Source organism: Trachemys scripta, chromosome 6, assembly GCF_013100865.1.
Source record: "Trachemys scripta elegans isolate TJP31775 chromosome 6, CAS_Tse_1.0, whole genome shotgun sequence".
Taxonomy (NCBI): Eukaryota; Metazoa; Chordata; order Testudines; family Emydidae; genus Trachemys; species Trachemys scripta.
In genome coordinates, this window is record NC_048303.1 from 128,415,543 (window position 1) to 128,624,736 (window position 209,194).

At 48.3% G+C, this 209,194-nt stretch overlaps 4 protein-coding genes across 15 annotated transcripts in view; 1 reads left to right on the plus strand and 3 right to left on the minus strand.

Annotated features, from left to right (window-relative positions):
* Positions 1–11,678: 11,678 nt before the first annotated feature.
* TBC1D2 (TBC1 domain family member 2) lies at positions 11,679–54,417 on the minus strand. 4 transcript variants are annotated; one of them, XM_034774388.1, is made up of 15 exons: positions 54,278–54,417; positions 40,069–40,504; positions 38,879–39,023; positions 37,090–37,231; positions 31,902–32,038; positions 30,272–30,459; positions 28,565–28,951; positions 28,050–28,085; positions 27,665–27,775; positions 25,499–25,686; positions 23,553–24,029; positions 19,813–19,933; positions 15,484–15,669; positions 13,760–13,881; positions 11,679–12,901 (listed from the first exon to the last, which is right to left on the minus strand). In XM_034774388.1, exons 2-15 carry the CDS (start codon positions 40,477–40,479, stop codon positions 12,700–12,702), a joined length of 2,853 nt encoding a protein of 950 aa, XP_034630279.1. In that variant the 5' UTR covers positions 40,480–40,504; positions 54,278–54,417; the 3' UTR covers positions 11,679–12,699. The 4 variants fall into 4 exon arrangements, with proteins under 4 accessions (XP_034630279.1, XP_034630280.1, XP_034630281.1 ...); XM_034774389.1 differs by lacking the exon at positions 54,278–54,417 and adding an exon at positions 43,753–43,770; XM_034774390.1 differs by lacking the exon at positions 28,050–28,085.
* A 718-nt stretch (positions 54,418–55,135) lies between these two features.
* On the plus strand, positions 55,136–168,771 carry ELP1 (elongator complex protein 1). Of its 4 annotated transcripts, XM_034774386.1 has the most exons (39): positions 55,864–55,951; positions 56,120–56,140; positions 56,272–56,440; positions 68,157–68,309; positions 73,691–73,772; positions 76,942–77,022; positions 77,414–77,499; positions 81,103–81,202; positions 82,591–82,681; positions 83,220–83,343; positions 83,625–83,718; positions 84,499–84,729; positions 85,103–85,273; positions 90,451–90,541; positions 99,621–99,794; positions 102,555–102,661; positions 105,169–105,272; positions 115,027–115,080; positions 115,186–115,291; positions 116,404–116,516; positions 126,411–126,484; positions 130,697–130,775; positions 132,812–132,891; positions 137,052–137,189; positions 138,253–138,338; positions 139,144–139,292; positions 140,656–140,779; positions 143,370–143,467; positions 144,207–144,408; positions 146,807–146,868; positions 147,587–147,649; positions 147,744–147,804; positions 149,190–149,303; positions 158,295–158,406; positions 159,020–159,147; positions 159,620–159,774; positions 161,671–161,749; positions 164,969–165,080; positions 168,538–168,771. In XM_034774386.1, exons 3-38 carry the CDS (start codon positions 56,291–56,293, stop codon positions 165,034–165,036), a joined length of 3,984 nt encoding a protein of 1,327 aa, XP_034630277.1. In that variant the 5' UTR covers positions 55,864–55,951; positions 56,120–56,140; positions 56,272–56,290; the 3' UTR covers positions 165,037–165,080; positions 168,538–168,771. The 4 variants fall into 4 exon arrangements, with proteins under 4 accessions (XP_034630276.1, XP_034630277.1, XP_034630278.1 ...); XM_034774387.1 differs by lacking the exon at positions 168,538–168,771 and having other exon boundaries at positions 56,246–56,440; positions 164,969–165,712; XM_034774384.1 differs by lacking the exon at positions 168,538–168,771 and having other exon boundaries at positions 164,969–165,712.
* On the minus strand, positions 166,595–168,544 carry ACTL7A (actin like 7A). Its single transcript, XM_034774392.1, has one exon. The coding sequence runs from the start codon at positions 168,514–168,516 to the stop codon at positions 167,266–167,268; it is 1,251 nt and encodes a 416-aa protein (XP_034630283.1). The 5' UTR covers positions 168,517–168,544; the 3' UTR covers positions 166,595–167,265.
* A 7,273-nt stretch (positions 168,772–176,044) lies between the features above and the next one.
* APTX (aprataxin) overlaps positions 176,045–209,194 on the minus strand; it is a 39,044-nt gene continuing 5,894 nt past the window's right edge. For 4 of the 6 annotated variants that reach the window (XM_034773072.1, XM_034773073.1, XM_034773076.1 and 1 more), the window contains 8 exons: positions 203,423–203,559; positions 201,133–201,213; positions 200,795–200,841; positions 196,944–197,279; positions 193,368–193,427; positions 182,824–183,050; positions 176,757–176,860; positions 176,045–176,397 (listed from right to left, as the gene is read on the minus strand). In XM_034773072.1, the coding sequence (XP_034628963.1) occupies positions 176,243–176,397; positions 176,757–176,860; positions 182,824–183,050; positions 193,368–193,427; positions 196,944–197,279; positions 200,795–200,841; positions 201,133–201,213; positions 203,423–203,559 (1,147 nt within the window). In that variant the 3' untranslated portion in view covers positions 176,045–176,242. The remainder of the gene's footprint in view (positions 176,398–176,756; positions 176,861–182,823; positions 183,051–193,367; positions 193,428–196,943; positions 197,280–200,794; positions 200,842–201,132; positions 201,214–203,422; positions 203,560–209,194) is intronic. The other 2 variants (XM_034773075.1, XM_034773074.1) reach the window with 2 other exon arrangements.

Sequence of the window (209,194 nt, forward strand, 5' to 3'; positions counted from 1 at the left end):
CTGACTATTCCACACTGATGCATGCAAGTTTATTTCCCAGGCAGTACAAATTAGATTTGTATAGACAAGGAACCATTAAAGAGAATACAAAATGTTTGAGGTTCTGAGTGGGGAGTTCCCTGCATCCCTACATTACACTGTATTGGGACGTTTAACTTGGGTTTGTAGAGCATTCAAAGATCCTTAGGTGAACGGTGCTATCAAAATGCACAATGGCACGTCTTCATTCTCCCAGGAATGTCTGGAGAAAGAACAGAGCTGCTAAGCAGGCACACAAATGAAAGTTGCACAGCTATGCACATTCTGGCCTGGTTACTTTAGTGGATTGAAACCCACAACTAGCAGAAATTCTAGGCCAGATCCTCAGTTGGTGTAGATCAACATAGCTCCATTGAAGTCAACTGAGTGATGCTGATATACCCTAGCCTAGAATTCTTATACCTGAATACAAAACAGCTGCCATACCTCTAACCATTCCTGCTATGATGCCTGCCAGGTTCTGGAGTAAAAGAAGGACATCTAGTACAGGCCTCAGAGCCCTGGGGCCAAACTGAGCCATGGGGCTAAGTTTTGAGGCCATTTCAGCTCTCATGGAGGTCAGGGCTTTGGGATGCAGAGACATTCTTGGTGCTCAGATACCATGGGGGGTGAGCATGCCAGACAAAGCCAGAGAACAGACTGATGGACAGATAGAAAACCTTCAAGATGTGTGGGGAAGGATTTTGCAAGTCAAACATAAGGCATCACTCTAATTTTAGTATAAAAACAGCAGGTAGAATTTCTCAGGAGCCAGATTTAGGGATGATAACCTCACAGAGAGACCATTTCAAAATGAGAACCAGCATGCAATTCATGGCACATGATAAGATTGCATCAAGGCCAGGTGCTCCTTCTAATAAGCCTAGATTAGTAGCTGGCAGCTTCCAAACGATAAACATGCCAACATCAAAATGAAATTTCTTCCCTTTCAATGGAAGCGGCCCTCTCATCAAAAGCCCTGTGCTGTGGGTTCATAAGCAATACTGACATGATCCATCATGCAAAATGAATTGTTTGCATTTCTCTGGATCACCTGGGAGTTTGAAGCTGAAGATCTATGTTTAAACATGCTACCCTCAGCGAGGGTCTCCTGCCTTATTTGGGGACACTCACACTGGGTTCATAACAAGTGTCAGGAGCTGGACAGACACTGGGCTGGCCTGCCAGGGTTGAACCCCAATGGTGTGCATGGGTGCTGCCTCCTGGAGTTTCATGCAGAGTGTGAGGGCACTTTGCCATCCCTTGAGTGCTGGGATCCCACCACTGTGCCCAGGGCCGGCTCCAAGGTTTTGGCCGCCCCAAGCAGCCAAAAAAAAAAAAAAAAAAAGCCGCGATCGCGATATGCGGTGGCAATTCGGCTGGAGGTCCTTCGCTCCGAGCGGGAGTGAGGGACCGTCTGCCAAATTGCCGCCGAATAGCTGGAAGTGCCGCCCCACTCTGTAGTGGCTGCCCCAAGCACCTGCTTGACAAGCTGGTGCCTGGAGCCGGCCCTGACTGTGCCTCTCTGCTCACACAGCAACAGTGTGCATTTGCCATGGGGACAGTCATGTGTAACGCACTCCCCTGAACATCAGCCTCAGTCCAGAGGTCCCCATTTGGAATGAGCACCTAGAAATGTTTGCTTTTCCCAGGCGATTGTTAGAATGGCAGTGCTTGCTCCCTGGATTGCCCGGGAAGGCTTCCCTACACCAAGCTTCTGGCCTGAGGGACTGATTTAGTGCAGGGGTTCTCAAACTTAACTGCACTGTGACCCCTTTCTGACAACAAAAATTACTTCATGACCCCAGGAGGGGAGACCAAAGCCTGAGCCTGCCCGAGTCCCACTACCCTGGGTGGGGGAGCCAAAGCCCGAGCCTCTCGCTATGGGCAGGGGGGGCAAAGCTGAAGCTAAGGGCTTCAGCCCCAGGCAGGGGGCCTGCAACCTGTGCCTTGTGGCCTAGGGCTGAAGCCCTTGGGCTTTAGCTTCGGCCCTGGGCAGCGGTCCTCAGGCTAGAGCCCTGAGCCCCAGCAAATGTAAGCCAGCCCTGGCAACCCATTCAAAGGGAGTCGAGATCCACTTCAGGGTCCCAACCCAGTTTGAGAACCACTGATTTAGTGATATAAATGTGAGACGGCCATGTTATGGAGGGTGGGGCAATGTAGTCATTTTGGGGGGTTAGTTAGCAGGAACGTAACTCAGTTTATTTAGTGCAGTTAGGGTGACCAGATGTCCCGATTTTATAGGGACAGTCCTGATTTTTGCGTCTTTTTCTTATATAGGCTCCAATTATCCCCCACCCCATGTCCCGATTTTTCACATTTGCTATCTGGTCACCCTAAGTGCAGTCTGTAAATCATTGCAGAGAATTCACGGATATGCTAATGGCATCCATCTAAGAAGCATGACAAAGAGCTGAAGGATGCCTGCAAGGCCCAAACTATCTGCTGCCAAACTTCAAGTATTCCGAGAAACACAACATCTGCCAGCAATGCCTTGTTCCAAGGATAATTGGTCGTGCATATTTATAGGTCAGGGCAGATGGACAGCTTTCCAAATAGCCCCGTTATCATCGCCCTTTGAAAAATGCACAGGTCTGGATCCCCTCATTGACATGTCTGAGTCTATACTCATTAGCCAAAGTGCCTTTCCTGGCACTTTTTAAAAATGATGTCTGCAGTGTTCTTCTGTGTCTCCAGTGGCCATCGACAGCACAGGACATTCAACACAAAGCATGTGCCCCAGTTGGGGGGCACCATTTAACTAGGCCCCCAAGAACTAGCAGAGATTACTGTTCTGATTTAATCCCTGACCCTGCGATTGCATCCACTACCACAGCCCCCTGCAGCCGTGTGGAGCCCATTAACGTCAATAGGGTTCAGCACAGGCTTACTGGTCTGTGCTTGATATTCCCACTGCAAGATCAAGGCCCTTAGAATCTTTATTGAAAAATACAAAACAAAACTCTCTCTTCACAGTTGTATGAATACCTTACAAAGGGCTAGATCACAGCTCCCGACCATACTGCCCAACAAGGGGTAGCACATTGCAGCTCCACACTGGAAAGGAAACAGCTCAAAGAGCCACAACCCACTCTCTGCTCCCTATTTGTTGCAGACAGAGCAGAGGTGAAAGTAAGCCGGTGCGTTGTACCGGGGCGGCCCGGTTTCCCCAGGCAGCAATTAAAGGGCCTGGGGCTCCCAGCAGCGTCTGGAGCCCCAGGTCCTTTCAACTGCTGCCAGAGCCCTACTACTGGCGCCCTGGGGTAGCAGCAGCAAGGCTCTGGGGGTTATTTAAAGGGCCAGGGCTCCCGCTGCCTCTACTGCCTTGGGCCCTTTAAATAGTCGCCGGAGCCCCACCGCCGCTACCCCAGGGCTCCGGGGGTTATTTAAAGGGCCTGGGCGGTAGAGGCAGGGGAGCCCCAGGCCTTTAAATAGCCCCCGGAGCCCCGCTGCCTGAGCCCTGGGGTAGCAGTGGCAGCTGGGGGCTTCAACAGTGGTTTAAAGGGCCCGGGGCAGTAGCAACGGCCGAGCCCTGGGCCCTTTAAACTGCTGCCGGTGCCCCCGGCTGCCGCTGCTACCCCAGCAGGGGAGGGGAAGGCACTTACCAGTACAGGGCAAGCCGGGGCTGGCTCTGAGCCCCCCCATACCTGCCCCTTCCGCCTGAGGCCCTGCCCCTTCTGGGGGCCAGAGCCGGCCCCAACCCAGCCCTGTACTGGTAAGTCCCTATTTCTACTTTCACCCCGAGGCAGAGTGTCATTTTCTGCTGAGGTAAGTACTTCCCTGTGGTGCAAATAGGAGCTATCAGGGAATTGTGACTCCCTGAGATGCAGCTGGGACAGTGCAGCTCTGTACCTCTTAGGACGGCTGCGTCCTTGGGACACAATCTGGCCCTAAATGCATACAGCAGCAGAGACTGTAGTGAGGACAGGCAGATTGTCTTTTTCTGAGTTCTCATCTTTTGTATTTCTTTGTTCTGTTCCCTCCTCTCAATAAGGCAGCAAGCAGCAGAGGATCGGTATGTACCATCCATGTCCATGCAGCCACCTTTAGATACACACACAAGCATTCCCTGCCCCAAACCTCCAGCTGATTCCAAACAAAACCTTCCTCTGAGCCCTGCCTGGGCAGGGTGTGTTTCAGCAGGCTGAGTGAGCTATAATTAATTAATAATTACTAATATATGTGCAGCATTTAACTCCCTCATGTGCACCCTCGGAAAAGAGCGGCTGTTTAGCAGACAGTGAGTGAGGGGAATGGCCTGCCTTCCTGAGCTCATGTCGTTAGTTAGGTTTCAGAGTAGCAGCCGTGTTAGTCTGTATCCGCAAAAAGAACAGGAGTACTTGTGGCACCTTAGAGACTAACAAAATCTCTCAGTGCAGGAACCGGCTAGATCCCACTCCCTGCACACACCCGCTCCACCGTACCAAAGTACATTCTCCAACCCTGTGGCTGACAGGACAAATAGCAACGCTCAGTGAGCCATGGCAAGTGGAGAGAAGCATCTTATTAGCCACACCCAGGGTCTCATTTAATAAAGCCCCTCCCACTGGCTCTTGGTTGTTTTGGCACCATTTGCAAGTAGCAAAGTCCATATGGAGAAGTGAATGATTAATGCCTGGTAGCAGGACTGGTGTGCTCCTTGTTAAGGAACGATCAGCTTCATAGCCTTGGGTCCAGGCGTGTCTGGGTGTGATCCTCCTCTCACCCCAGGCAGGTCAGGAGAAAGGCCACACAAGTCCCTGAAGTGACTCTGATGTAAAGCTGATGAAAGGGGGAGGAGAAGCAGGGCCTTTGTGCAGGGTTACAAATCAAGTAAAAATATGCTTTCTAATGGCAAGGACTGAGTAACAAGCTACAATCCTTGTTCAAGGTAATTTCCTCCCCCATCTTCCTTTTCTAGCAGTGGCTGACTAGCTCTTAGTCAGGATCCCCACAGAGTCCAAGGTGTGATGTTGCACTCTATATGATTTTATAAAAATATGCAAATGTGTGTGAATATAATGTAACTGGAATAGGCTTCATGCAAAAGGTCTCTTGTAAGGTATCATTACAAAGCTTATTATCTATTGAGTGTGGTCATCCTATTTGTATAAATGTATCACTCTTGTATCTGAAACTAGAAATATGAAATATAACTCTGAGGGCCTATTGTAACTATGCACAGTGTGGGCCATTAATGGTGGTTTGGAATCTTGATGACTCCCATTAACCAGGACAATTGTCTGCAGATGGCTGTGTTTTACCTGTAAATCTTCCTGTATACATGTGTTCTGGCAAGTGGGTAATGAAGTCTTGTAGTGACATGTGGTCATGTCACCTGAACTGGAATCCATCTTTAACCTGGTGTCTTTCCATTGAGAAGGAGGGGGTGGGAACCCAGAGAGGGATAAAGGATTCCCACCTTATGCAAAAGATATAGATATAAAGGGGTGGAAGAGAACAAAAGAGAGAGAGGAGCCATCATGAAGAACCCCTAGCTACCACCTGAGCTGGAACAAGAGCTGTACCAGGGGAAAGAATTGTGCCCAGGCCTGGAAGGTGTCCAGTCTGAGGAAAAAACTTACTGAAGCATCTCTGACGGTGAGATTATCTGTATTCAATTTGATTAGGCATAGATTTGCGCATTTTATTTTATTTTGCTTGGTGACTTACTTTGTTCTGTCTGTTACTACTTGGAACCACTTAAATCCTACTGTCTGTATTTAATAAAATCACTTTTTATTTATTAATTGACCCAGAGTTTGTATTAATACCTGGGGGAGCAAACAGCTGTGCATCTCTCTCTATCAGTGTTATAGAGGGTGAACAATTTATGAGTTTGCTCTGCATAAGCTTTATGCGGGGTAAAACTGATTTATTTGGGTTTAGACCCCATTGGGAGTTGGGCATCTGAGTGCTAAAGACAAGCACACTTCTGTGAGCTGCTTTCAGGTAAACATGCAGCTTTGGGGCAAGTAATTCAGCCCCTGGGTCTTTGTTGGAGCAGACGGGAGGGACTGGCTCAGCAAGACAGGGTGCTGGGATCCTGAGCTGGCAGGGAAGGCAGGGGTAGAAGTAGTTTTGGCACATCAGGTGGTAGCTCCCAAGGGGGTTTCTGTGATTCAACCTGTCACATGGGGACCAAAGAGACAAAGGATTCCCACCTTATGCCAAAGCTATGTAAGGGGGTGGAACAGAACAAAGGGGGCTGCAATCATGAGAAATCCCCTAGCTACCACCTGAGCTGGAACAAGGGCAGTACCAGGGGAAAGGATTGTGCCCAGACTAGGAAGGTGTCCAGTCTGTGATAGAAGCTTATTGAAACATCTGAGGGTGAGATTTCATCTGTAATCACTTTCTTACTGTATTAGGTTTAGACTTGTGTGTTTTATTTTATTTTGCTTGGTAATTCACTTTGTTCTGTCTGTTATTACTTGGAACCACTTAAATCCTACTTTTTTATTTAATAAAATCACTTTTTACTTATTAATTAACCCAGAGTATATATTAATACCTGGAGCAAACAGCTGTGCATCTCTATCAGTGTCATAGAGGGCGAACAATTTATGAGTTTATCCTGTATAAGTTTTATACAGGGTAAAACAGATTTATTTGGGGTTTGGACCCCATTGGGAACTGGTATCTGAGTGTTGGGGACAGGAACACTTCTTAAGCTGTTTTCAGTTAAGCCTGCAGCGTTTAGGGGACGTAACTCAGACCTGGGTCTGGGTTTGTAGCAGGAAAGCATGTCTGGCTCAAACAAGGCAGGGTTCTGGAGTCCCAAGCTGGCAGGGAAAACAGGCTCAGAGGTAGTCTCAGCACATCAGTTGGCAGTCCCAAGGGGGTTTCTGTAATCCAACCCATCACACAGGGCACTGGTTTTCCTCTTCCCTCAGGGGAAGGGTAATTTAGGGGGTGTGATGAAGTGGAGATTTTCCCTTGTTATGTTGTGTGTGAGTCTTACTGTAGAGCCTAGGTGAGTTTTACTGGTTTGCAAGAATACGGTGTGTGCCTCCGTTTCCCTGCCTGCTGTACCAGTGCCTAGGTTGCGGGAATAAGGGTATGTGACTTTGACTGAGACCCTCGAGCGGGTGAGGGTGCTCTATCTGCCTCACGTATGCTATGGCCAGTGCCTTTCGTAACCTGAGACCCAGGAGGGGGATGCAACCAGGTGACACTTTGCCTGGGAAGCGAGACAAAGACCAGGAGGAGGAGCATTGGGTGTGTTGGAGGTCGGGTCGCTGGAAGCTGAGCAATCTGTGGTAGGGGACTGGAAGAGGGGGAGTCCAGGGTGTCTGGCCTGGGGTTCCCCCAGATGGACTTGGCTGAAAGTCACTGATTTCTGTGCTAACATGTTCTGTTCTATGCTGTGTTCCGGTCAACTAATAAACCTTCCGTTTTATGCTCGCTGAGAGTCACGTCTGACTGCAGAGTTGGGGTGCAGGGCCCTCTGGCTTCCCCAGGAGCCCCGCACGGGTGGATTCGCTGTGGGAAGCACACTGTGTGGAAGGGGATGCTGAATGCGCCGAGGTCAGACCCAGGAAGGTCAAAGCTGTGTGAGCTTCTTGCCCGGGTGACAGTGTGCTCAGAGAGAGGAGGCTCCCCAGAGTCCTGCCTGGCCTCAATGGAGTAGTTCCAGAGCATCGCCCTGGTGACTCCATGACAGGGGGTCGCTGCGCCTCTCTTGATAGTCCAGGAAAACGTTGAAAAGCATTTCTCTCACAGTTATTTGACCCTGCTTCGCAAGGCAGGAAGACTTCCTGGGGGTGCTGGCTCCATCCCCTGTTGAGAATATTAAGTGATCACTTTTCCCCACTTGCTCTTCTGATGGCTTGGTTTGCCTGGCATGCAAATATGCTTTTCATGGTTTTGGTAACAACTTGTTCCATTTACTTGGGAGACACATTCAAGCAAGTAGAACCTCATTCCTTTGTCTGGAAAAATCCTATTGATCAATTCCCCCAATATGCCTGGTTTAAAGACATTTTAGTCATAATTCCAGCACAATAGTATAATCCTTTGTGGGTTGACCATACAAACACAGGCGCTGACTTTCTAATGTGCCGAGGGGTGCTTGACCCCTGCCCTGCCCCCACTCCACCCTTTCCCCTCAAGGCCCCACCTTGCCTTGCCCCCACCCCACCTCTTCTTGATCCATTCCTCTCCCTCCCCCAGCGTGCTCTGCCCTCGCTCCTCCTCCTTTCCCCCAGAGCTTCCTGCATGCTGCTGAACAGCTGCTCACTGGTGTGGAGGAGGTGCTGAGGGGAGGGGGAGGTGCTGACCGACGGGGCCGCTGGTGGACAGGAGCCGCTGGTGGGAGAAGGAGGAGCTGATCCGGGTGAGGGAGGAGCTGCCAGTGGGTGAGCACCTACCATATTTTTTCCGTGTGTGCTCCACCCCTGGAGCACCCACAGAGTCTGCGCCAATGCATACAAACATCATGCCAGAATATCAATGATCAGTTTTTGGTTTTCCAATGGCATATGACACAACACCTTTGAGATACAGATTATATCTGTGGTGAGTTGGGGTACATGGAGCAGTCAGACCAGGTAGGTACCAGGAACCCACTTGTGTTCTGGCACAGGGATGCTCTTAGGGCCACAATTGCCAACTCCAGAAGTTCAAAATTCAAGATTTTGATCCCCCCCCAAATCTTGAGATTGAATCAAATTTTTGTTTTGATTCAACTGCTGAAAACTGAAACATTTTCAAGATTTCAAAATTTGGGGGATTGGCTTTTTCCTATTTCTCCCAATTTTTCCTTTTTTACCTGAGTGCAATAGATGAACATCTACATTTATTCTGTCACCTTTTCCTCTCTCCTTTTTTGACTAACTTTTCAGAATTTCTCCATAATTTCTCCCACTCTGGCGGATGCCTTAGCTCAGGCTGGGCAGATGCTGGGTTGGAGGGTTTCGCTGTTATCCAACATCAGATTCACCCCTTTGGAGCAGGGCTTTTGCCAAACCCTGGGAGAAATGGCTTTATTGAAAAGCTGTGCTGGCCCCTAACCTGGGCAAGCCCCTCTCTAGGCTGGGCTAACTCAGCCCTAGATAAGGGCCAGTGTGGAGCCCCACAGCCAGGGGGGATCTTGGGAGGGACTGTGCTGTGGGGACAGTGCAGTCTGCTTCCCCTTATGGGCTGGGGCGGAGGGAGCAGCACCATACTCCAGCCACTCCCCCACCCCCTTTGGGTATGTGTGTGCCCCAGGGAGGCTTGGAAATGGTAGACATTACATCCCCCCTTCTCCTCAGCCAGTGTCTGCCCCTTGGCTCACTGCACCTTCCCTGCCCTGCTAGGTGCCATCAGCTCTCTGGGTATACAGCAACAGGAATCAGATATAGAGGAGGGAGAGGGAGAGAAAGGTCTGAGCTATTTAAGGACTTGATGCAGTCCTTACTCCCATGCAAAATGATGGGGTCTAAATTAGCTGTTACCACTCAAGAAAGAGATCTTGGAGTCATTGTGGATAGTTCTCTGAAAACATCCACTCAATGTGCAGCGGCAGTCAAAAAAGCTAACAATGTTAGGAACCACGAGGAAAGGGATAGATAATAAGACAGAAAATAATCATAATGCCACCCTATAAATCCAGGGTATGGCTACATCTTGAAGAGTGCCTGCAGTTCTGGTCATCCCATCTCAAAAAAGATCCATTAGATTGGAAAAGGTACAGAGAAGGGCAACAAAAATGATTAAGAGTATGAAACAGCTTCCGTATTAGGAGAGATTAAAAAGACTGGGACTTTTCAGCTTGGAAGAGAGACGACTAAGCAGAGATATGATAGACGTCTATAAAATTATGACTGGTGTGGAGAAAGTGAATAAGGAAACGTTATTTAATCCTTCACATAACACAAGAACTATGGGGGACAGGGGGGAAGTCACTCAATGACTGCCAGAAGCTGGGACTGGACCGCAGGGGATGGATCACTTGATAACTGCCCTGTTTTGTTCATTCCCACTGACACACCTGGCATTGACCACGGTCAGAAGACAGGATACTGGGCTAGATGGACCATTGGTCTAACCCAGTGTGGCCGTTCTTAGGTTCTTGTTCAAGCAGGCCTGATTCCTGCAGGTAGTGTCACTGGAGTCAGCTGCTGAGCCCAGCGCTGGAGGCATCATGCAGGTGATAGGCCCATTGGTTTAGATACCGTCCAGCACTGTCGCTGTCCCCATACTGCTCTGCATTCCATCCTTTGCACTTGTTGATGCTGCTTGAGGGTGGATGGCCATGGCACTGGCCAGAAGGGGCACCCCGCTGTCCAATCAACACCCAGCTCCTTTTCCCAGCAGTTAGATTTTACTAAGAAGCCAGCAGCATGCACAAGTGGTTCTAACTATTCCTTTCTCATTGCAACACCTTTCATTTGTCTGGGCTGTCATGTTGTGCACTGCCCCAGCTTGGTTAAGTACAGTACAGTCTTCTCTGGTCTTGCCTCACCTCTGCCCTTTTGTGCCAACTGTACATTTTACCACCTCCTGCTCATTAAGAGATGTATTCAATACCAGTCCCAGTACAGACCCTACTCATAACCATCTGCTGTTGTTATCATATCAGCTCTATTATTATCTACAGCAGAATGTGAACTCACTAAGCAGAGGGTAACAATCTGTTTGCAAGGAAGTGCCCACTGACCATCTCAATAAGGAGGAGGTCAGCTATGGCCTCAGGGGTATCAGTGCACTGCCCCAGGGAACATAGTTTAATTGGGTTAATCCCGAGCGTGATTGAACATCAAACATTTGACCTCCTGGCAAACTACTGTAACTCCTCGCTTAACCATGTAGTTATGTTCCTGAAAAATGCAACTTTATGCGAAACGATGTTAAGCAAATCCAATTTCCCCATAAGAATTAATGTAAATAGGGGGGTTAGGTTCCAAGGAAATTTTTTTCACCAGACAAAAGACTGTGTGTGTGTGTGTGTGTGTGTTTGTGTGTATATATATATATACACACACATACACTCCCTCTCTCTCACTCACACACAGAGTATAAGTTTTAAACAAACAATTTAATACTGTACACAGCAATGATGATTGGGAAGTTTGGTTGAGGTGGTGAAGTCAGAGGGTGGGATATTTCCCAGGGAATGCCTTACTGCTAAATGATTAACTAGAACAGCTGAGCCCTCACGGGTAAACACGTTGTTAATGTAGCCTCACGCTCTACAAGGCAGCACAAATGGAGGGAGGGGAGACAGCATGGGAGACAGAGACACACACCCTATGTGTGTGTGAGAGAGAGAGAGATGCGCATTGCCCCTTTAAGTACGCTGACTCCACTCTAAGTACGCTGCCTTTTTAAGTAGATCAGCAAGTTGAGACAGCCCCTGCTACCAGCAATCTCCCTCCGTCCGGAGCCTTGTCATGTCCCCGTTCCCCCCCATTCTATGGAAACTGGGTAAGTGAGGGGCAGGAGCAGGGGGACACCCTGACATTAGCCCCCTCCTCGCACAGCAAGCAGGAGGCTCCCAGGCAGAGGGCAGGAGCAGCACATGACAGTGGGGGGAGGGACAGCTGAACTGCCGGAAACTGAAAACCTGCTGGGCAGCTGCTGCACAAGGAACTCAGGGGAGCGGGGAGCTGATAGGGGGGCTGCCGGTCCACCCAGGTTCCAAGCCCCCACCAGCTAGCTCCAACGGGCTGCTCTTCCTGCAGGCAGTGGACAAAGCAGGCGGCTGCCAAACAACGTTATAAGGGAACATTGTGCAACTTTAAACGAGCGTGTTTCCTAACTGATCAGCAACATAACAATGTTAACCGGGACGACGTTAAGTGAGGAGTTACTGTAGCTGCAGAAAGAGGCCATGGTAGCTTCAAGAGTTCCATCAGGTCTCTCTCCTTCACTATTCAGGGGCTTCAGACACTAACTCTCAAGCGAGTGCTTTTGTCTTAATACTTGCTATGATTATACACACACCCCATTGACATTGCCAGCAGAGCACACGCAAAGACATCGGAAGGCTTTCTGGATCACATGTGCCTCATCAGCCTCCAATATGGTGCACACAATTAAAGTCACCCGTGATCAAACAAGCAGCATCCTGTGACACTCTGTTTCCCAACCTTAGTACACAGGAGGGCCACATGAACCTAAGCACAACCTGGAGTGGGCCAAACAGATTGTTTCGTAGGTGTTTAGATAGACAATACTGTACATACCAACCTATTTAAAAACAAATAGAGAAATCAGTGCATAAAACATGTATCAGAATTATAGAAAACAAAAAAACCCCCATACAGAACTCATAACTAAACTAAAATGATATAACCATGACGACAAAACGCTAATGAATTGGCTGTTAGTATACTGTGTTGAAGCAGGCTGTAGGCCTTACGAAATGCTCTGGTGGGCAGAGTACAGCCTGCGGGCCATAGGTTGGGCACCCCATCTAGTGCAGCTGCAGCAAGATGGTGGGGAGGAATGGACAGGATGGTTCAGAGAGACAGACAGGACCTTTCCAAGACAGAACCTGTGTTGGCTCTGAGCCCGCAGCTGTGTGCTGGGTGGACAGTGAGCCAGGAGGTCTGGGCAGGACACCGTCCTCCCAGCTGAGCTCCTCAGAAACACTGTGCCTATCCTCTGCGTTGGCCCTGCTCGCCTCAGGACTTTCCATCTCTCTTAGAAAGGAGCGTGATGCTGTTGCAGAGCTCCAGGGATGCAGGTGCAGGACAGCAGCCACTTCTCTGGCTACATCTCCTCCTCCTCTTCGCTAACGGCTCCGTCCAGGTGCCAGGCCACCTGCTCTGCTTGCTCTTTCACGTACTGCGCTTTGATCCGCTCCAGCTCGCTCAGCTCCGCCTCCAGCTCCTCCCGGTGAGTTGCTCGCCGGTTCCGCAGCACTTTCATTGGGAAGGGATTCATGTCATTGAAGGCGATGCTCATCAGCTTCCTACCGGGAGAAGACAGGGTGCACGGGTGAGCTAATCAGCTGACCACCTGATCCTAGTGTGAGAGTGCTGTTCCCTCCTGCTGGGCAGCACTGCCCTTGCATTGTAACCAAGTGACCAACTTGTAGCCAGGGCTGGACTACAGCTGGCACCCACAGGCTCTGAGGCTCCCACCCAAGGACTAATCAGCTGATAGTGTCAGTCCCCCCTTACCCCAGTGTAAAGTGTTTCAACTTCAGCAGCCAACCTTCCTCTGCCCCAGCCCAGAAAAGAAGCCTCTGAGCTTGGCAGGGCATGAACACCCAGGGGGACCTTTCTCCAGGCAGACATATGCTCCTCCCCTATTGCTAGGATGGATCCTGCTCCTGTGAGAGGCTGGGTCCTTGTCCCCTTAGCAGGCTCAGTGGTATGTCCCAGGACTCCCTCGCGGTGGGATTAGTCTGAAGGGCTGTTTGCCAGGGAAGAGATTCACTGGCCAAATCCTGTCTCTCATCCCATGCTCATGGTGCACACTCGACTTTGAGAAGAGCAGGATCCTTCTTCTCCAGCAGAACAAAAGCAAACCCCAGCCCCAGCCCCGTTGTCTGGTCAATGGCCTTCGTGGCTGTGAATCCTGGATGTGTCAACCTAACTGCTCTTTCTGTTTTGGGCACAAACTCAATTGTACAGGCACCAATTTCTAGGCTGAACTAGAGATCAGTGAACATCACTGAACAAAGGCACATGGCCAACTCTTGTTCCTTCCCCAACCTGCAAGCACAAGGGCGACAGTCCTAGGCCTTGTCATTATTTCATCAAGTTTACAGGTCTGCGCACAAGTGACTGGCCAAAGAGGAAGCTGAGAGCAGCTCTTCTCTCACCTGCCATCTCCAATCATGTGGGTGAAAAAGCGAAGGTACTGGTAAACCTCCAGGCTGTCATGGATCTGCAGAATCTCCTCTTCGTTATACTTAAAGATGGCAAGAGCATAGCGGAAAATCACCTAGGACAAGTTAAAATGTGTTTTAGTGGGCACAGGGCCCCCAGCATCTACCCATGGAGGGACTGAAAGCTCAGGGTGTGGCGCACTCTGGCACTGGTGCACTATGGGATGAGGTGGGACAGCAGGTGTCTGTGCTGCACACCAGAGGAGGGGGCCTCCAGAAGCCAACGCACGTCTCCTCTCACTCTTTGTCAATTTGCACTGTTCATTCTCTGTGCTCCCCTTGGAGAGTGAATGCGCTACAAGAGCAGAGGCTAAACTGGGAGTTAAATGCACAGGAGGCTCTCCTTCTCTGAGGTGGTGGGGAACAGAGAACAGAATTCAGGACTGGCCCACTCCCCAAGCAGTGGTACCTGGCACCAAGGGAACAGGCACTGCTGGCTGCCCGCATCCTCATGCCCTCTCCTGGCCACTTCATGGTCCAGCAGCAGTTGCACTGGCATCCATTGCGTTTGCCCAGCTCCAACTTCTCTGAGATCACCCTACTGAGGGCCGAGACTGTACCCTCCTCAACTCTGGCTGGCTGAAGCCAGGGCCAGAACATGCCTGGTCTGCTGCCCTCCAGGCTCTCCAGGCCGAGGAAGGAGAAGAGAAGATCCCCTCCCAGCTCCTTTCCCCAACCCGAGAAGGTCCCAAGACCCCTGCAGCTCTAGCGCCCCCTCTAGAAACAGGAGAGGAGATGGAGCAGGTCCCCAGGCCCTCCTCAGGGCAATGATGTAGGACTGTAGTGGGAGAAGCTGGGAAGGCCAGGAGAGGGCGTGAGGCCCAGCTGGCGGAGGTCTGGGCCCAGCTGCCCCAGCACCAACAAGGTGATGCCAGGGTAATAGAACGAGAGGCAGGGGAGTGACCTGATGAGCTGGGGTATGTGTCCCCAAGCCAGGGAGGTTGGGGTGAGAAATGGCTGTGTGGTGTGTGTGTGTGCCTGGTAATGGGGCGAATGCTGCCCTGTCTATGCATGTGGGGGCTGTTTGTGTGAGAGAAACAGGATGGGGGTGTCTGTCTGTCAGGTCGAGGTGTGTATGTGGGCATGCGTGTGCCGAGGGGTGGGTGGTTGTGCTAAGGGTGGATCAGTAGATTTTGATGGGGCTTGTCTGTTTTCTAACTGTTTTTGTGGAGCACAGTGAGGGAGGGGGAGCCAACAGCGCTGCTCCTCAGGGCATAGCTGGGGTGGGATTCCCAGCTCAGAGAGGCGTTTGCAGGAGTGCTCACTGAGCTAGCATGCTAGGAATAGGACATAGCTGTGGCAACGTGAACAGCGGGAGAACTAGCCGCCGCAAGCGTTTGCCCGTTCGAGAGCCTAGATACGTGCTTGTGTGGCTAGCCCCGCGCCCGCTCTGGGTAGCACGCTTGCTCCGTGAGAGTTAGTGTGGGTTTGTCTCCCTGGGCTGGGCTCAATCCTTCCATTCCAGCCACAGGCCCACTATCGTTGCCAGAGACACGCAGAGAGGCTGGGCAGCTCATCCAGGGAGTTGTGGGACCAAAATGATTATGACACCGGTCTGCTGCCCAGCTCAAGGTGGGGTGTGTCCCACTTGGGTCCGAGCGTCCAAGAACGGCAGCTCTGAGAGCCCGGCATAGCTAGGGCTAGGGATGGGTCCCTACCTTTGTTCCTTCGTACAGGAAGGCATCCCAGACCCGGAGGAGGATGTCGCTGACCAGGCTGTCTACAAAGGCCACCAGGAACCAGTTGAAGGTGATCAGTGAAACGTCAATCCTGTGCTGCTCAAAGTGAGCTGTAAGCCTGGGGAGCTTTTCTGACAAGAAGTCTTTAAAGACTCTTTGATCCACCTGTGTTTGACAAAGCGGGAATCCATGAGACACAGAGGCAGGTGCACATGAAATGATGGGATCTAAATTAGCTGTTACCACCCAAGAAAGAGATCTTGGAGTCATTGTGGATACTTCTCTGAAAACATCCACTCAATGTGCAGCGGCAGTCAAAAAAGCGAACAGAATGTTGGGAATCATTAAGAAAGGGATAGATGAGAAGACAGAAAATATCATATTGCCTCTATATAAATCCATGGTACGCCCACATCTTCAATACTGTGTGCAGATGTGGTTGCCCCATCTCAAAAAATATATATTGGAATTGGAAAAGGTTCAGAAAAGGGCAACAAAAATTATTAGGGATATGGAAAGGTTCCGTATGATGACACTGGGACTTTTCAGCTTGGAAAAGAGACAACTAAGGGGGGATATGATCGAGGTCTATAAAATCATGACTGGTGTGGAGAAAGTAAATAAGGAAGTGTTATTTACTCTTTCTCATAACACAAGAACTAGGGGTCACCAAATGAAATTAATAGGCAGCAGGTTTAAAACAAACAAAACACAACACAGAGTCTACCTGTGGAACTCTTTGCCAGAGGATGTTGTGAAGGCCAAGACTATAACAGGGTTCAAAAAAAGAACTAGATGGATTCATGGAGGACAGGTCCATCAATGGTTATTAGCCAGCATGGGCAGGGATGGTGTCCCTAGCCCCTGCTTGCCAGAAGCTGGCAATGGGCAACAGGGGACGGATCACTTGATGATTCCCTGTTCTGTTCATTCCCTCTGGGGCACCTGGCATTGGCCACTGTCAGAAGACAGGATACTGGGCTAGATGGACCTTTGGTCTGACCCAGTGTGGCCCTTTTTATGTTCTCCTTAATTAACTGGAAGAAGAGTGCTGCAGTACGAAGACTGGTTCTGCAGCAGCATGTGCCTGGAAAGTCAGTGCTGTGTTAGAGGTGGGGCGGGGGTGGGGCCTGGGACAGAGCTGGGGGGTTGAGCCCCCTCCAGCAGATTAGAAAGTCGGTGCCACTAGGCCAAGAGAGCACATTCTGTAACATATACCCCTGCCCTGACTGTGACACACACAACAGCTCTTCCTCCTCCTGCTGGCTGACCACCAAAACAAATGCAATGGAATGGCACCAGCAGCTGCGACTGCCGTGACTTCTGCTGCAAGCACGCTGAAGGATCAGAAAATCTGGCAGACCTGCCCTAGATTCTGATGCACCAGACGGACAGAGGAACTCTGTGTCCATGAGGGAGATTTTAAGAGTCTACACACTCTTACTGAGTTGCAACTGGGCTCCAACTCAGAGGAGTCTTGGTGGTCTCTCTTTGTGGAGCAGGGGAGACATGTATGATGGGCCTAACTCTCCCAAACCTACCAGTGTCACAGCAAGGTCAGGCCCTTCATGTGTGATTTGAGCGTTTCAGGCTTGGCTGTGCCACTGAGGCCCAGTCCTGGGCAAGGTGCTCTGTGGGGCTGCCCCACCCTAGCAGAAGCATTGAACGATGGTGATTTCTGTGAAGTTACTCCAGCTTACACTGTGTAACCGAGGCCCCATGATGGTCTGTTTGCAGGACATCTGGGTGTAGGCAAAACATGTGACAGGCTGAAGCAAAATTTCTACTGGCCTTATCTTTTTGAAACAGTGAGAGATTATTCCAGGCGCTGTGATTTGTGCCAGAAATGCAAAGCGTTAAAGGGACCTAGTGAGGCACCTCTCCAGTATTTAACTCATTATTGGGAAGGCATTTGCCAGAATCTCTGTGGATATTGTAGGACCACTCCCTAAACCTTCCAGGAATGGGAAGAAGTATATTTTTGTGTTGGTAGATTTTGCTACCAGGTACCCCGAGGCTGCAGAATTGTCTAATATTGAGGCAGAGATAGTGGCAACAGGTCATTTGCTATTTTTAGCAGAGTGGGTTTCCCCAGAGCAATATTGTCAGACCATGATCTGGTGGAAAGGTTCAATGGGACCTTGAAATCTATGATGAAAATGTATATGGACAGGTGACAGAACAATGGGGATGTTCGGCTGCCATATCTGTTGGATCTGTACAGGAGTGTACCCCAAGAATCTACTAGGTTTGCTCCCTTTGAACTGCTCTATGGAAGGCAGGTTAATGGACCCCTAGATCTGATTCATGGTTCTTGGGAAGGTAATGTTGAGGAAACAGCGTAGCCAGTGATGGACTATGTGTCTCATTTTAACGAAAAATTGCAAGGTATGATGGAGTTGTTTCAGCACAATCTAAAGGAAAGCAAGGGAGTTTGAAAAGCCTGGCATGATAGACATGCCGAGGAAAGAGCATTTGAAATAGGAGATATGGTGCCTGTGCTGGATCCTGTGAGAAAGAATAAAATGCAAGACGTTTAGAATGGACACTTCGAAGTAGTGGAAAGAGTTAATGAGATTACCTCTGATGTGAGAAAACCCTATGGCTTCAGACAATGCTGAGTGCTTGTGCACAGGGCCAGCTCTAGGTTTTTTGCTGCCCCCCCACCCCAGCCCTGGGCTCTCCCCCTCCCAACTGCACCTTCCTGCTGCCCCAGCCCTGGGTCACTGGTAACTCACTCCCAGGGCGGGTCATTCAGCAGGTATTTTGGATGTGCACAGAACACAGACAGGATTGGTTCCCATATGGTTACAGAACTGCAGTAAAGTGGAACAATTTTCAGCTTGTGTGACTGGAGGATATCTGGATGCACATTATAAGACAGTCCTACATAAATGAGGAAAAGTTGAGGTGCCTTTATTATTCTTTTGTTCCATTCTTTGTTCCAGGGGGAATGCACTATCACGGTCTTTCTTTTAAACAAATAAAACTAAAACTTTAAAAAAAAAAAAAAAAAAAGCAATGGCTGTTGAAAAAAGCAATGGCTGTTGAAAATAGCAATTCCAGTCCTAATAACCACTGGGAAGCATTTCTTGCTCAATTTATTCTACTTTTTCTACAGCAAGTTACAGTGGATCAATATATTTGATTTGGGAGAAATGAAGTAACAGCTGCCCAAACTGAGCTTGAGCATTCCTGAATTTTGAGAGTGTTCAAATCTGGAAGGCAGGTGCTGGATTCCCTTTCTGAATATTAGCTATATCTGGAGAGGAAAAGTCAATTTCTGCTTCCATGGCTCAGAAGTGGAAATCCTCCTAAGTGCCTGGTACTGTATCTAAAGCTGCCCAGGTCCAGAGCCTCCCCTCCCTTACTTTTAATTTTAAATTCTAGTGGGATCCACGTACCTCCCTTGCTAGGCTTCAGATAGAGAGGTGCACCGTCCATTTAGTCCCCCCAATTCCTTCTTTGGGGGAGAGCCCAGGGCTGGGGCGGTAGGAGGTGCGAGTGGCGGGGGAAGAGCCCAGGCTGGGGCGGCAGGGGGTGCGGGTGGGGGCCAGAGCTGGGGTGGCAGGGAGTGCGGGGTGGGGAGGAGGGAAGAGCCCAGGACTGGGGCAGCAGGGGAGTGCAGGTGGGTGCCAGAGCTGGGGCTGCAGGGGGTGTGGGCAGGGGAGAGCCCAGGGCTGGGGTGGCAGGAAGTGTGGATGGGGGCCAGAGTGGGTCAGCAGGGGGGGCAGGGGGGGGGGGGGGGGGCCAGGGCTGGGGCAGCGGGGGTGTGGGCGGGGCGGCAAAAAACCTAGAGCTGGCTCTGTTCCTACCATTCACAGCAAGGTGCAGATTTCAGTTCCATACGCCTTTCCCACGCCCCTTCCTGTTGCTAGTGGCCAAGGGAATGCTGGGAAATGTAGTTCTTTCCCTGCTCCAGGGCTGGCTCTATAGGCAGGGAGCTAACCAAGGAACTACAGCTCCCAGAGGCCCCTGTTGGTTCTTAGCTCCCATGCTGGATTCCTGCGCCTCTGCAAATCTGCCGCCCCAAGCAACTGCTTGCTTTGCTGGTGTCTAGAACCTGCCCTGCTTGTGCTTTTAATAAAAGTGTCTCCTCTCCAACCTGCCAGACTTCCAAGGACTTGCTGGACAGCATGGGCCTGATTCTCATGGGCCCTGCAAAGTAATCCTAAAATTGGCTTATGCAGGAGGGCTGCACAGAGTCCAGGGGCTGGGCTGCAGGAGTCGACCATGTCCCTTTAACATCTCTGTGCAAGTACCCTGCTGTCTTTCACCACTGTGACGTAGCCGGATTCTCATGCTCACCTGTGATGCTATTAATGTGTTGCTATAGTAATCCGCCGGCATCAGATTTTCCACAATGTGAACCAGGCACCAGAATGCGCTTTCCTCCTCTTCTAGGACCAGGAGGGCAATGGCTGCCAACCTGCAATGGACAGGACACCGTGAAACAAAGCAGACACTCTCTATTACCTACTGAGCAGACACTGACCTCCAATAGCCCTGGTGGGGAATCAGAGATTCTGGTTGGCATTGGTCTTCTAGCTTCAGGTTTGACATGAAATCTTTGTGTGGCGCTGGTGCAGGGAGCACAGGCTGCTGAGCAGTGACAGGCCAGCCAGCGAGTGTGCTTTTCCAGGGCCTCAAAGATCTCCCTGTATCTCCTGGAGTAACAAGGCTGGCTGGAGCTCATTGCCACGTCCGGCAGCACTGCCAGAGCACTAGAGATTAGGCAGATTAGGCTAAGCAATGAAGCTAGACTCCTGGGGCCAGCGCCCCAGTTTGGGTACTTGGGGGGGTGGGGGGCTCTATTGAAGCCAGTGGAGGTGTGCTGATTTACACCACCTGGGAGCCAGCCTTCTGGCACTCTGAGATGGGAGGGGCTCTACCCTGATAGATCCATGTGACACAGATTCCTTCCCTCCCCCCCCCTCGCCGGTCATCCATTCATCGACATAGCCTGAGCCCCCTCGACTGCGATCAGCCTCAGAGGAGCAGCGGGTGCCTTGTGCTGGACAGGATGAGCTCTCCGGGGCAGGGAACTTGCCTTCCCGAGGTAGTCTGCAGAGCCCCATGCATGTCCTAGGTGCCAGATAATACATACAACATCCCAGCCTGCTCCCGGAGCCGGATGGGAGGGAGGGTCCTAGGTAGCCTTTGGGCAACCTCACACAAACAGCTGGGGAGAAAGAGGGCCCACGTGGCAGCCAGGTGACTCCGCACAGAGCAGAAGGCACTGGGGGGTAGGGGGCCCATGTGGCTGCCAGGCAATGCCCTGCAGAGAGCTGGGCAGGGAGAGGGGACCACATAGCTGCTGGGTGACACCGTGCAGAGAGCAGGCTCTGAAGAATAAAGAAGGCTTCCCAATATCTATGTCAAGTCTTCTCCACTAAGAGGAGTGTCACCAGGACAGCTGTGTGCCATGCGTGCCAAACCTCAATTATTACACACCAATTCAGACCTTGCCTTTTCCTACTGCTTAGGAAGCAGAGGCTGACAGCAGCAGCCCGCTTCACATCGTACTGCTTGGGCAGCTCCCGGAAAAGCTAAGTGCTTGTTACTGCCAGCAAGCCAATTCCAGAGGCTGCTGCACTCACACGCCCAAGTGCTTCTGCAGTGACTGCGGGTGCTGAGCAGCTCCCAGGATTTGGCCAACGTGATACAAATGACTGATGTACATTTCATGTCATTGTTAATATACATCACAGCAATGCTCCAGGCGTCCTAAATCGCCGCATGAGGGCTAAGAATACTGAGTGAGACTACAAGAAGTCTTTTGAAAAAGTCACTTTATTCTGCCTCTCTTCTATTCCCTGAATCTGATCCCATTGTTCTTTAGATGCTCAACAGTCACTGATGAGCTCAGAGGAAAGTACCTGTTCGGGAGATGGCTGTGTACCTTTCCTTCAAAGGAGGAGTGACAGCATTTCTGTTGTCACGGGATTGATCACCTGGCTTTGGAAGTTTGTTCCTGGCTGGAGGTTAGTAGGTGTGGGTTTGCAGCCCATGAACAAAGGGCATGATGAATGCTGAGCACAGGAACTGGTCTGCCTCTCTTAGCTCTAAACAGGGGACAGGGAAAGTATGGGGCTGATGGAGGAAGAGGTGTCAAACTCACAAAACACAAGCCTTCATTTTTAAGCAGGACATTGATCGCCAGTGTATGCGGGCCACAGGGCATTTGCCTCCTTGCCAACTCTGCTACGAGCAGTGTTGTGACAAATGGGCCTACAAATCCACCCAACTTGGGAGCGCAGCTGTAAAAAGCATGTAAAAGTTACAAGTTGTTCCAGTAACCTATAACAACAAACGTTGATGGGAACAGGCACGGAAGGGAGACAACTGAAGGGAGAATAACTGAATTACTCTGAGAAAAAAAGGCCAAGTCGCTATGACTCAAGGACTGCGATGAAATTACGCTCGTTAAAAAGAGATGTGGAGCTGGAAGTTCATGAGCCAAAACTGGTATGTTGGATATTAGGCCTTTTTGGTGGACATAATAATGAGGGGATGGGCTATTCCACCCACCACTCCCTCTTGGGGCCCTTAAAGAGAGATTCTGTGGGGAAAGAACGAAAGAACAAACAAAAAGAACAGATGGATAGAACAGGCAGAGGCTACTGGAGCGAGCTTCACCATCATGGCTGCCAATCCCACCATTTCCTGGCACCTCTGGCCTTCATCACCCTGATCCTGAGAGGTGTTGTGTGACCAGAACGGGCCAGAGAGGGACCCAGATGACATCGCCACCCCTGCTGGCTCCAACTGAATGTCAACCCCCACCTGGGACGACAGTTACCACCACCTTTGGTACCATCTAAGGCGGGATGGGCAAACTACAGCTCAGAGGCCGCATCCGGCCCTTCAGACATTTTAATCCAGCCCTTGAGCTCCCGCCGGGGAGCAGGGTCCGTGGGCTTACCCTGCTCGGTGCGTACCGTGGCTCCTGGAAGCAGCGGCATGTCCCCCCTCTAGCTCCTACGTGTAGGGACAGCCAAGGGGCTCCACACGCTGCCCCCACCCCACACGCTGCCCCCACAGCTCCCATTGGCCGAGAACCATGGCCAACGGGAGCTGCAGGGGTGGTGCCTGCAGACGGGGCAGCGTGCAGAGCTGCCTGGCTGTGCCTCTGCGTAGGAGCCGGAGGGGGGACATGCCGCTGCTTCTGGAGCTGCTTGAGGTAAGCGCCGCCTGGAGCCTGCACCCCTCCCACACCCCAACCCCCTGCCCGAGCCTTGATCCCCCTCCTGCCCTCTGATCCCCTTGGTCCCAGCCCAGAGCACCCTCCTCCACCCCAAACCCTCACCCCAGCCCCATCCCAGAGCCTGCACCCCCAGCCAGAGCCCTCACCTCCCCCACACCCCAACTCCCAATTTCATGAGCATGCATGGCCTGCCATACAGTTTCCATACCCAGATGTGGCCCTCGGGCCAGAAAGTTTGCCCACCCCGATCTAAGGCCTCTCAAACAAGGGAGATTTTCCTTCTAAAACGCTCTCCAGCTAACGGCAAGGGGAAGAAGGGATGTTGTACAAATGGAAGCCTTAGTTAATACTTTACATTTCAAAGGCTTTAGCTGTTTTTCCTTCTTTTCTGTATCTCCAGTAAAAGGTTAAAAGGCTCTTTAATGGTGTGTTTGCCATGGCACTGATGCAAGCCGAGGTCTCTGTATGCCAAGCCCTGGGCCTTGTTTAACACTGTTTAATGTTGGAAAGTGACTGGGTGATGTGAACACCTTTAACCCACACGTTCCATCTAAATTAATACAAAAGCAGCCATCCCAGCTCCCCCAGACGGGGGAATCCCTGAAGAACCAACACCATCACTCTAACTGGAAATGTCCACCTGCTTCCCTTCCCTGCAGGTTCCTCTCCTTGCAGTACTCCTCTGGCCCCCTCGCTGGGGTATCTGAGCACCCTATTCTGCAACGGACTGATCCTCCAGGAGCTCCCAGGACTTGGGGCGGCTCTTATCCCCTTGTACAGAGACAGCCCAGCAGTGAGCAGCCTTCCCTGCTGCTCCGGCAGTGGCACCTCAGCGTCTCACCTGTTTAGCCCCTGGCAGTAGCCAATGGCGGGATTCTGCCAGGAGAAGGCCAGCAGCACCCTTCGGAGCTTGGGGATGAGCTGGGAGGTGGGAGATGTGAAATGCCTGTTGTTGGTCAGGGTGCGGGGCAGGTCCAGCTCGATCTGCCGGGAGGCAGGGTGCTCCGTGCGCTCACACTGCCGCAGCAGGCTCTCGTAGTGGTTGGCGGCGTGGTGATGGGACAGGTGCTGGGTCACTATCCATTTCCAGACCCTTTGGCGGTGCTCCACGGGGATGCCGCAGCGGATCAAGCCTTTCAGCTCTGCAGAGGGGCTCAACTCAGCCATGCCGGCCCATCTCTCACCAAGAGGCTTCTCTACCGCCGTGTGGCTCAGCAGGTTGTTGGATTTGATCTCTAGGGCTTGGATTTTAGCCAGAAGCTTCCAGTCCTCAGCCTCGTTTTTGGGAATGGTCATAAACCCGTAGTCGTCATACTCTCTGGAGAGGGCAGAGCAGAGCAGGGGCTGAAACCCACGTGCTAGATGCTGGACAGTTTGCCCAGTGGGGTACTGGTACGCAGGGCAAACTGAGTCAGAGGCAGCTACGGTGCCCAGTCCCCACTCCTGCTGCCCTAGGCACAGTGGCTGTCTCCCTGGGCAGCGCCTGTGCGAGAGCCAGCTTTGGCCCCTCCTCCTGGAACCCCAGCTGCTAGAGATGGAAGGAGCCACCACACTGCTGGGCCTCCTATCCCCTGAGCACCAACACTTCCACGTGTCCTTCCAGTGCCCCCTTTGTAACTGTGTTCAAACCTTAGCCAGCCTGGTCCCGTGGCACCTCAGCCAGGAGTGGGGCCCTGCTGGGTCCTAACCCAGCCGCTGACAAGCTGAACAACCAGACAGACATTTGCCAGAGGTATGGTACAGATTTCCCCATCACATAACAACCCCTCTCCTGACTCCAGGGTTTGTCTTCACTGCAGTTTCCCACCCACCCACCGCAGGTGTTGCCCTAACCCCTCCCATCCACACCCATAACCCTCACCCCGCTGCGGTGGTGCTTGACACCCGGGTTAGCTGGCCCAGCAGAGCGCAGGAGTCGCTTTCACTCAGGCTGGTAACCTGCCCACTTTGCAGGGAGGTTGCAGACTAACCCATTCAAGTGCTGATGGCTTTCCAATGCCTTCCCACAATTCCCCCACGTTCTCAGGACAGACAAATTCTGCCACAGTTCACTGAAAGACTCTCAGAGCCGCTCGGCTCATTGCAGCACCAAGACCCAGAAGTCCAGTGAGGTCCCAGTAACTCGAGTGTGGGTTTGCAGTGCAGCTGCTCACACCCTGGTGACCCTGCAGAGAAGAAGACCAGCCTCACACTTCCTCCTGGCCTCTGCTCATCCCCAGTATCCACTTATGGGAGATGTGTGCACAGAAACCCCAAACTGCCTGCATGTGACAGCTGCTCAGTCACCTCCCCTCCACAGCGGCGATGAGTCCTGTGCTCACCCCAGGCTAATTGCACTGCCTGGCTAAGCAGAGCGCCCCAGCTCAGGGAGGGGAAGGAATAGCAAACTCAGCAGTGAGGTGTGTGCTGAAAACGTTATTGCTGATGGCACCTCATCTGGCTAAATGCACAGAACAGGGGCCTGGGAGTGCTTTGTTTTAGGGATGCATCTTCCTATTCCAGAATCTGTATCCCACGGGTGACTGTCAGCAGCCTTGACCTGGGCTGTGGGAGACATGCAGATCCATCCAGCCAGTTGCTGCCAGAGATCCTGGAGTTGAGCTATGCACACTGTGCAGGACAGCAAGCCTGTCCGCCTCAGCAGGGGACAGCCGGGAACCTGGCAGAAGGCGCCGCCCCAGGACTGTTCTGAACCGAGGGCCCATCCCGTGACAGAGAGTCCTTCTGCACTTGCTGCATCCCTGCCACAAAGCAGTGATGTGCCCTTCTCGCCCACGTGCCCCTTACCTGACAGGGTTCAGCTGAAGAGCCTCCGCTGCTTCCTCCTTCGCATCCCACTGTAGCGCCTCCTGGATCAGGCTCTTCACCAGCTCAGCCTCACCTCTGGCCAGGTCAGGGGAGGCCTCCTGCAGCCTCCGCAGCATCATCAGGTATTTGCTCTCCACCTGGCAGCTGCGGGCTTGCAGGCGGGCACACTGGAAGAGAGCGTTGGGGGTGCCATCAGAGTGGCTTGCTGCAGATGCACGAGACTGACGGCCCCTGACATGTGTGTCAGCCATGAGCATGGCTGGGGAGCAAAGCCCACATCGCCTGCCCTTGCCCCTGGAAACCCCCCACCCAAAGGCACCCAGTGCCAGGGGTCTGCCCCAGCAGCTGCCTGCATCTCCCGTGTTCATGGGCAAGCAGTTACGGAGTCAACCACATGCCACGGAGCGCAGTGGAGGGTGGAAGGAAGGCCACTGCAGCAGGGAAGGCCACAGCAAGGCCGCTGCAGCAGGGAAGGCCACAGCAAGGCCGCTGCAGCAGGGAAGAGCCAGAGCCCCGCAGGAGCAAGGAGAGGTGCCTGGGTGCCGGCAGTAGGTCACTGCTGTGCAGCAAGGGCAAGCGGGGGCTGGTGAGCTGGGGGGTGTTAGAGGGTAAAGCGGGAGTCCACAGGAGTGTGTGTGCATGTGGAGGAAACTGCATAGGGAATTTTATTAGGGGGGTGTCAGAATTGCCCAGAGTGAAATTTGGCCAGGACACCTGGGTTCATACCTTGACCATTTTGAAGAGGCATCTAAAGCCTTACCCCTGTCTCATCTATTCCAACTGCTCCTCTGCAGCTTCCCAGCCAGGCCGTGCTACTCCTCTACTGGCAGGGACAGCGCTAGTGACTAGCAGAAGGCTCAGCTGAGTTTGAGACTCCGGTGTGCTGGCCACTGCCCAGACAAGTAATGAGAGACAGGCCTGCCCCAGAGAGCTCAGAGCCAGGCCAGAGAAGGGGTGGGAGAAAGGAAGCGTCGTTCTCCTGGATATACAGGTGAGAGGCTGAGGGACTCACCCAAGGGCATGCCACGCTAGGAGCTCACTGAAGACATCTGCGCATCGGCTGCAGCAGTTAGGAAAGCAAACAAGGTGTTAGGGTGCATAGGGATGGGATGGAGAACAACATGGAACTAATACAGTGCCATTATTCACAGCACTGCCTCGCCGCTGTCTGATTCGTGTGAGCAGGACTGCACCCCACTTTGACAGTCACTGCAGAACTAGAGGGGACCATAGCGGGGGAGGAGGAGAACTAAGGGCTCTGAAGATAGATTAACTGGGACTGTTTTCTGTAGAGAGGAGATGAATAGGAAGGAGCATGACAAGAGTACAATCATGAATGGAACAGCAAAGATAGGATCAAGGGCAGTGCCCATGCCATCACACAATACAATAACATGGAGAAACTTGGTGAAATCAAATGGTGCCAAATTCTGACAAAATTCTGAAACACTTTTTCATACAGCACACCATTAACCTGCGGAACTCACTGCCACATGAGGTGTTGAGACCAAGAGCTGAGCAGGATTCAAAAAAGGACTGAATGTTTCTGTGGCTGAGTATCCAGAGTTATGATAGCAGAGATTAAAACGCAAACAAGTGCTTCAGAAGGGACAAACTCCAAGCGCTGAGTGTCAGCCGACCTCTAACTCCTGGGGGCTGAAGGGAACTTTCCTTGTGGGCATCTTAGCTTCAGCGCTGCATCCTGCTGGCACTGGCCCTTGTCGGCGACAGGTTACTGAACTGGATGGCGCCTGGGGTGAGCCTGTTCCTATGTAAACCCCAGAGCCTCACGTGACTCTAAAGTTTGTGTCTGGCCTGGAGTTGAAATTTGTAGAGAAGCAGAAATTTGATTTTGCAAGACCCCAACTCTACTAATGCTTCATCGTCCCTTGAGACCCAAACAAAAATTAGGGTTTGCCTGTATGTTATTTGGGAAACTCTTGAGGGAAGATGATCAGAGATCCCATGTCGGGGCCACCAAAATGCAGAGTGAAGGAGTGGATGGGAGTCTACTGGGAACAAGACCCTTGTTGGCTTACTGTGCATCTGGGACTGGGGCTGGGTAGGAAGGGAAACTCCTGCATTGGTGCTCACTTCACAATAACTAAATGAACAGCTGCCACCTCTCTCCGCAGCTCATCTCACCTTCATCAGCAGGACTTTCTCCTTCTCGGCAACACTTCTCCAGAGCTTCGTGACCTGGTGGATCTCTGAGTTGAGGAACTGGTTCTGAGTTCTGTAGGCATCTAGGTCATCCTGCCAGAAAGCAGAGCAGGTGCTCACACCAGGCTGGCAGCTTGCAGACAGCAGGCAAGCTTTTGCTATTCTCCTCTCTGTTTTAAATCCCCACAGAAAAACTAAAGAATGAGAGGATGGCTCCATAATTTAAGGTAAAATACATTACAGGGAGGGCATAATTCTCCCAAATAACATCAGAGACCCAGGAAATTTAGACGTAAGGCTAAACTTAAAAGAAATTCAGACACGTTCAGGTCTGGAATGTACAGGTAGGGCACCCAAACCATCTTACCTCTGCCCTGTAATAGTGCGTAATGCTTGGGAGATGCTGCAAGGAGACAGGCAGAGAGATCTGGGTTTGGTTCATTTTTAAAGGCATTCCAGGCACCAACAAACCTCACCTCACTGCAGACAAAACCCCACTGTTGGCCGCAGTGCTTCTCTGTTGAGAGACACAAGCGTCCATTATAACTGCACAGAGGAGGCTGGGAGCTGCACGGTGGGCCAGGCTGTCTGAGGGGAAATGTTGTTTACACAGAGGACACATCTGGACAGACTGAGTGAAAGCAGCAACAGAGGAGGAGCTAAGGGTTGAATGGAGGATGACTCGGCGGAGTCAGGCTACCACTTCCCCATCTCTTGATCCAGACAAACCCTTCAAAGCCCAGGACTGATATCAGCCCAGCACTTGCAAACTGCCTGCAGTTTGGACAGCAAAGGAGCGGCACAAACCAGTCCCAGGCGCCTGCTGTACCATATACTACAGAGCCCCCCAGCTGCTGATTTGGCTGTGCCTGCCTCACAGACCTTCAAATGCTCAATCTCCTCCTGCTGCTTGTACAAGGTATCCGCGGCAACAGCATCAGCCTCTTGCACCGGCTCAGAGAGATCCTGGGCAATCTGCTCCGTGAGCTTCAGGATGACTTGCTGCTTGGCCTGGTTCTTGTCCATCAGGAGTTGCACGTGCTCCTGCAGCTCCTCCACACGCCTGTCCCTCAGAGCCACGCTCTGCTCCAGCTCCTGCTTGTCGGTCTCCAGGGCTTCCACCCGACTGCTGAGCTCCACAATTTGCCTCACTTTGTGCCGCACCAGCTCCAGCCGGTCTCTGTCTTCTGCAGCAGTCAGGTACATGCTGGATGCTCTCTTCTCCTGCTGCGCAGCCTCCAGAGCCTTGTGGAGAAGCTTAACCAGCTCCTGCGGGGACATGGAGCGATCGTCACAGCACACGACCACAGGCAATACAGCACCGGCTCTGAATGAGGTCGCAGCAGGCCTGGGGTTCTGGTTAAGGGACGGGGACACTATCTAAGGGAGAGACGTCCCTTGGGCAGGACACCCCATAGCTGCCTTTTGCTGAGATGTGGGCACTAGCCAGTGTCGGAGAACGATTTGCAATTCCTATGTGTCTATAACAGCGGAGCTGTGCTGCCAGCCTGCCCTGGGAGCACCCAGCATGGACGGGTCTCCATGCTCCAGGGCCTGTACCACTCTAGAGGTGCTGTGCTGTTTGCAAGGGGATGCTGTGCATCCCACCTGGCCCCGGGCTCTCCACAGGCAGATTCCTGAGGGCTGACTGGATGCAGAGCCCCGGGCAGGGGCGGCGCGTGCTGGCTCCGGGGCTGCCAGAAATCCCCTTGTCCTGGTAACACTTTCACCGTCACCTCCCCTCCCCGGAGCAGGCTCTGACTCATGGCACATGGCCACAGAGGAAGCTTGCACGGTCTGGGAGAAGGCCATCGCCTCCAGGAAGTAAACGAAGGACGGAGCCAACCCCCCCCCGCCCTGAGTCACACCAGTGTGAGCCCACTGACCGCCCCCTGCCCCGCCCCTGCCCCAAGTCACACCAGTGTGAGTCCACTGATCGCCCCGCCCCGAGTCACACTGGTGTGAGCCCACTGACTGCCCTGCCCCCGCCCCAAGTCACACCGGTGTGAGCCCATTGACCCCCCCTGTCCCCGCCCCGAGTCACACCGGGGTGAGCCCACTGACCCCCCTGCCCCTGCCCCGAGTCACACCGGGGTGAGCCCAATGACCCCGCTGCCCCCGCCCCGAGTCACACCGGGGTGAGCCCACTGACCCCCACCCCGAGTGACACCGGGGTGAGCCCACTGACCCGCCCGTCCCCACCCTGAGTCACACCGGTGTGAGTCCAATGACCCCCCCCCCTCCCCGAGTCACATCGGGGTGAGCCCACTGACCGCCTGCCCTCGCCCCAAGTCACACCGGGGTGAGCCCACTGACCCCCCCTGCCCCGAGTCACACCAGTGTGAGCCCACTGCCCCCCCCGCCCCGAGTCACACCGGTGTGAGCCCAGAGTGACCCCTCCCCTGCCCCAACTGAGAACAGCTCCAAAGGAACATCACTGGAGAACCAAGCATAACATGCTAGCAAATGGCACCCCAAGAAGTGCTCATGCTAGCACCTAGGGGCTTGATCCAAAGCTCCTTGGGGTCTATAGAGCCATCCCAATGGCTTTGCTGGGCTCTGGAGCAACGGTTCCCAGACCAGCCTTACCTTCTGAGACTTGATTTCCTCTGTCAGCGTCAGGACCTGCTGCTGCAGAACAGCCACCTTGTCAGGGGAGCTTCTCTCACGTGCCAACCCTTCAGGGAAGGCAGGGAAACCGCTGGTCAGCCACTTCGCTTTCCTAGGCCAGTGTAACCTGGGCCCAGCCCGTGTGTCCTCTCGGGCCTGCTCCCTGACTGAGGGAGACAAGTGAGAGGAGGGGAGTCACTTCTCTTGTGGGAAACCAGCATCAAACTGAATGACCAGCTGAAGAAAGATGGACACACAGGGCCAGCTGAAGTGCTGTATCTAACGTAGATACACAGGGCTCCAGCCTCAGCCGAGCTCGATTGGACGTAGCTCCGCTGGAGTCAATGGGGCTGATCCCAGCCGGTGTCAATGGGCGCGGCTCCACTGGAGTCAATAGGGTTCTGCTGATTTACACCAGTAATGGCCATTTGGAGGGAAAACCGGCTGCCAAGCGAAGCCTGACCGCTCTGATGGGAGGATTTGCTGCTCAGAACAGAGAGCAGAGGCAGGAGTGGCTGCTCTAAACTGCAGCCATTGGGAAAGTGCTGGCAAAGCCCATGCCCACTGCCAAGGTACCCCACTGCTGCAGGCATCAAAAAGAAAACAGGGCCAGGTCCCCAGCTCCTGCAAAGTGGTTTCAAGGGAGCTATGCCAGTCAGTGCCAGCTGGGGACGCAGCCCTGCGATGTTCCATAGCAATGAGCGGGAGCTGCTCTGGAGCCCTGGAGAGCAGAGCACTACGGTTCGATGTCCCCAGAGGACATCGCGACGCTCCCTGAGGCCTTGGCTACACTTGCGAGTTACAGCGCAATAAAGCAGCTCCGGGCACACTAGCTCACTCCCCGTCCACACTGGCAAGGCACGCAGAGCGCTCTGACTCTGCGGCTACAGCACTGCTGGTACTCCACCTCGGCGAGAGGAATAACATTTGCTGCGCGCCCGCTGGAGCGCCGTAGCGCCAGTGTGAACGAGGTGTTGCATTACTGCGCTCTGATCAGCCTCCGGAAACGTCCCATAATCCCCTTAAGGCAAGTGGCCACTCTGGTCATTGTTGTGAAATCGGCTGCAGGAATGTGGAAATGCCCTTTCAAAGCTCCGTTTCGGAGAAGCCAGCTGCTTATCAGCTCCAAGAAAAAGCAAACATTTACTGTTTGCTTTGAGTGAGTGAGAGAGAGGTGTGGGGGGGGTGTCTGAACTTACAAGACAGCATGCTGACACTCTCAGCACTCCAAAAACCCACTCTCTCTCCCCCCACATACACACAACACACTCCCTGTCACACTCCACCTCACACCCCCCCCCATTTGAAAAGCACATTGCAGTCACTTGCATGCTGGGATAGCTGCCCATAATGCACCGCTCCCAATTGCCGCTGCAAGTGCTGCAAATGTGGCCAGGCCAGTGCGCTGGCAGTTGTCAGTGTGGACAGACTTCAGCGCTTCCTCTACTGCACTCTCTGAAGGCGAGTTTAACTCACAGCGCTCTACATCTGCAAGTGTAGCCATGCCCAGAGAAACCCGTCTCCTTCAACAGCTGGCAGGGCTGCTGCACAATGATTTCACGATGCCAGGCTGGGATACAGGCCACAAAGGGTAGTGAGGAAAAAGTACCTGGACATTCTGCCTCCCCTTCCACCTCTTGTTCTTCCACCGGAGTCCCAGGGTGCGCCGGGAATCCCTCAACACCGGAGATGCTCCTGCCATTGCCCGGGTGCTGCCTGGTGCCACAGATATTGTAGATTGTATTTCTGAAAAGACAAAGAAACCCAAGGAGCCCGAGGGCCAGGAGAGCCGTGGTCACTGAGGCCAGCCTGATCACTGGCTCCCCTGGATTGCCACGCCCCTGGATGCTGCTCCTCACTTTGTTATGCAGGAAGGAAAAAGTAAGGCAGAGGGGAGGAGTTGGGAGAGGGGTCATTGGGAGGTACCATCACTTGGAATAAGAAAATCCAGACAAACATCCATCATAAGAACAACCATACTGGGTCAGACCAAAGGTCCATCTAGCTCAGTATCCTGTCTTCCGACTGTGGCCAATGCCAGGTGCTTCAGAGGGAATAAACAGAACAGGTAATCATTGAGTGATCCATCCCCTGTCAGTGATCATTGGTCCTTTTGGTCAATTTCATGGTCACAGGATTTTAAAAATCATAAGTTTCATGATTAAATGTGAAATTTCACAGTGTTGCAATTGTAGGGTCCTGACCCAAAAAGGAGTTGTGGGGGGTTGCAAGGTTATTGTAGGGAGGGTTGTGGGACTGCTACCCTTACTTCTGAGGAGCTGGAGAGCAGTGGCTGGTGGCCAGGAGCCCAGCTCTGAAGGCAGAGTCGCTGCCAGCTGCAGGCAGAAGGAAGGATGGCCTGGTATGGTATTGCCACCCTTACTTCTGCGCTGCTACCTTCAGAGCTGGGCGCCTGGCCAACAGCTGCCACCCTCCGGACACCCAGCTCTGAAGGCAGCGCAGAAGTAAGGGTGGCAATACCATGACCATCCTAAAATAACGTTGTGATGACCCCCCCTGCAACTCCCTTTTCGGTCAGGACCCCAATTTTAGAAACGCTGGTCTCCCCCGTGAAATCTGTACAGTATAGGGTAAAAGCGCACACAAGACAGATTTCATGGTGGGAGATCAGACTTCACGGTCTGTGATGCATTCTTCATGGCCCTGAATTTGGTATGGCCCTAGTCATCAGTGATCATTAAAAAATAGATAAAAAACAGGCCAGATCCCAGCTGGTGTCAATCGGCCGTAGCTCCACTGGCGTCAGTGGGGCCAGATCCCAGCTGGTGGAAGAGGTGGATGAGGCTTTTTTTAAACAACTAACAAAATCATTGAAAGCCCAAGATCTGGTGGTGATGGGGGACTTCAACTATCCAGATATATTTTGGGAAAATAACACAGTGGGGCACAGACTATCCAATAAGTTCTTGGACTGCATTGCAGACAACTTTTTATTTCAGAAGGTTGAAAAAGCTACTAGGGGGGATCTGTTCTAGATTTGATTTTAACAAATAGGGAGGAACTCGTTGAGAATTTGAAAGTGGAAGGTAGCTTGGGTGAAAGTGATCATGAAATCATGGAGTTCACAATTCTAAGGAAGGGTAGAAGGGAGAACAGCAAAATAGAGACAATGGATTTCAGGAAGGCGGATTTTGGTAAGCTCAGAGAGCTGATAGGTAAGGTCCCATGGGAATCAAGACTGAGGGGGAAAACAACTGAGGAGAGTTGGCAGTTTTTCAAAGGGACACTATTAAGGGCCCAAAAGCAAGCTATTCCGCTGGTTAGGAAAGATAGAAAATGTGGCAAAAGACCACCTTGGCTTAACCACGAGATCTTGCATGATCTAAAAAATAAAAAGGAGTCATATAAAAAATGGAAACTAGGACAGATTACAAAGGATGAATATAGGCAAACAACACAGGAATGCAGGGGCAAGATTAGAAAGGCAAAGGCACAAAATGAGCTCAAACTAGCTACGGGAATAAAGGGAAACAAGAAGACTTTTTATCAATACATTAGAAGCAAGAGGAAGACCAAAGACAGGGTAGGCCCACTGCTTAGTGAAGAGGGAGAAACAGTAACAGGAAACTTGGAAATGGCGGAGATGCTTAATGACTTCTTTGTTTCGGTCTTCACCGAGAAGTCTGAAGGAATGCCTAACATAGTGAATGCTAATGGGAAGGGGGTAGGTTTAGCAGATAAAATAAAAAAAGAACAAGTTAAAAATCACTTAGAAAAGTTAGATGCCTGCAAGTCACCAGGGCCTGATGAAATGCATCCTAGAATACTCAAGGAGCTAATAGAGGAGGTATCTGAGCCTCTAGCTATTATCTTTGGAAAATCATGGGAGACGGGAGAGATTCCAGAAGACTGGAAAAGGGCAAATATAGTGCCCATCTATAAAAAGGGAAATAAAAACAACCCAGGAAACTACAGACCAGTGAGTTTAACTTCTGTGCCAGGGAAGATAATGGAGCAAGTAATTAAGGAAATCATCTGCAAACACTTGGAAGGTGGTAAGGTGATAGGGAATAGCCAGCATGGATTTGTAAAGAACAAATCATGTCAAACCAATCTGATAGCTTTCTTTGATAGGATAACGAGTCTTGTGGATAAGGGAGAAGCGGTGGATGTGGTATACCTAGACTTTAGTAAGGCATTTGATACGGTCTCGCATGATATTCTTATCGATAAACTAGGCAAATACAACTTAGGGCTACTATAAGGTGGATGCATAACTGGCTGGATAACCGTACTCAGAGAGTAGTTATTAATGGTTCCCAATCCTGCTGGAAAGGTATAATTAATGGTGTTCCGCAGGGGTCTGTTTTGGGACCGGCTCTGTTCAATATCTTCATCAACGACTTAGATATTGGCATAGAAAGTACGCTTATTAAGTTTGCAGATGATACCAAACTGGGAGGGATTGCAACTGCTTTGGAGGATAGGGTCAAAATTCAAAATGATCTGGACAAACTGGAGAAATGGTCTGAGGTAAACAGGATGAAGTTTAATAAAGACAAATGCAAAGTGCTCCACTTAGGAAGGAACATCAGTTTCACACATACAGAATGGGAAGAGACTGTCTAGGAAGGAGTACAGCAGAAAGGGATCTAGGGGTTATAGTGGACCACAAGCTAAATAGGAGTCAACAGTGTGATGCTGTTGCAAAAAAAGCAAACGTGATTCTGGGATGCATTAATAGGTGTGTTGTGAGCAAGACATGAGAAATCATTCTTCCGCTCTACTCTGCGCTGGTTAGGCCTCAGCTGGAGTATTGTGTCCAGTTCCGGGCACCGCATTTCAATTTCTCAACATCTTTCTTGGAGAGGGTCCAGAGAAGAGCAACAAGAATAATTAAAGGTCTTGAGAACATGACCTATGAAGGAAGGCTGAAAGAATTGGTTTTGTTTAGTTTGGAAAAGAGAAGACTGAGAGGGGACATGATAGCAGTTTTCAGGTATCTAAAAGGGTGTCATAAGGAGGTGGGAGAAAACTTGTTCATCTTAGCCTCTAAGGATAGAACAAGAAGCAATGGGCTTAAACTGCAGCAAGGGAGGTTTAGGTTGGACATTAGGAAAAAGTTCCTAACTGTCAGGGTGGTTAAATATTGGAATAAACTGCCTAGGGAGGTTGTGGAATCTCCATCTCTGGAGCTATTTAAGAGTAGGTTAGTTAAATTTTTATCAGGGATGGTCTATATAGTATTTGGTCCTGCCATGAGGGCAGGGGACTGGACTTGATGACCTCACGAGGTTCCTTCCAGTCCTAGAGTCTATGAATCTATGAATTAAGCAGAGCGCCCCATAAGCTCTGACAATTCACCGCAGCTGAGGATCTGGCCCCAAGTCTTTCCTGTAAGTGAATGTTGTGCTATTGACGGAGGCAGAAAAGACTGGTACAGTATAGATAGTAGGCAAAGCCTGCTCTTTCTTTCTTTGTCTCTCTTGCATCACACCGTTCCCTTATTTGTGTCAATTTGTTTTGGTTACAGTAAGTACAATATATGGGGTCCGCTGGATATAGCCAAACTAGACTCCTAACAAAACTGGTACCTGGCTATGACAGCAACAGGTGCTTTGGAAATACTGAGGGAGAGAAACAAACCGTGCAGCAGAGGCTGGATTTGAAGATAGGGGATGCAAGGACACACTTATATCCTCAGGCTCCTAACAGAGTGTCTGTTTCTGCTGCCCACTTGACCCACAGATAAGAGCCCTAGCTAAACTACCATGCTGTGGGAAACAAATCAGACTGTCCTACCCCACCCGGGATGTTCTCCAGTCCCCACGGAGCCTGAATTTGTGGCATTCTCCTCCTAGGATAACACAGCGTGTGGTCCCAATGGGCTGGCTAGCAATGTTAGCCACCAGGACTGTCAACGGTGTTAGCTGTCAACATTAGTATCTTTTTCCCTGACTAGCATTAGAGGCTAGAAGCTCTAGCCTCCATGATCTGGTGCTTGTGACAACCAGTGCCAACGATGAATGCTAGGGCTCCAATCCCCAAAGCACTTACATACAGCCATGCACAGGCTTATGCACTCTGCTGGATCAGAACTCGGAAGGTCAGGGCCTGATCCAGTTCCCACCTTAGTCAGTGAGAACCTTTCCCTTGACGTTGATGGGAGCTGCATCAGGCCCTTGGAGAGGCTGGAAGTCCATGTGCATTTGGGGCTTGATCCTGCAATGGGCTGAGCACTCTGGCCCTGATCCACTGATGCACTTCAGCATGAGCTTAACTTTAAGCCCTGAGCAGTGCCACTGACAGCAATGGAACTGCTCACCCGCTGGGAGTTAAGCACTTGCTGAATCGGTTCTAGAGCGCTCAGCGCCTTGCAAAGTCAGCAGCTTTGGGCCAACACTACATGACTACTTCTGCGCATGCCCAATGCACCTGATCCAACGCCCACTGGAATCAGCAGCAAGAGTCCCATTGACTTCAGTGGGCTGTGGATTAAGCTCTACTGCGTGCACTCAGACACGACTGTGAGCGAACTTATTAGATTGTGCACATCAACGTAAGTGCTCGTGCAAAAGGTGTATGGACACTGGCATTTAAAAAAATCCAGGCTGTAGACCTGCTGCTGAGATTTACTGGTCAGAAAGCGACAAGGAAACACTGCAGAGAGCTTGCATTTCCTCCTGGGCGGTATTCACTCCACTGCGTTTGAGTTCCCACATGCTGCATGAAGGCATTACCCACATGACACATTTCTTGTCTTGTGCTATAGTAATGCTCAAGAGCACCACAAGACAGGAGCCCAATACACCAGCCACACCTCCATCGCCACTTACTGTATTTCAGTCCAAGGGTGTTTGAGGGAGATGTTCTGGAGGGCATCAGACAGCTGGGGAGCGGGCAGAAAGGCTGCCTTTAAACCTACCACATCTGTAGGGGTTTTCACAGGGGGCAAGAACCCCTCGCCTTCAGTGTGAACTAGAAAACCAGGAGAGAAATTAGATGAGCTCCTAAACCTTTGATCAAACTCTGCCTCTTTACATTAGGCATTAAGCCTTGTCATATCCTTTCAGCTCAGTCTGTATATCTGTTCAAGACAGATCAGAGGAAGCCATCCAACCTTCCATGTAGTTTTCTAGAGAGACAAGGTAGGTGAGGTAATATCTTTTATTGCTGAGAGAGACCAGCTTTTGAGCTACACAGAGCTCTTCTTCAGGTCTGGGCAAGGTACTACCAGCGTCACAGCTAAATATGAGATTGAACAGATAGTTTAGCACAGAGGTGGATTAGGGGTTTGTGGGGCCCTGGCCAGAGCAAGTAGGGGCCCTTTCCCACCCCTTCTGCCTGCAGTCCCCCCTGCATGAGGCCACCGTGCCCTGACCCTGCTCCCCGGCAGGAGCACTGGGTGGGCGGAAGGAGTTGTCATGGTATGGGGATGCCCATTTTTCCTGGGAGCCCCCAATTGGCTGGGGCCCCTGGGCAGAGGCCCCATTGGCCTAGTGGCTAATCCACCACTGGTTTAGCATAAGTAAGTAGCACATAATCTATCTGTTTGATCTCATATTTAGCTGTGACACTCGTAGTACCTTTCCCAGACCTGAAGAGCAATTCTGTGTGGCTCGAAAGCTTGTCTCTCTCACCAACAGAAGTTGGCCTAGTAAAAGATATTGCCTCACCCACCTTGTCTCTCTAATATCCTGGGCTACAACACTGCATACAACAATTGTAGTTTGCTACACAGATAAGAGCCCAGAGGCCCGCAGATGCAAACATCTTTCTATTCATCCACTGCCAAGGTAACCTAAGTTGACTTTAACTGTTTACATTTTAAAGTGTACAATGCAGTAACCCTGAGTAATGTCCACACAGAAGCCAAACAAGGAAAAAACAAAACTGTGCTGGCATCATTTCCCCCCGCAGACGGTATCATTTGTATGTATTTATACTCATAATAAAACTGATGCCACAGAGCCTGGATTACTGGAAAAGACAGTGATAGCTGCCAAGTAAAAGAGAGACCAACACACATCTATGCCTCTTAAACAGAGGTACAGCATTTGCTGGCAAATTTTTTTTTTTTTTTAAAGCAGGAAAGTGTGCACCTGGTGACAGCTAAGCAACAGACTAGCCCCCAGGGGCACCCTGCACCAGTCACAGGGGCGTAACTGTGTGATCATGTCCTGACACAGATTGCAAATGGAACAAAAGGTAGGCCCTTCGCTGCAGGCCCTGTAGCCCCTTCAGGAGTTCCTAAGAACCGTACAGGGTTCACTCCAGGGAAAAAACAAGAGCAACTGTAGACATACATCTGAATGCCTTTGACCCCACCAACCCTGCTGCCCCTCAGACAGCCCCAGCTAGACAATCAGAGCCCTGGCTGTGTATGAAAGTCAGTCCCTTTATTTCAGAAGATGAGCTCTCCAATGAGAGCTAGCTTTGCTCTCATTACAAAGGCCAAACGTTTCAAGCTTGGGGCCCTCCATGTTGGCACTTCAGTACCACCTTGAAGTCAGTGGGAGCTTCAGGAGCTCAGCACCTCTGAGACCTGGAACTTGTTTAGGTGCCTTGTTTGAAAATGCTGGCCCAAAATCTCTGTACACTGATCAGATTGGGGGAAATACCTACTGGTTTCATTGAGCAGAGATTCATTCGCAGGCAGGGCTGCCGCAGTGACGCTGTCCACAGGAAGCCCAGTCTGGGTATTGCAAAACGCCCAACGCTTCATCTGCAGCTGCTGCAGCCAGTACATCATGGCCTGTCGGCTGAATGCCTAACATTACATAAAACAGGTTGGAAGTGGCTCTCTGAAGTGCCAGTTGCAGCCTGCTGTGAGGTCCCTGAAGAGCTGATCACCACCTCCCTGCTCTAGTCCAGCTGCTGTTGGCCAGGCAGGAGACACCTGCTCCCTGAGCACCAGGCCCCCAGTTGTAACCCTGATTCAAGAGGCATGGGGTAAATCCTGAACCCTGGTCTCCCAGGCATACCGCTGACTGTCTACTACATTAGATGGCTGGTCTCTTTGTTTTAAAGGAAAAGCCTGTCACAGCTGGAGATTTCTGGCCCTGCTGCGTTGGGCAGAGAGTGATATAGAGGGAGTTGAAAGCTGTAGGAGTTAGTTTGCAAAGGCTCCATCCTCAGTCAGCTCTCGTTGCTACTGATCCATTGCTCTTTGCCAGAGGAGTCCCACCAAGATTGGGATTTGACCATGGGGCTCTGCAGGTGAGTCAGGTCAGGCCTGGTGTCCTCAAGTCCCATCCTTTACTAAATCTAGGTGGGGAAAGACAGGCTTGTGACCCCTGCATCTGACTGTAACTAGAGGTAAATGTATATGTTTTACAGGGGAAGTTCTAGGCACTTGGGCAAAATTCAGGCAGACATAGACCCCAGCCAGTGCTACTGACTTTAACGAGACTGAATAAGCGTTTAATTAGTAACCACATGCCTCTCTCCCACCCAAATCGTCACAGTGAGCTTCCAAGTTGACCCAGCACCCGTCCCCAGGCCAGGATAGCTCAGTGTTGTATTAGAAAGGTTACATCCTGGAGTTCAATTGCTCCTGACTTAACTTTCCTTTTGAACTCCCTGTCTGATTCTGCTCCCATTGAAGCCAGTGGAGTTTTACAACAGAATCAGTGAGAGAATCAGGCCCAAAAGCTAAAGGCCCGCATGTTCTCATGGTAGTGCTTAAACCTTGCTATTGAACTTTTACCTGGACCATTTTAATGCTGGTCCATTCATACTAACAAGCTGCAATACTAGCTCCTACATTTCACAATAGCCAGCAGCAGTAGTTGCCTAGAAAACATTGTGCTCACCTTAAGGATAAACACTCTGCTTGGAGTTCTGATTTCAAAAACCCCTTCATCTGCGTCCACCTTGCAATCAAAACCAGCGCTGGAGAGATCAATGCTCCCCAAAGGGTTAACATCTTGAGCTGTCCTGCAGTACAGTAAGTGACATTTATTTTCATCATAAAAGAACCAACGAGACTTCCAGGCCTTGATTGGCCCCTTGACCCCAAGTTTATTTAAATAGCCACAGAGTTTTTTTCTGGGTCCTTCTCTGCTAGGATTGAGCTGTGTGTTTCCCAAGTCCCTCTGAGGCGACGATACAGCTCTCTCTTTCGCTGAGCCTGCATTACCGCTGTTATCATCGGAATCTGACTCAACTGGCTTGCCTGGAATTCCAGCCAGGAGACACTCTCCACTTTCAGGTCTCCTTTCCATCTCTTCCAGGAAAGATCTCCTAAACCTGGAATTAGAATTGCAACAGGAAACTTACTAGGTAAAGTATAACGGCAACTCACAAATACTGTTGAGAATTGATTTGTAATGGTCCAATATTTTCAAAACGAAGTATTAAAGTTTGGCTCCTACGTCCATACGCCTAAAGTAGCATAAGAATGGGCATACTGGGTCATACTCAAGAACCATCTAGCCCAGTATCCTGTCTTCTGACAGTGGCCAATGCCAGGTGCTTCAGAGGGAATGAACAGAACAGATAATCATCAAATGATCCATTCCCTGTTGCCCATTCCCAGCTTCTGGCAAAACTAAGGATAGGGACACCATCCCTGTCCATCCTGGCTAACAGCCAATGATGGACCTATCCTCCATGAATTAATCTAGTTATTTTTTTAACCTTGTTATAGTCTTGGCCTTCACAACGTCATCTGGCAAAGGGTTCCACAGGTTGACTGTGTTGTGTGAAGAAATACTTCCTTTTGTTTGTTTTAAACCTGCTGCCGATTAACTTCATTGGGTGACCCCAGTTCTTGTGTTAGGAGAAGGAGTAAATAACACTTCCGTATTTGCTTTCTTCACACCAGTCGTGATTTTATAGACCTCAATCAGATCCCCCCTTAGTCATCTCTTTCCCAAGCTAAAAAGTCCCCATCTTATTAATCTCTCCTCACATGGAAACTGTTCCATACTCCTAATCATTTGTTTGTCTGACTTCCAAAGGTGCTGACTTTAACCTTTGACTTCCCTGACATAGCTCTCACCTTCCCCATCGCCTTTCCTCTAGCATCCATTCATCTTGCCATTCCCTTTTCCACTCTGAAGTCAGAGTGGGCTGACAGGAGAGAAGTGACATCACGACACCGTGAGCTTTAGAAGCGAACATACTAGACATAGTATCTTGGCAAGTCGAAGCAGAAATGTGGCAGATGTGGCAATTTCCTGTCATATCCTTGACAAACCTTACTGAGTTCAGTTTAAGAATCTCTGACAGTGTGAATTGCCTAAAGGCCAACAACAGGGTCCACTGCTGTAAAACAGCAACTCCTAACGGGCCTGACAAACCCACTACATCTAGCACACCACTTTTGTGGTATTTATCCATAAATGATGTCACATAGAAGTCTCTAATAAAAGCTTATATCATACTGATCCTCAAATCATTGCAAGATGCATATACGAATTACATTTAAGGCCTTTGTATATATACTGAAAATATGTTTTATAATCTGTCTCCAACCAAAGAGAAAAACTGGTTTCTTCCAGACCGGAGGTAAGATATGTATCTCTCCAAATGTAAACTAAGCATTGTAAGCCAACCCAATGGAAGCCTGATTTACACACTGAGTCACCAGGAAAAAAGCATAACAGAGAATTAGCTATAGGGGTAGCTTGGGTACAAGCGATCATGACTTGATTACATTTATAATGTGCAAGCAGAATAAAATCCAGACCACTAATATATATACTTGGTGCTTTAATAGGACCTACTTCACAAAGCTAAAAACAATTATGAACCAAATCAGCTGGGAGGAAGAATTTAAACAGAAAAATGTGAATGACAATTGGTAATCATTTAAGAATACCTTCCTAGATGCCCAAAAAGCCAAAATTGAGGGAAGAGACCATAAAACCAACCTGCTTTAAAGGGGAAGTTAATAGATTCATAGATTCATAGATTCTAGGACTGGAAGGGACCTCGAGAGGTCATCGAGTCCAGTCCCCTGCCCTCATGGCAGGACCAAATACTGTCTAGACCATCCCTGATAGACATTTATCTAACCTACTCTTAAATATCTCAAGAGATGGAGATTCCACAACCTCCCTAGGCAATTTATTCCGGTGTTTAACCACCCTGACAGTTAGGAACTTTTTCCTAATGTCCAACCTAGACCTCCCTTGCTGCAGTTTAAACCCATTGCTTCTGGTTCTATCCTTAGAGGCTAAGGTGAACAAGTTTTCTCCCTCCTCCTTATGACACCCTTTTAAGGCACAAGGCAACTATATATATGATAGGAACTGTAGAAAATTCATAAAAGAAGCAAAGGGACACAAGGAGAAATCTATGGCCAGCAAAGTTAATGGCAATAAGGAATTTTTTAAAATATATTAGGAACAGAAAGAATTCTGACAATGGTATTGGTCCATTAGTATATGGAAATGGCAGAATTAACAATAATCATGCTGAAAACGCAGAAGCATTTAATAAATATTTCTGTTCTGTATTTGGGGAAAAGCAGATGATACAGTCTCATCAAATGGTGATAACGCTCTTTCCATTCCACCAGTATCGTGGGAGGATGTTAAACAGAAGCCATTAAAGTTAGGCATTTTTAAATTAGAACTTTTTTAAAAGTTGGCTGACAAGCTTGCTGGACCATTAATGTTAATTTTCAATGAGTCTTGGAGCATTGGGGAAGTTCCAGAAGACCGGAAGCTAATGTTGTGTCAAATTTTTAAAAAGGGTAAATGTGATGACCTGGATAATTAGAGGCCTGTCAGCCTGACATTGATCCTGGGCAAGATAACGGAGTGGCTGATATGGAACTTCATTAATAAAGAATTAAAGAAGGGTAATTTAGTTAATGGAAATCAACATGGATTTATGGAAAATAGATTGTGCCAACCTAACTTGATAGCTTATTTTTATGAAATTACAAGTTGCGTTGATAAAGGTAATAGTGTTGAAGTAATATACTTAGACTTCTATATGATTAAAAACTAGAATATAAAATTAACACGCCACACATTAAATGGATTAAAAATTTATTAATAGATAGATCTCAAAATGTAACTGTAAATGGGGAGTGTAGGTGTGTTTCAAATGGGGACCTGCAGGGATTGGTTGTTGGCCCTACATAGTTTTACATTTTTTATCAATGACCTTGATGGAAGAAAGCATATATACAATCATCACTGATAAAGTTAGCAGATGTCACAAAAATTGGGGGAGTGTTAAATAACGAGGAAGACAGGTTACTGTTTCACAGTGATCTAGATTTCTTGGTAAACTGGGTGCAGGCAAACAATATGCATTTTAACATGGCTAAATGTCAATGTATGTGTATACATCTAGGAACAAAGAATGCAGGCCATACTTACAGGATGGGGGACTCTATCCTGGGAAGCAGTGACTCTGAAAAAGATTTGGGGGTCATGGTGGATAATCAGCTAAACATGAGTTGCTAGTGGGACCTTGGCCAAAAGGGATAATGTGATCCTGGGATGCATAAACAGGGGAATCTCAGGTTATTTTACCTCTGTATTTGGCACTAGTTCAACCACTGCTCCAATAGTGTGTCCAGTTCTGGTGCTCACAATTCAAGAAGGATGTTGATAAATTGGAGAGGTTCAGAGAAGAGCCATGAGAATGATTAAAGGATTAGAAGACATGCCATCTAGTGAGAGACACAAAGAGCTCCATCTATTTAGCCTAACAAAGAGAAGGTTAAGAGTGACTTGATTACAGCCCATAAGCATCTACATGGGAAACAAATATTTAATAAGGGGCTCTTCAATCTAGCAGAGAAAGGTGTATGATGACAATAGATTGAACCTGAAGCTAGATAAATTCAGAGAGAAATAAGGGCGTACATTTTTAATGGTGAGGGGGATCCACCTGTGACAGATGGCAATATTCTGGGCATATTTTAGGAGAGCCCATTGTATTAAAAATGCAAGTGCCTATGTAATATTGTAGGATTTTTCTGGAACTTCTCTAGCGGGAAGACAGGATTAAGGCAATACTGGGGAAAAAGGCATTGCAAATGCCCACCTAAGGACTCAGCTTTTCAAGGTTTGCCATGTGGGAGGGGGATCTTTTGTATGCTGATCACTTGTTACCTGAGGACAGCTCAGAGTGGATTCTCCAGGGACAAACAGACAGAGCAAGGACTTGTGAATAAATAACCCAAGTTTAAGCTGACTCAGGGCCTTCTGTCTGATCCAGCAAACAGACTGGCCCTCTGGTTCTTATAACTGGGCAGTGACACTGTGATCAGTCTCTGAAGAGAAAGCAAGCAGGCCTGCTTAGGCAAGCTGTCATTTGCTGGCAATGACAAAGTGTCGGCAAGGAACTGTGCAGCCTGGAAATATCCTGGTCAGGAGGGAGAGAGACAGGTGTCTCTCCACCTAAGAGAGACTGGCTGGGGAGCCAGAAGCCTGGGAGTGGATGCCCTTGCTGGACCACTGAGGGGAAAACCCAGGTGTAGTTGCCATGAACTGGGATACAACCTACTGCTGAATATTCCATTTGCTGACATGAACATGCATATTTCACAAAGGCATGGTGCCATATGGAATTTCACACCATCAGTAAACTTTAGTTCCTCAACTACCTTTTCCTGTGTAGCAAAGTCACACAGGCAGGTCTAGCACATTCTAGTGAGTGGGGAGCCACACTCAAATCCCCTGACCCCAAATGGCACCGCATTCCACAAGTGGTGACTTTGATAGAATTGCTTGTGGAGCAAGGTGCTATTCAATATGAGCAAGTGGATTGGAATCTGCTCTCACAATGTTATAGGCAATTTTCTCTCTTTGCCCAGTGTCCATGGAGCTTCAAGTCTATTGGCTCCATCAGCAGGCTCCATTCATTCAATTCTCACCTTTATGCTTTCACTCCATTTCCCACACTGAATGAGGGAGGCAACCTAGTGACAGAGGATGTGGAAAAAGCTAATGTACTCAATGCTTTTGTTGCCTCTGTCTTCACGAACAAGGTCAGCTCCCAGACTGCTGCACTGGGCAGCACAATATGGGGAGAAGGTGACCAGCCCTCTGTGGAGAAAGAAGTGGTTCGGGACTATTTAGAAAAACTGGACGTGTACAAGCCCATGGGGCCGGATGCGCTGCATCCGAGGGTGCTAAAGGAGTTGGCGGATGAGATTGCAGAGCCATTAGCCATTATTTTTTAAAACTCATGGAGATCGGGGGAGGTCCCAGATGACTGGAAAAAGACTAATGTAGTGCCCATCTTTAAAAAAGGGAAGAAGGAGGATCCGGGGAACTACAGGCCAGTCAGCCTCACCTCAGTCCCTGGAAAAATCATGGAGCAGGTCCTCAAGGAATCAATTATGAAACACTTAGAAGAGAGGAAAGTGATCAGGAACAGTCAGCATGGATTCACCAAGGGGAAGTCGTGCCTGACTAACCTAATTGCCTTCTATGATGAGATAACGGCTCTGTGGATGAGGGGAAAGCAGTGGATGCTTTCCTTGACTTTAGCAAAGCTTTTGATATGGTCTCCCACAGTATTCTTGCCGCCAAGTTAAAGAAGTATGGGCTGGATGAATGGACTGTAAGGTAGATAGAAAGCTGGCTAGATCGTCGGGCTCAACGGGTAGTGATCAATGGCTCCATGTCTAGTTGGCAGCCGGTTTCAAGCGGAGTGCCCCAAGGGTCGGTCCTGGGGCCAGTTTTGTTTAATATCTTTATTAATGATCTGGAGGATGGTGTGGACTGCACTCTCAGCAAGTTTGCAGATGACACTAAACTAGGAGGAGTGGTAGATACAATAGAGGGTAGGGATCGGATACAGAGGGACCTAGACAAATTAGAGGATTGGGCCAAAAAAACCTGATGAGGTTCAACAAGGACAAGTGCAGAGTCCTGCACTTAGGACGGAAGCATCCCATGCACTGCTACAGACTAGGGACCGAATGGCTAGGTAGCAGTTCTGCAGAAAAGGACCTAAGGGTCACAGTGGACGAGAAGCTAGATATGAGTCAACAGTGTGCTCTTGTTGTCAAGAAGGCTAACGGCATTTTGGGCTGTATAAGGAGGGGCATAGCCAGCAGATCGAGGAACATGATCGTTCCCCTTTATTCAACATTGGTGATGCCTCATCTGGAATACTGTGTCCAGTTTTGGGCCCCACACTACAAGAAGGATGTGGAAAAATTGGAAAGAGTCCAGCGGAAGGCAACAAAAATGATTAGGGGTCTGGAGCACATGACTTATGAGGAGAAGCTGAGGGAACTGGGATTGTTTAGTCTGCAGAAGAGAAGAATGAGGGGGGATTTGATAGCAGCCTTCAACTACCTGAAGGGGGGTTCCAAAGAGGATGGAGCTCGGCTGTTCTCAGTGGTGGCAGATGACAGAACAAGGAGCAATGGTCTCAAGTTGCAGTGGGGGAGGTCCAGGTTGGATATTAGGAAACACTATTTCACTAGGAGGGTGGTGAAGCACTGGATACCTAGGGAGGTGGTGGAGTCTCCTTCTGTCATAACTGTAAAGGGAAGGGTAACAGCTGACCTGTGTACAGTACTATAAAATCCCTCCTGGCCAGAGACTCCAAAATCCTTTTCCCTGTAAAGGGTTAAGAAGCTCAGGTAACCTGGCTGGCATCTGACCTAAAGGACCAATAAGGGGACAAGATACTTTCAAATCTTGGTGGGGGAAGGTTTTTGTTTGTGTTCTTTGTTTGGGAGTGTGTTCGTTCTCGGGACTGAGAGGGACCAGACATCAATCCAGGGTCTCCACATCTTTCTAAACAAGTCTCTCCTATTTCAAACTTGTAAGTAAATAGCCAGGCAAGGCGTCTTAGTTTTCCTTTGTTTTCTCAACTTGTAAATGTACCTTTTACTAGAGTGTTTATCTTTGTTTGCTGTACTTTGAACCTAAGACTAGAGGGGAGTCCTCTAAGCTCTTTAAGTTTGATTACCCTGTAAGGTTAATTTCCATACTGATTTTACAGAGATGATTTTTACCTTTTTCTTTAATTAAAAGCCTTCTTTTTAAGAACCTGATTGATTTTTCCTTGTTTTTAGATCCAAGGGGGTTGGATCTGTATTCACCAGGAGTTGGTGAAAGGAAGGAGGGGGAAGGGTTAATTTCTCCTTGTTTTAGATCCAAGGGGATTGGATCTGTGTTCACCAGGAGTTGGTGAAGGGAAGGAGGGGGAAAGGTTAATTTCTCCTTGTTTTAGATCCAAGGGGATTGGATCTGTGTTCACCAGGAGTTGGTGGGAGGAAGGAGGGGGGATGGTTAATTTCTCCTTGTTTTAAGATCCAAGGGGTTTGGATCTGTATTCACCAGGGAATTGGTGAAAGGTTTTCTCAGGGCTTCCCAGGGTGGGAATCTAGAATTGGGAAATGGTGGCAGCGGAACCAGAGCTAAGCTGGTAGTTAAGCTTAGAAGTTTTCATGCAGGCCCCTACATTTGTACCCTAAAGTTCAAAGTGGGGATCCAGCCTTGACACCTTCCTTGGAGGTTTTTAAGGCCCGGCTTGACAAAGCCCTGTCTGGGATGATTTAGTTGGGAATTGGTCCTGCTTTGAGCAGGAGGTTGCACTAGATGACCTCTTGAGGTCCCTTCCAACCCTGATATTCTATGATTCTATGATTAGGGGTGTGTCACTGGTAGGCCAGATGGCAGCTGCCGCCCAGGCTGCAGGCATTAGCTAAGGCAGTAACACACTTATAGCTGGAAACCCCAGATCAGTTCATCAGAATGTTAGTTTTGCTCAGAAAAGGTATTAGTCTCATAAGAATGCAATTAGCGCTTAGACTCTATGAAATGCTTGTAAATTGTTGCATGCATTAATCTCATTTACAATGTCTGTATTCCATGCTATAAGGAAATATGTAAGTTTTACTTTATAACTTTGAAAATGTTTGCTCTGAATTTGTAAGCTCAGGCATGGAAACCATCTCCCTGCCCATCCAGAAGGATTATCAAAATCAGATGTGCCATCAAGGAGCATCACAATGCAAAGGATTGGTTACGGGTCCTATCCCATCTGGACAATGCTACATGCAAGGAAGCTCATCCTGTGTGCTTGGAGGCTGAATGAAGGAAATAAAACAAAGCTACAGGACAGTGTGACACTGCACCCCATATTCTTCAGTGATATTATTATTATATGGTTAAGATCTAATCATAATGTATTTTATGCAAGATAAGTCATGTGAGGTGTCATTGGAAAGGTTATGATTTACTGAATATGATTATCCTATTTGTATGCATGTATCATTTTTGTATCTGGAGTTAGGAAGATTGACTATATATCTGTATTACAAATGTGTTTACACCTGGGGAATGCCCACTAGGCAAAGGGCACTCAGTCTAAGTGGCTGGCTGGGAAGGGCCCATTCAGGTTGAAGAGCCATTGGGGAAAACAATAGGCCTTAGAAGAAGCTTATTTCCCACCTTGGGGCCTTCCTGAGGACGCTGCAGACAGCCTCTGATTTATGGCTGCTGTGACACTTCAGGGACATGTGACTAGGTCATCTGGTGCTGGACTCCATCTTGGGATACCAGTGTTTTTCCACTGACCGGGTGGGAACCGAGCTTTGAAACAAAGGGTTCCAGCCATATGCAAAAGCTATTTAAGGTAGGGGAGTGACATCATCGTGGTTCTTCTCTCACTCCTCGCCCAAAGAGACTCCTGAAAACACCTGAGGAACAAAGATCGAACTGGAGGAAGTGCTGGACCCATGCTAGAGGGATTTTTAGCCTGTGAATAGAACACCTAGGGATTCCAAGCTGTAAGCTAGTGCAGCTTGTCCCTTAAGAATCTGCAGCCTGCTTGCATCATCATTTAGGGTGAGAATGCTATTCAGACCTGATCTATGTAGTATATTAAGCTTAGTTGGCGGTTTTGTTTATTTGCTAGGTAATCTGCTTTGATCTGTTTGCTATCCCTTATCATCACTTAAAATCTATCTTTTGTAGTTAATAAACTTGTTTTTGCTTTGTCTAAAACCAGTGTGTGGGAGTTTTAACTCGGGGCAGAAAGCCATTGTATATTCCTCTCCACACTGAGGGGATGAATTTCATGAGCTTACGCTGTACCGTTCCCTGTGCAGCGCAAAATGGTATAATGTTGGGTTTACACTCCAGAGGGGGGAGTGTGCCTGAGTAGCTGGGAAGTTCCTCAGCTGGAGCCTTCCCATGCAGAGCCGATTACAGTGTCTGCATGTAACTGCAGCTGGGTGTGTCCCTACCTGTGTGTGTGCTGGTGAAAGTGCAGGCTGGAGGCAGCAGGTCAGTGTAAAGGGAGCCCAGGCTGGTGGGTCAGGGAGGCTCAGTGGTACCCCAGTTCCAGGTGGCACCCTGGGGGGGGGAACCCATCAGAGACAGTTTTCCATCATTTTGACTGTTTGAACTCTGAAGTGCCAGAGACTCTAAACTGAAGCCAGAGATCCCCAGGGACTGCGGTGGGTCTGCCTGCACAGAGTTTGAATTGACAGATCACCACAACTCGATCACTCTTAGGATTTAGATGGTAACTTGTTTGTGTGTATGTGTTTGTTTGCTTTAACCTGTAAACAGCTCATTTCTTTTTTCTAGTTAATAAACCTTTAGATAGTTTATTACACGATTGGCTACCAGGGTTGTCTTTGTTGTCAGATCTAGGCTACCACTTGATCTGGGGTAAGTGACTACTGGTCTCTTGGGACTGGAAGCAACCTGAATGTGGAGTGATTTTTGGTGTAAGTGACCATTTATCACTAAGTCCAGTTTGTCTAAGCCAGATAGACTAAGGGGAATGTCTTTGATTCCACAGTAAGACTGTTATAGTGATCCGGGAGTTCACATTTGTTATTGGCTTGGAGAAATCTAATGATAAAACACATCACCAGTTTGGGCTGTCTGCACGGTTTCTGACAGTCTGCCCTCAGGCAGGCACTCACAGTTGTGAGCCACTCCAGACACCGTGACAATGGCGTAGTCTTGGCAGGATTCACATGCTACAGGTCAATTGGGTTTATAGATCATAACACCAGTGCTGTTAAAAGTTTAATGTAATACTGAGAGTTTTTACGGATTAAAGATTAGTCACGAGTGACTCACAGTCATAGGAAGGGCTTCACAAAAAGACCTTGAAAAATTACATAGAAATATGGGAATAGCTCATAAAAAGAGAGCCTCAGATCAGGAACTGAGAGCTTTGCTCATAGACTTTGACCAAGGAGCAGGGCTTGAGCATTCCCTTACACGCCAAATGCCAGAGAGACCGCTGCAGCAGAACTGTTCGGCTGAAGCTCCTGGAAGCCCAGAAAGAACATGAACACCAGATGGTGGAACTCCGAGTCAGGGAGAAGAAAGAAACTAAGGAGGCTGAGGAGAGAGCCTACTAAAGATGCAAAGCCCCGCACTGAAATCAAGGAGGAAGATCATCAAAGACACCGAGAACAACCAGAAGATGAGGAAAGAGCATATCAAAAACAGATGGAAGCTCACACACTGCATCTCAAAGTCCTGCAGCAACAAAAGCAGTAGGCTCAATCTCTGAGTACATCCCCTCTCAACAACAGGGAGTGGGAGAAAGCCTGCCCAATTTACTCAGAGACTGACTGCATTGAGGAGATCCTGTCGACCTTTTAGAGACTGTGTGGGATACATAAGAATTCAGAGACTAAATGGAAGCCTATCCTCTTAACCAGATTAACTGGGAAAGCAAGACAAGTTTTTAATTAAATGAAGGAGGGTGATGCTATGGTGTACAAAAGATTTAAAGAAAATGTATTGAAAGAGTTTAAGATCACTCCTCAGTCCAATCGATTGAAGTAAAGAAATCTTAAAATGTTTGACAATATCATCCACGTGGAATAGGTGCGTAAGATGTGTAATTATATGAAAAAATGGGTAGTAGAGGCAGGGGCTGAAGGTAGCTACGACAAATGGTTTAATTTGATGGCACAAGAGCAATCATTTTGTGGACAGTCACTGATGAGGTACAAGCAGCCATCTCTGACAAAAAACCTTCCACAGTTTGGAGGCAGCAGAAATTGCTGATGAATATATTGAGCCAAGTGCTCATGGGGGGTGCAAACCCCAAAGAAAGGGAAATCCTTTTGTTCCCCAGGTTAAAAGAGGGGAGGGGTCTAGGAATAAACCTAACCCAAACTTGGTTAAAAAGCCTCAAGGGAGCCCAGAGTTTAAAACCTCTTACCCTAAGGGAAAGCAGACAATCTGTCATCACTGTGGGGCTCCTGGCCATATAAAATGAAATTGTCCAAAACGTAAGGTCATGCCACAATTGGCACCCACCACCCTAACCGTGAGTGCCAATACGACCAACTTGATCCCAGAAAAAGTTGCAAAAGAGGAGAATGGCCTCAAACTATATTAGGACTGAGTCTTGGAAAGGTAGTAAAGAATTTATTAATATTTTAGCATTGGCTGAATTTTCTGCGACTGTGCCCCTGGCTAAGTTCACTCGGAGTGGAAGGATTCAAGGGTGATAGTGTAGGCATCAGAAATTTACTGCCCGCAGATATTTTAATAAGTAATAACATTTTAGCCATGTCTAATCTTATACCCCAGTCTCAAAGAAAGTATGGATCTGATTCACCTGCTTTGTCTGTGGTCAGCAGGGAAGGCTGTGAAGGGAAGGGAAATGCCCTCTGTTGCCTTCTCAAGAGGATTTGAAAATGTTTCTGTTGTGCCAGAGTTTGCTCTGGGCTTAAGTGAAACTGAAAAGGAGTTTATGACTTCCCAGCAAGCAGACCCATCTCTGAACAAGAGAGGGTTACAGCTCAGAATGATGCCTCGGTTGGAGAAGGAAAAGGTGGGCACTCGCAGTTGTGAGCCACTCTAGACAGCATGACAAGGGGCTGTTACTCGTTTGTATTGTTTTATTTACTCTATTTATATTATATTCTTAAATTATGCAATAGTTAACTGCAGAAAGGTTTTATTGCCCAAGGACCTGGACCAGGCCTGTTCCTGCCCCCACTGAAGTCAGTTTCTGTTCTGCAAATTTATAAATTTGATGTCAAGGAGAGGAGAACCAGCCCCACAGTGACAAGACAATTGGAAACAAATCCTCAGAGACAGAGAAGAAACTGCTTTGGGACAACTTGTTGAATGGCTGCTAGCCATGGGGCTTCTCTAGCTGTGAGCAATCAAGAGCACACTGCTCAAAGACAATAGTTTTGCCATGGATCTTTAACCTGGGAGTTGCTAATATAAGTTTTAAGTCTGATTCAGAAAGAAAAACTGAAGGAAGGCCAGGAAGACACACACCTCACCCTGATTGTTTGGGCAGGGCAGACACACACCTCGCCCCAACTGTATTTTATACCAAACTCATACCAAACAGGAGGAAATTCCTGTTACACTGACACCAGATAACCCTCACATTGGAAGTTACCTCAGAAGCTGCAGGAGAGCCAAGGGACTTAGAGCCTAATTATATTTCTATGTAAAATGCAGGAAAAGTTAGATTAGGGCAGGGACCAATGCGGCTGTACCCACTACCTTAACCTTGCCTGTCTCAGAGAAGGAACTCCTCCTGCCTTGGCCAAACACCCAACATACACAGGTATTTAACATGTGGACTTGGAACACTGACAACACACTGCAAGGCCTGCTGAATAGTGACCGAAAAAATCAAACCCAGCCTGCAATCATCAGGGGGCACCATTCAGCCCATCCATTGCCAGGGATAAACAACTGGAGGCTGAGAAAACTAGAAATCCTCCTGGCTGCAGGAGACAAGTCTGCCTCTCACTGAGGGGCTGGAGGGAATTTACCTCCCCTTGGACTGGCTATTCCACAACTGTCCACTATGGGGTCTCTGGCATCTTCCTTGAAGCAGAAGGCGCTGGCCACTGCCAGGCTATATCTACACTACACACCACATTCAGCAGCATGTTACGTACGTGTAGCGATACGTTGCAGTGAAAAGCGGGCTGCGTCCACACTACAGAGCCTAGCTTCACATGTCAGTGCAAGGCTCTGGTGGGGGAGAGAGAATGGGGAAAAACTTCAGCAGCTCCCCACTGTCGGAGCCTTTTCCCACGGTCTCCCCGCTGCCAGAGCCTCTCCCTGTGGCAGGGTAGGGCTCCCCATGGCCAGAGCCCTTTCCAGCTGCAGGAAAGGCATGGGCAGTAGGACACTGCACTGCTAGAAATAGCAGTGTAGCTAGGGAGGCATGGCTTGGGCGAGTAGAGATCGTGCAGGGTATGTACTTGGGGACATACCCACATCCTTCTGGCATCTTTGCTTGCCTAAGCCATGCCTCACCAGCTACACTGCTACTTATACCTGTGCTCTGGGGTATGTGTGTATGTATGTGACAAGCCACCAAAGCAGCGGGTACTGTCAACATAGCTCCAGAGGCAGGGATCTGGGCTGAGTAGACCTGAGCTGACCTGGGGCAGTTCCAGGGTCCTGTGAGTGACAGATGAGAAGCTACATTGACAGTGGGGAAGGGGTCACACCCAGTGGGGAACAGAGCATGCAGGGGTCAGCAGCAGCTCCTGGATGGCATCAAGCTGACTCAGGACAAGTGCCGGGCAAGGCTGTACCCCGCCTCGGCTCGAGGACCCACAGTGGTAGCTGGGAAAGCCTCCATGGAGTTGTGCCAGTTGCAGAGATCAACTCTGGCTGTGGGGCACATCGTCCAGAGGAGGTCCAGGCCTGCTGCCGCCTGTGCCCCCCGGGGCGGTGTGTGTGTGTGGGGTAGTAACCCCAGGACACTCGCTGCCCCATGTGCCGCAGACACTGTCCGCACTGCCGGGGTGGGGTAACCCCAGAACACCGCTGCTGTCCCCTGTGCCCCGTGTGCCGGAGGCACCGCACTGCCGGGGTGGGGGTAACCCCAGGACACCGCTGCTGTCCCCTGTGCCCCGTAGGCACCGCACTGCCGGGGTGGGGGTAACCCCAGGACACCGCTGCCGCCCCCACGACGAGCCTCCTGCCAGGTTCGCTGCGCGGCCCCGCAGGGTTGCCGGGAGCCAAGGGCGGGGCCGAGCCGCTCCCGCCGGGGTCCGCACGCTCTGGGTGGGGCCCTGCTCCCCCTGTCCGCCCGGGCCCGCGCTGCCCTTACCCGGCTCGCAGCGCCCGGGCGGTCCGCTCGCCCGGTGCCCCCGCCGCTTCCTGCGCACGGGCGGTGCCAGGCGCGTCCCTCCGCTCGGGGAGTGGCGGGCGCGGCGGGGCTGACGGCACCGGGCGCTGGGCGGGGAGAGGCGGGGCGCGCAGTGCCAGGGCCCGGGAGTCCGCAGCGCCCCCGCCTGCCCCGCGGCAGGAGCCGGCCCCAGAGGCGGGGTGAGCGCCACGGTCTGCGGCGAGTGTCCGGTGTGTCTGGGCAGCCAAAGCCCACCTCGCGCCCACGCAGCCCCCGCTCGGCTCTGCCTCGTCAGCGCTTCCCCCGCGGCGCCGGGCTCCTGCGTGAGAGGCCAAAGCTCCCGCGGGGAGCCCAGTCCCGCCCGCCCGGGCACGCAGGGGACAGGACCCCCCGGCGGCGGGAGCTGCGGTGGTGAAAGACCATCACGCGTCCCGCCGGGGCTCCGGGCCCGCGGCTTGGCCGGCCGGGGGGGGCTCTGGTCAATGCTTTCAAACCCGCCGGGCTAAAGCCGCGAGCCCCGGCGAGCCCCGCGAGGCCGGAGGTCCGAGCCCCCGCTGCCCGCTGGCTGAGCTCGGGGCCCAGGACGGCTCTGCGGGCACAACTCCGCGTCCAGCGGGACGTTCGCCGGCCTCGCTACGGCGGAGAAACGCGCCACGGCGCTGCTGGCTACGGCCCGGGCTCGGGCCCGGCTACACGCAGTATCCGGGGCCTGGGTTAAACCGCGAGCCGCCGCCGCTGCGGGGGCCGCGCTGAGAGCCCGGCCCCGGCTGCTGTAGCCCCGGGACTACCACGTGACAGTGGAACTGAGCCGATGCACCGACTCCGCGGGCTGGGGCCGCTCGACCCCTAGACCGGGAAAAGCGAAACGCGCCTGAGCATGCGCCCTGCCGCTGCCCTGCTTGGGCGTCAGGTCTCTACTGCGCATGCTCCTCCCGGGACTGCTGGTCGCGCGCTGCTAGCGGTTTCAATATGGCAGCGCCCGTCACCTGAGTCGTGGGGCACGCGCGCGGTGAGGAGCGACCCGGGTGCGGAGGGGGGGCGCGCGCGTCCCCGTGGCCTGTCTTCGCGCTGCTGCGGCAGCTCCTGGCCCTGCTCGGGGGTGCGGGCCGCTGGCCGGGGGTCTCTCGCCTGGTCTGGGCGGGACGTGCAGCCTGCGCCGCTGCGGGGCCCCGGCCTCGCGCCGCTTGTTTCCAGGCAGAGTTTTAACCCTCCGCGGCGCCTGCAAACCTGGGGGGGGGGCTGATAACACCTCCCCGGAGAGCCCCAGCTGCGCTGCCCCCCTCCCCGCCCGCAGGCCTGGCCTGACAGGCGGGGGCCGCTCCAGTGACCACACCGCCCCCAGCGGCGCTGTCTCGCCCGCACGCTCCAGCAAACCAGCCGCTCCGGCGGGCGAGCGGAGCATCGTAATCCCGGGCGCGCTCGCGCCTCACGGAGACTCCTGCTGCCCTGCTTGGGTCGGCCGGGCCCGGCGCTATCGTCGTGACCACGAGTTACCCGCTGGAGACAAAGAGAGAATAAGTAAAACTCCTGCTCTTGGTTGTAATCTTCCCTTTTCCGCTCCCCGGTGTGCCCTGCTCTTGTGAGAGAGTGAGTAGCAGTGGCTGCCTTGTCTTCTTTAGCCCATTGATTATCGTGTGTGCTGTCATCAGTTGCTGTTTCCTAGAGCTGGACGGGACCTTGAAAGGTCATCGAGTCCAGCCCCCTGCCTTCACTAGCAGGACCAAGTACTGATTTTGCCCCCGATCCCTGAGTGGCCCCCTCAAGGATTGAACTCACAACCCCGCGTTTAGCAGGCCCATGCTCAAACCACTGAGCTATCCCTCCCCTGCTCACCTTCTCTCTAAAGTAAGTAGTCGCCATCCTGCCTCGGACTCTTTTTCCTCTGAAGGCAATCACATAAATCCTTTCTCAGGCTCAGTTTACAGCTCTCTCTATGCATTTGTTTAACAGCTCTTTGGGGGATTGTATTTCTCCAGTTCCTGTGTTGCTGATACAATGAGAAATTTGAAGTTACTGCACACTCGAGAGCATGGGCCTGTCCAGGTTTTGGGGAGTCCTCAGTGTTTCTGCCTCCGTGCAGACCAAGGGACACTGCTCATTGGCTCAGAATATGGGATCCTGGAGCTCGACCCAGCCATTCGAGGGGTGAGTTACTGGTGGAAGTTCCAAAGCTTTGTTTAGGGCTGTTTTCCTGATGCTAATTGTGGGTTCATACTTGCAGGATGGTAAATGTTTTCATGCCCATTGACTTTACTGGTTATTCAGAGCACTCTGAGTGTTACTGGATTGGACCTGGTGACAATACTTTGTGATCAGACACATGCACACACACGCGCAGTAGGTTGGCTATGCATAGTTGGAAATGCGTTCTGCTGCCAATAGTCTTGTTGTGTTGCAGCTGCAGTGTCTCATGTTCCATCCACCTATAAAGATCAAATCGTCTCTTTGGATTGTAAATTCCTTAGTTTCAGTCCTTGTCCCCACCGGGTTCTATACAGCAGTGAGCACACTAGGCCTTCACATGGACTTCGTTTAGTGCCGACATTATGTCTGCAGCACGGTAGGGTACACCTGCAAAAGTCTCTGCTCTGAAGAAAGTTTGCAGTCTAGAAGGCAGACAAATCTGCACTTTCATTATTATGCATATGTCCTGGTAAAGTGACATAGCCTGTCCAATTCAGTTCTTTGTGCCACTGCATTCTGAAGGTGCTAAAACAGGAAAGTCGAACTCTCACTGAATTCATAAAAGAGGCCTTTAGATTGGTGCCTGGTGAAGTTCCCTTCTTCTGTACAGGAATGATAGGAGTCAACCGAGCTGAATAGACACCAATACAAAGAATGTTATGAGCCATTATTTTTGACTGTTTAGTTGAGGTTCATAAGCAAAGAACTGTCATAGACATGAGCTTATCCATGAGTGATCTCTGTAGGCCTGTTCCTGCAGTGTGCGGGAGCTCCTCAAAAGCTCCACTCTAAGCCTGCACAGCTTAGTTGCTCTTCAGAAGGCTGGATCTTCATTAAAAAGGGGCTATACTAAGAGTCTGTAAACAGAGGCCCAGAGAGACCAAGTACCTTGCCCACAGACACAGTGAGTTGGTGCAAGAGCCGAGGTCAGACCCAGAACTCTGACTGTAACCATTAGACACATTGTCTTGTAACCAGTGCATCAAGTTCTCTTGGCTTTTAAAGCACTTTGATGCCTAGAGGGTAAAGCATCTGAGGTGTGTTATCAGGTTCGGTCAGGCTTTGTTTGGATGCTGCTTCGTTCTTGTTGTCACGGAGTGTGGGGGAACTCAGGGCCCCGCACCCCCGGCTTTCTGCGATTCACCATGACTCTCAGCCAGCCAGTAAAGCAGAAGGTTTATTTGGATGACAGGAATACAGTCCAAGACAGGTCTTGCAGGCACAGACAACAGGACCCCCCTCAGTTAGGTCCATCTTGGGGTCCCAGGGCATCCCAGACCCCCTTGGGAGGTCAGAGCCATCTCTGCCCCCCAGCCATCTCACCAGCCAGCTTCCAACCCTCTGCCTTCAGCGACCCCTCCCACAGCCTTTGTTCAGTTTCCCGGGCCAAGGTGTCACTTGGCCTCCAACCCCTTCCTGGGTTCTCATGTTACACGCTCAGGTATTCTCCTTCAGGCAGTCTCCCATCCCCTAATGCAGACTATCCTAGCCACACTCCCCTGTCAGCATTCACAGACCACAGTAAGAACAGTCCCAGTTCGTCACATCTCTCCCCCTTTCGAGACCGAACTGAGCAGGGTCACTTTAGCCAGTGACCCGGGGAAGTTCGAACCTACCCCCGTTCCCATGGATGCCCCCGCATCCCTCCCATTCCTTGGTGAGAATTACACCAGGCCCCTCCAGTTTCACGCCCCCCGCTTAGGTCGGGGGTGCTTGATGGCACTCGCAGTTCGCATGTGGGAAGGTTTATGCGGCCTGTGCCCTTTTCCCACCCCAATACCCCTGGGGTTCCAACTGGGCTGTGGTCTTCTCCCAGCGCTCCAGTCTGGAGGTCTGTGCTTTGGGCTCTCTTGGTTCAGAGCCGCCCTTTTAACCTTGGCCACCCTCCGGAAAGGATCCTCCATGCTGGGCAAGGGTCCTAAAGCTGTTTTCCCCTTGTCCCGGGCCTTCCTCCCCCTCTGACAGGGGTCACAGGATCCGCAGTACTGTCGGACAGTAACAAAGACCCCAGGCCAGTAAAAGCTCCGTAGCAGCTTCTGCTGGGTACGCCAGGTTCCCTGGTACCCTGAGAGGGGAATGTCATGTGCCCGGCACAGCAGCTGGCGGCGATACTTCTGGGGTACCACCAGCTGCCTCCTGATCCCCCCTGACTCCATTTTCCCTGGGGGAGCCCATTCTCGGTACAGGAACCCCTTCTCCCACAGGAACCTTTTCCGGCCACCTCGTCCCACGGTCTGTACCGCATTGAGGTCGGCCAGGTCCCTTATCTTCCGCAAGGAGGGATCTCTCTGTAACTCGGCCTGGAACTCAGCAGCTGGGACAGGGATGGCCACCTGCTCTTTCTCGCCGGCTGGGTCTGAAGCTGCAGCCTCCCTGAGCCGTGTCCCTGGGCGTTCCCTCCCCACCAGGTTAGGGTTCTGCGCCTCAGGCAAGGCACCCTCCCCAAGGCCAGGGCGCAGTGCCCCTCGCCGGCTCTGACTGCGGGTCACAACCAGTGCCCTTTGGGGGTTGCTTGGCCAGTCCTCCAGGTCCCCCCCCATCAACACCTCAGTGGGCAAATACGGGTGTACCCCCACATCCTTGGGGCCCTCCTTGGCCCCCCACTTCAGGTGTACCCTTGCCACGGGCACTTTGACTGGTGTCCCGCCCACCCCCGTCAGGGTCAGGTAGGTGTTGGGCACCACCTGATCTGGGGCCACCACCTCGGGCCGGGCCAGCGTCACCTCTGCGCCCGTATCCCAGTATCCATTGACCTTCCTCCCATCCACCTCCAGGGGAACAAGGTACTCTCTCCAGAGGGACAGCCCCGCGCCCACCGTATAAACCAAAAACCCTGAGTCTGGAGCATCCAGCCCCCCAGAGGAGCTGGCCTGGAGCTCTCCTCCCTCCTTAGCAGGTGGTACTCTGCCAGCCCCCCTTCCTTGGGAATGCTGCCTCTCGCCTGGCTGGGTCTCTACCCAGTCAACCCTCTGTGGGTTCGGTCTGCTCAGTCTGTCCCTGAGCCTGGGGCACTGGGCCCGTATGTGGCCTTTCTGGCCACAGTGGTAGCAGCCCATGTCCCATGGGTCCCCTTGAGTGGGTCGGATGGTCCTGACGCCGGATGTTCCCCTTTGATGGGATTTTTCTGTATTTTCCCACGGGGAGGTCCTATGGTGACTCTCTCTGCGTTGTGGTGGGACTGTTCCTTTGGGACTCCTCCCTGTTATCCCCTGACTGGCTCTTTACAAACTCATCGGCCAGCCGGCCTGCATGTCGCGGGTTCTCTGGCTTTCTGTCCACCAACCACAGCCTCAGGTCGGATGGGCACCGCTCATACAGTTGCTCCAGTACCAGCAGTTTAACCAGGTCCTCCTTCGTCTGGGCCCCATCAGCCCACTTGCTGGCGTATCCTTCCATGCGGACGGCTAGTTGCAGATATGAGATCTCAGGGGTTTTATCCTGACTCCGGAACCTTTCCCGGTACATCTCAGGAGTCAGCCCAAACTCACGTAGCAGGGCCTTTTTGAATAGTTCGTAGTCCCCTTTCTCTGCCTCTTCCAGTTGGCGGTACAATGCCACGGCTTTGGGGTCCAGTAAGGGGGTAAGGACCCGGAGTCTGTCCGCAGGATCAACCCGGTGCAGCTCGCAGGCCGTCTCAAAGGCCTCCAGGAAGTCATCCATGTCCTCCCCCTCCTTGCGTGGGGCCAGGATGCACTTATCAAAGCTCCGTGCAGTCCTGGGTCTCCCCTCACTCACCGCAGCCGGGGGTTCGCTGCCCCTCAGTCTCGCCAGTTCCAGTTCATGCTGTCTCTGTCTCTCTTCATGCTGTCTCTGTTTCTCTTTCTCCTCCCATTCATGCTGATGCTGTCTTTCTTCATGCTGTCTCTGTTGTTCACGATCCTCCAGCTCTCTCAGTTTTAGCTCTTTCTCCCATTCCAGCCAATTCCGCTCCACGGATGCCGAACGTCGCCGGGAGGATCCCCTGCTGGCCGGCGAGCTTCGCCGGGAGGATCCCCTGCTGGCCGGCGAGCTTCGCCGGGAGGATCCCCTGCTGGCCGGGGGGGGTCACGGCGCCCTCGGTATTTGCTAGGCTCTTCCCCACCCTTCCCCTAAGCATAGGAAGGAGGGGTCTCGGGAAGCCCTCAGCAGCCGGCTGACCACTCCCAGCTGGGACAGACACTGGTGCCTGCGCTGCATTTGCCAGGCTGCTTCCCTGAGACACGGGGATCAGTTCATTCGCGCGATCTCCAGCTGGGCAATGAGCTGTTCTTTGGTGAGCAGCCCCCTCTGCTTGCACAGCTCCACCAGGTCGCTCTTAAGCCGCTTGGCATACATCTTCCTGCTGGCCACTCACCGGCCTGTGTGCTCACAGCTCCCCACAGTTCCCAGGGAGACCCTTAGTGTGCCAGCCCTTCTCGAGGTCACCAACTCTCTGCCAGGGTCGAGCTGCAGACTCCTCCTCCCCTGGGACCACTCGCTGCGATCCCCCCGGGGGACCCTGTTACTGCAAAAGTCCTTCTCGCTGGTCACACACTCCCAGGGGTAATAACCGTCTCTCTCACTCTTCAGCACGCCTGGTCCCCGTCAATCCCCCTTCGTTTTACTGCTCCCCAGTCACTTACTGCAGGAAGCGCCGTCCACAGGGTGCAGTAGATCCCGCCGCTGCCACCAGTTGTCACCTTTGGGCAGTCTCCCATCCCCCAATGCAGACTATCCTAGCCACACTCCCCTGTCAGCATTCACAGACCACAGTAAGAACAGTCCCAGTTCGTCACAGATGCCTAGAGGGTAAAGCATCTGAGGTGTGTTATCAGGTTCGGTCAGGCTTTGTTTGGATGCTGCTTCGTTCTCGACCCCTGTTTCCGACACTTCTGCTCAGCTTCTTGGCTCTGTCACAGGCAGATATGCCTTCCCTGTCCCATTTTTTCATAGTTCTCAAGGACAGGAGGAGCCTTAATTATATAGACAAATTAGAGGATTGGGCCAAAAGAAACCTGAGGAGGTTCAACAGGGACAAGTGCAGAGTCCTGCACTTAGGACGGACGAATCCCATTCACTTTTACAGACTAGGGACCAAATGGCTAGGTAGCAGTTCTGCAGAAAAGGACCTAGGGGTTACAGTGGACGAGAAGCTGGATATGAATCGACAGTGTTCCCGTGTTACCAAGAAGGCTAACGGCATTTTGGGCTGTATAAGTAGGGGCATTGCCAGCAGATCGAGGGACACGATCATTCCCCTCTATTTGACATTGGTGAGGCCTCATCTGGAATACTGTGTCCAGTTTTGGGCCCCACCCTACAAGAAGGATGTGGAAAAATTGGAAAAAGTCCAGCGGAGGGCAACAAAAATTATTAGGGGTCTGGAGCACATGACTTATGAGGAGAAGCTGAGGGAACTGGGATTGTTTAGTCTGCAGAATAGAAGAATGAGGGGGGATTTAATAGCAGCCTTCAGCTACCTGAAAGGGGGTTCCAAAGAGGATGGATCTACACTGTTTTCAGGGGTACCAGATGACAAAACAAGGAGTAATGCTCTCAAGTTGCAGTGGGGGATGTTTAGGTTGGATATTAGGAAAAACTTTTTCAGTAGGCGGGTGGTGAAGCACTGGAATGGGTTACCTAGGGAAGTGGTGGAATCTCCTTCCTTAGAGGTTTTTAAGGTCAGGCTTGACAAAGCACTGGCTGGGATGATTTAGTTGGGGATTGGTTCTGCTTTGAGCAGGGGGTTGGACTAGATGACCTCCTGAGGTCCCTTCCAACCCTGATATTCTATGATAAAGGGACATAGCTGAGTACTTAAATTCTGACATTGAATCTAGTTTGGAGCCATTTCATTATGGACGTGTGATGGAGTGAACTTGCCCTGCACTGGACAAGGAGGTGTTAATCGTGACTCTGGGCAGAGGAAGCCACGCCCCCTTCACCCCTGCTGTGCATTCTCCAACTGGAGCATCAATATAAAAAGGAGCAGCCTGTGACGGGTTGGATCACAGAAACCCCCTTGGGAGCTGCCACCAGATGTGCAAAGACTACCCCTGCTTCTGTTTTCCCTGCCAGCTCAGGACTCCAGCACCCTGTCTTGATGAGCCAGACACTCCCGTCTGGCTCCACCACAGATCCAGGGTCTGAATCACTTGTCCCAAAGCTGCAAGTTTCCTGAAAACAGCTTACAGAATTGCGCTTGTCTTTAGCACTCAGATGCTCAACTCCCAATGGGGTCTAAACCCAAATAAATCCGTTTTACCCTGCATAAAGCTCATGCAGGGCAAACTCATAAATTGTTCACCCTCTATAACACTGATAGAGAGAGATGCACAGTTGTTTGCTCCCCCAGGTATTAATACATACTCTGAGTGAATTACTAAATAGAAAGTGATTTTATTAAATACAGACAGTAGGATTTAAGTGGTTCAAAGTAGTAACAGACAGAACAAAGTAAGTCACCAAGCAAAATAAAATAAAATGCTCAAATCTATGTCTAATCAAACTGAATACAGATAATCTCACCCTCTGAGATGCTTCAGTAAGTTTTTTCTCAGACTGGACACCTTCCAGGCCTGGGCACAATTCTTTCCCCTGGTACAGCTCTTGTTCCAGCTCAGGTGGTAGCTAGGGGATTCTTCATGATGGCTCCTCTCTCTCTCTCTGTTCTCTTCCCCCCTTTATATATCTTTTGCATAAGGCGGGAACTCTTTGTCCCTCTGGGTTTCCACCCCCCGTCACTGGAAAAGCACCAGGTTAAAGATGGATTCCAGTTCAGGTGACATGATCACATGTCACACTGCAAGACTTCATTACTCACTTGCCAGCACACACATATACAGGAAGACTCACAGGTAAATACAGCCATCTGCAGACAATGGGAATCATCAAGATTCCAAACCATCATTAATGGTTCACACTTTACACAATTACAATAGGCCCTCAGAGTTACATTTTATATTTCTAGTTTTAGATACAAGAGTGGTACATTTATACAAATCAGATGATCATACTCAGTAGATTATAAGCTTTGTAATGATACCTTACAAGAGACCTTTTGCATGAAGCATATCCCAGTTACGTTACATTCACTTATTACCGTATTTTCTCTAAAACTATCTCAGTTACATTATATTGACTTATTATCAAGTATTTATAAAACCATATAGACTGCACAACGTCACACAGCCCTGCTCAGTCAGGGTGGACCACAGAGGAGAGAGGATGCACGTTGCAGGCTCCTGCCCGGGAGCCCCAGATTGTGGAAGACACAATCATGCCGAGACACGGGCAGATACTTGGCTACCTGCAGACGCCTGAGAGATGTTGGACCCGTTGGGAGCTTCACGGGCCAAAGACCCCAGACACCCATGGACCAAGTCACTGGAAGACTGAGTCAGAAGCAGCCCGGAGAGATTAGCTGTTGATCCGGTTGTAGAACTAAGCAATAAGTCAGTGTGTTTCGGTCGGATCCCCGCTGACCCAGTGACGAATACCCTTGCAGCTGACAAGGCCCTGAGCTGGGACCTGGTGGACTAGGGAGGGCCTGGGTCCCCCTACCATCAGCCACCATCTCCAGCCATCAGGCCACACTACCTGGCTAACGAGGACAGCCATATTACCGCTGGCCACTAGGCCACAGAGCCTGGCTAAGGAGGACAGCCATATTGACTCTAGTCTCTGGCCCATGCAGCCCTGGGAGGAAGGGCAGTTATATTGACTCTGGCCACTAGGCCACACAGTCTTCGAGGGAGGGCCACCATATTGATTCTGGTCACTAGGCTAAGGGTGGGCAGGTGGGGCCCAACTGTGAACTCATGGGGCTATAACGCCCGTTTCCCTGCCTCAAAGGAGAACAGGGTGTGCTTGCCCCGCAACGGGGGCAGATGATCTCAGGTATTTAATGTTGTCATTTCAACCCTCAAACTTCCTTTTAAGCATGGTGGATTTGATTTAAATCACTAGTCAGGAAGACTCAATTTAATCATGGATTTCTACATAAAAGTACATTCTTGTTGGTTGTTATAAACTTAATACATATTCTTTGCAACTCAGATGTAGGTTTCATTTTTAGAAGGTACACACTATACATTTTTAAACAGTGATTTATTTTTAAAACTTTTCAATTAGTTTTACAGCTATATCAGAAAATGAATGATTGTTTGGTTATTTTATTTACCAAAGGTAATTGAAGCAGATAGTTCACCTCCCAATGACTTCATAAATATCTCCAATTCAGCAGGTTAATCATTAATATTTAGAGGGTTTTCTTGTCATGCCGTATTAGGAGGAGAACATCACCAGACAGACATTAAAAAAAATTTATTTAACTAAAACAACAACTTTACATATTCTGGATTTTTTTTCTTTAACAGCAAACATAATATTTTAACAAAACAAGCATATGAATTTTTGAATTCAGGTTTGTTTTTGTTTAAAAAAAATGTGATCAATTACCTCTTTTTGTAATCAGCTTTTGTCACAAATTTATCTATGGTTGTTTCTGGATGATGGAGATTTTTTTTTTCTTGTTGCTATACTGTGGCTATGTGACATACGTGATGTGACTGAAACACTATCATTGGCAGATAACTCTGAAACTCTAGAAAATGATGGTGACCTTGAAGGTGGATAGTCTTCAGAATCCTGTATGTTGAGGATGGATTCTCCTAAACAAAATAAGTCAATGCAGTTATTTAATTATTACCACAATACTGCTCATTTAGTATTGCTCATTGCATTCACTGACACTCAGCACTACTTTAAAGATGAAATTGTAAAAAGAAGATCTGCCTATTTCAGCTACTTATTTTTTATCACAACTGCATCTGAAATGATAGAACCATAGTGTTAGGTAAAAAGCAAGTCCTCACTCACCTCTCCAGCACCCGAGTTCGTGCGGAGTTGGTATGGGGCTCACAATCTGTCAGAGACCAGACACCAATTCGTTGATCAACGGGCTCACACTATCCTTAGCTTAAAAAGCTTCAGAGTAAGTGTGGCAAGTTTATTAGGGGTGAGCATTAATATTTATACACAGAAGTAAACAAAGTAATTAACAGATCATAATGGTCATGTATAATCAATCAAGATTCTACAGGATAAAACAGGTTAAAATGTAAATTCAGAAAGAAAAAAGGGAAGATGACTACTTAAGGGGAGGGGGTGTCATAAGTAGTTCGCAGGTCAGAGCTTTGATTAAAAGTTCAGACAGAGACATCAAGTCTGGGTTAAGTTTAAGCTCATCAAAAGTTCAGACTCAACAATAGAGTAACAACTATATTTTTTGCTCAAACATGAGAATTCAAGAATAGTCCAGAAGGAAGACAGGCAGTCGTTAAGAAAGAAGCGTGGAATAAAAAAGTTTACCAGCCTCAAGACCCTGCATATTCAGACATGTTCCTTTCATCATCTTCAACGCAGCTTCCTCCTGAGAAGGAACACTTCTCACGATGTTGTTTCATTCGGGAAACCAGGCCTTGCATTTCTTTGTTGCAGTGTTTGCATTTTACACACATGCCGGTCTTACCCACAGGTAGAGGAACTTCATTAAAATATTCCCACACTGGGTCTCTTTTACGGCCTGCTGCCATTATAGGTTTTCCCTTCTAGTGAGAGAATGGTATGGTAGATCTCAAATCAATGAAGGCTACACTCAAAACGATCTCAAGACTTCTGGAATATGCTGCTCAAACAGTTTTACTTTTGTTTCTACTGCCTGTCCCTCGCTTCTCACAGACTTCTTCTCCTTATCCAGATCTATTCCGCCCCAACAATCTTTTATTCATTGAACTTTTTGAAACTTTGCACTTTTAGAGAGAGGTAAGGGATTGACTCTGTGTACACAAATTTGCAGAGGGACAGTAGGGTTGAGGTCTGTTATATCTCACCTCTATATATTATTTATTTAAAAGCATTTTTGTCGTTAACAAGCATGTTATCTCGGAGACCCAAATCCACAGTTTGAGAACTGCAAAACTAAGCATCTCTGATGGTATATTCTAGACTGAGCACTGAGTCCCATTGGGTAGATAGAAAGATTAACCTAAATAATCTAAGCCCCTGGAACCCCATAAGATTGGGTCCCTAATCCATGAACGATTGGAACTTATTTACAAAACTTTTCTTAAACATTACATGAATATATTGTCTTATACTATAGAATTTATAATCCCCATTCCATGATGAGTTATAATATATCTTTAGATAGATTTTTTTTCCTCCAAAAGCATTTTATCAAAAAAATCTGATTTAAAAAAAAACAATTATTTTTATCCACCCTGCTTTTAAGATCAGGGTTACAATTTCTTTCCTGCTGTAACTGCATTGTCGTGGGTGGTTTTACCCAGGGATGTATTTGGCCAGTGTTTTGCAAAACTTGTACAAGCAGTGTTGAGTGCTCTTCCTTCTAGCTACAGCAGCTGTGAACTCATAGGTAGGGTTTGAAAAGGTACAGAAGTTGCCTTGCAGATGAAGATGTAACCTGAATATGGTGTAAATTTCAGTTCCACTCAGAACACAAGGGAAGAGAAGTTTCCCTGTTTTCCTTACCAGCCCTCGCTTGGTGGCGGTGCTTCCTCTGGGTGGGTCTGGGCCCAGTTGTCTCTGGAATCTGTTAGTACTGCACAGATTTCGCTGAGAGACGTGCTGCAGAGCAGCGTGAGGCATTTCTCTCCCTTGCTGAGTGCGCTCTGTCTGCAGCACTCCCAGGCTGCAGCTTTTCAACAGGTGATAAATTACTCTGACAGCTCGATCCCTCCCATTTTGCGTAAGAGTATGCTGTGCTACTGCCCTGCAGCTGGCTTGCTCCCCTGTACTCTATTCTGTAACTGTGTGGATGGAAGAGTTCTCTTAGTTTCCTGGTGTCACGTGATGAGGAAAGACACTTCTATAGAATCTCCATACTGATTCTAGTGACACTGTCAACTTGAAATCTAGTGAATTACAAAAATTGAGTTAAGTCATTAAATATGCTCATCCTGCTCCCGACGTGCCCACACATCCCACTAGCCAGTATGTATGGATTTACAATCACAGCTTTGGGTTTTATAATTGCTTTTCTCTCCTCAGTTGCTGTGTGAATGGCCCACACAGGTGGGGTGAAACTGATGTATTTGTAGAATCAAACTGGCTCTAAAAAATGTGCTCTCCGGTGTACCTAGTAAAGAAGCTAAAGGAGAGGAGAGACCAATTTCCTCTAATCTTCTAGCTGTAGTATTCTGATGTGTAGTTTGTAAAACCAGCATGTGAAAACATTTCAGTCATGTGTATTTAAGGTGATGCTATCCCTCTACTGTCTATATGATCCTTCAGAAATATTGGAGCAAATTCAGCAAGTACTTGCACCTTCTTATAGTCCCTTTGAGGTGGGGGGCATAGGGGTCATAAAATGATACTTAATGGGACACATTCTGTGCAGGAGCATTGCCATTTGTTGATTGATCTTTCACTTAAATAATCAGTTTGAAAAGCAATGAACTATTCCCATGTAGCTGAGAATAAAGCCAGGTATTTCCCTGTCTGATGTCTGAGTTGCCTGGCTCAGTGGTGGTGAGTTCCGTTAAATCTTACTGCTCCATGTGAGGTAATATTTGTGCTGTATTTCTTGGAGGTGTTGGGTGCCTAGAGTGTATAGATAGTTGCCCCCTCTGGATTCGTATAAATCTAAACAGAGCAATATGTAGTCATTTTCTGATTGTCTGTTCTCTCTGTCTAGGTGACGAATGACATTTCCTTGACTGTGGGTGGTTTTCTGCCAGAAGATGGAAGTGGCCACATTGTGGGCATTGAAGATCTGCCAGATCAGGAGTGTGTGTGTGTTGCTACGGCAGCTGGAGATGTTCTACTGTGCAACCTCAGCGCAAAGCAGGTAAGCTGGAAGATAAAAGGAGAAGTCATAGCCTGCCTCCATTCTTACCCATGCAGCCTTACTGACTTCTCTGGGGTTTCTTGGGAGTAACTGAGGGCAGAATGTATATAACTTAGAAGTGTTGGTCATCTGCTTAATTGCTTGACAATGAAAAGTAATGAAGCATTGGGAACTATGCCCCCCACCAACCCACCCCAGTGCCTGCACCGGGAGTCCTACTGAAATCAGTTAATTTGTTAACCTCAGAGCAGAATATTATTTAAAAACAAAGCTGAATTATAAACCTAACATACCTATCAGATAGTGCAGAACATCTTCAGAGAAAACTATTGTATATTAGAATCATGTTTCTGATGTATTGATCTCATTTAAAGAGGCTTTACGTTCCATGATGAAAGGTCATGAAGCATAACTGCCAGGCAACATTTCTGAGAAACCAGAACCGTTTAGCCCAGGGAATAGCGCAGGGGACTGGGACTTGAGACTTGGTTTGGGGTGGGGTAAGAGTCCATGCTCTGCTATGGATTTGTGTGCGATCTTGGGCAAGTTGCTTAAATTCACTAGGGTCCTATCTATAATGACGCTTCCTGAAGATCTGCTATTGTACTCCAACTGGTGCAGCTGCAAAGGAAGTAGTAGCGAAGGGGAGTTCCAGAGTAGGCAGGGCATGATCCTGGCAGCCAGTCTGTGCTGACACTTGAGGTATGTCTACACTACGAAATTAGGTCGATTTTATAGAAGTCGTTCTTTAGAAATAGATTTTATACAGTCGATTGTGTCGACTTAAGTGCATTAAGTCGGCAGAGTGCGTCCTCAGTACCATGGCTAGCATCGACTCACAGAGCGGTGCACTGTGGGCAGCTATCCCACAGTTCCTGCAGTCTCTGCTGCCTATTGGAATTCTGGGCTAAGTTCCTAATGCCTGATGGGGCAAAAACATTGTCGTGGATGGTTTTGGGTACATGTCATCAGTCTCCCCTCCCTCCCTCCTTCTGTGAAAGCAACTGCCGACAATCATTTCGTGCCTTTTTTCCTGAGTTACCCGGGCAGACGCCATAGCACGGCAAGCATGGAGCCCGCTCAGCTCACCGCTGCTGTTTTGAGCATTGTAAACACCTCGCGCATTATACTGCAGTATGTGCAGAACCTGGCTAAGAGACGGCAGCATGAGGACGATTGTGAGGAGGACATGGACACAGACGTTCCTGAAAGCATGGGTTGTGGCAATTGGGACATCATGGCGGCAGTGAGACAGGTTGATACAGTGGAATGCCGATTCTGGGCCCGGCAAACAAGCACAGACTGGTGGGACTGCATAGTGTTGCAGGTCTGTGAAACTTTCGCATGCGTAAGGGCCCATTCCTGGAACTCTGCGAGTTGCTCTCCCCCACCCTGAAGCGCAGGAATACCAAGATGAGACTGCCCCAACAGTTGAGAAGCGAGTGGCAATAGCCCTGTGGAAGCTTGCAACGCCTGACTGCTACTGGTCAGTCGGGAATCAATTTGGAGTGAGCAAATCTACTGTGGGGACTGCTGTGATTCAAGTAGCCAATGCAATGACTGACGTTCTGCTATCAAGGGTAGCGACTCTGGTAAATGTGCAGGTCATAGTGGATGGCTTTGCTGCAATGGAATTTCCTAACTGTGGTGGGGCGATAGACGGAACCCATATCCCTATCTTGGCACTGGACCACCTTGCCAACCAGTACATAAACCGCAAGGGGTACTTCTCAATGGTGCTGCAAGCACTGATGGATCACAAGGGACATTTCACCGACATCAACGTGGGATGGCTGGGAAAGGTTCATGACGCTCGCATCTTAGGAACTCCGGGCTGTTTGAACAGCTGCAAGAAGGGACTTACTTCCCAGACCAGAAAATTACCGTTGGGGATGTTGAAATGCCAATAGTTATCCTTGGAGACCCAGCCTACCCCTTGCTCCCATGGCTCGTGAAGCAGCCTGGACAGTAGTAAGGAGCAGTTCAACTATAGGCTGAGCAAGTGCAGAATGGTGGTAGAATGTGCATTTGGATGTTTAAAACCTCGCTGGCGCTGTTTGCTGACTAGGTTAGATCTCAGCCAAACCAATATTCCCATTGTTATTGCTGTGTGCTCCATAATATCTGTGAGAGTAAGGGGGAGACATTTATGGCGGGGTGGGAGGTTGAGGCAAATCGCCCAGCGGCCGATTTTGAGCAGCCAGACACCAGGGCGATTAGAAGAGCACAGCTATGCACGCTGCACATCAGAGAGGCTTTGAAAACCAGTTTGATGACTGATCAGGCTACCGTGTGACAGTTGTGTATGTTTCTCCTTGGTGCAAACCCGCCCTCTTTGTTCATTTTAATTCCCTGTAAGCCAACCACCTTCCCCCCTTCAATCACAGCTGGCAAAGGAAATAATGTCACTATTGTTTTGAAACCATGCATTCTTTATTAATTTAAAAAAAAAAAAGTGAGATTACTGACAAGGTAGCCTGGGTAGGGTGGGGGAGGAGGGAAGGACAAGGCCACATTGCTCATTGTTGCCACACTACATATCAAAACTGTTTGAATAACAACCTTCTTTTGCTTGGGCCATCCTCTGGAGTGGAGTGGCTAGGTGCCCGGAGCCTCCCCCCCCCCGCGTTCTTGGGCATCTGGGTGAGGAGGTTATGGAACTTGGGGAGGAGGGCAGGCAGTTATACAGTGGATGCAGTGGCGGTCTGTGCTCTTGTTGGCTTTCCTGCAGCTCCACCAGACGCCTGAGCATGTCCGTTTGCGCCCCCATTAGCCTCAGCATCGCATCCTGCCTCTTCTCATTGCAGTCACTTAATGCTTTCCTGGACTCTGCCACTGAATGCCTCCATGCATTCAGCTGTGCCCTATCAGTGCGGAAGGACTGCATGAGCTCGGAAACGTGTCATCGCCAGTGCGTCTTTTTCACCTTCTAATCTGCGATAACCTCAGGGATGGAGATGGTAGGGGGAGCACAGAAACATTTGCACCTGCGGGGGGGGATAAAAAGGGAGAGTAAAATTTAAAATGATACTTTTCTGAGAACAAAAGGGAGAGACTTTCACAATGAATCAAGCAATTCACAGCAAACAGCACATGTGCTTTAGGTACAAGGTCACATTTTGCCTTTTATATTGAGCGCCTGCTGGTATGGTGACACATCACACACGGCTGGGCAACAGTATTTGGTTTCCAGGAAGCCATGGTAAGCCAAGTGGTACGCGGGGTTGGCTTCTTCCGCCTTCATAACATGTGGGAATGTTTTCAAACTGCAGCACCCTCCTTTCCCATAGCAAGCAATGCCTATTGGGTTTCACGTTTAAAAGGAGGGACAGCGGTTTTCTGGTGGATGTGTAGCACGCACCTCTCCCCACCCCACCGCATGGCTATTCTCTGGGATGATCCCTTCACCCCTTCCTCCACCGCATGGCTGTTCTCAGGGATGAGCCCTTTTAGCCAAGTGCAAACAGCCCAGCATGAATGGGGTCCTTTTACTGTTCCCTTACAAAAATTCCCCTATTTCAACCAGGTGACCATGAATGATATCACTCTCCTGAGGCTAACACAGAACGATATAGACCGACTGTTGCTTGAATGCGACCAAAACCCAGGACCATTCGCTGCCATGCTTTGTGCTGCAAAGATTCCAGACTACTGGCTTGGCGTGGTAAAGTGTCCTACCGTTGAGAGATGAAATAAGGCAGCCCTCCCCAGAAACCTTCTGCACAGGCTTTCAGAGTACCTCCAGGAGAGCTTCATGGAAATGTCCCTGGAGGATTCCCGCTCCATCCCCAGACACGTTAACAGACTTTTCAATTAGCTGTACTGGCCATGAATGCATCCCAAGTCTTCAGGGCAAATCAAACATTAAACACTATTGCTTTTAAACCCTGTACTGTAGTTACAAATGTGCACTCACCAGAGGTGCCTTCTCCGCCTTCAGGGATCCCGCCTTGGGAGGGTATTGGCTCCAGGGTGATGAAAAGGTCCTGCGTGCCGGGGAGAACGGATTCACTGCTTGCCTGCTGCGCATTCTTCTCCTCCTCCTCTTCCTCATCTGCAAAATCCTCCTCCCTGTTACGTGAGACTCCCCCCTTGCAGGTTTCCACGGACAGTGGTGGGGTAGTGGTAGGTATTCCCCCTAGAATGCCATGCAGCTGATCATAGAAGCGGCATGTATGGGGCTGTGACCTGGAGCGACCGTTTGCCTCCTTTGTCTTTTGGTAGGCTTGCCTGAGCTCCTTAACTTTCACGCGGCACTGCTGTGTGTCCCTGTTGTAGCCTCTGTCCATCATGCCCTGTGTGATTTTGGCATATATATTAGCATTTCTTCTTTTTGATTGGAGTTCTGCCTGCACAGATTCTTCTCCCCATACAGCAATCCGATCCAGTGTCTCCCATTCGGTCCATACTGGAGCTCGTTTGCAATTCTGGGGGGACTGCATGGTCACCTGTGTTGCTGAGCTCACCACGCTGACCAAACAGGAAATGAAATTCAAAATTTCCCGGGGCTTTTCCTGTGTACCTGGCTAGTGCATCGGAGTTGAAAGTGCTGTCCAGAGCGGTCACATTGGAGCACTCTGGGATAGCTCCTGAAGGCCAATACCATCCAATTGCGCCTGCACTACCCCAAATTCGACACAGCAAGGTCGATTTTAGCGCTACTCCCCTCGCAGGGGAGGAGTACAGAAGTCGATTTTAAGAGCCCTTTAGGTCGACGGAACTGGGTTGGTTGTGTAGATGCATTCATTATAAACTCGACCTAACCCCGTAGTGTAGACCAGGGCTTGGATAGCTGCTATTGCCATCTCAGCCAGCACTGTTCACATGTTGCATATTTTGCAAATGTCACTCAGACTAAAAAAAATCAAGCTTAGTCTGAAGACTGCGTAAAGTATTGTCATTTAGTGTATGAAAGATCATGTCCTATAGTATGTATTAACAACTTGTCTAATGAGTCAGAGATGACACTTTCTGGCATGAACACTAGGGTCAGAGTTAAGGTTTAGCTTCTAATCTTAGATGTCTTGGCTTTACAAATTGATTTCTCAGGTTTAATGTTGTTTTAATGCTTACTGTTTTTGCTTGGAATATATTTTGGTGTCCTGCAATTCACTGTGTGTGTACTGAGACTCCTTGTGTATAAGACTGAGTCATTTTGCAGGTACTGGAGTTTCCCTTCTCTTCACCAAAAGGGATTGTGGCCTGTTACCAGAGCACAGCTCTAGCAATCGTGAGCAGCCACAGCTGGTGCAATTGTCATCTCCCCCAGCTCCTCATAAATCAGAACTATACATTGGAGAGACACTCAGCCTTTCTTGCTGTTGTATATGTAGCACCTGTACATACCCAAATACCTCACGCTGCTCATTGCTTTCTTACAGCTCGAATGTGTTGGGAGTGTGGACAGTGGTCTGACCACCATGAGCTGGAGTCCTGACCAGGAACTTGTCCTGCTGGTTACAGGTACAGATTATAGTCTGTCTGTAAACTCTGTTGAGCAAATACAAGATAGTTTAGTACAGCCTTGCATCAGTTTTCATAGGGCCAAATTCTGCCCCCTTTGTTCCCCCTGAACTATGCTTACGTAATCAGTTTCCTGGCCCTGAACAATTATGACACACACATGTTCTGGTTCAGCAGCTTTACAGATCTCTCTCAAGGAAATAAAATCTGGTGCTGCATTCAAAAAAGCTGGGATGGTTGTGTTAAATTCCTTGTGACATTCTTCATAGCAGAAATTACGTCTAATCCTTTGTATTAGAAGCAACAGCAAAGGATAGTCATAAAGCTGAAGGCCAGAAGGGATCACCAGATCTAGTTTGTCCTCCTATGTAGCACAGGCCATTAACATCATCCAGCACCCACACACAAAAATCTGACAACTGAAATTAGTCTCCTGAGGGCTGTAATACATTGGTCTAAACTAGGGCTCTCAAGCAATTAAAAAAATGAATTGTGATTAATTACGCGATTAAAAAAAATTAATCGCGATAAATTGCACTGTTAAATAATAATAGAATACCATTTACTTAAATATTTGTGCATGTTTTCTACATTTTCAAATACATTGATTTCAATTAACACAGAATACAAAGTGCACAGTGCTCACTTTATATTTATTTTTATTACAAGTATTTGTACTGTAAAAAAACCAAAAGAAATAGTATTTTTCAATGCACTACAGTACTTAGGTGAAATCTCTTTATCATGATAGTTGAACTTACAAATGTAGAATTATGTACAACCTCCCCTCCCCCGCATTCAAAAATAAAACAATGTAAAATTGTAGAGCCTGCAAGTCCACTCAATCTTACTTCAGCCAAACAAGTTTGTTTACATTTGCAGGAGATAATGCTGCCCGCTTTTTATTTACAATGTCACCTGAAAATGAGAACAGGCGTTGAAGCTGGCGTCGCAAGATATTTACGTGCCAGATGTGCTAAAGATTCATATGTCCCTTCATGCTTCAACCGCCATTGCAGGGGACATGCGTCCATGCTGATGACTGGTTCTGCTCAATAACAATCCAAAGCAGTATGGACCGCCACATGTTCATTGTCATTATCTGAGTCTGATGCCACCAGCAGAAGGTTAATTTTCTTTTTTGGTGGTTCGGGTTGTGTAGTTACCACATCGGAGTGTTGCTCTTTTAAGACTTCTGAAAGCATGCTCCACACTTCATCCCTCTCAGATTTTGGAAGGCACTTCAGATTCTTAAACCTTGGGTCGAGTGCTGTAGTTATCTTTAGAAATCTCACACTGGTATCTTCTTTGCGTTTTGTGAAATCTGCAGTGAAAGTGTTCTTAAATGAACATGTGCTGGGTCATGCTATAACATGAAATATATGGCAGAATGTGGGTAAAATAGCTGGGGACATACAATTCTTCCCCAAGGAGTTCAGTCACAAATTTAATTAACATATTATTTTTTTAACGAGCGTTGTCAGCATGGAAGCTTGTCCTCTGGAATGGTAACCAAAGCATTAAGAGTCATACGAATGTTTAGCATATCTTGTAGGTAAATACCTTGCAATGCTAGCTACAAAAGTGCTATGCAAATCATAGACTATCAAGGTTGGAAGGGACCTCAGGAGGTCATCTAGTCCAATCCCCTGCTCAAAGCAGGACCAATCCCCAGATAGATTTTTGCCCCAGATCCCTAAATGGCCCCCTCAAGGATTGAACTCACAACCCTGGGTTTAGCAGGCCAATGCTCAAACCACTGAGCTATCCCTCCTCCTGTTCTCACTTTCTGGTGACATTGTAAATAAGAAGAGGGCAGCAGTATCTCCTGCAAATGTAAACAAACTTGTTTGTCTTAGCATTTGGCTGAACAAGAAGTAAGACTGAGTGGACTTGTAGGCTCTGAAGTTTTACATTGTTTTGGTTTTGAGTACAGTTATGTAACAAAAAAAATTCTAAATGTGTAAGTTCCACCTTGCGGTGAATTGAAAAATACTATTTCCTTATCATTTTTACAGTACAAATATTTGTAATAAAAATATGCACTTTGATTTCAATTACAATACAGAATATAATATACATGAAAATGTAGAAAAACATCCAAAATATTTAATACATTTCAATTGGTATTCTATTGTTTAAGAGTGCGATTAAAACTGCGATTAATTTTTTTGAGTTAATTGCTTGAGTTAACTGCCATTAATCAACAGCCCTAGTCTAAACTATTGTGTTCCACAGACAGAACAGGAGGGCCTGAGGTGCCCCGGTGCCCAAGGTCCCTGGAATGGCAGGGAATTGATTAATGACATACACCAAGATAACCCTGGCAAGTGACCCCCGTTATTGTGCAGCGTGCTTACTGGCCTTGATCCCAGAAGTGGCTGCATTGCAGTGGTGCTGTACATATGAAGACCCAATCCTACAAGGTGCTAAACATTACCTGTAAAGCACTAAATGTCCTCAACTCCAACTAGTTTGAGTAGTAGCATTGTGTTCTTTGTAAAATACTTATAGCACCTGTTCTCCCATAGGAAGTTATCGTGACTGTATTTACCGTTATTAACTTTGATTGCTTTGGCATCAAGTGCTGTATACAAAATGCTACACATGTCTGCAGGACAGACATGCAATGCAGTGCAACTTAATTTCTGTGTTGTCTTTGGTACAAATTACATTCAGAATACTTACAGCACTAAACTAAAGCAGCTACAGAGTTAACATTCCATATGCTGCTTGCTTTTCTTGGTAATGGATAGGACTCATTAAAAAGATAACCATGACTTCATGCGGAGGTGAAATAACACTGAGATTTTACAATTGTAATTGTAGAGGTAAGAAATGTTGTGTTTTTCACTAGATTTTTGGATGTTACTGCATTGAATTTGTGGTTTTGCTTTAAGACCTTCTCTACTTATAGGAACTAGTGTCAACTTAAAATCTAGTCAGTTTCAAAGTTGAATTCAAAGTAGTGTTCAAGAACTGCTTGCCTCTGAGTCTCCCTGCCAATTTTTATGGCTTTACAATCATATTTTCTTGTTGTTGGGAGTGAATTTTTTCCCCTCTGCTTTTGCTATGTGACAAACAGGGAAGCTGAATTCAACCTTCTCTCTGGCACTGGAGAATACCACACATGTAATTTTTAATCCTGGCTCGTATGTTTACCATGCAGGTCAGCAAACTCTTATAATGATGACAAAGGACTTTGAACCAATTACTGAAAGGGAGATCCATCAGGATGACTTTGGGGAAGGTGAGTTGTTACAGTGACACAGACACTCAAAAGTATTTAATTGTTATCTCATAAAAATGAAAGAAATGAACAAACAAACCTGCGTGAACTCTGCCCAGGAGGCAGCAGGATACTACTGTCAGGTTAGTAAATTGCAGCTGAGTGAAATATTTTCTTGGCAGCAGAGGCTCTAAATGTGTCAAACCTGCTGCAAAGTTACCCAGCTGCTGCAGTGCTGTTAGCCACATGTATCACTAGGAAATGCATCCCGCAGAATAGCTCTAAGAGCTTGTCCTGTAAAAGCCTGCACAATAGGCTAGGAAGGCAATGCTGCCTTGGGGTTCTATTTGTCTGTCAAACTGCATGGTGTCATTTTGTAAGTTTTCAGATATTGTAATTGTCTCTCCTGTAGGAAAGTTCATCACTGTTGGTTGGGGTAAAAAGGAGACACAGTTCCATGGATCAGAGGGCAAACAGGCAGCTCATCGCAAGCAAATGGTACTGCACTGACATATGAGATCTCCATGTTGCCCAGATGGGACAGCTATACGGAGAGAGCTATTGTCTTTCCCTCCATGCTATGCAGAGAGATGACGCTCACACGCTTCTGCTTCTTCCCTGGCATTCTGTCCCTATTTCTATCCATTTCTTTTTTATCACCTAATTTGTTCACTGTTCACTTGATTTAAGTCAAATACTTTCCCCCTCTCTCTACTTCAGTAATGCAGTGTTGAATGCCTGTAATGCTCACTTATCACCTGACAGGTTAGGACTGGTTTTCAAACACAATAGGCAGCACAGATAGTGCTGCCCAGAGTTCAGCTTGCCCAATGCTTCTCGTTATAAGACCCTGTTTTCAGTTGCTTCTATCTTTGCCAGACTTTAACTGTTTGCATTGAAACTTCCATGCCAGGTGTGTGCCACAGGATTTTTTTTTAAAGTTTCACCTAAAAAGGTTCAATTGTTTTTCTGAGAGCGAGATTGGGGAAGAGTATTTTGTTTTACCCAAGTTTTTAAAAAGTACTTACTGCTGTTTCATTGACAAACTATAGCACCCCCAAACTTTGGGGCACAGACTTGAAATTTGGCAAGTCATTTGTGTCAGGGATGTGCCTTTTGCTGTTTCCATGAAAATTCACCAACATTGGTCAAGTTACAAGCCCTCAGAAAGTCTTATTTCACACTTGTTAAAATGCAATAGCTAAATTCTCTGAAGATCCTGTTTGCTTTGAGCATCCTTTATCCCCTCATAGCTCCTGCATGGCAGCTGGACTGCACATACACCATCCCAGGCTGCAGGGGCTGAGCAGGACTTTCCCTACAGTTGCTGTCCCTGGCTGAATGGGGTTGCTGTGGCACCAGAGCTGAGAGCAGGGATATTGTGTCCTATGCGCTCAGTGACCCTTTGCTGGGGCCTAGGGAGTGTGGAGGAGGAAGCAACCTGACTTGAGCGCAGAGGGACAAGAGCTGGGTGGGGAGGGGGTAGATTGGGACAAGAAGACAATGCGAGGATGGGGAGGTGGGGGAGACTGACATAGGACAAGGAGTTGGGAGTGTCTTAAGCTGGCTGGGCAAGGAGACTGAGACAAGGTGCCTGGGAGAATAGACAGGAGCTAGCGTGAGGGGAGGTCTGCGACTGGTTTGAGGTGCCCCCACGGAGAGGTGAGGGCTGGCTGGGCAAGGAGACTGGGCCTGGAATGTGGACCGGGGTGGAAGCTGGACCATCAACCTCAGCCTGGACCAATCTACACGGGAGGTCTACTTCCTAGACACCACCGTACAAATAAGCGATGGCCACATTAACACCACCCTATACTGAAAACCCACCGACCGCTACGCCTACCTTCATGCCTCCAGCTTCCACCCCGGTCACACCACACGATCCATCGTCTACAACCAAGCACTGAGGTACAATCGCATCTACTCCAACCCCTCAGACAGAGACCAACACCTACAAGATCTTCACCAAGCATTCTCAAAACTAAGATACCCACACAAGGAAATAAAGAAACAAATCAACAGAGCCAGACGTGTACCCAGAAGCCTCCTACTACAAGACAGGCCCAGAAGAGAAACGAACAGAACTCCACTGGCCATCACCTACAGTCCTCAGCTTAAACCTCTCCAACGCATCATCAGTGATCTACAACCCATCCTGGACAATGATCCCTCACTTTCACAGACTTTGGGAGGCAGGCCAGTCCTCGCCCACAGACAACCTGCCAACCTTAAGCATATTCTCACCAGCAACCACGCACCGCACCATAACAACTCTAACTCAGGAACCAACCCATGCAACAAACCTTGATGCCAACTCTGCCCGCATATCTACACCAGCAACACCATCACAGGACCTAACCAGATCAGCTACAACATCACCGGCTCATTCACCTGCACGTCCACCAATGTTATATATGCCATCATATGCCAGCAATGCCCCTCTGCTATGTACATTGGCCAAACTGGACAGTCACTACGCAAGAGGATAAATGGACACAAGTCAGTATCAGGAATGGCAATATACAAAAACCTGTAGGAGAACACTTCAACCTCCCTGGCCACACAATAACAGATGTAAAGGTAGCCATCTTACAGCAAAAAAATTTCAGGACCAGACTCCAAAGAGAAACTGCTGAGCTCCAGTTCATTTGCAAATTTGACACCATCAGATCAGGATTAAACAAAGACTGTGAATGGCTAGCCAACTACAGAAGCAGTTTCTCCTCCCTTAGTGTTCACACCTCAACTGCTAGCAGAGCACCTCACCCTCCCTGATTGAACTAACCTCGTTATCTCCATACTGATTTATACCTGCCTCTGGAGATTTCCATTACTTGCATCTGAAGAAGTGAGGTTCTTACCCACGAAAGCTTATGCTCCCAATACTTCTGTTAGTCTCAAAGGTGCCACAGGACCCTCTGTTGCTTTTTACAGATTCAGACTAACACGGCTACCCCTCTGATCCATTATGATACTGTCTTTAATTACATGATCACATACAGGTTTTTTCCACAGGACCCCTGCCTTGTTCAGCGTACAGGATGGACAGTGGTAACTTAATGAGAGCTAGTCAATATTTTATTTTAGCCACATAATTCAATGTGTGTCCCAGGCCTTTTGAACTCTGCTATGAAGATAGAATTCTGAATTTCCTCCTGGGCTCTTCTTTGGCACTTCATCACCAAAGGGAGTGCTTCCCAAACATTAACAAATGTCTCTTCACAGCACCCCTGTGAGATGTGCAGTGTTATTGGCAATTGAGGCGCAGATTAAAGACAAAAGATTCAAAAGATTCCACTAATTTTGGATGCCCAGCTGTGAGTGCTCAACACTTCTGCAGATCAGACCCCAGGGTCTCAAGTTCAGGGTCCCAGAAAATGAGGAGCACACAGTTAGTGACTGATCACTTCTTAATGTTTTGGTGTCAGTGCCTTGCCCGGCATCGCACAAGAACCCTGTGGCAGAGGGAGGGATAGAATCCTTCTCCAGAGTGGCATTCAACTGTTCTAACCAGAAGACCAGCCCTTCTCTTTCTGCAGTTCCCTGCACACCTTCAAACTTCTGCAGCCCATCAGACAGGGTCCCACAGACAACAGCCCCCTTCACTAGACAGCCCTGGTTCATCCCTAGAGCACAGTCTGTCCTGTGCACTGAAAAAGTGAGGAGAGCTGGGGCTAAAATGGATGTGATTGTCATTAAAGGCTGTATCATAATGCAGGTGCACAAGGGGGGCAAATTAAGGTTGCATGGACAGTCTTCAGATGCATCTGAAGAAGTGGGTTTTTTACCCACGAAAGCTTATGCCCAAATAAATCTTAGTCTTTAAGGTGCCACCAGACTCCTTGTTGTTGTTTTTGTGGATACAGACTAACACGGTTACCCCCTGAGTCTTATTACTGGCATTTCCTAACTGTTGAGTGCTTAACTTTGCCACCTTAACATTCTTTTAACACCTGTTTTTGTTGTTGTGGATGTAATAAACTACATAATGGACTTGCAAAGGGCAGGGGCAGCCAATAGCTTTCTGTAGCCAAAGGCCATTCCAGCAGCAACCATTTCAGACTTGTACCTGATCCTTTGGTTTTTCTTGTATAACTTTAGGAAGTGCCACCTGCTTCATCCTCTGATGATGGCCGACCCCGAGTCACCTGGAGAGGAGATGGGCAGTTTGTAGCAGTGAGCGCTATTTGTCCACAGACAGGTATGGGATTAACTGATCTAGAAAACCTGCCCAGCCCCAAATTGACATATTTACCTATGCTGGTGTGGGAGGCTGCTATCAGTTTATCAAGATGGCAAAGCCGCCTTACTTTGTCATATTTAGTAACTGTCAATTAAAGAAAAAGGCTGAAGGTTTTTCCTTCTATTTTGCGCCTGGTTTTCAGTATAGATGGGTCTGAGTCAAACTCTGGACCGAAAACGTCCCCCGTGCAGGGAAACAGGCCCAGATTCTGACTTCACAGCTCTGCTCTTTCTCACTTTCCATTGACCTAATTGTCTGTCTCAGGCGCGTATTCAGAGATTAGCCAAGGTCAGAAATGGTGTGATGGCTATTCCACAAGGGGGGGGGGGGGGGGGGGTTTCTGCTGCATCCTGGAAAGCAAAGCAGTGGCTAGAATTGCTGGTGTGTTTTATTTCTCCCTCTCACTCCTCCCCGTCACAGGCTAGGAGCAAACTTTTGAAACCAGGCTCTTCTGAAAGCAAACCTTCCCAAACTGCTCCTCTTGCCCATCAGAAACACCCAGGTTATGTGGCTTTTGACTTGGTTTGCAAACATATTGGGGAGTATCACTACTGGCTATCACTAACTGATACTTCACTTGTTTGGATCAAAACCTCGGGTGCTGGGTTCTGGCTGATAACCCTGAGTTACAGCTATGTCCCTACACTGTGGCAGTGCCAACAGAACGTCATAGCTTATACAACCAAAGTATGCAAGTTAGGCTGCCCTCTGCAGGGCCAGACCCCAGCCTCCCCCGTTTGTTATCTGGGGCAGGGTTGTGCATTCTGTCAGAACATGGAACTGCTACCAGAGAAGTTGGTCTTCCAAACAGTTTGGATTTTGACCGTCATTTATTTCAAAAGTCAGCTGGTCCCTGTTCTCATTCAGGACCTCGCACACAAGGAGTTAATGTCGCACATCAAGCTGTCTTTTAATTGTGACTGGACCAAAACTGTTCAGTGCATCTCAGAATGCAAAAGAAGTCAGTTTTGGAATCGGAACTCTCAGAAATGCAAGGAAATGTGAAACTCAGAGTTATTTGGGAAGTTTGAGTATAGAATACACATGAGAAACTCCAAGCAGAAAAGAGTTATTTTCTGACGCTTTAAGCAGGAGAATGGTCACAATCAGATTGTGCAACCTTGTGCATAGTCACTCACAGCTGTGTCATAATTGTGAGCTGCACAACAATTCCAGTGACCCTGTCTGCAGCTGCCATTATCTACGAGGGATACCCATACTTCACATTTGTGCTCTGGGTCTTCATGAGGAAGTTGTCCCTTTCCACCCCCACCTCACCCCACCAAAAGCAAAGGACGCTTCTCCTGAGTTTCCTGTTTTCCCCCCCTTACCCTTGTCTCATGTAGGGGCCCGGAAGGTCAGAGTATGGAGCAGAGAGCTGGTCTTACAGTCGACAAGTGAGCCTATCCCAGGACTAGAACAAGCACTGGCCTGGAAGTGAGTAATGAGCAGCCTGCGTTCCTGGTGGATGGGGTTGGGTTTTGTTCACTGGCTGTGGGGTTTCCTCAGCGTCTGTCAGAGCCTGAAGGATCCTTTCCCTCCTTTGTTTTCCTGCTTTGAGCTGCCCTCCTTCTGGTCAAACATGTAAGGAGGAAGAGCCGTTTAGAGGCAGTCATTCCTGTTTCCCAGGACCGCTCCCCCTTCTGCTCAGGAGGTGAGACCAGAGCTGGCAGGAGAGGTTAGGCCCTATGTATGGTCTTATAGCAACACCATACCAGGCTGGCTCAGGTTTGGGAGGGACAGCAGCACTTATCCTCTCCTGTACTAATATTATTTCTGCGGTGGTGTTGTGAACCCTGAGTAAGGTCTGCGTGGCGGTGCAAGGGCCTTGGCTGGAGGCCTGATAAGAGCACATGCTCTGCTGCTCCTTTGGTTTGTGTACTACTGGGCAAGGGCAAGCAGCTAGATGTGTTCCTTGCCTTAAATTTGCAATCAGTTGTGGTCACTCATGCATTACCCTTACATTTGTTTTAAGGCCCTCTGGAAGCTTGATAGCCTCCACACAGGAGAAGCCCAACAAACATGATGTTGTCTTCTTTGAGAAAAATGGTCTCCTTCATGGGGAATTCACCCTCCCGTTTCAGAAAGGCCAAGCCAAGGTAGGTGAGGGGTCCAGGCTGTTGCCCTCTGTATATGCAGTGCTTGCTGCTACTTGGTGTGGAGACCTGTCTGCCGTCTTAAATTCATGCCTGGGGGATTTCCTGGCATAAGTTTTGTAATATGTTACTGCTTTCTATTCCCTGCGATGGCGTGCTCACTTGTATGCTGTCTGGGCAAGGAGGGAGCCAACCAACATTTTAAAGCTTGAGTAAATGATTCTGACATGGTGGTCTGCCTCGTATATGGACAGAAACACCAATGAGAGACTTTGTCCCATCAGGTTAACGAGCTGCTTTGGAACTTAGACTCTACGATCCTGGCAGTTTGGTTGGAAGATCTTAAGAAAGAAAAGAACTCCGAGACAAACACCTATGGTAAGAATACTTGCAGTGTCCTGGCTGCCCCCAAGTGCACGTTAATTAGGAGGTGTGGAGAGGCAATATACCAGAAATGGAGAGATTCTGCTCAGTGTTCTGAGTTGCCTGTGCAAGGTCAGAAGAAACTGCACTAGTTCACTAGATTTTGCTCAGGCATTGTCCAGGCCAGCTGCTGTGGAAGCAATACCAAAGCTCACTGCCCATCAGTGGGCTTCTGAAACAGCTACACCAGTGACTGAAGATCCCAGCCCTTAATGCTAATGTCCCCTTGGGGAAAGGTCTTTTGTGGGGAAGAGGAGGGGCACAGAAGTGTTAGGTTGTTTTTGGCCAATTTTGAGGTCAGGGTTGCTTTGTGCTGGGTGCTGCACAGACACAGAAAGAGACAGCTCCTGCCCCAAGGAGCTCACCATTTTAATAGGCAAGCTAGAGGTTGGGAGACAGGAAGGGTGGTTATCCCCCCTGTACAGATAGCAAAGTGACTGGGCCCTAGTCACGTAGGGAGTCTGGTGGGGCATGGATTGAACCTGGATCTCTTGTCTCCAGTGAAGTGTGTTAACCCCAAAGCTAGTCTTCCTCCCTGGAGCAGAGGGTGGCTGAAGGGCTGCTGAAATAATCTTTGGTGGCGGCCATGACGGAGATAGGGTCTGAGCCACAACAGTCAGCTAAAACTGCTGGATCCCCGCAAGCTGTGAGTGGGGAGGGTGCGGCTGGGTGCTAGCTGTGACCTTACTGCCCCAGCCCCCATGCAGTGTGTAATGACTACATTTCTCTGTGTAGTTCAGCTCTGGACAGTAGGGAACTATCACTGGTATCTGAAGCAGAGCCTGCATTTTGGCAGCGCTGAGAAAAGCCGGCTTGTGTCACTGCTATGGGACCCTGAGATCCCATATCGACTGCACGCTCTCTGCAGAGGATGGCACGCCCTCTGCTATGACTGGCACTGGAGCACCGACTGCAGCACTGGGGACGAGAGCCACCTTGTGGCCAACGTGGCCGTTATCGATGGAGGTGATGGTTGGAGGCCAAGGTTGGAGTGGGAATGTGTTAAACGTTTGTGTGTCTGGTGTTTAGCAGGTGTCTGTCTGGGGCATTGCAATGCTTGAGTGCTACTTCTCTCACTTAGGGACATGATAAAAGACACCAGTGTGTGGGAGAGCTCCCTCCTTCAGGGCTAAATCCAAAGCCCCTCAGAGTCCACAGGAGTTGAATTAATGGGCTTTCAATAAGGGCCTCAGTGGACAGAGCAGCCCTTCATTGTACCCCTCCCCACCCTCCAAGCCCCCTCTTCCTCTGGCAGTGTTGCTGTGTCTGTTACAGTCTGAGTCAGAGCTGGAGTTGCAGTTGGGGGATGGTGCACAGCCTGATTTTTCTGTTTCCTCAGATAAGGTGCTGGTAACGGCCTTCCAGCATTCTGTGGTGCCTCCGCCCATGTGTACCTTCCAGCTCCAGCTCCAGCAGGCGGTGAACCAGGTCGCATTCCACACAGACCCCACAAAGAGTGCAGACCTTGCTGTCCTCGATGCCAGCAACAGGATCTCCGTTTACAGAGTTGGTGTGTGTTTTCTCTTTCTCTCAGTTCCTGGGTTTGCTGGATCTCTGTTCCCTCTGTGGTCTTCTCAAGGGTGCCCTTTCAGGGCTCAGACCTCCAAGTGACATGTCTGTATGAGCAGGGACCCATGTTCCTCTCCCTCCAGATAAGGGATCTAGGCTTGCTGTCCCCTCCAGTTCACTCTTACTATCCCAGCAAGTCTGACATGAGTGCAGCACCTGTGGTTCACTCTCTCTCGGCACAGTGAGCAGCCAGCTTTCACAGAGCATTTATTGTATTTAGAACAGAAGAATTACAGGGAAAACAATACTAAATCAACCATCAGTCTACTCGCATGCTGGGCCTACCAGGTGTCCCCTATCTTCCCCTTCTTTCTCCCCGTGGAGACCTTGACAGGTTCCAGGGCTTCACGCCCTTCCAGCAGGGTTTGCCCTCTTGGTTACAGTCTCAGGTCAGCTCAAGCATTAAATGAGGGACACTCAGTTACTTCAGGCTGACCTTTTACAGCACAAGCTCTTTCTTTGTCATCTGGGCTTCTTGATCCTGGTCTGATCCAGCCTATGCAGCCCCTCCCAGGGGATGGTACTTCTCTGGAGTTGTTTGCTTGTCCCAGGATTTTAGTCTGGGAATATAGTGTAGCAAAATCTCATGCCGTGGGTGAGTCAGTAACAGAAGGGTCAGGGAGGTGTCATTTGATTTGTAAAAACCTACAGAATCATCATTTCAGTGGTGTCTACCTCTGTGGTGTGGCAGAGGGGACTCACTGACATCCCACCCACCCCCACTCCCAGCTTCATGTCTTTCAGTTGGAAATTTTGATAATAGTGTCTTTGGATATGGGTCAAGTTGGGTATCTTTCGAAAGCTTTCTCCCACCATGCAATGGTACCAAGCATGACAAACCTAGAACAATCATGTAGATACATATTTCAGAAAATGTTTACAAATAAACTTATTTTAATTCTACATTAACACAAGGATCCATTGCTTATGTTTAAAAAAAAAAAAAAGCAATCCTTAGTAATTCTAGGGAAGTTAACCTTTATTCATCAGTCTTCATCCATGTTGTCTCCTCTAGGGCACCACTGCTAGACACATTGTGACATTGATCCTCATCTGCGCTGCGCTTGCACGTGTCTGTGTAAAGTGGGTTGCTCTCCAAACATTTGCAGGGTGGTGAGCATCTGGTCTTTGCACACATTTGATTAGCTGAAGGATTGATGTAGGAGTGTGTGCTATTTCACACACAACTGGTGTAATGAGTCCATCCTCAAAGATCCATCCAGGCCTGATCGGGGAGGGTAGTTCTGGATTTGCTCAGTCATCCTGGAGTTTGCTCTCTTGATAGCAGGTATAAATGCACCCCCTTGTCTGGGGCAATTTTTCTCTGTCTGTCTGTTTCTTGGAAAACATCTACCAGTGTAGCTCTGCAAGTGTTGTAATGTTGATCCTCAAATGGTAAACTCAGCATATGAACTTCTCCAGTGCATTTATGACTTCATCAGCGACTATCTTAACTGTACCAAGCACCTTCAAAGTGAGGAAAGAGTCTTCAGATACTGAATCAAATGGCTTCCAGTAAGATAATTTGGTCTTTCCAGCCAATCTTCCAGTAGTGTCACTAGAAAACTTGTGGCCCCTTAGAGACTAACATGCATATGCATCTGAAGAAGTGGGCTGTAGCCCACGAAAGCTTATGCTCTAATAAATGTGTTAGTCTCTAAGGGGCCACAAGTACTCCTGTTCTTTTTGCGGATACAGACTAACACGGCTGCTACTCTGAAACTAGAAATCTTGGCATAGAAACCTTGCAGTGCAGCAGGGTTTAACGGTCCGAGTGATAGGAACATGTCTCTGATGGATATACAGCGATTCTGTTCCCCAGCAGCAGGCACAAAACCAGAATCTTGTGGAAGTTTTGAGTAGCGTCTCAGAGGGAGTACCAGAGCATCTGTGTCTTATGCAAAAATATGGAGTTTGGTGGCACTGATGGCATGCAAGAAACTTTGTGTCAGCCTCCTCATGGGAACCATGAAGAAACTCCACTGAACAGTGTGAGGCGAGGCAGCAGCTTCGTTATGCCACGCAACAACAAAATTCTTGGAGCAATTCTTCACATGCTGAAGCATTTTTCATGCAAGGTATGCTGTTAACTCCTCCTTCTTGTGAGTATGAGATGGTACATTGTGACATTGGAGATGTTCTTGGAGTCAGTGATTTTTGCATTGAACAGGTGCAATGCCACGGAGTCTTCTTTCTGGTGATATTTGTAATTAATTCCTTTGCATACTCATCAAATGGGAGATGGACTTCATTATAGGTCCAGTATTTTCCCTGTAGTCTCATAATGAAGTGCTCAGCCAAATCTTGGCAGGTGTTACATTTCTAGTTTGCGAGTTTTTACCTCAGCCACACCATCTATGTTTGCTATGTTGTAAAGTCTCTATTGGCGTAAGGTTCCGTTCCCTTTGTTAGTAGGTGCTGGATTAGGAAGACCATGCAAAATGACCATGAGTTTGCTTTTTGCCTGGCACGTATGCATTGTTCCGTCGCATTCGAACATCGATAGTGCTACCATGAAGAAGTCAGACTTTCCCAAAGTCTCACATAGATCAACATCATACTGAGATCTGGACACAACCTGGAGACGAACAAACCATGATCTGTCTGAGATTACCTCTGTACTGATCCCTGCCACCTTCACTCTGACTTTTTTCTTTGCATTTGAGCACAGGTTTCATCTGTTCTTCTTGTTTGGAATCCATAGATTGATGGAGCCTGGGATAATTCTTTTGGTTTTGAAGGCTTCATACAAGTCATGGCTAAGGCTAAGATTTTGTCACGGATGTTTTTCGTAAAAGTCATGGACGAGTCACGGACAATAAACAAAAATTCACGAAAGCCCATGACCTGTGTCTGACTTTCACTAAACATAGCCCAGACAAAATGGGGAGGTGAGTTCAGCTCAGCACCCACTGTTGCTGGGGCTCTGGTGTCTCCCGCCGCTTGATGAGTGGGAGCTCCAGGGTCTCGTCCCCTCCACTCCCCACGCGTCAGCTGAGCAGCTCTGGGGGTTCCCTCCCACCTGCAGCACTTGGGAGCTCTGTGGTCCCCCACCTCCTATGGAAGCTGGGCTACTGCAGGGTCCCCTCACCCCCCCCACGGCATCAGGGAGCTCTGGGGGTCCCCCAGCTGTGGCTGGGCAGCTGTGGGGTCCCCCCACTAGGGTGGAGGTGGAGGGCTGGCTTGGAGCTCCAGTTCTGGGGCAGAAAATGTCACTGAGGTCAATGGATGTCATGGATTCTGTGACTTGCGTGACCTCCGTGACATAATCGTTGTCTTAGTCATGTCCCAAAGTATCCATTCAGCTGACATCTTTAACAACCTCATCCCTAAGGACTGTTTTTGGTATGATATTAATGAGTTCCTGTAGGTCATCCATTGTGTATCCATGAAACTCCCGTGTACTGCAGGACAAAATGCTTTTCTGTAAAAATTTAGCAGTTGCAAACAGTCTTCATATTACTGTTGACATCAGCCTTTTTTCTTTGGATAGCACCACAACTTTTGCAGCTTTTAAGGATGTGCGCTGTGATTCACCTCTATGTGTAGGATTACTACCAACCATGTCCATATCCCACAGTTCATCTTCAATAAGTGCTTCCAGAGCCTTTTGGCTAAGTGTTTGTTACTCTTCAGTCCCATTCAGAGCAATTGTTTCTCTGTACTTAGCCTCTAGATTGGCCATCGCCACTATTTTCCTACCCATTACAGCGTCTGCAAGGCAATTAATGAACAATTTGAACTGCACAGTTTGCAAGAGTAAAATCATATTTGTTTCGGTTGCTATTACCTTTAGATGCAGCACATTACATATATTCTTGGTGCATCACTCTATGTGATATGCAGTGTCGTGTGTGGGTGTCTTTTGGGTCATTGCACTCATTTAACTTTACTTTCCGTGGGACTTTCTGGCTGACTGCTTCATGCGGTTTCTCACCTGTCTCACATATTGTAACTGTGCTTAATGGATGCTTTCAGGCTTATGGCAGAAGCAGCAAGTGTGAAATTTCCACCAATCCAAGGACCTGGAGCTGGGAGCCAGGCGGCACCAAGTCTCTGGTGCCATACTGCGGAGAACGACACCATTGGAATTATGATTCTGTAGATTGTTACGAATCAAATGACACCTCTCTTATCTTTCTATCGCTAACTCACTCACGGAATTTCACATGCTCCCAATAATTACTCTCCACTGATTTTTAGCACCTGGAGGAAGCTTGGCAATGCTGCCTCGTGTAGCTAGAATACAATCCCCAGCTCACAAGAATACAGGTCACGTTTCTAGATACATAAGTTAATGAATATCTCCTATGCCCACAGCATCCGGCACATCTCACAATAATTGTCTTTTGAAGTTTCCATACATCCAGGGTCTCATATCTGCCACCTTCTGCATATTGTACTCCACGCCTGCCCCAGGCATGCTCCTCCCTCTGTGTGAGCTGTGTGGAGTGATGCTGGTGCTTGCAGATCAGCCTGGCGCACAGAACTTTCACTCTCAAATGCCCAGGTCTCAGACGCGGCCCAGCCTTGTACCTATGGCCTCGTAGTTGATGGGAGGCTTGCATGACAAGCAAACCCTGTGTTTAACACCATTCTAGCTGGATGCCATCTCTGGTGACTCCTTGCTGAAGCAATAGCATCTGCACGTGAGTTTGTTGTGTGGCCTGTTCCCCCTTTTCTTGCCAAATGCTGTGAGGCAGCATGCATGGCTGCCAGGATTGGTTTGGCATCCTTGTCCTGAGGATGGCTGGGATCCCAGAGTGTAGAGATGGCAAAGGCCCCTCAGCCCTAGTTCAATGTCGGATTGGTCCCTCATGGGCAGCCCACTGAACAACACAGCTGTCAGTCTGCTGAGCGATAGGAGGGCTCCCCCCACTCCTCCAGGAAGGCTGTCACCTGTTTTCGGTTTCATGCTGCACACTTACGAGTATGACTCTTGCTGTGCACAAGTGAGAGTCACAGAGGCAGTTGACGTAGAAGAGAAAGCATCATGAAAAGGCCACTGCACATTGAATTGCCCTCAGTAATGATTAGATTGGGAGCAATGTATTTTGCAAGTCTTTCGTGGTTGTGCTTGAAGGGTGCTCTAACATGCCTGTGTGCTCCATTTGCCAGGTGGCGGCACAGTGAAAGACCCCACTGTTACATTGGGAGGAAGTGGATTTAAAGCTTCTGTGGAAACACCTCATCTGGAAAAAACCTACAGGTACTGCAGGCCTATTGTGAGTTCTGGGAGACAGGGCTCGGGGCTGTATATAGGCAGGGGCTGACTGCTGGGTGAGCGGTGCCTCCTGCTTAGCTTAAGGGCACTTGTTCGTGCTATACAGGGACTCTGGCCTCAACTGACACTAAGGAAGCACAAATGAAGCCCTGGCCGGGCAGCGTGGCACCCTCTCTCCCAGGGTGACTGGTTTGGGATGGAGCTCTGCTGACTAGCAGGGGCTGTGACCATCTCCAGGGTCTTAGCTTTTAGCACGGGAAGAAACACCACGTTCTGGCACCCCTAGCAACAGACTTTGTCATGCCACAGGCCGTGCTTGCCACCCCAGGGATCCGGGCAGTGGAGGAATGAGGTGCACTAGTGAAAGGCTGCTTGTGGTGGAAGGGCCAGCCCTCCCCCCCCATGCTCTCACACACCAAGCCCAGCCGACCGGGCGGGTGAGTCCCACTTTGAGGAGGCAGATGGCTCCCTAGGCACATGGCATGGATGCCAGATGCACCACCTTGGGTTAAAAGTGTGTGTTACAGATCAGCCTGGAGTATGACTATATCCTTTACTCTGATAGCCCACATGTGCCGTTCTTTGAGTGACTGCGTGTGTCCATTCCGCTTCTGGTGTGTGTGCACTCAGGACACCAGTGTCAGAGATTTGTCCTTTAGCAGTACCCATTGAGGTGATGCATGTGCCCTCTGCTGCCTCGTGCTGCTGTGCAGTCATATAAAAGGTGGACCTGATTCCCCTCAGTTCCTTCTTACTGTCCATGGTTGGTTGTCTGCGCATGTTAGCTTCTTCTTCGAGGGCTTGTTCATGTCCATTCCAACCAGCTGTGTGCGCGCGCATGAGCAGGGTAGCAGGATTGTTTTCCCATAGCAGGCTCCATCGGGTCGGCCTGGGCGCCCCCTGGAGTCTTGCCCTCATGGCGCCCACTGTAGAGCGCTGCCAACCTGCCACCCCCTCAGTTGCTTCTTACCGCCAGTGACAGTACGCTGGAACTGTGACTTTGCACTCCATACACGGAGTTTATGTAAATATGTTTATAAGTGTGAATACGATGGAACTGGAATATGCTTTATGCAAAAGATTTCTTGTAAGGTATAATTGCAAAGCTTAGGATCTACCCATTTGTGTGTTCATCCCATTTGTTTGCATGTATTATTTCTATGTCTGGAGTTAGAAGAATAAGATATATACACTTGTATTACTGAGGTAAACATGTTAAGTGGAAGCCATTAAGGGTGCTTCAAAATCAATCACCTGTAAATGGCTCTGTTTACTTGCAAATCTTCTGGGGTAGTTGCTGACCAGCCCTGGAAGAATGGAGACTAGAGGGTCTCACAGGACATGTGACCATGTCACATGATACTGGAATCCATTTTAAAACTGGTGCTTTTCCATTTAGGAGGGGTGGGGACCTCTGGAGACAAAGGATTCCTGCCTTGGGCCAAAGCTATAAAAGGGGATGGAACAGAACAAAGGGGGATGCGGTCATGAGAAAACCCCTAGTTACCACCTGAGCTGGAACTAACAAGAACTGTACCAAGGGAATGGATTGGGCCCAGATTAAGGAGGAGTCTTGTAGGCGGCTCTCGTGGAGGATTTCCTACCTTGCCAAGTGGAAGAGATTTTCAATCTGGTCGGTGCAGCACTGTTCATCCCTGACGCTCGCCTCTGTGCCATTTATTAGACCATCTTCTCCATCTCAAGCATCAGGGGCTGTCCATGTAATCAATAAGGGTTCACTTGGCCACCATCTCGGCCTTCCACCCAGGTGCAGAGGGCCGCTCGGTCTTTACTAACCCTATGATCAGCCGCTTCCTTAAAGGTCTCGACAGCCTATGCTGGCTTGGGACCGCAATCTGGTCCTTTCCAGACTTATGGGACCCCCCTTTGAACCTTTGGTGACATGCTCCCTGCTCTCTCTCTCATGCAAGGTAGTGTTTCTGGTGGCGATAACCTCAGCCAGGAGGGTGTCTGAGCTCAAGGCACTGACATCAGAGCCCCCTTACATGGTGCTCTATAAGGACAAGGTTCAGCTCAGGCCTCACCTAGCCTTCCTCCCAGAGTTGTCTCCCAGTTTCACATCAACCAGGACATCTTCCTCCCAGTGTTCTATCCTAAGCCACACTCAAGCGGCAGAGAGCAGAGGCTTCACTCGTTGATTGTCCGCAGGGCGCTAGCCTTCTACATCCAGAGAATGAAACGGTTCTGAAAGTCTGTCCAGTTATTCGTGGCAGTGGCGGACAGAATGAAAGGTCTTCCTCTCTCCTCTTAACATATCTCGTCATGGATCACGCTCTGCATCCATGAGTGCTACAACCTGACGAAGGTGCCTGCTCCTCTGATCACTGCGCACCAGGGCCCAAGCCTCTTCAACAGCGTTCCTGGCGCAGGTTCCCACCCAGGAAATCTGCAGAGCAGTGACATGGTCCTCCATACACACTTTCACTATGCACTATGCGATCACCCAAAAGGTCAGAGAAGATGCGGCCTTTGGAAGGGCAGTGCTCAAATCAGTGGATGACTCCAACCCCACCTCCTGAACTTGGGCTTGTGAGTCACCTGTTTGGAATGGACACGAACAAGCACTCAAAGAAGAAAAAATGGTTACAGTTACGAAAAGGTGATAACCATTTTTTTTCAATGAGAATTTTTCCCTTTCATGGAGTTACTATATGGAGATACACCTATCTTGTAGAACTGGAAGGGACCCTGAAAGGTCCTCAAGTCCAGCCCCCTGTCTTCACTAGCAGGACCAAGTACTGATTTTGCCCCAGATCCCTAAATGGCCCCTTCAAGGATTTAACTCTCAACCCTGGGTTTAGCAGGCCAATGCTCAAACCACTGAGCTATCCCTCCCCCCACCCCCATATACAAGTTGTCTCTCTTGCATATAGTTGGTACTCGTTTTTGTAAATTTATAGTTGATTTAGTTAGGTTTCATTTTCTTAATTGCTTTGTAGTCTACTAGAATGTTCAGTCCTCACTTGTGGGTGCTGACGCCCAGTACCAGGGAGTGCCTCATTCTTGGGGCTTTAGTCCTTGCATTGTTGGCAGGAAATCCAGGCCAGTGAGTGACCCTCATTCTCAGTGTTTAAAATGCCTTGGCGAGGGTCATGTCTGTAACAGGTGCCCCAAACTAGAAAGGATAGGGATTGGTCACCTCTTTGTGGAGGCAGCCCTGCGTCAGTGTTTGGAGCCTGCTCGCTCAGGGCAGGCACTGAGTCTACTTCTGTTAGGAGCGGTCCTCCAGACATTGTAGGGTCTTGATACTACTCTCCCAGTACCGAGTCAAAAAACACTGGCATGGTGCTTCGAAGTACTCATCTTGCAAGAGATTGAGGTTCCCAGCTCCTTCGACCAGGATACAAGGGAGGGTGTCCTCGGAGAGGAAGTACTTGTTCGTGCCAATTGCACCTCAAGCGGGGTTGTCAACTCCAGCACCAAGCCCTGTGCCTCTGAAACTAACCACTGCTGGAGTACCATCCCACTCTGCGGCACTGAACCCTTAGACACAAGGACAGAAGCATCGGGGAATCTCTCTGTGCTGATAATGGACAGTCTTCCACCTCCTTATCTGGTGCCATCAAGAGCCAAGCCTAAGATGCTTTCTTCGGTATTATCATCTCCTGAGTCTTGATGGCGGTCCTTGGCACCGAGAAGTACTGTGTCCTCCTGGTCAGGTGACTTGGGCTCATTTTCAGAATCAGAGAATGGCTCATATGTGTCTCGATCTAGAGAGAGGTGACGTCACTCTCCATCTAGGCGTTTTCGCCCTTGGTATACAGCAGAGATTCCACATTGGTTGAGGGACGTGGATCCTTGGTCTGGAAGAGGTTGGGGTCTAATGCCCTACCAGTGGCCATACTGGAGCCTCTGAGGGTTTCCTCCCACCACTGGCTCCTCCCTCCAGGTCCCCAAGTAGACACCAGGATAGTCTGTGAGATGGCATGTGAGGCCACCCTCGGTATGGGGTTGGGTGCCCCAGCAGGATGGGTGCCCCAGCAGGATCTCTATCAGAGAAGTTAAGGAAGGTACCATCTCAACTTGCTCTGTGTTCCTCTTCCTCCTCCCTGGTGGTGTCCAGTGTGTCCTCACCTCTTCAGGATGATTACAGGGCATATCAGGACCTGTTGCAGAAGGTGGCTTCCTCTCTGGACATACAAGTGGAGGTAGTTTAGGAGAGCTCACATTGATTGGTGGATATTTTGGGTTCAATAGAGCCCTCTTGATGAGCCCTCCTCGTTAATGAGGCCATTCTGGAGTCCACAGAGGTTTTGTGGCAAACACCGCCTTCTCTACCACCGATGGCCCAAAGGACTGAGGAGGAGGTCTCATGTCCCCTCATGGGAAATTGAGTGTTTGTACAACTCCAATGCCCCCTTAGGGTTTTTGTGGTCTCAGCTGTGATCAAGAGCGCATCGGGCAACCTGTTTCTATCCCAAAGTCGAGAGAGGCAAAGAAACTCTCTCTTCACTAGAAAAATTTATTCTGTTGCTAGGCTGCAGTTTTGTATTTCAAACCAGCAAGCCTTGCTGGGGAGATGAGAACATTGCCCCAGTGGAAGAAATCTTAAGTTTGTAGACAAGTTATTTGAGATGCCAGACAAGAGTTTCTGGCAGTAGTGGACGAGGGAAAACTGTTTGCTTGGACCTTTCTCCAGGCTGCTTTGCATGGGACAGACTGCGGCCAGGGCCATGGGCCTCTGCTGTCACAATGTGTACGTGTTCATGGCTTCAGTCATCAGGTCTTCCTCTGGAGGTCCAGCAGACTATTGGGTATCTCTCCATTGAGGGACTGACCCTATTTTCCCAGCAGACTGATAAGCATCACAGTTGCAAGGACTCCAAGGCTATGCTGAAGTTTGTGGGGTTTATACTCCACTCTCTAAAAAGCAATTCTGCCATCAGTCATTCCACTGTTACCAGCCTTTTACGTCGTAGCAACCTGTCCAGACTAGGAGGAGGCCACCACATCCTCACTTCTCATCTGCTTGTCCAGACAGCCTGGAAATGCAAAGCAGTCTGATTCTTTTGTTGAAGACAGCTTACCAGTTTGCCTTGCAGCAGCTTCTCCTGTTCCTGTTTTTTCCAATTGGTTATTTGAGAGGCCACTCTCACAGGAGGTCCTCCTTTGGGAAGTCCAGTCTTTCCTGCTATTGAGAACCATAGAGAAGATCCCTTATCTCCACAGAGGGAAAGGATTTTATTCATGCTGCTTCCTAATTCCAAAGGCTCAAACCCACTCTAGCATCCATTATTTCCTCCTTGAATCCCAGTGACTAGTATGCTGCCCTTGACTTGAGGGATTCGTATTTCCATGTGTCAATCCATCAAAGCCACAGGAAATTCCTCAGATTTATGGTCAGTTTACATTCCTGACTGTTGGTCTGTCCGCGGCCCTGTGAGTGTTCACAAAATGCATGGTGGTCTGTGTTCCTAAGGAAAACAGGAGTTCTGCTGTTTTCCATACCTGGACCACTGGTTGGTGAGAGGTCAGTCCAAGAGCCAGGTAGAATTCACTGTGGTCAAGTTTGTATTCAGAGTGCTGGGACCATTGATCAATGAGGAAAAGTCAGTCTTCTCCTTGCTCAAAGAATAGAGTTTATAGGTGTGGTCCTGTATCCTATTGTAGCCGGGGCTTTCTTCTTGTAAACCAGAGTCCAGACTGTCAGCCACCTCATTAGACGTAAAGACCCATCCAACCATGGCTGTAAAGAGCTGCCTCAGACTTCTGTATGTGGCCTCGTGTAGGTATGTGGTTCAGCATGCCAGTCTTTATCTAAGGAAGTTGCAGGGCTGACTGAGCTCAGTGTACTCCCCGATATGTGACTGGACATGTTGGTCCGAGTGCCCACGGCAGTCTTAGCCTCTTTGGACTCATGGATGGAGCTAACATATGTGTGGGAATTCACCTTCATTCTCCCACAACCCATACTGACTCTGGTTACAGACACTTCTGTCCTAGATTGGGGAGCCCACCTGGGGAATCTACAGACTAACAGTCCCTGGTATGGCCAAGATTTAGCTCTCTACATAAACATGAGGGAGTTGAGAGCCATTCATCTAGCTCAGGGGTGAGCAAACTTTGTGGCCCGAGGGCCACATCTGGATATGGAAATTGTATTGTGGGCTATGAATGCTCACGAAATTGCGGATTGGGGTGCGGGAGGGGGTGAGGGCTCTGGCTGGGGGTGTGGGCTCTGGGGTGGGACTGGGCATGAGTGTTTGGGGATGCAGGAAGATGCTCTGGTCTGGGACCGAGAGGTTCAGAGGGCAGGAGGCGAATCAGGGCTGGAGCAGGGGTTGAGGCAAGGAGGGGTGAGGGGTGCAGGCTCTGGGCGGTGCTTACCTCAAGCAGCTCCCGGAAGCAGCAGCATGTCCCCCCTCCAGCTCCTACACGGAAGGATGGCAGTTCTGCACGCTGCCCCATCTGCAGGTGCCGCCCTTAGAGCTGTGGTTCTTGGCCAATGGGAGCTGCAGGGGTGGTGCTTGGGGCAGGGGCAGCGTGCGGAGCCCCCTGGCTGCCCCTACACGTAGGAGCTGGGGGGGCGGGGGACATACTGCTGCTTGCAGGAGCCACGCAGAGTCGGAAAAGCCCTTGATACTGCTTCCCGGCTGGAGCGCCGGAGTGGGGCAAGCCCTGGACCCCGCTCCCCAACAGGAGCTCGAGGGCCAGATTAAAATGTCTGGAGGGCCAGATGCGGCCCCTGGGCCATAGTTTGCCCACCTCTGATCTAGCTTGTCACACTTTCCTGCTCCACATCAAGGGAAGGAATTTTCTGTGTTGTCTGTAAGAACTAGTAGAGATGTTCTACATGAACAGACAGGGAGGGGCCGTATCGTGTCTTTTATGCCAAGAGGAGATACACCTTTGGGCATTTGGAACACAGAGATTCACCTCAAAGTCTCCTGCCATCCGGTTGTCCGGAACATTCCAGCAGACCACTTGAGCACATCTTTGTTAGTTAGTCATCACAAGTGTTCTCTCCAGCCTGATATAGTCCTATTTTAAGCCTGGGGTTTCCCCACATAGACCTCTTTGTAACTCAACTCATAAAGCGTCAGCAGTTTTGTTCAAGAGTAGGTCACAGTCCAGTGTCTCTGACGGACACTTTCCTGTTGCCTTGGAAAGACAAAATTAATCTATGGTTCCCCTCTGGTTCCACTCCTCCCCAGGGTGTTAAAAGTCAAGCAGCATTATACTCGCATGATCCTCCTAGCACTGGCGTGGCCTTGCCAGCATTGGTTTTCTGCTCTGCTGAGTCTCTCAATCAGTCTGAGACTCCATTTACATTGCCTCCAGAAGCAGAGCTGTTTCACAGGACCATGGTCACCACCTTCATCCCGTGCCAGTTGCTCTTCATCGTAACCATGGAGCGTGCAGGCTGTAACACCCCAGGAGGAAGTCTCTTCAAGAGGTTGTTTTGCACATCCCTTGAATAGCCGAAAATGATCTTCTTGGTATATTTACCTGTTAAAGTTGAAATGATTCTCCCTGTGGTCTCAACAAAGGGGGTTTCTCCAGGCCGGGTTCCTATACAGCATATTCTGGACTATTTCTTCTACCTGAAACAACAAAGTCTTTCTGTTAGTTCCCTCAGGCTCACTGTCTCTGCTTTCTATCCTCCAATTGCTAGTTACTCCGTTTTTTCTAGTCTGATGTCACTCAAATTCTTGAAGAGTCTGGCCTGGTTATCATTCCCAAGTAGAGGATTCTTTAGAGGTTTTTAAGGTCAGGCTTGACAAAGCCCTGGCTGGGATGATTTAGTTGGGAATTGGTCCTGCTTTGAGCAAGGGGTTGGACTAGATGACCTCCTCATGTCCCTTCCAACCCTGATATTCTATAATCTATGATTCTATTCTATGATTCTCTGATTGTATCGCTCCTTTAGATTTAAATCAGATGTTAACAAGGCTGATGGGTCTGCCCTTTGAACCACTGGCTACCTGTTTGTTGCTTCATCTTTCAATTAAAGTAGCCTTTTTTGGTGGCAATTACCTCTGCAAGGTGAGTAGGAAAATTACAAGCCCTGGTATCTGACCCACCGTATACATTTTTTAAAAGGACGCTTTTAAAAGTATACTTATGCCCGTATCTTAAGTTTCTGACCAAAGTGACAGCAAGTGAGAAACTAATCAGGCAATATACTTACCAGCCTTCTTTCCTAAGCCTTGTGCCCATATATTGGATATCAGGAGAGCATTAGCTTTTCACTTGGACAGAACTAGATCATTCTCATAGCTGTTTATGGCAGTCATGGACAGGATGACGGGTACTCCAGTCTCGACTCAGAGAATCTTGTCATGGATTTCCTGTTTGTGCTATCACATTGCCAATGTGACTCTGCCAAATAGCATGGTAGCACACTTGATGAGATGGCGCACAGCTTCTGAAACTTATCTAACTCAGGTGCCTCTACAGGACATTTGTAGAGCTGCAACTTGGTCATCAGTACATATATTTGCATCTCATTATGCCATATCTCAACATTCTAGAGACAATGCCAGGTTTGGACATGTAGTTGTACAATCACTGTTCAGATAGACTCCAATCCCACCTCTGAATTCACCACTTGAATTCACCAAGTGTGCATCACTTGAAGTGGAGTGGTTATGCACAATCACTGGGAGAAGAAAAATGGTTAATAACCTGTTCTGTAATTCTTGTTTGAGATGTGTTGCACATGTCCATTCCATGTCCCATCCCCCCACCCCCTATAGCACTGTCTGTCAACTAAGAAGGCGCTATGGGGAGTCGGGGGTGACTCTGCCCTTTATACCATCGCTCAGCAGCACAAGGGACAGAGGATACATGCATTGTTCCAACAGGTACTGCTAAGGGAAAAATCTCCAGTGCTGCACGCTGGCCACACCAAAGTCTGAAGCAGAATGAATATGTGCAACATGTCTCGAAAAATAACAGTTACAGGGATAGTAAAGTTAGTAACCTTTTCTATCCCCTTGCTGACTGGAGTGCCAGGGATGGCCCTCTTCTCCAGGTAGTGATGGTGGGTGTGACTGGCACATTGACACTGACTCTCAATCTCTCTCTTTCAATCATACAGAGTCGAGGTGTGCTGCGGCGAGGGCAAGCAGGTGAATCCTCTGGCGTTCCGGCTTTTCACCTGGCTGCAGGATGACACCTTCTTGGCAGTCAGCCAGGGGCAGCTTGCCACGCACTCTGTCATCCACCATCTGACTGGAGGTCCTGAGGCAGAGGGAGGGTGCCTACATCTCCGGTACTGGAAAGGAGCTTTACACTCCTTGTGCTGCTTATGAAAACTTGCAAGCGATTCTAGAAATGAATAAAGGCCTCTAAGCTGTCATGGGATAAGAGGGAAGGTCCTCTCATGGGTTGGTAACTGGTAAAAAGATAGGAAACAAAGGTAGGAATAAATGGTCAGTTTTCAGAATGGAGAGAGGTAAATAGTGGTGTCCCGCAGGGGTCCGTATTGGCACCAGTCCTATTCAACATATTTATAAATGATCTTGAAAAAGGGGTAACAGTGAAGCGGCATAATTTGCAGATGATACAAAACTACTCAAGATAGTTAAATCCCAAGCAGATTGCAAAGAGCTACAAAAGGATCTCACAAAACTGGGTGACTGGGCAACATTTGCTACAAATCATGACCTGAACAGAGAGACTGGGATGCAACCCCCCTGCAGCGTGACAGCACACTCCACCAAGAGCTCGGTCTACTTCTATAGCTCTACTAAAGGTTATTCCTGTATAAGAAATTTGTAGTGCTGAGACTTGGTCTTCCATCCATACCTTTGCCAAGCATTATGCTGCTGTTCCTCCTTCCAGGGATGATACTGCCTTTGGTGACACAGTCCTCCAAACCATCTTAGACTTACCTCCTGAGCATCCATCTCTCACTGAATTACTTCTCGGGAGTTTCTGAAGGGGGAGCACTCATAGGGACATATACACAGAGAGCTTACTTAACTTACAGTAACTTGAGTTTTTCAAGGTGTTTTGTCCCTGCGAGTGCTCCACCTCCTGTCGTCTTCCCCCTCAGCTGTGCTTCACAGTCAAGAAGGAACCAGTTGGTAGCAGGTTACATGTCCTCCTTACATGCCCTCGTGCGGGGACACGAGGTGCTGCTTTGCACAAGCGTGGGACCATGGACGCTGCTTTGCATTCTCCATTTGAGAGCACACAAGCGTATGCATCCTGTGGTTGAGCACCTGTAGAGACAAAACATCTCAAAAAACTCAAGTTACTATAAAAGTTAGTAATGGCTCCTTTTGACCAATGAGAGAACTATAGCTGCAACCTCCTCTGCCTCCCCAGCATGCTCCAAGCACCTCTCAGTGAGCCCCACAGCCAGGTATCTTGCTGGGAAAGCTCCATGTTTTGTAATGGTGCCCATTGCCTACTGATGGGTTTAGCCTGAGTTCTCTTTCTACTAAAGCTCCTAGATTCAAAGGGTGTTGGGTTGAAACATGGGCAGACGTGCCCATGTATGTTGTAGAAATCCATTTCTTTGGAGGCCCACTAAAACCTGGCAGTGCCCATGTTGCGGTCCTATGATGTAGGCAGGTCTGAACCATGTTTGAGTTGTGTCTGAATGTGCAACAGCTGTGAGCTTTGCAGGCTCTCTGGCCATCTGGGAAGGAGGGTTAAAACATGCCCATCTGTACATCCCAAGACTCATGATGAGAGTGAGTAATTTAGTGCCCCATGATCAGTGAAGTGTTGCTGGCAGGCACATGTTCCAAGCCAGTGGAGGCCAGTGAGGGACTGGGGCCAGGATTTTTACTCTCTTCTTTAACTGAATTGGTGCAAGTTTAACATCACTCTGCAGAGAGCTGTTATGGAGACTAATGTGTTATCTATCCATTCACCTCCAACTAGTACTACCAGAAACGGTGTCTGCTAGCCTCTCGCTTACCACCCCATTAATTGTAGAGGCATGTCCCGTGCACTGGATGCATATCTACTGTAGCATTGTAACATTCTCTCTCAGAATGTTGGCAGCCGGTTTCAAGTGGAGTGCCCCAAGGGTCGGTCCTGGGGCCGGTTTTGTTTAATATCTTTATTAATGATCTGGAGGATGGTGTGGACTGCACTCTCAGCAAGTTTGCAGATGACACTAAACTAGGAGGCGTGGTAGATACACTAGAGGGTAGGGATCGGATACAGAGGGACCTAGACAAATTAGAGGATTGGGCAGAAAAAAACCTGATGAGGTTCAACAAGGACAAGTGCAGAGTCCTGCACTTAGGACGGAAGAATCCCATGCACTGCTACAGACTAGGGACCGAATGGCTAGGTAGCAGTTCTGCTGAAGAGGACCTAGGGGTCACAGTGGACGAGAAGCTGGATATGAGTCAACAGTGTGCTCTTGTTGCCAAGAAGGCTAATGGCATTTTGGGCTGTATAAGTAGGGGCATTGCCAGCAGATCGAGGAACGTGATCGTTCCCCTTTATTCGACATTGGTGAGGCCTCATCTGGAATACTGTGTCCAGTTTTGGGCCCCACACTACAAGAAGGATGTGGAAAAATTAGAAAGAGTCCAGCGGAGGGCAACAAAAATGATTAGGGGTCTGGAGCACATGACTTATGAGGAGAGGCTGAGAGAACTGGGATTGTTTAGTCTCCAGAAGAGAAGAATGAGGGGGGATTTGATAGCAGCCTTCAACTACCTGAAGGGGGGTTCCAAAGAGGATGGAGCTCGGCTGTTCTCAGTGGTGGCAGATGACAGAACAAGGAGCAATGGTCTCAAGTTGCAGTGGGGGAGGTCCAGGTTGGATATCAGGAAAAACTATTTCACTAGGAGGGTGGTGAAACACTGGAATGCGTTACCTAGGGAGGTGGTGGAGTCTCCTTCCTTGGAGGTTTTTAAGGCCCGGCTTGACAAAGCCCTGGCTGGGGTGATTTAGTTGGGAATTGGTCCTGCTTTGAGCAGGGGGTTGGACTAGATGACCTCTTGAGGTCCCTTCCAACTCTGATATTCTATGATTCTATGATTCTGTGTACTTTTTCTAGTTTGTCTATGCCTGTGGATGGGGATGTGATCAGCCTGTGCTGTAATCCGAAGACCAGAGCAATAGCTCTGCAGCTGGCTGATGGGCAGATACTGAAGTACCTCTGGGGTGAGTGTAAGATCCCCATCAAGATGGCTGGCTTAGAAACTGATGGCTGTCACGGAAGTGTCCTGCAGTTTAACTAGCCAGTTGGAGTATAAGAATGTGCATGGACCTTGCAAGTTGATGATGTTGCTTTTCACATTACTTGGCTCTTTGGACTTTGTTAAAGAACTGATTTGTATCTGAACGTATCTAATTTTTAAAGAAAAGAATGGCCATAGCTGTGTTTTGAAATGAAAGTCCAAGTTCAGTGGCTTTCGAAAGACAGATGTGGTATTGGGGGCTCAGTGACTTTTGCCCCTTTATCTCTAATGGAACAAATGTTCAGCTGAGCCCATAGACCCCACCACCCTCTCGGGATCTGCAGGAATTATGCTGTGCCCCAGCTGTTAAACAGTCCCTGGGAAGAACCCCTTATTTTAGTGTGCCAGACCCCCAAGGGGTCCCACTATTCCTTCAAGGTAGGCCCGGGAGCATCACCACTTCCGAGACTGAGCCCCTGGGCTCCAACATGCTTGTTCACATTATGAACTCTGCCCAGAGAGTCCACCTGAGAGAGACTCCTGGTAGAGACTTGTACACCCTTCAGGGATCAATGAACCGCCTCAGGTATTTGCAGTGACACCAGGCAGCCTTTTCCAAGCAGATAGGGCCGGGCAAATGGGCCCACGCCCAGGGTGCCGTAGCCAGGGCGGCACCACAAGGGGCTCAGGCTTCCCTTGGCTGGCTGTGGCCAGACTCCTCTCTTCTCCAGCCCCTCCCCCGCGCTGGGCCGGCAGGGTTGCCCCCACCCCCCTGGCCCCTCACTCCTCACCCAGACAGCTGAGGGCTCCGGCTCCGGCTCTGCCCCAGCCCCGGGGAGCCCCAAGTGGCGCGGCTTGCTGCTGGGAGCGGAGCCGACTCCCACCCTGCCTGAGGCCTTGCGTGGTGAGTGAGGGGTGGGGGGAAGGAGCCGGGCCGAGCAGGGAGGTAGGGGGGACTTAAAGTGATAGTGTGCTCACTGTCTCTCAAACTTCCCCCACACACAGGCTTTCACACCCACATACTCTGCCTCTCACAGTCCCCCAACACAGATTGTCATACACACACAGTCTCACACTCCCCAACACACACACTGTCTCTCACACAGTCTCTCTCACACACTGGTGCGCGCGCGCGCTCTTTCTCTCTCACACACTCTCACACACACACACAGAGAGAGAGAGAGAGAGAGTATTGTTATTATTATTATTACTGCTTGGTACTTCCTGTCAAAATGCTTGTGATGAGCCAGGAGTGGCTAGGGGCTGCAGGGGGGCCATGGGCTCTGGCAAGATGCAGCCCCCATGTGACAGCGTGAAGCCTGCCTTGACACGCAGGCCAAGTGCCAGGCACCACAAGCCACCGCAGCAACACAGAAGTAAGTGTGGCAATACACCATGTACCGTACCACCCTTTCTTCTGCTCCTGGAGTAATGCCCACAACGTAGTTAGCCAGTACATTTTGAAGGGACTAGTCAAAGTAAGTGGTTCATCAAGGGACACTTAAATCACAATGGGCCATGGGAGACGCCCATCTACATTGAATGGACTTTCCTGTGGACATTCCATATGAAGTATAGGTAATGGCCCGGAGGCGATGGGGTGGGGGTGGGAGAAGCCCCTAGGAGCCAGGGGTGATGGTGGGAGGGGTGGCGCCAAAATACAAGTTCGCCCAGGGCACCATTTTCACCAAAGCCGGCCCTGCAAACAGAGTAGTGTTTGATATTCAGCTGAAACATGGCATCGGAAGTCCTTAGATTAGCATAGAGAAATAAAAGTTAAGACATAGTCCATCTGGCTAAGACAGTGCCATCAGCCAGCCAAGCTGCTATGGCCTCCATTCCAGGCTTGCTCCTGCACGTTCGCGCGCTCTCTGCCCCTTTCTCAGTCCCAGGTGAGAGCCCTGTGTCTCTTCAAAGGGAGCGCTTAACTCCGCCATCCGGCACCTTTCCCTTTGTTCTCAAGTTGGGGCCTTGGCTTGGCTTCCCTGCTGAGAGGTGAGGGAAAATCTCCTTTCTGGTTGTTTGCTAGGTGTGAACATTCTGGTAATTGGGGCTTCCCTCTTGGATTCTCCATTGATGTGGGTCAATTTCAGCAGGTTCCAGGCAGTTACTTGATGACCCATTCATTGCACCCCAGATTGCAAGGTGACGTACACACCTCGTGTCTACTGTTCTTCGCCAAGAGGAGAGACAAGCCTTTTACCCCAGTGGTTAGCAGTGCAAAGTACAGAGGGAAACTGAGGCACACATAGGATTCCTATACATATTACTGAAAATTACTGTTTTGTGACATTTGCTATATGCTGGACTCAAATGGTCTCCAAGCTCAGTTCTGTTTCATATCATGCACTTGTACTCTTACAACAGAATGTACTTGTATAACACACCTATGTTGTTTTTATGAGGTATGTGTTGCAAAGGGTGTAGGTGTAATGTTTGTTTTATCAGCTGAGTTGGAAAATAGCCTTAATCTTCTCTGTTAATCTTCAGAGGCTCCCACTCCAGCCCTCGAACCTTGGAGGAGCAGCACTGGCTCTGCTGTTCGGTTCCCTTCTCCTTGTGTGCAGACTGCGCTGGCCATGATTGGTGGAGAAGTAAGTGAACAGCTAGTGGGTTCAGCGCCTAGGTCTGGAAAATTAGCCCCAAACACCTACCATGTGTTCATGTGGGCGAGTAGGACTGAGCATCGGGAGGACAAGGTCTAGAAACGTTCCTTAACATTGCTCTCTCCTCATTAGTGCCGGCAGGATGAGCAGTGTGTGACCAGCATAGCCACCTACACATGCATTGCCCAGAGAATGTCTGGTGGTTTATAATGCACAAAATCCAGCATTATTATGGAAAACCCTGCATTAATTTGGAGACGTAAATGTAGGGATGTTCAGATGGTAGGTCCCCATGGCAACTGTAGCTCTGCATCATGTGCACATGCAGTACTTGTCAAAATTTTATTTGGCATTAAACACTTAATACAGCTGAACTGTATAGCCAAATTAAAAGAACAGGAGTACTTGTGGCACCTTAGAGACTAACAAATTTATTTGAGCATAAATTTGTTAGACTCTAATGCCACAAGTACTCCTGTTCTTTTTGCGGATACAGACTAACACGGCTGCTACTCTGAAACCTGTCATAGCCAAATTAAGTTATTGTGGGATCTTGTTACACTTTCTGTATGCAGTGTAGTTGTGTCAGTCCCTGGATATTTGAGAGACATGGTGGATGAGGTAATATCTTTTATTGGACCAACTTTTGTTGGTGAGAGAGACAAACTTTCAAGCCACAAAGAGCTATTCTTCAGGTCTGGGAAAGGTACTCCGAGGATCACAGCTAAATGCCAGGTGGAACAGGTTGTTTAGCATAAGTAGTTAGCACAAATTCTAAGGGATCATTCAAGGTAGAGTGGCCCATTAACACCTCTGCAGCCATAGGACAAAAAGGCGGGGGTAGTGGGTTACAGGTTGTTGTAATAAGCCATAAATCCAGTGTCTCTGTTCAGGCCATGATGTTTAGTGTCTAGCAGAGTTATGAATTTAAGCTCCCAGGCTCATCTTTTGAAAGTGGTATGCAGGTGCCCTGTTAGGATGGGGACTGATCAGTCAGCTATAGAGTGATTACTTTGTGAGAAGTGTTCACCCACAGGTGATAGGGTGGTTTTGTCTTTTATCACTTTCCTGTGTGAGTTTATTCTAGACCAGGATGCTGATCGCCACCCCGCCGGGAAGGACGTCACCGGGGGAGCCCCCCCGACGACCCAGGACCAGGATGCTGAGTGCTGCCCGGCCGGGAAGGACGCCACCGGAGGAGCCTCCCCGATGACCCAGGACCAGGATGCTGATTGCCACCCCTCCGGGAAGGACGCCACCGGAGGAGCCTCCCCGATGACCCAGGACCAGGATGCTGATCGCTGCCCCGCTGCTCCAGAGAGGGATGCTCCGGAAGGAATCACCTCCTCAACCCCAGACCCCAAAACTACTTACCCCCGGCTGTCCGGAGGAGGGCCGCTCGAAGTGGAATGCACCTCAGAGCCCAAGATCTCGATGCCGCACGCTGTCCTTCCGGGCAAAGGGACAACGTGGCCAGTGAGTCCAGCGCCCCCCCAAGAGCGACTTCACCTCCCCAAGCTTCTCTACCAGACCCAGAGGAATCACCTGGCGAGTCTGCAGGCACAACAGAGATCCGCCGCACGGAGAGTGAGGCGGGGAAGAAGACCGCATCTATCTCCAGTACCCGCTTTCTACAGGTCTCCCTCTCTGCCCCTTCTGTCTCCCCGTCCATGGAGTCCAGACCCTCGCGGCCCTCAGCAAACACGTTCGTAAGACCTACAACAAATGGGTTGCTTTCCGGTGTAGCCGCTGTGATCTCCCCTTCAAGACCCAAAAGAAATGTAAGTTTCGTCAAGCCACATGCAGGGGACCCCCCACAACCGCGAAAGTGAATCCCACTGACATCCTCCGGGTTCCAACCCTGACCCCCACCGATGATCTGGCTTCAGCACCCCAGCCAGCGTCCCAGAGTCACAGCAGATAAGGGGGGACCAACCGCCAACTGAGGGAAGCGTAACCCCCGCCTCGAGAACTGACGATGCCACCAAAAGGACCAGTCCCGTCTCCAGAATCCCCATGCTGGACCCTGCTGTGAGGGGGACCACCGCCACCTCTCAGGTCAACAACCTCACCAGACGCCTCAGCGACCTCATAAAAACCATCTGGCACAACACGGACATGAGATGCTGCAGCGCTCCCCCACAGGTAACCTCATGCCGCCCTGCCGTAGGAGCAACTAGCATCATCCCCCAGGCTGCATGGCAAGATCCAGCCAACAGAGGAGCCTCACATAGCCCCCAGATCCCACAGCCAGACCCCACCCCCGGGAGACCCAACACCTCCTCCAAGGTTACCCAAAGAGCCTCTGACCGCCAAAAACCCCATGCCCCACCAAGGACCCACGAGCCAGATGCCGCCCGCAGAAGAACCAGAACCATCCCCAGCGCTTCCAAACACGACCGCGCCCCGACAAAGCCCAGCACCGGTGCTTCCGGAACCCCACTCCCTCCCAGAAGATCCAGTGCTGCCTTGGAGACACTGAGAGCTGCCCTCCCCACCACAGCAGGACCCCCGCCTCAAGACCCACCTGATCACCGCTCCACAGTCCGAGGGACAACAAGGCCGCAAACCGTCCCCGTAGCACCTGAACCTGCAGAGACAACACAACAGGAGGAGCGACGGCCACGAGCGAGGGTCGCCATGCCGTGGCAATCTGCCTGGATGGAGGAGCTGGCAAAGGCTGAGGACTTTGAGAACTTCGACACCCTGATGGACAGACTGACCGCAGAACTGTCTGCGGAAATTACAGCCAGAAGGAGGGAACCCCAGGAAGCCGCACAGGCCACTCGCAGATTCCCCGCGCCGAGCCGTAACAAGACCGCCAAAGAAGGCAGGAGAGGGGAGGTCGGCCACCGCTAAGATCCGGCGGCTGCATCCCATATTCAGAAACTATACAGGATAAACCGGACGAAAGCCATGAGGGAGATCCTTGACGGGACTTCCTCCTACTGTGCCATCCAGCCCGAGAGGCTCTACTCCTACTTCAAGGATGTGTTCGATCACAAGGCCCAGACCAACTTGCGACGCCCAGCGTGCCTTTCCCCGCTACTCCGGCTCGACCTCACGGAGGACTTGGAGCAAGATTTTTCCCTGCAGGAGGTGCAAGAGAGGCTGTCGAGGACCAAAAACACCGCCCCTAGAAAAGATGGCATCCGTTACCCTCTGCTGAAGAAGCGAGACCCCTGCTGCTTGGTGCTCACTGCCATCTTCAACAAATGCAAGCAGTTCCATCGCGTTCCCCGCTCCTGGAAAAAGTCCATGACCGTGCTCAACCACAAAAAAGGCGACCGAGATGACCCCGGCAACTGGAGGCCCATCTCCCTCTGCTCCACCATCTACAAGCTGTATGCCAGCTGCCTCGCGGCAAGGATCACAGACTGGTCAGTGTGTGGGGGCGCCGTCAGCTCAGTGCAGAAGGGTTTCATATCCTGCGAGGGATGCTATGAGCACAACTTCCTCTTTCAGACGGCCATCCAGGAGGCCAGGAGGTCCAAGAGGCAGTGCGTAGTAACATGGCTTGACCTGACCAATGCCTTTGGGTCCATACCCCACCATCACATCTTTGCCACCCTGGGAGAGTTCGGGATGCCAGAAACCTTCATCCAGATCCTCCGGGACCTCTACAAGGACTGCACCACCACTATCTGCGCCACGGACGGAGAGATGGACGCCATCCCCATCCGCCGCAGCGTGAACCAAGGATGCCCCCTTAGCCCCATCATCTTCAACCTGGCCATGGAACCGCTCATCCGAGCCATCTCCACCAGCCCGACCGACTTCGACCTGCACGGCAAGAAACTCAGCATTCTGGCCTACGCGGATGATCTGGTCCTGACCGCGGACGACCCAGAGAGCCTCCAAGGTATGCTAGATGCCACCAGCCGAGCTACTGACTGGATGGAGCTCCGCTTCAATGCGAAGAAGTGCGCAACTCTGCACATTGACGGCAGCAAAAGGGACTCGGTGCAGACAACGGGGTTCCAGATCCAGGGTGAGCCCGTCATCCCCCTGGCAGAGGGGCAGGCATACTAGCACCTGGGCACGCCAATAGGGTTCCGTGTCCGCAGACACCCGAGGACACCATCCAGGAGATCTTGCAGGACGCCGCCAAGATTGATGCCTCCCTGCTGGCACCGTGGCAGAAGATAAACGCCCTGAACACCTTCCTGATCCCACGCATCTCGTTCACCCTAAGGGGATCCGCCGTGGCGAAGGTGCCCCCTCAACAAGGCAGACAAGATCATCCGGAAGCTGATGAAGAAGTGGCTGTTCCTTCCCCAGAGAGCCAGCAACGAGCTGGTCTACATCGCCCACAGGCACGGCGGCGCCAATGTCCCCCGCATGGGTGACCTGTGCGACATCGCGGCGATCACCCACGCCTTCCGTCTGCTGACATGTCCCGACGCCACGATGAGGAACATTGCGGCGAACTCCCTGCGTGATGTGACAGAGAAGCGGATTGGCAGAGCCCCCTCGAACCAAGACATTTCCACCTTCCTGAGCGGCTCCCTGGATGGGGAATTCGGACGGGATGGGCGCAACATCGCTTCACTGTGGTCCCGCACTCACAACACCACGCGTCACCTGGGGAAGTGCATCGGCTGCCGCTGGGAGTGGTGCGAGGAGCGCCAGGAGCTGGGAGTCTGGGTGCCGCAGATCAGGTTGGACGCCAACACCATCGTCACCTCGACGGCCAGGGGCTTGCTGGAGAGGACTCTGAAGGCCGCGATCCGCTCGCTGTACGTGGAAACCCTGAAGCGTAAACTGGACCAGGGTAAAGCCTTTGAGTTGACCAGCAAGTGGGACGCCAGCAACCACTTCCTCGCCGGGGGCGGCTTCACCCGTTTCGACGACTGGCGGTTCATCCACCATGCCCGGCTCAACTGCGTCCCACTCAATGGAGCCGTCCGCCACGGGAACTGAGACAAGCGTTGCAGGAAGTGCGGCTACCCCAACGAGACCCTGCCCCACGTCCTGTGCAGCTGCACACCCCACTCCAGAGCCTGGCAGCTGCGCCACAACGCCATCCAGAACCGCCTGGTGAAAGCCATCGCACCACGCCTGGGGGAGATCTCCGTGAACTGCACCATCCCCAGTACCGACAGCCAGCTACGACCTGACGTGGTCGTCACCGATGAGGCCCAGAAAAAGATCATCCTCCTTGACGTCACGGTCTCCTTTGAGAACAGGACTCCGGCATTTTGCGAAGCCCGAGCTCATAAGCTGGAAAAGTACACTCCCCTGGCTGACACCCTGAGAGCGAAGGGCTATGAGGTGCATATGGACGCCCTAATTGTCGGAGCTCTGGGTGCCTGGGACCCCTGCAACGAGTGTGTGCTGCAGACCTGCGGGATCGGTCGACGCTACGCACGTCTCATGCGGCGCCTCATGGTCTCAGATGTCATCCGATGGTCCAGGGACATCTACATTGAGCACATCACCGGCCACCGACAGTACCAGGAGGCGTGAGCCAGAGTGACATTGTGCTCCCACTACGAGAAAGGGACCAGGTGACCACCTCCGTTGGATCATATGAACTGGAACCATAAACTCCCTAAACATTAAATCTCACCAAATGAGGGTCAATCCATCCTCATCATCATATCCACTCATTATACTCAACACCCGAACACAATCACTCTATGAACTTCATACCCTCATATCTCAGTGTCTGTACTTTGACCCATCAACCTTTTACCCCCAATCGGGGATACTGCAGATTATGTATTCCTCATGCCACCTGATCTTAAGCCAAACTTTGCACCCTCGATAATCTGTATGTTATTCCCTGATAACCAGAAACTTCTATGCTCAAACTCTGTTCACAATTTTTTTTTTTAACATCATCTTAATAAAATTTTAAAGTTTATTCCAGTCTGTCTGGTTTCACCCATGTAGTTGTTAGTGGGGCATTTAGTGCACTGGATGAGGTACACCACATTTTGACTTGTGATAGGCATGTGTAGGATCTATATATCTTGAAAGGTGTGTTGTGGGAGGTATTGATCATAATAACAGTGGAAATATGTCGGCAGGTTTTGCATCTGTTCTGGCAGAGTGTGGTGTTGGTGTGTCTTGATCTGTGGGGAGCATACTTCTGACGGTGACTTGGAGAGGCTTGGGGGTTGTTTGAAGGCCAGAAGTGGGGGTTCAAGAAAGATTTCTCTCCGGATGGGGTCCCAGTTAAGTATGGGTTGTAGTCGTTTGATGATACCCATATGGGTTCCAGCATAGGATGGTAGGTGACAATTAGGGGCTGGCAATCAGAGGTGGTTTTATTTCTGTACTGAAGCAGGTTCTCTCGGGGTATCTGGGTGGCCCGTTCCATGATGCAATCTACTTCTCTGGTGGGGTATCCTTGTTTGGTGAAGGTGGTAGTAAGGTCTATATCCTGAACTTTCTCCCTGGAGCATATTCTGCAGAATCTAAATGGCTGGCTATCGATAACAGATTTCTTGGTGTGGTGGACTGGATGAAGGCATGTGTGTTGATCCATGGGTTTCTTGCATATGGTTGTCTGTAAGGTTCCATTGTTGAAGCTGATCATGGTGTCCAGGAAGCTGGTGCTGGTGTGGGAGTGTTCCAGAGAGTTTAATGGATGCGGGGTAGTTGTGGTGGAAATGTATGGGGGATTTTAAGCCATCTGTCCAGAGGATGAAAATATCATGGATGTATCTCAGGTATGTAATTGGTTTTGTGATGCATTTATCCAGAAAATCTTCTTCAAAGTGGCCATGAAGAGGATATTGGCATATTGGGGAGCCATCCTACTACCCATGGCTGCTCCCATGGTTTGGACAAAGTGTTTCTTCTTGTGGGTGAGGATGAAATGGTTGTGGTTGGGGTGGATATCTGAGGGTTGTCCATAGTCTTGTAAATATTTGAGGCAGGCAGTTATGCTGTCATTGTAAGGGATATTGGTATATAGAGAGGTGACATCTGTGGTGTCAGGATGGTGTTCTGAAAGAGATTGTTAATATTGCAGAGTTTGTCGAGGAAGTCAGTTGTGTCCTGGAGGAAGCTGGCCCTTTGTGTGGTGAGTGGTTTGAGGATAGTTTCTAGGAGTCCCGACATTTGTTTAATATCTTTATTAATGATCTGGAGGATGGTATGGACTGCACTCTCAGCAAGTTTGCAGATGACACTAAACTAGGAGGTGTGGTAGATACAGTAGAGGGTAGGGATCGGATACAGAGGGACCTAGACAAATTAGAGGATTGGGCCAAAAAAAACCTGATGAGGTTCAACAAGGACAAGTGCAGAGTCCTGCACTTAGGACGGAAGAATCCCCTGCACTGCTACAGACTAGGGACCGAATGGCTAGGTAGCAGTTCTGCAGAAAAGGACCTAGGGGTCACAGTGGACGAGAAGCTGGATATGAGTCAACAGTGCTCTTGTTGCCAAGAAAGCTAACGGCATTTTGGGATGTATAAGTAGGGGCATTGCCAGCAGATCGAGGAACGTGATCGTTCCCCTTTATTCAACATTGGTAAGGCCTCATCTGGAATACTGTGTCCAGTTTTGGGCCCCACACTACAAGAAGGATGTGGAAAAATTGGAAAGAGTCCAATGGAGGGCAACAAAAATGATTAGGGGTTTGGAGCACATGACTTATGAGGAGAGGCTGAGGGAACTGGGATTGTTTAGTCTGCAGAAGAGAAGAATGAAGGGGGGATTTGATAGCAGCCTTCAACTACCTGAAGGGGGGTTCCAAAGAGGATGGAGCTCGGCTGTTCTCAGTGGTGGCAGATGACAGAACAAGGAGCAATGGTCTCAAGTTGCAGTGGGAGATGTCCAGGTTGGATATTAGGAAAAACTATTTCACTAGGAGAGTGGTGAAACACTGGAATGCGTTACCTAGGGAGGTGGTGGAGTCTCCTTCCTTGGAGGTTTTTAAGTCCCGGCTTGACAAAGCCCTGTCTGGGATGATTTAGTTGGGAATTGGTCCTGCTTTGAGCAGGGGGTTGGACTAGATGACCTCTTGAGGTCCCTTCCAACCCTGATATTGTATGATTCTATGATTCATTCATTCAGTAAGAGTGCCGTAGTCAGATATGATGGGACTGGCTGGGTTACTTTGTTTGTGTATCTTGGGAAGCATGTAGAAGGTCCCTGGTGTGGATTCATGGAGGATGGGTTTGTAAAGCTTCTCTTGGAGTTGTTTGGGGAAGGATTTGATGATATCCTTGAGTTCCAAGGTAAATTTGTGATGTGGGGTGGTCTTTGAGTTCTTTATAGAACTGTAGGTGGTGTTGGAGAGGGGTCGGTTTTCCTCGTTAAGGTAGTCATCACAGTTGGACCTGAACCTAACCCAACCCAAAATACACGAACAAAAGCACCCAGGCAGATCCCTCATATCAGGCCACAGCACTCTTACTGAAGGAATATTGGGACAGAAAGCGATCACTCTATCTGATTTACCAACCCTCATCCTCAAAGGAAACCTGCACAACACTTTCTAAAGACAAGCCTGGGAGCTTAAATTCATTTCTTTGCTAGACACTAAAAATCATGGCCTGAAGAGAGAGACTGGATTAATGGTTTATTACAGGGATAGGCAACCTATGGCATTCGTGCTAAAGGCGGCACACGAGCTGATTTTCAGTGGCACTCACACTGCCCAGGTCCTGGCCACTGGTCCGGGGGGCTCTGCGTTTTAATTTAATTTTAAATGAAGCTTCTTAAACATTTTAAAAACCTAATTTACTTTATATACAATAGTTTAGTTATATATTATAGACTTATAGAAAGAGACCTTTTAAAAATGTTAAAATGTATTACCGGCACGTGAAACGTTAAATTAGAGTGAATAAATGAAGACTTGGCACACCACTTCTGAAAGATTGCGGACCCCTGGTTTATTACAACAATCTGTAATGCACTGACACCACTCTTTTTGTCATATGACTGCAGATGTGTTAATGGGTCACTTCACCTTGAATGGTCCCTTAGAATATGTGCTAACTACTGATGCTAAACAATCTGTTCCGCTTTGCATTTAGGTGTGATGTTCAGAGTACCTTTCCCTGACCTGAAGAAGAGCTCTGTGTGGCTCAAAAGCTTGTCTCTCTCACCAATAGAAGTCGGACCAATAAAAGATATTACCTGATCCGACTTGACTTTTTCTTACACTTCCTGTCAGGGCTGTCACTAATTGTTGCATTAAATCATTATTATGGTTTGGTTTTATTTTTCCAGTTCACTTCCTTTTTAGAAACTGGATGTTAATCACATATCCAAATTCACACACTGGCCTCTACTATAGTGGGTTCCTAACGTCCTGTTTCCATGCTGCCACATGGAGGCCCTTGGGGTGCTTACAAGCTAAGTAAAACAATGCGCACTGCACAGCTGGGTCTGATGGCTTTCAAGCCATTAGCTCTTGTTGCCCGACCAGAGTTATTCAGAGATGGCAAGTGTGCAGTTCCTTATCAAGGAAGTTTGAAGCTTTCAGTAGAAAGATATTATTGAGTTTCCAACTGCAAGGGTCTGGAGACCTTTTTTTTTTTAAAGCAAGTAAACACTTTTTACATTGAGACCTCGGTGATCAAACAAATTCCTATCCAACTTCCTTCAATACTTCACTGCTATGTTGAAAATAAGCATGAGGCATTCCAGTCCACTTGGAAATCTGACAGTCTAAAGGTAATGGGCATATAGCAAAGGCCCATCTCAGTTGTAACAATGGTGCTGCTAAACCAGTGCTGTAACATATTGTAATTGTCCATCCTTTTCATTATAGGAAGCCATCCTGGGTCTGACTGATAGATGCCGTTTTTTCATAAATGATGTGGAGGTACGAAAGTTTGTTTTGATGCTGTTTCACTTGTCTGTGTGTGATTATTAGATTTCATCTGCTGCTGCTTGTGCTCATGGATTTCATTGGATTCACTTTCCACAGGTGGCTTCCAACGTTACCTCATTTGCCAGATATGATGAGTTTCTGCTGGTGACCACCCACTCCCACACCTGCCAGTGTGTATCTTTGAGGGACACATCGTTGAAAGGTAAACGTTCAGATATGGCCTTTGGTATGTAATAGGCCTTACTGTTTGCTTCCTGGGCCCTTTGCCCTCATGATGGAACCTAGACAAGCTCGCTTCCAAGGCCCCATGTCATGGCCATGGTGCCACTTCTTGATTGTCCAGAGTGGCTGCTCCTGATTGGTGCCAGTGAGTTCCCTATATCCTCTCATGGGCTCTTCATCCACTTCTGGGAGCTCCCGCTCACTTCCCAGCTCTCCCTAGCACAGAGAGGAGTAACTTACTCTCCACAAACCATCGTTGATCTGTGATACAACAGGAGTGACCAAAGGACATTTGAAATCACTGTGCCTTGGCCTGCAGAGAGAGGGGGAGCAGCTGGGGGCAAGACTGGGCATGCAGGCCACCTGCCTGCCTGGTCCCTAGGAGGAGAAGTAGCTGGGGACAGGATTGGCTGTGCAGGCCACCTGCCTGTCTGGCCCCCAGGAGGAGAAGTGGTTGGGGACAGGACTGGCCGTGCAAGTTGCCTGCCTGGCCCCCAGGAGGAGAAGCAGATGGGGACAGGACTGGCTGTGCGGGCGAGCTGCCTGCCTGCCTCCCAGGAGGAGAAGTGGCTGGGACAGGACTGGCTGTGCAGGGTGCCCCCAGGAGGAGAAGCAGCTGGGGACAGACTGGCAGTCAGTTGGTGGGAGCCACCTCTTGTCCTCTTTGACAGGCTTTGCCTTCACCTCCCAGAACAAGGGTGAGTGCTCCCGGTGGGAAGCAGGTAGGATGGAAGGGATGTGAACCATGTGGGGCAGCATCTGACTGGCACCTGGACACGGGAAGCTTGGGGGTGTCATGGAGGGGCAAAAGGATGAGGAGGAATGGCAATGTACATGGTCTGTGCTTCTGGCAGCTGCTTGTGTGTGTGTATCTGCCTGGTGTCTAGACTCAGCTCCTCAGGCAGTGGCTGTCTCCTCTAGAGACACAATGGGACTCTGAACCTGACTGATACCTGGGGGCGCTACTAGAACGTTGCTAACAATGGGTGGGTTCCCAGCAGAAACTCAGCAGACACCCTGTGGCTGGACTGGGGAGGTTGCGCTGTATGTAGGGACTTATCATACCCTTGCTGATACCTCTGCCATTCTCAGTTCTGCAGGCAGGCTTCAGCAGCTTCTCTACTCCCAACGAGACACTACGCAAGGTGGAGCGGGGCTCCCGCATCGTCACCGTTGTACCCCAGGACACCAAGCTCATCCTGCAGGTCAGCTCTCATGGTATTTCTGCAGCACCATGTGTTAGCCCACGCTAGGGAAGCCCCACCGTAACGCAGCACCCAGCTGTTTGGAGAGGGTAGTAGTTAGCTGAGCTATATATTGTCAAGTACCGTGTAACAGCTTCTCTTGCTTTCCAGGCTATGGGATCACCACTCACAAACCTGCTGAACTGTAGATCCTGATCCTACTGGATCCTAATTATTACAGCTCATGCTGCCTCTCTGGGAGCCCCTGGCAGGGGAGGGATTTTCAAATAAATAAGTCTTCAGTGGCTGCTGTTGGTGATACTGAAGCACCTCAGTAAATCACAGGTCAGAGAGTGATCTCTTGGTGCTTATTATCTGTAGTAAAGGCCCTGCTTCAAGAGGGCTGAACATCCACACTTAGGGCCAGATTTTCAACCATTGTGGATGGTGAATTCCCCCCCACCTCCCTCCAAACCTCTGCCATTCTGCTGAGCACTCTTGAACTCCAGCCCCATGTGAATGGGAGTTAGATGGCCTCTTGGCTTCATTTGCATGAAAATGAAACTGTCGTGTGTGCTTCATGCTCTCACCCTGCCCACCTGCTTTGATACCATCTGTTGTGTGTGTTTCAAGCGCACTTGCCCCCACCCACTTGCTTTGATACCCTCTATCATGTATGCTTCATATGCTCTTGCCCCTGCCCACCTGTTTTGATGCTTCAAAAAGGGGAAGTACACAAAAATTAGGAGGCTAGTTAAACGGAAATTAAAAGGAACAGTCACGAGTGAAATGCCTGCAAACTGCATGGAAACTTTTTTTAAAAACCACCGTAATAGAGGTTCAAACTATATGTATACCCCAAATAAAGAAGTGTCAAGGACCAAAAAAGCTGCCATGGCTAAACTGGGTAAATGCAGTGGTTAGAGACAAAAAGGCATCTTTCAAAAATTGGAAGTCAAATCCTACTGAAGAAAATAAAGGAGCATAAACTCTGGCAAGTCAAGTGTAAAAGTATAATTAGGTAGGCCACAAAAGAATTCAAAGAACAACTTGCAAAAGACACAAAAACTAATAGGAATTTTTTTTTTAAGTATATCAAAAGCAGGAAGCCTGCCAAACAATCAGCTAGGGCCACTGGCTGATAAAGATGCTAAAGGAGCACTCAAGGAAGCTAAAAGACCAAATGAATTCTTTGCATCCATCTTCACTGCAGAAAATTCAAGGAACAGTCTCACACCTGAGCCATTCTTCTTAGGTGTCAAATCTGAGGAACTTTTTCAGATTCAGGTCTCAGTAGAGAAGGTTTTGGAACAAATCAATAAAAACTAATATTCACCCAAGAGTTCTGAAGGAACTCAAATATAAAATTGCAGAACTACTAAGTGTGATATGTAACCTGTTGCTTAAATCAGCTTCTGTACTGGATGACTGGAGGATAGCTAATGTAACAGATTTTTAAAAGAAGCTCCAGTGGCAATACTAGCAATTACAGGATGGTAAGCCTAACTTCGGTATTGGGCAATTACTTGAAACTGTAGTAAAGAATGGAATGATCAGACCCATAGATGAACACAGTATGTTGTGGAAGAGTCAAAGCTGCTTTTGTAAAGGGAAATCATGCCTCACCGATGTATTAGAATGCTTTGAGAAGGTTAACAAATGTGGACAAGGGTGATGCAGTGGATATGGTGTACTTGGACTTTCAGAAAGCCTTTGACAAGGTCCTGCACCAAGAGTTCTTAAGTGACATGGGTTAAGAGGTAAGTTCTTTGAGTGCTGGTCCCACACAGGGGTATGCATTCATGCCATGCACCTGAGTCCAGGAATTCTTTCAAGCAGTGTCCGTTGGCCCACACACACACCTCTTTGTGCTTCTGCCAAGATATGAGGCACCGTGCAGACGGATACCTCTCCAGGTCTTTCTTATGGCTGCATGATCTAAGTTGGAATCGTCTGTCCTCTTCTCCCTCAACTATTTGTAGCACCTGTAAAGACAATTGTTAAATAGTTTTTATTCTTCCTAGCTTACTGGTTAGTTAAAGTTCATAGTATAGTTAGTATAGTGTGTTTTCCTTGGTTGGGGATTCCCTCCTTGAGTCTGGGATTATGTCTAGAGACCCAGGTTTCAAGAATTGCATCTCTTGCTCTCACGCCTTCTCTGTCAGTGATGAACATCAGCACTGCTTCTATTGTCTGGGCGAGACAATATCTCTGTGAAGTGCAGTATTTGTTGCTGGTTCCCACCCAGAACTCTGGCAGCTCACGAACTCTGCCTACAAGAAATACCTGATGGAGAAGGCTATGAGGCCCCTTTCCAATCTGTTCCAGGGAGACCCCCTTGTACATTGGCCCCTCCAAGCACATGCTTGGTAGCAGAGCTTTCAGTACCTAAGCCCAAAGATTCTTCCTCAAGGGCTTCCCATGAGAGCAGAGGGCACTCATTTGGGGGTAAGGGCAGATCCCTATCAAGGATGGTCCATAAGAGATGCATTCCCTCCCTGAGCCTGTCGAAATCGGGTGAGACTTCGTGTGCAGAATCTAAAGAACTGGATCCACTGAAAACCCCCAGAGCATGTAAAAAGAAAAATCTGCTGATTCTGATGATCACCCCAGTATCAAAGCATAAGGAATGACATGCGCCGGTTCTGTCTATGAGCTGTGTTAGTGCTATGGCGTGGTGCTGGTGCTGCAGAGTTGTTAATGCTGCTAGTGCTGCTATTCTTGGGGCTCTGGTGTTTGCTGCATTAGGAGAAATGCAGCATGTGGATTCAGCAGGCCTTGATGTTTTCATAGAGAGAGACCACAGGCTTGGTTCGGTGTCAAAGGTGCTCATCCGGGTTCACTGTCAGCAAAACACAGTACTAACACCCTGACCAACAGGTCACAGGGACACTGACAATGTATGCCTGTGACAAGCTCGGGCTCAGTTAGCATAACAGGATGCTGTCCCCTCGGCCAATACAAAGATGCCCCTCCTATGACTTCTTCTTTTATACATTGATACAAACAAGTTCTGTATCACACTCCAGATGTTACTAGTTGCCACCTTTATTCTTGTAGCTGCTAGTTTGAACAAAACAGCCTCCTCCATTATCCTGTCATCCCATCCTTACCATATGAGGAGTCGGTGTGTTCCTGTACCATCTCTTGGGAATGTGTTTACACAGTTACTTGAGAACTCCGGATGTTCTTGTACCATCCTCTCAGGAATGTGCTTACTTGGTTTTAGCTAATACCTAGTGTGTTGCGATTCTGCTAAGGCCAAGCTTACTCTGTCTCACAGCCTTTGGTCCATACTATTAGTTGCGCTTAGGGCGCCAGCAAGGCCTACCCTTATCGGTGAGATCATCTAATTTGTCCAAGGACCACCGGGCTTCCAGGGATGCACTGGTTCCATCAGACTTGATTGCTGGAACTCCGCTGACACTGGGGCATATGGCGACTTACACAACACTGGAGGATATCGTCCTACCTCATCCTCAGTCTCTCTGCTTCTCCAGCCTAGCCCTCTTGAGGGATATTACTACACTAGAGAAGGATGCTACTATGGTGTCTCAGGAGCCATCCCACTTACAGCCCTTAGGCAGGAGTGCTGCAGTACAGATGACCTCGCCACTAGTGGAGAAGCAATTTTCAGACTCAGATGAGTTGGAGGTGCTAGCCACTCCAATATCTCCAGGGAGACCGTTGAGTCCTGGCAGACATTCAAGGAGTCACGCTTAGTATCCCTCCAGATACGGCTTCCCCAGGAACTGCTGGTACTGATTTCCTTGGGTACCCTACAGCTCACTGACCCCTCCTTCTGGCTTCATTGGGGTCCATGGGCAGGCATCCAGGCCTTTCTTAGGGATCTATCAGTATATGTGGAGGAAGACATTGATCAGGACCTGCAGGTTCTGATAGTTGTCTCTTCTTCATCATTGGATCAAGCTGTCACTCTGTCCTCTCCACCTCTGCTGGATGACCATAGGCAGTACCAGGAACACTGGCTCCTGGATCGCCTGCAACCAGAGGGACCGAGTAAGGTGGCCCTCCCAGTTAATGAGGCCATCCTAGAACCATCCAGAGCTATTTGGCATCTTATGCCCCCACACCGAAGAGAGCTGACAGAAGATATTTCATCCCCACCAAAGCAGCTGAATTTGTTCTCCCACCCCAGCCCTGACTCACTGGTGGTACAGGCAGCTAAGGAAAGGGCCAGGTCGCACTATCAAAGGGACACACTGACTGACAAGGGTTTAAAGAGACTGGACCTCCTGTGGAGAAAGGTCATCCTTTCTGCAGGCCTGCAATTTTGTATTGCTAACTACTAGGCTCTGATAGCGAAATATGATTTTAATAACTATTCATAGAATATCAGGGTTGGAAGGGACCTCAGGAGGTCATCTAGTCCAACCTCCTACTCAAAGCAGGACCAATTCCCAACTAAATCATCCCAGCCAGGGCTTTGTCAAGCCGGGCCTTAAAAACCTCTAAGGAAGGAGACTCCACCACCTCCCTAGGTAACCCATTCCAGTGCTTCACCACTCTCCTAGTGAAAAAGTTTTTCCTAATATCCAACCTAAACCTCCGCCACTGCAACTTGAGACCATTTCTCCTTGTTCTTTTTGCGGATACAGACTAACACGGCTGCTACTCTGAAACCTCTCCTTGTTCTGTCATCTGGTACCACTGAAAACAGCCTAGCTCCATCCTCTTTGGAACCCCCCTTCAGGTAGTTGAAGGCTGCTATCAAATCCCCCCTCATTCTTCTCTTCTGCAGACTAAACAATCCCAGTTCCCTCAGCCTCTCCTCATAAGTCATGTGCTCCAGCCCCCTAATCATTTTTGTTGCCTTCCGCTGGACTCTTTCCAATTTTTCCACATCCTTCTTGTAGTGTGGGGCCCAAAACTGGACACAGTACTCCAGATGAGGCCTCACCAAAGTCGAATAGAGGGGAATGATCGTGTCCCTCGATCTGCTGGCAATGCCCCTACTTATACAGCCCAAAATGTCATTAGCCTTCTTGGCAAAAAGGGCACTCTGTCGATACATATCCAGCTTCTCATCCACTGTAACCCCGAGGTCCTTTTCTGCAGAACTACTGCCTAGCCACTCAGTCCCTAGCCTGTAGCAGTGCATGGGATTCTTCCGTCCTAAGTGCAGGACTTAGGACTTAGTGCAAGCTTGCAGACTTTATGGGCAAGCTTCCCATGGAGGACAGAGCCCAATTTAAGACCTTCAAAGAGGAGGGCAAGCTAGTGGCAAAAAATGCTCTCCAGACACAGCTTGCAGAACCTCATGCGAAGGGATTCTTGGCTACAATTGTCAGGATTTCCTAGGGAGGTACAGAATACCTGCAGGACCTCTGCTCTTTTTAATGAAAGAACAGACGATTCATGTATTCAGTAAAGGACTCGAGATTGACGGGGGATTTAGACTCCAGAACCCAAGAGGAAACACCAGAGACCATCCTATAGACCAGGGCTATCCCCTCCTCATGCATCTTATTACCAGCACTCAGCTGAGCCTACACAAAAATGGCAGGGCATTCAGAGGCCTTGCTTCTCAGACCCCTCTTTTGCCATGACCTCTACCGATTCCCAGGCACTTGCTAAGGGCCACTTTCAACATACTGGGCAAGACCAACCTGCCACCAGTGATGCCACCCACCTCTTCTCTCATCGTTTTTGGGGGCTGTGTCATGCTGTTCACTCACAGATGGAGGATGATCACGACAGGCAAGTTGGGTCTTGGAGATTATTCATCAGGGATACTCCATAGTGTTCCCCTCCTTCCCCTTCCAGTCCCCTTTCAGGGACCTCTCTCATGATTCTTCAACAGGCAGCAGAATCCCTCCCACACAGAACATGTCCCATCTCAGTATTATGAGAGGGGGTTCTACTCTCCATATTTCCTAATTCCCAAAAGAGATGGAGGATGGAGATCCATCCTGGACTTTCGGCAACTCAACATCTTTATTCGAAAGTCAAAATTCCACATGATTACATTGGCATCAATAATTCTCTGCCTTCAGAAGGCGTGGTTTGCAGCTCTTGACATGAAGGATGGATGCTTCCACATAGACATTTACTCCTCATACAGGAGATTCCTGTGTTTTATGGTAGGCCAGGAACATTTCCAGTTTCAAATCCCCCCTTTTGGACTAGTGACAGCACCCAGAGTATTCACAAAAGTCCTCTCTGTGGTGGCAGCCCAGATGAGACACCAGGGCTTCACAGTTTACCCATATCTAGACAACTGGCTCCTGGTAGGCCGCTCCCACTAGGAGGTCAGGTTGACAACAGAGTTTCTCATACAGCTCCTTGCAGCCCCAGGTATTTGCATAAACAGAGAGAAGTCCGTTTTGTTGCCCATAAGGATGATAAACTTTATCGGAGCGACATTAGACTCTGTTTCTGCAAGAGCATTGCTCCCTGCAGACAGATTTCAGATGACAAACATCCTGGTTGCGTGCATTACCCACAGAGCAAGAACTACAGTGCGAACGTGCCTTACATTGTTAAGCCAAAGGGCTGTGTGCACCTACGTGATGCTGTTTGCCAGGCTTCATTTGCAATGTTTGCAGGCCTGGGTCCACTCAATTTACCTACCGGACAAGGACCACATCAGCTTCGCAGTGACCATTCCCACCAGAGTGATTGGCTCCCTTGCCTGCTGGTTGAACCTGGAAAAGGTGGGGGTGGGCTTTCACTTCAATACTCCCACTCCAGTGCTACCATTGTGACGGACCCCTCTCTCCTGGGGTAGGGTGCTCACCTGAACAACCACACTGCGCAAGATCCCTGAACCCCACAGGAGGCCAGACTACACATCAGCATACTAGAACTGAGAGCAGTCCACCTCGCATGCAATCCAATCATACGCTCACTCCATATCCAAGTGATGTCTGACAATGTCACCACCATGGTTTACATAAACCAACAGGGCAGAGTGAGAGCTTGTCCCCTCTGCTTGGGAGCAGTCAGACTCTGGAACAGGTGCATCAGTAACCCCATCACAATCCAGGCTGCTTACCTCTCAGGAGGTACCACAACTCCTTAGCAGACAAACTAAACAGACGCTTCTCGGCAGACCACGAATAGGAGATCCACAATTCCATCCTAAGCCATACAATGGAGTGCATCTCAATGGGACCTCTTTGTGTCCCCAATTAATGGAAAATTTCCACTGTATTGCTCCAGGGTAGTAGTGGGTTGCGGTTCCCAGGGCGATGCCCTCCTGCTATCATGGAACAATTATCTCAGATAGGTTTTTTTGCCTGTTCCCCGGCTTCCACAGGTCATATGGAAAATATGTCAGTGTATGGGGCCAGTGTCATTCTTCTAGCACCCTACTGGCTCAGGCAGTTCTGGTTCCTGGAGCTTCTGCCAATATCTGCCTGCTCCCCAACCAAGATCAGCCCCTTCCTGAACTTCCTGACCCAGGACAAGGGAAGACTCAAGCACCCTAATCCATGGTCACTCCATCTCATGGCCTGGTGTTGGGATGGGCGTCAGAAATAGAACATTCCTGCTTGGCTCCTGTTCAGGCTGTCGTTACCCAAAATAAGAAGGATGTGACTAGAACTTGCTATGTGGCCAAATGAGGCATGTCTTGGCCTGGGCACAGCTCAGTCAACATTCTCCAGCCGCTGCAAATATTCCCATCATTTTAGGTTATCTCCTGTCCTTGAAGACCTCAGGTCTTGCCATTAGTTCATTGCAAGTCTACCTTGCAGCGGTTAGTGCCTGCCTTCCCTCATCCAACTACAGTACAATTTTTGAAAGGCCTAGTCAGGTCCTTCCCACCGGTGATCAAACCTGCACCTCAATGGGACCTTAATCTCATCTGGTCAACACTTGTCACCAAGGGCTCAAAGGTTGGTTTGGTGTGTTCCATGACCCTCCTGTCCATGAAGGTTGCATTTTTAGTGGCTATCGCTTCGGCCAGAAGGGTCAGCGAGTTCAGAGCCATCACAGCAGACCCTCTGTATACAGTTTTTCCACAAGGAAAAGGTTTCCCTTCGTCTACATCCCATGTTTCTACCCAAGATTGTTTCTGAATTCTACATCAAAGTATTCATTTACTTGTATTTTTTCCAAAATCCCACACTTCTGCTGAAAACAGGAGACTTCACTCTTGATGTCTGGTGTGCCCTGATATTCCATCTGCAGCAAACCAAACCAATTAGAAAGTCTCCAAGTCTTTTTATCCCCATGGCAGAGAGATTGCGTGGGCAAGCCATATTCTCCCAAAGGATTTCTAAGTGGGTTTGGGGATTCATTCTAGAGTGCTACAGGTTAGCACACATCCCTCCCCCTGCAGGGTGTCACAGCTCACTCCACGAGAGCCCAGGCCACCTTCACAGCATCCCCATATGACATCCTGTTACAAGACCTTTTCAGGGCAACCACCTGGAGTTCTAGCTACAAGTTGGCTACATGTTATGCTTTAGTTCATGCCTCAGCTGCAAATGCAACTGTGGGATCAGCAGTATTGCAAGCATCTTCGCTGATGGCTTCCTCACACCACCCACAGTCAGAGCACTGCTTGCCAATCACCCACGTGTGGAATACACATAGGGACCTGCACTCGAAGTAGTAGTGGTTACTTACAGTAACTGAAAGTTGTTCGAGGGGTGTGGTCCCTATCTGTATTCCACCACCTGTCTTCCGTCCCCTCTGCTCTGGATCCTGTTGTATTTATGGTAAGAGCAGGAACTGAAGAGGTATCGTCCTGCACCCTCTGGCTCTCTGTCAGGAGCACGACGAGCTCTACTGCACACGTGTGGGTCAACAGACACTGCTTGAAAGAATTTCCAGACTCGGACTCATGGCATGTATGCGTACCCACATGTGGAATACAGACAGGATACCGGGCTAGAGGGACCATTGGTCTGACCCAGTATGGCTGTTCTTATGATGTTTTGTCCCAAAGGCTTCTGTTAGTGTCCAATAAGAGGTACACAAAAGACCAGACTGGCAGCAATCAGAATGAGCTGCTGGAACCCAGGGCCCAAGAAAGTTGCTCCCTGAAGCGGTTCCTGGCTTGATTAGAAGGTGTCACATTTCCCCCTTAAGACTCTTCTGAGTTTTATGGAAAAGCCATGCAGCCGTGGAGCGTGCGTCAGACACATCATAAAGCCTTCTGTAAAGTCGAGGGAACCTGCTTGCTCAAATGTCTGTGCAGCTTGCCCCTTCCTGGGGCTTGGTTTCATTGCTAGTAGGAGAACAAAGCTAGCCCAGGCCTTCTCCCCAGGCTGGGCTGCTGGAGGATTCCTGTCTCAGACCCTGCTCAGCCCATGCCCTAGATCTTCTCATTACAGACTCACTCCCAGCTCCTGTCTGTCTGGGCAGAGTAAGGAGCTGCCTGCCTCAGAGAGTCGGCAGAGCCTGCTCCAGCCTTTGCTAACGGTAGTAGTGTGGGGTGTTCCAGGAAAACACTGTCTGCCTGTTGCAGTCCTGCTGTTAGGGTAGATAGCACTTTACGTCGTAGACACCGAACCCTTCAGAGACTGGACTCCCTCCTGGCCATTGACATGGTCTGCTTCCTGTATTTCTCTGCTTGCACTGAGTCTTCTCTTGGGATTCAACCTCCTCTTGGGTTTGCTCTTCTTCTGGGGGTCTCTTGCACTAGCACAGCACCGTGATGTTTGGCTCCCTTACATTCCTTCTCCCTCTGCAGCCTTTGTGGGGAGGGGGATGTCTTACTGAACTGTAAAGACATTGAAACCATCTCTTAGATTGAGTAAAACTCTTTCTTCAAAGTGAAAGTCCTGCCTCCCCTTCCCAGCAGTCAAAATGAAGCCCCCGTTTCCTCATTGGGGGTGAGGGGGAGTTGGGGATTGCTGGCCTGGCCATGGCTGACCAGGATTTGAGGTGCAGAGCTCTTAGCATACTTAGGAGAAATTGTTGTTGGGATTAATTTTTTAGATGCCAAGAGGAAACTTGGAGACTGTTCACCACCGAGCCCTCGTTCTGGCCCAGATTCGGAAGTGGCTGGACAGGTGAGTGTCACTAATGTGTATCAGCATGCATCCCCCAGGCTCTTGTGGGGTGAGCAGCTGGAGGAGGGTCGCACTGTCCTGGTGGGATATTGACCGGGACCTGCAGAATGAGGGCATTAAGCTCGAGTGAAAGGGGGACTGCTTCAGGAGAATTCACAAATCGTTATGACTTAGCAAGTGGAAACAAACCAGTTCTGGCAGTTGGGCACTCCAGGTAACTGCCACCTGCAAGCAGAGCCATCTCAACATTTCTCTTATTGATGTACAGCTCGTGCTACGTGCTTTAGTCCCTGCTGCAAGGAGCTTGCTAATCAAAAGGACAGACAAGTAGGTAGAGGTTAGGGGACAGGAACAACAATAGGCAAATTACACAGCCAAAATGCTTCTGAAATAAATGTAGTCAAACTTTACTAATTCTGGGTCACTGAGAACGAAAATGATGGTTAAAATTGTTGATTGGCTCTAGTTTTCAAGATATGCTATTGGGTCAGTATATACGACCCTTGACTTGGGAATGGCGGAGGATAAGTGAGTTATAAAGGGAAGGGATCTCAATTTAAACCAGAAATGACTAAAATACATCTTTGACTGGATCTATGAATAAATCTATGACTAGGTTTGGACAGTACTTGCTTTTTAGGCAAAACAATGAATGATGCAATCTGAAGCTGGTATTGCGTCATAAATGATATTAATTGCATCATGTTATTCCTAGACGTCATGGATGATGCAATCATGACGAAGCTTACATCACTCTGCTGAACAAATTGCCCTATATCAGCTCTAGAAATCATACAGTGTCGTGCTCTCTTATTTGTCAGTATTTGATTTTGCAAAGGGACACATTTCTGTTTAGCCAAAGTGAGCAGAGATGCCTCGTACTTGTGTGAACAGTGCAGATAACTTCTGCTATGTTTGTGGTGAAGTGACTTTTGCATCACAAAAGCGCAGTTGTCAAGGCTGCTTCCCCACTCTGAACTTTAGGGTACAAATGTGGGGGCCTGCATGAAAACTTCTAAGCTTAACTACCATCTTAGATCTGGTCCGCTGCCACCATTCCCAAAATGCTAATTCCCTTCCCTGGGTAGCCTTGAGAGACTCTTCACCAATTCCCTGGTGAATACAGATCCAAACCCCTTGGATCTTAAAACAAGGAAAAATCAATCAGGTTCTTAAAAAGAAGGCTTTTAATTAAAGAAAAAGGTAAAAATCATCTCTGTAAAATCAGGATGGAAAATAACTTTACAGGGTAATCAAACTTAGAGTCCAGAGGAATCCCCTCTAGCCTTAGGTTCAAAGTTACAGCAAACAGAGATAAACACTCTAGCAAAAAGCAACATTTACAAGTTGAGAAAACAAAGATAAAAACTAACACGCCTTGCCTGGCTGTTTACTTACAAGTTGGAAATATGAGAGACTTGTTCAGAAAGATTTGGAGAACCTGGATTGATGTCTGGTCCCTCTCAGTCCCAAGAGCGAACAACCCCCAAAACAAAGAGCACAAACAAAAGCCTTCCCCCCACCAAGATTTGAAAGTATCTTGTCCCCTTATTGGTCCTTTGGGTCAGGTGTCAGCCAGGTTACCTGAGCTTCTTAACCCTTTACAGGTAAAAGGATTTTGGAGTCTCTGGCCAGGAGGGATTTTATAGTATTGAACACAGGAGAGCTGTTACCCTTCCCTTTATAGTTATGACAGCAGTATAAACACTATGGTTAAGAAAGCCTATCACCTTTATTTTGGCTGCAAAATTGGAGGTCAGGACAAGAGGTGGGCCCCACACATATGCTGCAACACTTGTGCAACAAATCTTCACCAGTGGTTGAACAGGAAAAAGAAATCTATGCCTTTTGCAGTGCCAATGATTTGGAGAGAGCCAACAGATTATACCAGCAATTGTTACTTCTGCATGGTGCCTCCAGTTGGGAAAGGTGTGTCAAAGAAGAAAAAGTGGACTGTGCATTATCCAAACATTCCATCAGCTATATGCTGTTAGGGTTTCCATGTTCCGTGACCATCAAGGATCTTGTCCCATTCTTCTTCATGGAAGGTGATCTTGTAGCCTGCAACAACATCGATGGTGTGATGGCAGCCCTCAACATCGTTCATGATCCAGATGAGTGGAGACTGTTCATTGATTCATCAAAGACGAGTCTTAAAGCTGTTTTACTGCATAATGGCAATGTGTTGCCATCAATTCCAGTTGGTCATGCAGTCCATATGAAGGAAATCTATGACAACATGAAACAACTTTTGAGGTGCATAAACTATGACCAACATCAGTGGCAGCTTTGTGGCGATTTGAAGGTTGTTGCTCTCTTGCTTGGTCTGCAGACTGGATACACAAAGTACTGCTGTTTTCTCTGCGAATGGGATAGTCGTGCAAGAGATTCCCACTACGTCAAGAAAGATTGGCCACTCCGACAATCATTGGAGCCTGGTAGGAAAAGTGTTCAGCATCCACCACTTGCTGAATCAAGGAAGATTTTGTTACCACCCTTACACATCAAGCTGGGTCTGATGAAGAACTTTGTCAAGGCCATTGACAAAACACAAGCAGCTTTCAAGTACCTCTGTGGAAAATTTCCAAGGTTAAGTGAAGCTAAGATAAAGGAGGACTTTGTTGGTCCTCAGATTTGTGAACTTCTTTGAGATGATGCATTTGACCATGCACTGCGTGGCAAGGAAAAGACGGCATGGAAAGCCTTCCAGTTAGTGGCAATAAATTTTCTCGGAAACAACAAGGCAGACAACTACAGGTTGTTGGTGGGAAAACCTCCTCAAGGCATACAAAAGCCTTGGTTGCAACATGTCACTAAAGATAGATTTTTTGCACTCTCATCTAGATTTTTTCCCACCGAACTGCGGAGCAGTGAGCGACGAGCACGGCGAGCGATTTCACCAGGACATTGCAACAATGGAGAAATGCTATCAGGGCAAATGGAGCCCATCAATGCTTGCAGACTATTGCTGGACAGTGACAAGAGATGCTCCATTTAATGAATACAAGAGACAAGCCAAGAAGGGCCGAGTAGACACTGAATAGGACTAAACTTTGTACCTAATAGTTTTTTGCCTTTTGTTTCATAATAAATTTTATTTATATAACCCTTTTGCTGATTTTTAAAGTGTTACATAAACAGGACAGGTGAAATATTATCCTGTAAAGCAACCATAAACACATGAAAAGACCTAGGTTTACAATTTATGATTAAAACTCTACTATCTACACAATATACATAGACATAAAATGTAAAAACTTAAATATCTTAGGAACAGTAGCCAAGCAGTTGTTTTAATTGTCATATTTGAATTCAGCACATCAAAATACATAATAAATAGCACATTTTATCTCTGAAGCAGACGACTTCTCAAAAATTGTAGACCAGTGTTACGTGTAGGTCATCTGGGTTCACTGTGAGCAGCACTGCAGAACAAGCTGGGAGAAATGCCATCTCTTCCCCTCCCCATAATTATAACTTATCCTAGAAGACAAGACTGTCTCATGGAATAAAACCTTGCTAAATGTCACTGTTCTAATGGAATAGAAAAGTGCCTGAGACTAGAGCTGAATGGATAGTTGTTTTTTTCAGCCATTGAACCAAAAAATCAGGGCGGAGGGGGAATGATTTCGGGTTAAACCTGGAACTGAAATTTTTCACTTTTTCCTCTCCAAAATGAAATGATTTTATTTTTTTGTTATGCTTTTGGGTGTGTTTTACTTTTTAAAATTTTTAACAACTCCTGGCTAAATTTCAAAGTGAAATATAGTTTTGGGAAGTTTCACTTCAAGAATGTCAATGAACTGTTTGGACCTTTTCTAGTTTTTTTCATTTAGGTGTCTGAAACTGCTGTATTTCTGAAAATATTTTTTTCATCTGAAAAATGAATTTTGGGCAAATAAACCATTCACGGGGGGGGAAAATCTGCCCAGCTCTATCTGCGACCAATACACTGTTATCTTTAAACTCAAATGTAACTCTCTTCAAAACTGGCCCACACCTGGTTAAATGCTACCCCAGTGTGATGTCTGGCTGGGCCAGGACAGGAACTAGGCATGGGCACAGCCAGCCTGCTTTGCAGAGGGAAGGCAGTGAAAATTAAGCCATAGAGGTTTATTTAGTGTCTGGCAACTGTTCCCCTCCCTCCCTTTGTATATTAGATTCTAGTGCACACTCCTCTAAAAACCTGCTGTATTTGACCCATTCCAACAGGCTCATGTTTAAAGAAGCATTTGAATGTATGAGGAAGCTGAGAATCAACCTCAACCTTCTTTATGATCACAATCCCAAGGCAAGTTTGAGTCGCGCTTGTACCTCCCCTTGCATGTTTTTTTGCCTCCCAGGGAATGTGGGATTTGCCAAAGGATGTTGTGAAGGCCAAGACTATAACAAGGTTCAAAAAAGAACTAGATAAGTTCATGGAGGATAGGTCCATCAAAAGCAGTGGATGTGTTATTCCTTGACTTTAGCAAAGCTTTCGATACAGTCTCCCACAGTATTCTTGCCGGCAAATTAAAGAAGTATGGGCTGGATGAATGAGCTATAAGGTGGATAGAAAGCTGGCTAGATCGTCGGGCTCAACAGGTAGTGATCAATGGCTCCATGTCTAGTTGGCAGCCAGTATCAAGCTGTGTGCCCCAAGGGTCGGTCCTGGGGCCAGTTTTGTTCAATATCTTCATTAATGATCTGGAGAATGGCGTGGACTGCACTCTCAGCAAGTTTGCAGATGACACTAAACTGGGAGGAGTGGTAGATACGCTGGAGAGTAGGGATAGGATACAGAGGGACCTAGACAAATTAGAGGATTGAGCCAAAAGAAACCTGATGAGGTTCAACAAGGACAAGTGCAGAGTCCTGCACTTAGGACGGAAGCATCCCATGCACTGCTACAGACTAGGGACCGAATGGCTAGGGAGCAGTTCTGCAGAAAAGGACCTAGAGTTTACAGTGGACGAGAAGCTGGATATGAGTCGACAGTGTGCCCTTGTTGCCAAGAAGGCTAATGGCATTTTGGGCTGTATAAGTAGGGGCATTGCCAGGAGATCGAGGGACGTGATCATTCCCCTCTATTCGGCATTGGTGAGGCCTCATCTGGAGTACTGTGTCCAATTTTGGGCCCCACTGTAGAAGAAAGATGTGGAAAAATTGGAAAGAGTCCAGCGGAGGGCAACAAAAATGATTAGGGGTCTGGAGCACATGACTTATGAGGAGAGGCTGAGGGAACTGGGATTGTTTAGTCTGCAGAAGAGAAGAATGAGGGGTGGATTTGATAGCTGCTTTCAACTACCTGAAAGGGGGTTCCAAAGAGGATGGATCTAGACTGTTCTCAGTGGTACCAGATGACAGAACAAGGAGTCTCAAGTTGCAGTGGGAGAGGTTTAGGTTGGATATTAGGAAAAACTTTTTCACTAGGAGGGTGGTGAAGCACTGGAATGGGTTACCTAGGGAGGTGGTGGAATCTCCTTCCTTAGATGTTTTTAAGGTGAGGCTTGACAAAGCCCTGGCTGGGATGATTTAGTTGGGAATTGGTCCTGCTTTGAGCAGGGGGTTGGACTAGATGACCTCCTAAGGTCTCTTTCAACCCTGATGTTCTATGATTAGCCAGGATGGGCAGAGATGGTGTCCCTAGCCTGTCTGCCAGAAGCTAGGAATGGGCGACGGGATGGAGCACTTGATTCCCTGTTCTGTTCATTCCCTCTGGGGCACCCGGCATTGGCCACTGCCAGAAGACAGAATACTGGGCTAGATGGACCATTGGTCTGACACAGCATGGCCGTTCTTATGTAATCAGGGTTTATAAAGCTCTGTCAACGCCACATCAGAATCCCACTGGCCAATTAGGGGAGGAAGCTTTTCCTGGCAACAGAGGAGGTCGAAGGCAGCAATGTTAGTGGAACCTGTGCTGCTTGTATCTACTAAGGCCTTGATCCTGCAAGTGGATCCATGTGGATGGATTCTCAGCAGGGGGGCACAGATCTGAGTGAAGGGTAGAGTTCCTAGGGCTGTGAAGATAATTCTGTTCCATGTCACACTTGGAAGGTTATCTCCCCTGAGCTGGCATTGCCTTGTACTGAACAGCTGGCATGAGAGTTTGGGGCATAGCGAGTACACAGGTTCTTAAGGATGGTACCCAGTGCTGTACAGCTCCTACCGTCTGCATGCAAAGAACTATAGTGTGTGCAAATGGCAAGAGTAGGGTAACTCAGGTTTAGAGTTGGATATGGCCATGTGCAAATTTAAATGACCCTTTGAAGTCGCTCTGTGTGTTTTGTGTTAATGTGCCTGTAAATAACAGCATCATCACTGAAAGGGTTTTGTTCACTTCAGGTTTTTCTGGAAAATGTGGAAACCTTCATAAAACAAATAGATTCTGTGAATTACATCAACTTATTTTTCACCGAGTTGAAGTAAGTATTGTTCTTCTGATAAAAGAACACCTGGTAAATAAAGCCGCAGTTTCATTGTTCTGGAAGCTGGAGAATGGGGGCTGGGTCTCAAAGAACCAGAGGATTCAGTCTGACCAAGTGGATGGTGACTGCTTCCAACTGCCAGGTGAGCTGGCTGTGGGCCTGGTCCATCCAGGCAGAGGGATTCCGCAAGATGGACTCACTTGTGACTATTGGTTTGATTTGGCCAACTGGGGACTTACGTTTTGTTTGGCTGTAGCACTTTGTAGTAGGGCTGTCGATTTAATCACAGTTAACTCAAAAAAATTAATCACAATTAAAAAAATTAATCACAATTCATTGCAGTTTTAATTGCACTGTTAAATAATAGAATACCAATTGAAATTTATTAAATATTTTGGATGTTTTTCTACATTTTCATATACATTGTATTGTGTGTTGTAATTGAAATCAAAATGTATATTATTTTTATTACAAATATTTGCACTGTAAAAATGATATAAACAAAAGAAATAGTATTTTTCAATTCACCGCATACAAGTACTGTAGTGCAATCGCTTTATCATGAAAGTGCAACTTACAAATGTAAATTTTTTTTGTTACATAACTGCACACAAAAACAAAACAATGTAAAACTTCAGAGCCTACAGTTCCACTCAGTCCTACTTCTTCTTCAGCCAATTGCTAAGACAAACAAGTTTGTTTACATTGACAGGAGATAATGCTGCCCTCTTCTTATTTACAGTGTCACCTGAAAGTGAGAACAGGCATTTGCATGGCACTTTAATAGCTGCCATTGCAAAGTATTTACATGCCAGATATGCTTAACATTCGTATGCCCCTTCATGCGTTGGCCACCATTCCAGAAGACATGTTTCCATGGTGATGACACTCATTAAAAAAATAATGCGTTAATTAAATTTGTGACTGAACTCCTTGGGGGAGAATTGTATGTCTCCTGCTCTGTTTTACCCACATTCTTCCATATATTTCATGTTATAGCAGTCTCGGATGATGACTCAGCACATGTTCATTTTCAGAACAATTTCACTGCAGATTTGACAAAATGCAAAGAATATGAGATTTCTAAAGAGAGCTACAGCACCCGACCCAAGGCTTAAGAATCTGAAGTACCTTCCAAAATCTGAGAGGGACGAGGTTTGGAGCATGCTTTCAGAAGGCTTAAAAGAGCAACACTCCGATGCAGAAACTGCAGGGCCTGAACCACCAAAAAAGAAAATCAACCTTCTGCTGGTGGCATCTGACTCAGATAATGAAAATGAACATGCGTCGGTCCACGCTGCTTTGGATTGTTATTGAGCAGAACCCGTCATCAGCATGGACATATGTCCCCTGGAATGGTGGTTGAAGCATGAAGGGACATATGAATCTTTAGCGCATCTGGCACGTAAATATCTTGCGATGCCAGCTACAACAGTGCCACGAGAATGCCTGTTCTCACTTTCAGGTGACATGATAAACAAGAAGTGAGCAGCATTATCTCCTGTAAATGTAAACAAACTTGTTTGTACATAATTCTGCATTTGTAAGTTCAACTTTTATGATAGAGATTGCACTACAGTACTTGTATGAGGTGAATTGAATCACTATTTCTTTTGTTTTTTTACAGTGCAAATACTTGTAATCAAAAATAAATATAAAGTGAGCACTGTATGCTTTGTGTTCTGTGTTGTCATTGAAATCAATATATTTGAATATGTAGAAAACATCCAAAATATTTAAATAAATGGTATTCTATTATTATTTAACAGTGTGATTAATCGCACTGTTTTTAATCGCTTGACAGCCCTAGTTTGTATTTTTTTCTGGTTTGCCATGTGAATGTTTGAGAAAATCTCAGCAGTTGCTTCAGTAGTTGACATCCTCTGATTTAGGGGTCTCCTGTGGGAATTGCAGAGGGGAATAAAGAAACTGTTTTTTTTTTAAGGCTATTATTGTTTAGGCTCCTGACTAAGCGATTTTTCAAAAGGCTGAGTATGATTTGCTCCCTTTAAAGGCACTGGGAGCTGCTGGTTTGCTCAGCACTTCTGAGAATCAGGCCACTTCTTTAGATACCTAAACGTAGAGTGTGGAGTCTCATTTTGAAAATCTCAGCCTTAAATCTTTGTTTGGGAACCTAAACAAATGGCTTAATTTTCAAAAGTGCCAATCATCTTCATGTCAGAAGTGTCTGAGCCCTCCTCCTGCCTGAGCCCTCCAGTTGTCTGACAAAGAAAAAATCATCTTGAAATGGAGTCTGCCTATTGCCCTGTATCACTTGTAGAATAGAAGTTTTATGTTTCCCTGGGGAAAGGATAAGAGAACAAAGCATGCACGATGGATATTAATCCACTTCATGAGTCCTTTCCAGTTGTGCCAGATAATGACAGGATAAGGAACTACATAGAAGAGAGAGTACTAGTAATCTTAAAGTGCGTTGTACTGTACTCCTCATTTAACGTTGTCCAGGTTAACGTTTCGTTGTTACGTTGCTGATCTATTAGGGAACAAGCCCGTTTAAAGTTGTACAATGCTAGGGTTACCATATTTTAAGTGTCCAAAAAGAGGACACTCCATGGGACCCCAACTCCGCCCCCAGCCCTGCCCCTTCTCGGCCCCAACTCTGCTACTTCCCGCGAACATTTGATTCGCGGGAAGCCTGAAGCATGCAGGCAGCAGGTAAGCTGGGGCTGGGGCTGGGACTGGCGGGCGCGAGGAAGCGCGGCCCAGTCCAGCCCCCCCGGCCGAGCGGCTCCCTCCGGCAGCCGGCCCAGGCCAAGAGGCTCTGGCCCCGGTGTCTCCTGCCCGGGTTGGCTCGGGCCCTGGGGCGCCGGCCCTTGGCCGAGCATCTCTGGCTCCGGCCGAGCACCGCCGGCCCTGGCCGGCCGAGCCCTTGGCTCGGGCCCTGGGGCGCCGGCCCCTGGCTGAGCGTCCCCGGCCGAGCGCCGCCGGGTTCTGGCCCCTGGCCGAGCACCGCTGGCCCCTCCCTCCCTATTTTCCCGGACATGTCCGGCTTTTTGGGATTTCCTCCCGGATGGGGATTTGAGGCCCAAAAAGCCAGACATGTCCGGGAAAATCCGGACGTATAGTAACCCTATGCAATGCTCCATTATAACGTCGTTTGGCAGCTGCCTGCTTTGTCCACTGCTTGCAGGAGTCTCTGGAAGAGCAGCCCCTCCTTGTCCCCAAAATTCTCTGTAAGGTATGTGGCTCAGCTCGGCAGCTACCCAGCAGCAGTTCAGCTGTCCCTCCCCCCCGCCCTCTGCCTTGGAGCTGCTCCTGGAGTTTCCTGCTTGCTAGGGAAGGGCGGGAGAGGGGTGCTGATATCAGGATGTCCTGCTCTCCCACTCTGTACCCCTTCTCCACAAAGCAGAGGAGGGGGACAGGGCTCAGGGACAGAAAGTAGGGAGCTTGCTGGAAGCTGTTGCTTCCTGTCTGAACTGGCTGATCTGCTTAAAAGGGCAGCGTACTTGAAGTGGGACCAGCGTACTTAAAGGGGCAATGCACGTTGCTCTCTCTCTCTCATGCACGCACCCCCCAGCACTTTGGAAAGTCAGCACCTGTGCAGCCATGCATGTGCTGTCAGGAGGAGGGAGTGGTGCACTCCAGCTGGATAGTGTGGGCTCAACATCATGTTCAGTTTTTGCAGGGAAGTGTTTGCAGCTACTGCCCTGCATCTATTGTGTTTCCTCCCTCCTGCCTCAGTCCATGCTGCCTTGCAGAGTGTGAGGCTACATTAACAACAGCGGATTAACCCTTGAGGGCTCAGCTGAGTGCTAGTTCATCATTTAGCAGCAAGGCATTCCCTGGGAAATATCCCACCCTCTGATTCCACCACCTCAACCAAGCTTCACAGTCATTCATTGCTGTGTACAATATTAAACTGTTTGTTTAAAATTGTTTAAAACTTATACTGTATATGTACATAATGTCTTTTGTCTGGTGAAAAAAATATCCCTGGAACCTAACCCCCCCTATTTACAGTCATTCTTATGGGGAAATTGGATTTGCTTAACATCGTTTCGCATAAAGTTGCATTTTTCAGGAACAGAACTACACCGTTAAGTGAGGAGTTACTATATATGTCTTCTGGCACGAGTATTTGTGCTGGGCTGTGAGTTGGGGCCCAACTGGTATGTATAGTGCATGTTTCTTCTTAGAGAAGAAGACTTCACAAAGACTATGTACCCATCTCCAGTTAGCAGCAATGTCCAGCTACAACAGTGTTCTGATCAGAAAAAAGTAGACCTTATCTGTGATGCAATGAGAGCTGCCATGGAAAACATCAATCCACAAAAGTAAGTGAAATGCCATCTGCAGTTTAGAACAGAACAGTAATAGAAAGTCATTTTTAGAGCTGGCTAAAAAGTAAGAAAAATTTTTATTTCAGAGGGGTTGAAGTGAAGCCCTATTTTTCTTTTTTTTAAAAATATCTGAAAACATAAGACTCTTTTCACTTATTGACAACTAGCTTTTGATAAGTGAAAAACTGAATTTTTTTAGAAATTTTATTTAAAACTTTTAACAAAAAATCAATGTTTGACAGTGGGGAAAATGTTTTGGTGAAAAATTTTGCTTCAGAAAAAAGGCCTTTTTTCAACAATAAACTTTGTTTAAAAAAAAAAAAAAGGTTGACTAGCTTTAGTAACTTGCACTGAGCTCTGTTGTCCAGAGGTAAAGGCTGATGTGGTGAGGAAGCCGGTTTTCTGTTTTAATTAAGGCATCATCAGAGTTTATACATGTACTGTATCCCAGGGATCATCCCGGGCAAAATGTTCCTCCTTGGTATGTTCTTCACCCTTTATTCTTTTCAAATAAAAAACAAAATCCCCAAATCCCAACCCTTCCATTAAAGCAAAGACCACACTAAAATATTCAGTAATAGAACTTAAAAAATACAGTAGAACCTCAGAGTTGAGAACACCTTGGGAATGGAGGTTGTTCATAACTCTGAAATGTTTGTAACTCTGAACAAAACGTTATGGTTGTTCTTTCAGAAGTTGAACATTGAATTAATAGAGCTTTGAAACTTTACTATGCAGAAGAAAAGTGCTGCTTTTAACCTTACTTTAAATGAAACAAGCACAAACAGTTTCCTTAAAAAAAGATTTGACAAGGTTAAACTTTCCCTTTATTTTTTTAGTAGCTTATGTTTAACATAGTAATGTACTGTATTTGCTTCTTTCCCCCCCCCCCCCCCTTTGTCTGTGCTGCTGCCTGATTGTGTTCTTCCAGTTTCAAATGAGGTGTGTGGTTGACTGGTAATTCTGGTGTTCATAACTCTGAGGTTCTATTGTAGATTGTTGATCTTCTCCTTCTGATTGGTTTCTTGCTTTGTTTCTTGTTGTCTGTTTCCCTCAGATACTGTCTTTCAATACTGACATCCCATGTGAAGAAAAGCACCCCAGAACTGGAAATTGCCCTTCAAAAAGTGCACGAGCTGCGAGGTACAGTGCTCTTCGTTCAGATGGCAAGTAAAGGGCTGCACATCTGGGGAGAGTTCAGAGAGTAACTCTGATTATTAGCATTATTTACCCCTGATTTTTGACTCTGAATAACAGAAATTTGTCCAGGCCTCACAAAGTTCAGTTCAGAGTCTATGAAGTTAGCTGTCACAATGAAATAGCACTGGATAGCACAAAAGAGACAGTCACATATGGTTACTCTTGCTTGGTGTTGTGATCATTAGTCTGTAGTCAGGGATTGGTTAATCATATCCGTGAATGAGCCTGGGTATATTAGCTGCCTCCTTCATCCCCTTTTTTTTTTTTTTTTTTGCATGGGTGTTCTGTGTGCCCCATGCCTGTCGCTGGTCCCTCAGCATGGCACACTTGATGTCATTCTGCAGTGATATAAGCAGGATGCAAGTTGTGTTGTCCCTTGCTTCAGGCCAGGCCCTGAAGACTGCCATGCTGCTGTTCAGGATACTACGTGAATAGCTGAGGCAGGCATCCCCAGCATTCCCTCTTTCAAGCACAAGACTGAATGGGATGATTTAGTTGGGGTTGGTCCTGCTTTGAGCAGGGGATTGGACTAGATGACCTCCTGAGGTCCCTTCCAACCCTGATATTCTATGATTCTATGAATCGTTAGAGCAGGGGGACTGCCTGTCTGTCTCTGAAATCAGACCGTGCTGTTTCTAATGAGCTAAGTGAGCATGCGTTCTCATGGTGTGCCTGGAGCTCACGGAACAGCCTTTGATTGGTGCAAGGTACAAGTGATTTTTGATGGCTCTGTTTCCCACGATTACAGAGACTGTTTCACCAGCAGCTGAGGGGGTGACTGCAGAAGCAGCGTTGAAGTATCTACTCTTCCTGGTTGACGTCAATGAACTGTACGATCACTCCCTGGGCACATACGACTTTGATTTGGTTGTCATGGTGGCAGAGAAGTCTCAGAAGGTCATTGTGACACTACTTGTTCTTACCGTTTTCTAATTTTCAAAACAAAATTACCAAAGTTTCAAAGGTGGATTGTTTCCGAACCATAACTCTGTACCAGTCCAGACACCCATCTTCCAGCCCTAAAGTCCAAGTGCCCTCACAGGCCAGCCCCTATCTCCTCAGCACTGTTTGGGAAACCACCCGCTCAAGTTTGGGGAATATACCCTCCCAGGGGCAAGGGTGCTCTGTCCTTGGAGAGCAGAGTTAATGAGGTGCTGACTTTGTGCCACTAGTGAGGAGAGGTGTAGAAATCTTGGCTTTCCACTTCTGTGCTTTTGAGGTGATCAGGTATATGGTGTACTGTGACCTCAGCTGAGTGACAGCACGTGTGCATGTGAATTTTCCAGTTGGGTTTCGTTTAGGAGAGGCTCTCCATGGCACTCTGTTTCGGAATTGGCTGGTACGTCACAGAGATCCCCAACTTCAGGGAAGGAGTTGCTGCTGGCCCTCAAGTAAAAACACTGTTTATAGTGTTAGGGGTTTCTTCCCAACCATTAAGGCTGGAAACACTTTTTAAAAATGAAATGTGAGATTCTGGAATATCTACTCGCTGGCAAAAAGTCAGACGAGACAGAGAAGGAAACAGTTTTGATCAATCAGGACGTCAAAAATTAACACAATTGTAAACTGAAAATAGAGCTGTCCTCTGTCTGCCCATGACATGCTGCTAAAATCCAAATGGGAGTTGATTTTCAAATCTCAGTAATGAACTAGCTAGAAGGGCCTAAAACCATAAACCAGTGGTTCTGAACCAGGGGTACGTGTACCCTTGGGGGTATGCAGAGGTCTTCCAGAGGATACATCAACTCATCTAGATATTTGCGTAGTTTTACAACAGGCTACATAAAAAGCATTAGCGAAGTCAATACAAACTAACATTTCATGCAGACAATGACTTGTTTATACGGCTCTATATACTGAAATGTAAGTACAATATTTATATTCCCATCAATTTATTTTATAATATGGTAAAAATGAGAAAGTAAGCAATTTTTCAGTACTAGTGTGCTGTGACACTTGTATTTTTATGTCTGATCTTGTAAGCAAGTAGTTTTTAAGTTGAGCTGAAAGTTGGGGGTATGCATGACAAATCAGACTCCTGAAAGGACTTCAGTAGTCTGGAAAGGTTTAGAGCCACTGCCGTAAACCATCCAGAGGGAGTGATATTTAGTAACTCTCAAGCTAGCAGATTTGATTGATAGTTCCAGCTTTTCTTGCTGATTATGGGCTGCATGTTGTGGGAGATGCAGTTGCCAGGGTATTATTTGACTGAGCAGTTTGACATATAAGAGGCAACGCAGTTATCTGATGTGCTTTGCAGGACCCTAAGGAGTACCTACCATTCTTAAACACCCTCCAGAAAATGGAAACCAACTATCAACACTACACTATAGACAAATACCTGAAAAGATACAAGAAGGCACTCTGCCACCTCAGCAAATGTGGTAAGTGCCCTGCATGTATTGTGTCTCTGGGACGTGATTCTCTGTTGTAGCATTTCACCCCCTTCTACAGAATAGGATAAAAAGAAAATGAGTGTCACAGGAAGCCAATGTGGGATCCTTGTTTGGCTTTGTTGCTGTTGCACAAATTAACTTCGTTACTTGATTTTATACCTTGCTTTGGAAAGACACTTTTTATGGAGGGTTCTTTTGCTGAAGCACAAGTTCTGTCGTAAAAGTGGCTTGTAAAGGAAGCAAGTTGATCATTAGGCTCTGTTTGTTGTGGGCATGCAGAGATGGTGTTGTGTGGCTGAAATAATGGCACGGTCATTAGTTCCTGTGTCCTGAATGGCTCAGATCACTTTATTATTGTTCAGGTTGGGGCCAGGAAACAATCCTGGCTCCTATGACAAAGCTCCTAAGGGCTGTGGTGGGGCCAGGCCTGCACCCCATGTCCTACAGAAGCTAAGGTGTAGCTCGGTGATACTCAGATCTCAGTGGTTCAGGAGCCAAATTAGCAATCCGCACAGGAGTGTGAACTCCTTGTTTCATTTACTGTAGTACTATAGATTCATATTTAAACAATATGACAGAGGACATATTTGACTTACACACACACACATACACGCACACAATTCTTACAGCAAAATGACTGACGAAGTATTATTATTTTATCAACTACAGTTGGTTAATACTAGGGCTGTCAATCACAGCTAACTCATGAAATTAACTCAAAAAAATTAATCTTGATTAAAAATATTAATCGTGCTGTTAAACAACAGAATACCAATTGAAATGTATGAAATAGTTTGGATTTGTTCTACATTTTCTCATATACATTATATTCTGTGTTGTACTTGAAATCAAAGTGTATATCGTTTTTTGTTACAAATATTTGCACTGCAAAAATGATAAAAGAAATAGTATTTTTCAGTTCACCTCATAAAAGTACTATAGTGCAATCTCTTTGTTGCAAAAGTGCAACTTACAAATATAGATTTTTGTTTTGTTTTGTTACATAACTCCACTCAAAAACAAAACAATGTACAACTTCAGAGCCTTCAAGTCCACTCAGTCCTACTTCTTCTTCAGCCAATCACTAAGACAAACAAGTTTGTTTACATTTGCAGGAGATAATGCTGTCCTCTTCTTATTTACAATGTTACCTGAAAGTGAGAACAGGTGTTCGCGTGACACTTTTGTAACTGGCATTGCAAGGTGTTTACGTGCCAGAGATGCTAAACATTCATATGCCCCTTCATGCTTCGGCCCCCATTCCAGAGGACATGTTTCCATGCTGATGACTCTCATTAAAAAAATGATTAAATTAAATTTGTGACTGAACTCCTCGGGAGAAAATTGTATGTCCCCTGCTCTGTTTTACCCGCATTCTGCCATATATTTCATGTTATAGCAGTCTTGGATGATGACCCAGCACGTGTTGTTCATTTTAAGAACACTTTCACTGCAGATTTCACAAAACACAAAGAAAGGTACCAATGTGAGATTTCTAAAGATAGCTACAGCACTCGACCCAAGGTTTAAGAATCTGAAGTGCCTTCCAAAATCTGAGGGGGTGGAGGTGTGGAGCATGCTTTCAGAAGGCTTAAAAGAGCAACACTCCAATGCAGAAACTGCAGGGCCTGAACCACCAAAAAAGAAAATCAACCTTCTCCTTGTGGCATCTGATTCAGATAATGAAAATGAACATGCGTCGGTCCACACTGCTTTGGATTGTTATCGAGTAGAACCTGTCATCAGCATGGACGCATGTCCCCTGGAATGGTGGTTGAAGCATGAAAGGACATATGAATCTTTAGCACATCTGGCACATAAATATCTTGCGACGCCAGTTACAACAGTGCAGTGAGAATGCCTGTTCTCACTTCAGATGATGTTGTAAACAAGAAGCAGGCAGCATTATCTCCCGCAAATGTAAACAAACCCGTTTGTCTGAGTGATTGGCTGAACAAGAAGTAGGACTGAGTGGACTTGCAGGCTCTAAAATTTTACATTTTTAATGCATTTTTTTAACATAATTTTACATTTGTAAGTTCAACTTTCATGATCAAGAGATTGCACTACAGTACTTGTATGAGGTGAATTGAATCACTATTTCTTTTGTTTTTTTACGGTGCTAATACTTGTAATCAAAAATAAATATAAAGTGAACACTGTGCACTTTGTATTCTGTGTTGTCATTGAAATCAGTATATTTGAAAATGTAGAAAACATCCAAAAATATTTAAATACATGGTATTCTATTATTGTTTAAAAGTGCGATTAATTGCGATTAAGTTTTTTAATTGTGCGATCAATTTTTTTAATAGCTGGACAGCCCTAGTTAATACCATAGTAAAAGCATCCTGATTGGTTAATAATTAAATCACAGTGTTGTAATATCATGTGCTGCAAAGAGCCCCTTGTGGCTCGCGAGCCTCAGTCTGAGTATCACTGGTGTAGCTGGTAAGTTGTGCTATGGCCCCAAAGCTCAGCCAGCCAGCCTTTCCCACAGGGCAAGTGAATTGGTGAGCGTCGTGTACCCTGCCATGCTGTGTCTGTACCACTGGAGGACAGTGAATTGTTTCCTCAGGTACAGAGCACTTCTCTGAATTTCTGAACTTGGTGAAGGATCAGAATTTGTATAACGAAGCCCTGAAGTTGTATCCCCCTGATACTCCAGAACACAAGGTGCGTGACCTGTGCTGTGAACCTAGGGAGTGGTGGTTCTGTGCTCATGGAATGCTGGCCCCTGCTGGTTGCAAGGGATTAATATGGAATGCTTGAAACCAGGAACTCCTGTTCCCTGCACTGCACTTCCAAACTGTTTTGTTTTGTTTAATGGTGAACTGCAGCTGCTCTTACTGCCCCTTGGTGGGTGAGGGAGGGGATGTTAATAATGAGAAGTGTCTGCGATGCTCCCTATCCCCCTCATTTGGGGGGCTGCTGCTCAGATCCCAATCCTTTGCAGCATTGCTGTTCCTGCCCCCCCCCCCCCTTTTTCCCTGAGAGCCCTGCTTCTTCCCCCCCCCCCCCCCCTTGCCCTTCTGAAGTCACCCTGCAGCTTGTGCAATAACTGACCTGTTATGGGCAGGAATCCTGAGTAGCCAGAGAACTGCTGCCCCGCAACCAAACCCAGGCCTTGGCCTCATGGGATCTTGCCATGGTGGGCTTCACACTGCCTGCATGACAGCTGCCCTGAGAACCTAGCCAGCCCCAGGAGGCGCAGAGCAGTATGCATGTGTGCATGCCTGTGCGCTCTTGTCACGTGTGAGAGAGAGCACGTGTGCATTCTTGTGCCCTGGGACATTGGCCAGGGCAAGCCCTGAGCCAGCTGGCTACTGTGAGCTAAACCAGGACCAATTTCCTTGGCTCCTCTTTCTTCAGGCCTGTTGGTGATTCCATTCTCGTTGTTTGGTCTGACTCGCAGGCTGTCGGCAGTGCCTTTGGCGAGCACTTGAACCAGAAGCATCTGTATGAGCAGGCTGGACTGATCTTTGCCCGCTGCGGTGCATTTGAGAGAGCCCTCGATGCCTTTCTGAGCAGTGGTAGCTGGCAGCAGGCCCTCTGCATGGCCTCTCGGCTTGGTTACACGGTGGATCAGCTGGCTAGTCTTGCAAGGAGCCTGGCAGGTAAGAGTCGTTGGGTGCACAGAGCACAGGTGGCCATCTGGAGTCACTGGTTCAGTGTGGAACTTTCTGATACTTCACTGGGAATGTCAGATTCTTTTTGCAGCAAAAGGGTAGATTTTTTAGAGGCCAAGACCTTCAGGGAAAAAGGGCTGAGCATAGAGCTGAAATATTGCTAAGAGGTGTGCCATGCCATGCCATGCCACGCCACAGCATTCATACCCAGGCTTGGTGTGTTTAGCTGCTGGGGAGGCATGTAATTTATTGCAGGAGCCAGGACCATCATGGGGGAATACCCTTGGATGCACCACTAGCCTGGAGCAAACAATCCCAGCGAGCTGTCTTCTGCATCCTCCTCTGGTGGAGGTGTGTTGAACTTCTCTTCTGACACACTTTGCCAAAACCACTTAGTTTTCACATAGTTCTGCAGCAGCGAAGCCCCATGTCTCGTCCAAGCCTAATGAGAATGGGCAGAGCTCTTGCATGGCTCAGCGCTATCCCCACGTAGAGGACTGCTTGTGAGAGGAAAGGCTGTGGAAGGAAGCGTACTCGCTTGTTCTATAACAGAGGTCCCCAAAGTGTGGGGCATGCCTCCCTAGCGGGGTGCAGAAGAACACCTGGGCCAATCGCACGGGAGGGGACAGATTCCCCCCAGCCCTGCTCTGGTCCTGCCCCCAGCTGCCTCCCCAGCTCCTGGCCCCATTCCCAGCATCGGCATGACTCCACTCCCGGACCCACACCAGCCCCCAGCCTGTGCCACTCTGTTCTTGGCCTAGAGCTGAAGCTGGGGGCAAGGTTGAGAGAGGAGGCGCACCTGGCCGTGGGCCTGGCCGCGGCTCTGACCCAGCCGCGGCCCCATTTCCAGCTGCGGCCCCAGCCTCGGCCTCTTACCCCTGTCCATGTTCCCGCCCCCAGCTGTGGCCCTGTTCCTGGCTCGCGGGGTTAGAGGGGGGTGTGGACAGGGGTAAGGTGGGGGTGACCCTCAAAAGTTTGGAACCACAGTTCTAGAAATTGCCCCAATAACACATCAGTGGGTCTAATGGTCCCTGTACAATCTGCTCCCCCATTCCCCACTCACAATGTGACCAAAATGACTCCTTTGCAGACCCCACCCTCCTCGAGGGCCGGTAAATGTAACTGTGTGTTGTGATACAGTGGGGCTGGCCCCAGCAGGGTGGCATGGCTCTGGTGTACCCTCCTCCCTGCCGGTTTGCCGGAAACCCTTGGCTCCTGTGTGCCCACTCTCTCATTGGTTGTTATTCCTTTTACTTAAATGGTGACTTAATGCAGCTCCCCGCATAGGAAACGGGATTGTGACAGTGGCGGGCTGTTCAGTCCAGCAGACAGAGGTCTGACAGATCCAGTGGTGGGAAGTAAGGCGTACATTGTGAGCCGTGAGGGGAGTTCACCATTGGAACCATTTTTTTCATAGATTCAGTGCCCAACAGGACCATTGTCGTCATCTAATTTGACCTCCTTACGAAGAGTCACGCTGAGTGTTCCATCACTGGCAGCTTTAAACCAAGAGCTTTTCTGAAAGATGCTCTAGTTCGGTTAGGAATTAATTCAGGGAAGTCCTATGGCCTGCGTTACATGGAAGGGCAGGCAAGATGATCACAGTGGCCCCCTCAGACTTTAAAAATTTGACTCTTATTAGAAGCTGTTGGTTTTAAAACAGCTTTCTAAAAAGCTTAACTGGACAGTGCAGCACTGGGACCCAGAGGGCAGGGCAGTGGGCTGGGAGTCAGGAGACCTGGGTTCTGGTCCCTGCCCTGCCCCTGACCTGTTGGGTGAGCCTGGGGAAGTCATTTCTCATCTCTTCCCTTTCCTTTCCCTCTCTTTGTGTACAGACGGCAGGCTGTTTGTGACGCACCAGACATCATGGGGCCCCAGCCTCAGTTGGGCTCTCTGGGTGCTCCTGTCATGTACGTGATTATTACTGATGAGGATTAGATGGCAAAGCTGCTGGGGAATTTTCACGGCACAGCTGCCTTTCCTCTCTCTCCTTGACGCCCATTTCTGGTCTGAGAGATGAGTGCTCATTGAGCAGAGAAGGGATGACTGTTCCTGCAGACCTCGTGCTGGCAGTGAGAAGGCTGGGGCAAGTTCTGCATGAGCAAGATCTGTAAGGTCTGGCTCAAGTTTAAATAAAGGAAACCTCCATTTGCACGCAAACATGTTCATGTTCTCTCTCTCCCCGGGGCATAGGGAAAATGGATGCAAACAGGCTTCCTTCAGCCAGCCAGAAGAATTAGTATTAGTGGGCTCATGGATGCTACAGACTGACACTGCGGGTTCATTAGCCCCAATGGTGGGCATCCTCCACTTTTAGATCAGGTCTCTTGTCTGGACCCAAACTCCAGCTATTCCTGAAATGCTTAATTCTGTCCTTCTTTTCTAGGAAAACTAATTGAACAGAGAAAACATGCTGAGGCAGCCATACTCCTGGAGCAATATGCACAGGTACTGTGCACCCTGGTGCACCTCCCTTTTGCCTGCCCTCGTTCCGATCTCTCGACCCAGGGCTTATGTCCCCTCACTGTCGTATAGACTCTCTGTTTGGGCACCTCTGACAAAAAGATTAACCAGCCTGGGGCTGAATAGGAGCTAAGCAGAAGCTATAGGACAGGACAACAAAGCCTGTGGTGTGCTTCCAAGTGTTTATGGGGGGGACTTATCAGTGGTATGGTTGAGCTGGGTGTAATAAATTTCAGTTGGCTGCCAAGAGTCCTGAAAGGAACACGTCCGTGTCTGCTGCTGCAATAGCTATTGAAGAATACTGGCACTGGATGTGTTGCAGTTTAAATCACACTTGTATAGACACTTAAGTAGACTTGATTTTTGCCCTCTGCTGTCAGGAACTTGAAGCCAGTCTCTGTTCTCACATGCCTGTGGAGTGAGCGAGTGCCCAAGAGTGGTGCTGGCCCTGGCATTGCCGGGCTAGGTTTTGGGATGGCAGGTAGGATAGTGGAGGAGAAAATCAACAAAACTTGGAGTTAAGATGTCCTTATGCTGAAAATATGTAGATTGGCTTCAGGCAGGATTCCTGACCCTGACTGCAGTACAGTTGTGATGGGAGCTGTGCTTGAGCAGTTGCAATCCAGAAGCCCAATGCCCCATGCCAGAGGTAACGCCTGATTGTAGGACAGTAACCATTGCGTCCTTGGTCTCCTTTCCCCAGGACTACGAAGAGGCTGTGCTCCTGCTCTTGGAAGGGACCGTCTGGGAAGAAGCCTTAAGACTAGTAAGGGCATTCCAAAGTACTAACTCCTAGAGAGTTCCTAGTTTGTCTATCTCCTGAGAGAACTCTCCACTTCCTCACCTTGCTCTCTCCCCAGATTCACAAGTACAGCAGACTAGACATTCTGGAGACCAACTTCAAACCTGCTATCCTAGAAGGTGAGTCTCTTATTGTGAGGAGTCCTCCATGCAGAGGGCTCTCTGCTTGTTTGTAATGGAGTCCTAGGGAATGTGGTGAGACCTGGCATCGGAAGATGTTTGGAAGGCGTTTCATTGGCTCTGCCTAGTTACAAGTGGATGGCTATTTGTAACACCGACAGCGGTCAGGATTGAACATGGGACTTCTGGAGCTAAATACATGAGCCTCTACTGCATGAGCTGAAAGCCACATGGCCTTTAGCTAAGGCTGTAGAGCAGACTCATTCTCTCTCTCTAAGTGGTCTTGGTGCCACTAGATGGGACAGGACACCACACCCAGAAGATGTGTGGGTTACATACTTCCCCTAGATGAGGAAGTGTATCCTGAACTTCAGAGACTTCCCAGTTGAAATCCCGGATGAGCCCCCACTTGTAACACCGACAGACCCTGTTCATTGGCGGACGGGATTGAACCTGGGACATCTAGAGCTAAATACATGAGCCTCTACTGCCAGAGTTAAAAGCCACATGGCTGCCAGCTAAGGCTGTAGCAGTCTCATTAATCTCTCGCTAAGTGGTCTCGGTGCCACTAGATAGGACAGAACACCACCCCAGGAGGTGTGTGGGTTACATATTCACATCTGACTCTGCTCAGCACAGCTTAGCATGCAGCAACGTGACAAGCACTTTTGACTCAATCTTGCCCTCCTTGAGATCAGTGGCAAAATTCGCCCAGACATCAGTGCTGTGTGATGGGATTTATGTGCATGGGGGAGAGTGAGGCTGGAAAAGTAGGAATATTGTTGGTTAGTAAAGGAAGCGCATTGACAGAGCTGTGTGCAGGGAAAGTGTATGTATATGGAGCTCCTCTGTGGAGGAGTTTCAAGGTGGGTTAGCCTTCCCTTTCCTGCTTTGAGGGCTAAAGGAAGGCTGGGCTGATATTGCTGGAGAATTCTCCTTCTCTTGGTGTTGGAGCTGGGAGTTGGGTGCTCTGTTCTCCTGGACCATCTTAATGAAAGGGGAATAGAAGAAGGGTCAGTACCACTGTGGCCACGAGCCTTACAAACAAGAGCCTCAAGTTAGGCTTCTAAACCCCAGGCTAGGCACATGGATGCCTTTGGCACTCTGGGTTTAGCAAACTACCTTTAAGCTTCTGTTGGCTTTTTTTAAGCTTTGAATTTCCATCCATCCTATGTGATCCCTGAAGAGTTCTGCCCCCACAGTGCTGGGCTCCCAGGCTTCAGAAAACGAACACAGCACATGTTAACAATACGAACACATGTTGACTCTAGCCCTGCTTCCAAAGGGAATTGAAAAAGGGTTTTAAAGTTTAGAATGTGCTTATTTATCTTTGGTCTGAACCTAACACCTTCCTGGCCCCTTTGCACCATCTGCTCTCTCTGCAGCTCAGAGAAATTATTTGGTGTTTCTGGATTCTCAGAAAACAACGTTCACTCGCCACAGAAAGCGCCTCCTGGTGGTTCGAGAGCTGAAGGAGCAAGCCCGCCAAGGGCTACTGGGTATGTTTTTGAACCAATGCAGGTCAATAACTAGCGATGTCTTAATGAATTCCTGAAAACACCAATGAAGTGGTTTCCCCGTAGGAGCATAAGAATGGCCATAGTGGGTCAGACCAATGGCCCCTTTAGCCCAGTATCCTGTCTTCTGACAGTGGCCAGTGCCAGGTGCTTCAGAGGGAGTGAACAGAACAGGGCAATCATCGATTCCCGGCTTCTGGCAGTCAGAGGCTTAGACACCCAGAACAAGGGGCTGTGTCCCTGACCATCTTGTCTAATAGCCATTGATGGACTTATCCTTGATGACCTTATCTAATTCTTTTTGAACCTAGTTTTTTGGCCTTCACAACACCCCCTGCCAGCGAGTTCACTGGTCGACTGTGCATTGTGTGAAGAAATACTTCCTTTTGTTTTAAACCTGCTGCCTATTAATTTCATCGGGTGATTCCTGACTCTTGTGTTATGTGAAGGAGTAAATAACACTTCCTTGTTTGCTTTGTCTTCATCATTCATGATTTTGTAGACCTCTATTATATCCCCCTTAGTTGTCTCTTTTCTAAGCCAAACAGTCTTCCTGTGCTCTCCTTAGGCCCTGTTGCTGGGGTCTGCTGTAGCTTGTGAAAGTGGCCTTCTGGTTTGATATTTCTTATAATTTTTTTTTTTTTCAAGAGTCAGAGAATTAGAATGTGACCTGTTGATTTCATTCACTTTGTGTGAAATCTTCGCATTTCCTGCTTTACAATTTAATTTTTTCTTCTACAGAGCTGTCAGTGTGACAGCTTTCCTGAGTTAAACACTTCCACATACATGTAAAAGCCCCACAGGAAAGGACCATGTTTTCCTTTCCACGCTGGCCAGTTGGAGTTTAGTCATGATCCGGACACATGCTGCATTGTAAAGCACCTGTTAGAGGTGAGGTTTCTGGTTCTTTCCCCTTTTGCCAGTTCAGGGAAGCCCATGGGGATTATTTTAAAAGAAAGCTACTCCTCTTTCTTCGAGTTTGTGTCCCTATGTGCACGCCCCTATGAACTGGAGACTGTAAAGTGGTGTCCGCTGGCCCACATCTGTGCAGTGCAGCTCCTGGGGCTCCCAGACGAGGGCAGATAAGGAAGTGTGACCCAGCTGCCTCTTAAACCTTCTCAAAGATCGAGGCAGAGCGATTGCATGTCCATTTATTCTTCTTCCAGTGCTTGCTTATGTCAATTCCATGTTATGTGCGTGCGTGTGTGGCTGCCAGAGATTTTTTGCCTTAAAGAATCTGTAGGGCCAGCTCTGGCGCCCCCTGGAGCCCCGCACTCATGTCGTTATATGAGGCTCCCCCAGTTCCTTCTTACTATCTGTGCGCTCTCTCAGTTCCTTCTTACTGCCCATGACGGTTGCTGGAACGCCTTTCTCCTTTATGACAGCAAGCGCGCCTAGTGGTTTTTCTTCTACAGTTCTTAGTGTTAGTAGTTAGTTAAGTTCAGATAGTTAGTAGTCCATTCAGGGACATTGTCCCAGGGATGAGGCATGCTCCGTTCCCCTGGCTTCAAACTGTGTTCCGCCTGTCACAAACCTATGCCAGTCAGCAACTCCCACGCAAGCTGTTTAAAGTGTCTGGGGAAGACACACATCAAAGACAAGTGCAGAATTTGTAAGGGCTTCAGGCCAACGACACAGAGATCCATCCAAAAGCCTTGCTGATGAAGGCGGCACTTAGACCATCCCACTCTGACTCGGCACCAAGCACGTCGATGTCGGTACAGAGTGCTCCACTGGCACCAATCACCATCACTGTTGCCGAGCAAGCAGCCCAGGAAGCAGCGCACAGATCGAGGGCGCTTCCCTGCGCTAAAGAAAGACAAAGAAGGGGTGGCAGGCAAAGGACCCATGTCGGGCCATTTGCTCTCTTTAGAGTGGCAAGAGGCAGCCTCTCCACCAGGGCTCCAAGCCCAGTAAGGGAACCACCTCTGACTCCCAGGAGCGGTAGGGGACCCTTGCACCTGGTGGTGCTTTCAACGTCAGAGGTGTTTCAGGTGGCCAGGGACCTCTTGGCTCTACCAGTGCCACCCACATCGCAGGTCTTGCCTTCAGCTGCAGAGTCAGTGAAGGCATCCCCTTCCAAAGGGAAGCCCAGCATGGGCCCACCGCAATGGTCACTGGGCCAATGCCAGTCCCCAGAGTCCTGGCACCGGTCAACAACACCGCAGCCCCAGCGACGTTTGCCTCAGTCTCTCCGGTACTGGTCGTCCTCCTCTCGGCATCGGTCGCTGATGCTACGGTGCCAATCACCAACCCTTCGGCACCGGTCTCCAACGCCTTGATCCCTGACTCCGTGTCACTCTCCGCTGTCTCGGCACTGATCTCTTCCACCCGGCACTGCTCCCCGGCCCCGCTCATAGCCGACAGTGGGAGGCTCCGACTTAAGTTCCCTCTAAGCTGCGTGGCCATGCAGCTGCCTATTAAGCTCTGCACAGGGGCTCAGAGCTGCAGCGGGGACCTGCCTTGGCCAGGGGAGAGGAGCCCCTCCCTCGGCCGGCCCGGCCCACCCAGTGGAGCTGCTGTGGCCAGGGAGAGGCGCCTCCTCCCCCGGCCCCGAGCTGCTGTGGTGAGAGGGCTGTGGGGAGTCCTCTTTCCCCTCTGCAGCCCCGGGGCAGCCTGCACCAGAAATCCCTCATCCCCAGCCCCACCCCAGAGCCTGCACCCCCAGCTAGAGCCCTCACCCCCTGCACTCCAACCCTCTGCCCCAGCACTAAGCCCCCTCCCACTCTCCAAATCCCTCGTCCCCACCCCTGCCACATGAATTTTGTTATGTGCACCAATATGGAGGTGATGCCCGGGGCCCCGCCGCCACCGCTGCTGGTCCTGGATTGCTGCTCCAGGGCAGTGCCAGGGACCGGCTGCCTGGGGCTGCCGGAGCAGCGGCTGGGCCCTGGGCTTCCCCAGCTGCTGGGCTGGTTCTGGGGTCGCACTGCAAGATGCACAGAGGTCACGGAAAGTCATGGAAGTCTTGACTTTCCGTGATCTTGGTGAATGATTTGCAGCCTTAGTTATAATATCTGGGACTCCATGGCTAAATTTAAGGATTCCCTGCCACAGGAGCTCAGACAAGAGTTTGCATCCATCTTGGAGCAGAGCAAGCCAGTGGCCAGAGCCCCTCTCCAGATAGCATTGGATGTACCCAATTCAGTGGCCAGCTCTATGGCCTCCACTGTGTCCATGCCCTCTCAGAAGGTGCCGCAGTCTATTCAGGACCTCCCATTTGAGGGCAATGCTCTGCTTTCAGAGAAGACATACCAAGCTGCATGGCTTGAAAGATTCCCATGCCACACCTTACTCCTTGAGCCTGTACCCGCCGAAGGCCTCTAGGAAACATTTCCGGCGACTTCCACCGCCTAGATTTTTGGGTCCACCGTGGCAGAGCTCCTACAAGAAAAGAGACAGAGGCTTTAAACCCTACTGACCCACCCCGTCCTCCTCGGCTGCCCTGTCGGGCCCCACACATCACCCAGATTGGCCCATGGCAGGTATTTTGAGGGTATGCCCGAGGACAGTCATCCAGTCTGGCCTCAGGATCCATTCCCCCATTCGTTTCTGAACCATTTGTCTCCTTTCCTCACTGCATAGACCCAGGTGACCTTGGACCCCGTTTGGTGCTCACACCGTAACACTGGTTACACCCTGCAGTTTTCCTCACTCCCTCCCACTCCTTTCCCCGGTCCCTCTTCAGGGACCCTTCTCATGAGCATCTCCTCATCCAGGAGGTGGAAACCCTCCTACGTTTAGGGGCCATAGGGGAAGTTCCTCAAGATATGAGGGGAAAGGGGTTTTATTCCTGATATTTCCTATCCCAAAGGCCAAAGAGGGCCTCAGATCCATCCTAGACCAGCGTAGCCTCAACAAATATCTCAAGAAGTTGAAGTTCCACATGGTCTCCTTGGCCTCCATCTGCTCTCTGGATCCAGGGGACTGGTACACTGCCCTCGATGTAAAGGATGCCTACTTCTATATTTCTATTGTCCGGGCCCATGGGCGCAGGAGATTCCTCTGATTTGTAGTGGGCCAACGCCATTAACAATTCACGGCGCTGCCCCTCAGCCTTTCGTATGCTCCGAGAGGCTTCATGAAGTGTATGGCAGTAGTGGCCGCTTTCCTGAGACGTTGAGGCAGTCTACCCATACCTCGACAACGGGCTTGTTAGAGGCAGGTCACAAGCCCGGGTTCAGCACAATCTCTATTTAGTGTGGCCCACCAGCCGGGATCTGGGCCTGCTTATAAACGAGCAGAAATGAATTCTGACCCCTGTTCAGTGGATAGAGTTTAGAGGAGCAGTACTCGACTCCACCCTGGCCAGGGCCTTCCTGCCAGAGTCCCAATTCTGAGCCATGTTGGACTTCATTGTGCACCTCAGGGCAAACCCGCTCACAACCGCCTGGATATGCCTCAAGCTGCTAGGCCACATTGCAGCGTGTACTGACGTGCTCCAGCACACACACGTACGCCTCAGATCCCTGCAGATGTAGTTGGCATCCGTTTACACTCCAAGGAGACAGTACTGGTCAAAGCCCTGTTGAAGACCTTCCATTAGAACAGCCCAAGCTCTTCAGTGTAGATACAGACTCCTCACTGCGTGCCCTTAAGGATTCAAGTCACTGGGAATTTATGACAAAAAGACATTTTAGCAGATCTCAAACACGCAGCTTTCCAGACGGTTCCAGTACCACCCACAGCAGGCCTTTCCTAGGCCTTTGGAGCCTTTGAGGGGGAGATCCAAACCTCACCCCCCTACCAATACCCAGTCAGCACCTCCTTCTAACAGACAGTTTTGACAATGTGGTCAAGAGAATTGAGCAGCCTATTTCCCCAGATCCTCTGCTCTCTACCATCCATCCCCCTTTCGGAGACTGATTATCCCACTTCCTGTCTGCCTGGAAGCACATCACTTCAGAAAATTGGAATCTAGAGGTGGTTGATGTGGAATATTCGATCCACTGCCCCGTCCCTCTTCAGGAACCCTTTTCATGAGGAGTTCTTAGAGCAGGAGGTCTAATCTCTCCTGTTCTTGGGGGCAATCAAGCCAGTTTCCTCTGAGTTTCAGTTCGATTCCAATGGTTCTATTCCAACTATTTCCTAGTTCCCAATGGGGCAGATGGTCAAGCCTAATACTTGATCTCAGCAAATTGAATACCCGTGTCCTTTCATAATACTTCAGGGTGGTGACGCCAGCCACCATAATTCTATCCTTAGATCTGGAGGACTGGTTCCTCATCCTCAATCTCTAGGACACTACTTTCTTGTACTGATCCTCCCCTTCCACAGGCGTTTTCTACATTTCCAAATAAGTTCAGATCATTACCAGTGCTGAGTCCTCCCCTTTGGGGCTGTGACGGGGCAGCCCCGCCCCGCATTAGCCCCTGCGACGTCAGGCTGGTAGCTCTGATGGAGGAAGTCCCGCCCCGTTCGTACTGGGCATGCTCCAAGTGCTCAGGGAGTATAAGGGGAGGGAATTCAGCTCAGTCGGGGCTGGCAGCCGCAGGGGAAGGACCCAACTGGGAAGCTCCTGCAGAGGACCAGCCGACGCCCTTGAAGCCGCCAGGAACAGAGGCTTCTACAGGCCGGCACGAACCCCTACTGCGGGAGGAACCAGGGGAGGCGACGGACCTGGAGACCTGCGGAGAACCCGGGGATCCGTGGGAGACCACAACTCCCAGGCCGGTAGGAAGCAACCCGGGGGAGGTGATGGACTTGTACCTTGACCCCAGTAAGCCTCAGCGTGTTTCGGTAGGACCCCCCCTGCTGAGCCAGTAGTAAGGTCCTACGGCCCTCTAACGAGGGCTTGTTCCATGGACTCTGGCCACTAGGCCGTGCTTCCCTGCAACCAGAGGCGGTTATATGGACTCTGGCCACTAGGCCGTGCTGCCCTGCAACCAGGGGTGGTTATATGGGCTCTGGCCACTAGGCCGTGCTACCCTGTAACGAGGGGCGTAAACCCTCACAGGGGCCTTTACAAAGTCCTCTCGGTGGCAGCAGCCCATCTACATCAGGGGATCATCACAGAAGTCCCATACTTGGATGACTCGCTCCTCGGGGTCCATCAGTTGTAGAGGGCCAGTCAGCAACCTCAAAGGCACTAGCCCTATTTCATTCCCTGGGTCTTTGTATCCGTCTGAAGAAATCGACACCGACTCCAGTCTAGAGGGTACCCTGCATTGGAGCCAGACTCCCTAACTGCCAGGGCCTGCCTATCCAAAGAAAGGTTCTCCACCATGTCCAGGTTTAAACTGTACAAGGCAGTCTGCAAACAACTACAAGGGCCTCCTTACAGCTCCTAGGCCATGTGTTGGCATCCCTGTTTGTCGCATCTTATGCAAGACCGTGTCTCAGCTGCTGTCAGATGTGGACAGGCACAGTCTCTCCATGTGCTTAACCGAACCCCTGAATTCTGGGCTTTCAGCTGGTGGAGGGACCCGTTGCAAGGCTGCAAGTAACCCCATTTTCACACTCTCCACCATCAAAAATCCTCACAATGGATTCCTCTCTTGAGTTGGAGGGGCCACCTTCAGGGGCCACAACTCAGGGCAGGTGGTCCTCACAAGACAAGCTTCACATCAACACCCTTTGAACCGAGAGCCATCTGCTATGCTCACGAACACTTCCTTCACGACATACAGGGCTACTCTGTCAGGATAATGCTGGACAACAGGACAGAAATGTGTCATATCAAACAACACAGCAAGAGCAAGTTCCCATTCCTTATGTGTAGAATTGCTAAAATTGGAACTGGTGCTTTTCCTATCAGATAGATAAGCCATCGAGAGTTCTACCAGGCCTCCAGAATACAATTGCAGGCGCCCTAAGCAGGAACTTGCATCAGCACCATGAGTGAGAACTCAACAATTCTGTCTTCCAGAGCATTTACCAAAAGTGGGCTCTCCCCGGAGCGGACATCTTTGCTCCCCCAACCAGCTTTATTCCAAGGGAGGACATGACTGCAATTAATTGGGAGATGCCCTGATAACACCATGGAACCATATTCTACTGTACACTTACTTGCCTCCACCTATAATTCTCAAGACCTTGATCAAATTGCGACAGGAAAGAGCAAGCCTTATTCTCATGGCATCGTCATGGCTGCGCCAGGTGTGGTTCTCGAACCTCCTTCACCTTTCAGTAACAACACCTCTCTGCCTTCCTCTCAAGAAGGGTGTCCTGTAAACTTACTACTTGCAAAACTTACCTGCAGAATCAGAAACATTTCCATCCCTGATGTTCTCTTAACTCTTGTCAAGCCTCAGAAGTTCTCACCGAGATCCTAGACTACCTGTTGGACGTAGACACCAGTTTTGTCAGTGAGCTCAGTCAGATTAATCCTTCCACTTGTCCATTGAGGGCTTTTCAGTGGTTACCCTTCCTATTACGACCAGGTTCCTTAAGGGCTTATACATCTCGTTTCCCTCTGTATGGAATCTTCTACCCCATAGGACCTTAATTTCATACTCAGCACTTTAAGGAAACCAGTAACTATCTGTACTCTCCTGCACCTCATTCCTTATAGCTCTCACTTTAGCTAGATGAATGGGAGAACTTGGTGCACTCATGGCAGACACACCGTTGACTACTTTCTACAAGGATATGGTCACACTGTGTCCTATCCTCATTTTCTCCCTAAGGTTTCTTTGGAATACCATGTTAATCAGGAAATTAGTCTATCAGTGTTTATCCAAAGCCTTATGCCTCCAGACAGGAATCTAACCTGCCCACACTACATGTCAGAAGGACTCTTGCCTTCTACTTACACAGACCCAAGGCCTTCAGTACCTCTCCCAGACTCTTTGTATCCTTTGTGGAAGGATGAAAGGGCAGCCCATTTCAATGCAAAGATTATCAGTGTGGGTCTCGGGTTGCATTTTAACATGCTACGAGACTGGCAGAATACAGCCCCCTCATAAAGTGACAGCACACTCCCTGGTAGCTCAGTCCACATTTATAGCCTCTCTGAAAGATGTTGCAGTTGAGGAAATCTGCAGGATTGCAACTTGGTCCTCATCCATACATTTGCCAAGCATTGCGCTATTTTACCAGTTTTCAGAGCTGACATGTCACTTGGTGAGTCCTCCAGTCTGCCTTGGATTTGCCTCCTCACCACCCACCTCCACCTTGAGTTACTGTTTGGGGGTCTGCTACGATGGAGCACCCAGAAGGACACGTACTCGAAGAAGGAGAGATTACTTACATGCACGGGAATGAGTTCTCCAAGGTGTTTTATCCCAATGGGTGCTCTGCTGCCTGCCCTTCTTCCCCTCTGCTGTGGTGTGTCTGACTTTGTGGTTGAGAAGGAACTGAGTGGCAGTGGGTCTGCACCTCCCTATGTGCCCTTGTATGGGACCACGAGGAGCTGCTCTGCCAGGCCCACACTGCTTTACAGTCTCCCGTCAAGAGTGTGTAGGTGCGTGCACATCCTTCTGGGGAACACTCATACCAGCAAAACATTTTGAATTCAAGGTACTGTACAGGTAACTAACCTCGTCCTGCTGCAAGGGTAAACGTAGCCCAGCTAAGTGTCTGTTCCCTCTGACTTCACTGTTGAAAGATCATGATCACCACCAAGGGTAGAGGGATGAGGGCCATATCTTACACCAGCCCTCTACCGCGCCTGTTCTCTTCACCTCTACCATGTCCTGGGGGAGCCTGACGGTGGGACAGAGGCTCTCCCAGTGCCACCAGGGGACTGGTCCAGCAGTAGAGGTCCCAGGTAAGACTGTTTCTTGTGGAGGGAAAGTTGGAGATAAATGGAGAATGGTCCCATTCTCCATATTTCCATGGTACTTTGACTTCTCCAGACAGACCCTGCTTGGAACTAGGATGTCCTGTGTCCCTCCCCTGGACTGCCCATTGGCATCGCCTGCTCTCAGCGTAACCATGTGCTGTTGTTTTTTCCTCTGGTGCTTGTAAAATAACCTCTACCTTCATTGGGGATCGGGGGAAAGTCTAACTTGTTGCTAATTTGTTTTGCAGACAATGAGACACCCAACTGTCTGGAGGCAGACTTTATTTCCGAAACCAGCAGCATCGTGACAGCCAGTGACATGAGTGGCAAATACTCGCACAGTAACTCGAGGATATCTGCGTAGGTCCCTGCCCTCAAACCAGATTGCAGCTGTTCATGCTGTACTGGGGGGACGAGAGGTGGAATGCACGGCTGGATCTAACTCCATCTGCACACTTACGCAGCGGTGGACTCTCGCTGCTATGGGTGCAGACGTGAGAGTGCACCAGCAGTTGTAGAACTTGGTTTCAAAAGAAGAAATGTGCTGCAGACAAAGCTGGTCCTGCAGGCTGGGTCAGAGTTTCTGCTGCAGTCCAGGCCGTTAGTGCCATTCCAGTGACGCAAGCAGCTGGATCTGTCCAGCTGCCATGGAAGCTGGTATAGCTTCTGTACAGCAGCTGCTCTCGGGAGCACCACGGCAAACACAGACCAGCTCCTTGGCAGCCACACCCAGCAGGCAGTGGGGGCAGTGGGAAGCCAGCCCTCTGTGCCTTGGCTGGCAGCCCACCTGTCTTTTGCTTGTTCTAGCAAGAGGTGTACGTACCGCGTTAAGATGCATTTGTTTGCAGGCTTTATTGTGGGGGTGGGGGGGCGGCTGGGGATTATGACTTCCTCTTGTAAGAGGAAAAAGAAATGCTGGTTGCTCTGTCCCGTTCTGTTGCCCCTGGTGATATTGGACATTCCTTTCTTCTAGCCGATCCTCCAAGAACCGTCGCAAGGCAGAGCGCAAGCGGCACAGTCTGAAGGAAGGGAGCCCTCTGGAGGACCTGGCCCTTCTAGAGGCCTTGGGAGAAAATATCCGCACTACTGAGAACATGAAGGGTAAGGCCCCCCTGGCTGAGCCAAGCCAGCGTCCGGCTTGTGCGGCTGTGTGAGGCCAGGTGCCACCTTCTGCTCTTGAAGGTTGGGATGCAAAGAGTAGCTACTGCCCAAGCCTCGAGAGTGGGGGAGGGGGTCGCTGAAGAGAGCAGCCTCTTCCCCAGAGACACCTTGGCAAGGAGCCAGAATCAGGACTACTGATTGCCTTTGCTAGTTCAAACCTCTGAGCTGTCACTGCTCTGATGAGTAAAAAATAGTCCCAGCCCCAGGTGTAAAGAATCCGAGTGAGATGAGCTGGACTGTGCTAATGTGAAGAGAGCTTCCCTCATGCTGAGCCCACCTGGCACCAGGGGTAACGGCAGCTATGTTCTGCTGCTCCTTTTGCCCCATCCCCAGTGCTAGAACAGCACCACGGCTTGCTTAATAAACCTGGTTGATTGCTGTGATGGAGCTTGCTCTGATCTCTTCCTTGCAGGTGAAGTGCACAGCTTATTAAAGGGGCTTGTGCTCTTTGGCTACGATGAACTGGCCAGGGAGCTGCAGCAGGCCCTGGAAGAGGCTTTGCAGTTGATAGAGAGGTCACTCCCGGAAATCTGGACCAGAGACCTGCAACAGAATCCTGCTAACCCAGTAGGTGCTTGCTCCCTGATGGCTGTGACCTGAGTCGCTGTTTGCAACTTACGTATTTGTGGTGCTGTGGTATTGTTTATAGAGACAAACCTTGGAGTCTTTAACTCAGACAAACTCTGACTGGAGTCGGTGGCAGTGTAGGCCTCCAGATCTGCCCCTTTTGCAGTATGTAAGATAAACCTTTTAGACAGTGTATTTCTAGAGGGGTACTGCATCTTCCCACTGCTCAGACCCTGGGCTGCCAGCCAGCATGTGCACTGCCTGCTATCTCTGGTGCTGGTTAGGAGTGATCCGCCTGTCTCGCTAGAGCTAGGGGACTTCGATGGCTTGTGTGTTCCTTCCATATTCAATGCACTGACTTCATATTAAAACTTTGTGTTAAGTGAAGCAATTTGCAGAGTTCAGTGCACTATATTCTTCCTTTGTATGTTTATAATTGAGCAAAGAAATCTTTATAATGATTGAACTGTTAACATCCTGAATTAACCGCTAACATGTCTTACCTCCACTGCACTTCAAATATTAACGTTACTGTAGAAGAGCTCGGCCGAGGCTCGGCCCTCCACGGGGCTGTGGGGTGTCCCACCGCCTCGCAATAGTTCGCTATGGGCCCAGGTCCTCGGTCAGGGCGGGGCAGCAAACAAACAGTCAGGAGCTCAGGTCCTCAGGCAGGGGCTGAGCCAATAAGCCCAGGCCCTAGGTCAGGCGTTTCCCAACCTGGAGCTAGGCCACAGGCATCTGGCCTCTCCAGGGGCTGGCTTTCAAGTGAGCTCTGCAGTTGGCTTTTCTACTTCCTGTCCTGCGCCGTGACCTCTGGGGGGCGGGCGCAGGATCCACTGGCTCCGCCCATGTTGGTGCTAGGGGAGGCTTGTCCTTCAGCAGGGCTGTGGGGTATCCACCGCCTCGCTACAGTTACCAATACAATGACTTTAGTCTCCCTAGTGCCCTTGCTCTTGTACAATATATACATGCCCCATGATGAATGGGACAGAAAGAGGAGGAGATGGAGAATTAAATCAGACTTTCTACAGTATTGGCAGCCCCATGTGGTCAATATCATGACAAGCTTAAAAAATCACAAAACTCTTTAAAAATATGAAAATTTTTTCCATGCTTTCTGGTTTCCCAGCCTTTAGGGTTAACTCAGGTCACATTTTGAAACTTTTCTCCCTAAGCACCAGGGCTAGAAACTTATTTTTAATGCAAGTTGAGGTTCTCCTGCAGTCACCTGCCTCTAAGAGCTGGGTCTTTAAGACAGACACACACATCACAAGACTTGTGATAAAATCTCAAGAATTGGCAATGCTGCCACACCAAAGGGGGCTGGCATGGGGGTGTGGAAAAGATCTCACGCATGGTCCTGAAGTCCAGGTGCTCCAAAGATGTCATTCCTGCCAGCCCCTACTGCTGTCTTTGCACAGGGCTTCAGTAGGCTCTTTCAATGTTAACCACCAGCTCTTTCTGTCAATGATCTGTGTGGCTTCCAGGGTGCTCTGTCTCCTCTGCTGGTGCCCTCAGATTGCAGCAGTGTCGTGCAGCTTTACCTCCCTGCACTAGCCTCTATGCAACAGTCCCATCACATAGTTTGTCACAGAGCCCTGCACTGGTTCTGAATCTGATAGCAGCTGTCTGGGCAGGCATGAGCTCAGCTGCAGATGGATGGATATGTGCTATTAGCATTGTCATGGGGGGAGGAGCAGGAACGCAGATCTCCCTTAGAATCCAATGGTAATATCAAGCAAGCTCCCATCCTGCAAAGGGAGCACTAACTACTTCAGTGGCAACAGGCAGAACTGCCAGTTGGGTGGAGCTTGGGGAGCTTGGTTTTGGAATCTTCTACTTCATTGTTATAAGGACTTGAATATTGCTGATGTGCCAGTATTGCCTATTCTACAGGTCCTGGGCCCCAATTCAACTGCAAATAGCATTATGGCCGCCTATCAACAGCAAAGAATTGCAGCTCCTGCAGTACAAGGTTAGTTGAAGCATACGGCATACTAATCATAGGTGCAGGATATCTCCAATGGTAACGTCACTAGGGCTAGCTATGTTACAGAGCTATGGCCTGGTGATGCAGTTTGGAGATTGATTTGGTAGGTCAGTCGTGTTTCTGATGTTCCCTCTTGGCATTAAACAGATGTGGCTCTTGTAAGGGTTACACTTCTCCCTTCATGAATTCCTGTGGCAATATTGTGGTGCTAGGAGTGCATGGCACTTACACCTGACTAGACAGACCATGTTCCTGCTTCACAGGAGTTGGAAGTCTAAAGAGAAGGGAGATTATTTCTGTGGTCTGATTTAAATCATAAATCATTTATACCTGCTCTTTTTCACTAATAAAAACTCACCTGGTAGGGTTCCCCCCACAACCTGTCTAATGTTGTTTTAAGATGAAATGCAACCAAGTTAAAGAAACCCAAAAGTAGCTTGTGAAATGCTGAAAAAGGAAGACACTGCCCATGCACTCCTAGGTGAATGTTTATCAGTGTTGGCCGTTGCTGGGTCAGGACCTGGAGAAATCAGAACTATAGGCTTCCTGAGCACAGCTGGGTGATGTTTTTTTGACACACAAGATTTTTAGTCAAAAAATGCATATGGTGCCCCAAAGCTGTCTGTAAATTTGGGCTGATGAATAATCGTTTTGGCCAAGAAAAAACACAATTAAAAAAAAAAAAAAAGTCTAAATGTTTTGTGTCAAATTCAAATGTGGCCAGTTTAAAAAAGAATGGAAAAACACCCATAAGTGATCAAAACAAAAAGGTTGGGGGGGAAATTATTTTTAGTCATCTAAAATGTTTTGGTTGACTTGAAACAAACTAACTGAAACACCCCACCCCCCAAATCTAGTTTCAAATTGACCCAAAACCTTTCAGTCGATTCAAAACAAAATTTGAGTCTTTCATTTAATGGGGGTTTGGGGGGGGGGGAGAGAATGAAAAAGTTGGTTTGGTGTCATATTAAACTGGATTTTTTTTTATTTGATCCCTGCACCAAAAAATCCATTATTCGCTCAACTTTATTCCTAAGCCTTCTGCTGCCGGGGAGATCTCTACTAGAATAAGCATTGGCTCAGAACCCAGCCCATTCCACCGCATCATTCTGCTCCTTCAGAACATTGTGCAAATGATCATCAATGCTATGGAAGGTGTTAAATGATGATCAGTGGAGTCCTCTACCTGTAGGGCAGACATAGCACCCCCTCCATGTTGCTCACCCCTCTTCTAGAAGGGCTTCAGGTGAGAGGATAGCTGTGTCTTCATGCCAACTAGCTGCATGACATCCTCACTGGAGATGTCCAACAAGAAGCTGGTTGTGTTAACGTGTGCTATGATGTGTTGCTTCTCCACTGAGACCTTATCTCCCACAGCTAGAGTAATAGGCCTGTAAAGACCACAAGCCAGGACCCCTTTCATCATTACTTGCACGGAAAGGCTGTGTAATGCTTTTCCTACTCCTCTGCGCTAACTATTGGGTGTTAGCATTGCAGAAACCACACAGTGGAGGAGGGTGAGCTGGGTTCTTCCATCCTCCCACTACTGGTTAACACCTGTATTAACCTGTTGCAGTGTTGGTTTGCACTGGGTCCTGAAGAATTTGCTTTAGCCTGAAGAGCATGTATTGCTAGCGAGATCTACAAGAAGGAAAGAATCCAACTTGCCTAGGTCCCATATTGGGTTTGCAGACTTACTGTCAACAGAAATGTTTTCCTTGTGTAAGTGGACACGTTTGAGGTGGAATAATTGAGCTGGTGAACTTAGAACTCCACAATGCCATGTTTGGATTTCCTCTTCAGAGCAGCAGTGCACGTTCAAGAGGAAAATGAAAAACTAAAATGTCAGGGGCAGGGATATTGTATGGGCTTTGTTAGAAAGCATTTCTTTGCCTTGCAACAAAGAGGGTTTACTGGTGGTGATGGTTGTCGCACTATGCAGAGCTGTTCATGACTGTGTGTGCCTATTCAGGGCAGACTGTCAAAAGCAGGACAGACACCCTAAACTGGTGGTATGTTCTAGAATTAGATTTCACCAACCCAGTAACAAATGTGAACTCCTGAAGCACTACAGTAGTCTTACCATGGAGTTACAGAGGGTCCTCTTGGGCACTCCAGTCTATCTTGCCGCCCAGGCAAGCTGGACTAAAGTGATAAATGGTCACTTACACCAAGAATCACAAAAGATTCAGATTGCTCCCAGTCCCAAGAGACCAGTCACTTACCCCCATGTCAGTTTGTATCTCACACCAAGGACAACGTTCATAGCCAACTCTATAGTAAACTAACTAAGGGTTTATTAACTAGGAAAAAGAAATTAGTTATTTACAGGTTAAAGAAGGCAACATAGATACACAAATGAGTTAGACTGTGGTTCCAAAAGGTGACAAGCTGCAGTAATCGGTCAGCACTGATTGTCTTTTAGGGCTAATGCAGGTTGAGCATGGAGATCTCTGCTTTTGTTTCCTAGCTCCAGCCCTGTGACAGTCTAAACAGCAAGAGATGAAGAATTTTCATGTCAGCTATCTTTTTTTCCTCCCTTCCAGAATTCAAGCTGATGGGATGAGTTTTCTTGCACATAGCACCTTGATGGGTGTAAGAGGGCCATCAACCCAGTCTTTGTTTCACAGGAAACCATTATCTTGGTAGTCCTCCTTGAGGGGTGGGGGAGCCACTCCTCCTACCTCAGTTCACAAGTTCAGAGCAGGCATTTTTACAGTTATAAAGCAACACTTATATATTACCTTATAGCATGGGATACAAGCATTACAAGTTGCATGCAGCAATTTACAAGCATTTTATAGTCCAAACACATCCTAATACTAACACGTGAGCTGGTCTGGTTTCCAGCTAAATTTCAGTGCTCAGCTGGCACCTGCTCTACTAGCGTCACAATAGTATCTGTAGAAATGCTTTTGCTTGGGGAGAAATCTGGCAAACCCACCTCAGTCCCAAAAGAGTTAGATGGGCCAAGTTGTAAATTGATACATGTGTCACTTGCCCCTGGAGGCCCTCGAACTGGAGTGGTCCTGCTGAGCCCCACTTAGACATACGTCCCTTCAACCCCCTTAGGCCAGTCTCCTAAAAGAGAAACTCTCATCTGTCAGCAACCATTGATGGGCAGCCAAAGAGGAGTCATGGAGGCTTTCCAGTGTTCAGCTCCTAAGGGAACTTCAGGTAACCTTCTCTTCTCTTGCTTTTCAGATGCAGAACTTCTTATTCCTCCAAAACTCAATAAAAACATCCAGTGGAAACTGAATCTCTTACAGTAACCTGAGGCCAAGAAATCCTGCTGGACACTCAACTGTAGTTTATTGTAAGCTCATTATGTCCCCTTTATTTTGTTCTTTCTCTCTCTCACGCGCACACACACTTTAACGAACAAGAGAGGTAGTCCCCATAGAGAAGCCCTTACTGGTGCTGTCTGAGTTGAACATCTGCCAACTCTCTTCCTCTGTCCTTTGGCAGCTCTGGTGCATTGTCCCGAAGACAGTTTCCAAGCCAGCCTTCCTGGCTGCAGTACATCACTGCTGCCATGACATTTCAGTCATTTTAAATAGCCCGGTTTTACCCTTTGGATCCTGTATCCCTCATAGTCCAGCTCATGCATTTTTTAAGAATGTTAAACAGAGCAACAGTCTCCCTGGTGCCCTGAGCTTTGTTTAACTGTGGAAAGTTAGATGGCTGTTACACGACATTAGCCAAATTCTGTCGTGTTACACCAGAGTCAGTCTCAATCTCAGGTCACACCACTGACTGCAGTAGAGCTACTGAACTCTACGCAACTAGGTCCTCAGCGCATCTTTGCCAGTTTACACCAGCAGCAAATATGGTCCTAGGCTTACACTGCTGTACAGTAGAGCAGACTATGGCACATGGTGATTATTGTACACAACTTCTCCTCTTACCAAAACATAGCCTAATAAAGGTGATATTGCTTCAACTGTATCTCCAAACTGCCCTGAGTCTGTTTGTTGGACAAATGTTTTGCATGAGCACTTCAAATCAGACTGTCCCAGCCTCCTGGATACAGGAATGAGCTGTCACGTGGCTGCGGTCTATGAATGTTCTCCCCTGGCATCCTGGGGAAAGGGTTGGCGCACACAAGCCATCTCCAGGTACAAGTGATGTGCTAAAAGAGGGACGGACTTACCATTTTTATCAGACTGACAGAATAAATAGACAGCTAACAAATCTCCTGTACACTTCACACACTTGGCTAGCAGGACTCCACAGTCTGAGGGGGACAGATATTGCAATTGCTTGTGGGTTATGAATGGTTTATGGACGACTGGGCCAGAGATTGTGTGCCACTCCACAGGGAAGGGTTGTCACAGCTCTGCAAGGCTCTACAAATGGGAGGGTGATTTTTGTGACTCACTCAAGCTGTAAACAGCCCCCTCCCCTCTCAAGCCATACCACCCCCCGGTAACTGAGACCGCTTGCAGCTACTGGGTTTTCCTGAGACCAGCAGACAAAGAAAGGGGCTGCATCTAAACTGCCACAGGGCCTTCTTTGTAATCCAGCAAATGGACAAGACCTTCTGTCCTAGGGGCCTCAACCCTCATGGAAGGGTTGGAAAGACTTCAGTGTACTAGGGCCCTATAGTGTGTGTTTAAATCCAGCTATGTTTTTTTATGATGTTTCAGCTGTAATTGTAAATGTGCTTGCCCTGAAGGAGCTGCGTGGTGACTTGTAAGTGCTAGCTATACCCTGTTCATAGGCCTCAAAGAAAGCAATGCCGGGGTGCAGGCCCATAGGCAGACTGGCTTGTTGAGGATATCACAACATAAAACAGGGGCTGTGCACCCTTAAACGCCCCCCCCCCCCCCAAACACACTCAAAAGGAGTAGGACAAAGGTCCCTGCCCACAGATTGCTGGAGACCTGTTTAGCACACCTAGAGTGGACCATGGAGCTACATATTCGGTTAATCTGAAACTCTAGGCTACCAGCCTGGACCTATTTGAGGCACTAAGGGGTAACCTATTAGTCAGAAAAATTCCATTGTGACCATAGCTGGTGGTCAGCAGCAGACTCACTGTAGATGCTGGAAGTGGTGCTGTTTTTCCTCTATCACTTAATCAGGAGTTTAACCTTTTTTCATTTGCAAATCTATAAAAAATTTCAAGTGAAGGTGAGGGAGCCCTTTGAAAATCTTAGTCTATGGCCCCCCAGTGTCCCTGGATCACAGGCTGAAAACCACTGCAATAGACAATGGGTCTGTACCAGCTGCTATATCCCTTTTACACTGGTAAATCCTCTTTTGTCAAATAGGCTATAGTGAAAATTCCTATGAAACAGATGAGATAAAAAGCTGTTAATGTGCAACACAGAATGCTATGAGCATTTAATACAGCCACAGTGGAACACAGATCCAAACTTCATTTTAGCAGCTCGGTTTGTTACCAGTATCTGAGAAAGAAACAGAGGTTCTTAGACATCTACAGTCCCCTCAGGGTGGCCGTACTGATTCTAAGCTCAATCTTGTCCACTTTGTACTCAGAAACATTTCCTATAGATGAAGAAAGGACCCCGTTCTTCATATTCTCTTCTGTAAACCCAGAGCTGCTGAAAGGCATTGAGTGATGCCAAAATTGACCCTCCAGTCCAGACAGAAAACTTTCTGTCAGGGGCTGCTGCTGCGATGGGGTCATCATTGGGGCACATCTTGGTCAGCTCGCTCTGGAAACGGTCAGAGAAACCCTTCAGCAGGGTACAGCCTCCGCACAGCAAGATATTGCCCATCAGCCGCTTCTTGAGATCAGCATCACACTTACTGAGGCAGGTCATGGTCAGCAATGGAAGTGCTGGCTGCTGTGATCCTATCAAGGATGGTTTGAAGAGCATTTCAGCACACAGGAATCTCTCTTTGCCAATGGGAATTAGGTGCCCATCTGGAAGTTCATAATCAACCTGCTGTTTCCGGAGAGGCAAACTCATGTCATGCTGAAGGTCCAGAGACGTATAGCAACACTTTTCCTTAATGTCCTCTATCATACTTAGTTGTTCCCCAGTAAATGTTTTCCCAGCCTCATTTAATAACTTCATGAGGTAATGGGTGAGGTCTGATCCAGCATAGTCTACTCGTCCAGTAATACTTGGCATAGTATAACCTTCATAGATAGGGACCACATATGAAACACCATGGCCACTTTCTACCACAAGAGCGGAGGTCTTTCCGTATGAATACATAGATAATCTGGACTGGTAGGCGATATGCATGGCAGGAGTGCAGAACGTTTCAAACAGCATCTCGGCATATTTCTCCCTGTTGGTGGTAGGACTCAGTGGAGGGTCTGATACCAGGACAGCATGCTCCTCTGGCTGAATCTTCATCTCTTTGTGGAAAATGTATTCCCAAATGTCTTGGACACAATCCCAATCGACCACTATGCCATGTCTCAAGGGATTGACCAGTTTTAGGGGTATTTTCACATCCTGAAGTTCTTTTCCAACAAAGGTTTCTTTGCGATTGTCCCCAGTTTTAGCAGTCTCCTGGAAATGCTTGCCCACTGTAGATGAAATAACATGGGAGGGACGAGGCTCTCCAGCAAATCCACACTTACAGTAACCTGTGCCAATGTCTATGATCACTGCTCTAGTCTCCTTCACAATCTTGGGGCTTCTCTGAGTTGATGAAGCGCTATCCTCTTTAGGCTTTTTACTGGCCCTAACTAGTACCGCCCGTTTTGCAGGACCTTCCTGGATTGTTGCTACCGCTACAGAACTGGTGCTTCCTTTGACTGACATTTCCTTTTTCTTTTGTCATAGATGTTGATTCCCTTTGACTGGGCTGGCAGAAGCCATGGCAAGCCGAGAAATCCCAGGGGTAATTTTGGAACTTTCATGCCACTGACATCACTGATTGTGACATCAGCTATCTGCTGCCCTTTGGGCTACAGCTTAGTACAGGAGTAGGCAACCTGCAGCACGCAAGCTGATTTTCAGTGGCACTCACACTGCCCGGGTCCTGGCCACTGGTCTGGCGGGCTCTGCATTTTAATTTAATTTTAAATGAAGCTTCTTAAACATTTTAAAAACCTTATTTACTTTACATACAATAGTTTAGTTATAGACTTATAGAAAGAGACCTTCTAAAAATGTTAAAATGTATTACCGGCACGCAAAACCTTAAACTAGAGTGAATAAATGAAGACTCGGCCCCCCACTTCTGAAAGGCTGCCTATCCCTGGCTTAGTATTTCAGAACTCTTCTCTACTTGAGGACGTTTTGGGGAAATACACTGCTTGTTTAGCATACCAGAGAGCTACTGGGGTCGGGCTGCAGCTGTTTCTACCACCATCTCTCCTAAAGCAGCTCTGAGGAGTAGTAGTAGGTGACAAGGGGGCTGGTCTATGCCAACATTCCCCACTGCTGCTACTGGCTGTGGAGCGATGATGGGTGCAGATATAGCAAGTAGCCATGTCTGCAATGCACATAAACCAGGGATTGTTCTAGGACATGTCTAGCACTACATTTTTTTCCAAGGAAACAAATTACTTCCTCCCCAGCCGCCTCCTGAGAAGGTCTAGATCTTTTTTAAAGTCATTTTTAAGTGTTTCATTAACCAATATACCTTTTGGACCTGATTTGTTTAATATTCAACAAGTTTCCATCTCTCAAACTGTGTGATTGTGGTAATTTAAAAGGAAAAAAAAAAAAAGGGTGAGAGACAGCCCATGTGTTGCTGGACCCTGTCACATTGATGGGGTGTGGCTGATATGCTTAAGAACATGCTGAAATACAGAAAGTCAGACTGGTGCTGTAGCCATTTGTAACCTTATCACCCCATTCCTGCCAGCGACATGTTTGCCACTAAGAAATACAGAGCCCTAACAGCCCGCGTTAATGAAGAGGTTTGGCATGCAGTGAGGTACAACAGAGACACTGTTGTAAACCACCACAATGAGGCTGCCTCCTGCTGAACAGCACCATTGTCCATCACAACATCACTATGAACCATACCTTCAGCAAGATCCAGCACTGGTTTCTACCCAGTCTGAGAGGGGAAGGGGACTGGGACTGCTGTCTAAGGAGGATGGGGCTCTCGTCAGAGTCCATTAGTGCCAGTGCTTGGCTAGAGCAGTCCTTGTTGAGAAGTGCAAGAATATGGGTTCCTTGGGCTGGACGATTCCTCTGCAGTGTTCACAAGAAGCAGAAGAACAGTATCTTAGTCTTAGCTAGTGTTATTCTAAGCAATCTTTTTGCTGTGAATGGCAAAGCCAATAGCGTTACCACTTCATCCTGCTCAGTCTAATGTAGACAAGTTCTATACACGGCTTCCGGCAGGAGTCCTAGGAGGATAAATGCCCTGGATTCTGACAAAATACTGCAGAATTGAGCCCCTCTAAAGGAAGAGACCAGACCCCCTTATTACAGCAGAAGGTATGCTTTGTTAAACAACGGGGTTATGAACTACATCAACCCCAAGACAGGCAGATTTTAAAGCCTAGTGTTGTGGGTGTTCAACACCTCTCAGAATTAGGTCTTGTGGCTAGAGACCGCTGCAGGGGTTAGCCTTTCAGGCCTGCTGCCCAGCTAAATGTGAGAGTTAAGCATCCATGATCTTAGTGAGCTACACTAGGTATTTTGTATGGTGGCACAGAGGCCTTTTAGTCGAGATTTCATTTGATTGAATGGACACCACTTTCTAACAATATTTTGGCTATCACCATGCCAGACCCAGTAAGAGGAACACAGCCAAGAGAGAAGTCAACTTACACATCGCTGGGAGCCACAGGGAAGTGCCCTCACACCATATACACAAATCTATAAATACCTACCTGGGGAACTGTAACAGGGTGCTGATCAAAGCTCTATGGAAGCCAGCACCCTGATCACCCCCCCCGCCCCCAGGGTACTGGGTGAGGTTGAAATAGACGAGCGCACTTACACCTGCTGGTAGCCTGACGAGTTAATGAGTAATTAGCCCACCGGCTGAAGAACCCAGGAAGGCAAACACACTATAAAAAAGGCTAATCCAGGGAGCAGGAAAGGGCTTCTTAGAACTGCTGCTATGTGGTTGAAATGTACCTGGAGCGTAAGAGGAGGCAAACAAGCACACAAGGTGAAGGTACCTTGGGGGACCTGTGCACGGCTTCATTCACAAAGTGGGCTGACCAGCCAGGGTTTTCTTGGAGAGGAAGGGGAAAGCCCGTTCACAAGTGTGGGCTTGTCCAGGATCCATCTGTCAGCCACTGTCAAGGCTGGATCCCCACTTTGAACTTTAGGGTACAAATGTGGGGGCCTGCATGAAAACTTCTAAGCTTAACTACCAGCTTAGCTCTGGTTCCGCTGCCACCATTTCAATTTTTCCCTCCCTGGGAAGCCTTGAAAAACCTTCACCAATTCCCTGGTGAATACAGATCCAACCCCCCTGGGATCTACAACAGGGAGAAATTAACCATCCCCCCTCCTTCCTCCCACCAACTCCTGGTGAATCAAGATCCAAACCCCTTGGATCTTAAAACAAGGAAAAATCAATCAGGTTCTAAAAAGAAAGCTTTTAATTAAAGAAAAAAAGTAAAAATCATCTCTGTAAAATCAGTATGGAAATTAACCTTACAGGGTAATCAAACTTAGAGAGCTCAGAGGACTCCCCTCTAGTCTCAGGTTCAAAGTACAGCAAACAAAGATAAACACTCTAGTAAAAGGTACATTTACAAGTTGAGAAAAGAAAGGAAAACTAACACGCCTTGCCTGGCTATTTACTTACAAGTTTGAAATAGGAGAGACTTGTTTAGAAAGATGTGGAGAACCTGGATTGATGTCTGGTCCCTCTCAGTCCCGAGAACGAACACACTCCCAAACAAAGAACACAAACAAAAGCCTTCCCCCCGCCCAAAGATTTGAAAGTATCTTGTCCCCTTATTGGTCCTTTGGGTCAGATGCCAGCCAGGTTACCTGAGCTTCTTAACCCTTTACAGGGAAAAGGATTTTGGAGTCTCTGGCCAGGAGGGATTTTATAGTACTGTACACAGGAGAGCTGTTACCCTTCCCTTTATAGTTATGACAGCCACAACCAGGAAGGCTTGAGAGGTGGCCTGTGACAGGACAGGCTCGATCTGGAAAAGATGGAGGAGTTCGTGCTCCAAAAGGGAGGCGGAGGACATTGCAGACATTCCAACAGACCAAGTGACAATCTGCTGGGATGGCAGGCAGAGCAACAGCATGTGTTTCAGGAGCTCATGAAGGAGCAGAGCCAGGTACAGGAGCAGTTATTACAAAACATAACAATTCCTGCCAAGGGGGAGCAGGCCTTGAACTTTAAAATGAGCGTGGGGATAATCCAGTGTTCCTATGGATGTTCGAGAGAATCACTGCTAATGCAAGCTGAGATAAAGTATTATGGGGTTAGCCTCTTATCTGGCGGGAGAAACACAGTCTGCTTACATGGCATTGAGTGAAGAGCAGGCCACGAATCACGAAGCGTTAAAGGGTGCTATACTGGACGATGTAGGCTTGTGGACGAAAGGTACAGACAGAAATTTAGGGAAGCCACATGGACTTACGGGGTTGGGCCCAAAGCTTTCGTACAGAAGCTGAGAGATTGGGCCAACCACCGGCTGAGTCTAAAGGGGCAAGATTTGGCAGAGGTCATGGATACCATTATATTAGAACAATTTATGCAAAGCCTCCCAGATACCACTAAGGTCTGGATGAGGAAGCCAACCAGAGAATGGATGCAGCAGTAAAACTGGCCAAGTGTGTTGAAGCAGAATTTCCCAGGAAAGTGGTTCATCCCCCACAAGAAGGGAATGTGAGGGGGGGAAGAAACTAGATCCCTCAAGCAGGAAGGTCTGGGTGTGAGAGACAGGAGGAGAAAAAGACCATGTCAACGAGGTGGGATATTACTTGCTACCACTGCTGGGGGGAAATGCTACATTAAGTGGGACTGCCCTTATATGTAATGTGGACTGGGGGAATTTTGCAGCTAGACTGGGGTGATGGAGACATCTAGGAAGAGTGTGAAAACAATCCCCGTAAGGGTGGGCCATAGGCTAGAGGATATTGACCTAGTAGCTGGTTGTTCACTCTTGCGGAACAGGCTGATTAAAGCACAGTGGTTTTGGGAGGCCGAAACCCTATATGTGGAATGCATACACAGGGAGAAAAAATAATATCCAATGGCAGTAGTCCCATGGAAGGTTCCAATAGAAAGGGGTCAGGGTAGTGGAAACCTTGCCCCATCCGGTGGTCATGGGGACGGTGTGGAATACATTCCCTTTAAGGAGAAGAAAGGAGGCCTGGGGAAAGGAACTTCAATGGGGAGTGAGGAAAAGAGGGGCTGGGATTAAACATGGACCCAGAGCCCACGAGGTGCGATATGAGAAAACCCTAAACAGATAAGCCAAGAAAGTGGATCAGAAAGGCTGGGCAAAGGAGAAGCAGGAAAGCGAAAACCCTAGAAAAATACCAACAAGCTAAGAAAGCAAGGCCTAGGTGGGAAATACCAGGCAAAGAAGCTGGAAAAGGGGATGAAGGAGCAGGAGTCACCCAAATAAAGGACAATCTGAAGAAAGGGCAGTAAGTGAACCAAGATACCCCAGTTAGGGGGACTGTAGGAGGGAGCGACCACCCAAAGCCTCTTAAGGGGGCTCAGAGACCCTTGGAGTGGGAGGGGTCTGTTGGGGAAGAAACCCCAGTGTGCTCTACAAAGGAAGGAGCAAATCCAGAGCCAGGATCTGTAGGCTGTCCCTGGTGTGATGACCCATGGGAGGAAATTGAGTTGTGGGGTAAACCCCCACCTAAGGAGTGCTTATTCTGTGGCTGGAGGATGGAAGCCCCCATGGGTGGCCCATGAAAAAGCAGACTAGAGAACTGCAGGGGTGGTGAGAGATCGCCGCCTCCATAAGGAAGGTAGAGCTCGGTCAGGCAGAAAACTGAGCCCTAGTGGAAAAGAGGGCCCCTAACCAAGCTGAGGAAACAAGATGAAGGAGGTGGATGACAGGGCACTGTTAACAGCCTGACATGTTCACAAGTAACTGGCTTAGCCACTGAAGAACCCAACCAGTATAAAAGGCTAACCCAGTGAGCAGGAAGAGGCTCCTCATTACTGCTGCTCTATGGTTGTATTGTACCTGGAACGTAAGAGGAGACAAAGAAAAACATGTGGTGAAGGTACCTTGGTGGATGCGCATGCTGCTTACTTCACCAAGCGGGCTTACCACACGGGGTCTTTCCTCCCCGAGAGGAAAGGGGAGTCTGTTTCCAGGAACAAATACTTAATAATGGGCTTTTCAATCTAGCAGAGAATGGTTGCAAGTAGGGCTGTCAATTAATCGCAGTTAACTCACGCGATTAACTCAAAAAAATTAATCGCAATTAATTGCACTTATAACAATAGAATACCAATTGAAATTTATAACATTTTTGGATTTTTTCTATATTTTCAATATTGATTTCAATTATAACACAAAATACAAAGTGCACAGTGCTCACTTCATATTATTTTTTATTACAAATATATGCATTGTAAAAAAAGAAAAGAAATAGTATTTTTCAGTTCACCTCATACAAGTACTGAAGTGCAATCTCTTTATCATGAAAATGTAACTTACAAATGCCAATTTTTTTTTTTTTGGTTACATAACTACACTCAAAACCAAAACAGTGTAAAACTTTAGAGCCTACAAGTCCACTCAGTCCTACTTCTTATTCTGCCAATCGCTAAGACATTGACGGGAGATACTGCTGCTTGCCTCTTAATTACATCACTTGAAAGTGGGAACAGGCATTCTCATGGCACTGTTGTAGCTGGCGTCACAAGATATTTATGTGCCAGATGCGCTAACGATTCATGCGCTTCTTCGTGCTTCGGCCATCGTTCCAGAGGACATGCTTCCATGCTGATGATGCTCGTTAAAAAACTAATGTGTCAATTAAATTTGTGATTGTACTCCTTTGGGGAGAATTGTATGTCTCCTGCCCTGTTTTACCCACATTCTGCCATATATTTCATGTTATAGCAGTCTCGGATGATGACCAAGCACATGTTCGTTTTAAGAACATTTTCACAGCAGGTTTGACGAAACACAAAGAAGGTACCGATGTGAGATTTCTAAAAATAGCTACAGCACTCGACCCAAGGTTTAAGAATCTGAAGTGCCTTTCAAAATCTGAGAGGGACGAGGTGTGGAGCATGCTGTCAGAAGTCTTAAAAGAGCAACACTCTGATCCAGAAACTACACAACCCGAACCATCAAAAAAGAAAATCAACCTTCTGCTGGTGGCATTTGACTCAAATGACGAAAATGAACATGCGTCGGTCTGTACTGTTTTGGATCATTATCAAGCAGAACCTGTCATCAGCATGGACGCACGTCCCCTGGAATGGTGGTTGAAGCATGAAGGGACATAGGAATCTTCAGTGCATCTGGCACGTAAATATCTTGCAACGCCAGCTACAACCGTGCCATGAGAACGCCTGTTCTCACTTTCATGTGACATTGCAAACAAGAAGCAGGCAGCATTATCTCCTGCAAATTGCAACCAACCTTGTTTGTCTGAGTGATTGGCTGACCAAGAAGTAGGACTGAGTGCACTTGTAGGGGCTAAAAAGTTTTACATTGTTTTGTTTTTTAATGCAGTTTTTTTAGTACAAAATTCTACATTTGTACATTCAACTTTCATGATAAAAAGATTGCACTACAGTACTTGTATGAGGTGAATTGAAAAATACAATTTTTGTTTTTTACATTGCAAAAACAATGATTTGTAATGAAAAATATAAAATGAGCACTGTATACTTTGTATTCTGTGTTGTAACTGAAATTAATATATTTCAAGATGTAGTAAGCATCCAAAAATATTTAAAACAAATGGTATTCTAGTGTTGTTTAATCGCAATTATTGTTTTAATCGCTTGGCAGCCCTACTCGTAACATGATCCAAAGGCTGGAAGTTGAAGCTAGACAAATTCAGATGGGAAATAAGGCAGACATGTTTAACAGTGAGCATAATTAACTATCGGAACATCCTACCAAGGGTTGTGGTGGATTCTTCATCATTGACAATTTCTAAATCAAGGTGGGATGTTTTTTCTAAAAGCTCGGCTCTAAGCATTATTGTGGGGCAGGTCTCTGGCCCAGGCTATACAGGAGGTCAGCCTAGATGATCCCAAGGGTCCCTTCTGGCCTTGGAATCTATTAAATCTGTATCAGGTGCTTAGCAGAATTTTGCATAAGAAGCTGCCACATTTACCCCCAGAAAACCCTTGAGAGACTTCGCAGTCAGATACACTGCAGGACTGATAGTTCACAATGAATCTACAAAATACTGATCTTGAGGCTGCTTTATTTGTCTTCTGAAAAGTTGTTACAAAAGTGTCAGTCGTATGCTGTTTGTACTAGCGAGGAACCTTTCGAGTGTTGAAATTGTAATTCAGCTAAAACAAAAGTCTATGCAACTTGACAAAAAGTTTTGGGGGGACTGTTTTTAGCCTTAGACTGATCAGATTTCAGAGTGATTTTTACAATTACTTTGGCCAATGTTTCTTGAGATGTTCCTTTAGCTGTGGGATGGTAGACTGGTGTTGCTTGCACACATGACATCTGAGGGGCAACTTGAGGAGCTCAGAAGTCCCATCTTTAACCAGAACTTTTCCTTTGGTCTTTACCATCTCTATCACATCTGAAGGAAACAAAGACATCTGGTATCAGAACAAAGTGCACTCAGCACTATGAAGAGTGTGTGCACACTGCTTTACATATACAACATTTTATCACTGCAGAATAGGATTGTTCTACCCCAACATTCCACATTCTTTCTTCAGATATTCCACCTGGAATTAGAAGAGCCTGACCCATTGTTAAACATAAGCCAATGAAATGCTGTGCTTGTTTCATCAGAAAACCCATGTTATCCAATATCCAAAACTAAAAAAAAGTGGAAGGTCCTGCTAACACACTGTTTAAGATTTACATTAGCTTTGAAAATACATGAAAATGATAAAATTATACATCATGGAGTAAATTTTATAAAGTCTTTACCTTGAGAGTTTAAGAAGTATTCTGTAGTAAAAGAATTCCAGTGCTTTTTGTTTTTAAGGCAAGGGGAATCAAAATCCTGGCTGATTACATGGAGATGTACTTGACTGAAACACAAGTAATCATGGTTTTACATTTACAAAAGAATTACACCACCGTTCGCTAGATAAGAGTGTTTCCCTACTAAGCACTGTGGCACAAGTTCACACCTGCCCTCACCAGATCCAGCTCCTCGGGATGTCTGGGGACATATTCGTCAGGGAGGTCAGTTACATGTGGGGATCAAACAGCTGTAAATGGTAATTCACCGGGAGTTAACTTAGCCACTGATGAAGATGGCGTTAGCAAGGAAGGCAACTCACAAGGTGGTGTAGGATAAAACAAGGTGATTCAGAGGCAGAAAGGAGTGCAGCCCAGAATTACTAATAGTGCAATTCCAATGAATGCCACACTTTCAGCGGAGAGGGTGGGGAGAGGGGGTGTGCGCGCGTACACACACACACACACACACACACACACACACACACACACGTCTTTGCTGGAAACATTACGTCGGGGGACTTAGGAAAGCACTTTAGCCCAAGTTTATATTTGAGTCGGAGCCTTTGGCTCTATCTGTACTACAAATTTAACCACCATGTTGCAACCAGGTTGTCAGAGGTCATCCCATAAACCAGCTGTAATTTGTAGTACAGAGCCTGGACCGTAACTGTGCTTTGTAACCAGGTTAAAGACTTGGTCAAGGCTCAAGACAAAATGTAGTTCTTCGAGATGTGATACAGACATGTATTCCATTTGTGTGCATGCCCAGTGCACCGGAGCCAGGAAATTTTGCTTAACAGTACCCATAGGGGGCAGCACTTGCGCCTCACGACTGTATCCCCTCCTCTGGCTATATAAAGTGGTGCTGCCTTGACCCTTCCTTCACACCGAATGCCCATAGATGCAGAGGGGATGGAGGCTGGGTCGTAGAATACATGTCTGCATCACATCTCAAACAACAGTTACACGAGTAAACATTTCTTCTTTGAGTAGATACAGCCATGCATTCCACTTAGTGACTCGCAAGCACCACTCTCAGGAAGTGGGGTAAGGGATCGACTATCAGAGTGGTACTCTGCGATGCAGAACAGCCACAGCCTCATTGCCTCCTGGCACAGCACACTCCTTGCCTATATAATAATACATCGCAGTTGTATGGTCAGTAAATACATGAACCACTGAGCCCCTGATGCAGTCTAGCAAAGTGTGACAGGTATCGTGATGGCCCAAGGCTCCAGCACATTGATATGCAGGAGCAAAGCTTCCTGCCCCACCACAGACCGTGGACTCTCAGCAACCCCAGAGGGAGGCATCAGTGACAACAATCCTAGCGGGTAAGGGCAGGGGTGAAAGTGGGCCAGTACAGGTAAGAAGTGGCTGCTGGTACAGTCCCATATGCAGCCGACGTTAAAGCGCTGCCTTTTGCCCTCCCCCCAGCGGGGGGGGGGGGGAAGAGGTGGGGCAGCTGCCCCCGGACCCAGCAATTTAACAGCGGCTGGAGCCAGGCCCCCACACCGGTAAGTCTGCTATGTGATCTTCACCCCTCGGTAAGGGCCAGAGGAAGGGAACGTCCTGAACCATCTGCCAGGATGGAGTCTAGGATCAATGGAGGGAGGCAGAGCAAACTGCCCAAAGGGTGAAGGGTTGGACAGTAGGCTGCTCTTGAGCTACATTTGAAGGTGGCGAAGATGCAGCCTGGCAAATTGAACCACCTGAGTGAATGCAGACATGTGGCCCAAGAGCCTCGGGCACTTCCGAACTGCCATGGAAGGTTGAGACTGCAGACTGAGACAAAGGCACCAAATCATCTGAAAATGGTCAGTCAGCAAAAATGCTCTCAAACTCTCAGTCTATTAGGGCCCCAATGAACTCAATTTTCTGAGTGGAGACCAATGTTGACTTTTCAGTGTCTAGGATTAGATCCAGAGAGTTGAGTAAGCACAGCATAACGTGTATGTGAGAAAAAACTTCTTCTCTGGACCTGCCCCTTAGTAGCCATTTGTCCAGATATGGGAAGATAAGGATTCCCCCCTTCTTCCTGAGGTACGCTGTCACCACCACCATACATTGGGTAAAAACCTGGGGTGGGCAGAAGACAGACTGAAAGGAAGGATATGCACTGAAAATGGTGGTTCACCATGACAAATTGGAAAAATCTTCAGTAGCTTGGGAGAATCGACACATGGAAGTAAGTGTCCTGAAGGTCCAGAACAGCAAACCAGTTGTTTTGAGTCAACGTGGGGAGGGATGCTGAGGGGGGACCATTCAGAACCTGAGATATCTAATATATTTGTTGAGGTTGCAGAGATTGAGGATAGGGAACCAGATTTGGGAACCAGAAAGTACCATGAATAAAAACCTTAATACAGGCACTCCAGAGGGACCTCATCCACAACTCCCAAAGCCAGTAGCGACCAGACCTGCTCGAGGAGCAGTATCTCATGAGAAGGGTCCCTGAGGAGGAAGAGAGAGAGTGGGGAGGCAGGGTGCAGGAGAATTGGATAGCATAGCCCAATGTGATGGTGTTTAGGGCCCAGTGGGCAGTGGTAACTGAGCACCAAACATTGTGAAAGTGAGCTAGCCTGTCCCCAAATGGCGGGGACCAGGGTAGCGGAAGTCACGACTGGACTGCTGCTCTGGACAAATGAATCAAAACGGGTGCTTGGGGACAGCATGTCAACTGGCTGAACCCAGAACCTGAATGTCTCTGCCCCTGGACCTAGGCCCCTTTCTGAGGTAGTTCCACTTTCTCAGGGGAGGAAAAGATTGTCCAAAGAGGCAGGATTGTTGCTGCTGACCACCATACTGGCAATTTTGCACTGCCTGTGTATACTCCCCCAAGGAACATACAGTAGCCCTAGAATCCTCCAAGGATTTCAGTTTTGTTTGAAAAGAGGACCTGACCATTGAAGGGCAAGTCCTATATAACCTGCTGCACATCTGGAGCAATACCCAAATTTTGCAGCTAGGGTGCCCTCCTCATGGTTACCACTGAGGCCATCACTTTGGCTGAAGTATTCACTACATCTAGTACAAAAAGTGTAGCAACGTTCTGGGCACCAAGAAGCCCTCGGCAATAAATGCCCAAAATTCCTCCCTGGAGGTTTCAGGCAGCTGGTCTGTAAATTTAGACAGTCATCCAATTTACAAAATAGTATTTGAACAACAACAATACCTGTTGGTTGACAATCCGCATTTGTAGGGAAGAAGAGGTGGTGTAGTTCTTTCTACCCACTAAGTCCACTCTATTAGAGTCCTTATTCTTAGGAGCAGACTTAAATCTGCCCAGCCGAGCTTTGTCATTCACTGCAGTTACAACCAAAGAATTAGGATCTGGGCGGGAGTCAAACCCCTGCATCAGGACAAAGTAGCATTTCTCCAAATACTTCGCTGTAGGCAGCATTGAAGCCAGTTTGCTCCAAAGAACCTTTGCAGGCTCTAAGAGTGCATCGTTAATGGGGAGGGACACTCTCCCTAGGGCAGATGACTGCAGGATGTCCAGCAACTAATGGGTGTTCTCCTGCAGGAACTCCACCTGGATGCCCAGGGAAGCAGCCAGATGCTGCAGAGAGTCCCGGTAGTCCTTGAAGTCCTCAGGCACTGAAGTGGAGGAAGAGCCAGGCACGGCTGAATTGTTCAGGGATGATGAAAAGGCAGTTAACTGAGCGAATGACAGGTCCAGTTGATGAACTGGTGGACCTGGATGGGACAACTCCAGAGGCTCCACAAGGGGAGGACAACTGGTACCTGAACTTGCAGTGGGTCAAGAGTCTCAGCCAACAGCATGCCTGGTGATCTTGCCTAGGAGTGAGAATAGAAGCGCAACTTCTGAACGAGGAGTGTCCCACAGGTTCCATGGGGGTCACTGGGCATAAGGGTAAGGCATAGGTGACCAGGGGCCCCTGTCCTGACTGCAGGAAGAGTGCCTATCTCTGTATCCATGCTGCTACAAGAACAGAACAGTTCCCGGTGTAGGCCAAGTGATTGGAGCCAGACCCAAAGTGCAAGCAACCGGTCCAATCATCCAAAGCAAGGGAGGAACCTGTGCCAACAGTGAAAACGGCCCAGCCAGCAGTCAGTATGCCTCCATTGTCTCCAGTGCTGGGAGTGGCATCAGTCCCAAAATCAGCAGCAGTCCCAAAGCAGCAGACAGTGCAGAGGTGGAGAGCAGGGAATGCCACCACAATAAGATCAGTAGCATAACATGCAGCGGTGCTAAGGAGTTTTCTGGTGCCAATGAGATCCATTGTGCTGAGCCCGGCACTAGACTCAGTTCCACAGTTGGTGGTAAGGGAACATCAGGATGCAGTACCAACAGACCCAAAGGTTCAGCAGCCTGTCCGGACAGCGAAGCTGTCGATGACATAGCCTTGGAGAAGTCCTGAACCAAATCAGAGCTCGGGATGGAAAGGCACAGGAGGTCCAACATCGCTGCCACCTGATATGCTGCTGATGTGGACACCGTCAATGTCAGCACCGGACTCAACGGACGCCCTGGTGCCGGAACCAGAGTCAGTGATACTGGGCCTCTCACATCCCCATGTGGTACTAGGGAGTGGTTGAACAGATGCTCCATCCCGCGTGCCAGCAGTAGCCATACCTTTCCTGGAGGAGTAAGAAGAGTCTCCTTAAGATCTGGAGTGGTCACGCTTGGTCTTGAGAGCTTTTCTTTGGCGCGTTCAAAGGAGAGAGGTTTCTACACCTCTTTGGAGAGGCAGTGGCTCCAGAGCATGAGCCGGTACCACTCGCTGATGGCAACCTCTGATGTGACGTAGGCCTTGGTACTGAAACAGGCCTCGTGGCCTGCTTGAGACGGCTCTGCTTCAGGCAAAAGTCTCTAGCCACTTGAGTCCATTTTGTGAACAATTTACAAAATTGAAAACCACTCTTTGACGTGAGCCTCGCCTAAGCAGAGCAAGCACCTTGTGTGAGGGTCATTGTTGGGGATTTCCCACACCCACACAAAACAGACATTTAAATCCTGGTGAGGGTATCACCAGGGAAAACACTTTACTAAACCAGCTAACGCTAACACTAATACTAAGGGTACCAACTAACTATATGCAACTAAGTCAACGGATGAGGAATTGTGAGGTTAAGAACTACACAGCACTCCCATTCCAGCCAGGGACAGACAGTAAGAACGAACTAAGGGGGGGTCGAGGTGGTGTCACATCATGTAGCATGGGGAACGGCTATGGCCACAAGATGCAAGTGCTGCCCCCTCTTAGTACTGCTAGGCAAAATTCTGCAGCTCGGACGTGCTAGGTGCATACATGGCTAAATCTACTCAAAGAACCAGTCTGCACCATAAACTGGAACATTCACCACTCTGCTCCAATTTTTACCAGTGTTATGAGAGCAAGCCTTCATGTAGGCTTCAAAGAAAAGTCTACTTCTGACTTCTAGAAGATAAATAAAAAGTTTCCATTTTCTTATAAAAATTTTCTACTTACTTTTAAAGATGTGATTATATATTTCTGAGTAAGCAAAAAAAAAAAAAATCTTGAGACTAATAAAGGATAGCTAATACCACCTGTTTAACTTTTATATGGTTTAAATCAGTGGTTCTCAAACTTTCATACTGGTGACCCCTTTCACATAGCAAACCTATGAGTGCGACCCCCCTAATAAATTAAAAACACTTTTTAATATATTTAACACCATTATAAATGCTAGAGGCAAAGTGGGGTTTGGGGTGGAGGCTGACAGCTCGCGACCCCCCATGTAATAACCTTGTAACCCCTGAGGGGTCCCGACTCCTAGTTTGAGAACCCCTGGTTTAAATGGTCTGGATCGTTATGTTGCAGACTCTACACCTCTTAATGACATCCAACATTCCTGTTTCTCGAGACACAAACACATCATAAATCAAGAGAATTTCATTTTGCAAATTTTCAAAATAAGGCCTTATCTCAGTAAATCAAAAAGGCTCGAGTCCAGTACACAACCTGGCTATATAGGCATGAAATCGATACCACCTCCAGCAGATAACCGAAATAAAACTGGCTGAACAATCTAGCCTTACCTCATGCTGGGAACTGCATGGTAACCCAATCTGAACTCCAAGCTATCTTTATCCAGGCATTGTTGGATCAGCTTTTCCCCAACAGCATGCATGTGTTCTAGTAATTCAAGATGCTCTTTTGTTACTGATTTTAGACTGGAGATGGAGTCCCACGGTAAGATTAGCCAGTGGTAACGAGCTTTGGGATATTTATCCTTAATGATTACAACCCTTTCATCTTTGTAAACCTAGTAGAGAGAGAGAGAAAAATCAAGGTTATTTACCATTGACTGGGGTTTCCTGGAACATCATTAATAAAAATAATCAACTTGAATTATCCAAATATTTGGCTTCACTAATCCACACTTATATGCTCCATGCTAGTGTCGCAGAACCATTCAAAAGCAGTTAGTATGGTATGGGGCCAATGTACATACAGATGTACAGAGTGCATCTCTGAAACAAGGCAGGGCTAAACTTACTCCTTATTTCCAAAGCAGGGATGGAGGAAGGGTGAGTATGGATCTGTGGAGAAAATACATTTGGAGCTCTCCAGTGACTGTTAAGTACACTATTTCCCCCCCCCCCCCCCCCCCATCATAAACATACCTCCAGAGATCCACATTGACTGATTACGAAGCAATAAACACTTATCTGAGAGACAGTGGTGGAAAGAGTCTTGAGATTTCTATTTGACTATATAAGTCACCTATAAGCCATACTCAACACATTTTACTACAACCGGTGAAGTATTTGGATCAATATATCCCACCCTCTGGGCACTTCTCTGCAGGTAGCATAACCAAGATAATTTACAAAAACTTGCATTTGCAGTGAGATAACAAACAGGCCTTTCCACATCTGGTTTATAGATCTATAAATGCCAAGGCCCGAAGGGAGCACTATGAGCATCTAGTCTGACCTCCGGTATAACACAGGCCAGAGAACTGCCCCACAATAATTCCTTTGAACTAGAACGGATCTTTTAGAGAAACATCCAATCTTGATTTATGCAGATTGGCCACCTAAGGTAAGGAGCCACTAGGCTGCAGCAGACGCGCTCAGAGACTGCATTCAGCAAACGTTCTAGGAGGAGACTAATGACCACCTTGCTTTAACAGAAGTAATGAAGAGGCAAAAAGCTGTCAATGCCTTTGGTGCTCACTTACCCAGCTAAGGTGATTTCACCCAGAAAGCCACTTGCAAGGAGAGGATGTAGAAAACATATCCCTAACTCCCTGAAGTCTCTATATTTCCTGAAGTCAGACTGAGATCGCTTGGCTGCGTGGGACACATTTCTGGAGGGTGAAGGAATCCTTTCATCAAACATTTCAGCAGAGGATGCTCCAACAGAAATTTGCCATTTATTGCTTGTCAAACAGAAAGCAAGTACCACAATGTTGTGCAGAGGCTTGTATTTTTAGTTGTCCAAAGCAGGTGAGAGATTTAAAAAGATGCATCCAAAGAAGTGGGCTGTAGCCCACAAAAGCTTATGCGCAAATACATTTGTTAGTCTCTAAGGTGCCACAAGTACTCCTGTATCAAAGGGGTAACCGTGTTAGTCTGGATCTGTAAAAGCAGCAAAGAGTCCTGTGGCACCTTATAGACTAACAGACCTATAGAAGCATGAGCTTTCGTGGGTGAATACCCATTTCTTCGGATGCATGTAGTGGAAATTTCCAGGGACAGGTATAAATGTGCAAGCAAGAATGAGTAAGGCTCGAGATAATGAAGTTAGTTCAATCAGGGAGGATGAGGCCCTCTTCTAGCAGTTGAGGCGTGAACACCAAGGGAGGAGAAACTGTTTTTGTAGTTGGCTAGCCATTCACAGTCTTTGTTTAATCCTGAGCTGATGGTGTCAAATTTGCAGATGAACTGAACTGGTGATGTTGTAGCTGATCTGGTTAGGTCCTGTGATGGTGGTGTTGGTGTAGATATGTGGGCAGAGTTGGCATCGAGGTTTGTTGCATAGATTGGTTCCTGAGTTAGAGTTGTTATGGTGCAGTGTGTGGTTGCTGGTGAGAATATGCTTAAGGTTGGCAGGTTGTCTGTGGGCAAGGACTGGCCTGCCTCCCAAGGTCTGTGAAAGAGAGGGATCATTGTCCAGGATAGTTTGTAGATCACTGATGATACGTTGGAGAGGTTTTAGCTGGGGACTGTATGTGATGGCCAGTGGAGTTCTATTGGTTTCTTTCTTGGGCTTGTCTTGCAGTAGGAGGCTTCTGGGTACACGTCTGGCTCTGCTTCCTTATTTCCTCATGCGGGTATCGTAGTTTTGAGAATCCTTGGTGATGATGTTGTAGGTGTTGGTCTCTGTCTGAGGGGTTGGAGCATATATGATTGTATCTCAGTGCTTGGCTGTAGACAATGGATCGTGTGGTGGGTCCGGGATGGAAGCTGGAGGCATGAAGGTAGGCATAGCGGTCGGTGGGTTTTCGGTATAGGGTGGTGTTAACGTCACCATCGCTTACTTGCACCGTGGTGTCTAGGAAGTGGACCTCCCGTGTAGATTGCTCCAGGCTGAGGTTGAGGGTGAGGTGGAAGCCATTGAAATCGTGCTGAAATTTTTCCAGAGTGTCCTTCCCATGGGTCCAGATGATGAAGATGTCATCAATGTAGCGTAGGTAGAGAAGGGGTATGAGTGGACGAGAGCTGAGGCAGCGTTCCAGGTCAGCCATAAAAATGTTGGCATATTGTGGGGCCATGCGGGTGCCCATAGCGGTGCCACTGGTCTGGAGGTATATATTGTCACCAAATTTGAAATAGTGTGTGAGGATAAAGTCACAGAGCTCAGCAGCCAGTTGCGCTGTGGCATCATCAGGGATACTGTTTGCACACACAGATGGAATACAAGGTGTCAGGATGTTTGTGTAGAGAGCCTCTACATCCATGGTGGCTAGGATGGTGTTTTCTGGAAGATCCCCAATGCATTGTAGTTTTCTCAGGAAATCAGTGGTGTCACAGAGATAGCTGGGAGTGCTGGTGGCATTGGGTCTGAGTAGGGAGTCCACATAGCCAGACAGTCCTTCAGTGAGGGTGCCAATGCCCAAGATGATGGGGCGTCCAGGATTTCCGGGTTTATGGATCTTGGGTAATAGATAGAGCCCCGACCAGGGTTATTCTAAGGGTAGGTTGATTTGTTCCTGTGTTAGTGTAGGGAGTGTCCTGAGTAGATGGTGCAGTTTCTTAGTGTATTCCTCAGTGGGGTCTGAGGGAAGTGGCCTGTAGAATTTGGTATTGGAGAGTTGTCTGGCAGCCTCCTTTTGGTAGTCAAACCTGTTCATGATGACAACAGCACCTCCTTTATCAGCCTCTTTGATGATGATGTCAGGGTGGTTTCTGAGGCTGTGGATGGCATTGCGTTCTGCACGACTTAGGTTATGAGGCAACGATGTCGTTTTTCCACAATTTCTGCCTGAGCACGTCAACGGAAGCATTCTATGTATAGGTCCAGACTGTCATTTCGACCCTCAAGAGGAGTCCACGTGGAGTTCTTCTTCTTGTGCTGTTGGTGGGAGGGTATCTGTGTATCAGTGTGCTGATCAGTGTTATCTTGAAAGTATTCTTTGAGTCAGAGATGGCGAAAGTAGGCTTTCAGATCGCCGCAGAACTATATCATGTTTGTGGGGGTGGCAGGGCAGAAAGAGAATCCCCGAGATAGGGCAGACTCTTCTGCCGGGCTGAGTGTGTAGTTGGATAGATTGACGATATTGCTGGGTGGGTTGGGGTACCACTGTTGTGGCCACATGTGGCAGGTAGGATTTTAGACAGTTTACGGTCCTTTTTCCTTTATACAGAGGTGAAGTGTGTAATGTAGATCTCCTGTCTTATTTTAGCGAAGTCCGTTTGTGTGGAGGATTGGTTATTTATGAGAGTCTCCAAGTTGGAGAGCTCTTTCTTGATGTTTTTCTGTTTGCTGTATAGGATGCTGATCAGGTGGTTCCTCAGTTTCTTTGATAGAGTATGGCAAGTACTCCTGTTCTTTTTTGCGGATACAGACTAACATGGCTGCTACTCTGAAACCTGTCATTAAAAAGAATAGTCAGCCTGTTAAATAAAACAGGCAGAAGCTCTAGACTGACTGTAATACAAAGAGAAGGAAGCACATTCAGGCTGGGAGACCTGTGACTCGGCTCCTGGTGAGGTCACAGATTGTCATACCAATGAGCCAAGGGATTCTAGAAACAAAAGGAGAGGCCTACTGCAATTCCAATTATATTCATGTCTTCCAGTAGGAGGAGGTTCCAATCCCTTTTGGGCACTGCTTTTCTAGTGTGGGAAGGAGAGATCACTTATTGGCAGCTGCTGGATTGAATAACTAAGACTTGTGGACCCAACAGCTTGCGGGAGTGAGTTTCACCATCCTGACTGACTCCTCCCTTGACTGGGACCCAGGGAACTACCATCATACCACCGGTTCTTTGTTGGCCTGAACTTTAAAGCCATACCAACTAGAAAGGGGGAAACAAATGACATCACCACCTCCACCAGCTTCAGCTAAATCCTCCACAATTCCTGGGGAGATGTAAAATTCAAGTTCCTACTGTTGCCCCTTCCCTATTATAGCATTTTCCTCCCCCATCTAATTTCTCCTCTTGCCTATCTTTGCCTTCTGCCCAAGCAGAGTCTGGCTTGGCCAACCAAGACAAAGCCACCTTTACAACCCTGCTGTGAACAGAGGCCAGCCAGCCCGACCCTGGTAAGAGCTTGCCAGGTCTTGAAGTGGCTAGTAAGATTGCATGCTGTGTCTTTGCCCTCCCTGCAGTGAGGCTGCCAGGGAGACAGGCTTGGTTTTCCATCCCTGCTATCCTCCTCTTATACTTGTGTGTACATCTTCCTGGCTTTGGGTTAAAGGAAACAGAATCAAAGTTCAACAACTCAAGACTGTAAAAAACTGGCTCTCTTTCCTGCAACTAGGACAGATAATGCCATCTTTAACACCACCCAAAGCTGGCTAGCAGAGATTTTGCCCAATAAAAATTTCTATACAACAAATGAAAAAAGGAATCAGAAAAATTGTTAAAATAAACTTTTACTCAACTTTTTAAGTTTCAGGTACTTTAACTGTTTCCTTTCTTTATCGGGGAGGCCTGGTCTACACTACAAAGTTAACAAGGTCAACAAAACCTGCCTTGCATCAGCTTGTTGTGCACATGTCTACATTTAAATATGGCTCCTGTGGATGTAAGTGCCCTTTTACCCCAACTTAACACCACCTCCAAGAGCGGCATAGAGCCAAAGTTGATCCTCTTGGGTCGACAGTGTGAGTGCAGACGCTACATTACTTAGGGCGACTGTAGCTGTCCTCCAACAGCTGTCCCACAATGCCCCACACTGAACACTCTGGTCATCATTGTGAACTCCACTGGCAAGCCGTCATGGAGACCAGAAGAACCCTCCCCTTTAAAGCCCTGCAAATTGTTGAACTTCTCTTTCCTGGCTGCCTGGCTTGGTGAGCACACCTAGCATCTCTCCATTGTTGAGTGCAACTGTCCAGCTGACCATGCCAGCTACACGCTTCAGACACACTCCTGACTGGAGTAGACAAGAGATATTGGATCTCCTGGGCCTGTGGGGAAAGGAGGCTGTGCAGGGCACAGCTCAGAACCTGCCCTAGAAACGTGGCTATTTACAAGCAGATTTCTCCCGGGTTCCGAAGGGCTACAACAGGGACCAGCAGCAGTGTTGTGTGAAAACCAAGTTGCTGCGGCAGGCACATCAGAAGGCCAGAAAGGCCTTCAACAATCAAGTTGGTGCCAAGCTACAGACCTGCCGCTTTTACAAAGAGCTGAATGCCCTATTCAGTGGAGACTCCACCACTCCCAACAGCACCATGGATTCATCCAAGAAGCCAAAGTCACAGGCCCCTGCCATGAACTGTGAGGAAAAGGAGGATGGGAGACAGACAACCAGGGGATCCAGCTACGCAGCAAGCCAGGACCTGTTTTTAACTCCAGCACAGTCCAATCAGTCAGAATCATAGAATATTAGGGTTGGAAGAGACCTCAGGAAGTCATCTAGTCCAATCCCCTGCTCAAAGCAGGACCAATCCCCAACTAAATCATCCCAGCCAGGTCTTTGTCAAGCCTTACCTTAAAAACCTCTAAGGATTGAGATTCCACCACCTCCCTACGTAACCCATTCCAGTGCTTCACCAACCTCCTAGTGAAAAAGTTTTTCCTAATATCCAACCTAAACCTCCCCCACTGTAACTTGAGACCATTACTCCTTGTTCTGTCATCTGCAACCACTGAGAACTAAGCTGTGGATGACATAGCCTTGGAGAAGTCAGGCTGCTGGTCCTTTATTCAGCAGCCTGTCCAGACAGCAAAGTCTTAAACGCTGTCCTGAACCAAAGCAGATTTTGTTACAGAATAAAATTCTGTTACTCAGAACAAAATTCTTCTTTATTAGTTCTCAACATATAGTGGCTGGTACTCAGCAGTTCTAAAAGCGTCCAATTACTTGTTACTGTGCAGAAGATCATTCACAAACAAAATCAAAGGATGCATTAACAATGTTATATTCCCGTATATACACACACAGAATTTACCACATGATTCATAGTGGGCTGCAAAAGAGCAGAGCCAGGTGGAGCACACGACTATACTGTACACTACTCTGGCTCACAGTTACAATGCTCTTTCATAGCTTCCCTGAATTGTACAGCTCCACGTTGAGCTCTTTTAATGGCCTTGTATCTGGCTGTTCAGATTCAGCAGACAGATGCTCCACCTCTGCCCTCCACCCCACGGAAAGTTTTCCCTCTTTGCTTCACAGATATTATGCAGGACACTGCAGGCAGTTATGACCATTGGGATATTTTTCTCATTGAGGTCCAATCTTGTGAGTAAACAATGCCAGCAACCCTTCAAATGACCAAAAACACATTTGACTGTCTTTCTGCACCTCCTGAGCCAGTAGTTGAAGTGCTCCTTGGTGCTGTCAAGGTGTCCATTGTACGGCTTCGTGAACCATGGGAAGAAGGGGTAGGCTGAGTTGCTCAGGATCACTATCAGCATTTCATCATCACCAATGGTAATCTACCTGTTGGGAAGGAAAGTCCTTGCTTGCAGCTTTCGGAACAGTCCTGGGTCCTTAAAGAGGTGAGTGTCATGCACCTTCTGTGACCAGTCCACCACACTGATGTAGATGAAGCATCCCCAGTGATCCATCAGCACTTACATAACCATAGAAAAGTAGGCTTTTTCTGTTAATGTACTCTGTGGCAAGGTGGGCTAGTGCCGTCTATTGCTCCACACCAATTCGGGAACCCCACAGCTGCAAATTCATCCACTATGTCTTGCACGTTGCAGAGAGTCAGTCCTACATAGTAGAAGGCGATTAATGGCCCTGCACACTTGCATGACAACAGCCCCTGCAGTGGATTTCCTGACTTCAAATGGATTCCCAGTTGATTGGAAGCAATCCAGCGTTGCAAGTTTCCACAGTGCGATCGCCACTCGTTTCTCCACTGTTGGTGCAGCTTTCATTTTGGTGTCCCTGCACTGGAGGACTAGGACAAGTTTGGCACACATATCCAGAATGTGGACTTGTACAAGTTCTGCAGCTATTGCTCATCATCCCAAACCTACATAATAATGTGATCCCACCAGTTAGTGCTTGTTTTTGAGGCCCAGAACCAGCGCTCCACCATCTTGCAGCTGTTCCGTGACCACCAACCACCACCTTGAATCAGGTCTTGCTATGTCCCACAGCAATCTGTCCTCCAAGGAATCATCATGTTCCCCGCATCTCTTCTTTCAGCTTTGCAAATACTGCAGGATGTTGCACCCTGTTCTTGCAACAGTCATGACAGTAGTGCAGAGCTACGCAGACTCCATGTCACATGGGTTTGTGGGATTTTGAAAAAAAAGGTGCAAAAATCATGGGATATAGATCACATTAAGGGATGGAGACAGCTGCAAACTGAAAAGTTGACCCCATGCTTCCAGTCATCCCAATTGACTTGCTTTGGCCCCATCATGCATTGCCAAAAGACAGTGCACTGGACGGTGGCAAGTTGCACAGTGGAATACTCACCCATAGTGCACCTCATCCTGCATCGATACAAGTGCTCCTGGTGAGTATACGCACCATTAACACAAGCATAGGCGGCGACTCCATGGGTGCTGCACGGCTGGAGCACCCACGGGGAAAATTAGCAGGTGCTCCACCCCCACCTCCTCCCCCGAGTGCACCGCGTCCCTGCTTCTCCCCCTCCCAGGGCTTCCTGCCCGCCGCCAAACAGCTGTTTGGTGGCGCTTAGGACTTTCGGGGAGGGGGGGGGGGAAAGAGTGGGGACGCGGCACGCTCCGGGGAGGAGGCGGTAACGAGGCGGGACAGGGACTTGGGGAAAGGGGGTGGAGCGAGGGTGGGGCCAGGGGTCAAGCGCACATGGGGCAGAAGGGAAGTTGGTGCCTATGAACGCAAGGAGCCAAGTATGCACACGCACAAATGATTTACTGACTGCGGCGGCTGTATGTCGACATAACTTGAGTTAGTAGCATAGATATGGGCTGAATTTAATAAAAAAGTTAAGTGGTTTTAATTGTGGTTACAAAGCAAGTGAACCAGCAATAATCTGATGTAAAACCTCAAACAACAATTAGCTGTTTAATTGTGTAGCAGTTTTAACAACGCTTTATCCTTTTCTGGGTAAGGTATCCTGATTATCAACACAATATTCTCAGCCACTTGCTTAGGGTATGAATCAGCACTGAAATAGCTGTTTTCTTCCATATGGAGAAAGACTTGCATTTGTGAGGTAAGTGATCCACGAACAAACTATCCAGGCTTCTGCTAGAACTCATTCTCTTGATGCAGTAGAATCATATAACCGAAGGGGGTCAAAATCCAAGTCTGTTTGGCAAATCTTCCTCTGGCTGAGAACAGCAAAGTGAGGGGAAATTTATATGATGTCAAGAGGGCGAAATACTAGAATAAGTGAGTCCAAACTAAAGCAGCTATGATCCTAGCAGCGCTCTCCTATGCTGTATTCCATAATATTTTGGGAAACACCCACCTGCAACTCCTTTTAGCCGAAAGGCACCAGTCAGTGCCAGCCAGCCCTTTCCTTCCCTGGTCTAATGGTAGGGGCAACTCCAGGTAATTCAGCTGGGAAGGTCTCAGAAGGAGCAGGAAGCCACTGTCTTCCAAGGACCTTCCACCAAGATTGTCTTTCACCTGATCGCACCCACCTTGCTGGCGTTCCCAAGATGGTTGAACTTCAGGACCTAGTGCAAAGTCCAACTATTCACCCACTCAGGCATTTGTTTATGGTTGGCTGGGATGTGAGCAAATTCTTGTCTATGAATGGGCTCAGAAATACTGGATCTTCACCCTCTTGCACACCTAGAGGCCAGGGGGCTACCTAGGTTTCATCTTGCTAGAGTAATTTTCCTCCATCAAGATGGAGATTCCAGTCTCCATCTCATAAAATTACTTATTGTGTAATTACTCAAAGTGTGATCTGTGACAAAGTCTTGAGACTCAAGATCATCATCTGTTGTTTCAGCTAATAAGAGTAGTCAAACTTCTGCTTATCAAAAGCACTCTGCTATAGTCTGCATGATAATACCTCGGGAGGTGGGGGGAGGGAGGGAGGGTAGCCACCACCACATAAGAGTTGAAGTTTGAAGAGACACTGGTTCAGACATTAGGCAACAGGTACAGTATTATGATACTTAAACACTCCAATTATCAATTTGATTGGATTTTGATTTATAACAAAAACGAGATCCACCTTTTTAGACTATAAAGTCTGATTATTTTTGGTGCTAATTTGATTAGTTAACTGTAATTTAATATTTAGACTAATTTGGTTTAGTCTTGATCTGATTTTGATTGGATAGTGATAATGCTTTATTTCTAGTTTAGTTTAATATTACTGATGATAACCTATCACCGAAGCTAAGCTTTCTTGGTTTTATTTTTGTTAGTTTTTGTGTTTTAATAAAGTTTACGGCACTAATACAGTGTCTCATTTCTTCACCAGCCAATGTGGGTCCAGAACCTTGGAGGACCCAGGGGACACAACTGGTCAACCTAACAGCCCAATGACCTCTCCTAATTAGTCCCTGGGTCTCATAAGTGCCTGCTCTAAGCATGGTATTGTGATTGCATTTCAGATTTATTTTTTTGGATCCAGATGTTGAAGCAAGTGATACATGCTTTATGCACAAAGCTATAAATGAAACCAAGTGACCATAACAGAGGAAACTCTAGTGCTAGAGGACATGACTGTCACAGCGTTCTTGGATTCCATGAAATTCCACCCACACGCTCTTTTGTTAATTGGGTCACAGAATCTACCTCTCCTTAACCACAGGTGTTAAGAAAAGCAATTGGGGAGCATCATATTAACAATGGCTCTCCAAGGTTATAGAGGTCTCCTGCTGGCCTGATGGAAAAGGACTAATGCATCTAGAAAACAGGTTGAGATACATAAAATTACCAAATGTGCATGTACTGTAACATGCAGTTGGCTCAACAGCATTCTGAATGGAATGCTCATTGAATGTGGATTGGTAAATTATTCCAAGTATAGTGTGGATCATTCCCACCTGCATTTTTGGGTCTTGCATAGAGATCTTCAGACCTTGACTCCAATGTCCTAAATGTTCCTAGAGTATAAATAGAATAGGCACTTTCAGAAGAAATTAAAAAAAAAAATCTAATGATATTTAAGCAGAATCCAAAGTCTTCAATTAAATAATTTTTATTATAACTCCAATATTGCTTTGCTGATACCATTTTAACACAGGTATGTATTTGTATTTTCTTTTTTAAAAAATGAGGAAATATTTCTTTTAAACCTTTTTTTTAAGTAAAGTTTGCAAAGTAAAACATTTTCAGTTGGGAAATTCCAGAATTAGAGTTACCCAGGCAAGTTTAGTTTGGCCCTCTTATACATCTGCATTATGACACAGCCCTTAATTACATGATCACAGGCCATTTTTCTACAGGACTCTGCAACATTCAATGCACAGGATAGATGGTGCTCTGGGAACAAGGCAGCCATTAATATTTCTTTGTGTATTTGTCATTCAGTGGATGGCCCCAGCCTTGCTCTATGTCACCATTCAAACCCTCTACTGAATGCAACACTTTAATTTCATTTCTATTGCACCCATTACCATAACATCTTAACCTCACACACATTAATATGTAGCTTCAACAACAATATGGGCTAGGGTGGGTGAGTTGTGGTTTTTTAAACAGACAGTGCTCAGGCACTGAGAGATTACGCCAATGTTAGCAAAAACCTCTACTAACTTTGGGTCGCTCAATGACTGGGTGCCCGGTTTGAGACACTTGGGCCTGATTTTTTTCTGAATATGTAGCATTTTATAGCACTCTATATATTCAAAACATGGCACAGATATCAAGTTAACCCTCATAACTAGGGTTACCATACATCCTCTTTTTCCCGGACATGTCCGGCTTTTCAGCAATCAAACCCCCGTCCGGGGGGAATTGCTGAAAAGCCACACATGTCCGGGAAAATGGCCGGCACTTCCTCTCCCCCTGTGGCTCTGCTCCACTCCTCCTCTCTCAGATTTACAGAGCCAAGCTGCCCGAGCAAGCGCTACTGGCTTCGGGCAGCCTCCGGACCCCGAGCCCCCAGCCAGGCACTTCTCCTACCCGGCTCCAGCTGAGCTGCTCCCACGGTGCAAGGTCCCGAGGCAGGGGGGGAGGCTGCCTGAAGCCGGTAACGCTGGCTCCTGCAGCTCTGCTCTGTAAGTCTGAGGGGGCGGAGCCGAGCAGCTCGGCTGGAGCTGGGGAAGGGACGTGTCCAGCCAGCTCTGGGTCCTGAGGTAGGGGAGGGCTGCCTGAAGCCAGCAGCTCGGCTCTTACAGTCTGAGCTGGGAGGAGCAGCTCAGGTGGAGCCCAGGTAGGAGAAGTGCCTGAAGCCGGTAGCACTAGGGCAGCTTGGCTCTTAAACAGAGCCGAAGAGTCAGGGAGCAGCAGCAGTCGCCAGAGCCTGCTCTAAGGTAAGCCAGGGATGCCGGCAAAGCTGGGAGTACCATGCGCCGCTGATTGCACAGGTGGGGGGCAGCGCTGGGGGAGCTGCTCCGGGGAGTCGCCAAAAAGCACTGACTGTGGTGGGGGAGGAGGGGAGGGCAGTGTGAAAAAGGCAGGAGTGTGCAGAGGGATCAGAGCTCTGGCTGCGATGGGCATCGGGCTGCCTTGCCTGCAAGTGGATCAGAGCTCCTGGGGCTGGGGTGTGCTGTATGGCACTCAGCTCCCCATTTGTGATGAGACACAGCAGTGTGGTGGATCACTGCGAAATACCTGCCCAATCAGAGCTGCGGGGGCAGGGCTTGCAGGGGGGCTGGCTCCGACAGCTCCCATTGGAGCTTTTCCCAGCCAATGGGAGCCTCTGAGCTTGGCTTGTGGCGGGCCCAGCACGTGGAGACCCTGGCTGCCCCTGATCCTAGGAGCAAACACAATGCCAAAACGAAAATACAAAGTTCACTACATATAAAGAATTACGTTTTAGAATTAAAGAATTAAATAGCTCAAAATGTCCGGGATTTTACCGGGCAGGGAGGAGAACTGGGTGCTCCAAGGCATCTGGGGAGCTGGGAAACAGAACAGTGTGAGCTGCGTGTCCTGACCGCTCCCAAAAACTGAGCGCCGGGGCAGATCCTCCACTGAGCAGCTTCATTAAAGTCATGGGAGTCTATACTAGTGGAGTGCCTGACTTTAGAATTGGTGCAGCTGTTTCGTGTGGCTGGGAGGGAGGAGGGGGAATGTGGGGTGCTCAGGGGAGGGGGCGGAGACTTTGGGGAAGGGGTTGGAATGGGGGCAGGGAAGGGGCGGAGTTGGGCGGGGCCGGGGGTGGGGAAAGGGGTGGGACCGGGGGAGGGGAAGGGGCGGAGTTGGGGCGGGGCCGGGGCCCCATGGAGTGTCCTCTTTTTTCAATGTTCAAATATGGTAACCCTACTCATAACCCCCTCATGAGGCAAGTGTGTAAGCATTACTGCTCTTTCAGAGGTTCTCAAACTTAATTGCATCACAACCCCCTTCTTACAACAAAAGTTACTACACGACCCCAGGATGGGGGACAGAAGCCTGAGCCCACCAGAGTCCCACTGCCCTGGGCAGGGGGACAAAGCCCAAGCTTAGCTGCCCCAGGCGGTGGGGCGCAGGCTTCAGCAAGTCTAATGCCAGACCTGGTGACCCCATTAAAATTAGTTCAGGACCCACTTTGGGGTCCCAACCCACAGTTTGAGAACCACTGTGTCTATTTTATGGATGGAGAAACTGAAACAAAGGCAAAGTGAGTAGCCCAAGGCCACACAGTGAATGAGTATCAAAGCCAGGATTAGAAGAACACAGCCCTGTCTCCCAGCCCTGTGCTCCTGCCAGTAGAAGTGCTTAGGTCTTGTGGGGGAAAAAAAAAACAGGCCCCAAGTATGGCACCCAGAAAACGAGGAACACAGAGTTAGTGGCGACCTCTGGAAAGTTTGGTTTCAGTGAGAGGGCAGAGGCAGGGACAAACTCCCATTCTTTTAACATAGTTTTTTGGTATGTGATGGATGCTTAATTTAAGTGTGCTACTCTGAAAAGTGACTGGGAAAAGATCAAGGGGTTTCATTGGCTCCCACTCGCTATTTCCAGGTCAAATCTCCTCTATTTCCAAGAGAAACAATGGATTTCCTAGCTGCCAACCCCGCAAATCCACCATAAAATCAGAGTCAAGCTGAGCTCTTCTGGCTCACACCATCACCCACCAACAAGGTTCTTTGCAGCTGGAACCAAAGTCCTGATCCCGCAGTCTGCTGCGGGCAGCTGGGTGCACCCATGTGAAGCCCCACTGATTTCAGTAGGGGTCCGCCCAGGTAGATCAGACTGCAGGATCGAAGCCTTAGTTAGCAATTCCGTGGCTGATGTACAAGCCAGAAGGGAATTCAGCTTCCTCCCCCAAAGCTATGTTGGGTTTTCCATGCGAACAGGAGTCACTCAAGTAGAACTGGTTTCTGCTCTACAGTCAGCTGATTTGACTGACTACACTGAGGCTCAGTCTACACGGAAGAGCTTTTGATGTTCTCCCACAATTGCCGTAGCATCAGTGCAGCTCCACGAGTGCTGGCAATGATGGGCGTGCTAGGGCAGGGTATTCTACTGCTCACCTTGTGGCTGGAAGAGCTGTCATGGGGAGAGGAGGAAGAACTGCTGGTATTGTTTGGCTTGCAGCTTGAACTACCATCTTGCAAGTCTGGTTGCTCCATTTTCATACTTTTTTCAGACATGTTTTTCATGTTACTATTCCCAGAGTCTATGTATGGCCTCTTGTTTGCTTTTGTCTTCCCTTCTGCTCGTGCGCCAGACACCCCTGTGACTTCCAAGAATTGTATAGTATAGGGGTAAAGTTTATTCACAAGATGTAGAACCTGTCCTGGCTTCAGCTTCACTTCTTCATCCTTCCCAATATCCACCAAATCAACACTGGCTGGGTTAACTCCCATCTTTGGATAATCAGAAAAAAGCACAATGTAGGAATTGGCATACAAGTATAGACCCTAAATTCAGATATACTAAAACCCAACTACTCCAAACTGTTCTAAGACACCCCTGTCCCTGCAACGCAGAGACAGAAGAGTACATGGCATTTCCTCCACCCCGCTCCACATACTGGCCCATTTTAATGCAAATCAAAAATTGGGTTGGAGGTATAGATTTAGAGCCTCATCCTGCAATCAGAACCGCTAGAACAAACCTGCACCAGCATGAAGCCCTAATGAGCCTAATGGGATCCCACATGGGAACAGCGTCTGGGTTAGCAGAGCTGGCTGGGACCACATACCACCATGAAGCCCTGCACCCCACTGGGCTCTGGGTTGGTGGCACTGGCTGTGACCCCACCAAAGCATGCAGCCACACTGGGATCCTACATGGGTACAGGTTGGTGGAGCTGGTTGTGACCCAGCCTTGCCATAAGCCCCTCTAACCTCAATGGAGCTGGTCCCACATTGGTACAGGGTCCACATTAACTGTACTGGCCTTGACCTCACACTGCCACGGAACCCATGACCCCCATGAGGTCAGTTCCACATGGGTACAGGGTCCATGTTAGCGATACTGGCTGCAGGATCGAGATGTGTCTTCACCTGGTTTTAAGGCCTTTGGCATACTTTTAGGTGCTTAGAAAATAAATAAATAGCAGCTGCATCAAGTCTGACTCCAATATTCAGCATCAGAAACCAGCACCTTGGTTCCAAACAATTGTACTTTCTGATCAGTCTCCTTTATAGTGATATTTGTTTTACTGTGCTCCAACTGCATGGCATCTTTGGAAGATTCTTAGCATAAGCTGGTTTATTTCATTGGTGACTAGCTCTGTGAGAAGATATTGCCATTCCAAATAGGTGTGAGAACAACTACGACAGGCCTAATGCTGCCCTCAGTTACACAGGAGTAATGCCATGGGCAGAACTGGGCCCCATGTTACAAATATTTCAAATAAAAAAAAACAATGAAAAAATATAACAAGGAGTACTTGTGGCACCTTAGAGACTAACAAATTTATTTGGGCATAAGCTTTCGTGGGCTACAGCCCACTTCACCCAATGCATTGAGTGGAAAATACAGTAGCAGGTGTATAGTACATGAAAAGATGGGACTTGCCTTACCAAGTGGGGGGGTCAGTCTAACGAGGCAATTCAATTAACAATAGAATACCAAGGGAGGAAAAATCACTTTTGTAGTGGTAATGAGGGTGGCCCCTTTCAAACAGTTGACAAGAAGGTATGAGTAACAGTAGGGGGAAATTAGTATGGTAAAATTAGTTTTTGTAATGACCCATCCACTCCCAGTCTTTATTCAGGCCTAATTTGATGGTGTCAAGTTTGCAAATTAATTCCAGTTCTGCAGTTTCATGTTGGAGTTTGTTTTTGAAGTTTTTGTTGTTGAAGAATTGCCACTTTTAAGTCTGTTATTGAGTGACCAGGGAGATTGAAATGTTCTCCTACTGGTTTTTGAATAATTCCTGATGTCAGATTTGTGTCCATTTATTCTTGTGTGTATAGACTGTCCGGTCTGGCCAACGTACACAGCAGAGGGGCATTGCTGGCATATATCAGCAAACTCAGCAATGCTCTTCATAGTGCCCTATTAAAGGTACACTCACAAGGTGAGTTAAACTGAAACTTTGACCTACCTTTTCTTTCATAGCTATTTACAAATCTATATAATCCTTGTGTGTTTCTTCCCCAAAAAAGTGTTTTAAAAATTCAAGTGCTTCCAGAAGCTCTGCTGGTGGCTCTAGAGGTAGCATTGTCCTCTTTAAGTCAGTTATAACTAAGGCTAAGTTTGTCATGGATATTTTTTAGTAAAAAAGTCTTGGACAGGTCACAGGCAATAAATACGAATTCACAGAAGCCCATGACCTGTCCCTGACTTTCACTAAAAATAGCCCTGACAAAAGGGGTAGGCGGGTTCAACCCACTGCAGTGTTGTGTGAGAGCTGCAATGTCCACACAATGGCACTATAACTTGGAGCCCCAGGCAGTCTGCATGAGTAGAGGTTTTAGCCCTTCTCAAGTTTCAGCTGGAATCCCAGGATACTCTGCTAAATTATAATGCCCTAAATTTTCAGCTGAATAAAATTTTCATCACTTTCCATCCTGAACCATGTTCTGTTTAAAGACTATTCCCTGGCACCCTAGCACTGCACTTCCTTCAGGCCAGAAGCAATCCTCGTATACAGTGAAACTTGCACTAAGTGCCATCTTCAGCGGCAACTGCCTATCTGAATACAGTCACCGTGTTCCCAATGTTTCTTGTACATTTATATTCAAATTGTAATTAAAGCTTACTCACTAGGCAACCAGCAATTGCTGATCCCTTAGGGGTTTCACTGAATGTAGTTTGCAGCCAAGTATAAAACATTTATCAAGCAGCTGGGGTCTTTGGAGGAAAGATTTGTTTCTAACCAAGTTCAGCGAGACAGCAGTGGTGCTTTTTGGACCTGTAGGCCACTGCATCCAGAGTACGGTATTTGTAGTACAGTAGTGTAACGATTTCTGTGAAAAGCTAGTCTCTCTCTCTGGTAGGTGATCAGTCTAATTTGGACACAAATTAGTTGTGACAAAGCTAATTACCATTAGATGGCCTGAATAAAATAAGTTTTTTGATCTCAACTCTACCCCTAGCAGTCAAGTGTTAGACGGGACTGCAAGGATAACTCCCAAGATGATTAACACACCCAGAAACCCAGAAAAACAAACAGAGGCCTTGTCAAGGCTAGGAAAACAGGTTGTTTTATTAAATATATCTGCTAACCCTGGGGGAGGAACCTAGTAAAGGTGTTAAACCCTGTCTACCCTTCATGCTAAGTAGCGTTTAAAATTGTGTTAATTAAAACACTACCTATTCTCCAAGTCTAGACAGCCCAGAGAGAGGCCACCCCCAGGCCCCAGCAATGGGAGGGGGGGGGAAGCAACATGAGCAGCAGCAGAAATCTTAGGCCATGTCTACACTACAGGACTATAGCACCATAGCAATGCCATAACGTAGACACAGCCCTTTAGTGACAGATGGGGTTTTTCCCATCATTGTATTAGCACCGTCTCCCTGAGCGACAGTAGCTAGGTTGATGGAAGCATTCTTCTGTTGACCTAGCTGCATCTACACCAGCAGTTATGTTGGCATAGCTACAGCTCTCAGGGGTGTGGATTCTTCACACCCCAAGCGACGTAGCCACAACCACCTACATTTTAAATCTGGACCAGACATAAATCTTAGCCACCTTCCAGGATGTTACCTGGTGCAGGGAAAAGGAGTGAAACAGCCCTCCCATTGCAGCATACAGAAGTAGTATTACGGGACTAGCTTATCCACTAAACTCCCCGATTGACCCCTTCTCCAGTGTCTGGACATTTTAGATTGCAAGCTCTGTGATGGGATTGTGTCATCTGCCATGTTTTGTAAAGCGACAAGCATAATGACAACCCTAATACTGGACATCCATAAATGAACATACCTGTTTGATCTTGACATACCCTTTATTACAGTCCGCTTTTAGCTGCACTGAAAAGAAACAAAGCATCAGAGAATTACTTAAACATAGGAGTCAGGCTGCTGGAGTAAATTGGCACAGCTCTACTGAAGCCAAATTCAGCTGGGGATCTGGCCCACAATGTATGTTCCTATTAGCTTTCATCAAATGGGTGAAGATAGAAATATAAATCCTAATTGAACTCACTGGTTCAGTTTATTTAGTTAATTTACAATTAATAAATAATACTGAGAGTCAACACATCTATTTAGAAGCTTTGACAGGTACATTAAAACTGTATGCAGCTCAAACATAGCACCGACCTTGTTTTGAGTTCACATTTTCTGAAATCCCAGATTTCTGTATTAAAGTTGTGTCAACAGGTGTTGCTAATATTCTTCTCCCTAGACAAAATTACAAGCATCTACACAGCAGATTGCTAGAAATTACAATGACACTACTTAACGACTGTCCTGCCTTATCAATGGGATTTGTATTAATGTACATGAAACAAAGTTTCCCAGCACTGGCCTTTCTAAAGTTCCAGAGGTCATATGTGGCTTATAAACCATATGGCTTTTTGACTCGCACCTGTATAATGATTCCAGTCATAAGCAACTGACTGATGCGCCTGAGCAAAGGAGGAAATAGATTGGAGTCATCCCAAGCGTCCACTCTCATAAGCTTGTACAGATTTTTCAAAGAGCTAAGCTTGGTTGTAACATATTCAACAGAGCTTCTTTAAAAAATCTGCAGCTAGCACCATGTCAAGGCTGCTTCCCCACTCTGAACTTTAGGGTACAAATGTGGGGGCCTGCATGAAAACTTCTAAACTTAACTACCAGCTTAGATCTGGTCCGCTGCCACCATTCCCAAAACTAATTCCCTTCCCTCGGAAGCCCTGAGAAACTCTTCACCAATTCCCTGGTGAGTACAGATCCAAACTCTTTGGATCTTAAAACAAGGAGAAATTAACCATCCCCCCTCCTTCCTCCCACCAACTCCTGGTGGATCAAGATCCAACCCCCTTGGATCTAAAAACAAGGAAAAATCAATCAGGTTCTTAAAAAAAAGGCTTTTAATTAAAGAAAACGGTAAAAATCATCTCTGTAAAATCAGGATGGAAAATAACTTTACAGGATAATCAAACTTAAAGAGCTCAGAGGACCCCCCTCTAGCCTTAGGTTCAAAGTACAGCAAACAGAGATAAACACTCTAGTAAAAGGTACATTTACAAGTTGAGAAAACAAAGATAAACTAACACGCCTTGCCTGGCTGTTTACTTACAAGTTTGAAATACGAGAGACTTGTTCAGAAAGATTTGGAGAACCTGGATTGATGTCTGGTCCCTCAGTCCCAAGAGCGAACAACTTCCCAAAACAAAGAGCACAAACAAAAGCCTTCCCCCCCACCAAGATTTGAAAGTATCTTGTCCCCTTATTGGTCCTTTGGGTCAGATGCCAGCCAGGTTACCTGAGCTTCTTAACCCTTTACAGGGAAAAGGATTTTGGAATCTCTGGCCAGGAGGGATTTTATAGTACTGTACACAGAACAGCTGTTACCCTTCCCTTTATAGTTATGACACACCACTTGGTATTTTATAGTTGTACTAGAAGATATGATACCAAGTAAACTATGACTAAATCATATCCTTGCTACAGAACCTTTTATAGAGTTCTATAGCAGTGGTTCTCAAACTAGGTCCGCCGCTTGTGCGGGGAAAGCCCCTGGCAGGCCGGGCCGGTTTGTTTACCTGCTGCGTCTGCAAGGTCTGCCGATCGCGGGTCCCACTGGCCGCATTCGCCACTCCAGGCCAATGGGGGCTGCAGGAAGGGCAGCCAGCACGTCCCTCAGCCCGTGCCGCTTCCAGGCCAATGGGGGCTGCAGGAGCGGCGAACGGCGGACCTAGTTTGAGAACCATTGTTCTATAGAATTTAACAGAGACTGTTACCCTTACTACAAAATGCATATAGTTCCTTTTCAATATATGAAATGCACCTACTGGTACTTCTAGGAACATGAACAATATATAAAAATCAAATTCACTGGAACCTGGAGAGAATGTCAAACTCAGAACACTCTTCTCTATATGAGTTTACAGGTTTTCAACAGACTATGTATAAGACTGTTTTATAAAGATCAATTTCTACTCCTCCTGGTGACAGAAAGGCCATGTTCCCTCATGCCTGTCAGATTATACAGCCCTTTGCGAGCTCCTATAAACAGAATAGCTATAATAGGTAAGCAGCTCTACCTAGAGAGCAGAGATCTTCTGTGGCTAAAAGACCCACTGGATTGGAGCCCCATAACTGATGATTACACAGCGAGCCAGAGAGATGCCTGCTTTGGTTTTCAGAGAGAAGCTGTAGTTCCCATCTGAACTGCCCATCGCTTAAATGTAAGATTAAATCCCAGCTGGGCTTTAGAGTTTACAGTCTATCAAAATAATGTAACCAAACATAAGAACAATGAAACCGAAATGAATCTCACAATCTGACATGATACCATCACAGAATTTCTATACTTGTACCTCACAGGTTTCTTACACTTTTTTTGGAACTGCTGGATTGTCATCAAGCCAGCAGTTGCACGTAAACTGAAGCTGTAACTTACCTTGTTGCCGTGAACACTTCTTGTCTGTTATCTCCGTCTCTGGGCCACGCCCTATCACTACTGTTTTTAAGTGTGGCAGTTTGATTCGCTGACAGCATTTATCTTTCCTCACTAGCCAGCACACCTGCATTATTGCACTGTGGGGGGAAAAAAAAAAAAAAAAAAAAAAACCCAAGAGGAGATTGTCTGGCAGGATTACATTCAGATAGAGATTATGAGAATTTTTCAGGTTTAACTTACATCAGTTAGAAAAAAAAAAAAGCCCCTCGTGGGCCAGGTGCACACTACAGAGTTTTGTTGGCCCCGTTTCAACATAGAAAAAACAAAACACACAGTACGCATTGAACAGGCAGCTATACTGGCAAAACAGCCCCTTTGCTGATATAACCTGTGTCATTCTTAGAAGTGGTTTACCATATTAACAAAATATCTCCTTATGCCAATGTAAGCTGCATCTCCATTAGGGACCACGACAGGAGACTTGGAATTCCTGGGTTCTATTCCCACTAAACCAGGGATTCTCAACCTTTTTTCTTTCTGAGCCCTTCCCCCCACCCCCCCCACCCCGCCCATAAAAACTCCATGGACCACTCGTGCCACAATAACTGTTTTTTCTGCATATAAAAGCCAGGGCCAGTATTATGGTGTAGCAAGAAGGGCAACTGCCGGGGGCCCCATGCCACAGGGGACCCCAGGAAGCTAAATTGCTCAGACTTCGACTTCAGGCCTGGGTGGCAGGGCTCAGGGCCTCAGCCCCATGCAATGGGGCTTCAGTTTTCTGCCTGAGCCACAGCAAGTCTAATGCTGGCTCTGCTTGGCAGACCCTCTGAAACCTGTTTGCAGCCCCCACCAAGGGCCCCTAGACCTCTGATTGAGAACCACTCCACTAAATCACTCATTGAGTGATCCTGATTAAGTCATGTAAGACTCTGATGCAATTTTCCCAGGATGGGGTCATCCTGAAATTACTGGTGCATATTTACAACCTGAACTATAGATTAAAGATTCTTTTTGTCATCCTCTCCTCCCCCCACCACCACATTTTTGATCCATCTGCATGGCTGCAGGACAACTGCTACCTATTATGCTGAATAAGTCAAGCGACTAAATATAATTACATATTTGTATTGTGAGTGGGGGTTTTTTAAACTACACATATAAGCACATCTTAAATCATCTCACTCAAATTACGATGTGCATTAATTTTCCTACTCGAAAAAACCCTAATCATGTTGAAATCTAAAAGGGACAAAGTTTGACAGAATATAGAAAGTACCTCTCAAACAGCGAATTATGTCTGTACTACTGTCCAGCATGGAAAGTTCTCTCTGGAAAACCTCCCATAAATTACCGGTAACCATTTCATTTTTACTTGACATACCTTACTGGATAGCTACAAAAACAACAAAGAGTCTGGTGGCATCTTAAAGTGGCACAGATTACTGGATAGCTGTTATTTTACAGATGATTTTGTATCAAAATTCAAAACAGAGCAGTTAATTTTAATATTAATCAGTTACCATGTCATATGGCTCAAGTACCAAAGAAGTGCCATTATCAGACGAACATAGGATTGCAAGTGGCCTTCTGAGTCACTGAATCCAGTCCTCTGCAATTGCAAGCAACCCTGTCATATAATCCTATTTACAAACTTATCAAGCTCCCTCTTAAAACTACTGAGGGGAGGGATAGCTCAGTGGTTTGAGCATTGGCCTGCTAAACCCAGGGTTGTGAGTTCAATCCTTGAGGGGGCCACTTAGGGATCTGGGGCAAAATCAGTACTTGGTCCTGCTAGTGAAGGCAAGGGGCTGCACTAGGTCCCTTCCAGTTCTAGGAGATAGGATGTCTCCGTTAATTAATTAATACTTTGGTTATTTGCCCCCCCCCCCACTACTATTGGGAGCATGTCCCAGAACCTCACTCCTCTGATAGAAACCTTTTTCTCATTATCCAGTCATAATGATGTACTTCATGGTACTTCAGTGTCTATATTGAGTAAAGAAAAAATTTTCATGAATAAAAATGAACTCAAGTGACTGAGACAGGCAAGACCTTGCCAGCCGACAGTGCACTAGAACAGCGTTTCTGAAACTGGGGGTACTCCAGGGGGTCTGTGGGCCCCTCTGATCAACTCCTCCCTCTCCCTCCCACTGCCTCCTTTATGACCGTCCGTGCCGCTTCCGGAAGCGGTCAGCACGTCCCTGTGGCCGGGGCAGAGGGTCTCCGCATGCTGCCCCTGGCCTGACTGCCAACTCCACAGCCCCCATTGGCCATGAACTGCGGTCAGTGGGAGCTGCGGGTGCAGTGCCTGCAGGCAGAAGCAGCGTGTGGAGACCCCCTACCTAGGAGTTGCTGCCAGAGATGTGCCAGTCGCTTTTGGGAGCCGCAAGAGGTAAGCACCGCCCCCCTCACTCCATCCCACAACCCTACCCACAGCCTGCACCCAAACTCCCTCCCAGAGCCAACACCCCTCACTCCCTCCCACACCCCACCCCCTGCCCCAGTCCTGAGCCCCTCCAGTATCCAAACTCCCTCCCACACCCAAACTGCCCAGAACCCGCACCTCCTCCCGCACCCAAACTGCCAGCCCAGAGCCAGTAACTCTCACTCCCTCCTGCACCCAAACTCCCTCCCAGACCTCATGCCCCCTCCAGCCCTTCAACCTCCTGCCCCAACTTGGTGAAGGTGGGGGAGAGTGAGATACAGAGGGAGGGGGGATGGAGTGAGTGGGGGCATGGCCTCGGGAAGGGGGCAGGGACTGAGCTGGGGAGCTTAGGGATCCCTGAAAAATTCCAAATCAAAATGGGGGTCCTCAGGTTGCTAAAGTTTGAGAACTGCTGCACTAGAAGAATGTCTATTCCAATAGCTTTCAACCTACAAGGAAGGGACATAACATGGAGCACTGCTGTCAGAGATATGAAACTGGAAGAGAGATCATCACAGTGCTGAGTAATACTTGGTTTGTACAGCTCATCTGGTGACACACAAAGCAGATCACTGTTAGTTTTAATCATTTACTATTGCATTTTACAAAATAGAGTAAAGGTCTTAATTCAGCATGCTCTACTCAAGCAGAACTTTGATTAACGTCAATTGAAATTTCATTCGGGTAACAAGCATGAAAGAAGGGCTCTGTTCAGCCCCAAGATATGTTGACTAGACCAAAGAAATAGGGGCAGAGAGAAGTTATGTTAGTTTATATTTTACAGCACTAGGTAGTGTTTCTACACTATATATTACCTATTTATTGTACTGACAGGGATGGCAGGGGGGACTGCAAAAGTTAAGGGATCAGTATCTCCTCGGTGGGTATGAATCACTTCAAGCGGGGTATGCTGACACACAGTCTTCCTGATTCAGAGACAGTGGCTATCTCCATGTAAAATCCTAGGGGAAACAAGGCACGTGTCTATATTGAGGTAACTAACTGAGGTAAACCAGAGGTGTGGGGAGGGTAGAGAAAAGGGGGGGGGGTTAATAAGGTTGTCCTCAACACTAGCTACACTGAGAAAAAGCTACCTGTGCTTTGTCTCTACTAGGATTTATACCTGCTACTGTATCTTCCACTCCATGAATCTGATGAAGTGGGTTATAGCCCACGAAAGCTTACGCCCAAATAAATGTTAGACTCTAAGGTGCCTCAAGGACTCCTCGTGGTTTTTGCGGATACAGACTAACATGGCTACCACTCTGAAATCTACTAGGATTGTACACTGAGATAGTGTTTTCACATTGAGATAGCTTTCATAGAATCTAAGGCCATAAATGACATTTAGTTTGACCTCCTATATAGCATAGGCTATTAAATTCCACCCTGTTGCTGCAGTCTTGAGACCATTAACTTGTGTTTGGCTAATGCAGATCTTCCAAAAAGGGATCCACAATCTTGATCTGCAGACATCAAGCGAGGGAGAATTCACCATTTCCATTGGTGTTTGTTCCAATAGTTATTCTAAATTTGTGTCTTAATATTTATTTTAATTAGTCAGGTGTCAGTTTCCAGCCTCTCTCTGCTAGATTAGAGTCCTCTAGTACCGGTATTTTCTCCCCATTAAGGTACTTATACACTAATAAAGTCACCTTTCTATCTTCTTATTGTTAAATTAAAGAGCCTGAGCATTTTATGTCTCTCATTGTAAGGCATTTTCTCCAGACCTCAAAGCTTTGTTACTGGCTTTTTTCTGCACCCTCTCCAATTTTTCAACATCCTTGTTAAAATGTGGACACCAGACCTGGATGCAGTATTCCAGTATTGGTCTCACCAGTGCTGTATACAGAAGTAAAGTGACTCCCTTACTCCTATTCACTATTCCCAACATCACACTGAGATCTCACATTCAGTTGCTTGTCCACTATATAGCCCCTACTTCCTTTTCAGGAAAATTGCTTTCCAGGATATAGGTCCGCATTCTATAGGGTTGACCTGTAGTCTTTGATCCTAGATGTATACCTTTGCATTTGGCTGCATTAAAACATGTTTTGTTTGAATGGGCCCAGCTTACCAAGTGATCCAGACGGCTCTGTCTGAATTAGAATTATTTACTACTTTGCCAATTTTTGTCAACTGAAAATTTTATCAGTATTGATTTTATATTTACTTCCAGATCAATACTGAAAGTATTGAATGGCATTGGGCCTAGCACTGATCCCTGAGAACCCCACTTCTTTTAGCAGTGAAGACGTAGCTAACATGAGTGCAATGGGTCTTTTGGAGGGTTAATGGTGCTCTCTCTCTCACACACAGCACAGGACAGCAGCATCAGGACTCCTCCCAAGTTACACTGATCCAGTTATACTGCTAAAACCCAACGGGGGACACACTTACAGGAACACCTTTTGGGGGTTAACTTATGAAATTTAAGCTAAGCTGAAAAAAAGCCAGAATGAGACTGTCCAAACAGGGGGAGGAGTTATAACAGGATAACTGTTTATATCAGTTTAAATTCACACCTCAACTTACACTGCTATAGCTTGCCAATGTAAGCAATTTAGATCATTTGTTTTTAAAACAGATTTAGGGCTTGTCCACACTGGTACTTTACAGCGCTGCAACTTTCTTGCTCAGGGGTGTGAAAAAACACCCCCCTGAGTACTGCAAGTTTCAATGCTGTAAAGTGCCAGTGTAGACAGTGCACCAGCGCTGGGAGCTATTCCCAAGGGCTCCCAGCGCTAGTAGCTATTCCCCCCATGGAGGTGGTTTTGTGCTGCGATTACACAGCCACCTTAAAGCACTTCCGCGGCAGCACTTTAACATTGCTAGTGAAGACGTGCCCTTAATGATGTAGTTAAACTGGTGCAAACCTCTGCTTGGACACTTTAAACTTGGTTTAGTTTAAACCTGTTCCTATTCAGCTTAACCTAAACTATATAACTACAGCAAAGAACTTAGTAGAACTGTCCCATCTGGTCAAGGCCTTAGAATGGGGCAGCTCTGTACAGGCCAGGCCTCAATCACAGCATATTATACATCCACCTTGTACTAAAACAGAACCAGCCCCCCTCTCCCCCCCTCCTCCTCCTCTTCTCCCCTCCTCCACCACCCCCAGCCCCCCTCTCCCCCCCTCCTCCTCCTCCTCTTCTCCCCTCCTCCACCACCCCCAGCCCCCCTCTCCCCCCCTCCTCCTCCTCCTCTTCTCCCCTCCTCCACCACCCCCAGCCCCCCTCTCCCCCCCTCCTCCTCCTCCTCTTCTCCCCTCCTCCACCACCCCCAGCCCCCCTCTCCCCCCCTCCTCCTCCTCCTCTTCTCCCCTCCTCCACCACCCCCAGCCCCCC

Excerpts from the sequence above, each read along its gene's own strand:
- ELP1 (XM_034774385.1), top strand. The coding sequence starts at position 56,291 with ATGAGAAATTTGAAGTTACTGCACACTCGAGAGCATGGGCCTGTCCAG. Across the intron at positions 140,780-143,369 it reads CTGCCACCTCAGCAAATGTG|GTACAGAGCACTTCTCTGAA; the intron begins GTAAGTGCCCTG and ends TTGTTTCCTCAG. Across the intron at positions 146,869-147,586 it reads TCCTGGAGCAATATGCACAG|GACTACGAAGAGGCTGTGCT; the intron begins GTACTGTGCACC and ends TCCTTTCCCCAG.
- ACTL7A (XM_034774392.1), bottom strand. The coding sequence starts at position 168,516 with ATGTCAGTCAAAGGAAGCACCAGTTCTGTAGCGGTAGCAACAATCCAG.
- TBC1D2 (XM_034774388.1), bottom strand. The coding sequence starts at position 40,479 with ATGGAAAGGAGACCTGAAAGTGGAGAGTGTCTCCTGGCTGGAATTCCA. Across the intron at positions 32,039-37,089 it reads CACCCTTGGACTGAAATACA|AAATACAATCTACAATATCT; the intron begins GTAAGTGGCGAT and ends TTGTCTTTTCAG. Across the intron at positions 15,670-19,812 it reads ACACATTAATAGCATCACAG|GTGGATCAAAGAGTCTTTAA; the intron begins GTGAGCATGAGA and ends TGTCAAACACAG.